Source organism: Pogoniulus pusillus, chromosome 27 (genome assembly GCF_015220805.1).
Source record: "Pogoniulus pusillus isolate bPogPus1 chromosome 27, bPogPus1.pri, whole genome shotgun sequence".
NCBI classification, from domain to species: domain Eukaryota; kingdom Metazoa; phylum Chordata; class Aves; order Piciformes; family Lybiidae; genus Pogoniulus; species Pogoniulus pusillus.
The window spans coordinates 15,757,813-16,045,589 of NC_087290.1; the positions used below are offsets into that span (position 1 = coordinate 15,757,813).

The 287,777-nt window shown below is 45.4% G+C and overlaps 5 protein-coding genes and 2 long non-coding RNA genes across 20 annotated transcripts; 3 read left to right on the plus strand and 4 right to left on the minus strand.

Moving 5' to 3' along the window:
- Positions 1-12,513: 12,513 nt before the first annotated feature.
- Positions 12,514-44,597, plus strand: LOC135187774 (NADH-cytochrome b5 reductase 3). Of its 2 annotated transcripts, none has more exons than XM_064166787.1 (9): positions 12,514-12,852; positions 29,837-29,968; positions 32,439-32,511; positions 34,276-34,382; positions 35,613-35,742; positions 36,839-36,922; positions 37,040-37,125; positions 40,846-40,945; positions 42,404-44,597. In XM_064166787.1, exons 1-9 carry the CDS (start codon positions 12,793-12,795, stop codon positions 42,574-42,576), a joined length of 945 nt encoding a protein of 314 aa, XP_064022857.1. In that variant the 5' UTR covers positions 12,514-12,792; the 3' UTR covers positions 42,577-44,597. The 2 variants fall into 2 exon arrangements, with proteins under 2 accessions (XP_064022857.1, XP_064022859.1); XM_064166789.1 differs by lacking the exon at positions 12,514-12,852 and adding an exon at positions 26,493-26,599.
- On the minus strand, positions 15,311-26,515 carry LOC135187775 (uncharacterized). The gene is made up of 3 exons (XR_010307436.1): positions 25,763-26,515; positions 25,418-25,553; positions 15,311-15,847 (listed from the first exon to the last, which is right to left on the minus strand). It is a non-coding gene; the product is annotated as an uncharacterized LOC135187775 (long non-coding RNA).
- A4GALT (alpha 1,4-galactosyltransferase (P1PK blood group)) lies at positions 18,572-19,696 on the plus strand. Its single transcript, XM_064166786.1, has one exon. It carries the CDS (start codon positions 18,572-18,574, stop codon positions 19,694-19,696), a length of 1,125 nt encoding a protein of 374 aa, XP_064022856.1.
- Positions 44,598-48,197: 3,600 nt separating the features above from the next.
- Positions 48,198-152,697, minus strand: PPFIBP1 (PPFIA binding protein 1). 11 transcript variants are annotated; one of them, XM_064165789.1, is made up of 30 exons: positions 152,482-152,697; positions 108,273-108,371; positions 105,210-105,415; positions 89,857-89,943; positions 88,101-88,214; positions 87,405-87,536; positions 82,881-82,973; positions 81,993-82,085; positions 79,677-79,791; positions 78,911-78,943; positions 77,159-77,220; positions 76,053-76,137; positions 75,494-75,651; positions 73,505-73,569; positions 72,659-72,712; positions 70,490-70,550; positions 69,417-69,446; positions 67,517-67,685; positions 66,091-66,123; positions 63,028-63,169; positions 62,668-62,796; positions 61,735-61,885; positions 60,102-60,213; positions 59,875-59,963; positions 57,362-57,484; positions 54,498-54,623; positions 53,406-53,594; positions 52,196-52,375; positions 51,791-51,856; positions 48,198-51,101 (listed from the first exon to the last, which is right to left on the minus strand). In XM_064165789.1, exons 2-30 carry the CDS (start codon positions 108,334-108,336, stop codon positions 51,015-51,017), a joined length of 3,048 nt encoding a protein of 1,015 aa, XP_064021859.1. In that variant the 5' UTR covers positions 108,337-108,371; positions 152,482-152,697; the 3' UTR covers positions 48,198-51,014. The 11 variants fall into 11 exon arrangements, with proteins under 11 accessions (XP_064021859.1, XP_064021854.1, XP_064021855.1 ...); XM_064165784.1 differs by having other exon boundaries at positions 73,505-73,635; XM_064165785.1 differs by lacking the exon at positions 152,482-152,697 and adding an exon at positions 111,478-111,740 and having other exon boundaries at positions 73,505-73,635.
- A 17,063-nt stretch (positions 152,698-169,760) lies between these two features.
- On the minus strand, positions 169,761-211,668 carry BMAL2 (basic helix-loop-helix ARNT like 2). Of its 2 annotated transcripts, XM_064165798.1 has the most exons (17): positions 211,382-211,608; positions 199,265-199,412; positions 197,872-197,907; positions 194,750-194,788; positions 191,913-192,070; positions 190,295-190,374; positions 188,485-188,577; positions 186,980-187,097; positions 186,007-186,150; positions 183,502-183,742; positions 182,550-182,656; positions 181,194-181,344; positions 179,320-179,375; positions 178,429-178,537; positions 174,972-175,059; positions 173,000-173,108; positions 169,761-171,071 (listed from the first exon to the last, which is right to left on the minus strand). In XM_064165798.1, exons 1-17 carry the CDS (start codon positions 211,440-211,442, stop codon positions 170,935-170,937), a joined length of 1,875 nt encoding a protein of 624 aa, XP_064021868.1. In that variant the 5' UTR covers positions 211,443-211,608; the 3' UTR covers positions 169,761-170,934. The 2 variants fall into 2 exon arrangements, with proteins under 2 accessions (XP_064021868.1, XP_064021869.1); XM_064165799.1 differs by lacking the exon at positions 194,750-194,788 and having other exon boundaries at positions 211,382-211,668.
- Positions 211,669-219,699: 8,031 nt separating this feature from the next.
- On the minus strand, positions 219,700-269,461 carry STK38L (serine/threonine kinase 38 like). Its single transcript, XM_064166067.1, has 14 exons — positions 269,323-269,461; positions 244,827-244,971; positions 243,321-243,372; positions 240,982-241,104; positions 240,439-240,522; positions 239,374-239,497; positions 238,674-238,828; positions 237,000-237,102; positions 235,550-235,611; positions 232,878-232,995; positions 231,834-231,957; positions 228,262-228,357; positions 225,577-225,668; positions 219,700-224,005 (listed from the first exon to the last, which is right to left on the minus strand). Exons 2-14 carry the CDS (start codon positions 244,958-244,960, stop codon positions 223,878-223,880), a joined length of 1,395 nt encoding a protein of 464 aa, XP_064022137.1. The 5' UTR covers positions 244,961-244,971; positions 269,323-269,461; the 3' UTR covers positions 219,700-223,877.
- Positions 269,462-269,730: 269 nt separating this feature from the next.
- On the plus strand, positions 269,731-280,265 carry LOC135187251 (uncharacterized). Of its 2 annotated transcripts, none has more exons than XR_010307260.1 (3): positions 269,731-269,844; positions 270,324-270,410; positions 280,100-280,265. It is a non-coding gene; the product is annotated as an uncharacterized LOC135187251 (long non-coding RNA). The 2 variants fall into 2 exon arrangements; XR_010307259.1 differs by lacking the exon at positions 280,100-280,265 and adding an exon at positions 274,032-274,472.
- Positions 280,266-287,777: the final 7,512 nt, after the last annotated feature.

Genomic DNA, 287,777 nt, shown 5'->3' on the forward strand with positions numbered 1-287,777 from the left:
TAAGCAGTTGGTTTGCTTAACTGTAGAGCTTTACAATAAGAGACATCCTTTGTTTTCTCCTTTCCCACCCTGTGGAGATAATTTTGCTCATGCAGGAAGAAAGTAGTGTGCTGGTCAGGGCTTGCTTTGGTTTTTTCCACTGCTAGGAGCATTTCCCAGAACCATTTTGATGCTGCCTTAGGCTTTTTGGTTTAGAAGGATTTTGTAGTGCAAGACCAAACTGAGAGGCTCCCTGGCATAGGAATCTAAACCCCCATTGCTTTAGCAATGTATACTTTAACACTACACTTGTCCTGCTTTCTCGTCAGAAAGTGGTGTTGTAAATAGAGGGTGAAGCCGAGGACCACATAAAATTATGCGATTGGTTTTTGAGAGGCTTCTACACAAATCAGCTTTTTTGCATATCCATAAATCCAGGAGTGGATTCTCTGATCAGTAATGGTTAGACTGGTGTCCTGCAGCACTGGAGGGCACTGAGGTGGTACAAAGCAGAAACATTTCAGTCATGCTTTGTGCTGCCGCTCGGAAGACAAACAGCAGCACTGCTTTTAGCTTCCTGCAAGATCAGCTGTGCCTGTCAGAATATGTTACTTCAAATTTTAGTGCTTTCATTTTAAATTTGCTCTTAGCATCTATTGTTCAAACACTTCAAAGGAGATCCAGCCATGGGGGTCTTCTATGCAAAGCAGAGTGACCTCAGCATTCTTTTTCGGCATAGATTTCTGTGAGGCCTTTTCCTCCCTTCCCGTGGTAAACAAAGTGGCTTTCTTTTTGCCAAGAAGATCTGAAAACTGTGGCCCTCTTGAAGCAGTCCACAGCGCCTTGTGGTGCTTGGAGAGTAAGTATAGGATTGTGTTGGTGTCTATCCTGTTCACAGACTCTGCAAGGGCAGGTTGGCTGCCAGTTTGCAAGCCTCTAAGGGTGCACCATCTTCAACCTCCCTGGTTTTAGAGAGAAAAAGCAGCACAGGAGCGAGAAAGGACTTGGAACTTCTTTCCACCTTCAGCTTGACTTGCAACTCCATGCTGAAAGCCTGCAACACTTTTATTTTCACTCATAGTTTTAGGTTTTGTGTGCTTCACCTTACCTCTCTGTCCCCTTCAGCTGTCTCTACAAGCAGGTTTTGACCTTAAATACAGCTGCTTCTGTATCTTAGCTAATTAGCATTCAGATCAGCTGCCTACTTAGGTAAGTCTGTTGCCATTATAAAAATCTTACATACCTTCTCTGAGTGCTGGGCATGACAGCAGGAGGTGTGAGTCTCCTGTAGTGCTGCACCGTTGGGGTATCTAAAGTGCAGAAAAGAAAAGGAACACACAGTTGGTTTGAGAGCACACAGGATTGGACTGTCCATGAGACAAGGTGCAGAAGATGGGGATATGGCAGAGGGAGGTTTGGGGACAGGAACATCTCAACACTGCAGGATCCTATAGCATGAGGAGAGAAGGTTCTGCAGTCTGCAAGTCAAATTCTTCACTAAGTAATGAAACAATCAATTTAAAAGAGCATTTCTGTCTGTTTTAATAAACTGATGTGGTTTTCTCTTGGTGTCTGTTACTGTAACAGTTAAGGGGACAGAAGCCTTAGGGACCTGGACATGGTGCAGTGCTTTGTGAATGAAGATTGCTAGCAGGACAGCTGCATTAGAACTGATACATACTGCAGAACTGTAACTGGACCATCTGACTTAGAAGGAGAGGCTGAGACAGCTGGAGGTGGTCAGCCTGGAGAAGAAGAGACTGAGGGGGATTCTGAATGTGTAATAAAGGCAATAAGGGTGAGCATCAGCAAGGTGGAGCCAAGCTCTTCTCAGTGGTGTCCAGCGCCAGGACAAGGGGCAATGGACACAACTGGAACACAGAAGGTTGCACAGAAACCAGGACAAGGGGCAGTGGACACAACTGGAACACACAGGGTTGCACAGAAACGTAAGGAAAAAATTCTCTACAAGGGTGGCAGAATACTGGAACAGGCTGCACACTGCTGGCCCTTGACCACAGTGAGGGTGACAGAGCCCTGGAACAGGCTGCCCAGAGAGGCTGTGGAGTCTCCTGCTCTGGAGACATTCAAAACCTGCCTGGATGCATTCCCGTGTGAACTACCGGGAGTACCCTGCCTTGGCAGGGGGATTGGCCTGGATGATCTCCAGAGGTCCCTTCCAACCTCTAAAGTTCTGTGAAAAGATCCCTGCCCCAGCCTCTTGACCTCCACCCTTTAGATATTGATAAGCATTAACAAGATTCCCTCTCAGTGGTAGTTTTTATTCATGGGTGCCCCTTCCCTGCTCCTGACTATGCTTTGTCACTCTCCCTGGCCTCCTGTTGAAGGTTAGAACAAGCTAGGTAAGAAAAGCCAAACTGAGAGGCAACACAGATTCAGTAATGGGCTAGGTTTGGGTGCACTGATCATTTGGACAAAGCAGTGTAGCCACAGTGGACAGTGGTGAACTGAGGGAGCTAGTACTGGAGTGGGCTTTTCCAGGCAGGTAAAATGAAGTGATGGCTTTGGTCAGTGCGAGTTTTGCAAGCTATTTGGGGTTGACCATAAAGGGAATGAAAGCAATTGCAGGAACCTGGCTTCAACATCAGGGGAGTGCTGGGTTTTCCTTAGGGGAAGGTCTCTTCCTCTTTTCTCAGCCTTGGCTGAATTGAGGAATAAACAATTTCCCTCTTTTTCTGGTTCTGCTTAACACAAAAAATAAGCTGGTATTTGTCTCCATAATTTTTGCTGTCTGAACATGCATGCTTTAGGCGATGCTGCTCTAGCTGGGGGTTGATTTAAATGCTCTTCAAAAGTCCCTTCCAACCCCTACTGTTATGGGACTCTGTAACTGTGCTAAATTCAGTGAGGAGAGAATGAGACCACTGACACTCTCCTCCTTCCTCTCCCCACAGCTACTTTAACTTCTTTACAAACTCAGGACAGCTTTGACTCAAGCTGTATTTTAAGGGTGTTCCACAGACCTACCTTGCAGCTGTTAGAGATGTGGACACAAAAGCTGCTATCACATCCAAGAGAAGTTTTTTGATGCCCCAGTTTCCTGTATTTGCTTTCTGTTAGGCTAGACTAAATGAAGGGTAATCAAGCAGCAACATCCAGTTGTCCAGATCTAAGGAAAACTTCACACTGCTGTCAAACTTCTACAAATCAAATTAAAATAGGATTTCTCTGCACTGGGAGAAGTCTTTCTGGGACATGACAACAGTTCATGCCCGAAGACCAATGCTGACAGTCAAGCACCACCATCATTATCTCATTTGTGAAGCCCAAGTGAAGAACCTAAGCATGCCATTGTAGTGTTCTCAAACCCTTATATGTCTTCAACTATTCTTGAAATGTGATGAAACCTGTGAATATGGATGTGGAGGAGCAGAGTAAGGCACAGAACAATGACAAAGTGAACATCCTGCTCTTGGGGGTTAAAAAACAACTGTGTTGCCTATGAGTGATAATGAAAATGCTGCTCTTCTGCAAGGTAAGTTATAGCTGATAGGAAAAGCAGGGTTTGGGCACCAAAGATGGTGAAGAGTCTAGAGAGCAAGTCCTGTGAGGAGTGGCTAAGGGAACTGAGGTAGTTTAGTCTGGAGAAAAGGAGGCAGAGGGGAGACCTTATTGCTCTCTACAACTAACTACCTGATTCCAACAAGGTGGGGGTGGGTCTCTTTTGTTAGGTGATAGGATGAAAAGAAACAGCCTCAAGTTGCACCAGATGAACTTAAGGCTGACTATTAGGAAAAAAATATTTACTGAGAGAGTGGTTAAGCTTAGGAACAGGCTGCCCAGGGGACTGAGTGCACCCTCAGTAAATCTGCAGATGACACCAAACTGGGTGTCTGTGTTGATCTGCTAGAGGGTAGAGACCTTCCACTCTTCCGTACTTCCAGCAGGTACTGACCTAGTTTTGACTGTAGCGAGACCAAGTGTGGGTCTGTGTGCATCTGTGGTATCCTATAGCTCTCCAAACTGCTGCTTACTGCATCTCATCTCCCAAAATCAGCCTCTCTCTAATGCTTCTAGCTTCACAGAGAGAGTGATTTGCCATTGCAATGGGCTGCCCAGGGAGGTGGTGGAGTCGCTGTCGCTGTCCCTGGAGGTGTTCAAGAAAAGACTGGATGAGGCACTTAGTGCCATGGTCTGGTTGATTGGACAGGGCTGGGTGCTAGGTTGGACTGGATGAGCTTGGAGGTCTCTTTCAACCTGGCTGATTCTATGATTCATATTTCTTAGAATCACAGAATTGATTCTGTTGGAATAGATCCTTAAAATCATTGAGTCCAACTATTTTGTAAATCTATCAAGTCTGGAGCTAAACCATGCCCCTCAGCATCACATCTCTCCCCCTTCCAGACTGCAGAAACATGCTGCAATCAGGGGCAGATGTGCATGGATCCAGCCTGTTTCTGGGTGCTGCAAAAGGTGGAGAGCCACAGCTTTCACTGACAGAAGGGCAAGAGGAAAGTATTAAATTATATTTCCACAGATACTCAGAAGGCCTGGGGAGGGAGAGGGAGAAGAGAGTGAGTAAAACCAGAGATGGCAACATCTGAGCTAAGGCAAAGAGCTACTGTAAATACTTAGCATTGATTTGCTGCATTAGCTCTCCTCTGTTGGCCATGTTTGATCACAACAGTTCTCTCTTAGTTATGCAGTTCAGTTATACACTTAAGGAGCTCCTTACTGAACATTTCTGCACACTTCCTCCTCTCTCAAGCTTTGACTTGCATCAGGGGAGGTTTAGATTAGCTATTAAGAGAAATTTCTTCACCAAAGTCATCCACCAAACTGGTCCTCAAACACTGGAATAGGCTCCCCAGGGAAGTGGTTGAATCCCCATCCCTGAAATGCACCTGGATGCATTCCTCTGTGAACTACTCTAGGGGATCCTGCCTTGGCAGGGGGTTGGACTCGATGAGCTCTCTGGATGTCCCTTCCAACCTCTAAGGTTCTGTGATTCTGAGGTCTTTATCAGTGACCTTTAACATCTTTACCAAGGGGACTGAGACACCCTTACTAAGTTTGCAGATCCTGGAATTACAGAACGTCAGAGGTTGGAAGAGAACTCGAAAGCTCATTCAGTCCAACCCCTCCTGTAGAGTAGGATCACCTAGAGCAGATCACACAGGAACACATCCAGGCAGGTTTTGAGTATCTCCACAGAGGGAAACTCCACAGCTCCGCTGGGCAGCCTGTCCCAGGGTTCTGTCACCCTCACAGGGAAAAAAATCCTCCTTGTGTTTTAATGAAACTTCCCATGCCTCAACTTCCACCCACTGCCCCTTGCCCTGTTATCAGGCACTTCGGAGCAGAGCCTGGCTTCAGCCTCCTGGCACTCACCTTTACATATTTATAAAGACTGATGAGGTCACCTCTCAGTCTCCTCCTCTCCAAGCAGCACAGCCCCAGCTCCCTCAGGCTCTCCTTGTAAGAGATATGTTCCTTTCCCTTCATCATCTTTATTGCTCTGCACTGGACTCTCTCAAGCAGTTCTGTTTCTCCTGAACTAAGGGAGGAGGGCCCAGAACTGCTTGCTACTAAGCTGGCAGGTAGCACTGATCTGCTTGAGGGTATTGAAGGCCTTTGCAGGGTGACCTGACCAGGCTGGATTGATGCGCCGAGGCCAACAGCATGAGTTTCAAAAAGGCAAAGTGCCAGATTCTGCACTTGGGTCACAACAACCCCATGAACATGCCAGGCTCCTTGTCTGAAACTCCTAAGAAATGAACTTAGGCTGTGTTTGAAATACACACTCTTGAGCCAGGTATAGTTTTGTAGCAGCATCTCAAACGATGCAAAGATGCAGCAAATTTGGGCAGGTGGCTGAGGGGAAGCCAGGCTGGGAGAAGGCAGGGTTCTTGGAGGGACTGCTTCAAGTGCTCCTATCTGCCCTGCCAAACCATTTGGGTTTGGAGATGGAAACATTCAGTACTGGTTTGCTGTATCAAAGTCTCTGGGTTTCTATTACTGGCACACATACAGCTGAAGGAGCAGCTGCTGCTGGGGTGCAGGTGAGGCTGCACTGACTGCACATGGTGGTGGAGCCAAGCCTGAGCCAGGAAAATGTTTTAGCCTGTTTCAGATGTGGACAGGAGTGAGGGAGGGACTGGGCCTGCCCTAGTTGCTTAAAGGAGCCAACATCTCATTCATGTTTTTGACCAGGGTAGGCTTCGTGCTGTGGCCTGCCGATGGAACAGGGATGTCTCAGTGTGCACAGTTTTGCCCCTGTGCTGTGGCTGCGCATGCGTCTGGCTGGTCCTGCACCAGTCCTCTGTGGTGTGGTGGGGACATGCAGCTTCTGGGGCATGCTGGTGCCTCCTGGAGATGGAGAGACCAATCAGCACTGGCCCCTCTGGTCAGACAAAGACATGCATGGGGACAAGGCTGGAGGCACTCCAGCCCCTCTGGACCTTTCCTTACTTGCTCCCATCATGCCAGCACAGGGAATAACGTGCTAGATAACGATTCCCAGATGTTCTCATGTTCAGGGGCAAGACAATCCCCTGGCATCATTAGAAAAGGGGAAAATATGACCTGCCTTTTCAACAAGTGACTTAAAAACAATTTCATGTCCATCTCTGCTCTCAGCACAGAGCAGAAGGAGCCTGTTCCCTGAGGTTTAACACATGCCACAATCCCCAGGCTGAGACCTTACAACCCTCAAAATCCATATACTGCAAAAAAATTTGCCAAGCAGACTGAACTCAGGAGCCTTTCTTCTGCTTTCACCCCTCCCCTCACCCCCTTTCTTAATTTTCCTTGGAAAACCACTTTTCCTTAAAGTTCTGGGTGGTAAAAGCTCTGCTGCTCCTTACTATGGGACTTGGCAGGGTTGTTCTGGTTTCTCAAACCTGTTTGAAGACTAAGAGCTGCTCAGGGCAGGCATTCAGACTTTCCCAGTGCAGTTCACAACACCCTGTATTTATTTCCAAGGCACCCTGACCAGGCAGTGCAAGTGGACCATGAGACCATGCTGTTGTCAGAGGCCATTAAGTTGCTCAGATGAAGGGATCTGCCTCCTGCAGCTGAACAGGTAAGATCACCCAGGAGTGCTGTGAAGCTCCTGGACAGCTTCCGCAGGAATGCAGCAATGTCATAAACTCATATGCTTGGGAAAGACCTTCAAGATCATCAAGTCCCTGTGAGCCAGGCTGGCTGCAGAGCTCAGGTGACAGACAGAGATGGAAAGCAAGGTGCCACAGAAAGGGCTAAGCAGGGCTGAGTAGGAGCAGAGGTGTTGCCAGGTGGTCATCCCACACACAGGAGCATAGTCTGTGGGCAGAAAGCACTTCTTGGCTGTGGCACTGGCTCTGGAGGTAGTCCAATGGTCTACCCAACAGCAGCATGCCAACTAAACCATGTCCCAAAGGGCCATTTCTACCCTTTTTTGAACACTTCCAGGGATGATGACTCCACCACCCACCTAGGCAGCCTGCTCCAATGCCTGACTATTCTTTCAGTAAATAATTTTTTCCTAATATCCAACCTAAACCTCCCCTGGTGCACCTTGAGGCCATTTCCTCCCATCCTATCACTAGTTACTTGGGAGAAGAGACCAACACCCCCTTCACTCCAACCTCCTTTCAGCTTTCTGCAGCAAGCCTTTTTCACAGACTAAAAAAATCTCAAAGACATGTGAGGGTCTTCTAAGCTGGCCACAAGGCTGTGCCTGCTCTGGGCTCCTAATCCAGGCAGGGAGTGTCTGTCTTCCCAGGGCCGGGAGCCTAGGTGCCAGGATCTCTTTAGTCATAGTGGTGTGATTAACTCCTAATTCCCCACTGCCATTGCAAGCAATTCTATTTTTCTTTCTCTCTTCTGCTGTACCAAAGGCTTAAGGAAGAGGTGCCTGCTGTTACCAGTGAACACAAGAGTTATCCACCTGTCAGGGGTGTGAGCAGTGCTGCCCTGATGAGTTTACTGACTCCACGGCTACTGTGGAGAACTGCTTTGGTTTTCACACCTGCTCCTCCTTACTTATCAATCCACAGGTACCTAGGACAAATATTACCCATGTGCTACCAATTCTACTCCAATTAAAACCAAACTAAATTAAGCTTCACATAATGCCCAGGAAGGACAGTGGGATTGTGGAAAGACTGCTAAGTTTTAGGGCAGAATGAGCTGGCAATGTGCTCTTGGGGCCAAGAAACACAATGGTATCCTAGGGCACATTAAGAGGACTGTGGCAAAGCAGGTTGAAGGAGGTTGTCCTTCTCCTCTAGTTTGTCTCAGTGAGGCTGCACCTGAAGTATTGTGTCCAGGTCTGAGCACCCCCTGTTCAAGAGGGTTAGGGAACTATGTGACAAGAGTCCAGCAGAGAGCCATAAAACTGAGGAGAAGACCAGAGCATCTCCCCTCTGAGGAGAAGCCAAGAGACCTATGGTTATTTAGCCCAGAGAAAAGGAGACTGAGAGAGGATCTTGTTAATGCTTATCAGTATCAAAGGGGTGGAGGTCAAGAAGATGGGGCAGGGATCTTTTCACAGAATCACAGAACTTTAGAGGTTGGCAGGGACTTCCAGAGATCATCCAGGCCTATCCCCCTGCCAAGGCAGGATCCCCCAGGTAGTTCACACAGGAATGCATCCAGGAAGGTTTTGAAAGTCTCCAGAGCAGGAGACTCCACTACCTCTCTGGGCAGCCTGTTACAGCGCTCTGTCACCCTCACTGTAAAGAAGTTTCTTCTCATGTTGAGGTGAAACCTCCTATAGTCCAGTTTGTAGCTGTTGCTCCTTGTCTCACTCCTGCTGACCAGCAAAAAGAGCTTGGCCTCCTCACTTGACATCCATCCCTCAGATATTTGTACACACTGATCAGATCTCCTCTCAGTCTTCTCCAGACTAAGCAGCCCTTTTTCAGTGGTGTCCAGTGATAGGACAAGAGACAACAAACACAAACTACAACACAGGAGGTGGAAAGCAAGGAGAGCAGATGCTGGCACCTTTCAGCTTGGATGCCAAGTCACCAGTGGCCCCTGACATGACTCAGTGAGGAGCAACTGGACAGAAATTCAGGAGCAGAGCTGCACCAGACATTTCAGTGCCTGCAGGTAACAGACCATGAGAAAAGAGCACCAAGAGAGAGACTGCCCTCAGTTATGCTCATGTTCCACTTCAGGCCTTTCAGCTGCACAAACATCTAGGCTATGGTCTGCCCCTGAAGGACAAATATGTGTAACAGCAGCAAAGTGTGTACAATACTTGGGAGATGGACACCACAAGGGCCACATTCCTCCTCCTTTCTCTGCAGACAGGTGACACAAAGCCTCCCTCCTCTACTTTCTCTTCCCACCTTGCTCCTGTTCTGTGATGTTGCAATCTAATACAAGCTAAGTGCCAGCCATGCTCCACCCTTCTCCCTCCCCATCTTCACTCAGCCATATCTTTCTTTCACAGCCTAAGAGGACAGTGTTGTAGTTATGCTTCTTTCATAGAAACACTTTTTGTGTGAGCTCTTTCCAGCACCAGAGCCTTGGCAGCTCATGCACAGATCTTTCCAGCAGCACAGCTCAGCTTTGGCCAGCAGCTTGCTGGTTTATTTTGAAACTGGGGTGAGGATGAAGCCACCTGTAGTATCATAACAACTCTTCCCAGAGGCTCTTTTCTCCCAGTTTAGACCAAAGCCACCTCACTATCTGCCAGACAAGGTATGAAAGTACTCATCAAAACTAGACTGAAAGCACCTGAAATCTAGTTGCTTAGGTAGATTGCAGCTGTGAAATTAGCTTGCAGGCGATACTGCTCTCGTTCTGCCAGGTGCTTTGGAGGATGATTTGCCTGGTGCTATGCTCTTTGTGATGGCTAGGATTAGATCATTTGTCTCCTACAGCCTGTTTTGGCTTCCTGAGACTCAATGTACCCTGGCTCTGATTTGCAGGCAAGGCTGACTAGCACCACTGGAGTGCTCACCATCTCGTTGCCTCCTTCAAGCATGGAGGCAGCTTTGCCACCTGCATGTTAGTGCTTCTAAGCAAATCCAAATCAGTGGCAGTTTGCATAGGGCCGTAAGCTGGGAGTTCAGGAATGATAAACTGGCCCAGAGGCACATGTGTGATTTGAATGATGCTGTTCAGATACAGAACCATGGAATCATAGAATTGTTTTCATTGGAAAAGACCTTTAAGATCATCAGTTCCAACCACTACCTAACTCTACTAAGTCTGGTGCTAAATCCTGTCTCTTAGTATTACATCTCTGCCTCTTGTAAACACCTCCAGGGATTGGGAATCAGACACCTCTCTGGGGAGTCTACATGTCTAGAGACTAAGACTTCACTATCCCTGCTGCAGTAGCCCAACAAGAGCTAAATTCTGGTTCTGGACATCTTCTGGAGAGAACTCTGGACTTTGGATGCTCCTTCCCCATTTGTTAGTATTGCACAGGGTGTCTGCGTATGGCAGCACCGCAGATACTCTGCTTGCTCTATCAGCTCCCATGATGTATCTGTTTGCTCCTAGATACAGGCTCACAAACCCCAATCTCACAAAACACATCTTGCTTTCACTTCTGTCCAGCATCTGCTTTCACCCAGGAGTCAGGTGAGGAACAGCATCCCTGGGCTCAGTGCCATGGGCAGCATACATTCAAACGAGACATTAGGTGGTGAGGCAATGGAACAGGCTTGTTGTAGAGGCTCCATCCCGACAGCCAGGTTGGACGGGGCCTCAAGAAAACTGGTCTAGCAGGAGGTGTCCCTTCTTGGGGGGGGGGGGGATAATGTTTAAAGTCCTTTCCAACCCCAAGCATTCTATGATTCTGTAAGTGAGAAATGCTGTCTCAGAAACACAATAAACAAACAAACACACCTAAAAACCCCAACCCACCAATAAAATATTCAGGCAGGAAGGGATCTACAACCAAACCCTTGCTCCAAGGAAAGCTAACACTGACACCTTCAGTACTAAAGTTGTCTCATTCACCCAAGTCCTGTTCAGCAGGGCAGACAAAAACCATCTTTACATCTATTCTAACTTCAAATTTGATTAAGATTTGTTCTTATAAAAGAAACAATTTAATGTTTGTTCTGAGAGTGGAGGGGGGCAGTTTCAGATTACTCGATTGTGAGGAAAACCTGTTTTTTGTTTAGAAGTGTCAGTGCTTATTTAGTGGAAAAGTTTGTCATAGATGCACTACTTTGTAACACATAAACATATCACTATGTCATGGGAATTGTGCAAAATGAGGCCAGGAGGCATCTCAAAAGAGCTCAGAGATCATGTGGGTTGGAAGAGACCTCCACGCTCATCCAGTCCAACCTATCTCCCAGCCCTGTCCAATCAACTAGACCATGGCACTAAGTGCCTCATTCCAGGCTCTTCAACAGGTAAGATGACTTCCACCCAAACCATCCCTGATTATCACCTAACCTCCTTCCCCAGATTCCTGGTGATCTTCCCATACAGTTTACTCCATCCCAGAAGAGCCTTGCAATCACAGCTGCTTTTCCAAACGAAAGACAAAACGTCTCCTCTCTATTCATGCACGATTAAAAACATGTTAAGAAGAGATCTGTCAGAAATAATTCAGGCAAAACTTCCTCCTGCTTGAGGGTAGATGCAAAACTTGCTTTGCAACACACAAACAGCTCATCTGCAGGCTGCTTTGGTTTTTTTTTAAAGTAAAATCTTGATTTTACATGTCTTTGATGATTTGTGTCACCTTTATAATCATCTCTTGTGGCAACAAGTGACGTAGGAAGCTACCATGCTCCTCTGCTCCTTCTTGGGTCACAGAATCACAGAAACATTCAATTTGGAACAGACCCTCAGGATTAAGTCCAACCATTAACCCTACTCTACAAAGTTCACCCCTAAACCATATTCCCAAGCACCACATCTAAACAACCTTTAAACACATCCAGGGTTCATGACTCCACCACCTTTCTGGGCAGCTCATGCCAAGGCCTGACCACTCTTGCTGTGAAAAAAATGCATCCTAATGCCTAGCCTACACCCACCCAGTCTCAGCTTGGGACCATTCCCTCCTGGTCTATCACTATTTACCTGTGAGAAGAGACCAGTAGCAGCATCTCCACAATATCCCTTCAGGTAGCTGTGGGCAGCCATGAGGTCTTCCCTCAGGCTCCTGTTTCACACTACCCATCCCCAGCTCCCTCAGTCACTCCACATAAAATTTACTCTCCAGGCCCTTCCCCACCTTCATTGTCATTCTCTGCACTCACTCCAACACCTCCAGATTTATTGTCCAACAAGTGAGGGCCCCTTGCTATAAGACAGACGTTGAGGTCCAGAGGACAATGAAGCTGGGGAAGGGTCTGGAGAACAGGTCTGATGAGGAGCAGCTGAGGGAGTTTGCACGGTTCAGCCTGGATAAAGGGGCCTGGAGAAAAGAGGCGAGGGGGGGTGACCTTCTCACTCCCCACAGCTCCCTGAAAGGAGTTGTAGCCAAGGGTACTGGTCTCTTCTCCCCAGTAACAAGTGGTAAGACAAGAGCAAATGGCCTCAGGTTCCACCAGGTGAGGTTTAGGTTGGCTATCAGAAGAAACTTCTGCGTGGAAAGCCCTAGAACAGGCTCCCCAGGGATGTGGTTGAATCCTTACCCGTGGAAGTGAGAGATGCGGTGCTGAGAGACGTAGTTTAGCACCAGACGTGGCAGAATGTCGTTGGACTCGGTGGTCTGAGAGGTCTTTTCCAGCCGGACCGACCCTCTGCTCCTGCGCCATTACGCAGAGTCCCTGAGGCCGCGACTCAAGGCCAGGCCGCTTTAACCCGCACCGACCGCCCCTGCAGCCCGTCTGCCCGGCGCCCGCCGCCCCCTGCGCCGATCTGCCGCGGAAAGCGATGGCCCTACCTGAGCACGCCCCGTTCCGTGGTGCCGTCGGAGCAGCGACGCCGTCACCGGTGAGTAACGGGGACTCTCCTGACGGGGCTCTGACGGGGCCCGGCCGGCGCGCGGCGGCCGTCCCCGCGCGGCACTGGCGGTAACGCCCGGGGCTGCCGCAGGCGGCGGTAACGCCCGGGGCTGCCGCAGGGGGCGCTCTGCGCCGGGCGCTGCTCTGCGGTGAGTGGGGGGCGGGAGGGGCAAGGGGAGGGCCGGCGGGCGCAGCTGGGGAGAGGGGCGGGGGCGAGCTTCGGGTCGTGCCTCTGAGCGTGGGGCTGGGTGGGTTCCTTCTCCACGAAAGGACTTTTCCACGCTACCGGCCACCAGCCGCCCTACGGGCAGCGCGGGTCGGAGCCGAACCGTCTGCGGTACAGGTTTGGGCTGGAGGGAGGAGTGCGTGTGTGGCAGCCGGGCTGTACCCTCAGCCAGGACCCCCGGGCAGCTCCGGCAGGCTCCTTGAAACTGCCGTGCCCTGTTGGGGCTCTGCGGCTCTCAGCTCCTAGGGTGCAGGCGCGGGGTGGCGGAGTGCTCCATCCCGCTTGTGGCAGGGCATTTCGGCTGCGGTTCTGGCAGGAGAGCTTCTCCCGGGTCGCTGCGCGGCTTGATGTAGACTTTTGCAGTGCCCGCGTCCCTGCCGGAGGGATGTGGGTGCAGCCGTGAGATGGCCGCTGCACTGCCGCTGCACCTGCAAGTGTGTTACACGCTGAGAAGGCTCCATCCCGCTTGAGAAAGACCAGGCAAGCCCTGGAACTGTGGGCTGGGGCGAATGGCAGCAGCGCAGCGGGAGGATGAAGAGGGTCAGATGGGACACGGCAAAATGTGGAATTCCACTCTGCCAGCGGGGGAGAGGAGTGGAAAAAGGAGTGTCTTGGGGAAGAAGGTGAAAAGACAGTGGCACTGGTGGCAGGGAATGGTGCAGTTGGCTGTTATGTTCCAGGCAGATGCGGCTGGAGAAACTTTGGAGCCTAAGCGGGGATTATAAGGTCTGAGGAAGAAAGATGAAGACTTGTAAAAGAGCCGTAGAAAGGCTTGCTGTGCCAAGAGTGGGAGGAAAGCCTCTGTGAAAGAAAACATGCAATTCTTGCAGCTGTAGTAACTTACAACTAGTAATGCCGCTGAAAGGTGGGTTTAGAAGCTTTGGCTAGGGGTGACCTATAGCATCTTTGTTCCTAAGGCATGAGAGACTGCTCACAAGAGACAGTGTTTCTTAACTCTATCATCTAGTGAGACAAAGAGACAAGAGACAATGTTCCTTAACCCTCTCTATCATCTGCTGAGCTCTGCTTTTGCACTGTTACAGGTTTTGCTCCCACAGAAGTCATAGGAGCAAATCTTGCAGAACTCCAGTTCCTCTCTTTTTTCGCTTCTTGTAGTAATTCTATCAGCATCTCAATGTGCAGCTGCTGTAGGAGGGAGCACTGAAAGACTGAAAGAGGAGCCATCTGTAAAAGCCCTTTGCATGTTCGCGTGCCCTTGGTTTGACAACACAGAAATGGCAGTCAGCCTTAAGGGCAGGACAGTGTCACGTTGGGTGAATAGCACTGTGCCTGCCAGGATGTAGTTTAAACTGTGTACTTCAGGTAGTAGCTGGTAGCTATGCCCCAAGTTTTTCTTGCTTTAGCATTAATTAGCCATTGCCTTGGTTTTGTTGTTGCCAGTGGATACCTTGGCAAGAGGTACTTAGGATGAATTCCTCTTCCATCTTACTTTGGTTGTATTCCTTTGAGTATAGAGAGAAGCTACCATCTGCCAGTGGTAGTTGCCACAAACCATACAGATAGCTGCTCTCAGCATAGTTATAGTTTGGAACAAATTCTGGTATGTGATGGAAGGAGAGAGTGGGAACAGTTCTCTTTAGTGGCAGCACATCAGTAAAGATGTGTAGCTGTACTGTCATTAATGCTTGCATTTCCCGTGCTTGTTAAAAGCCTGGACTGTATCTTCTGGCTTTGAGATCATTTTCTTTACTGTCATCTGGATTTGGTACTTTTTCACAGATACTCCTGGCCAAACAAACACTTAAGACTCCTTTATGTTACTGAGTCACACAGATTCCAGAGCAGGTTCACAAATCTCAGTTTGGTTGGTGCTTTCACTGGGAAAGAGGTATTGTGTTGAACAACTTGCTTCTTTGCCTGTAACTCACTTCTTTGCTTGCCTCTGATGGGTTTTATGATTATTTTAAACTGGGAACCCTGCCCAACAGTTTAAAGGTCTGATGGAATTTCAGATTGTGGCATTGTGAACCTACTGCTCTTCTTCGAGCACAAGATTAAGTACAGTCATGATAGACTGTTGAAAAAGAAAGTGTTTACACTCTGGTTTTGTATAATGCACAAACCCTCCCATCTGTGCAAGATATATGGGGTAGTATCTCTCAATTTTAAGCGTGCTCAGCTTTGCAGTGTCTCCGTCAGATAGGCAAGTACTTCACAGGAGGAAGTTAGAGACAGAAAGATAACACCTAAGACCCTTGAAGAAATTTAGACATAGTCTTTGCTATGATTTCAAGGCAGAGGTGAGATTTCTGCTGTGGGTTTAAGTGACCTGCTGCTTGGTCACAACAAAACGAGTTCCAGAGGAGCAAAAAAAGTAGAAATCCCTGTAATCCCTGTGTAGTCTGCCACTGGGCCACCTTCCCTTTTCGTCCCCTCCTTAGATGATTAAAAATAGAGAAAGTGTTGTCCAGTTCAGGGGAAAGAGAAGTCACTGCATATTGGTCTGTTAAGCTTGAAGTGTTTCATCATTATTGTGCTCTGATGTCTCTGTGGATGCTGTTGGATGCCTGGTCACATATGACTAACCTCCTTGTAAAGTAGGGCAGCATCTTCAGTGCCTTCTGTTTTGCAAGAGCTGCTGCAAAGCCCTCACTTAAGCTTGTGGGCAGCAGTAATGCTGGTGACGAACAAGACTTGCTCACTTCCAGACCTGGCATTGTTCTCAATTCTGTGTTCTTGCTTCCTCCTTGTATGTACATGTCCTTCCAAAGGGTTTCTCATTTTCTAGCCATATGCCCTGTAAGGGTTAAAATAGTGTTTGGTCTTGTATTTCATACACAGGTTCCAGCCCTGTTATACACTAAGTGTGCATGGCTTTCTACAAATACCCAGTAACAAGAAACTACTCTTTGAAAGCTATTGGTGGCAGAGTGCTGTATCAGTTTGCTGGCTGACCTGCTGTGAGCATCTGTCCCTTTTGTCTGTGTCCTTTCCAGCTGCCTTCTGTAGCCATATTCTGCCTTGTCTTTTTTTTTAACTATTGATGATGGGCTTACGAGCTCTTTCTTGAAAGCCAAAAGCTGTGAGGTACAAAACCTGCTCCTTTCAGTTAAAGGTCTGTAAGAAAGCACTGGGAAACTTTTCTTGACAAGGTGCTGAATAAGATGCTCCTGTACTATTCTGAGTGGCAAAAGAGAGGCAAATCTGTACACTGTGGCTGGGATCCTGACTTTGCCAGCCTTTCCTTACCCAGGTCTCTCTGTAAATGCTCCTGATCCTTTTGTTTCCTCAAGTGACCCTGGCATCTTTCCTTGCTCCACCACACTCATTGTATTCCTTGATGCTCCCACCAGGATGAAACCCTTCACCAGTCCATCCCCCAGGGACCTTGGTTTTGCAAAGTGGAGCCCAGCACCCTGACACAACAGTGTAACTCCAGCAGTATAATGGGGAGCCATGAGGGCCACTGCACTTGATGGGGCCAGAAGGTCCCATGAGCTGAATGGAGCAACCCTGGGGTGCAGCAGGCTCATCCAGGAGTCCCACATGAGGCCAAGCCATGGGAGTGAGGCAGCTCTGGGGTCAGTCTGTGGGGCAGGGTTTGAAGAGCCAGACAAGTATGGCTGCAGTGTCAGGGGCAGAAGCCTCAGCTTAAAAGCTCAGCATTTCTAAGCTCCTTCCCAGTTTCCTGCCTTCACCCTGAGTGCCTTGTACAGTGCCTTCTCCTCTGTTAAGCAGTTACATCTTCTGTCTTGGCATACAACTCAGTGTAGCTACTGCTCCCCAGTGTCTCATGTGCTGGGCTCAAGGGCCATGGCAGGGTGGGGAGGAAGATGGGGAGCAGAGCAGCGTGGGGAAGGATGCAGCTGTGATGAGGAAGTGAAGGAGTAGTGGAGGTTCAGAAAGAGAGGAGTGTGCTTCAAATCTGCTACGGAACTTTTTTTGAGTTGGGAGGCAGATTACAGCCTCCACATCGCTCGGGTGCTGCACTCTGCACTAGGGAGTGCTGACCAGGTAGGTCTGGTCATACCTGGTGCTGGGGGCTTTGCAGTATGTTCTGCTGTTGTGTCTATCAGGTGCAAGTAAATCTCACCACTTTATTTGTTAAATAGGCATAGAAATCTCAGGAAGACAGCAGGCTGTAGCATTTTAGTGGGGCTTATGAAGCTTCACTAAGAAAGACTCAAGATCATTTGAGACTGCTGCAAGGACACAGAGAGTTTTATGTTTCAGTAAATACTCTGAAGACTAGCAACAGCTTTTCATGAAATTCAGAAGAAAGTGAATCTTCTGAGGCTTTTTGGGTAACCTCAGGTGTCCTTGAATGGGTGTGGGAGCAGCTATGCACCCTGTGCTATTGTGGTCTTGCTGCAGAGGTGCTGCTCACACCTGTGGAGTTCTTTGGAAGGCTTTGAGAAAGCTACAGATCAGAAATAACACTTCCACTTCAGCCCTGTGTTTGAGCAGGCTTCATCTCTGCAGGCTGTGATGGTGTCAGTATTAGAAGCCCCTGCCTTTGGTGGGCTAGCTCAGCTCTGTATGGAGTGTGAACAACGCTGAATTTCCAAAGTGGTGCATCCAGGGAGATCCTGTATGGGCTTGATCTGCACTGGTTGAGCTAAGTGTGACTCATGCATCAGCATGGGAAGCTGCCCCGACAGCTGAACGTGAGCCAGCAGCATGCCCAGCTGTAGCTTAGATTCGGGTTGTGTAAAACTTCAAGGCATTATACACATATTAACTAAGGGACCTGGGGTAGTATCCTTTGGAAAGGACACTTTTAGGCTTAGGCACATAGGAAGTGATACGCTTGAGACGTTGCTATTTACTGTTCATTGCAAATGGCCCAAATTTGAGAGAGTGGAGTGATGGAAGCATAAGGAACCATGCAGAGCAGGGTTATGTATGGTCTTTGGCCCAGAAGACACTACACGCTTTGCTTTGACAAATTGCCCAGACTGTAGATCATTTTTCCCCTAATTTGTTCCTGATGAAAGCTTTGCAAGTTGAAATTTTCCGTTGTGCTCGAAAGGAAGGAAATACCTATCAGTAGCTGCTCTGACACACAGTAGCTGGGGACTGGGTTATGGAAACCTCCAGCAGCTTGCTTTTGTTATTTTTAAAGGTGCCTTAACACCATATATTTTTTGATGGCAATTACACCTACTGATTGTTCTGAATTCCCTTAGCTGTAGATTCAAGCTTCTTATACTGGGGACTGACCAGGATAGTTGTAGTAGGCTTGTAAAAGCAGGAGATGCAGAACAGCTCAGCTGCCTGACAGGAGGATATACAGGTGTTCCCCAGCACTTGAGAAGGTTTTGCTCTGTGGGCCTCTGTAAACACTGTGGCAGCATGGATCAGCCAGGATGCTTTTTTTAAAGATGGCCTAAAGGTGTAGTTCAAGCATGCCACTGTGAAGGAGAGTTCAGCAGACAGGTCCTCCATAGCACTGTCTTGAGGCTCAGAGTCTGTCACGTTCACTATCAATGTCTTTGTCTTCTTTTCTTCCCTTCAGATCATGATGGCTTTCTTGGGAGAGCAGACTTGGACAGGAGCAAGAAATCTCAGGATGCCTAACTGCCTACTAAAACTGACCAGGCTGGTGCTGAGCCACAAGCTCAGGACTCTCTTTATCCTTGCTTTTAAGTTCATGTCCTTTGCCTCCATCATACTGTACTGGAGAATCACAGAGGACCTTAAGAACAGAGGCCAGGTCTACAGCTTACCTGTCGAAATCCACTGTGCTCACTCTGTGCCTTCTCCTCCCTGCACCATTGCTGGTGGGCCCCCTCCTTCCCCAGGCAATGTGTTTTTCGTGGAGACCTCGGAGCAAACTAACCCAAGCTATCTGTTCACCTGCTCTGTGGAGTCAGCAGCCCGAACACACCCTGGGACAAGGGTAATGGTGCTCATGAAAGGTTTGGCAACTGGCAATGTCTCATTACCCAACCACTGGGGCTTCTCGTTGCTGAGCTGCTTCCCCAATGTGGAAATCCGACCCCTGGACTTGCCAGAGCTCTTCTCTGGAACACCTCTGGCAAAGTGGTACTTGCAGGCTCAGCGGCACTGGGAGCCTTATTTCTTACCTGTCCTGTCTGACGCCTGCAGAATTGCCATCATGTGGAAATTTGGTGGTATCTACTTGGACACAGACTTCATTGTACTTAAAAACTTAAAGAACCTCACCAACATGCTTGGTACCCAGTCCAAATACACACTGAATGGGGCTTTTCTGTCCTTTAAGCCCAAGCACAAGTTCATGGAGCTCTGCATGAGGGACTTTGTGAGGAATTACAACAGCTGGATCTGGGGGCACCAGGGCCCACAGCTCCTAACACGTGTCTTCAAGAAATGGTGCTCCGTCAGGAGTCTGCGGCGCAGTACAAGCTGCAAAGGAGTGAGTGCTCTGCCCCGTGAAGCTTTTTATCCCATCCGGTGGCAGGACTGGAAGAAATACTTTGACGTGGTCAGCTCCTCGGAGCTTCAGCACCTCTTTAATAACACCTATGCAGTGCATGTATGGAACAAGAAGAGCCAAGGAACAAGGCTAGAGATCACATCCCAGGCATTGCTGGCTCAGCTCCATTTTCACTTCTGCCCTGCCACGTACGATGTAATGAAGAGGGGCTCTGAATGGCAGTGACTCTAAGATCACCTCAGTAGGTGTTGCCTGGGAGCCCACAACTCTCCAACTGCTCCATCACAAACGTGACTTATTTAAAAGTGATGTGGTGAGAGCTGAGGATGAAAGCCATTTGTAGGGTGCAGGTGAAGTCTGTAGCTTCAGCTGATGTCTGTGCAGCTCTTTGTCTGGACTTTAGCTGCCTACCAGCAACGTTTTCTTTTTCTGCAGCACCTTTCTTCTGCTCTGCTTGGTCAGGTAGATAAGTCTCAAGAAGGGAGCAAGAACTGGGGCATTTGTGGCAGCCTCTGTTAGCCTTTCAGAGAAGCAAGGCCCCTTTCTATGGCTGTAAACCTGCAAAAGGCCTTTGTAGAACTGCATATCTCATTGCCTCAGTCCCAGCATTTCTGAAGTGCAGTCCTCAAAGAAACAAATGATGGGAGAGCAGAAACAGGCACTAGGGAGGAAGTTAAGCATGCACAGGCATCATCATGTGAAGAATGTGGAGAAAGGGAAGAAAAAAAGTGCTGAAGTGTCTTCTTTTCATTGGCCTTTGGTGGAGGAGGCTCTCTCATCTGGTTTGAGCAGGGAGAAGGATGCTCTGTTCGAATGTCATAGATCTGGAAATGTGGAAATTTGGTGTGAATCAGAATGTGAGGATCTGAAGCCAGCTCATTACTTGAAAGATCTCTTGTACAGCAATTATTTTAGCAGTGGCAAATGAAGACCCTGCAATGAGCACTTTAAACTGAACCTGACACTGGAAGACCTGAACTGTCTTTTGCACTGAATTGTCTCTGTGACAAGGCCTTTCAGCACTTGGACAGATCCTAAAGGAAAGGCAGGATATTTCCAGAGTTAGGGAATATATACTGTCTAAATTCAAGTCCATTTATGAGTCATGTATGGTGCACCTCTTCAAATAGCCTGGAGTAGTCTTGCAATTCGCTATTCAGGAGTACAGATGTCTCCTGGGAGGTCTTGAGTGGAATTTTTTTTTCTCTCAGCATGCTCCCAAATTGCAGCAGAGAAGGTTGACATGTATCTCACAAGATGCTGTGCCTTGCAGCATTTCTGCCACAAAGGCAACTGTGGGAGAAGCTTCTCTATTACCTCCATGACAAAAAGGATAATCTTACAGTTCTTCTCAGAAAATAATGGAGAGGGAACAGTGAGAAACAAGAATAAGGTCAAAACCATCAGCATTATTACATCTGTTCTCTACCACACTATAAAGGAGCTCACTGGGGCACTTGTGCCTGGGGCTATGATAGGGTTAATGCAGATTAGCACAGTATTGACCATCCTATCTCCTGCACTGCTAGGAGATTATGAGCTCACTGTAAAAGTTTTTCTGCTCCCACTCTGCCACCTAGGAATGGCAATGGAGTGGTGCAACAGCCCTTTCCATGGCCACAAGTCAGTCAGCTCTTCAATGTCACCTGGCCTTAAAGTGACAGCTTCTTCACATGGTGCTTCCTGCAAGTGCTCTGAATGTGACTTAAATGATACCTGGATCTGCAGCTCTCTGAGGCCTCTTCTGCTCCCCAGGCCAGCCATAAGCTATGTGAAGTTTGCTCAGTTAAATCAAGGCAACGATCAAAAGTGTAAAATCTTGTACATACAACATTTCTCTTTATCTCAGATTGATTTATCTTTTTGGTGTTGAAAATGAGAAAGACAAATTGCTCATCAGTTTGACAGAACAGTTCCCTGTCCTTCAGGGAACATAGCTCTAGAAGGTTAAGGAAAATGTACAACTTTTGCTTTATTGTTTTTTGTTTGGGTCTGTGTTTTTGTTTTGGTTGGGTTTTTTTATGCTGAATGGTGTGGTGTTCATCTGAGGTCAGTGCTGCTTTGACTGAAAGCCACCTGCCTGTGAGTTGAGCAGGGTGTGAAGTCGGTGCACAAGTATCTACTCTGGAGTGAAGATGGTGCAGGGAGCTGGTCACACATGCCCATATGTATGTAGTACTGCCCTTTTGTTCTGCCCAGTTTTATGTTGCATCCCAGGGGTGTTCAGGATTTCGAAGGTCTGCAGTTCTCCCAACAGTGAACACCTTTAAGAGCAAAGACTTCCTGGAAAACAGCATATTTTCCTGACCTTGTAAGCATTCTTCAGCACACTAAGTGGTATAAATGGATGCCATTTGCACTCTCTGTTCTCACTGTCACTACTCTGTGGTTTGTTTTTTTTCCACTACTTTCTTTAGAAGAAGCCTCAGAATTGTCATCTCTGACCTCGAGTGTGGTCAGTGTGGTTGGTGATCCCAAAGGCATAACAGGGGACTCTCCTGTGGCAATATCATGAACTGATTGTGGGAGTGTTTAGGACCCACTGCAATGACCGTCTTCATGTACCACTGCTTGTTCTAAGAAAGTGCTTTTTTGGGTAAGTGGAGTGGATTTGTTGTTTTTCTTGCCCACTCCCTGTAGAGTCAATGCTGTAAGGTTTGATAGGAACTAATCAAATCAAAGCAGCCTTCAGTTTTTTTGTTTCTGTCTTGTGAAAGATAAATAAATACAGATTTTACTGTTGTTTCTTTCTACCAAGATGTTCTGGTTTATTCTGTGAGGTGTTGGTGGTAGGTCTGACCAATTTGTTAGTTACTATGCAGAAGAGCATTTAAAATGTTGTATCGCTAAAATTAGGAGTATGGAATGAACATAAGACATGCTGAAGATAAGCACACATGGAATGAAGGTTTGACAGGCTTGGACTACTTGCCATCTTTGGGGGTTAGACTCATAGAATGGTTTAGGTTGGAAGGGACCTCAAAGATCATCTAGTTCCAACCCCCTGCTATAGGCAGGGACACTTCCCACTAGAACAGGTCGCTCAAGGCCTCATCCAGCCTGCAGGGAGGGAGCAGCCACAACCTCCCTGGGCAATCTGCTCCAGTGTCTCACCACCCTCACTAGAAATAACTTCTTCCTAATATCTAGTTTAGATCTCCCCTCTGCCAGTTTAAACCTGTTACTCCTTGTCCTATCATTACAAGATCTTGTCAATAGTCCTTCCTCAGCCTTCCTGTAGGCCCCCTTCAGATACTGGAAGAATTGTGTGGGCATAACATAGAAGAGCACGTGTGAAACAGTTTCTTAATCCAACCAGGTATCACCTCATCATTTGTGACCTGAAATACATCTGAATCAAGGCATTTTAGTTCCACTCTAGAGGTCTGCATGTTATGGTATAGGAAACTCCATGAGAAAATGAGTTGCCTCTGTCTGAAAGGAGGTTGTAGTGAGGTGGGGATCAGTCTCTTCTCCCAAATAATGAGCAATAGGAAGAGAGGAAGGAGCCTCAAGTTGCACCAGGGGAGGCTTACGTAGAATATTAGGAAAGATTTCTTTACTGAAAGAGTGGTCAGGCACTAGAACAGGCTGCCCAGGGAGGTGGTAGTCACCATACCTGGAGATATTCAGAAATCATGTAGGCATGGCATTTCAGAATGTGGTAGTGTTGGGTTGGTAGTTGGATTTTATATTCTTAGGGGTCTCTTCCAACCTTTATGATTTTATGATTTTTCTCTGGGTGATGGGTCACAGCCTCCCTTAACAGTGACTGTGTCAATGCTCTTGTAGACCTGAAAGTGGAAAGCTTGTACTGCAGCCATTTGTTTTCCCACCTGCCTTTCAGAGCCTGACTGAAAGACCATGGAGTCCAGAAAAGCATTTTGAGAGGCTGCTGAAGGACTGGTGGGGGTCTGGTGTGCAGAGGAGGTTCATTGTGGCTCCTCAAGTCAAGAGTCAGGGGAATGGTTTTCCCTTGAGATGTAAAATAGTTGCCAGTGCTGTCTTCATTGCTGATAGGTAGTCAAGGATGACGGAAAGTGATGAGAAGGACCTAGCTGTTTCTTGCCCTGTCTCCTTTGCCCTTGAGCTCATGAAGGTTGACTGGAAGCCAGATGTGCGGTACATTAAAGGAGAGAAGCAGAACTGGACAGCACAACAGAAGAGGAGCAAGAAAGGATCAGTAGGGTAATCCTGGACCCAATTTCCTGGTAAGAGCAATTATTATTTTGTCTGTCCTAGCTAAGAGCTCTCCTGTGCCAGGAGTGGTGAGGGGATCTGGGATGCACAGTAAGTAGTAATGATCTCTAGGGCTATTTTTTCCCCCTATTCTTTTCCTTTCTTCTTTTCCTTCCTCCCAAGATGTGTGGTCCAGGAAGATGCTGGTGCAAAGTAGGTTAAGAACTGGCTGGAAGGCTGGGCCCAGAGAATGGTGGTGAACGGCATCACATCCAGTTGGCAGCTGTCACTAGTGGTGTTCCCCAAGGATCAGTGCTGGGCCCAGTCCTGTTCAACATCTTTATTGATGATCTGGACAAGGGGATTAAGTCCAGCATCAGTAAGTTTGCAGATGACACCAAGCTAGGAGCAGGTGTGGATCTGTTGGAAGGTAGGAGAGCACTGCAGAAGGACCTGGACAGGCCAATGGGATGAGATTTAACAAGGCCAAGTGCAGGGTTCTGCACTTTGGCCACAACAACCTCAAGGAGTGCTACAGGCTGGGGACAGAGTGGCTGAGAGCAGCCAGGAGGAAAGGGACCTGGGGGTACTGGTAGATAGTAGCTGAATATGAGCCAGCAGCATGCCCAGGTGGCCAAGAGAGCCAATGGCATCCTGGCCTGCATCAGGAATAGTGTGGCCAGTAGGACAAGGGAGGTTATTCTGCCCCTGTACTCAACACCGGTCAGGCCACACCTTGAGTACTGTGCCCTGTTCTGGGCTCCTCAATTCGAGAAAGATGTTGAGGTGCTGGAAGGTGTCCAGAGGAGGGCGACAAAGCTGGTGAAAGGCCTGGAACACAAACCCTATGACGAGAAGCTGAGGGAGCTGGGGGTGTGCAGCCTGCAGAACAGGAGGCTCAGGGCAGACCTCATTGCTGTCCACAACTACCTGAAGGGAGGTTGAGGCCAGGTGGAGGTTGGTCCGTTCTGCCAGGCAACCAGCAACAGAACAAGGGGACACAGTCTGAAATTGTGATAGGCTGGATGTTAGGAGGAAGTTCTTAACAGAGAGAGTGATTGGCATTAGAATGGGCTGCCCAGGGAGGTGGTGGAGTCACCATCCCTGGAGGTGTTCAAGAAAAGCCTGGATGGGGCACTTAGTGCCATGATCTGGTTGACTGGATAGGGCTGGGAGCTAGGTTGGACTGGATGATCTTGGAGGTCTCTTCCAACCTGGTTGATTCTATGATTCTAAGAGCCCTTCTTGGGGACACAGTGCAGTTACATGCCTTAATGTAATCTTATAGTCTCTGCAGACCGAGTCACTGCATTCTGCAGAGCTATTCATCGTACCCCAATGCGGGTGACATGAGCAGGTGACTGCAGGCTTCACTGTCTATGGGAGGTACCTTCCCTCACCTAGGTTTTTAGATGAAGTCCTGAGATCCTTGTATGAACTTCAGATCTGACTCATGGGTATTGCATCTGAAGTCTGTTGGATTATTAACAGATTTTAGAGCATTATATGAATTTTAGAACTAAAAACAAGCACTTTGAGTCTGAAAGCCTTGACTGAGATAGGCTGTTCGAATCTTGCTGCTCTGTATACAGTTATTATTTTACAATAGAAAGGAAGATGATAATTGAGATTAACAAAATTATAGGTGGGGAGGAAAAATGCCCACAATATATGCTTCTCTCTTTACAGCTGAAAGTGCTGTTTGGGACATCATAAATATTAGGAGGCCTTAGAATCAGGAAATGTTTCACAAAGGCAGCAGCTTACCTGCACAAGTGGAAGCAAAGGGTGGCAGGTGCTGCTATGTGCAGGTGTGCACTCCAGTGCCTGGAAATTCCAGTGTCGGGCATCTTGGCACCCAGGCATCTTTCTCCTTGCTCTGGAATGTGTGCACATTTTGGCTCTAAAGGTGTACAAGGGAAGAAAGTGAAAGATTGATAAGTTTATTTGATACAATGAACTTACCCTCTTCATTATCTCAACAAAGAGAATAGGGCTTCAATTATTGGTTAGGAAAGCACTGCAGTGTTACTACCCTTGTTTCACCCCATCGTCATGTGTGTGGCGTGGCCATATACTTGAGAGCAGGAGAACAGAAGTGGTGGCACTTACTAAAAATCGTGGAATAGCAGAGGTTGAAAGGGACCTCTGAAGATGCTTTAGTCCGAGCCCCCTGCTAGAGCAGGATCACCGGAATAAACCACACAGGAACACGGCCAGGTGGGTTTGGAACGGCTTCCAGAGATGGACGCTCGGGAGATGGAGACTCCACAGCTTCTCTAAGCATCCTGTTCCAGTACTCTGCTGCCCTCAAAGGATAGAATTTTGTTCCTTCTGTATCCGTGGAACCTCCTGTGTCCCGGTTTGTGTTCGCTGCCCTTTGCCCTGTTCACTGGACACCACTGAGAAGAGCCTGGCTCCATCCAACTGACTCTCGAGTGTGCTCTGCCTTGGTGGGCAGAGACGCAGCAGATGAGCACACAACAGAGAGCAGTGGAATCATGACTGGAAGACTTAGTTTCGTAATTTCTACGCCTTCCTCTGCTGTTTGTAGTGCCAGCGGCTAGTACCGCCCTCCCAGCGCATCTGCGGGCGGCCGCGCCCGGCAGCCCTTTCCAGTTGCGCCGCCTGAGGGCCTCGGTACTCCAGTACGTAGCTCCCCGCAGCAACGGCGGCGGCGCAGGCTGGCCGAAACAAGGGGTGCAGAGCTGCTCCCACCCCGCTCCCAGCGCCGCTCCCTGCGGCCGGGACACCACCGCCAGCTGACGGGGCGAGGGCGGCGGCGGCGGCCGGGCCCCGAGCGGCGGCCGGGCGGGAAGGCGGGGAGGCAGCCAATGGCGAGCGCGGGCCGGCGGCGCGGCGGCAAGGGGCGGGCCGCGGCGTGACGCTGGGGGTGGCGCTGCGCTGTGGCCTGCGGCCGGGGCAGCCATGGGGTCGCAGATCAGCACGGTGAGTGCGCTCCGCACACCTCCGGGCGGTGGCCGGGCCCGGCGGGCGGAGGGGGCGGAAAGGCGCGCTTCTGACAGCGGGTGGTCGGGGTGCTTGACTGCCGTGGCGCTGCGGTTTGCCGCCTTTCTCCCGCATTCCTCCAGCCGAGGCCTTGAGCAAGCCGAGGCCCCGAGGCCTGGCCGCGGGCGAGAGCAGAGGCGCCGCGGCCACTGCGCCGGGGGCCTCGAGGGCGGCAGTTTGTGGGTACCTGAGCGGAGCTGGCATCGTTGGGCGGTGTCGCAGGATGCCGAGGCCTCTGCTGCCTCCCCTGCCGTGCCCGTAGTGCGGGCAGAGAACAGTGGCGCTCCTGTTGGGAGCTGCGTTTGTCACCCGAGCAGCGATGTGATGGCTTTGAGGACGTTCCTGCGGCAGGCGTGGGCTGGGACACGTGTGCCAGTGCGGACACCCACGGCTCTTGTGCGTGGGGTAACGGTGTCTGTGAGGGCTCTTGGCGTGTGCCCTTCTCCCAGTTCCCTGAATAGTTTTTCACTGTCCATGCTGATGACTCTAACACCACCAGCCTGACAGCTGCTGTTTCAGTGGGAGAGCTCTTTCAGGATAACCTTTGCTGAGCCGTGAGTTTGTGCTGTTGTTTGTAGCTTTGTCCTTTTTCCACAGCTGCCTCGAGCATGGGATCTTTTCTCTGGTGCGGGAAGCACTTCTGGCTCTGGGTTTGTGAGAGGAGCAGGATGAAAGTGGATGCAACATACGCACGCTTGGGTGTAGCTGCTTCTTAGATTGCTTGGTCAGAGTAAGATGAGGCAGGTGCAAAGAGATGACTGTCCTTTAATCTGCTCATCACAGATGAGATGGATGTTAACTAAGATCACTTGGAAATAAGGTTTGAATGAGTGGGTGAAGGGGAAATGGAGCTGAAGGTACAGAACCACTCTTGGCATTTGATTTATGTGTCTTTAGGCCAGTTTGGTGATGGAGTGTCCTGCCATATTTGACACATTTTACTGTTTTGCTCACCACAGCCTAGTGGAAAGGGGCTGGAAGTCTTAGTACTGTGTCTCTTTTCTTTCTCCTGGCCTTTTTTTGTTATCCCCCAGAGGTCTGTTTCCCTTAATAAAAATTCCTGGTCAGTTACTTATTTTATGTTCTCTGTTAGCAAATACTTGTGCAACTGGAAATGATGACTCAGTCTTCATTCAGTGATTCCTGGCCTTACAGTCAAACAATTGCTTCCTCTGCTGCTCTATCTGCAGCTTCATGGTTGCAGTGCAGGTGAATACCTTGATACACTCTGTGGGAATGTATTTCTTAGCAAGTACAACTTTTTGTCCTTATTCAGTCTTCAATTTTCCCCTGTTTTCCTGCTTTACAGTAGAAAACAGCTGTCCAAATGAGTGGATGTGCTGTTTCTTTCCAGGCTAAGTTGCATGAAGGTTTTACATTCGTTGACCATGACTAGCAAATTGCCTTCCCCGAGGCCATCACTTTCTTAAAAGCATTTGTCAAAATCAAACTGTATTCTGTTCCAGGAGACTCAGATCTGGTGCGTTTCTTAAAGTGATTATTATGCACAGCTGGGGAAGGAATGTGTTCATCTCATTGACTGAACAACTGGTGGGTTTAGTTTGACATCTGATGGCCCAACTGGCTTTGCAAAGATAGGAGAAAGCATTTATCTCTGTGCACTGGAGGACAAGCTGAGTTACAGGAATGGTTATTTTGAGCTCCGCACTCATCCTGCCTGCCTGATCATCTGTTGTTGGGCTTGCATTAGTGTTGGAGCTGGGACTGAGCTCATTTTCAGCTGCAGTTTTGCTGGTCCATGTTAGATAGGTAAAATGAAACTGTATTTGACACACTAATGTCTTCTTTCAAACGTTAACCTGCTTTAAATTCAGCTTGCTGATCTCCACGGGGTGTCGTTCACTCATTGCAATGCGAGCTGGAGAGTTTATTTGCTTCTCTGTCAACTCCCATCCTTCCCTCTGTTTTATTTTGTGACTCAGTTCTCCCTGGAGCAGCGGTAGCTGGGAGATCTGCAGGAAATAAGTAATAACATTCCTGTTAACTTAATCTTCAGAAACAAGCTGTGTGGAGCTGTTCCAAATAGAAGTGAAAAGTACAGTGTGTGTTTGTATGTATGTGTATATGGCACAATGTGCCTTCAGGTTGTAGCCACTGTTGATATATTAAACATTGTACAGCAGCATTTTAAGAAGAGAGAGTTTGTGTTGTCCTTTAAAAGATTTGTCTTGCATTTGCCACAATTTTAGTAATAATAATGTAGAAGTCTTGATAAAATGTGCTGCTAAAAGATTGGGCAGGTCCCTTTAAAACTAAATGAAAGAGAAAGCTAACCCAGCAGGACTTTCATCTCTTCCAAAGTGCAGTTTATGCAGTCTCCTGTATTTTTTTCCCTACAGTCATGATTTTTCCCTCTCCTCTGTTAAATCAAGTAACGAATTAGAGTTGCAGAGAATATTTATAAGTTTTTCAGTTTATTCCCTTAAGTTAGGACCAAGTCTACCTACACAGGCTACATCATAGGCTGTTGTAGTGCTTACCTAATCTTGCTGATCTGTGGTCAAGTGTGAGACCTCCAGTTACTAGGGGTCCACAGCACATTTGATGGTGTGTGGAGGGATACCTGTAACAGTAGCTGGCTTGTGAGTCCAGGTGCCTGCAGCTTGGCACAGTGGGGACAGATGCTGCAAAGACTTAAGCCAGCTACTGGTGGATCCACCTTGTACACAGGCCTGTATATGTATGTGCCACTAATGGACCTTCATCCTGGCTGGTTGGGGAAGGGAACAGAATGAGGCCATCAGTGCTGTTTTTGTGAGGATCTGTCTGTGATGAGCAGTGTGGCCACCCATGCACATGTTTGGGCATAGGTTATGCATGTGTGCCCATGTGCTTGCCTGCTAGACATCTGTGCTCCACCTCACTCATGGTTGGATCCTGGAGACATAGACCTGTGACAGCCTTGCTTCTGTTGAGCTGCCAAGTTTGGCAGCCCTCTGCTGGGAAGCAGGTGGTAACACCAAGTGTTCTCGAATTTGTGAGTTGCTCTGGGTGGTATTTTGTTAATCTTTCCTCTTCTGCTCATATCAGTACAAAGAAACACTCTGCTTTTTTTTGTGGTGAGATTGTTATGTCGTGCTACCATCATACCTCTTCCTACTAAAACAACTTTCTCTTGTTATACTCACGTGTCTGATGCTTTTTGTGTTGCTGCAGTTGGGTTGGGCTGTGACATACCCAGTACGGCTAATCTACCGCACCGTCCTGTGGCTTATCTGGGGTTCACCTCCTGCGATTACTCTGAAGGATCCTGAAGTCAAGTATGCACTGAGGCTGATTGATAAGGAGGTATGTACAGTGGTGAGCACTACCTCTCCACAGATGCTGTGAAATGCTTTATAGCTTCCTACATCTTGGGTAATGTTGCAGCTCCATCCTTCTTGTAGGCCTTCTTCAGGTACTGCAAAGTTGGTATTAGGTCTCCCTGGAGCCTTCTCTTCTACAGGCTGAGCAGCCCAAGCTCCCTCAGCCTGTCCTCGTAGCAGTGGTGCTTCAACCCCTTGATCAGTTTTGTGGCCCTCCTCTGGACCTGATCCATCAGGTCCATGTCCTTCCTGTGTGGAGGGCTCCAGATGCAGTACTCCAAGTGAGGTCTCTCAAGAGCAGAGCAGAGTGGCAGAATCGCCTCACTCAGCCTGCTGGCCACACACCTTTTAATGCAGCCCAAGGTGCCACTGGCCTTCTGGGCTGCAAGCACACACCTTCAGCTCATGGTCAGTTCTGCTGTAGCAGTTTGCAACAGAATTCACAGTGCCAAAGCTCTGAGCTTTGGTACTAAGCTTCTCAACATTACCTGGAAAGATCAAAGGAAAAGATTATGAAAGATTAAATTCCTGTTTTTCTGACATGCTTCAGTTCATATTTTACAAGGTATTAAATTTGAAGTAGATGAGAACTTTAATCTAAACCCACCTATCATTAAACAAATACATTGTAACTTGGTAGGAGAGTCATGGGTGTTAGTGTGGTTGTAGATACTACTCAAGACATCTGTGTGGTTGGCTAGGGCTTACCTTTGTTGTAAGAGGAGTTACAGTATACTGGTTTTACCTTGTAGTCTTTTTACCTTCTAGTCTTACTTTTTGCTCGCCCAGCCTAGCTAAAAACCCTCATATTTTTAAAGTTTATAGTGTTCCCATGTTGGTAATTAGCATTCCCTTTTGGTGACTGTGAAGCTGTTGGTACTCTCACCAGCAGAGCACCAAAATGATTTCTGTTAAAAAGATACGAACAAATGAACTCCCTGTTTTGGAAATAGTTGGGAATTTTAATTTTTAACCTGACATATTTTGATGGTGTAGTTGAGAGTATGGCTTTGCAGAAAGCATAGAACAGCTTAGGTTGGAAGAGGCCATAGAGATCATCTAATCCAACCTCCCTGCTATGGGCAGGGCCACCTCTCAACTAGACCAGGTTACTCAAGGCCCCAGCCAACCTGGCCTTCAGCACCTCCAGGGAAGGGGCATCCACAACCTTTCTGGACAGTCCATTTCAGAGCCTTGCCACCCTCATAGTGAGATATTTCTTCCTGGACTGTGGCCCAGGCACAGGAGCAAGAAGCTTGGCCAGGAAGCAAAGGAGCAGAAGAATCTCAACCAGAAGGGAAGTTGCACTTGACCAATTTCACAGCTAACGAAAGTGGGTCAGTGATTACAACAGAAAAGTGGTCATGTGTACTGGGCTGCCATGAAGCAACACGTGTATGTGAAATGTCCACAGTTAGCAGAAAGAGTTTTTAGGCATCTGAAGTTTGAAAAGCACTGGTCCAGAGAATACCTAGTTTGTCATATATGTATTCTCTAATGCATCTTAGATTTTTGTGTATGAAAGATGTAAATCAAATGTACCATTTTGTTGAGCTCTTGGGAGCAGAGAAGTCTTTCTTGCTTTACTTGGCCTTTTATTCTTCAGCTGAAATGTTAACACATGCTCACACTGAGTATTCCATACTCCTGCCTGCTGAATGGAGAAATAAGGGTCACAAGGCTGCTTCCTAGTGTTTAGCTTAGGGCAAAAACTGCCATAATCCTCGGGGCTGGGTTTTTTCCTAACGGTAAGCAATTTGTTTGTTGCATTTCCCTGGCTTCAGCAGAGAACCAGCCTGAAAGAACGGTTCTCTAGCTTTGTATTTGGAGTCTGTTCTCCAGCTTTGCATTTGCAGTTGCCAGTGTGGAAGATTCCTCAGCACCTGCAACTTGAGACACAACTGCCTGCTGGTGGCCAGAGGGCTGCATAAATTGTTCCAATCTTATAACGAAGTTCTTACCTAAATTAGAGTGCTCTTTTAAATTTTAAGGATTACTTATAATTTCTTGGGGAAAATATTTTTAAGGCTCTTGGCATAGTAAAGGGGACCAGGTTGTCACATCTGAGTGCTCACAGTATTTAGGAAGTTTGATGTTTAGTCTTCAAGTTAATGTTTACTCTTCACATAGGAATCCTATTAAACGTTGCTGTTTGCATGTAAATGCCCATCAAAACAATATTCACATTCATCTGGTTCAGTTCTATTTTTAGTTCTGTATTGCTTCTAAATTATTTTGAGATGAAGTCAAGTTGTGGGGGAGTTTGAATCAGAGAAGTGTCAGGCTTGCTGTAGTGGGGGAGTTCGTTATGCTAAATATTTAGTTAGGATGCTTCTCTCTCCTAAATACTTAATCCTGCAGGAAGCCAGTCTAACATATTGGTTTTAGAAGTGAAATTACAAGTGTTAAATCCCAACAACATAGCTGATTGTTCTTTTTATTCTCTCTTTCAGGAAGTTAGTCATGACACAAGAAAGTTCCGATTTGCTCTCCCTTCCACAGAGCATGTTCTGGGTCTCCCTGTAGGTATGTTCTGAGAACACAACCACTGTTAAGTACAGCCTAAGAGATTTTGAGGGGATTGTTTTTTTTTTCCCTGCATTTTTAGCTGTTGCATTTTGAATACTCTCCACGTGGTTTGTGCTGGTATTTAAAGCTTTGTGAGATATTTGTGCTGTGAGTCATCTGCAGAGTCAGAAATCTTGTGTACATCCATCTTGTTTCTGTGAAGACAGCAGAAGCGAACACTGCTCTTTGTATTTTTCCAGTCTCAACTTTCCAGTGCATGTTATTCCCATGGTGCTTGACCATTGTGGTCCCTTTCCATCCCCTGAGACAGTGCTCTCAGCTGCTTCCACTCTAACACATGCAGTTTGTCAGACGATCTGCTCACTTCTGAGTTCGTATCCAGACTCATGGAACTTCTTAATCACCATGAGGTAGATGTTTCCTTGGGCCTTGCCATGTGGCGTGCTGCTTTCCATACTAACTGTGCATTTTGTTTCCTCTTGCTTATATAAAGATCATTAATTGGCACTTCTGCTTTAACAACCCGTTGCAATGATCTGTGGATTAGGTGTTTTGCAGTAGTCCTCAGCACCTTTCCAGCATTACAGTCTGTAGTGTTTGGATCCCCTCATTTGGGATAGCTTATTCTCCTTGTTCTTATGGCTGCTTAAGAGGATCAAGGTGGTTTCCTTCCCTTGCCTATAATGAACATTGAAGGGTGAACTCTCATCTCTGTAATTGCTCTTGTCCTACACTCTAACAGAAGGAAGGAGGGTGGCTTGAATTTGGTCATGGCTTCCTCCAGTGTTTTAGTAAGACCTGGACAAATCAACCAGTTGTTTCAGCACAGCCTGAGAAAAGTGTGTCCTGAAATACCTTGGGAGCAGCATAATTATGCTTCTGAAAGTGCTCTGCATGGGCTGGTCTGTGGGGTGACTGAGGGAGTGGTTTACTGGGCAGGACTAAAGAAGCAGAGATCTGAGAGTGGTAAAAGCAGCTGGGAGCAGCAGAGTTGGCAGCCTTGGGGCAGACACTGGTGTGCTCTCTGCCTATTTAGTCCAACACTAGCATCTTGATTTTACTGCCAGCTGGAGAATATAGGAGAAACCATGATTGGCTGTGAGGGGGAGTGGGATTGTGTGTGGTCTCAAGCAGAGGCTGGCAGCTCCTGTCCTGTCAGGGTGAGATAAGTGCTGTAACAAGTATGAGCAAAAGGAATGTGTTCCCTTTGGGTGGAGCTCCTTTCTGGGGTTTGTACCAACTCCTGAGACCCAACAGAAGTGCTGTATGTCTAGGCAGCCATAGCAATGGCAGCTAGAAGACCTCCTGGAAGACATGAGAGATCTGAGGTTAAACTGAGGAAAGTTATAAACTGAGTTGCAACAGTTTATGACTAAGATGTGAATGAAGGAGCATGAACAGCACTTGACATGATCCTCACCTGTGTCCTTTTTACATACATACCTGCAAGCTTTTGCAAGGTCTTACATACAGTTAGGGCTTTGGTGAATGGAAATGCATGAAGCTGTCAGAGCAGATAAGATTGACACATAAAATTAGCAGCAGAGTTGGCTGCCCTTCCAGGTGATTCTATGCACAGTTAACAACTCTGGCAAGGTGCAGTGTCAGGAAAATGAGAGCAGGGGGAAAAGGGATGCTCAAAATGAGGTAGGTAGAAGAACTTTGGAGACTGCATTTGTAGTCCACATCAATTTAGTACATCCACTGAAAGAAAAAAAGTCTTTTGAAATCAGCTTGCTTTTTTCTTCTCCCTGCACACAGGACAGCATATCTACCTGTCTACACGGATTGATGGAGCTCTGGTTGTTAGACCTTACACTCCAGTTTCCAGTGACAGTGACAAGGGCTTTGTGGATCTGGTTGTCAAGGTGAGAACGTCACACTCTTTTACCAGGTTGGCCAGCTTCTCAGCCCACATTTGGACTTCCATTATTGCACCAAGTGATGTGCAGTTACCTACAATCCCTATGGCATTGTGCAAGCATTCCTTAGTGAGTATGTCTTAGGAGGTGCTGCCTCATTTTCTGGTTTTGCATACAGCAGTCTTCCAGAATCTCTGTAAAAGTGGAGATGTTAACATGCTTTTTAAAATCCCTGTGAAGGAATTAACTTGTCTGAACCCTCAGCCACTTCTGAAGCTGATGCAATGTGGTCATTATGATCATTAGGAGAGGTGATTGTTGTCATTAGTGATCCAGTGTGAATGACTTAATTGGCAAAAACGTGGTTTGGAGTTGGTGCCATCCTTTTGTTTTATCTCTTGATAGCAAGACTAAGCAAATATACTCAGTGCTGACAGGAATTTAAAACCTGAATATCTGCTCTGGTTTGCCTCTTAGAATTTTGCTCCTAGTTTCTTATTTCTTCTTTACAACTATTAACACCTACTCATTTACTGTGAAACTAGTTGTGAATTTGCCCTGCACAACCTACTTACAGTTGTGAGCATGGCATTGCATGTTGAAGACATGGAAAAAATGTAAACCTTTGACTGATGTATTTCCCAAGATTCCTTCTTGCCAGGGTGGCTCTCCATGCCTGCAAATGATGCTGCTCCTGTAAAAGTGCAGCTAGGTTCAGCTTGAACTCTTCCACACCCAAGTGATTTAAAACAAAAACCCACTGTAACTACAGCCAGTGATACCTCTTGGTAGGCAACTAAATATTCAATTAGTTGGGTATCCACTTTTTTAGGTAGTCTAACTTTGAGGTGTAAACAGTTGGCATCCCAAGAAGAAAGTTTGGGATTGCTTCTTTGGCAGCTGAGCTGTCAGGGATCTTTCTCAGTTTTTCTGTTTGAAATTGTGGTGGGGTTTTTTTTCCCTCCCCCTGCCCCCTCTTTGAACTTGGGTGTAAACAGAAATACAGCACTGAAATTGCCAGTCTGTGTCCAATCTCTGTCCAAAGAGTGGCATTTTCATTTTTTTAAGACAACTCAGTGCTTTTCTTTTCTTGTCAGTGAAATCTTAATTGAAAATATTTCTTTTTGTATAAGAAATGTATCCCTTTGCCTGAGGAGTATGGGTGTTTGAATGTTTGAAGGGCAAACACTCACCTCTCAGCTGTAAGATTGATTACTTCATTGTTGTTTTTAACAGATCTATTTTAGAGGTGTCCATCCAAAGTTTCCTGATGGAGGGAAGATGTCTCAGTATTTAGACAGCCTGAAAATAGGGGACACTATTGACTTCAGAGGACCGAGTGGTCTACTTGTCTACAATGGAAAAGGTAAGGCTGACTCAGAAGATGAAACTGATGCAGAGTAAACACCACAGAGAAACACATCATAAAGTAGTAGTAATACTGGTCACAGTTTTCCCCACTGGATTCAAGTCTGATTATAATCAGGCAATAGTTTGGGTTGGAAGGGACCTTTAAAGGTCATCCAGTCGAATCCTGCTGCGGCTAGCAGGGACACCTTCAGCAGGTTACTCGGAGCCTCAGCCAGCCAAACCTTGAATATTTCCAGGAATCTACCATCTCTCTGGGCAAACTGTCCCAGTGTTTCACTACCCTCTAGTCTGCCCTGCTGAGACCACACCTAGAATACTGTGTCCAATTATGGGCTCCCCAGTTCAAGAGAGACAGGCACCTGCTGGAGAGACCCCAGTGGAGAGCCACGAGGATGACTGGGGGACTTGAGCATCTTCCCTCTGAAGAGAGACTGAGAAACCTGGGGCTGTTCAGTCTGGAGAAGAGAAGGCTGAGAGGAGATCTGATCAGTGTGTCCAAATATCTGAGGGGTGGGTGTCAAGTGGAGGTGGCCAAGCTCTTTTTGGTGGTCAGCAGCAATAAGACAAGGAGCAACAGCTAAAAACTGGAACATAGGTTTCATCTCAATGTGAGGAGAAACTTCTTTACAGTGAGGGTGACAGAGCACTGTAACAGGCTGCCCAGAGAGGCTGTGGAGTCTCCTGCTCTGGAGACTTTCAAAACCTGCTTGGATGCATTCCTGTGTGGACTACCCTAGGGGATCCTGCCTTGGCAGAGGCGTTGAACTTGATGATCTCTGGAGGTCCCTTCCAGCCTCTAAGGTTCTGAGACTCTGTGAATATCACTGGAGGTATGGGATGTGAGCACACAGAAATACAGATAGTGATGGCTTGATGCTGCAGCCAGGAGTAAGTAATAACTCATGTCACTGTGTGTCTTATCATGTGTCTCTATCTTTCAGGGTTTAATCAGTGGTTTTTATCTGCTTCTTGCTTTATGGTGAGGGAAGGGTGACAGGGCTGAAACAAATGTCATCTGGCTGAGTGTGCTGGGAAAGGATCACAGGCACTTTTCCTGCTTGCTTTCTTCATTGTTTTCAATCTCTCTTCAGGCAACTTTGCTATTCGACCTGAGAAAAAAGCTGAACCGGTCATTAAGAAAGCAAAATATGTGGGGATGATTGCTGGTGGAACTGGTATGTATATACAAAGATTCATCCTTGCTTTCTGACAGCTTGTATTTGTTCCTATTTCCTCTCACTTAGACTTGCTGCTTTCTGTTCTTGCATCATTGACCTGCTTGTCTCTTTCAGGGATAACGCCAATGCTGCAGATCATTCGAGCAATCATGAAAGACAAAAACGATCCTACCATTTGTCAGCTTCTGTTTGCTAATCAGGTAATTTTTATGTTTATACTAAGTGTTATTCAACTAACAGAATTCCACTCAGCAGATCAAGTTCTTGGTGAGACAGCTTGGTACAGAAGTATCAATCCTGAGAGGAAAAGTGAGCTGAAATGTTGAGAACTTCCTGTATAAAAGGACTTAGGAAGAACTGAGTTTTCAGCATTACTACAGAAACGAGGCTTTCCTCCCAGCTAATGCTTTTGCTTTCCTGTGTCGCATTGCTCTGCTTCTAATCCAGTTTATGAATGTTTGAAAACTCTGAATTCTTCAGTGTTTCAGGCAGGCTCTCAAAGCTGTCTTTTCTTAGTGGAAACATGGAAGAGGGGGACATCTGTCTCTTTTGGCAGTTGTAACTCCCCAGCTTCACAGCAGGGTTTGTATGTGGAATCTTTCCATTTGAGAACACCTGAGGCAAGACTAAAATTAACAGTGCCTCCAGCAGCTCCCTCAGCTATGGAGCTGTGATTTTCTTTTTCATAGAATACCAGGTTGGAAAGGGACCTCAAGCATCATTCAGTCCAACCCTTCAGGATAATAATAGAGTTTAAATGAGCTGGCCCTGCACCCTGTCAAGACAGGCTGTGAAATTGTCTAAAGCAGGGGAATCCACCACCTCCCTTGAGAGTCAGTTCCAGTGTCTGATAGTTTGACTGGTGAAATATGTTTTCTGGCATCCAGTCTGAATCTGCCCAGTAGCAACTTGTGCCCTTCACCCCTTGTCTTTACCATGGGACTCTTAGTACAAAGGGAGTCTCCCTCCTCATGACAGCCACCCTTTATGTACTTGTACATGGTTATGAGGTCTCTCCTAAGCCTTCTCTTCCCAAGGATGTACAAACCCAGTTCTTTCAGCCTACCTTCATATGCCAGGGCTTCCAGGTCTCTGATCATTCTTGTGGCCCTTCTCTGGACCCTTTCCAGCCTGTCAGCATCCTTCTTGTGTAGTGAGGACCAAAACTGCACACAGTGCTCAAGGTGCAGCCTGACCTGTGCTGAGTGGGACAATGACATCTTTATCTCTGCTTGTGATACCCTTATCACTGCAGTCAGCATCCTGGTGGCTTTCTTGGCCACTGCAGCACACTGCTCGCTCACGTTGAGCTTTTTGCCCACCAACACCCCCAGGTCTCTCTCACCAGTGCTGCTCAAGGTCTTCCTTGCAGACAGCCCGCCCTGGTTTTGACCCAGAGGCATTCAGCAGGGCTTCCACAGTTACCATAGTTGACTTCCATACATGCAGGGTTCTTGATGCAGAGTGCGACGAAGACTCCTCCTCTTCTACCCTGTCTGTCCTTACGAGGCAGCCTGTGTCCATCAACGGCAGTCCCGCTGTGGTGTGAGCTGGGTCACCTTGTGTCATTTGTTCCTATGGCATCACAACTTTTTGACAGGGCATGGAGCTCTAGTTCCTCCTGCTCGTTTCCCAGACTGCATGCATTAGCACAGACACTTGAGGTGGCTTTGGACCTTGATTCTCCTTTGGGGAAGCAGATGAAGCACACGTAACGCTGCTCTGGTTGGCCAGTGGAGCTGACTTAGTGGCTGGTGTGTGCTCCAGTTTCCCCTGTCCACTGCTCATGCTGTGCACGTTGGTATCCTCTCTGTACAGCCTCGTTGTGTCCCCGTGCCCCTTGGTATCTAGTTTAAAGACCTTTCAGCCAGCCCTGCTAGGTCTTGCCCCAGGATTCTTTTTTCCCTTTGAGACAAGCATTTCCTATCTGTAGTAAGCAGGGCTGTCTCCTTTTTTTCCCCCTTCCCTTTGTCAGTTCTTAATGTTTCTGTTACTCTTTGAGGTATGTCATACTGCAGTTCTGGACAAAAGGAACATCCTTCACTCATGGGATCCCTGTGGTAAACATTTATGGGATGAGTGGGCAACCCAAATGGTGCTGTGCTGCAGAACTGCACCGAACCACACCGCCCCTTTTCTGCTTGACATTCTTCTGCTGCTTTCTTTAGATTTCTCCATCATAATGCATGATTGTTCCTGTATTATGAGTCATTATTTGTGGTGTCTGTATTTTTTAGCTTTAGGCACTCTGTCATTTCTCTTTCCTCTGATACTCAGTGTGCCCTCATTTCCTTCGCACCATATCTGAATCATAAACCAAGATGTTTCAGCTAAGCTATGATCTAGGTGGCAACAGAGGCACTTTCCTAAGGCTTCCTTAAGACCTCTGCCAGTGCCCCTAGAGCTGGCTGCTGCGGCCCTAGGAACTGGCATAAAGTGCAGCTGGTATCAAGGCAGGAGGGCCAGGATTTGCTGTGAGTAATTCAGAATGATTAATACAGAGCCTGAGCTGCTTTAGCAACCTAGAAATCCTGCTTCTTGCAAGGATGACTCAGGGAACAGTTGCCTGTGTATTAGCAAGAGCCTGTATCAACATCCATCCTTGGCTTTAGAGTCCTTGTGCCCAGCAACTGCACAAATATAAAGCAGCCTTGTGACAAATAGCAGTCAGGAAAGCCTGCAGACTTAAATGAGGTTTAGTATTTTTAAATGGCTTTTTAATAGGCTTTCCACTGCTCTTCTATTCTGATCCTCCTGAAAGAGCCACGTTGGATTACAGATGGATGTGTGCTCGTACTGTGCTTCTGGTCAGACCCAGTAATAGCTTTTCTGGAACACATGCAACTGCAGATCCAGAAATAGCTGTCTTCTCAGCAATAGTAGCTGTCACATTCTCCTCTAGCCCCACAGTTACAGATGCAGCAGTGTCCTCAGAGCTCCAGAGTACCACGCTAGTCTCCACCCTTCTCCCTCCTTCCCAAACTGCAGCTACTTTTGTGGGAATAGGCCATCTTTTAGCCTTCAGTGATGTTGCATCGGGGAGGAGCAGAACTTGGGTAATGTTTGTTCCAGTCAGAATTCAATACCCTTTTGTTCCACATCCTTAAGCAATCTCTGTGTGGCAGCACTGATGAAATTTGAAGTGGCAGAGGTGAAGAACTTGTTGTTTCCTGACTGCAAAGCATAGTGTGGAAGGGCAGGGAGATGCTTGTTTGCAATCATAGTAGTTTTTTTCACAGAATCACAGAACCTTAGAGGTTGGAAGGCACCTCTGGAGATCATCCAGTCCAACCCCCCTGCAAAGGCAGAGTAGTTCACACAGGAATGCATCCAGGCTGGTTTTGAAAGTCTCAAGGGGAGGAGACTCCACAACCTCTGGTCAGCTTGTTCCAGTGTTTTGTCACCCTCACTGTAAAGAAGTTTCTAATAAATGATGACTCTGCATACAAGCACCAGTTTGAGTGAGCAGTGGAGTACTCACACCTAGACAGTAGCCAGTGCAGCAACATAGTTCTGGTTTGTTTCTCTGAGGTGAGGAAAATCAGCCCAGGGAGCACATAGGGTACATCAGGATTTATACAGCATGACCAGGAAAGCAAATGCATCAGCATAGTGAACATGACCATCTATACTGAACTCCAAGACCCAGCCAGCCCTTCCCTTATACAGCAGGCATGACACCAGTGTGCTGTCAAATGCCTGTTAGCTGGTTCAGCTCCTGTCCTGGCTGATGTTCCTTCCCAGCTGAACCCTGGACACTGCCACAGGGTAGTTATGGAAATAATTTGTATTGTCTCTCCTCAGCCTGTAAAACGGGAGTTAAAGAATCTGTTCTCTCTCATGGGGCCATGCTAATGCTGTGGTGATCTGAGGGCTGCACTCCAGTGCAGAGCATAATGGTTGTTTCTCTTACCCTGCAGACCGAGAAAGATATCCTGCTACGTTCCGAGCTAGAGGAGCTCCAGGTTCAGCATTCCAGTCGCTTCAAGTGCTGGTACACACTGGACAGAGCACCTGAAAGTAAGCTCTAACATGCTGCTTCACTGAAAGTCAAGTTAGGAGACAGACATGCTGTGCCACGTGCATCTCTCTGAGCTCTTTCCTTTCCTAATGAATCCCATATGAATGCATCCACGGTGGTGCATGGAAACACTCAGATGCAGTCAGGCAGGTGAATGGTGGTGCAGTGTTCTTTCCATGACTACACCTGACTAGTTACCATTATCTACTCTGGAAGGTGACCTTCCTTTCCCCTTCCCCATAGACACACAGGAGATGGTCTCTTCCTGCTGTTCAGAGCATGCATTAAGGCAGCTGCAGTGCAAGTGTCAGAAGCACTGTAGTAAGAGAGGTGTGACTAAGTGCAGACTCCTACCTAGCTGTCATTTCATGATAGTTCATGGCTGCTGCTGATCTTCCCAGACAGTGGAATTGCCTTTGTATTAATGTTTCTGAAGGACAATGCTGTTCCAGCTTGATGCAGCCCAGTTTTAAAGATAATGTGATGGAACTGGCTAGTCTAAGTGAAAAGATGAGCTAGCTGAATGTGCCTCCCTCAGCTGTGCATGGTCAAGGAAATAAAGACTAAAGAGTTCCTGTCCTTGAGAAAAGGCTTAATAGTTTCCATGCCATTCCTGATCATGCCCACCATGTGGAGATTGATTCACATTCTTGTTCAGTGATAGCTGGGAGCAGAGCAGGAAAAGCCACAAGCCTTCTGCTCTTACCTTGTGACCAAGAATGCATCTCCAGTAGGTGTGGGGAGAAGGAAGGGTTTTGCCCTTCTTACAGTCTGTTGCTGTCGATGTCCTCTCCTGGAATTAGTGTTCTGGAATTGCCTTTCCTTTTGGTCTTTGTGAATTATGAACTGATCTTAGCAGTTGTAATCAGGGTCCTCCTTGGACACCCCGCTGCCATCATTCTGCAGACTTTCACTACCACATATGAAAACAGACCAACAGTGGACATTTTGGGATAATCTGTGGAAGAAAAAAGTGTCAGTCTCACTGCACCCAAAGGCTTGGGTTGTTTTTTTTTGCATCCAGAGCTGGGAATGCAATGGTTAAACCTAAATTCTAGTATTGACTGATGAGCACTGTGGAACGTTCCAGCCAGGAACAGCTTCATCAGCTCGATTCCCCCAGCAAACTTGTAAGGAGGCTGGATATTTCCCAGAGCTGAAGCTGAGAAGATTGTACATTCCATTCACAGCTCTGCTTCAGACTTCCTTGGGGCTTTTAACAAGTTTCACTAGAAGTCAGCCCTTGTTTTCTCCACACATTAGTTCTGCATCTAAAAAACAGAGGTGGATGTTTTTCCACCTAGCCTGTCTTGAGGATGGTAATGCAAGTGCAAATGCTACAGTCCAGGATGTTACTACAAGAACCCCAAACCCTACACTTCATGCTAAAGTGTCTTGCATCTGTCTTCTCCTCCTTTCCTTGTTCCCCTTCTCCTACTTTTTTTTTTCCCCAACAGATTGGGATTACAGCCAAGGATTTGTAAACCAAGACATGATAAGAGATCACCTGCCTCCACCTCAGGATGATGTTCTGATCCTCATGTGTGGACCTCCTCCAATGATCCAATACGCTTGCATTCCCAACCTGGACAAACTGGGCTATGCCAAGGACATGAGGTTCTCCTTCTAAAGGGTACAAATGATCTTGTGTGTGAGGGAAGGGAAAAAACCAAAACATGTAATGTGGAACAGGACAAAGCTGCAGAGCTGGCTGGCACACAGTGCATTAACAAATGCTTCATTTCATTCTTAACCTCTGGCAAGTAAAACACTTAAGCTCAACTGCACTGCACATTGCACAGTGCCAACTGTGTTTTGGAAAGGCAGGGCTGCTTAGGGCAGTAAACACTCATTTATACTTTCTCTTGGCACTTAACCAAATGGCATCTCTATCCTACTGCCTAACAACTCTGCATACCCAGCATTTGATTTGGCATGAAGTAAGAAAATGCAGAGAGTGTGCTGGATTATTCACCTTCCTTATGCTTTTACAGTATGAGGGCCCAGGCAGGTTTGCTTTCTTTGCAACATCAGGGCCTTAAGGATGCTCGTTGAGTTGAAGGATGACAATGAACCACTTAGGATTGGAGTTGTCCAAGCTACCTTGTTGGTCAAAACAAGAGAGGTAGGCAGCAATACAGGTTTGTTTCCTTTGTATTTTAGAATAGCCTCTCTTAAGTGCCAGCAGTTTTCTAGCTGGTCACAGTTCTCATCCCTGGGCACTGAAAGAAACTACAGGAAGGCAGCAGCTTTCTGCACTGTTCCACAGACAGCTGGCATTTCCTGCGTGGATGTGTTTGGAATACTGACAAACAAGCACTCCCAATTTCAGTGGTTAAGTGGGTGGTGCCAGAGGAGTACAAAAGCAGTTGCTGTGCATGTCCTGTGCAGTGCCGGGGGCTGGGGAGAGGAGGAAAGCTGGGTTCAAACTGGATCTGGTCTCTGGTTTCCTGAAGATAGATTTTTTTGGAATAAGGGGAGCTGAAGTTTCACTGCCAGGGTAGTCCAGTTGGGGGGACTCAACCTGCATGTCTTGGTCAAGCAAAGCTCTAACAGCTTTTGTGTGCTAAGGACATGTGGGAACAGCCTTAAGTCACCAAGCTGACAGCAAATTGAAATGTGTTGCTGAATCTAAAACTGTGTCTTAGATGCTCTTTATTATAGCTCTGTTTTTTACTTTTTTTGATAACAAACACTTTCTTTTTTCACAGCAGCCCTTTTACCTTAGCCTTTAGTAAACTTAAGGCATCACCTATGTCAAACCTTCTGCCTAACAACAAAGATGCTGCTGAGACTAAAGCTGTCCTGTAAGAAATCTAAACCAGAAATTCATGTTCTGGTGATGAAATCAGAGTGACTGACAGGACATTCAGATAGATATGAAGCAATGTGGATGCTAGTTAGCTGCAGGTGCCTGTTTGTAATACCAGTGTTTAACAGATTTGGGTAGGGACTTGGGCCGTTAGCTTCCTGTGTGCCTGTACAACAGATGAGTACTGTGCACTTGAAAGGTTAATTTTGAGCATTGATTAAAAGGAGAAAAAAAGAGACTAATTAATTTAATGAACCTCAGATGGATAATACTGTTATTAATTTTATTGGTGAGACACCTCTGATGTCTTGAATTTCTGATGTATGCTTCTGAAGCTTGTTCTTTAATCACACAGTAGCATCCTAGAATGGTTATGATTGGAAAAGACCTTTGAGATCATCAAGTCCAACCATTATCTAACTACCAAGTCTTGTGCTAAACCATGTCCCCTGTGCCACAAAGTTCAAATAAGACTCAAGTTTCAGTCCCTTTTTTAAGAGGCAAAGTGCAGAAATGTGGTTTAGGGGTGAACTTTGTTAGAGTAGGGTTATCGGTTGGACATGATGGTCCCAAGGATGTTTTCCAACCTGAATGTTTCTGTGCTTCTGTAAAACACTCTCTGAAGTGGTCTTTAAAAAAGGAAGCCTGGTGGGTGTGTTCTCTCTTGTTTGATTTTGTTGACTTGCTGTATTTGGGTGCCGAGCCAAGTAGTAAACTCTCTCTTGTTCTCCCAATCACTGCAGTCTCCTCTTTTTACCTTTGTTTCCTACATCTTCATTGTGACCATGAGACTCTCTTAAATAAAAAGAGGGATTTTTATATAATCTACTGAAACAAAACTGTGTCACAGTCCCTTTTGTTTGGTGGTCCTGTAACTAGCATTTAAACAAGTCAGTGAAGAAAAGTTTTGTTTACAATATTGTACCTCTTTTTTTTCCTTTGAGACACATCATCTGTCTCACAGAAAACAGGAGGGGCCCTTCAGTTTTCTGACAGGATGAGCAGAGTACTACTATCTCCATGCTACAAAGCAGCTGGGGAAACATGAAACTCCTTTCCAAGACAAACAGGATCAAAAGGGCTGCTGCTGCTTTGGCTTGACCCTTTACTTACCTTCCTTTATGAAAAGGAGCCTCATCTTGGTCCTGAGCTCTACTCTTGAGCCTGCCTAAGTGACCACAAAGAAAAGGAGCAGTGCTTGGGCTAAACCCAGAGTAGCATCCAGGCTCTGCCTTGTGCTCTTAAGTTCTTATACTTACTGGTCAGGTGTGAGTGCAGGAAATAGCAAAACAGGCTTGGTGCAGCAGGGAGCTGTAGCTTGCCTTGCTTGAACAGCATAAGGAGGCAGTGGTACCATCTGCACAGTGCTTCTGGGCATTGTGCCCTGCCTGCCACCCCAGAGTTTACTTACCAGAAGAGGTAAGGCATCCTGCAGTGCTCCCCATGCAGCTGCCACAGGATACCTGCATCAGCTTGTTCTCTGTCTGGCCAGAGCCTGGCTCCCAGCAGTGGGCAGCAGAACTGTACACAAGCAGACAGTTGCAGCAAATTCCTGCAAGTGCACAGCTTCTAACCAGATCCACTTTCTCTGGCAACTATTTGCTTGTGGTGGATGCTACTGAGCAGCATCCAGTGCTGAGCTAACCATAGGAGCGAGTCCTTACAGCAGTGGAAGAAGAATGTTTGTACAGCAGGGAGGGGAAGGTTCTATCCTTCCAGGGAGTGCGAGACGCCTCCAGGGTGCGTGAGATGAAAGACAAAGTAGAGGTGCATTGCTGAGGGATGACCCAAAGAGGAAGTGTCACTGTGTGTCTGAGCAGCAAGACAGAGGGAGATGAATGTCTCTGCTTGGGGTACAAAAATCATGTTGCAGCTTCTTCAGCAGGGAAAAAGAAGGGGTGGGGGCTGTGCCAGAGGCCCTCCTGGAGTACTAAAGGAGTAGCTGAGTCAGAAACTCCTGGTGGAGCCAGGTAGGGTGGTATCCTGATACAATCATGCTGCTTATTCTTTAAAAAAGCTGAGCTCTTGTTATGAAGACCCACCTGGCTAAACTAACCAACAGGAACAGTGCTGCAACTTCCCTCTTGTCAAAGAATCAGCCTGATTTCAGTTGGAAGAAAAGTTAGGCTCATCTAGTTCCAACCCCGCCCTGCTATGGGCAGGGACACCTCCTACCCAGCGAGGTTGCGCCAAGCCTCACCCAACCTGGTCTTGAACACTTCCAGGGAAAGGGCATCCACAGTTTCTCTGTGGTGTTCCAGTGCCTCACCACTCTCGCAGTGAAGAATTTCTTCCTAATGTCTTATCTAAATCTGCCCTCTTAAATTACAGCCATTAGCCCTTGTCCTATTGCTACAAGCCCTTCAGCCTTTCTTCTCTGAGCTGTGTTTCTGTAAGCTGTGGAGCTTACAGAACTACAACACAAACTATGCAAAACAGACATTATACTAAATTCTACATTAGCAAATTATGGCCACAGGAAAAAAAACACAAAACAAAAATCAAAACATGCAATCAAAACAAGCCCAAGCCAAACCCTTCACTCTGCTTTGCCTAACCTTATTACACAAATCACCATGGGATTTAACTGTCTGAAATCAGCGCCTTACCTGCTAAATCAGTCTGTGCAGCTAGAGAAGCTTGTCACCTGAGCTGAGTCTCCAGCCTGGCTGAATAAATGAACACAGTGAATTTTATGTTACTTTAAATACTTTGTGGTGCATCTTCACCATCATTTGCCACAGTGGCCAATTCCCAACATTGCTGAGGGCCCAGGCTCCCAAGCTAAAACTCCACCAGGCAACTAAGTGAATAAGAGTGTGGTGCAGCCTAGGCAATGTACTGCATCTCCCAGGGTCCACGCCAAGCCTGCAGGGCCTCTCTCAGCTACCAGAACTACACTAGAGGACACAAATCAAACTGGCACCTGCCCCAGTGCATAACTTTCATAGTTCAAAGTCCATACAGTCAAGACACATATTCCCCACCCTCCTTCCAGCAGTAAACAGCCAAAGGAAAAAGACCAACCAGTTTCCAGAGTGACAGCATTCCAAGAGAACTGAATAGCTTGAGAGATCCACACTGGGATGTAAGATAAAAATTGAATGCAAAGCTAAATTGGTCTCATAACCAATCACTCCTGACAGGACTGCTTAATCTCTTCCTTTAGACAGACACAAACCCAAGAACCAAGCCCAGCCCTCACCCTCTTTCACACAGACAAGTTTTCTATGTAGCCCCAGCCCTGCTGCATGCACTCACACTGATGCCAGCTCTTTGAAAACAACTCTCTCCACGAAAGAGAGAGTTGTTCATACCCATGCCCACCTACATCTGCTCCATACGCACCTACATCTGTGACTCAGCAAAAGGTTTCACAATGCTGTTTTCATTTTGGTTCACTTTTCAGCCTCCAGGCCTATGCCATGGAAAGCTGTGAACACTTCTGGCACTGATGCTGCAACTTCTTCATGACCTTTTTAAATAGCTGTGCAAATCATAACAGCCTATGTCAGCTGCCTGAAAGAACACTATCTTCTTCCTCCCAACAGAGGGTCAGCAGGAAAAGCTCTTGCTGCAAATGAAAATGGTGAAAACATTAGTAAGGACAAAGCATTACACGAGAGAAAAAGCATGCAGGTAGGGTAAGTGTAATTGTTCTCCTAAAGGGAAAGCCAGGATGCAAAAACAGTTAGTGGATGGACATCATAAGAGTCATTCCAGAGGTTATTCTGGACTACTCCATTTCTAAGCAGGTATGCAATTCAAGCAACCAGAAAAAAGATGGCTTTAATATCCACTGGCTCTTGATCAATCCACATCTGTCTTTACCCAACACTCTAAATAGAGAGACAACAAAAGTTTATTATACTCTAGGATTCAAAGTGTTTATCCTTCATGTGCCCACTGAAATGCTGAGCTGATGAACAAGGCCACAGAAGTTCTGCATTCTCTGATCTATTTTCTGAGCTACACTGAGCAAAACGTCACTCAGCAACAATACATAGTATGGGGAAGCTCAGCTCCCATGGGCAAAGCAGCTGCAGCTCTGAGGGCTGTGAGGGCACAGGAAGGGAGTGACCTAGAACCAGAGAGACAGCTGCGCTTTACAGCAAAAAGGGTTAGAGAGGGTCCTTCCTTTAACAGATTGTGAGGACTTCCAGAGGAGGACACAGTGAGCAACAAGGAAGAGCTTTCTCATCACACCACATCAAGCAACCCAAGATGGTTCAAATCTGGATCCTAGAATCCAAGTTAAAAAAATTCTTAGCTGTTAGCCAAGTCCTTCTGCAGGCACTACTGACAAATGAGCTACTGAGTCCACAAAAAGAAAAGGGCGGCGCAATTCCCCCCTCCTTCTCCCTCCTCTGTCTTTTAAATGGAACAAAATAAGCCTCCTAGGAAAAAAAGAGGGAAAAGGAATGAGCTTACAGCAACACTTTGGTATTTTCCACAGACTTTATTGAATTGCAGTTGTATGTGGCAATACACAGAGGAGTTACATGGCCATCTTCAAGCAGGCACCAATTCAGATGGCCCCAGGGTACTGACTGTGTGCACGTGCACCTGGGCTTCCTAACATTATCCATTGCTTTCATGTTCCACCCACACACAACAACCAAGGTTCAGGTGACAGGAGATGACCTGGCTTCCAACCTGGGTAGAATGCTGCTTGAATAAACCATTGCCTGCCCTTGTTAATGTGCTTGCTAAATAGCACTGGGATGAAGTGTAACTGGAGAGTATTTGTGGCTGTTTCAGCCCATATTGTGTCGCTAACACCCAGCTCTTCTCCCCTCTATGAACATCCAGTCACATGTTCACTAGCCATCTAGTGAAAGCCAATTTGGAGGAGCTCAGAAGCCTGCACCACTTCTTCCCAGTGCTTCTGCAGCCTGAGAGCAAGCAGGGTCTTCTGCTCAACTTTCATGTCTTTAATAAGTATACTGTGGAGTACTCACAGCAAGCAAGCCCTGAATTCATATCCCAAGCACCTGTGTCCTAAGGCTGATGGCAGGTGCTGCAGAACATGTTATTTTGGCCTGAATAAAATAGATCAAACCACTTCCAAGAGCACAGAAGAAGAAACAGCACACAGGAAATTATTTGTGGATAGCAACCATCTACGAATACTGAGAAACTGCATCCATTGCAATCTGTAGCCAGATGGTAAGCAGCACAAACCAGTTCATGTATACATTATGGATTGTTTGCCTGGTTCCAGTTGGCAAAAAGACAATGGCAGTGCTTGGTATTACATGTAACACAACCAGGTCTTGGTACTGAAATAACAGCCCACACTGCACAGCCTTCGAAGAACCAGGCTGGTAACAGCTTATGAGGTTACAATGACATGATGAAAGAATGTGACTCCAGTCTACCCCAACATAGAACCACAGAATGATAGAGTGGTTTAGGTTGGAAGGAACCTCAAAGATCATCTAGTTCCAACCCCCCACTATAGGCAGGGACACCTCCCACCAGAACAGGTCGCTCAAAGCCTCGTCCAACCTGGCCTCGAACACCTCCAGGGAGGGAGCAGCCACAACCTCCCTGGGCAACCTGTTCCAGTGTTTCATGTGGTGGGAGTCCCCTGGAAGCCTCTGAAAGAACTTTCCTTCTTTTCCTACCTTTGTTAATAGTGTTTCAGAAATACCCCCAAAGTCAGCACAGAACTAACGTCCCTCGCACCACACACCAGCCAAGTGTCAGAAACAGTCTTTGCTTCCAACAAGGAGAACGATGAAAGCAGTGACAAAAGCTTTGTAAAGCAACACAGCACCATAAGGAACAATCCCAGCTGAACATTTTTTTTGCTTTTATAAAGCAAAGAAGCTTCATGCCACTGTGCTAAAATACATGCAACGTTCAACACCATACGAATGACCACCGTAACAAACAGGAATCGCTTCTTTTTGTTTGCTTGTGGCTAGGACACCTCCAACACTGGGAGATTCCCACTGCCTTGTTAGGATTTGCTAAGATCTGATGGTCTTCAAAAGCAGAGCACCAGTGCTTTAAGAAGGCAAAAGACTGGGAGATTCCCACTGCCTCGTTAGGATTTATAAAGAGCTGATGGTCTTCAAAAGCAGAGCACCTGTGCTTTAAGAAGGCAAAACGCTGAGCGACATATTGGACACCTGGATTTTAGAGAAGAAGTCCCACTTTATGTTTAATATTATGCAATAATATATTTCCTATACATTTCTCTATATAACTTTTTGGTTCTTTTCTTTTTTTCCAACTACACTATCTTTACTTCAGTCACAGCACAGAAACACACATTCCATACGCAGGGAGCACTCTCAGCTCTTAAGGTAAATCCTGGAAGTCGCAGAAGTGTTAATCACCTTGTTCGAACGCTCTACAACTCCCACTGCTGGGAAAGAGAAACGTTTAAGGGTGTGCAGTTTCCATGAGAGCCACTGGTGGAAGGAACCTGCTTCCTAATTGTCTCACCTTAACACAGAGTCAAATGCAGTAAGAGCAAACAGCTCCAAAGGTCAGCCTGCCTTTTCCAGTAACCAGCTGGTATGCAAACTGGCATAGTATTTCTCTGCAGTCCTCTCTCTCCCCTTTGCCCATACTTTCCATCACTCTGTCTCACAAAATTTACAGTTCTGCTTTTACATGTACTTCATACACTACTTGGGTTGGTTTGTTATTTATTTAAATATAAAACAGTATGAAAATAAGAGTGACAGCCAAGAGCTCCTGGGTATTTAGGCAGGGCATGGATGGCTAAAATCCTATGTTGGATAACACAGGAAGGGCAGAATTGGTATTTGTGCTAACAAATGCACTTGGGAGGTAAAAAAAATACTAACTTCTTTTTTTTCCAGCTGAGAGCATAGAGAAAGCTGATTGCACAATATCTACAACCCAATACTTCTACCTAACACCTTCTGTTATCTCAAAATGGTATAAAGTATTATCTGAGGTCATGAATAAGCAAAAAAGGGCAGTATCACATCAGGTAAATTTAAATGCAACACTCTCAAAATGTATCACTGATTTGTACATTAAATATAGAAACCCCAATTACCATTCACCAGTGTCTAGGTGTTTCTTATGGCAATTTTAGAGTAGGCACCTTGTTTGTTTTTTGTTAAAATTCTTACCCCCAACCCCCAGTATTACTTCTAACTAACAGAAGCAAGAGCAATGTAATGTACATAACCTGCTGCCTGTCATGTATAACGATGACTTTTCCTGCATGTAGCAAAGCAAGCCTTGGCCAACATCTGCTGCTTATGTCACACATTGGAGTCCTCATCTGTTACACTGGTGCTAGGAGAGTGAGTTGCAAAGTCTTTAAACATGTCATCTTCTTTCAACATGTGCTAGAAAGAAAAGGAAGGAAGAGTCAAGGTTTTGCCCCTCACAGCTGAAATCAGTCACCTGGGATGGTCCAGCCCCTTGCCTGGCAGCAAACCTTGCCACCAGCCTGCTTTGTTCTGATGAGAATAGCTTTCACCCATGAAAAAACAGCTCAGGGAGCACAGGCTGCAGCTGTGCTTCTATCCAGAAAATGTGATGCAACTCTCAGTTGGTAACTCAATACCCAAGGGCAACCTGCTGGCCCAGAGCTAAATGTTGCATCCACTGCCCTCCGCAGAGGATGGGGAGCCAGTGGGGAGAACTGGTGACCATTCCCTGCCAGGATGGGTGGGTATCTTCCTGAACCACCCATTTTTTCTTTTCTCCTCTGCCCCTGTACAAACCCCAAAGAACCTCAGCTGACACCTAGTTCTGATGAGGCATCATGATGTCCATCCTTTACACAGTATTCTATACACTTCAGCCCTCCGAGACCAGTGGTGCTTCACTATCCAAAGACTAGGCGGAACTAAATGCTGAAATCACATCCCCAGAATGACAAAACTCAGCTGCTTGACAAAGCCAGCAACAGCAACAAAAAGTTGTACATAGTGTATTTGTAATAGCCCCACTAGTGACTGCCAAGGGGTTTATACCCATCTTACAGAAACAAAAATCTTCTTCCACAGACCCCACTCTTATTAAGCCTTACTGTTAAGTTGTTGATGCCTTCAGAAAATGCTCCTATTTGCCTCACAGTCCCTTCTGAATCTTCCATCTACAAAAAACCAAAAACAGATAATGAATAAGGAATCAATAATAAATTAATTGTATGCCATGACAGAATGGCAATTTAGTGTGCCACATAATGTTCCTGATTGATTCCAGCCAATGCAGTCAGGGCAAGGAAGGAGGATACCATGTCAGCAGAGGACAGTTTATGCTGGAGGAGGTCCTAAAAGGTGATGCATTCACAGCTTGAACCTCTCTGGGCTAACTGCAAGGAGTCAGGACCTTCAGAGGCCAAAGCAAAAGGAAGACTTCCCTGGGAAAAGGAAGGTTTTCCACCAAACCTGACATTACAGCCAAGGATTCCAAACTGCTAAAATGGGCTTACCTGCTCCAGCCTGTCCAAGTCATCATCATCATACACTCTGACATCCAGGCCAGGTTTAAAACCCTTCTTTGACCCACTTCCAGGTGCACGTCCCAGCTCCATAGGACACACATACTCTTCTACATCGTCTTGCTTCTTCTTCCTCAGGCTCCCAAAATTGCTGAAGGTCAGCTTCTTTGGCTTACAAATGGAAAACAATTTGACAAGCAGTTGGAGTCAGGAAAGAATTAACAGATCTCTTACTCTCGTACAGCTGCTGCAGCAATGAAGGGTCAAAACGCCACTTGTCTGGGAAACAGCTGCTCTGTACCACACAGTAATGGCATCATGAAGAACAAGAAGTGTCCTTCATTCTACCATTGCTAAGACACCTCACACTAGATCAGGTTGCCCAGAGCCACATCCACCCTGGCCTTAAACATATTCAGGGATGGGGCTTCCACCACCTCCCTCAGCAACCTGTTCCAGTGTCACACCTCCCTTATGGTGAAGAACTTCTTCCTAACATCTAATCTAAATCTCCCCTCCTCTAGCTTGGATCCATTCCCCCCAATCCTGTCACTACCCAATACCCTCAAAAGTCCCTCACCAGCTTTCTTATAGCCCCCTTCAGACACTGGAAGTTCACGATAAGGTCTCCTTGGAGCCTTTTCTTCTTCAAACTTAACAACCCCAACTCTTTCAGCCTGTCCTCACAGGAGTAGCTCCAGCCCTCTGATCATCCTTGTGGCCCTTCTCTGGACATGTTCCAGCATGTCCATATCTTTCTTGTCATAGGGGCTCCAGACCTGGATACAGTACTCCAGGTGGGGTCCCACAAGAGTGGTGTAGAGGGGGAGAATCACCTCCTTCGACTTGCTGGTCACACTTCTCTTGATACAACCCAGGATAAGATTGGCTCTGGGCTGTCGGTGTAAATATTGAGCTTCTCGTCTACCAGCACCCCAAAGTCCTTTTCTTCAGGGCTGCTCTCAAGTTCTTACAGTACAGACAAAAGCACAACTTGTCTGCACAAGAGGCTGAGATGCGGTGCCTTCGTGGCAGACATGTCACACCCAGATCTGCTGAGTCCTGTTCTCATGCTGCTTTCATTAGCAGCCTTTTCTCAGGCCTCACTGAACTATCCCTCCAAACACAGGTAAAACCAGCACAGTGGAGATGTAAATATCTATGTGGAAGCTCGTGTACTGACCCAGAACAACTGGCTTACCTTGACTTTGGCAGTTGCTGTTAAAAGAACATAGTCTGAGGACTCCATGGCTTCCCGTTTCTGCTGCTGGGCCTCCTGCCCAATGAGGAGGTTGAAATGAGTTGCTAAGTGCCGCCTCAGTAGCGTCTTGTTTGGTGGGATGTTCAGCAACTGTGCCATGGTTTCGACATTGAAACGAGGCTCCAAAACCTATTCAGCAAATCACAAAGCATTCAGATGAAGCCAGTAGTGTTTCATGAGGTCTTAACAACATAGACATGCCTGATTTGGTCACTTCTTAGGGTTGCTTTAGTATTTTGGTTTGTATTTTAGAGGAAACATACAACAAAGAGGGGAAAATAGAGTTAACTAGTTAAAGAATGAATAAAATGCTACCTCCAGGCTTCCCTCCTTCAGTTACAAATAGAAAATTGCCAGGAAAGGTGAAAGGAACACATAAATCCACTCATGTAATGTGTGCAGCTGCCACAATGTTCACCCACCATCCCCTTTAATTCTGGAATGGTGGAAAACAGACAGACATAAAACCCCTTAATCACAATACACTTCTGCAGTCTCTTGTCTGCAGTATCTGATCCTAGATTAAAAACAGTCCCAGTTTGACATTAAAGTCACCAATTTGATAAAAGTAACAATCCTCCCTCACAACATAATAACATATCCAAGTCTAGGAAGGCAGACAGTGGCTGTTCAGCTGCATGACAGCAGCACACAGCATCACAGGACAGGAGGTGGAGAATGTCACACCTAAATTAAACTGTGAGGGGAATGTGGATTGTTGAATCCATTCCTGCCCACGCTAATTCTGTCCAAGATATCTGTGTCCTTTGAACTATAGAATCATAAAACCATTTTGGTTGGAAAAGACCTTTAAGATCACCGAGTCCAACCAGTATCACTGTACCAGTGAAGTCTGGCACTAAACTATGGCCCTCAGCAGACCAATTACAGTGTAATACATTTCAAGAATGACTTCTTCTTAAGCAGAATAAGAAGACAAGGTGTGGGCAGTCAAGATAACATCAGAACTTTGAGCAATTCTCAAGGCTATTTTCTTCAAGCAAAATGGAACCAAGCAGCTTAAAACCTTACCATCAGTCCCCCATGCACACCGCTCCCTCGCAGGTTAGGTGCATACTCTGCCAGATCAACGGAGCGCAACCACTCCATCACACGGTGATTGGTCCATTGGGTCACCTCAGAAGGTGTGATGTTATTCTGTGAACAGGAGGGAGGAAGGGGCAAGTTAAGACTTCCCAGCTCAGCTGTTTCAGCCCCAATCTTTACTGAAATAATTCTTTCCTGCCCTTAAAAAGAACACAGGCCTGATTTACTCGTGAGGAAACCCCCTTTTTGGATGGCTGCCTTGCAGCAACACCAGCGTGGAGATGTGTCTGGGCTGCAGGCACGTCTGTACTGTGCTTCATGTCACTTCATTATAGAATCAGAATGGTTTAGGTTGGAAGGGACCTCAAAGATCATCCAGTTCCAACTCCCTGCCATAGGCAGGGACACTTCCTACTACAACAGTTCACTCAAGGCCTCATCTAACCTGGCCTTGAACACTTCCAGGAAGGGAGCAGCCACAGACTCCCTGAGCAACCTGTGGCAACCTGTGCCAGTGTCTCACCACCCTCACTGCAAACAACTTCTTCCTAACACCCAGTTTAAATCTGCCCTCTGCCAGTTTAAATCCATTCCTCCTCCTCCTGTCATTACAAGACCTTGTCAATAGTCCCTCCCCAGCCCTCTTGTAGCCCCCTTCAGATACTGGAAGGCCACTCCAAGGTCTCCTGGAAGCCTTCTCTTCTCCAGGCTGAAGAGCCCTATTTCACAATGCCTACCAGAACAATAGAAACTTTAGCTAGGTCCATGAGCAGTTAATATCTATCATGAGTATAAATCCAAGTCTCTGTGTTGCTTCATCATCTGTTGCCCTAACCAGCATAGAGTGCCTCAAAAAAGCTAACGGCACTCTCTTGTGTGGTAGCAGGATGTTGTAGGAATGTGTCCAGAGAACAGCCATGAGGATGATCTGAGGACTGGAACACCTCTCCTGCGAGGAGAGACTGAGAGAGTTGGGGCTGTTCAGTCTGGAGAGGAGAAGGCTCCAAGGTGACCTTATTGTGGCCTTTCAGTATCTTAAGGGGGCCTACAGGAAAGCTGGGGAGGGACTTTTTAGGCTGTCAGGGAGTGACAGGACTAGGGAGGATAGATTCAAGCTAGAAATGGGTAGATTCAGATTGGATGCTAGGCAGAAGTTCTTCACCATGAGGGTGGTGAGACCCTGGAACAGGTTGCCCAGAGAGGTGGTGGAAGCCTCATCCCTGGAGGTGTTTAAGGCCAGGCTGGATGAGGCTCTAGACAGCCTGATCTAGTGTGAGGTGTTCCTGCCTATGGCAGGGGGGTTGGAACTAGATGATCCTTGTGGCCCCTTCCAACTCTGACTGGTTCTGTGATTCTATGATTCTAAATTAAGGGTTAATTGGTACAACTGCAACAAGAAGGTCCCCCAGAAGACAGCGAGTCCCACGGGAGCAGCAGTTTGCCCCAGGATATTGCAGCTTGTGATTCTGTTCTGATTTCCTGTCTGTCTGTGTTTAAGAGAGGGCACAGCTAAATCTCCTCTCCTCTCTCTGCCTCGAGAAGAGCACAAGCCTTGCCTTGCTTTGCTCCTGGCCTTGGCTGGCAGCCATTTCCCAGCAACGCCGCAAGGCCTGGAGAGGCCTGCAGTAGGCCTCTGGTGGAGGGGGCAGCTCGGCCTGCCCCTGGGCCTGCTGAAGCTGAGTGCAGTGAAGGCTTTCTGGAAGGCTCTGGAAGGTTTTTGGCTGGTAAGGACCAGATGAAGAACTGAGCCTTATTTGTGAATGTATTCACAGAATCACAGAATGTCAGGGGCTGGAAGGGACCTCCAAAGCTCAGCCAGTCCAAGCCCCCTGCCAGAGCAGCAGCACCTACAGCAGGGCACACAGGAATGCGCCCAGGCAAGTTCTGAGCATCTCCAGAGAGGGAGACTCCACGACCCCCCTGGGCAGTCTGTGTCCATGCTCTGTCACCCTCACAGGGAAAAAATTCCTCCTCATGTTTTCATGAAAGTTCCTGTGCCTCAGCTTCCACCCATTGCCCCTTGGCCTGTCATTGGGCATCACCCAGCAGAGCCTGGCTCCAGCCTCCTGGCACTCATCCTGTAGATATTTATAAACATGACAGAGGTCACCTCTCAGGCTCCTTCTCTCCAAGCAGCACAGCCCCAGCTCCCTCAGGCTCTCCTCATAAGAGATGTTCTGTTCCCTTCATCATCTTCGTGGCTCTGTGCTGGACTCTCTCGCGCAGTTCTAAGTCCCTCCTGAACTGAGGGGCCCAGAACTGGACACAGTACTCCAGAGGCAGCCTCACCACAGCCCTTTTTCCTGAATACCTTCTGTATATATTTGTAAACAGAATCTCCATTTAAAGATCTAATCAATGTGGAGCATTTACTGCTTCACTCCTTGGAAAGGGGTAAAACAGCCTTTCCTGTCCCTTTGCTCTGGGCAGCTCCTGGCTCCAAACTAGGACACAGGGCCAAATTCTTTTTACACACAAAACATTTTGACACAATCATCAATTTTCCAGGGAGTTACACAAGACTCAGGAAAGCAGTGCACAGAGTTTAAGATGATTTCTGTTCCAGACAGCGCATTAGAGACTAGGCTAAAGCAGACAGCTGTAGGTTAGGAAGAGATTCAGGAGATCTGGTAAAGGGAATAAAGCAGGTGGGGGAAAGAAAGTGGTGCTCCATGTAGTGATGGTAGAGTATGAGACTGGATGAACATCATAAGAAAAAGCAAATCAGTAATGAAAGAGAATGAAATTAAAAGGAGAGAAGAGAAGAGAGCAGAGCAGGAATAATCAGAAACACCAGGCAAAAAAACCCCTAATGAATTCCTCTTTGTAGCTTCATTCTGAAGCGGTACCTCATCAGATGGCCTTCTGCGCAGACAGTTGGGTTCAAAGTTATTCATTCTCAAAATCTGGATGGCTCTTTTGATGCTAAGGTGGTGGAGGACGCTGACAACTTTCAAGGACATCAAGTCATCCTGTTGAAGAGGAAGAGAATGTTAATAAACATAAACGAAGTTACTGGTGGAGCTGGCACCTGACTGGAGAACAGTGCTTCAGACCCTGGCTTAAAATGTCAGATCTGACATGTTCTGAGATAAGATTTTAATATGTGCTACACGATTGACTTCCAACCATCTTTCCCAACACAAAAGCTTCCTGTGTTGTCACACCAGCTCCTGGGTGATGCTCTTTACAGAGCTTAGTACAAGAAACTTGGGGCAACAAGGAGGGAGGAGGGTCAGATGAGACATCCTCAGCAATCTGGTTAGAGGCAGGAGAGCTTTACCAATAGTGCATCAGACTCACTTGATCACACAAAGAGCAGTAAAAGGTTTCACTGGCTTGCATCAGTGTCCATAGTAAGTGTCAGGCATCTCTTAGCATGGTTTATGCCAAGCCAAAGAATAAGATGGTGCCTCAGAGTGCCTCTCTCTCTGCACTGAGCATGGGGCACAGACGAACGCTTTTGGCTGGACAGGTAGCTTTCAGATGTTAAGAGGCAGGAGAGATGAGTTCCTCCCTTCATGGCTACAACAGCAAGCAGGAGTTGCCTCCGTTGAAGTTCCCTCTTCTCTCTCCTGTACTCAGGGCTCCTTCAAACCACCAAGATGGAGGGAGACAGAGCCTTCTGGCACCCAAGGAGGCTTGACTCACAGGACACACGTGGTGGACAATGATGAAGGAGTCAGTTTAGCTGAAGCTCACAGATTAAAAAGGGCTGCTGGTGCTACTACCCAACATCCTGACCTGCTGACTGGTTTGCAAACTACACAATGAGGAAGGTGCCGCATTTTGCCCACCTCTGGTTTATTCCAAGGTCTATGTCTATCTGTGGTTTCAAAACAAAGAAAGTCAGATTCTTCCTTACTTAGGGCAACTGGCCATTCAAAGCTTGTAGGGAGGAGCATGTGACAGGCTCTCAGCCCCACCAGCTGCTGCTGCTGCTGCTGCCGCTCCAGAGGAGTGCTACACAAGAAAAATCTGCCCTGCACTGCAATTGTGATTCCACACTGGGACACTTGCATGCTTGCTAAAGCAAGCTCTTCAGTTGAAACTCAGTCCTAACTGTACCAGTAAGCGTCTCAAAGTCCAATTCCCTTCTAGTGCAAGTTGACTCAATATTAACAATTACAGAGCAAATGCTCTACGATGTTAGGTGCAAATTACCTCCAGGGATCAGCAGGGCCCAAACAGAGGACTGCAGTAGCAGTCTTCCAAGGGGAAATATCAACACAGCACTGGAATTTTGTGGTACACTGGGAAATGAAGGTTTCAAACGTGAAGACATGTATTGGTAAGTGGGTAATTGTATAAATAAGAACTTGGTCTACAGAGTACTATGGGGTGGGATATCAGAGAAAACTGGTTTTCTGGAAGTTAGGAAGGAGATCTTCACAGAAAGAGTGATTGCCATTGGAATGGGCTGCCCAGGGAGGTGGTGGAAATTTTAAAAAGAGACTGGATGTGGCACTTGGTGCCATGGTTTAGTTGATTAGATAATGTTGGGTAAGAGGTTGGACTTGATCTTGAAGGTCTTTTCCAATCTGACTGATTCTGTGATTGACTTGGATACATTTATTCATCCTTGTGGCATGTTTAACCTGGATTAATAGGTTTTAGTATTGCTTAGGAATACTGGACTCTGTTTTGTCAGAATTTAAGACCAAATTCTTCACTCACCCAAATATTTCACAGAATCATAGAATGTCAGGAGCTGGAGGGGACCTCAAAAGAGCATGCAGTCCAACTCCCCTGCAGAGCAGGATCACCTCTACCAGATCACAGAGGAACACATACAGGTGGGTTTTGAATATCTCCAGAGAGGAAGATTTCACAAGCCCCCTGGGCAGTGGGTTGGGGCAAAACTCCTATGTGGAGACAGTGACATGTGGCACCTCTCCAAATCTTCTAACAGGCCCAGCGTAACACAGAGATATTCCCTGCTGGTCTCCTACAGGCACAACTTTCTATTTCTATTCTAGGAAGCTACAAATCAGATCACCATCCAGGATCCAGCTCCCTGGCTCCTTGTGGACACTGAGCCTGGTAGGGCACAACTACTTGTGCTGTGAGATGTAAAAAAAGTTTGCTCTCTCTGGTGAATTGACCCCAAGGGAGGAGGAACAACAGCATAGAGGCTGGGATGGAGAGGCTGGAGGGTGTTACGTTAAGTTAGTATCTGTGCAGTTGCAACAACAGGCACAGGGGAAGGTCTCTCTAGACTGATTTGGTCCTTAGTAAGCAGATCTCTCCAAGACTCGCTTGTCTTTACCTCCATAATACTGGAGGTACACCAGTGTGTACTAAAATGGGAGAAAGTAAGAACATGAAAAAGATGTCAGGACAAGAAAAGCCATTTACTTACCATGCTCATGTAGTGGAGCATTCGGCCATCCACCTTTCCTTCATCAAACTGAGTTTTATACTGGGGGAGGCCAATGTCATCCAGCCACCCTATGGCAGAGACAGACACTCATGTTAGTGAGGTAGCCAATTTATCTAGCACCACTTAGTGTTCTTCTCATTCTTGGATCCCCAGATTAGCCATCATTAGGAAGTCCTGCAGTGCTTCAGCTTGTAATAAAACCTTACTGGTAACCCAGTGGTAATCCAGTTTTCCATGATTGTTTTCCTCTTCAGATCCAAGTGCTTGCAAAGCAAGCTGAAGCTTCTTCCGATGCAACGGGTGCTTTATCCCAAGCTCCTGTGAAAGAAAGGAAAGGAGCAAACCTGGAGACCAGACTATTTTATTTCTCCCTCTCCTAAATTACAAATGGTTTCAGTTACATTCAGTGCAGCATTTGCTGGTTACCTGCCAGGTGAATTTTCAATTTGCTTAATGCCAACACCAATTTAGCACATGTTCAGCACTCTGGTGGGGTTCACTTCACATTGTGGTGGGTTCCAAGTTGTATGAAAATGTTGGCCGCAACATTCTCATACAAGGTTTAAAAACAATCCCACAATATAAACCATGTTAGCATTCAGAAAAATATTTGGTGGGATTGGATAATGGTTGAACTCTGTGATCTTAAAGGCCTTTTCCAGGCAAAATGATTCTATGATTCTAGAGTTACTTCCTCCCCTCTCACTTAGGCAGGTAAGGTTAAAAGAATTATTTAGTTAAGAACATATGAAGGTCCTAGGAATTACTGAAATTTAGTAATGATTCCAAATGCATCATACCTTCCTCACTTTACTTACAAGTGCAGCCATTCCAAGATCTCTTTGATCCCATACACACTTTCACCAATGCTTGGTAGTTAATATTACCCCTGTCACACTACTACAAGCCATTATACTATACTACTACTACACTACTAAAACACACTACGTTCATATCACACTTTTCATATTCCAGTGGTTGTGTAACTACAACTTTGAATTAGCTCACTGCCTGCTTATGTAGTGAGGAGAGTGATTTCTTTTAGCTCAAAATTCAGACATTAGCAAATACTGGGGATCCAAAGTTAAACTGAGTATTTTTCCCCCTCTGTCTAGTTTTAGAAAAAAGACCAAAAATTCTGTATCAATTCAAGACAGAGACTGATCATAGATGCACACACGTGGTCCTAAAGGACATGGTTTAACAGCAGCCTTGGCAGAATTAGGTAACAGTTGGGCTCAATAATCTTAAATGGTCTCTTCAGACCAAACCAATTCCATGAACCAAACCAATTCTATGATTCTATTCACAGAATCACACAGAACCACAGAATGTCAGGGGCTGGAAGGGACCTCAAAAGATCATCCACTCCAACTCCCCGCCAGAGCAGGATCACCTAAACCAGATCACACAGGAAAGCACCCAGGTGGGTTTTGAATATCTCCAGAGAGGGAGACTCCACAACCCCCCTGGGCAGCCTGTGCCAGCACTCTGTCACCCTCACAGGGAAAAAAATTCCTCCTCATGTTTACATGAAAGTTCCTATGCCTCAGCTTCCACCCATTGCCCCATGTCCTGTCATTGGGCATTGCCAAGTAGAGCCTGGCTCCATGCTTTTGGCACTCACCCTTTACATATATATGGTGCTATTCTATGATCAGAGTAATAAATCCTTATCCTTCTTTGTGTAAATTGGTAGAAAATACAACCAGACCAAAACAGCAGGTTTGGATTTTTAACACACCTCTCACCCGAGTGTTGATGAACCGGATTTGACCACACAGAAGCAGCCATTTTTTGGTACTCTCAACTGAAAGCACTGTTTCCAGTACTTCCTACCTTTTCCAGATCCTGCTGCGAAGCCTGCAGAAGTGTTTGTCCAGACAGTATCCAGTGTTTGCCATTATTTATGTAAGAGCCTAGCCCTTGGTCCTGGAGCCAATTGCAAACCTGCTCCTTCGTCCACTTTGCGAAGGGCATGTCCAGCTCACTGCACAAGATTTCAGGAAAAAGGGGGAAAAAAAGACTGATAAATCCTGTGTCTCAAATCTGGTCTCCTATGGAACAACCTAATTTAGGAGTATCTTGTCGAATGGGAACAGTCTTTGGGGGAGAATTTATATCATGATTGGCTGTTAGGTGAGCCTAGTGAGGAAGAGAGGGTTAACACCATGAAGTGCTGACTGCTTCTGATCTCCTGCCGCTGATTACAATAAACATGGGCTGTTAGCACTACTGAAGGCAATCACTTCTGCTGCTAGCGTGGCCAAAACAGTGGAACAGACTGACCAGGGAAGCAGTGGAGTCACCATCCCTGGAGGTGTTCAAAAGACATGTAGATGTGGTAATTTAGGAATGCTTCATCGGGCATGGAAGCATTGGGTTGATTGTTGGACTTGATGATCTTAGAGGTCTTTTCCTATCTTAATGATTCTACGATAATATGAAGTGAGAGCAGAATGTTTCACTTAGCCTTTAATCCCCAGAAGTGTGGCAGGGAACATACCAGAGGAGTATCTGTTATTGCCACATGAGGATTCACACCTTGCTTCACATGGCCTCTGAAGCCATAAGAGCTTGGTGGCAGGACCTCACCTCTCATCCAACCTCAAGACTACAAAAAACATCTCTTGAAGGAGTAAACAGCCTGGATCTGCTCCTTTCCATTTGCCAGGAGAGGAGACATTTCATGTTGGCACTGCACTTCCTCTAGGGAGCTCCTTCTCAAGCTCAGCTGCTGAGAAGGCAAACACTTTGCATCACTTGTCTTACCTGTGAGACTGCCCCAGATCTCGAGACCAGCCCAGGCGTGGCCCAGCAGTTGCTCTTGTCCCTCCTCTTTTGAACTCTGTCTCAGACAAGTCATCAGGGTTGAAGGTGGTAGACTGACTTCTTTTAAGCCTAGTTTAAAGGAAGAAAGCCGTTGGGATGCTGTTATTACTGCAACTAAGATCTCCTACAGGGTTTGTAGCTCTTTCTCTACCTGCCACCCACCTACTGTTAGCTCCCTCAAATGCCACACAGGCTCTTTCTCTTGAGACAGTAAACCATGGAGCCACACGTTGGATGTGAAAAAGAGAAGCTGTATAAGCCCCAGCTTTGGAGAATGGTAATTTATCATCTTCCACTGACCTTCCAAATAACTTCTTGATCCCTCTGGCCTTTTTCTTTGAATCCAGAGAAGGTGGCATCATCTGTAGACCATCCATTTCTTTTGGGCGAGGGGGCAAGCCTGCCAGATCCAAGTGGTCTGCAGATCCCTTCTCTGTTTCAGCTATCAGAAAACAAAAGTCTCATCAAAAGCCATTTTTGCAGGACAGTATGGATACACTCCTGAACTGAGGACCAATTCCTGCTAAAATAATTGAAAGCCACCACGTTAAGGAAATGGGGCAAAGAAGGATGGGAAAATACAGGAGACACAGTATATGTTCCTCCCTCATGGGTCTGACTGGGAACACTCCAAGGCAATGCTCTGCAGCAGTTAAGTGCCTTATATTCAGGATGGACAAAAAGCACCTCCTGAATCAAATCTGTGAATTAAATCTTCTTCCTCAAGGAATCTTTTCAAAGACACAGCCAAGGCACATGGTTACTCAGAGACAGTGAAGTGCCACTGCAGGGAACCAAACCAGGAGCCTCCAAAGCACAGCAAAATAAAACATTTCCGTGCAGGCATCATTCCTAAAAACCTGCAATCTTCTGAAAGTTCCCCATCCAAGAAATTCCTGCAACAAACAGCTCCTGTCCCAGAAGGAGGAGCGCCCTTTCCCCCTCACTTCTTCAAACTGTGGAATATTTCGTTCCTCTGCAGAGAAACACCATGGAGTTTAAGCTCTGTCTGAACCAGATCTCCTGAGTGATGCATAAAGCATCCCTGCACATTACCACCTACTCCAAAAGCATTACGTCTTCATCCATAGCTGAGGTTTTCTATGACGACCAACCGAAGGAGTCCTGTACCCAAAAGGAAGTGTTCACAAAAAAGCTAAACTAACAAAGGAGAAAATCATTGTAAGATCATTTAAAAAGAAAGCTACAAGGATTGCAGCATCTACTAGGCTACATAAGCAGAGATGTGCCAGCAAGTGCCAGATAGTTGAACAAAACTACCAGATGGAGTTTATGCCGTTTACTAGCTGGGCAACAGTGACAGCGTGAGCTTGTTCAGAGGAAGCAGCCGTGTCAAGGCAGCCTTGCAGCAGGCTGACACTCAGATCTGTAACCACTTAACCCATCTGGTTTGACCCAATGATTTGAAAGAAACAATTCTGTGATCCCATGAGCTTTTCACGTGGATATGTAACTAGATGACCACTGTTTATTTTTCAAAGAGACTCTCAGACTTCCAGAAAAGAAACAAACCAAAACACAAACCAGTAAGCTACAGGTATCAAGGTAGAGCACACTCAGCCTTTGAGTCATAGAGTTAACACTGTGGTTGCCACAACCTGGCACAAAGAGTGACAAACTGCAGTCTTCCCCAGTGTATCTTTTTGCTGGGCTAAGATTTGATGAGTCAGCCAGAACACATTTGAACCTGATCCATCTTCCACCAATGCTTTAGGCATTAAACCTTGTAGTGATGCAACAAGGTCACATAAAGAATTGTTTCTGGGCACTCTGGTTGGCCATATTAAATATGAGGCTCCCACTGGTAAGAGTCAGCACTAATGTCAAACCAGGCTTTTGCATTTGTGGTTTTTGGTCTATTTGTGTAAGGAAAGTGCTAGCTTAGGAAAAAAACCAAACAAATAACACATTTTAACAGCAGGACAAGGTAGGGTGCATTAGTAGCGGAGATTTGCGGGTATTGCAAAGTTTGCTTCTCGTACCTCACTCCCTCTCATGCACTGTCATAGCCACGTAGAACAGTTAAGTTCAGGGGACCATATGGGGAACAGAGGGGGGCAAAGGACTTTGTCTCTTCTTCTGTGAGGGGCACACAGGGTGACTGTACAATCACCCTGACTGACATCACTCTGCCTGCTAAAGCAGAATCCTGTAGGTCTTACCTGGCCTCTTGCAAAGCCACCCAGGGAATTCCCACATCATAAGACTGTTTTTTACTTGTGTGACTGCCTCCATCCCCATCTGCCTCACTTATTTCTCATTCATTTACTACATAATTATCACGTCTTAGAAAAGGAGATATCTAATTTCTCCCCCAAGATTTCCCCTAAGTGAATGCCTGGGAAACACACCTCATTCCCTGCTTCATAAAATCATGGAATCATTTTGGTTGGAAAAGACCTTTAAGATCATCAAGTCCAACCAAGTCTGGTGCTAAACTAATGTCACTCAGCACCACCTCTCTGCCTCATTTAAGCACCTGCAGGAATGGGGATTTAAACACCACCCTAGGGAGTTTATTCCAGTGTATGAGAATCTTTTTAGTGAAGAAGTTTCTTCTAATAACTAACTTAAATTGCTCATGGTGTAACTTGAAGCCAAGTTCCTCTTGTTACAGTATCACCAAGGTTGGAAGAGACCTATCACTTATTACTAGGAAGAAGAGATCAACATCCACCTTACTCCAACCTCCTTTCAAGGAGTTGTAGATTTCAAGAAGGTCTCCCTAGTTCCTTCAACTGCAACTCACCAACCCTGTTCTCCAGACCCTTCGCCAGCTTTGTTGCCCTTCTCTGGACATGCCCAGCATCTCAGTGTCTTTCTTGTAGTGAAGGCCTCAAACCTGAACCCAGTACTCAAGGTGTGGTCTGCCAACTAAGTACAGGGGGAAAATACCCTGTCCCTGGTCCTGCTTGTCACACTATTGCTGCTACAAGCCAGGATACTGTTGGCTGCCTAGGCACACTGCTGGCTTATAATCAGCCACCCTTTAAGCAGTTCCAGGCACTCCAGAAGAGATGACAGCATAAAGGCATGTGTGGTATTTAAACATCTCTGATTCACACCTGCTACCTTGGTCTGTGGGTAATTCTGCTCAAAAGGTACAGCAAAGGTCTCTGCAAAGGAACCCAGCATCTCTCATCTGCAGCAGTTACTGAGCAATAGTGCAGCTGTTTGCTAGCAGGGGGCAGATGTTACATGAAACTCCTCTTGGGTGATGGGCAAGTTTCAGTGAAGAGCTCTGGTGTCTAGTTCTTGTTTGGTAAGTGTACGGCCATAACCAGCTGTTAGCAGCAGTCACAGTACAGCACTGGTACAGGCAGACATGCAGGATTACTATACCTAAGGTAGGTGCACTTGCACTTCGACTGCGATCTTCAGATATCCACACAACGCACAAAACCAACACGCAGCACAATGGAAGAGAACACGCAAAGGGACAAGGTAAAACACAGGTCAAAATTTACATCAGCAAAACACAAGACAAAGGGAGGCAGGTACATGAGACATGCACCACATGCAATACTGAATTCACACAGAGATTGGGATGACCAATTCACTGTTCATCTCCCTCTCACAACACCAAGAAATGCAGCACAACTCGGTGATGGGGAGAGTAAACACCACCACAGTCAGGGTGTCAGGGAGGTCACTTGCTCCCCAACACGTTGGGCAGGTGACTCAACACAGGCTCCAGTGAGTTGACAAGTACGTAGACATCAGCTTTACAGATGGAAGCACTGAAATCTGGACAGCATAAATAACTCACACGTTCACCTTGATCTAGATGGCACATCTTCCAGTTCCTTATGAGAGCCACAAGTGTACTCAACTGCACACCTGTTCCAAGTAAGGCAGCACATTCCTGTGCTGTATGTCACAGGCAAACATGGGCAGTGTATAACAAATGGGTGGGAATGCTCTTTTGAACAAAAGTGTAAAATTGTCTTAAGAGGAGACTCTTGCTGAAAGAAGTAGAAGCTATCCCCCTTCAGGCTTCTGAAAAATTAAGCTAAATTCCAAAATCTTGTGCATGCCAAAAACTTTAAACGACTGCAGTAGATCTGATGCACAGATTCACTTGATGCTTGAACTGAGATAGAGGAAGGACTTCCAAAGGAGAGCAGGGAATGGAACTAGGATTTCAGTTGGTGGCAGTAGTGACTTCTGCATTAAGCAGAACATTTTGTTTATGCCTTTGTCATATGCAAATCTAATCAAATTATAATACCAAAAACTCCCTCTCCATTACTGATTCAAAAATCAACATGAGGTTGAATTACTTGTGAATCCTGTTCCTGCTGTCACCACCTCCTTTGCAAGGCTGTTCAGATGCACACAGATAGAAAGCCTGAGTGCCACTGGCTCGTTTCTGTACATCTGAAAAATGCTATGAAAGACAACCTGAGGATGGAGCTAGGGGAACAAAAAGCCCACATGTTAACTACCACCAGACAACTAGCATTTCAAAACAGCAGCAATCCATTACAAGGTCCCAGGGAAGAGCACAGCAGAAGCTGAAACAGACCAAACACTCCATTACATGAGTAAAAGGCCTCTTCTGGGGTTTGATGGGTTTTAGGGGCTTGGTTTTTTGTTGTTTGGGAGTTTTATTGTTGCTGTTTGATACTTCCCAAACATTCTACTGAGAAAAGTGCCACCAGGTGACAATGAGACTAAGGCTGTCCTTCCTGCTTATTAAGACAGTTATAGATGTTGTTAAGACCTTTCAAACGACACAGTCTGCTTGCAGGTGCATGGTACCTACCCAGATTTGGGGCACTTGCAGTCCTCTTGTTATTTTTGATCTTAAAGAAGCCTCTTCCAAACGAAGATCTGGCTTTACGGGTACCAAAACTGTCCTCATCGCCTGCGCCACCATGAGAAGGAGACTTCGGAGGGAGAGTTGCAAAATTACCTTCCACAGGAGGTTTAACCTGCTCAAATTAGGGAAACAGATTCATTATTGGGTAATTACAAAAGGTCTTTTGGAAGAGACTGCCAAGTGACCACTGATAGATCATCTGAAGAGCCCTCATTTAGACTGGATGTAAGGAACAAGCTCTTTACCATGAGTGCAGTGGAACACTGGGACAGGTTGCCCAGGGAGGTGGTTAGGGCCTCATCCCTGGAGATATTCAAGGTGACTCTCAACACAGCTCTGGGCAACCTGATTTAGTTGAGGATGTCCCTGCTGACTGCAGAAGGGACTGGACTGGATGAGCTTTGGAGGTTCCTTCAACCCAGATCATTCTGTGATTTGTTACTACAAGAAATCAGAATGTAAAAGCCATAAAGAAAAACATAAACAAGGTCTTCATTTGAGTAAGTGCAGGACCCAGGACTACTGCCACTGCCTTCTAAGAGTAACATGTCTTTCTCAAGATGTTACTCAGTTTCTTCAGGGCTGGCTTACAGGTATGGATGGAAAAGGTAAAAACCACATTCCTGGAATTCTCTGAACTTTTCCAGCTCTCCCTCACTGGTAACTGTAGTTGTAGTGGGAAACAAAGAGAGAGCACAGAGGCCTTCATAGTATATTGGTTCTCTGCTAAGTGTCAGACAGCTTTTTTTTATCTATCACTGTTCTGTTATTCCAAAATGAATGGATTAATTGACTATGTCTGCTGCCAAAGCTGTAAGGAAATTCACTATCAAGCTGGGACTGTATGTGCCCAAACAGACATCAGACAAGCCAGTCAACCAATATGAAGCAGTACTCTTAATCTTGCTCATTGTTTCACTATCTCCTTAAAGAAGGAGGAAACAGAGTGATCCTTTGGCCTTTGCTGAAGTGACAGAGCATTCACTCTACATCTGAGCTATGTCATTTTGCCCAATTTTCCTAGAGCTAACAACTGTTGCATTCAAACTATGGCCATATGGTACAATAATGTGACTGTTCTCCAAGGGGAAGTCTTTTTTTGGACCACAGGTGCTACTCAGAGAAAACAAAGTGGAAAGCCAAAGGGTTTTTAAGAGGCAAAGGTAATGAACAGAGTCAGTGTAACACTTAATGGTTAGCTTTACTCATTATTTAGTGATAGAATACATATAGGAAACATTAGCTTAGGTGGCAGCCTAATGCTCAACCAGACTGATAGAAAAATCACAGAATCACAGAACGTTAGAGGCTGGAAGGGACCTCCAGAGAAAAGCCTTCTCTACCACTAGACAATCATCTTAGCTGTATGACTTAGTAAGTGTCCATTCCATATCTTCCAAGACTGGAAGAGGTTTCCACACCCAGGAAATTCTTACTCCTAAAGGTAGTCATCACTATCACAGAATGTCAGGGATTAGAAGGGACCTCCAGAGATCATCAAGCCCAATCCCCCTGTCAAGGCAGGATCCCCTAGAATAGTTTGCACAGGAATGCATCCAGGTGGGTTTCCAAAGTGTCCAGAGGAGACTCCACAACATCTCTGTGCGGCCTGCTCCAGGGCTCCGATCCGTGTGTGAGAAGACAAGAACGTGCAAGACGCTAAAAGCCTTGCACTGAGGTGATGCAGACAACCATCATATACTCCGTGCTGCAGGTTTGCTATTCCCCTTCTGGACTGCATGCCACAGTTTCACAGAACAGAGCCTTTCAACACCTGCTCACTGTCTTTGTTCTTTCATGTACAGGCCTGAATTACACACACACACACACACACACACGCTACCTCTGTTGTCTTCTGTGCAGAGTCTCTGTCCTGTTTGGGAAAGATGAAGAAGGAGATTTTTAAAGTCATGGACTTTAGTCAGGAGTCTATTCATTAAGGTTACCCTGAGTTTATTAATTCTGATTGAAATAACCTTGTCTAATTTTCCTTTCCCTGAACACAATCTCTTCAGAGCTACACTTAACACACCAATCCATGCTCTCTTTGAAGTCAGTGAGCTGCCATGAAAACACAGTTGCTTTGGTTTACTTTGTAAAGGATGAGCTCTGTACATTAGTGACATGCAATCTGTAGCGACACTAATGGGAATGGCTAGTTGAAGGGATCCAAAGCAGGAACCTAAAAGCATAGACACCAAATAGATACAACATCCACACCTTCTACTCCTTGGCCATCCAAATAAACCCAAAATAGCCCCTAACCCATGAACTCTAGCTCTCATCATCAAACTCTGGTTACATTTTCTGTCCTGTCCATAGAATCATATCTTGAGCTTTAAGGCATAGCTCAACAGCTATGAGAGAGAGCTCAGGCACTTTGAGGAGTTTAGGCTGTCAAAAAAGAGCAGAGGAATTGCCCTGATGGGATGATATTGTTAGAGGTTAGCTGCTTTTGGTCACTTCAAGAGAGATGTAACCCACAGCTATCAGCAGACATCCAAAGGCTCAGTGTTTTATTCCCCATCACCTACAACACAGAGACACTCCAGACTGTGTTTTATGATGTATTAATTACACATCCTTCAAAAACTACTCGCCTTAAAGACAGGTAGGAAGTGGTAGTGGGGATTAACTGTCTTGTATTGTATCAGAAATGCATATCAACCAAAAAAGCCAAAAACCAACCACCAAAGCCACTTCATCTGAGGGAAAACATAGCATGAAGAGTCTCGGGTAAGAAAATCTGGAAGAAGTCACGTGTATGTGACCACTCTTAACACATGGCATGAGAAGCCCTACTCTGACTCAGAATTTCTCAGAAGGCAGCAACAGATTTTCCACAGGGTCAATGCCACACCAGAAATATCACCTCTGTTTCTAAGGGGATGGGAGGACAGAAGAGACCAAACCCACCGCTTCAGATGTCTCTTTTCTCAAGCTGCTCAGACTGCTGGATTTCTGCAGTGAAGAAGTTCTGAAATAACAACACAAAAAACAAGCCAAGTTACTGGAGTTACATTTGCTTAAACACACTCTAAGGAATAAGCTTTAAATAAGGAGTTGTAATACATCATGAGATTACTAAAGCAAAGACATTTTGAATTACGGCAACAAATGCACTATCAGAGTCCACACAGCTTTCATGAGATACAGTAAGAACCTCTGTATCACACTTGCTGCTGCTGCTGCTTCCATGACATGATTACCTTGGGAAATCTTTGACTTCCTAATGTGCATTTTTAGAAGCACAAGCAGAAGTGTTACATTAACGGTAAGATCCCTCCTTGTCACAAAGTCCAGGACTCTTAGCTGGCAAAATCAACATTTGCCTCTATTTTAAGACCTCCAATGAGGACTTGCTCTGACACAACTCAAAGTTACAACAATCAAATGGTTTAATAGTTCAAAGCAACAGATGCAACAGGTTGGGGATTGCTGGTGACAGATGCAGTAACTGCAAGATGATCTCAGGTTGATAAATGCTGGGTGGCATCTGGCAAACCTTTGCAATAGCTCTAATGCAGAACAGAAATGCAGCAAAAATTAAGCCATATACTGAAGGTGCAATTCTCACCAAGAAAGTGTCCCTGTCTTGGGTGACAGAAAAGGAGCACAGTCTGTCCTTGTCTCTGTCTTTCCCTCCCTGCTGCTGGCCATGCTGCTGTAAGCAGTGCCTCCCGTGTGTGATGAGAGATGTCCCTTTTGTAAGTTTTATGTCTTAGCCTAGGCTGTCCCTGATTTCTAGGTGATGTTCAGCATGGTTTGGGAGGAAAGCTGACTAACACAGTCATATATGTTTAGCATGTACTTAATTTTCCTCATTAGCATGTTGAGGGGTGTCAACTTGAACATTAGAATTGCATTTAAATAGGCAAAGGTCTTTGCCCAGGCACCCAGCACTTCAAATCTGCTTTGAAGTTGAGTGTTTATGTTATTTGAGCCCTGCCTCATCAGATTCAGTCAAAACAGGGCTGTCTTATGTTCACAGGACTCCCTCCTTCAGCTCTTTGCCAGGCCAGCTTCACAGATTTTCATTTAACACAAACAACTGCTGATTGTAAATGACATTGGTCCCAAAGCTACTAAATCAACTTGCCTCCCTGTCCCACGGCAAGCTAGGTAGTCTTCCCACAAGAGTTTACACAGGCAAATGAAGCCATATAAACCAAAGCTATCAAAACAGCATTCTGAGCAACAGGCTTCTGACTAACCTCATCCTTAAAGAAACCAAACATATTAAGTTACATGTGTGATTTAGCACTTTATTTTCAGTTCTATTTTCCATTTCAGACCAGTTATCCTCCGACTTCTGCCTTTCGAAGCGGCAGCTGAACGACAGCAACAGAGAGAGGCAGCAGGGCTCTAACTGGACGGAGCTTGGAGAAGAGGAGCCTGAGGGGTGACCTCTTTCATGTTTATAAATATGTAAAGGGTGAGTGCCAAGAGGATGGAGCCAGGCTTTGCTTGGTGATGCCCAATGACAGGACAAGGGGCAATGGGTGGAAGTTGAGGCACAGGAAGTTCCATGGAAATGTGAGGAGGATTTTTTTCCCTGCGAGGGTGACAGAGCCCTGGAACAGGCTGCCCAGGAGGGCTGTGGAGTCTCCCTTTCTGGAGATATTCAAAACCCACCTGGATGTGTTCCTGTGTGATCCTAGGTCATCCTGCTCTGGCAGGAGGGTTGTATTGGATGCTCTTTCGAGGTCCCTTCCAGCCCCTGACATTCTGTGACTCTATGATTCTGGTGGGCTTTACAGTCTGGGACACTTAAGTCTGGATGAAAAGAGGCTTTCTCACAGCCAGGTATAAATTAAGAGTCACTTCACTGACATTTGCAACGTTCTGTATTTTAGTATCAGCATAATAAGGGGCAGAGAATTAGTCTTTGGGAATATTCTCATAGCACTAAGTCACTCAAAATAAATACAGCTGCTGAGCCTCACACTTGTCTTGGCAAGAATTAGCCAACATATTCATGTGGTATGTAATATAGTGATAGGAGTGTATGTGTGCTGGGGAGGGCTTCAAGTCAACAATCACATACAAATAAATTTCCTAAGCACTTTTGATTATGATACTTACACTGGACTGTCAGGCAGGTGACTTTCTGGAGAGGAACCTGTTGATCTTCCTTCACTGTAAAAACAAACAAAAGAATAGGATCCCATCAGTTCAGCCTGCTTTAAGTCTGGTTTCACTTCTCCTTATATAGTACTAACACATGGTAAATTTTCCCTTCTCCAGTGGCAAGTCTCATAAAAGATAGAGGACACTTCTGAGCTGAAAAGCCTCAGGACAGACAATTTGACAGCAAGTTGATGACAACAATGCAGTATTCATCTTAAATAAAGGCAGAAGTTACAGCATGTGCAGAGTGTGCAGCAGCACTGAGCAGTGCAGGTCAGTGGCTCTCTGTGAGTCACCTCCAGCATAAAGCATTCTGTTACAGTTTAGTGCTTGCTTTGATGACAGCACAGATGAAATCCCTGCTGGTGATGACTTGAGCTGAATAAAGTATAGCACTGGAAGGCCACAAGGTCACCTGGGAGCCTCCTCTTCTCCAGACTGAACAGCCCCAACTCTTTCAGTCTGTCCTCATAGCAGAGCTGCTCCAGCCCTCTGAGCATCCTCATGGCCCTTCTCTGGACATGCTCCAGCATCTCCACATCCCTCTTGTAATAGGGGCTCCAGAACTGGATGCAGTACTCCAGGTGGGGTCTCAGCAGAGTGAAGTAGAGGGGGAGAATCACCTCCCTTAACCTGCTGGCCACATTTCTCCTGATGCAGCCCAGGATCTGGTTGGCCCTTCAGGCTGCAAGTGCACACTGCTGGCTCATGTTGAGCTTATCATTCACCAGCACCCCCACTCTCATTAAACACCACAGAATATTGGCTTTACAACTGAAAAATACATGGAAGCAACAATACCTCATTTCACTTGCAGGATCTGGCCTCGGTTGTGTTCTCATTTTCTCAGCAGCAGTTTCTGAGCTCTTGGATGTTGATGAAAAAGAAGGGATTGAAATCTGTAAAATACTGGTGTGGATCTGTAGGGAATTCTAAAGACAATAAATAACACATTGCACTGATTTGAGCTGAAATTAATCAGTCATAAATGAAAAAAGAAGTAGGAGAAGAAGGATCTGAACTAAGATTTTTAAGTAATTTTCTAACTTTCCTTGTGCAGACAGTGATTTAGTACTTGAAAGGCTGCACCAAAGAGAAAACATGAATAATTGTGCTACAGCACAGACCAAAATCTCACAACTTTCCTAAAGCTGCCTGCTAAGTCTATTTCTACACAGACACCATGATGATTAAGTTCACTTTTCAGGTTTACTCCTGTCCTCAGCCACTTAGAACATTAAAAAAGATGCTAAACTTTTAATTTTCTCCATAGTGTGCTCATGCTGTTTAGTAAAGTAAGTTGAATCCTTGCTTTGACATAGAATGAACCAGGTTGGAAGAGACCTCCAAGATCATCCACTCCAACCTAGCACCCAGCCCTGTCCAATCAACTAGATCATAGCACTAAGTGCCTCATCCAGTCTTTCTTTGAATGCCTCCAGGGATGGTGACTCCACCACCTCCCTGGGCAGCCCATTCCAATGCCAGTCACTCTCTCTGTGAAGAACTTCCTCCTAACATCCAGCCCACACCTCACCCGGCACAACTTGAGACTGAGGCAGTGTTAATAGTATGCGCTTCAACAATGCCAAATGCCAGGTCCTGCTCCTGGGCCACAATCCCAAACAGTGCTACAGGCCTGGGGCAGTGTGGCTGGAAAGCTGCTGGCAGAAAGGGAACTGGCAGTTGTAACCAATAAGCAGCTGAATATGAGCCAGCAGTCTGCCCAGGTGGTCAAGAAAGCCACCGGCATTCTGGCTGGGATTAGAAATGCTGTGTCCAGCAGGAGCAGGGATGAGATTGTGTCCTTGGACTCTGCTCTGGTGAGGCCACAGCTGAAGTGCTGTGTTCAGTTTTGGGCACTTCATTACAAGAGAGATGTGGAGGTGCTGAAGCCAGTGCAGAGGAAGGCAAGGAAGCTGGGGAAGGGCCTGGAGACTAAATCTTATGAGGAGTGACTGAAGGAGCTGGGGATGGTTAGTTTAAGGAAGAGGAGGCTGTGGGGAGACCTCCTGAAGGGATGTTGTGGAGAGGCTGCTACTGGTCTCTTCTCATAAGTCATTAATGATAGAACAAGAGGGAACAGCCTCAAGCTGTGACTGGGTGGGTTTACACTGGACATTAGGAAACACTTTTTCCCAGCAAGAGTGGTCAGGCATTGGAATGGGCTGCCCAGGGAGACAGCTGAGTGACCAACACTGGATGTGTTTAAAAGTCATCTGGATGTGGTGCTTGGGGATATAGTTTAGGGTGCACCTTGCAGAGTAGGGCTAATGGTTGGACTTGGTGATCCTGAGGGTCTTTTCCAACTTGAATGTTTCTGTGATTCTGTGATTACTGGAAAATGTGACTGTAAAAATCACAGGCTGGACCACAACCTACTGATCGTTTAACTGAATGGATGTAATGATGATTACATCCTTTTACATAGGACAGGGTATGTTAAGTCCAACACATTTACTTCTATTTTCTGACAAATCAAATGCAGCTCCCAAAAGACCTACATTTCATACCAAGCATAATTTCTTTGTTTATAGAAAAGTACATTAGACTCATCCTCATGGCAAACACAGCTATTTGCTGACTCCTGAGATCCCATCTGATGTTTAAGAAAGGAAAGTTAAACTGAACTGCAATGAAAAGCCTTAGAAGCTTTCTCTACATTCTTCAAAGTATATGAGACATTACTACTAAACTGCATAACCCAGGAAACAACCTTTCTAGAAATGTCAGTTCTGACATTTGTTATATGAATCAGGCACAAGCAATGAGAAGGGAAAAAAAAGATACCTCTTCATGAACATTTGTGTTAAACTCATCATGGAGTGGAGATGATGTTACTGGGGCTGGGGATTGGCTTTTCTCTGGGTCAGTCAAACTTGGTGTGTCCAATAAAACTGTGGAAACAGACCCTGAATTCAAGTACTCTTCACCGTCACTTTCCTTGCCTGAAGGAAGAGAAGATGGAAACTTGTTGGCTTTACTTCTGCACACTTTATGACCCACTCGAGGCACATGCTCAGTCACTGCTCTCCTCAGCTACCAACCTCTTCCCAAGAACCGCAAATCTTAGCTCTCATAGCAGCCAGCAATGAAAGGCAGTTCAGGGGGTTATGAAGTGAGCCTGAGACATCATCACATTCAAACTACTTTTACAAGGGGCAAATAAGCAACGTGATAATAACCATTACTCTTACCAGATGGTAAAGGAGATAGCACCCAAATGTGCAGCTGCCTGAACTAAAAGGCTCTTGCTCTACCCAAGAGATACCTCCAGAGAGAGCTGATTTAACACTACTATGATGCACCTAGACTTGAAATAAGGACAGTTTTTGTGATTGTACAGTACCTTTTTTACCTTGAGCCGATATCACCATGTCTTGCACTTTCTTGTACCTATTCAGAGATTGCCGCAGCTCTTCTATCTTCTGATCCTAGAAGAAAGGAAAGTGTTGACTGTGCTTCCTTCTTCCAGCAAATTAAAAACATAAGAAATAGAAATGCTACATATTCTTCAGTTTAACTCTTCGTGAGACTAAAAGAAACTGGAAGCATGGATAGGGACAGGGCCCAGAACTCTGAGAGGCTTCGAAACATCAAAACCTGTGTTTAACGAAAACCACCATCTACTTAATCATCAGAACTGTCCAGCCTTGAAAGTGGACTTCAGCTCCCTTATGCAGTCAAAAGGTAGAGCATAATTCATTCCACACGTTCAAAGGAAGCAGCAATCAAAGGATTTAGGGCTTTGGTGATCAAAAGAAAACATCCTACAAAATGCACATGCACAGGAATGTGCAAAACCATACATGGAAACAATTCATACTTCAGAGAAAGCCCTTTGGGAAACGCAGCCTGTGGGATTTCATGGCACTTGTATGAAGCTCTTCACCTTTTCAGAAGATGGTGTCAACTGCAGCTGCACTGAATTGAATGACACAACAGTATAAGGACACTCTGTGCATGCCACAGAGCTCATAATGCCCAGTCATAGTCCCCTCAGTGCCTCTAACTAGAGTGAATTACTCCAGTTCATATCTGAAGAAGGGGGCCTATAAGAAAGCTGGTGAGGGACTTTCTAGGGTGTTGGACAGTGACAGGACTTGGGGGGATGGATCCAAGTTAGAGGAGGGAGATTCAAATTGGATGTTAGGAAGAAGTTCTTCACCATGGGGGTGATGAGAGGTTGGAACAGGTTGCCCAGGGAGGTGGTGGAAGCCTCATCCCTGGAAGTTTTTAAGGGGGATTTGGGCAATCTGATCTAGTGTGAGGTGTCCCTGCCCATGGCAAGAGGGGTAGAACTAGATGACACATGAGGTGCCATCCAATGCTGCCAATTCTATGATCCTGTGATTCCTAAAAATTTGATTTTTTTAGCTGAATTGTGACATGTTCATATATGAAGAGTTCCTTAGATTTAATGTGATGAATGATTACTGAAAAAAAAATTGCTACCTTTTCTTCATTTGCTGCCATTAGAGATTCTACTGCCTTCTTCATTTTCTGTATCTCTAGATCTAAAAACATAATACAGTTCTCTGAGTCAATTTAAACATCAGTGGAAGAAAGTAAGACAAAAAAAAAAACAAACAAGAAGATATCTGGTGATATACAAAAGTAAATTTACAAATTAGAAACCAAAACATTAGCCACTTGAACTCTATTTTGAGTGGAAATACATAGAAAGTCCTCTTTGTTCCAAAACCTATTTTCTGACATTTCTATCAAGGAAATTATGAAGGTCAGGAAATTTCCTTACAGCCTTAGGAAAATGGAAAAGTCAGGAGTAAACCTACTGCTTGAATGTTACCATTTCCACCTTTCAAACAATCAAGTAAGAGCAAAACAAAAGGTCCAAAATACAAAATGCAACAAAATACATCCTCATGACAACAGCCAGCAAACAGCCCAAATGGCATCTCAAAACCCCACTATACAAAGCAACAGCATTAATGGATATGATGAAGGAAGCTTTGTGCAGTGATGCTTAGTCTTAGTTCAGGGTGGGTAGAGAAATGAGGAGAGCACAATGCAATGATACAAATGTTTGCTGTGATGAGCAGTCATGCTAGAATATGTATTGTAGTTTGGACTTGGAAAAGGTCCCTCACAGAGACAACAGTGTTCTGTGCTTCATCTATAACCCTTACTTACAAAGGAGTACAAATACATGAAAACACCTATGTTTTAGTAAGGTTAGATTTTTGGGGGTGTTCTGGACTAAAATGTCAGAAAGAATGGAAATAATTTCCACCTTTGCTAAAAACAAACATAAACAAAGTAAAACTTTCAGTTTCATTACCAAGGTAGTAAGGTGGCTGCATTCAAATGGAGCAGGTGGGTAGGTTCAGCCTGGACATGAGGAGGAAGGTGCCAGAGTGAGAGTGGTAAGAGGCTGGAATGGGTTGCCCAGGGAGGTAATTGATGCCTCATCCCTGGAGGTGTTTAAGGCCAGGCTGGATGAGGCTGTGGCCAGCCTGATCTGGGGTAGAGTGTCCCTGCCCATGGCAGGGGGGCTGAAACTAGATGATCCTTGTGGTGCCTTCCAACCCTGACTGATTCTGTGATTCGAAATGCATTTTACCTTCTTTTTTTTTTACACTTTACACTGAAGTAGGCCTCTCCGTGGGCTTGTGGAGTCTCCCTCTCTGAAGATATTCAAAAGCTGCCTGGATGTGTTCCTGTCTGATCTGCTTTAGGTGATCCTGCTCTGGCAGGGGAGTTGGACTGGCTGAGCTTTGGAGGTCCCTTCCAGCCCCTGACACTCTGTGATTAAGTTTTTAACAGAAGACGGAGCAGGGAGAACATTTTCCTCCTTAATGAAACACAAGAAAATAAGCATCCTGGCTGGCTTTCTTAGATGAAAAATACTTAGAAAGAGGAACTGATCCAGCTCCAATGATTTGCACTGAGTTATGCTAACTGAAAATCTGGTTTAGTGGAGCGTGACCACATTTCATTGAGCGGCAACTGTTCTGTGAGTCTCCATGAGAGCAAATCATCCTTTGTCTATCAGCTTTCCTTCAGAAAACTTAGCATTCCAATACCCACCCTTAGTCTCAAATTTTACTCTATGTGTAACTAAGAGTTACAGATGATGCAAGCCAACAACATTTGTTAAAGCAGTTTTGCAAACGCATGCAGAAAGCTCTTCTGGAAAGCACTTCTGAAACGCATATGCTTGTGGAAAGACAGCAGCAACCTTACTTTTATCTTTCAGCTTCTTTTTACAATTTTCATCTGTGCAGGAAAATCCATTGGGTTTGAAATTAGCATGAGGGTTACCATACCAAATAACTTTTAAGACAATATGGCTACTTAAGGACTCAACCATTCCTCGTGTATTATTTATTGCAGGAGCAAGCAGTCCACCGTTTCAACCTGCACTCCCCCAGTGATGATGTTTTGGATGACTACTCTCACCCACAGCTACCTATCTTGAGGATATCTTCTTCAACTCTGCCAAGAGATTACTCTTTAATCCTCTACTGGCAAAACCCAGCTAAGTAGCAATGTATGCATGTTTGTTCAGAATGTACAATCCAGCTAACAGGGCAGAAAACTTACATATGTTTCCTTTCCTTACCAGTAAGGACTGGACCAATAAGGAGGGTACAAGCAAAGCCCAGTACAGATACCTGCACAGAAAGTTCTCATCTCAATACCATCTTCTGGGGACACTTCCTGAAATGATCTTTAGGATTTCTTTGTCAATATAAACTACCTTTTGAGGCACCATGCAAGCTATGTCAAGAGCTAACTAGGGATTACTTAGGATACTGTAATGTTGATCAAGAACTTGCTATGGCAGGAGGTTCAGCAGTTGCATCATGAATGCTCACTGAACGTATATGAAGTAGTAAACCCAAAGACAAAAAGTGTATGAGAATGGAGGCTTTGATCTGTTATTATCTGTACAACCATTTATGCAAATATGCTCACAGATGAGTTGACAGAGAGCCTTACTTCTTACCTTTGTCAAGTATTTCAACCCCTTCTCCTTTCAGCTTGCAAACCAATTTTTCTTGCAACCTTTTAACCTCAGCTTCCTTCTGCTCTAGCTTCTCTTTCAATGCTGTTAGCTCATCCTGCAACAGACAAAGAATCACTCAGTGACAGCTTCCACACATCTGAGATGTTGCCAAAAGTCTCCCACAAAGCACAGTGGATGGATCCTCAAGTGGTGGAAATGACCAAAGGTCCCCTGACAGTTACACTGTCTGAAAGTAAGCCCACCAGACTGACTCTGAACATCACAACAGACCACATAATGGAAGAAAAACAGGGGGCACAGGGTCTAATTGTCAGTCTTATATATAATTAGGAGATTTTACATCTAAATTTAAAAAGAAAGACTAAAGCCAGAACAAAAAATTAAAGAGGTAAGTTTCTTCTATTTAATCTTACAGAGACAGAAAAAGTGCAAGTGAGGAAGCTGAACACTGAAGTTTACAACCACTTCTTTTGTTATTTGTAGGGCATTCTGCAGGTTCAAAGCTGGACAGTTATTGAACTGTGCTTACAGCAGGATGAGGACAGTTTCAGGAATAATCACTGCTTCTACCACAGAAAAGTCACTCATGACACCATCGAGCACATAAACACATACTGGAAAGCAGCTCTAATGAAAATGTGGTACCTCTGCCAAAGTCTGGGTTTGCTGAGCGAGCGTTAGGAAAGGAAGCTTAGAGCTGAGGTTCATGGGAAGAAGACAGATGGTATTTGGGGGAGTTGGGGTGTATAGATAAATGCTGTCGGATTTTAACTTAGATCTAACCATCTGCACTCGCAAGTGACTGGCAAGGATCCATGCATTTAAGTTTTTAACGATCTGAGTCAAATCCTACCCAGGATGTCCAAGGATATCTTGTGCAACAGTCTCATCAAGATAGGACCCTCAGTGTACAATTCCATTTATTCAGTTTGTTAAAAGAAACCAGTCAAGACCTATATTTTTAGCATTTACAGCTTCAAACTCAAGTTTTCAATCTCTAAAGGAAGAACCAAGCTAGAATACTGTGGCTTAAGTAAAATTCCTGAGCTTCCCTCAAAATAGCCCTTTACTCTGCTCTCCTGAGACCCCACCTGGAGTACTGTGTATAGTTCTGGAGCCCCCAACACAAGAAGGACATAGAACTGTTGGAACCAGTCCAGAGGAGGCCACAAAGATGATCAGAGGTCTGAAGCAGCTCTGCTATAAGGACAGGCTATGAGAGTTGAGGCTCTTCAGCCTGGAGAAGAGAAGGCTTTGAGCAAACCTTGCAGTGGCCTTCCAGTATATGAAGGGGGACTACAGTAAGGCTGGGGAGGGACTACTGACAAGGTCTTGTAATGACAGGACAAGGAGTAATGGATTTAAATTGGAAGAGGGGAGATTTAAAATGGATGTTAAGAAGAAGTTTTTTGCAGTGAGGGTGGTGAGACACTGGCACAGGTTGCCCAGGGAGGCTGTGGCTGCTCCCTCCCTGGAGATGTTCAAGGCCAGGTTGGATGAGGCCTTAAGTGACCTGTTCTAGTGAGAGGTGTCCCTGCCTATGGCAAGGGGGTTGCAACTGGATGAGCTTTGAGGTCCCTTCCAACCTAAACCATTCTATGATTCTATAAATACCTAATGAGTTCTGTGATCCAAACTATGGGCAATAGACTACAGATTTTCCTGAAATTGGTCCCTGTTTGCTCTAAAGTGCCATTAAGAAACAGATCAAAGTTTAAACTGCCAAGAAATCAAATCTTCTTCCAGAAGAGCGGTTGGGCAACACAATCTTCCAGTGCTCTAACTTGATACTGATTTTGAGGAGATTTAAGACCCACGCTTCTCCAAAACAAGATACATCTCTGTCACTGGAGAAGCTGCTGTTTTACCTACCTGTGGGCAACTAAAGCTGCATATGGGTTTTGATGTGTATTTCTTGCCCTGAATTCGAAGCACAATATGTACATTTGCATGTGTGAGAGGGGACAAGGCAAAAAAAAAGGTCACTATTTTCTAGCTAGCTCTCATGGATACATTTTCTCTATGAAGCTAAGGAAAATTCTGTTTTAATAACACACAGAAGCTACAGGAAAGGCCATCCCCATTCCAAGGGAAGATGATTTTTAACCCATCCAGTAGAAAAGCTGTTCACAAGGAATAGCTGCATAGAGAGCTTTACACATCTCACAGGCAAGGGCACACTGCATGCCGACACACAGCAATTAATGAGTAACAGAGCACGACAGCACAATGTGAGATGGCATAAAACATGAAGGACTGAAAAACAAGCCCAGTGTTACCCAGAGACTACTACACCTTTAACATTTGGCTTTTCTGCTCCATCCGCTGCTTTTCATACTGCATCTGACCCACTTTGATTTTCATACTAGAAAGTTTGGCCATTAAAGACTGGTAACAGAGACAGAGGAGTGAGAGAAAACTAAAGATAGAAAAGAGACAAGGCTAAATGGCAAAGAGCAGTTAGACATAGAAATAGGCTGCTAGAATTACTTAGCTGAATGCTTTCTCTTCTGAAGTGGCTCATTTCCAGCACATTGTAAGAGAAAAGAAATGCTCAGCTTTGGTCTGGCCTATTGAAACACACCTCAGGTACTGCAACGGTTGTTTCTAGACACATTTGTGAAACAAGGGTCTAAACAGGTAATAAATTCCTGTTAACAGCCAGCAGCACGGTTAAGCTCTCTCTATAACTCTCTGAAAGGAGTCTTCTCCCTTGTAACTGGTGGCATGACAAGAGGAAATGGCCTAAGATCACACACCAGGGGAGTTTAAGATTGGAGACTGGCAAAAACTTATTTACTGAAAGAGTGGTGTGGCCTTGGAGCAGCCTGCCAAGGGAGCGGATGGAGCCGTCATCCCTGGAGGTGTTCGAAAAACAGATAGACCTGGCACTTCCTGACATGGTTTAGTGGGCATGGTGGTGCTGGGTTGATGGTTGGACTCAGTGATCCTAAGGGTCTTTTCCAATCAAATTAATTCTAGTTTATCCTTCATAAAAATCACTTTCAAGATCTAAAAACCTCAGCCTGCAGTTTGGAAATAACCCTTTGTTGCTAAGTGAGTACTATGAAATTCTCAAGCCTTGGGATTTTGCAGGGTGCAGGCAAGAACTAGGGAAAGAAGACCAAACTCCTAAAGCCTCTTTTACAGCCACCTCTGCTGCTACTCCTCAGTCTCACTTACTTTGGTAGTTTTCAGTTTTTTTTCATATAGGAGTCTCTCATTGTCCATTTCTCCAACTCTCAACCGCAGTTCATTTATTTCCTGGACCAAATCCTGATTGAGGGGAAAAACAAAACCAGAAAATCAGTAAACAAGGCAAACCAGTGTTCTGTGACCCTTATGGTAAAGAAGTTCCCCCTTGTGTTGAGGGGGAACCTCCTGTGTTGTAGTTTATATCCACTGCTCCATGTCCTATCACAGGCAGCAAGTGAGCAGAGCCTGTCTCATGCCTCCTGACCCCCAGCCCTCAGATATCTATAAACGTTTATTAAATCCCCTCTTACTCTTCTCTTTTCCACACTAAAAAGCCCCAGGTCCCTCAGCCTCTCTTCAGTAGCAGTGCTCCAGTCCCCTAATCATCCTTGTAGCCCCCTGCTGGACCTCCTCCAGCAGATCCAGCAAAGAGATGTCTGTTACTTACTAAAAAAACCCTGAGGTTCTCAGACAGACTCCTGAAGCTTCACCTATGGGTGGGGCACACCATGTGAGACTTTCCCAGTCACTTAAGATCTCCAAGGGTCAGGTGCTGAGGGGCTACCCAACTGAAGTGCAGACTTTCTGTTCTGAGTTGGTAATTGGTGATGTATCCTTTTCTTAGTCACTGTATCACTTGGCAGCCATGATCTGGTGCATTGCTGTTTGTTTATCTTTCCTTTTTATTACTGAGATTTTATATCTAAGTACCTATGTAATAAAACAGGTTACTTTTTATATGTTAAATTGCAGTCTGTGTTTTCACTTGAAATACTGCCACTGAGCAAAACAAACCAGAAGGTGCCAACCACTGTAATTGCTTATGAGCTGAAGTACTTTTGGGATCAGTGTGATGCTTCAGGTGTGCATGTCTGCATGGCACTCAAGGTGTTATACAGGTTCATCAGGTTCTGAGACCAGACCAAAAACCTACCAAGTTCTCTGGCTGACCTGGGTGAATGAGACAGAAACCTACATGGTGGCTAGTGTACGGCATCTGCTTTGCTTGCATTTAATATACCTCCTCTTTGGGCACCCATAAATGGGTTCAAACACCTGCCCCAGGCATAACATGTTACTGTCTTAAAAACCTGCAGAACAGGAAAGAGCCATGAAATGGTCTTCTCCTCATTCAGAGCCAGGTGATTCCTCTATGCTGTTTCTTGCATGGATCCATGAATGGACCTGACAGGTTAGGACATACAGACTTCTTTTTGCCAAAGCCTCCTCCTTCCTCATCCATGCTACTTGAGTTCTTTATAGCAGAACTAGGGAAGCACACAAAAAACCAATGATAACTTTAACCTTTGAGGGTCAGAGAGCCTGGTGTGTGTTAAGAGGAGTGTGGCCAGCAGATCAAGGGAAGTTCTCCTCCCTTTCTACTCAGCCCTAGTGAGACCTCACCTGGAATACTGCATTCAGTTTGGGGCTCCCCAGTTCAAGAGGGACAGGGATCTACTCAAAAGAGTCCATCAGAGGGCTACGAAGATGATGAAGGGACTGAAGCAGTGTCCTGTGAGGAGAGGCTGAGGGACCTGGGGCTTTTTTGTTCTGCTGAAGAGAAGACTTAGAGGGGATCTAATCAATATTTATAGATAGATGAGGGCTGGGGGCCAAGAGGGAGGGGACAAACTCCTCTCAGTTGCACTCTGTGATAGGACAAGCAGTAATGGGTATGAACTACAAGACAGGAAGTTCCATCTCAATATGGGGAAGAACTTCTTTACTGAAAGGGTCACAGAGCACTGGCACAGGCTGCCCAGGGAGGTTGTGGAGTCTCCTTCTCTGGAGACTTTCACGCACCGTCTGGATGTCTTCCTGTGCGACCTGAGCTAGATTGTCTGGTCCTGCTTTGGCAGGGGGGTTGGACTGGATGACATACGGAGGTCCCTTCCAACCCCTAACATCCTGTGATCCTATGTACTGCATTTGTGGCTTTGCAGCACTCAGAAATTCAACTGCACAAAGGAGACTGATGTTATTTAAATTATGAAGGATTCCCCATGAGTGAGCCAGTTTAGCTTCTGGGTGTTACTTCAAAGACCAGGTCTAGTTATGGACTCCTCCCTAAATAAACTCCCTCATAGGATATTTTCTTATATAAACTCAGCCCAACTCAGCCCTCCTGTGCTCCTTAAGAAAATAATACTGGTGTCTCCTGAGAAAGCAGAAAGACTGGAATGATTTAAAGAACTACACATCTCTATTAACTAAACAATTAGCTTTGAAAAACCTAGCTACTGGTGAGCATCTAGACAGTGAAGTCCCAGAGCACAAAGGGAAAAAGCCTACAGATCTAGTGAAGCATCTGTATGTAGAGACAGAATGGTGATTACAACAAACCTACCGGGCTGGAATTGCAGGGTGACAATGACAGACACAAGTAAAGAATGGGCACTATGAAGGATTAAATGTGAATGGAAAATCTGCAGGAGAGAGTAGCTCCACAAAAGTTGTTTTAAGATGGTGGTGGTTGTGGTTTTTTTCTTTCCCCTTCCTTTTCCCTAATTAAAAGCAGAAGCAATATGTGGTTCTTTCTTACTCAATTTGGATGTGATGCATTTTTCCATTTTGAACACTGAGTGTAAATACCATCATGTGTTTTACAGTACAGGGTTTTAAGTATTCCTTTTTAAAGACTTAGCTCTGCTGAAATAAGTCACTAATAATCCACTAATTTAAACAGGAACAGAATTGGATCAACACTGAATAAAATAGCGTGCAATTCTGAGCCAGTACTGCCTCCAAAATACCTGCCAAGAGATTTTTGCATTGCTGAGACCCTTACAACTAATTAGCCATTCATTTGTCCAACAAAGAAAATGGAAATTAAGACATATTATCCCTTTAGCTGTCTAAGCCTAAGCCTTTGTACAGCTCTAAAATACTAAAACAAAGAAGCAACAACACAATAATTTCTATCACACTAAACAACCTAATTCTGGGGGTTCTAATGGGCAAGCAGCTGACTGTGAGCCAGCACTGTGCCCAGGTGGCAAAAAAAAAGCCAGTGGTATCCTGTCTGGGATTAGAAATGCTGCATCCAGCAGGAGTGAGGAGGTGATTGTCCCCTTGGACTCTACTCTGCTGAGGCCACACCTCGAGTATGGAGTTCAGTTTTAGGCACCTCATTACAAGAGGGATGTGGAGGTGCTGGAGCAAGTGCAGAGGAGGGCAGTGAAGCTGGGGAAGGGCCTGGAGAATTAATCTGATGAGGAGTGACTGAAGGAGCTGGGGATGGTTAGTGTGATAAAGAGGAGGCTGAGGGGAGAGCTGTCTACAGCTACTTGCAAGAACTTGTGGAGAGGTTGGTGCTGGTCTCTTCTCACAGGTGAATAGTGATAGAACAAGAGAGAATGGCCTCAAGCTGCACCAGGGGAGGTTTAGACTGGATATTAGGAATAATTTTTTCACAGACAGTGTGATCAGACATTGGCATGAGAATGTTAGTTATGGGTTGGAAGGGATCTCCAGAGATGGAGTTCAAATCCCCTGACAAAGCAGGATTACCTAGGGCAGGCTGTACAGGAACACATCCAGGCAGGTTTTGGAAGTCTCCAGAGAAGGAAACTCCACAATCTCCCTGGGCAGCCTATTCCAGGGCTCCATCACCCTCACCATAATCAAGTGTGTCTTGTGCTGAGGTGGAACCTCCTGTGCTCTAGCTTGTAGCTGCTCTTCCTTGTACTCTCAGGGAGCACCAAGAAGAAGAGCCTGGCACCTACATTCTGACACCTACCCCTCAGATATTTGTAGACTTTAGTATGATCCCCTCTCAGTCTTCTCAAGACTGAGTAGCCCCAGTTCACATAGTGTTTACAAATGGAGATGTGTAGAATCCTGTTCTGAAAGTGCCTTGCTCACTGCAGATATCTTCCCTCCTCAAAGGCATTGATGTCAACCAATTTATAGTTTGGGCTGCTTATATAGGAGAAGATTTATTAGTTGCCAGCTCTTCCTAGCACTGTATGCCACTGGACTTGAAGCCAAGCAGACGTAAGTAACTGCTGGTATCTCAGTCCTGGGCTTCTTTGGGTTTGAACTGCAGCTCCAGACTGTCCTCACACTGAGTCACCTCCTCCTTCTCTTTGTCACTGAAACCAGAAGTTAGACATTTTAGTGTGCTGCTTCTTTGCATGTGTGTGCTCTTTGTACTTGCAATAGGTTCAGTCATTTGCCTTGGATGCCTTAGTAAGTAAGAAGATGACAGTTTCAGGTTGGGACAGGACAGTGCAGTAGGTTCAGGATTTTATTTAAATCCTTCCTAAATGTCATCCCTCTCAAGATGTGACAGCAAGAATCAAAACCGGGTTTTGGAAAGCTTTGTCTGTAGAACCAAGAGTTTACCAAAGAGGATAGATACTTCCTATTTTTAAGAGAGATACATGTTTTAACCTTCAAGATGAGTTCCTCTCTTAAAAGAAGAAGAAAATTCCCCAGAAGGTTTCCATTTTTCAAGTAATGTGAAGCCACACAGAGCTTCCATGATTTATTCAGTTGGGTTTTACTTACCTCGGTGTCTCTGAACCTGTCCTCATAGTCCAGTCTATCCTTCTCTACAGATGTAAGCTTTAACTTCAGAGTGGAAATCTCTGTCATAAGATCCAGTTTCTGAGTTTCAAGGGTTGTTCTGCTTAAAAGCTCCTGATTTGAGATAAAAAGAGAACAGAATTATTCATCCAAGGGAAAGAAATCAGTAATTTACTTCTATGGCTAAAGGCCTCTTTGATGGAGCAAAGCATCACCCTCCACTGCCTTGCACTATCCAAAGCCCTGGGCAGAGCTGTTACCCATCTGACAGACCCCTAGACACCTAGGATGCATCCGAGATCATGGGTGTATTACCATGGGTTAGCTGCCAAGATGAGGGAAAAAACCCTTGTCTGTCATCACAGTTGCTCTGGGAAGCAAGGAGCTTTGAGGGGAATCCACCCATCTTGCCAGAGGCTTCAATCCAAATCTCTCTGAAGTTCTTTTGAAGTTGAGGAAAGGCTCAAGTAAGGAGAATCAGACTCCTACAGTGCAAAGCAGCACTGACATCACTAAGCACAAAGACTTTAAAGTAAATAGAGTAGAAAATTATCACTTGGTTAAGAGACACCAAAGGGTGCAACACCTTGAAGTGCACTGCTCTCACCAAAGCAAAACCTGGCTCATTAAGACGGAACAAAGACAGACAAGCAAGACAGATATGGGGCTGTGAAATACCTGCTGCAGCATCTCTTCCGTGGCATTCAGTTTCTCTCTGTGCTCCTCTAGACAGAACTCCAGATCCCGAATTTTTTCTCCTTGGGCCTCCACCTGGTCTGTAAGCACACTTACCTGCACAGCACAGGGGAAAAAAAGCTATACATGCACCCATGCCATATGTGTCACCTGAAGAACTGTATGTGAGTAACAGTGCTAGATGGGCCAAAGATTAAATGGGACCACAGAGGGAGAAGGAGGAGCTGCAGAGCGCTGCAGTGGATGTAAGACACGGCAAAGGCAATGAGAGAGGAGGGAAGTTCTGTCCTCACACTTACTGGAATTTCAGCCAAAGTTCTGGTGGACACATTGCATCTCACCTCCTGGCTTGGCCTGGAAGTTTTCACAAGGGGTGGCTGCTGCATTCTACAGCCAGCAATTATGCCTTTGCTGTGACAACACTCTGGTAGCTTAAGGCTTACTGTTATATTCTCATAAGAGAAACTGGTGCAGAATCTGAATGAAGAGGGCATTGGTTGTAAAAGAAGAACAATGAGAAAGCCTGTGTCATCCACTGCTTTGCTAAGAGGTATAAAAAGCCAGTATATACACAATTCTTTCTTCTTGGCCCTTGGGCACTGGATCTGTTTGCTGCTCCTTTGCTCCTCTCTAACTCCTACACTAACAATTTTCCAGATATCACGTGAGCCTTGAGGGTTGCTTTCTATCTGGGGAGAGGGAGAAGGTGGTGTTGGCCTCTTCTGAACTTTCTTTGTCTAGGAGGGGAGATTTGATTTCTGCACTATTTCTAAGTTGTGTATAACTGTAAATACTTGTAAATATATTGTGCATACACACTTATAAATTTAGCTTTGCTGTAAATAGAGCTTCATCTTACTTCCAAGCTATCTGAGCTACTCTGGTGAAATTAATTGGAGGGCAGGGGAAAGTTCCTAACACATTAACTAAAACCCACCAGCTCCTACCATAACAACCAGAGAGCTAAACCTCGCCGTATATAATTTGTTTTCCTTTCCAAGTGATTGCACACAGTGTACCACAGCATACAGGTTCTCCTCCTCTGAATAATAAAACCAAAGTTAAAATACATGTTCTGAGGCTAGGCAAGACCAAGACAACACCTTTGAGACTGCAGAATGACATTTCTGTTTTAAACAGGTTCTTCCAAGAAAATCTGCAGCACTGCTGGGAAAGAGGACAGGCTGCCTAGAGCAGTGCTTGGTATTGTCACAGGTCCTAGGCCAAGCCCACATCATGAAGATGGCAGGATGCCTGCACAGACCAAGAGGTGCCAGGTAGCCCCAACTCTTATGGCAAGAGTAAGCCAGCTGGTAGGCTGACCCAGTCCACCTCAGCAGCAGGTGAGCTCCAAAGAGCTGCTTGTCTCCAATCAGCCACTGTCTAGTCTTGTAGCTTTTGTCACCTTTCATGAGGGTAGGACATATCCCACCTGATGTAGACAGCAAGTGAATGGTCATGAAAAATGGTCATCTTAAGGATACACATGAATATGAAAAGATGGCTGCTCTGCAAGCATGCTCATCTAACCAGGCTCAAAAAGAAAGCCCTATAGATTTTTCCTGTAACTTCACACCTATCCTTAATCTGGGTTACCTCTCAGGTACCAGTGAGCCTTCTCAACTCTGTCCACATCACAAACTTGCAAATAAACCCTCAGAGGTTTGGCCACATACTACCAAGGAGTTTAATGAATGCAAAAGCAGGAAAAAAAATAGTAATTTGAGCAACTACTCACTTGCAGAACAAGAGATTCCTTATCATTCTCCAGACGAGCCAGCCTTTCTTGATACACATCTCCATTCCCAGATATGTGCCCATTAGTCTGAAAAAGAGAGCAGAGATTGCATAGTCAGCGATGGAAGTGTCAGTCCATGTTATCAGCACACTTCAAGAGCATTCTTCAGTCTGCCTAGCTCAAGAACACATTTAAAGTATTCTCTATTCCCCAAAGAGTTTTGAATCAGACTGTCAAGAAAGGGCCCCACCACTGAGGACAAGAATGGTTCAGGGGCTTCGAGAGGAGAAAGGAAGAACCTTACAGCGCCCCAATTCTGCAAAGCTCACTCACTGTGCATTCAGCGCTTCCTTCACGAAAATACAGGCTGAGTGGTGCCCTATGCTAAGCCATAGTTGCAAACAAATACCCTGAGACACTCAGCCGAGTGAAAAAACATCAGTATGCAAACCACAAAATGTGTATTATGCTGCTTTCAAGTCAAACATTGTTGCTTTTTTCTAGAGCACACAGCAAGAGGCATTAGTTTAGATCTGGGCGCATTCTACTGGGTATGGGTGAACATCTGCACTCTAAACACATCTCTTTGCAAAGCTGCCTGAGGCTAAAGTGAAACAAGAATACATGCTAATGCTATCAGAGAGTTCAGAGGAATCAGCAACTTTCATTTTCCATAATAACTCCAATGCTCTTGAGCAGCAAGGAGGATTTTACTCTATCCATATTCAAAACTGTCTGAAAGCAGTTTTGTGATGGATGCCACAATCGCATCTAGACTCGGAAAATACATTCTTCTTCTCATCATTGCCTAAATCGCTTAGAGGGGGCTGAGAAGCTGCTCTGAAATCCAGGGTGCTCAGCAGAGACTTGCACCACCGTGGAGCAGCCTTGATTTCCTTCTCAATATGCCATGAAAAGGAAAAATTAAGCGCCTGATCCTCAACTGATCCTCAAGTCCCTGTGAATCTGCCGCACAACCCTGCCTTGACAGGCCACCACCACTTAGAAGCTGCAAGCCTCAGGCTCCTGTTTTGAATCTCCCTTTCAAGCAGCTCATCTCCCCAGATAGCAGAGGATGCCTCAGGAAACCTGCTGGCTAAAAACTCCTTTACTAAGTTACATGTCTGACCTCTCTGAGGCAGGAGAAAACGCCCTCATTTGAAATGGAAAGACTAAGGCTTAAAGATCAGACATAAAGCAAACAGGAAGGGGTATGCAGTATTTGACCCCACCTGAGTGCTCTCAAGAAATCAGGTTGTGTCCTGCCAGCTTTTAAATCGGTATCCAGCACAGAGCCACAAGGATGACTGAGTGGAGCATCTTCCTTATGAAGAAAGGCTGAGAGAGCTGGGGCTCTTCAGCTGGCAGAGGAGGAGACTAAGGGGTGACCTCATGAATGTTCATAAATATGTGCAGGGTGAGTGCCAAGAGGCTGGAGCCAGGCTCTGCTGGGTGATGCCCAATGACAGGACAAGGGGCAATGGGTGGGAGTTGAGGCATAGGAAGTTTCATGGAAAGATGAGGAGGAATTTTTTCCCTGCAAGGGTGACAGAGCACTGGAACAGCCTTCCAGGGGGGTTGTGGAGTCTCCCTCTCTGGAGATACTCAAGACCTGCCTGTATGCATACCTGTGTGATCCTGCTCTAGCAGGGGGGTTGGATTGGATGACCTTCCAAGGTCCCTTCCAGCCCCTGACATTCTGTGATTCTGTGACTAAGAGGAAGAGAGATGTGGCACTGAGGGACATGGTTTAGCACCACCAGGTTTGGTAGAGTTAGAAAATGATTGGACTAAATGATCTTAGAAGGTGGAAAAGATGCTTATGATTCTATGAAATATATCTGTTCAGCCTGGAGGAGACTGAGGGGAGGATCTCATTAATGCTCATCAATGTCTAAAGGGTGAATGTCTGGAGGATGGAGCCTGACTCTTCGCAGTGGTGTCTGAGGATAGGCCAATGGGCAATGGACATGAACTACAATGCAGAAGATTTCACAGAAGGAAAAAAAATTCTTCCCTTTGAAGGTGGCAGAGCACTGACATAGGCTGTCCAGAGAGACTGTGGAATCTCTGATTCTGGAGACTTACTTCTATGCTCACCTGGAGACACTCCTGTGTGATTTACTTTAGTGATCCTGCTTTAGCAGAGAGATTGGACTAGATGACCTCCTGAGGTCCCTTCCAACTTCTGCATTCTGTCATTGTGTGATATCTGAATTATTCAGCAGTAAATTGCTAGGCCTTCTGACCATCCAGACACTAAGCACCAGGGCAGAAGGACTCTAAACTTCTGAGTTTGCTCTGGTTTTCCCTGACCTCTATCAGAATTTAGTTCATATCAAAGGATTTCCATTCAAGACCAGTGAAAACTTCAGTTTTTGAATGCTTTCATTTAGGTGAAAGACATTTAAAATCTTCCAAAATAAACTCATCAACTGCTCAGTTAGCAGATTATGCTTTAAATTTTGCAACTTGTCTTGGATGTGAAACACAAAGCCATAGCTTTTGCATACCTCTATTATTCTTTACTAAGTCATCCAAGTACATCTCAGGCACTTACTAAGCCTCCAGAAGAACAGTGTCTGCGTTTTGTAACATAAAACATGTGATCAGTCCACCATGTGTGTCTGATGCAGCAAAGTTATACTTGCTCCTGCCAAGGTGCAAAGACATCCCTCATTCCTGTCAGGGCCAACAGCAAAGTCCTTGTTAAAGCACAGCCTCAGTTCCCTGCCTCAACCACTACATCAGTGTCCTAACCACTGAACCTCCTGATACCTTTACTCATCTGAACCAGACACAAATGAGCTAAAACCAAAGACTGCATGAAGAAAATATGAGGAAATAAGTACTGGCTTCACACTACAATGAAAATAGCTCTACTATGCTGTGAAAACCACCACGGTGTTAAAGCAGAACCTTAGTCATCATGCACAGCACCTTACCAAGACACATTTGTTGTTAAACTCTCTTCACACCTCTCAAAACACTCCCTGCAATCATAGAATCAGTCAGGGTTAGAAGGGACCACAAGGATCATCTAGTTCCAGCTGCCCTGCCATGGCCAGGGACACCTCACACTAGATCAGGCTGTCTGGAGCCTCATCCAGCCTGGTCTTAAACACCTCCAAGGATGGGGCTTCCACCACCTCCCTGGGCACCCCCCTGGTCTCACCACTCTCATGCTAAAGAACTTCTTCCTAACATCCAGTCTGAATCTACCCATTTCTATCTTTGTTCCATTCCCCCCAGTCCTATCACTACCTGACAGCATAAAAAGTCCCTCACCAGCTTTCTTGTAGGTTCCCTTAAGAAAGGCCTCAGTAAGGTCACCTTAGAGCTTTCTCCTCTCCAGACTCAACAGCCCAAACTCCCCCAGTCTCTCCTCACAGCAGAGCAGCTCCAGCCCTCTGAGCGTCCTTGTGGACCTTCTCTGGACACCTTCCAGCACATCCATATCCCTCTTGTACCAGTGGCTCCAGAACTGGATGCAGTACACCATGTGGAGTCTCACCAGTGCAGAGCAGAGGGGGAGGATCACTTCCCTCGCTATGCTGGCCACACTTCTCTTGATGCAGCCCAGCATCTGGTTGGCTTTCTGGGCTGCAAGAGCACACTGACAGCTCATATTGAGCTTCTCATCCATCAGCACCCCCAGGTTGCTCTCCCCAAGGCTGCTCTCCAGCCAATCACAGCCCAGCCCATATTGGTGATTGGGATTCCCTTGACCCAGAGGCAGGACCTTGCATTTGGTCTTGTTGAACTTCATGAGGTTGGCTTGTGCCCACCTCTCCAGCTGCCAAGGTCCCTCTGGATGGATTTCCCTCCAGCCTGTTAGCTGCACCACACAGCATGGTGTCATTGGCAAACTTGCTGAAGGTGCACTCAATGCCCTGTGAATCCCAAAAAGGACCCTAGTAAAAATGGTTGTCCCACAAAACTAAACACAAAGACATCTTCGCTGGCTGCTGCCAGAAATACTGTGTAAAATCTGCATAAAAAGAGACCTCCTGCAGGACACCGAAGACAGCAAACTTAGTACAACCCAACAGCAGCTTGGATTTTGCCTGAAATATTGTCGCTTCCCCCAGCACCTCCTACAGTCAGAGACATGCAGGCAACAGCCACGTGATGGCTTTTCTGCATCTCTCCTTTGTGCCATCTTCAGAGGTAAAAAGTTGATACCTGGGCATGATTTTCTTCCTGGAGAGGTGAAAAAGGAAGACAGGGGATGAAACATATGACAAGAACAGATGTGGTGGTGGGCAGGATCACAGTCTCAAGTTGTGCCAGAGGAGGTCTAGGCTGGATGTTAGGAGGAAGTTCTTCACAGAGATTGCCATTGGAATGGGCTGCCCAGGGAGGTGGTGGAGTCACCATCCCTGGAGGTGTTCAAGAAAAGCCTGGATGGGGCACTTAGTGCCATGGTCTGGTTGATTGGACAGGGCTGGGTGATAGGCTGGACTGGATGATCTTGGAGATCTCTTCCAAGCTGGTTGATTCTATGATTCTAAGATGCCCAAATACTAGATATGGGAAAGCAGTGCCTCAGGAGATAGGATGGAGGGAGCCCCAGTGGGAGGCTGCAGTGGGGTCTGAAAGATGCCAGGAGACCTGGTGTGTTGTGGTACTTTGAGGGAGACCTAAGATCCCTCAAACTACCACATATGTGCAAACCCGGGTGAGCAACACTCGGTGTGTTCTTCAGGAGGAGTTTTCTCTCCAACTGGGGACCCACATTCTCTTCTGGGCCTGGGTCTGGCAACTACTCACCCTGAAGAGGAATGGCTATGATTTGAAAAACAAACAAAAACAATATGGAAAAAAAAAAGGGGGGGGGAAGAAAAAGGAAAAGTAAGTATCCAATTCAACAGCAACTGCAAGCATATCTGGGCCACTTGGTAGTTCTTTATCCAATTTGTATCATCAAAGCCCACACATGATCACCATACTTTACTAGCTATGCTAGACAAGTGTTGCCATTTTCTAAAGAAGGCTTTCTTTTCACTTGCAAACTAAAACCTCTCTTCAGTGAAGCAGTTAGACTTTGTAGGTGTTTTCAGGGATTAAGTGCAAAGCAACCTATGGGAAGAGAATGCAGATTTACCAATGTCGATCTTAAGCCTAAAAAACAAAAGGAGAGTGTTCAGCAGGACACTGAGGCTTCAGAGACATTTGAGTTTCAGCATTTATTTAAAATGCCTTGTAAGAGCAGAGCCAGAACACTCTAAAACCTGCAAAAATCAGTTTGTGTCTAATGTATCACGCACAGGTGTAAATTTTGTTTGCAGCTATGTAAGTGTGAAAATCTACACTTCTCTGGTGGAAATTATTCCTGTATCAAATGATCACCAAACTTTCACGTGTTGCCTGACCTCAGTCTTTAACCCTTTTTCCCTGGAAGTGAGCTAGCAATCCAATCCACAGAAAAGTTTCCAATAATGATTTTTAGAAATCAGCTTCCTCACAATTGCTGAACCCTCTTTCACATAGGAAACTAATTTTTTGCCTGTCGCAGCTGATACCCTCATTTCCCTTCATTTTCTCTCCTGCTTTTGAGACAACACAAGCAGCAGAAACCACACAGTTCTTGCTGTAGATGCAGCTTGATTTGTGAAGAAGGAGCTGCCACTCCACAGCATTATTTTCTTGTCTGGCACACTGCACTGACTGTTTTGACCACCACAGCTCAGTGAACAGTTGGGCAAAGTGACATCTCTGACATCTCTTTCTTCACCATGTGGAGTTAAATTAGAACTCATTAACAGATAAGCTCCAGATCATTACAATACAACTTATGTACACTTACTTAAGTATAGATACCACTGCCCTTCTCATTCAATCAGTTTTAGAGAATCCCTTGCAGGGGGGTTCACCAGCCATCAGCTACGACACAAAACCACACAGAATTTCTAAGACTGGAAAAGACCTTCAAGATCACAGAGTCCAACATCACTTAGTATGCCACAGGCAGAGCCTCCAGGTTTTCCAAGCAAAGCATTTGCCACCCTTTCCCCTGCAACCTCAAATTCATAGTGGACAAATCTGCCTGAGTGCAATCTGTGCCAGCTTGTGTGAGAGCTCACTGCTGTCGTCCTAAACCAGCACCTCCTGTATTTCACGCCTGCCTACCGAATATCTGCAGCCTGCTCCACATGCTCAGGCAGCAGGCAGACCTGCTGATAAGCTTTTCCAGAAGTTTACAGATTAGTTCCCTCTTACACGGTGAGCAGGAGTAAAGAAAAAAACGAACACCACAAACCAAACCAACCAAAACACCACAAACCCACTGAAAACCCTTCGCATTGTATTTTGAAGCCGTTGCTGGGATAGAAGTGAATTCTGCAAGGAAACCAGCTTAAGACAGAGCTCCACTCTGAGGAGGGAGCCCACCTGCAATATTTTCAACAGATAAATAACATGGCTGTTGAACAGGAAAGCTGCAACCATTTCAAAACAGTGCATTTCCTCAGCAGCAGCTCAGCTGGTATCTGACACAAAAGAAAGCCAAAATGCTTCTTTCCCTACCAGCATTGCCCAGCTGTGGCTTGTTACCGGGAGAAAAAGCAAGAGCTAAGCCAAACACAGCCAGCCTTACCTTATTTAGCCAGACACAGTGCCCGTGAATGTCCCAGCTATACTCCATGCTGGTCATGGCTATCCTCACGCAAGTGACTGTGGCAGGCAGCCAAGGCTGAGAGCTGCAGCCCCTGCACCACAGGTGACCGCTGTGGCGAGCGGCAAAGCCAGGCGGAGTGGTCAATTGCTGGCAGCTTTCCTCAGCTCACCGCGGATGGAAGCGAAGGCGGCAGCAGAGCAGGAGATGTGGGCAGCGGAGTGGAGCAGCAGCGCTCTTCAGGCGGAGCAAGCAACTCCCCATGAGAATTAACACATCAAAGCCCAGGAAGGATCAACGCTTATTCCAACCCGAGTCTGCTGATGGAATTTCAACATTCCAGTCCTCCGGAGCAAGGCAGAGGCTGGGTAAACCTAAGCAGGAGTAAGGGCAGCCTCGAGCAGGTGGCAGGTGGACATCGGCTCCCTTGCTGCTCAGCGCAACCACCTCCTCCGCTCTACAGACACCATCCGACCCCAAAACACAAGAGAAAAGAGCAATCCTGATCCCTTCACCTAACTAAAAAGGCAAAGGGGAGGGAATTTTCTTTTCTCCATGGGACATTGTAAAGGCTGGAAGAACCCACTTAAATCACTTGGAGGCACCAAGAAAAAGAGGAAGGAAGAAGCTGACTCAGTTGCCCCAGGTCTCCTGAGTGGCTTGTCCCATGTTTATGTCACACTGATGTAAAATGCAACAATAACAGCCAATCTCACATTGGAGTTTCAGTATACCCAGGATTTCTGACCACAGAGCTTAGCTCTAGGAACCCTGCAATTACCTGAAAAGCCACAGCTTTTATTGTTAAAAAGAAACGTTTTTGAGTGCTGCTGACAGATAAAGACTCTCCGAATGGTGAATACTGAATAACCCAGAACAAAAGAGCCAAGCAGAGGAGGAGCAGAAGCTGTGTTTTTTAAGCCAGACTGGAAATTGTGATTTTCAGTGGCTCTGCATTGGGGCTGCCCTGCACTCTGATGCAGAGGAATCATGAGTTGTTCCTACTGCCAACGAACTCAGCCACAATCTGTGAAGAATGTCACACTAAAACATGCTATAGAATCACAGCAAACATCTGGTTGGAGGAGACCTCAAGATCAGGCAGTCCAACCTTCGTCCCAGCACTGAAGGGTCAACACTAAACCATGGCTCTAAGTGCCAGGTCCACACACTGTTTAAACACCTCCAGGGATTTATGACTCCACCAGCAGCCTGGGCAGACCATTCCAATGTCTGAGAACTGTTCCTGTGAAGAAATATTTCCTAACATCCAACATGAACCTCCCCTGAAGCAGCTTGAAACCATTTCCTCTAGTCTTGTCACTTGGCAGCAAGGAGCGGAGGCTGCTCCCTCCTGTCTCCAACCTCCATTCAAGGAGCTGCAGAGAGCAATGAGGTCTCCCCTCAGCCTCCTCTTCTCCAGACTGAACAACCCCAGCTCCCTCAGATGCTCCTCGCAGGCCATGTGCTCCAGGTCCTTCACCAGCCTCAGTGCCCCTCTCTGAACACTCTCCAGCACCAAAACGTCCCTCCTATAGTGTGGTGCCCAGAACTGCACACAACACTCGAGGTGTGGCCTCACCAGTGCTGAGCAATGATCCCTGTCCCTGCTGGCCACCCTGTTTCTAATCCAAGCCAGGATGCCATTGGCTCTCCAGGCCACCTGGGCACTGCTGACTCATATTTAATCAACTGTCAACCAGTACCCCCAGGTCCCTCTTTGAGTCTCAGCCTTCCAACCATACATCCCCAAGTCTGTAGCTATGGGATTGCAGTGACCCGGGTGCAGGATCTGGCACCTGGCCTTGTTAGACTTCATACAATTATCCTTGGCCCATTGGTCTAATCTGTGCAGGTCTCACTGCAAAGCCTCCCTACCCTCTAGCAGATTGACACAGCCACCCAGCCTGGTGTCATCTGCAAACTTACTAAGGGTGCATTCAAACTCCTCATCCACATCATTGATAAAGATATTAGAGAGCTCATTATTAATAAGCCTGTGTTACTCTGCAGTGTTAAAATCAGACCAGTCTGGATGGTTACCCTTAGCAAGAAGCAGGATCCTGTGTTTCAAGAACTCCGAGAGTTAGATCTCCCACAGCCAAAAAGGGAGACAGTTTATGATGGAGAAGCTGAAACAGTATCACGAGGCTCCTTTCACATTGCAACTGGAGCAGGTATCCTGAACAGGTCTTTGTTGGTAAATGTCCATGTGCCACACATTACCATAGGACTTTTTGATAACTAGACTCAGCATAAGCAGAAGCTGAGGCAAATGAATGCACTGCACACCCACACTAAGACAATCAAACAACAACTTTTGTTTTGAAGACAAGTTTTTTTCCATGAATAAGAAACATGAGATGATTTCTGCCTAGCCAAACCACTTCCTCCACTTGGGAATCACCCTGTTATCCAAATAGGCCAACGCATCTTTGTAAGACAACAAGCTGTGCTTACCTAGCCAGGAACATTTGTCTCTGAAATCTCATGACCCCTCATGTTAACTCTCATTACTCCCACTCTCTGGAAGAACCAACTTGTAGAATAACTGTCCAAAGCTGAGGGCAGTCTGAGATAACAGATCTCCTACTCACAGCAGCAACACTCTGGACTGCACAAGCCATCATAGGTACCATAGCCCAGATTAACTACTGTCTCCAAGTGAGCTGAAAATGTTCCACATCAAAGCTCTGGAGACTCTGAAGTTTGTTTTGCTCTAAAGATCTTACAGTCAACTTCAAAACCTAACTTCTCCTTTAGCAGGAGGGTTGGACTAGGTGATCTTCAGAGGACACTTCCAATCCCTGTGATTCTAAGTGGGGAAAAACTGATATATACTTAAATACAAAAAGTCACTTCTAACCTAAAAGCACATTAGCAGTTCCCATGGATCTTAAAGAAAAAAGTATTATCTTGGCTCTTTTGTACAAGGACCATAACCTTCATGAAGAGAAGGCACATAACAAGACACAGTCAATTCAGATAAGGATCCTGGGGAAGCTGGCTCTGAGGTGTAGGAAGGGTCCAGCCACTTCTGCCTTTCACCCCCATTTTTAACAAGACACTGTCAGTGTGTAAAATGCAAATGAGGCATTTATTAGAGAAAAAAGAAATCCCAAAAAAACACTGCTGAGCTCACCTCTGTGCCTGGGAAGACCACGGAACAGATCCTCAGAGAAGGTATGCTACAAGCATATGGAAGACTGGGAGATGATTTGAGACATGCAGCATGGATGCATCGAGGGCAAGTCTGCCTGACCAACCTAGTGGCTTTCTACAGTGGAATGACTGTATCAGTGGACAAGGGAAGACCAACAGATAACATCTATCTGGACTTCCATAATGCCTTTCATGCAGTGCCCCACAATATCCTTCTCTCTAAACTGGAGACCTATGGATGTCATGGGTACAGTGGATGAGGAAGTGTTTGGACGGTCACATCCAAAGGACAGTGGTCAATGGCTCAATGTTCAGATGGAGACAGCTGACAATTGGTGTCCCTCAGGGGCCCACGTTAGGACCAGTGCTGTCCAGTATATTCATCAATGAGCAAGACTAAGTGCACCCTCAGCAAGTCTGCAGATGACAAGCTGAATGGTGTGGTGAACAAGACTGAGGAATGGGATGCCATCCAGAAGGACCTAGACAGTCTAAAGAAGTAGGCTCAGGTGAACCTCATGAGGTTCAATATGGTGGTCCTGCCTCTTCATGCATCAGAAAGATGCATGGGTGGCTTCTCTGATCATTCTCTGATCTTCTCTGACCATTTGATGGATTCTCTTGGAAGAGCTCTTCCAAATGTCACAGAATCACAGAAATTTAGAGGTTAGAAGGGACCTCCAGAAGTCATTGAGTCTAACCTCCCTGCTAAGGCAGGATCACCCAGGGTAGATCACACAGGAATGCATCCAGGCAGGTTTTGAAAGTCCTCAGAGAAGAAGATTCCACGACCTCTCTGGGCACTGTTTGTGCTCTGCTGTTACCTGGTCATCTGGCATCCACCAGCTAAAAAAAACAAACCAAGCAACCAACAACCAGTCAGCATCAGGCATTTCCACTCACTGGCCCTTTTGAGTGCTTGCATGGACTTCCCTAACACCCTTGAGAGAAGCAGAAAGGAAGCAGTCACGAAGAAGCAGAAGGTGTACACAGACCAGCCAGTTCTGGCACAGCAGAACTGAATACTCTGTCTCATTTTACACAAGCGAGTAAATCTGGGAGACTGCTGTCAGACCCTTTTCCCAACTAGGGCATCAGTGGTTTCCCTGCAGGGGCCAGGAGAGGATTTTTCTGTTGTGACACACTGTTTGGCAGCAGCAAACAATTATGTTTCCCTCTGAGACAAGAGAGACTTGCTTACAGCTTCAGATGGGATGTCATACACCAGTGCCAGCAGCTTGGAATAGCCTGGTAGATGCTACTTCAGGCACAGAGGATTGAATAGATTTCAAACCAAGAATTTGTCTTCTCTTCCTTGGTAAGGACAGGCATAGTGGAAGAAAGCCTTCCTGCAAATCATCTGGGCACTTCACATAACACCTTCCTGCTCAGACAAGGACCAGCAGCACTGGTGACACCTAGAAAGCCCATCCTTGTAGGCCAGTACTAAGTGCAATGTTCAGTCTTTCTTACTAGGAACACTAATGATGCCAGAGTGTACAGTAGAATAATCTCAGGCAGCCTGAGGAGAAACACAGGTAACTATTTGATGCAATCTTTTATATACACAACCCCTGCACACTTCTCAATGCTCAGGAGGCACTTAGCTGATTGGCACAAAATAACCTTTTCTCTCACAGGATCACAGGCTGTTAGGGGTTGGAAGGAATCTCCATAGATCATTGAGTCCAACCCCCTTGCCACAGAAGGACCAGAGAATCTAGCTCAGGTCACGCTGGAATGCATCCAGACAGGGCTGGAAAGTGTGCAGAGAAGGAGACTCCACAACCTCTCTGGGCAGCCTGTTCCAGGGCTCCATGACACTTACAGTCAAGAAGTTCTTCCTCATATTGAAGTGAACTTCCTGTGATGTAGTTCCTACTTAATATCCCTTGTCCTGTCACAGGGTGCAACTGAGAAGAGTTTGTCCCCTCCCTCTTGACCCTCAGCCTTCATCTAGTTATAAACATTGATTAGATCCCCTCTCAGTCTTCTCTTCAGCAGATGAAAAAGCACCAGGTCCCTCAGCCTCTCCTCATCAGGCAGTGTTCCAGCCCCTTCAGCATCCTTGTAGCCCTCCGTTGGACTCTCTCTAGTAGATCCTTGTCCCTCCTGAACTGGGGAGCTCCAAACCGAACACAGTATTCCAGGTGAGGTCTCACTAGGGCAGAGTACAAGGGGAGGAGAACCTCCCTTGCAGAGTAGAGGGGGAGGAGAACCTCCCTTGATCTCCTGGCTGTGCTCTTCTTAATGTACACTAGGTTCAGCCCACGTCTGCAGTGAAAAACATTTCTGTCTTACTGCCTTGTGATGACCCACATCATGTGGGTTTGAGGGACCTCCTTCCAGAATCTAACAGCCAGGCACTCCTAAATCACACAATCTGCCATTACAAGGGACAAGGACTGGCCTCCACCTCATTCATTTCAACAAGCATTGCAGTCTCCAGCCACACCACTGGGCTCCTTTATTCCAGAACTGCAGAATGGTTTAGTTGGAAGGGACATTAAAAGATCTAGTCCAACCCTGTTACCAGATCAGGGTACTCAAGGCCCCATCCAAATTGCCTTTGAACACTGCTAGGGCAGGAATCATTCACGACATCTCTGGGCAACCTGTTCTGGTTGGTCACCAACCTCATGGTGAAGAATTTCTTCCTAATATCTAATCTACATCAAGCTTCTTACAGGTTGGAGCTATTACCCCTTGTGCTATGTCATAGGTCCCAGTTATGCCCTCAAACCATGACACCTATCACTACAGGTCTCTGTAAAAGTCCCTCTCTAGCTGTCAGGTCAGTTGTTGAACAATGTGCAGCTGATCAGCATCACTAAGCGTGGATGACTGATGCCTACCCACACCATGGGGAGGGTTAACTTTTCAAGACTATTTATGGCATATGAACATTTTGGTATTTAGAAAGCCATACTTGCATGAAACCTCTTATGTCCCTTGATTTCTGCTCCACAGAGCTGAGACTACTTACAGCAATGTGCACTGCTGTATGTTATGCAGGAAGGAAATGCTGATGTTAGCACTAATTCTGTGTGCGTGTGTGCGTGTGTGTGTGTGTGTGTGTGTGTGTGTGTGTGTGTGTTAAAGATCTGACTTGAATGTCACTCCTACCTCTTATATCTGATCTCAGCCTTGGTTGCCATGCTTTGGCAGCAGGAGTGAGATCCAGCTCCCACTGGAGGCAGTGGGAAAGCTCCCACATGCTTCATTAACTTTCAGATGTTTTCAAATGAGTAGTTTGTAGCAAAGAAGAAAAAAACCCCAAGGCTCTTCCATTGAATCTTGCTTCAAGAGCTACAGAAGCAAGGCCAGCTGTGCTAGCCCAGGTCCCCACAATGCTAGGTGGTATATAAAATGATAGAATAGTTTAGGTTGGAAGGGACCTCAAAGCTCAGCCAGTTCCAACCCCCCCTGCCATAGGCAGGCACATCTCCCACTAGAACAGGTTGCTCAAGACCTCACGTAACCTGGCCTTGAACACGTCCAGGGAGGGAGCATCCACAACCTCCCTGGGCAACCTGTGCCAGTGTTTCACCACCCTCACTGTAAAAAATCATCACGGAATCATCAAAGGTTGTAAAAGACCTCTAAGCTCATCAGGTTCAGCTATCAACCCAACATTGTCATGCTCACACTGGGTCACCCTGCACCAACCCCACATCTGGCCCATGCTCCCCAGCCAGGGAGGCAGTCCACTGCCCACTGCTCTAGGCTGCAGCTGAGTGCTGAGATGAATTTGGTTATTAAGATGCAGGACGAGTTGTGGCTTCAGGGTGACTGACTGGACCTTTTTGCCGAGGGGGCATGACGCCCGTTATGGCAAGGCACCAGGTTATGGTGGCTGCCTGTCCCAGCAGCAGCAGTGCACTGTGTGCTGCTCTGAGAGCTTGCTCACACCTCAGCCTCCCTTACTGAAAGCCCTGTACAACTACGAGGCCAAAATGCTAACAGGACTTCAGAAACCTCTTTGTGGTATGGTGTGGGGTGCCCAGTAACAGGACAAGGAACAAAGGGTACAAGCTAAAAGACAGGAGGTTCCACCTCAACACAAGGACACGCTTCTTTATGGTGAGGGTGACAGAGCCCTTGAACAGGCTACTCAGAGAGGTTGTGGAGTCTCCTTCTCCACAGACTTACAAAACCCACCTGGATGTGTTCCTGTGCAGCCTGCCCTGGGCGATGCTGCTTTGGCAGAGTGCTTGGACTCAATCTCTAAAATCACAGAATCATAGAATGGTCTGCACTGGGAGGGACCTTTGAAGGTCATCTAGTCCAACTCCCTCCACAGTAAGTAGAAGCATCCTCAACTAGATCAGATTGTCCAGAGCCCTGTTGAGCCTCGCTTTGCTTAATTCTGCTGATGGTGCCAAAACCACCTCTCCAGGCAACCTATTCCAGCGTTACACCACTGTAATGGTAGAACTTGTTCCTAACATCCAATCTAAATTTACTCTGCTCCAGTTTGAAGCCACTGACTGCCCCTTGTCATATCACTGCAGACCTTTGTAAACAGTCTCTCTCCAACCCTGTGATTCTGTAATACAGAGCCACCAGAGTGACCTGTCCTGTGAACTCAGCCTTGACCAGATCTGACAGCCTCATTTCAGCAGCATGGCATGACCTTGGCCAACACCAAGTGAGACAACAGGACCCAGACACTACTGTCAGACAGCCTTGGTGCAGGAGCACACACCTGCTGCTGCCATCATACCAGCTACAGGCTGACCCAAAATCTGAAGCAGAAACTCTAGAAATAAATCTTGACTTGCACTGATGGAGCTCCCCCAAAACCTGTGCACACTCAGACCACCACAGTGCAAACCCTGCCACAGACTACGAGCCCAAGGACTCATCTTTGGGCACGCCAGGAAATCAGAAGTCAAAGGGCACCTGGAGACAAAACCAGCAGGTCTTTGGAAAACGATGCTATGCAAACTCATCTTCTGATAAGCACAACATTTTATTTCCTAGGGTAGCCTTTAGGTAACTTCTACTTCAGTAATACTTGATTATTTGCTAAAACCAAGTCTCAGGCAAAGAACAGCCTTGGCAGGCAGATTCTGGTGATGGAAACTGGCCCCCACAAATGCAGAAAATAAGAATTTGTTTTGGGATGCTGAGCTTGTATCACTCACTTCTGTTATAAACCCAGTAAAAGGAAGTTTGGTAACACTGCTCACTGTGGAAAATGTTAACAAAAACGATTTTTTGTCTAAAGTTCATACTGAAAAGAACTTTCTGTCCTCACCACCTAAGCATCTGACTCCTGTAAAAATGTCCTCCCAATCTTCTGAGATGAAATTCTGACTATCAAAAGTGTTTTGCTCTCTGGATTGAGGCACTCTGATACTTCAAAGAAAGCCCAGACCAACCCACTGCAACAACTTTTCCAAAGCTCCAGAGCAGCCTCTCCAAAACAAAAACTCTTTCCTTTGATCCTTCCTTTGAAACCTACTCTAAAACTTTTAAATGCCTCCATAAAACACAGCCCCACGACCTGGGCTGGTCTTGCCAACATTCAAAGCAAGCACATGACAGGTGAAACAAGGCCAGACCATACCATTTGACTTTGGAGCCATATGATCAGAGCCTCTGCTGTGGAGTCGGGGATTTGGCAGCGCAGTCCTTCTCTCTCGTCTGCGTCCATCATCTCCAGCAAGCCCCGCAAATCCTCCACCAGGTGCAGAGCACGCAGGCCTCCCATGAAGGGGGAGGTGGGGGACTGGCAGTCAAAGATGCCATTGGAGTACTCCAGTGCCTTTGAACCTGGAGGGAGCAAAATCACAGATCATAGAATCATTTTAGTTGGAAAAGACCAAGTCCAGCCACTGTCTAACTCTACCTAAAGTCTGATGCTAAACTATGTTCCTCAGCACCACATCTCTGCCTCTTTTAAACACCTCCAGGGATAGAGATACAATCACCTTCCTGGGGTGCCTATTCCCAGGTTTGAAAACCCTTTCAGTGAACAAGTTTCTTCTCATAGCTACCTAAACTTTCCCTGGTGCAACTTGTGGCCATTTCATAGAATCATAGACTCAGTCAGGGTTGGAAAGGACCACAAGGATCACCTAGTTCCAACCCCCCTGCCATAGGCAGGGACACCTTGCACTAGAGCAGACTGTCTAGAGACTCATCCAGCCTGGCCTTAAACACCTCCAGGGATGGGGCTTCCACCACCTCCCTAAGCAACCCATTTCAAGGTCTCACCACCCTCATGGTGAAGAACTTCTTCCTAATATCCAGTCTGAATCTACCCATTTCTAGCTTTGTTCCATTCCCCCCAGTCCTATCACTACCTGGCAGCCTATAAAGTCCCTCCCCAGCTTTCTTGTAGGCACCCTTAATATACTCTCATCTTTTTAGAAGGGAGAAGAGATTGATGCCCACCTCACTCCAACCTTTCAGGAAGCTGTAGAGAGTCAAGAGGTCTCCCCTCAGCCTCCTTTTCTCTAAACTAAACAACCCCGAGTTCCCTCAGCCACTTCAGAGGACGGCATGGCATGAGGCCCGAGTGGAACAGGTCAGACACTCAGGGAGGCTGAGAAACGAACGGTAGCGTTTGCTTCCAGCAGGCGTTTATCTGAACTACAGCCAGCACCAGGGCTCCACTCTGCCTGCGGCAGGCAGGGACTCGGAGAAGGGCAAGCCCTTGCTGGTGTGCTACAAGAACAGCAGCTCCAACAGGAAGGAAGTGGATTGATCCTACAGAGGACATGCACGCCACAGGTATGCCCATGAATTTAAGGTGTGGGCTTGCCTCCTGCTCCCCAGGATGTATTGAAGGTGCAAAGTCCTTGGGGAGGAGAGTGGAGGTGTAACAGGCTCTGACTCTGATTCACCCTGACTCTGAGTCACCCCGGAGGGACTGCATGATCCAATGTGATGGTGTCCAGAGGAGACCAAGCCCTTCATTTCCACTGTTATGCTGCTGCAAGGCACTGGTGTTTTTTAAAAAATAATAAAGATAAATAAAATAAGATGAATAAAAAGATCAAATCACTTATACATGAAACTAAATTTTAATCCCAACAGTTTGACATGGCAGGCACTGACATTTGCATCTTAATAAAGAGAAAAATCTCTTATTTGCATAAACTCACAGTGCGAGTCTTTGACCTACATTAAAAGCTGCTATATATTAAGGAAGGAAACTATGAATTCAGGATTAAGGTTGATTTAAGTCAAGCCAGATAATTCCAACTATAATTTCAGCACAGTGATTTGTGTACTTAATACTGTAAGTGCCTTGGCACAATGAGATATGTTCATGACACAGCTTCATTTGTGCTGACAGCGTTTGAAAACTACGTGTGCCACATATGCACTTCCCTGAACTTTCATTCACCTCCTCTGGCAAGTCATAAAAATTCAGGTATTCTCTTAATTCCCTTCAAAAAAACACCCCAAAAAGAGTGAATAATCCCCACAACAGCATAGGACCTGAGAAATGTTACTTTATAAGTCTTGTCCAGTCATTTGAGTAAAAGAAGTCTGCGGTGACTTAAACATCCCAACAGTACATTTTACTTTTATATTAAACTTCAGCATGCCATAACTAACTTAGGCTCCTGGAAACCCAGAGACATGGAGCAGAGGCAAATATCAGTATCTACTTATGGAAGTTAGTAAAGTTACAGCTTATATGTATTTTAGAGACCATTAAGACCAAACTGAATTCACTTTACACGTCTTCCTGCTATGTGTCTTTAATATCTTTAGGAAAACTGCAGAGAAAAGTCATTGTTCAAACAAAACCCCATCCCTGGAGGCCTTCAAGGCCAGGCTGGATGTGGCTCTGGGCAACCTGATCTAGTGTGAGATGTCCCTGCCCATGGCAGGAGGGGTAGGAATTAGATGATCTTAAAGCTCCTTTCCAACGCAAACCTTTCTATGAATCCATGAACTTGTATGATGACATTTTTTTCCCTGTGGGAAATTATGTTAGAGTGGAACTATTAAAGACTTCAGGACTGTGTTGTTATACTTGCAGAATATTTTTTCAATTTGGGTAGCTGTTTGCATTGCTCTGCTGGAATAGGATTAACTATTAACTTCCTGCTGCTTTGCTGCTCTGTGTTGTGTACTTCTATTATGTGACTCACTGCACTCAAAAGCAGCCTGTATACCTTGTGATGCCTCTCCTTGGTCCACTTAAAATTCATAGGTACTGTAAAAAACTCAAATGTTCAAGGCAGTTCCTAACCAAATATTTGGACTCAGAGCATTCCAGTTTAGAATAAAAGGCATATCAAATTCATGTGTGAACTCTCTAGGGTTGAGAGAAGTTCAGAGTAGCCAGTGTTAGCCAGCTGACTCCTCCTGCCTTGCAGCAGCTTATTAAATGCAATCAGCCTGGTCCTGAAGCATGCCTTGCTCTTGGCTTTCCTGGTGCTGTGTGTGACAGCTGAACTGCATCACTCAGCCGCTTCAAACACCTTTTTGATAGAGGCTGTGTGAGAGTCTGCAACCTCTCCACTGCATCTCTTTTAATTGGTAACCTATAACAGCAGACACCAAACACACCTACCACCACACTCTCTTCTCTGCCTGAAACTCTGCCCTCCAGGTGGAAGGAAAGAAGATCTAAACAGATAAATGAACAAGCTGCCCGAGAGCTTACCTGCAATAATGCCATCCATCTGCTCCAGAGCCGCAGCGAGCATGTCGCTTGCATCACTCATCATCTTCTCTCTTCTCAGGAACAATCACCAGCTACACCCTAAGGAGCAATAAAACACCGAGAGCGTGAGTTGGATCGTGAAGTCTTCAAATTATTCTGCAAAAGAGAATTTAATTTCACTGCACCTTCTCTGAATTCAGACACCACTGACACAAGATCAGCAGGAAGGCCACAAGACTTGGAGGCGTTCACCACCAAGCACCAAATGGAATCAAAGCACCTGCTCAATGATCCAGCTCAAACTGTTGGTCATCCTGTGGCTTGCTCTGCATGCAGGTCCAAGCCACAGAAGGCACATCCCACAGAGCACATCAGAAATCCCATTGGCACTTCAATGAAGCTTACAGAGACAACAGAGATCTTCCATCACTACAAGGAAGCTGCAACTCAGCAAAAAACACGTGTCTAGCTGCTGTATTTTTTCCTCTCCAAGCCAGCTGAACATGAACCAGCAGTGTGCCCAGGTGGCCGTGACAGCCAATGGCATCCTGGCCTGTATGTGGAACGGTGTGGCCAGAAGCACCAGGGAAGTTTGTCTCCTTGGACTCAGCACTGGCGAAGCCACACCTTAAGCACTGTGTTCAGTTTTGGGGTCCTCCCTACAACAAAGACACTGAGGTGCTGAAGCAGATCCAGAGAAGGACAACAAATCCTCTGAAGGGTCTGGAGAACAGGTGTTCTGAAGGGTGGCCAAGGCAACTGAGATTGTTTAGTCTCAAGAAAAGGAGGCTGAGGGGAGACCTACTTGGTCTTGCTCACGTGTGGATGACTACAAACGTGGAGTGCGAATGACCTGTGGTGGGTTTCATTCAGAGGGCAAAAAGCACAGAGAGAAAGCCCCAACCTGCACACTCCAGGACCTCAGTGTCCCTCCTGTAGTGAGGGGCCCAGAACTGAACACAACACTCAAGGAGTGGCCTCAGCAGCACTGAGCACAGGGGAACGATCACCTCCCTGTCCTTGCTGGCCACCCTGTTTCCAATCCAAGCCAGGATGCCATTGACTTTCTTGGCCACATGGGCACACTGCTGACTCATATTTAACCAACTGTCAATCAGAACCCCCAGGTCCCTCTCTGAGTCACAGATTTCCAACCACACATCCTCAAGTATGTAGGTTACCATGGGGTTGTTGTGCCAGGTGCAGGACTTAACACTCAGCCTTGTTGAACTTTATGCAAATAACATAATCATAATGCACAATTACTTTAGCTTAGCCAACTTGTAGAAAAATGCAGTGAAATGCAAGAAAGGAGAACAAACAACCAAACAACCAACATAAACCAGAAACCAAACCCCCACCTGTCTCACCACCATCCCTGTGGAAAAAAAACAACACGCAAAACTCAACTCAAAAGCAGCAACCAGAACGGGAAGCCTCCCATGTTACAGTCTGAACTTCAAGCCCCATCATACTTTGCTCCAGGCAGCACTTTCATTTTTAAGCTGGTGTGACAGCAGCATGGTGTGAATAGCAGCAGATTCAACTTAATTCGTGACATCAGGAACTAAGTAATGTCCCAAGGAAGCTGCCTAGGAAAAGCCTACTGCAGGTTAAATATGCACTAAGGAACGGAGCACCCTCTTAATCACCTTTGTTCACAGTGTACCCCTTGTTTCACACCTTTCTAGGAAAGACATCCACTGAGGTCAAGGAACTGCTAATTTATGCTTGGCTAATGAAGCCATTCACAAGCACAGAACAATCAGCATTGCATTTTGTCCAGGCACAGCTGTCCCTCACGTTTCCAAAACCAGCACTTCTTGCATTTCTGAAGAAGGGGTTTGTCCATACTTGTCAAAAATCCCTAAGACAACCCTGACAAAAGCAGCAGTGGCAGACGGTGCTAACAACAGCATCCAAGAGGTTTCCAGCATCTACCCCACTGCTCTCTGGTCCTTCCTCCAAGGAAAGCGATGTGTCGGTCTGCACAGCACTTCCTCCACTGCTACTGCAAAAAGGAGCTGTGCTGCTGAGAGCAGCAGAGAGAAATCTTCAGATAAAATGTAGTGAAGCAGGACTATGCAAGTGCACTCATCTCCAAAAATTCTTCCACCACCAACTCATGGAGCATCTGTCAGGAGCCTGAGGAACCCCACAGCTGAGAAATTTGGAGAGGAAAAATAGAAAAGGAAGAAAAAAATCTCTTAAGCCAAATGCTTGGAGATAACACACACACACACACACACACAAAATCCTATTTCCCCAGTTATTTGGTCTGAAAAGTGAGCATTGAAAACTAGCCTGAAACAGCACTTCCTGCTCTGGCCACCTTCCCAGCACACTGCAGCACATCCAGCAGGAAATAAAATTGCTGTGATAGAAAAATAACATTGGAGGCATTGCTCACCAGCAAGAGCACAGAACTGCTTTTCTTCTTTGCATGCCATCACTGGAATGTGGGGAACAGATGGGTAGGAGGAAAATCAAAGACCTCATACCCTAGCAGACCAAAGAACAAACCATGTGAAACAAGAAAAGACAACAAACTGCAAGAGGAAGAAGGTGGGAAGGGAAGTGCAGAGAAAGATAAAGAAACACAACTGTTAAGACAGAAGTAATAAATCAGTATGGATTGCAGGAAGGAGGATAGTTCTGAAACACCAGCTGATTAACCCCTGCATCTGCTGAAGGGCACCAAGACTACCTCTGACTTCAGAGACTTTGAGAGCAGTCCCAGATCACCACCAACATTCTCTGCTTATTATGGCTTTGGTCTAACAGGAAAAAAAAACAAATCCCAGTGAAAACTCAAGGCTTTAGGGTTTGGTTTTTTTTGTTAGCAGTGACTAAAAGAAAACCATGCAGTCAGGTAACACAAATGAAAATCCATCCTGAAGTGCAACGGAGATTGTTAGGGAAATAAGGCATAAGCTAACATTTTGGATCACGTCAAGCAGTTCCAATTCTTTTCAACCACAGAAGCAGAAAGTAAAACAAACAAATCCTGGTTTCAGTACAGACAAGTCAATGAAACAGCAGGTGAACAAGAAACCAGGATGCTCACAGGACAGAGAGCCACAAAATCCACCTCAGCATGATGGCATGGAGAACACACCAGGGGTACTGTCAGTGCTTTCCTCTCATCTGACAGATCATTTAAACTAAGTTTTCTCCTGTTGCCCAGGAAAATGACAACACTTACCTTCCTGTGTGCACAGTCGGTGCAAGACGGGCGGGAGGCGGGGGGTGGGTGTGTTTACAAAAGCAGACCCCCCTTTTTAGAGCTCCCAGCTGAGGATCTTGCTCATGCTGACAAGAACAAGCATTGCTGCACCAAGGCTTTATTTATAATCCACCGTTAAGAAAACTAAATACAAAATGCAGCTATCTTTGCTCTCAGTTATGCTTAATCTTATCACTAGCTGGCATTTCTACTGCATCCCTAGCTGCCAGAGAGAAAACATGGTGTGTCGAACGTCCCTTCCTCTAGTTCAAACACAGCAGCCGGTTGCTAGGGCTCTGCTGTTCACTTTTCAGTAGGTGGAGATTGTTTTATTTTTATTTTTGAATGACACACAAAGCCTCTGGCTACGGCGCGCGTCAGGATGGATTCTAAACGGCAAACGCCGAACGCAAAACGCTGCCCTGCAAAGTGATTCCAGGAAAGCTAGACAACAAACAGAAAAGCCAACAATCAGCTCCGTGTCCTCCCTGTATTCCAGGCTCCAGAGCTGCACACAGTACTCCAGGTGAGGGCTCACCAGAGCAGAGCAAAGTGGCACAATCACCTCTCTGGATCTGCTGGCCACGCTCCTGTTGATGCAGCCCGGGTAGCGATTTGCCTTCTGGGCTGCAGTGGCACACTGACTGCTCATGTCCAGCTTCTCGTCCATCAGCACTCCCAAGTCCTTCTCTACAGGGCTCTTTTCTCTCACCTCCTCCCCCCCAGCCTGTACTGATAGTGAGGATTGTTCTGGCCCAGGTGCAGGACCCTGCACTTGCTCTTAGAATTACAGAATGGTTTAGGTTGGAAGGGACCTCAAAGTTCATCCAGTTCCAACCACCTGTCATAGGCAGGGACACCTCCCACTAGAACAGGTCGCTTAAGGCCTTATCCAACCTGGCCTTGAACACCTCCAGGGAGGGAGCATCCACAACCTCCCTGGTCAATCTGCTCCAGTGTCTCACCACCCTCACTCTAAAGAACCCTTTCCTAACATCTAGTTTGAGTCTCCCCTCTTCCAGATCAAACTGATTATCCCTTGTCAGGTCAATACATTATGCTTGCTGTCAGGTGCTGGAAAGCTCTTTTTTCACCCTGAAGTGGGTGCCAGCTTACTCTGGAGCATTCTGTACCAGCCACATCTACCTACTACATGGTGAGCTGGATGCATGTACCTTGTGGGAAGGGTGAGAGCTGTGGATTGTCTCAAGAGAACTGAATGACCTCAACAAATTTGCAAACAGCAAATGTGTGATGTGTGGTTTGTACAACTCTTGTGTGTGCATCCAGTGTAGCTGGGTTTCCACAAGAAGGCAAATACCCACACCTCTGTCGCTAGCAAAGCTCCAAGCCCTCACTCTGCAGTAGGATGTGCTCTTCAGCTCAAAGGTAGCAGAGCTTTCTGAGATGATCAATACCTGTCTGTGGATATACTTTTTTTCTCCTTTTATTGATTTTTAGAAATGCCTGAGCTGTTTCCCTTGGGCAAACCTGCTAAAGCACAAGAGCCTGAGAGCAACAGCAGTCCCTCAGAGAGAAGGCCCTTCTGGCCCCATACCCTGTCTTCAAAGTAGCCAACCATGAGCACCTAAAGGACAGTAAATGAGCAGTGCAAGACTAGATCTGTCTCGGTGATGGGGTGCTAATAGGTGTCAACAACTGGGATCATTCTCCCTCGGGACTCCAACCCCACCATCTCATACCAAGGGCCCAGGGTGTGGGTCTCAGCTCAGCCAGGGATCTCCAGTCCCTGACTGAATCGTGCTGTAGGTGTGCCTGTCCCTGTCTCCTGGATCGGGCTGAGACCTGCACTGCAGGGAGCTGCTCGCCTGGATGGAGCCCTCAGCCCTGTGTCAGAGCTTGTGAGGCTGACCACAGCATCACACAGCGTAACTGTGCTCTTCTGTTCCCTGTGCTCACCATGAGTCGAGGAAGCATGAGCCTGTTATTAGCCTGAAATGCTGGGGTGTTTCCAGCCCCAAAAACGCGTTGAAGGACACAGACCACAAGGGATACAGGTGGAAACTAGATTTTATTTTATGCCGATTTGTGTTAATTTATGCTATTTGGTGTTATGTTTAAAACCTGTTTCAGAGCCAATGCTCTGACACTAATACGGTACCCAGGCAAGGCAGGAGCAGAGCTTGCTCCTGCTGCAAGCTTGCACCAGGCGAGACAGCCCAGGACAGCCAGGGCACAAGTGATGCCCTGGACGTGCCAGAGCGGCAGCAAGAACTGAGCCAAAAGGGCCCGGAGAAGCCTTGACGAGAGGCTGCGCTCAACGCGGTGGAGCAAAGCATCAGCTCCTGGGGAAGCCAAGAAAGCTTCACTGTCCTGGCAGTCTAGAAAGCTTCCTCCTCCTGCAGGTGCGGCCCCAAGGCCACCTCCGGAGTGCGGCCGGAGGCCACCTCTGTGCAGCACGAGCTGTGTGCCGTGGGGCTCTCGGAGCTTGCTCCCCCCGGGCGGGCGGCCCAAGGCCACCTGCGGGGAGCCTGAGCGGCAGCTGCCCTAGCCTGACAGCCTACACAGCTTGCCTCCCCTGCATGGGCGGCCCGAAGGCCACCTGTGGAGCACAAGAGTTCCCTCCCTGCCGAGCCACTCTCGGGGCTTGCTCCCTCCGGACGGACGGCCCGAAGGCCACCTTGGCGACAGAGAGCGGCCCGAAGGCCACCTGTGGAGCACAAGAGTTCCCTCCCTGCCGAGCCACTCTCGGGGCTTGCTCCCTCGGGATGGGCGGCCCGAAGGCCACCTTGGCGACAGAGAGCGGCCCGAAGGCCACCTGTGGAGCACAAGAGTTCCCTCCCTGCCGTGCCCCTCTCGGGGCTTGCTCCCTCGGGATGGGCGGCCCGAAGGCCACCGCTGGGGAGGACAAGCAACAGCACCCTGCCTAGCTAGGGTGGCTTCCCTGACAAGGAAGGGGCTTGAGCTCAGTGCTGCAGAGGACAAACAACTCCGGGGGAAGCCAAGAAAGCTTCCGCACCCTGCCAGTCTGGAGAGCTTTCTGACCCTGCCGATGTGCAGCACAAGCAGCAGCCGCCCGGCCACAATGGCCCAAACGAGGCCTGCGCCGGGGGCTGTGCTCGGGGCCGCAGAGGAAGGCAAAAAACCTCCCGGGGACACTTAAGAGTCCCTTGGGAGGGAAAAAAGCCTTCCTGCCCTAGCTGCAGGGCATGAGAGGACATCTTCCCGGGGCATGAACAGCGGGCAGGAGCCCGGCCCACAAGGGGCGGAGGAGCCCTGCCAAGTGGTCATGCTCGGTGCTGCAGAGGAAGGCGAAAAACCCCCGGGGACCGGTGCCAATCTGCCCCGGGGGGGAAAATTCCTTCCTGACCCCAAAGCTGGCGATCGGCTACTCCCTGAGCACCTGAGCCAGACCTGCTGCCTCCTCCCACAGGCTTCTCATGCCTCCCGGGAGATGCCCAAGCCCTCTGCTCCCTCATCCTAGAGTCCCTTACCGCTGCTGCCCCTGGGCCGCTCTGGCACAGAGCCGGGACCCTGCTCCCTTTTATAGCCTCCCGGGCCACAGCCCTGCCGTTGCCAGGCGCTGCCTCTGTGACATCAGCGGGGCGGCTCTGTGGCATCAGGCTGACAGCGCCACGCACAGACCCCTGTGCCCACTGTCCTGCAGAGGAAGCCTCTGGGCTGCTGGCCCTCAGGCAGTGCCCGTGCCCGGGGAGCTTGCCCTGCCCCTGCTGGCCACTTGGCACAGCTGCTGCCATCCCTGAGCCCTTCTCTGCTGCTCCACTTCACGACCCTGCCTCAGGCTGCTGCTTTGCTCTCAGCCTGTGGCAGGACCCCCCTGCACCCAGCTGCTCCTCAGCTCTCCAAGAGGGGCTAGAAGGGCATGGGCAGGCAATGCTCCCTGCTGTGGAGCAGGCAGTGCACAAAAGCAATGAGGAACTGTGCAGGCTGACAAGATGGGCAGGACATAATAGAGTCACATAGTCAAAGCACCATCCAGGCCAGAAAAAACCTTCAAGAGCATCAAGTCCTGTCATTTAGCCCACTTCACCAATCTGTCACTACACCATGTCCCCAAGCACCCATGGCCAGCCCACTCCAGTGCCTGACAGCCCTAAGGATAGAGCAGAATTGGGTTTGGACGATTTGTAGCCTGGGAACGATAGTTTGCTTGCTTTTTGTAAGAGTGGTTATTCTTAAAGTGTGAAAACCCTCTTGGCATTCACCTGAGCTGCCATCAGCGAGCGTGGGGAGGATGCAGGGCAGGAATGGGCTCCTAAGGCATCACAGGCTCTTTCTGACTCTGATGGTCATCAACAGAAATGGAAACCAGAGCCTGGCAGAGGGAAGGGATGCAAATGTGGTTTCTGTGCTTGTGTCAACCAGGCCTGGCAATAGCAGAATGGAGTGGGACAGTTTATCCTCCTGTGAAAGGTGACATTACCTGCTCTTAAATATGTGTGTGACCTACGTCTTTATTTAGGACTAAAGATATATTTCATAGAATCACAGAATGGTCTGGGGTGGAAGGGACCTCCAGAGGCCATCTAGTCCAACCCCTCTGCAGTCAGCAGGGACATCTCCAACTAGATCAGGTTGCCCAAAGGCCACTCAAGCCTCATCTTTGTATATCTCCAGGGATGGGGCTCCAATCACCTCCCTGGGCAACTTGCTCCAGTGTCCTACTACCCTCATGGTAAAGAACCTGTTCCTAGCATCTAATATAAATCTACACTCTTCCCTAGTTTGAAGCCATTGCCCCTTGTCCTATCACTGCAGGCCTTTGTAAACAGTCTCTCAGTTATTAGGTCTCCCCAGAGTCTTTCTCTTCTCCAGGCTGAACAACTACAGCTCCCTCAGTCTGTCCTTGTAGCAGAGGTGCTCCAACTCCCTCATCATTTTTGCGGCCCTCCTTTGGGCTTTGTGAAAGGGAACTGCAGTCTGCTGGATGCAAATGGGAAAGCTGCCTGAATATGGATTTCAAAATCAGATACTTAATTAAGATGACAGACTTTTAAATAAAAGTGCTTAAATGTTTTACATGTGTGGGAAATCACAGTTTCTCCACCCAGAGGCTTTCTTTTCCTAGATCAAACAACACAGAGAGATATCTGGAAGCAACATCTTCCAAACTTGTTCTCTTCTTTATTTTGGGGTGGTCTCATTTTGAATGTCTGCCTGCAAAAAACACACCACCCTTTAAAACTCAAAGGTTTGCAGAGCTGAGGAGGATCAGTGTCTCCTAGCAAATCCAAAAGCCAAAAGGACCATGTTGCCCTGTGTGCAACCTCTTCAAGGAAGGGCAGGAGCTGGCCTCTCGTCCTGCTCATCTTCCTCTTTTGTCAAATGCTGAGCATGTGCACAGAAAGCATCAGCTGCCAATGATTTTTGTGATATGATGTAATAAGGTGGATGACTTGAGTTTCCCAGATCTCCCACTCCTATCTAACATTCCTTAAACCAGGGAGGTTTGGTATACAGAAATTATAAACCCTGAGGAGGGCTTGTTTCTGAGGGCTGCAGAGAAGGAAAAAAAGGAATTCCAAGAGTAGGCTGTTACAGAATCACAGAATGTCAGGGGCTGGAAGGGACCTGGAAAGCTCATCCAGTCCAACCCCCCTGCCAGAGCAGCATCACCTCTACCAGATCACGCAGGAACACAACTAGGCAGGTTTGGAATATCTTCAGAGAGGGAGACTCCCCTGGGCAGCCTGTTCCAGGGTTCGGCACCCTCACAGGGAAAAAATTCCTCATGTTTCCATGGAACTTCCTATGCCCCAACTTCCACCCATTGCCCCTGGTCCTGTCATTGGACATCACCCAGCAGAGCCTGGCTCCAGCCTCCTGGCACTCACCCTTTACAGATTGATGGGGTCAGCCCTCAGGATCCTCTTTACCAAGCTAAAGAGCCCCAGCTCCCTCAGTCTCTCCTCACCATCTCTGTGGCTCTGTGCTGGACTCTCTTAAGCAGTTACCCCAGAGCAGTTTACCACAAAAGCAGTCCCCTTTTATGAGTAAGGCAAGAGAAGAGAACCTGTTCCACAGCAAAAGTTAAGCCCCCAAATTTCACCTTGCTGTCAAAAATCATGTCCCTGCATGAGATAGCTGAACAAGATGTCTGGAGGATGCTTGGGATTCACCTGTCTTGCCTCACAACATTAAACCAACATATTCTTAGCAATGAATTTTTACAAGGTAAAGCTCTGGTTTGTGAAGACAAATGGCATTTCAGACCCACAATCACATCGATTTGAGCTTTTTTTTTGGTGGGCTAGAAGAGAAACACAAACATACCAAGCCTTACTTGCAAAATCTATTTCAATCACAAATAAGATCAGCTTCAAATGAATTCAGTCTAAATCACTGGCACAATTTTTTTTACGAGCTGTTTTGAAGATACTCAGCTCTAGCGCCGCCAGTCACTTAATAATTAATACATTCAGATAATTAACACTGAAAGTCATTAATTTTTATTTTAACATTAAAAAATCCTACTCCATTTCATACATTCCAGGGCTTTAAAAAGAAAGAAACTAAAAAGGAAACTGGATCTTGGTTGAATATACTGCTCTGGTATTTTGCAAGAGGAGAACAAAATTAAAGAAGTAAAATTAAGAAATAGTGGAAATATCTCAACAGAAACAATGCAGGTAAGTATCTTATCATGAGGCAGGGACAGGAAACGAGTTTAGGACCCGAACATGCCTTGAGTTGCACAACTCAGACATTTCTCCCAAGGAGAGGCCTTGGCCACCACATGGAGACAGATACTTCTACTCAAGTCCTCTTGCACCTGGGACACCTCCCTGGCAGTTCCTCCTGGCAGGCAGCCACACTCTCATCCCAGAATGGCTCAAGAAGCCAAAGTAAGGAGGCCTGGTGAGACCAGACACATCCTCTAGATAGTCCTTCCATGTACAAGTCCTTTATTTTGGGAGGACAGCCAGGAGGAGCCTAGTTCCTGGAGCATGAGTCCAGTAAGGTCAGGCTTGGGGTCCCACCAGAGCCTCAAGAGCCCAGTGCACAACCATGTAGAAAGGATAAACATTATTATGAGTACAACCCAATCCAAATGTTGGCTAAGACTTAAACTGACATTTTTATCTACACAAACACATTTCTTCTTGGATTTACTGAACTCTGGTCAATGACAAAAAAGCAACAAACGTTCTCCAACTCTATATCCTTTCTTTGTTTCCTGAATCTCATTATTTCTTCATTATACAGGAAACTTTATTTCCTTTTACTGATAAAAATCAATGGAAGCAGGCTGAGGGTGAAAGCCCATCCCAGAGTACATAAGAACTGTCATGAGATAAAAGGTATTTTAATAAAGCATAGACCTCCTTCCAATACAGAACTCTTGAAATATGGGGAAAAAGCCTAAGTTGAATCACTTTGATTACCAATCAGCACCTTCTGCACTTTGCCTTAAAAAATCTATTAAAGATCTTAGTCATGATGCAAAAGCTAAGCCTTGAGAAAATCAGCATCCTTAGGATATTATGCCAGAGACACAGCAAACAGCTTATACAGACACTGAAAATGTATGAGCCAAGGCTTATGACTCAGATTCACATCCAGCTGCAAAACAGTTTATTTTGGACTGCAGTATTGAAATGATTCTATTTGCTTATCTCTGCTACCTATTCTCCAGCAGTTCTTTCTTTTTTTCCCCCCTCAATTGAAAGGCATTAAAACCCAGAGCAGGTGACAAGTTGTTTAGTGATGAAGCTCTGTGATCACCAGATGACACAGAGGCCGCCAAAGCAGTAGTACCTTACTTGCAAAGCTACAGTGTAAACACAAATGCCCAGAGGGTGAGGCTTAGCAGGGCTCTGGGCAATCTGATCAGTTCAGGATGCCCCTGCTGACTGCAGAAGAGGTTGGACTTTTGGAGGTTGCTTCCAACCCAGACCATTCTATGATTCTACCTGAAAACACTTTTCAGCTTCGCGTTCCATGCACAATCTAAAACCAAATGGAGCCTTGCAAAAAATCCTCTCAGATACTCCTCACTTGAGGCTCTTCATGTTTCTTACTGGTTAACTATTCAGTAAATGCCTTCAGCTACGAACCTTAGAGATGCTGAGAGATCAGTAGGTTTTTCTCCCACATGTGCCTGGGAAGATCATGGAAGAGATCCTCCTGGAAGCTATGCTAAAATACATGGATGACAAGGTTGTTGACTTCAGACAGGCAGCATAGATGGCTTCACTAAGGGCAAGTCCTGCCTGACCACACTAGCAGCTTTCTATGGTGCAGGGACTAAAGCAGTGAGCAAGAGAAGGCCAACAGATGTCATCTATCTGGCCAAAGGAAGGCCAACAGATGTCATCTGCCTTGTCTCTATTTAAGTCTTTGGCTCTGTCCCCCCCAGCATCCTTCTCTCTAAGCTGGAGAGGTATAGATTTGATGGGTGGACTGTGCAGTAGATAAGGAAGTGATTGGATGATTACATCCACAGGGTAGTGGTCAATGGCTCAACATCCCGATAGAGATGGCTGACAAGTTGCACCCTTTAGGGGTCCATGTTGGAACCAGTGCTGTGCAATATTTTCATCCATGCTACAGACAGCAAGACTGAGAACACTCTCAGCAAATCTGCAGCTGGTAACAAGCTGAGTGGTGTAGTTGGTAAGTCAGGAGGGTGGGACACCATCGAGAGCAGCCTGGACAGGTTGGAGAGGTGGCCTGAGCAGAATCTCTTGAGGTTCAATAAGGCAAAGTGCTAGGTCCAGCACTTACATCAGGGCAAACCTCAGTACCAATACAGGCTGGGGGATGACAACACTGAGAGCAGTCCTGCAGAAAAGGACTTGGCAGGGGTGGGAGATGGGGAGCTGGACATGAGCAGTGTGTGCTTGAATCCCAGAAGACCAACTGCATCCTGGACTGCATCACAAGCAGCATGGCCAGCAAATACAGACAGGTGATTCTGTCACTTTAATTTGTTCTGGAGAGACCTCACCTGGAGGACTAAGTCCAGTTCTGGGGGGCCCAACACAGGAAGGAAATAGGCCTTATGGTTTCCAGCCCCAAAAACGCGTTGAAGGACACAGACCACAAGGGATAAGGGTGGAAACTAGATTTTATTTTATGCTGATTTGTGTTAATTTATGCTATTTGGTGTTATGTTTAAAACCTGTTTCAGAGCCAGTGCTCTGACACTAACACAGTACCCAGGCAAGGCAGGAGCAGAGCTTGCTCCTGCTGCAAGCTTGCACCAGGCGAGACAGCCCAGGACAGCCAGGGCACAAGTGATGCCCTGGACGTGCCAGAGCGGCAGCAAGAACTGAGCCAAAAGGGCCCGGAGAAGCCTTGACGAGAGGCTGCGCTCAACGCGGTGGAGCAAAGCATCAGCTCCTGGGGAAGCCAAGAAAGCTTCACTGTCCTGGCAGTCTAGAAAGCTTCCTCCTCCTGCAGGTGCGGCCCCAAGGCCACCTCCGGAGTGCGGCCGGAGGCCACCTCTGTGCAGCACGAGCTGTGTGCCGTGGGGCTCTCGGAGCTTGCTCCCCCCGGGCGGGCGGCCCAAGGCCACCTGCGGGGAGCCTGAGCGGCAGCTGCCCTAGCCTGACAGCCTACACAGCTTGCCTCCCCTGCATGGGCGGCCCGAAGGCCACCTGTGGAGCACAAGAGTTCCCTCCCTGCCGAGCCACTCTCGGGGCTTGCTCCCTCCGGACGGGCGGCCCGAAGGCCACCTTGGCGACAGAGAGCGGCCCGAAGGCCACCTGTGGAGCACAAGAGTTCCCTCCCTGCCGTGCCCCTCTCGGGGCTTGCTCCCTCGGGATGGGCGGCCCGAAGGCCACCGCTGGGGAGGACAAGCAACAGCACCCTGCCTAGCTAGGGTGGCTTCCCTGACAAGGAAGGGGCTTGAGCTCAGTGCTGCAGAGGACAAACAACTCCGGGGGAAGCCAAGAAAGCTTCCGCACCCTGCCAGTCTGGAGAGCTTTCTGACCCTGCCGATGTGCAGCACAAGCAGCAGCCGCCCGGCCACAATGGCCCAAACGAGGCCTGCGCCGGGGGCTGTGCTCGGGGCCGCAGAGGAAGGCAAAAAACCTCCCGGGGACACTTAAGAGTCCCTTGGGAGGGAAAAAAGCCTTCCTGCCCTAGCTGCAGGGCATGAGAGGACATCTTCCCGGGGCATGAACAGCGGGCAGGAGCCCGGCCCACAGGGAGCGGAGGAGCCCTGCCAAGTGGTCATGCTCGGTGCTGCAGAGGAAGGCGAAAAACCCCCGGGGACCGGTGCCAATCTGCCCCGGGGGGGAAAATTCCTTCCTGACCCCAAAGCTGGCGATCGGCTACTCCCTGAGCACCTGAGCCAGACCTGCTGCCTCCTCCCACAGGCTTCTCATGCCTCCCGGGAGATGCCCAAGCCCTCTGCTCCCTCATCCTAGAGTCCCTTACCGCTGCTGCCCCTGGGCCGCTCTGGCACAGAGCCGGGACCCTGCTCCCTTTTATAGCCTCCCGGGCCACAGCCCTGCCGTTGCCAGGCGCTGCCTCTGTGACATCAGCGGGGCGGCTCTGTGGCATCAGGCTGACAGCGCCACGCACAGACCCCTGTGCCCACTGTCCTGCAGAGGAAGCCTCTGGGCTGCTGGCCCCCAGGCAGTGCCCGTGCCCGGGGAGCTTGCCCTGCCCCTGCTGGCCACTTGGCACAGCTGCTGCCATCCCTGAGCCCTTCTCTGCTGCTCCACTTCACGACCCTGCCTCAGGCTGCTGCTTTGCTCTCAGCCTGTGGCAGGACCCCCCTGCACCCAGCTGCTCCTCAGCTCTCCAAGAGGGGCTAGAAGGGCATGGGCAGGCAATGCTCCCTGCTGCAGAGCATCCTCCTCTAGTGGAGGATGTCCCTGCTCACGGAAGGGTGGTTGGACTACATGAACTTTGGAGGACCTTTCCAATCCAATCCATTCTACAGTTGTATGTTTCACTTTGGTCTGCTGATTAGAAAAAACACTGAGATATTCATTCCTCACTTCAAGATTGCAAATGTCAGTGAGGAAATGCATCCCATTCCCAAGCAACACGTTACTGACACACTGTCCACACAGGCTATGAAACAAAAGAGTGTAACAGCTGGGTAGCAGGCTAAAGCTGTTTTGAAGAACTGCCTTTAAGATCCCTCAAATCCCAAGCATGGGCCCCTGTTTAGATCTGATTTCATAGCTTGCACTGCTTTCTTTTAATGGAGTGGATCTAAAGACCAAACTTACAAACTCATAAATTTGAAAGACTTTGGACTTTAAGGATCACAGAACCACCCAGTTTAGTGCCATCTGCAAACTTACTGAGGGTGCCTCAATCCCCTTATCCAGACCACTGATAAAGACATTCAAGTGGACAGGCCCCAGTACTGAACCTTAGAGGACACCTCTAGTAACTGGGTGCCAGCCAGATTTAGCTCCATTCACCGCTCTTTGGGCCTGGCTATCAGCCACTTCTTTATCTAGTGCAGAGGGCATTGATCCAAGCCATGTGCCATAAGTTTCTAAAGGAGAATGCTGTGGCAGACCATGGTAGTTTGGGGGGGGGGGGGGGGGCTAGGTTCCCTTAAGAAAACTTCAAAGTGCCATCCCAGGGGATACATACTTGGAATAAACTCCACCCAGCCATACATTTAACAATGTATAAGAGAATCATTACTTAGTCATTTAAATTTTGGTTCAACACCCAACACAAAAAGGATTTGTAAGTACATTCAGAAGGAAAAAATAAAGGCCAGGAACGGGTATCTCTGTGTGGTAACAACCAAATCTCTGTCGGCAGAGGAATCAGATCTGTGCAGCTGTGTGAGTTCAACATGTGGGGCTTGCCCTTTATTAAAACTTTTGACAGTTAAAAATAGCAGTCTTTTGTTTCCTGCAAATGCCCTAGGGAATTGCCTTAAAATGCCTCTAAATGCCTAGTATTTTAATGAAATATCACTTCCTGCTGCTCCACTTCACTTGCAGATGAGATCTGCCATTTTAAGGAGATAAAGCAGCTTCCTGAGAAATGTCAAGGATACTAACTTGTCATTTCTGTGCTCTGGGTTTGTTTCTTTCTTATTCCACTCCCCTCCAAAAAAAAAAAAACCTATTTAAATTGTTTTTAAAAGGACAGTGGAGAGCTACACAAGATTATTAAATCATCTATTATTTTACAGACTACAAGACCCAAATCAGCTCTGCCAGCTAATTAAAAACCCTCATAGAAGCTGAGGTTTAACTCCCTCTGTTGAATTATAGGGTCTAACAAAAGACAGGAAAATAACACGACCCAAACAAGTATCACCCAAATTTTCTAAACCAAGTCTCAGTCACTTTTAACATCTTTGTGCCTGTTTTGAAGCTTCTGCAAACCTACTTTCATGTAAAAGACAATTAAAAAGTTTCTATAAATATGTCAGCAACAAAAGGAGGAGTAAGGAGAAACTCCATCCTTGACTGGCTGTGAGGGGAAACCTAGCAACAAAGGCTGAGGAAAAGGCTGAGGTGCTTAATGCCACCTTTGGTTGGTCCTCTGGGCTGCGAGCACACATTGCCAGACCACATTCAGCTTTTAATCAACCAGTACCCTCAAGTGCTTTTCCTAAGGAAATCCACTTATCACCCAGCCTGTATTTGTGCTTGAGACTGCCCTGACATAGGTGTAGACCTTACACTTGGCCTTCTTGAACTTCATGAGATTTGCACAGGGCTACCCCTCAAGCCTGTCAAGGTCTTGGTATTCCTCCCCTCCAGCATGTCACCCACACCAAACAGAGCTTGGGGTTGTCAGTAAGCTTGCTGAGGCTGCATTTAATCCTACTGTTCATGTCACTGACAAAGATATTAAATAGCACAAGTCTCAACACCAACCCCTGCAGAACACCACTTGTCACTGGGCTCCACTTAGACATTGTGCCACTGGCCTTAAAGATCATCCAGTTCCAACACCCTTGCCATGGGCAGAGACATCTTCCACTAGACCAGGTTGTTCCAAGCCCCACTCAGCCTAGCCTTGAACACTTACTGTAAGAAGAAGGAAGTTCACTACTTATGGCACTCACCTTTCCTATATGCTGTAGGATACAATTAAGGGTCTTGTCAGTCAATTAAGCAGCTGTAAATTACGCTCTATAGCATAATGCAGTTGTATAAAACTAGTTCTGCAAGTGAAGTCATACCAGACATCATTCTGAGCCAACACTTTCCATTACAGCCTATGTGAGGAAAAAAAGTAAAATTAAATAATCCTAGCACAGTATGTGGTGGATGAGTCAAGAAGGATTAGTTTCTACCCATGCCATGTGTAACAGTGGCCCCATTTAGGATGGCTCACTTTTCCCATATCAAGATGGAAAACATGATAGGGAAAAAATATCTCCAAATACTACAGAAATGTCTTCCCCTGCTTCTACCTCAATGGGGACAAAGAAGGAAGAGGCAGGGAGAGATCGCCCAGCCACAAAGAAGGAAGAGGCAGGGAGAGATCACCCAGCCACGAAGAAGGAAGAGGCAGGGAGAGATCACCCAGCCACGAAGAAGGAAGAAGCAAGGAGAGATCACCCAGCCACGAAGAAGGAAGAAGCAAGGAGAGATCACCCAGCCACGAAGAAGGAAGAAGCAAGGAGAGATCACCCAGCCACGAAGAAGGAAGAAGCAAGGAGAGATCACCCAGCCACGAAGAAGGAAGAAGCAAGGAGAGATCACCCAGCCACGAAGAAGGAAGAGGCAGGGAGAGATCACCCAGCCACGAAGAAGGAAGAAGCAAGGAGAGATCACCCAGCCACGAAGAAGGAAGAGGCAGGGAGAGATCACCCAGCCACGAAGAAGGAAGAAGCAAGGAGAGATCACCCAGCCACGAAGAAGGAAGAAGCAAGGAGAGATCACCCAGCCACGAAGAAGGAAGAAGCAAGGAGAGATCACCCAGCCACGAAGAAGGAAGAGGCAGGGAGAGATCACCCAGCCGGCAGTGAGCACCACTCTCCTCAAAGTGTTAACTAGTGAACAAGCTTAGAAATGGACAATTAAAGGCGAGCAGCTCCCAGAATCGAGCTTTCCTATGCACACATAGCAGGAACTCAAGTTTATTTGTTTCTCCTTTCTTGGCCTAAGGTCACTTGACTATTTGTTCACTTCTTCCCCATCTGTAAAATAGGGAAAATAATAATGAGAAGCTACCACACAATGTTATAGAAATTATTCCCTTCATACCCATGTAGTTCTTTGAAGATGCAAACAAAGTGCCAAGCATTATTACTAAATTATGAAATGATTTATTTTCTCCCCCAAGCGATACAGAGAGAAAAAAAAAAAAAGGCAATGCAAACATCCAGTTCTATTCCTAATACTCAATTTGCAATACCCAGAAAGTGGGACATCTTACAACACAGTGGACAATATTCCAGCTCAGGAAGATTATTCCCAATGCATGAATCTCACAGGATTATAAATGGAAGAAAAGAAATGTAACATTTGACCAAGTTTCTGCAGACAAAATAAGCCTGTCTAAACAAACAGGGGGAAAATACATTATCAGTCTTGAAGAGGAGAGCAGGAAAAAAATTCTCCAAGGAGTAAAGCAAAATCAGGTTTGAAAGCTTTGTGAGAGATTAATTCATGTTTTCTGAATATAAAGCAACTGTCAGGACTGAAAAAGTCAACTAAACCAAATGAACTGAATGGGAGGGAGGCAAAGAAATGCTGTGTGCAACACAGAGACCATGTGCTAGATAAAGAGGGCAACAGGCCAAATATTTACAGATGAATACATCTCCTTTTCTCTCTTTGCAGAGATTTATGCTTACTAGAGTCATGAACACTACTTTGGGTGAGCATAACATTAAGTTACATGAATGTAACTCAAACCACAACATGTACAACATGAAAGGCAAGAGTATATTAGAAAATTATTAAATTGTCTTGGTTGGAAAAGACCTTTAAGATCATTGAGGCCAATGTCTAACTCTGCCAAGTCTGCTGCTAAGCCATGTCCCTCAGCATCACATCTCTGCCTCTTTTAAACACCTCTAGTGATGGTGACCCCACCACTTCCCTGGGCAGCCTGTTCCAACGCTTGACCACTCTTTCAGGCAAGATTTTTCTCTTAATATCCAACCTAAACTTTCCCTGGTGATGGACTTGAGATGATTTTTTCTTATCCTATCACTTGCTACTAGAGAGAAGAGACCAACACCCACCATGCTCCAACCTCCTTTCAGGGAACTGTAAGGAGCAAGTAGGTGTCCTCTCAGTCTCCTGTTTTTCAGACTGAAAATAACTCCAGTTCCCTCAGCTGCTCCTCACTAGACCTGTCCTCCAGACCTGTTACCAGCTTCATTGCCCTTCTGTGCATTCACTCTTGCACTTCAATGTCTCTCTTGTAGTATGGGCTCCAAAACTGAACCCAGTAATCAAAGTGTGGCCTCACCAGTGCTGAGTAGAGGGGAGACATTGTGCTGACAGTCCAGCCATTTCCCACAGAAAAAAAAAGCCAAGCTAAATAAGGCTTTTAAAATAAGCCTTAACAGAGACAGCCAAACACGAGAAACACCAGTACCAGAGCTATAGGAACAGAGAAAAGACTGAGCACCTGCTACCACAGCCTAGGATGGACATGAACATACACCTCACTTCAGGAGCAACAGTGCTAGTGACAGGGAAAGCAAAGCAGATCTACATCCCAGAATTTCCACTGCTGCTGGGGAGGGGAAACCAGCACAGCATCTGGAGAGTGGAGATGGAGAAACTTCCAGCAAGGGCAAGATACTTTGGATGACGATGCCAGCAGACTGATAGGTCTCCAAACACACATCCAGCAGCATGTGGCTATCAGACAACACTGGACTTTCAACAGTGTTTTTACAGCCAGGACTGACCCAAACACATCTGGAGTACAGGGCCAGATGGAACATCATGCCACCAAGCCTGATAAGCAGCAATAAAACTGAACAAATATTACCAGGATGGGAGACAATAGCCGATAATCACCCGTGGAACCAGCAGACTTCCCATTAAAAACTCAGAGAACAGAAGCATTTGGCACTGCACTTTAGGGTTCCTGCCAAAGAAGGAGCAACATCTACATCTTTCTGGGTCCAGTGTGAGAATTCAGGCAGTCTGTGAATCCCAGAGAGCTTACACACTATGACTGTGTGTGAGAAGGGTCAGAGATCCAAGAAAAGGCACTCCAAAGGCTAATTAAAAGGGAACTAAGAGCATTTCGCACACACTGTGGGGCTGCAGCGAGGCTTGGGACACAATACAGCACTAGGGAGCAGCAATAAACAATGCCACAAGAACTTCGAGCCACTGGTGTGCTCCCAGACAGCAGAGGCCATGCTTGCTACTCTTTCAAAAGCCAAAGGGCCACTAACAAACCTGTGAATGCAAGGCAAGCACTCCCTTAAACTGCAGGCTTTAAACATTTTGAGCAACACCAGGCACTGTTGACTGTATCAGTTGGCCCTGGGGTGGCATAAGGAACATCAGAGTGTGCAGGAGGATGAGAGGAATCCAACCCATCCAGACAAAAAGGCAACAAGCGCCTCACGGAGTGGGGTCAGCCTTACGAAGCACAAAACCAGCAGCTGAGAAGCAGCCCAGTAGAGCTATGAGACAGGAGACAGCTGATGTAGGTAGATTTTCAGCAGTCCCGTACAGGCGAACAAATAAGTGACCAGATGTGCCTTAGCTGCATCACAGGAAAGCAGTGTGCTGGCTCCTCTGGGAGGCTCACACACACCTCAAACAGGATGGTACAAACACAGTACTCCTCATCCAGTGATAAGGCAAGGGTGAGGGATACACAGACAAGAGCAGCTGAAGGGCAGCAAGCCATAAAGATGATACAAAGGCTGGAACACCTCTGCACACAGGCTGAAGCTGAAGAGGCTGAGTCTTGTAAGCCTGAAGAAGACTCCAGGGGGACTTTATAGCTCCCTTCCAATACCTGAAGGGAACCTGCAGGAAGGCTGCAGAGGGACTTTTTACAAGTGTTTCCACACACAGGACAAAGGGAAATGGGTTTAAATTGAAGAGGAATAGGTTTAGATTATGTCTTAGGAAGAAATTCTTCACTATAAGGGTGGCAAGAGTCTGGAATGGATTATCCAGAGAGGCTGTGGATGCCCCCTCCCTGGAGGTGTTCAAGGCCAGATCGTACAGGGCCTTGAGTAACCTGGTCTAGTTGAGAGGCATCCCTGCCCATGGCAGGGAGATTGGATTAGATGATCTCTAAGGTCTCTTCTGCGATTCTATGAAGCCAAGACAAAAGATGCAGCATGCTAGCCTCAGCAGGCAGTTGTACAGAGTACTAAAGTGCAGCAGTAAGTCAGGAGAGACACAGCAAGCAGCTGGGACCTCAGTGGTGCTGATGTGGGGCAAGAACATGCCAGTCACAGGGTGTATGTCTGAAATGAACAGGGAGCAATTCGACTCAACTGAAATTTAGGATGCTAAAATCATGCCAGATCACACTGTAATATCCAAAACAAAGTAGCTGAGGGACAACCATTCCCAAGACAAGACTGCCAGCTCCAACATGCACTGGGCTACTTGGATCAAAACCGTCTAGACTGAATGCAAAATGCAGCTCCTTTAAGTCAGCTAAACTGGGCCATTTCCAATGGCTAACACAACAGTCAGTTTTGCTGGATGCCTTTTCACATCGACTTGCCCCAGCAATCTTGGTCATCCCTCTGCAGGTTGCCTCAGACCTGTTGAGTCAGAGGGACTGCACACACAGAGCACACCAGCCTTGTGCAGGGATGGCAAGTCCAACGGGCTTCATACTGCAGCACTGGCACTGCTTGAGCCCATCATTTGCCACAGAACAACTCTATCCAAGACATAAAACTGAAGTGACTGCTAATCAGAATCTACTTCGTTCCTCTCCCACAGTCCATATGTTAACTTCAAATCCACTACCTTCAAAACGTGGAAAGCCTCCCTGAATCAAAACAACAGCTCAGGCAGTGTTAAGCGACAGCTACCCTTTAAAAGACAGCAAATAATGGATGTCCACCCAAGCACAAGCAGCATGACATTCTTCTACAATTCCTGCTGGAAGCCATACACAATTTTGCTGACATTTAAAAGAAAAGCCTAAAGGAGCTGCTATGTAATTTAACACCAGGAAAAAAAACCAACAAAATCAAAGCAAACCAATAATAAAAACAACTCCACCAACCAAAAACCACAACAGCAGCAATGAAAAACAAACATCAAAACAAAGCACACAAACAAAACCCAAGCAGGCAGATATAGAAGTGACAGACACTGGTGATGCAGCAGGTTAGATTACTTTCCCAGAGGAGCAGATTTCAGGCTGGTCTCCCCACAGGGTTGAACATGTAGAGGTCAGATTGTGAAGTCAGACGCAGCAGCCCTTAGCACTGAACCAAACCTCCACCTTGTTCCAAACAGCTATTCCTGAGTCTCTTTACTATTTCAGTAAATCAAAAATGTTCTCTGTTACTGTGATTTGACAAAGTTTTAATCACAACTGCTCCTATCTAGAGACCATGGTTAAAATAAGAGTTATTGGGTGTGGAAAGCTTGTCAAAATTGTTCCAGGAGAAGGATCTAGATAAAGTCTGAATTTGAAATGCAAAAGGGAAGTTCAGACTATAAAACTCCAGACCAATAACAAGAAACTTCTAAATCTAGGCAATTACATAAGATTATTAGTAACCTCTGTAATGAGTGCCCAGTGAAATATGGATGGTAGAAGAATTGAAACAAGCAGGCATGACAAGATGCTTCTCTCCAAACAAAAATTGTGCCAAGAGCAAGGAAACTTCTTGCCAAATTGACAGAAGTTTAGGACAAGCAAGCAATATGATCAGAAAATAAAGAATCAGACAAAAAAAAAAGTAAGGCTGAAGAGACACAGGACTAACTAGTTATTAATTTGGGGAAATAAAGACCAACTGCAAACACCTAGGTGAAAAGTAGAATAGAGAGAATTTAGCCCATGAATGACTTGGAGATGAGCACAAAAAAAACCCCAAAGAGGCATTTTCAGGTCTAGATACCAAAAGGCTCTAACAGATATTCTCAGAGCACACAACTGATTGGGTGCTTGTTGCTTCTCAGAGCAGTTTTTTAGACAACATTGAACAAAAGCATTAAAGGGGGGGAAGAAATTACAAAGATGACAAATGCCAGGGGACATGTGAGTCGGAAAGCAGACTCAGCCCCAAGACTGGGGCTTCAGGCCATTGCAATGGGATAATTATGTACTGAGCCCTGTACAAGACACATCAGGTGAAGGGGAAAGAATAACATTTTAGGTTTCTATAAAGGGTCCATCAGAATGTTATATATGAAACCACAGAGCTAGGGTTAGTCAACAGGTTATTTTAAATCAGCTTAAAGTAATAACAGGGGCTGAAGTGGAAAACCTACAGTCAGACAGAGCTTCTTTCCTCCATTTCAGACAGCTCCAGCTGAGTCAGATGAGGCTTACACATTGAAAGGATCTTTGGGAATCCTGTTGCCCAAGTTGCCAGGACCCACAGGCAGCAGGGAAGGAGATGCTGAGCACAGTGGCTGTGAGACTTGGACACTGCACCCTCCTGCATGGGTCTGGCTGGCCAGGCACCTGCCTACTGTCAACAGCTGGTCTGCAACTCTTGACATCCACTTCAGAGACAGCCAACAGTCTGCCCCAATTTCCTCACTGCCTTCTCCACTTCAGGAAAGCCCTCACAGCTTTTCCCTCTGGCCCTGCTAAGTCTCTCCCCTGCCATTGCTGCCATCTTTAAGTACAGGAGAATCACACTCTCCACGGTATTACTGTAAAATCCACACAGTAATAGGATTGTTTTGGTTAGAAAAGACCTTCAAGATCATTGAGCCCAACCACTGTCCAACTCTATCAAGTCTGGTGCAAAACTATGTCCCTCAGCATCACATTTCTACCTCTTTCAAACATCCCTAGGGATGGAGATTCAACCACCTCCCTGGGGAGCCTATTCCAGGGTTTGAGAACTCTCTCAGTGAAGAAGTTTTTTCTTATATCCAGGTTTGAGAACTCTTTCAGTGAAGAAGTTTTTTCTTATATCCAATCTAAACCTCCCTTAGCACAACTTGAGGCCATTTCTTCTCATCCTGCCACTTGTTACTATAGAGAAGGTACCAGTACTCACCTCATCACATCCTCCTTTCAGAGTTGTAGACAGTAAGGTGGTCTCTCCTCAATCTCTTTTTCCCCAGCCTAAACAACCCCAGTTTTCTCAGCCACGACTCACCAGATCTGTTTCCCAGATCCTTCACCAGCATTGCTGCCCTTCCCTGGACACAGTCTCCAGTGCCTGAGGATCCAAAAATTGGATTTAGAGGCAAAAAATGAACCCACTCCTCAGGGTGTGGCCTCACCAGTGCTGAGTCCAGGGGAACATTCACCACCTTGGTCCTGCTGGTCACACTGTTCCTGATCCAGGCCAGGATGCTGCTGGCCTTCTTGGCCCCCTGAGCACACTGCTGGCTCATGCTCAGCTAGCTGCTGACCAGCAGCCCATGGTCTTTCTCTGATGGGCAGCTCTACAGCCACTCCTCCTCAAGCCTGGATTGCTGGAGAGGTCGTTGTGTCGCAAGCACAGGGCCCGGCACTCAGCCTTGCTGAATCTCACACAGTTTGCCTCAGCCCATCCAGGTTCCTTCCCACGCTGGAGCACATCAGCTGCTCTCTGACTGATTTGCTCTTCCCCAGCGCCAGCAGCACCACAGCTATTCCCGAGCCTCTCCACCATTCCTATTTCAGTGAATCAAAGATGTTATTTGTTACTGTGGTTTGAAAGAAGGTTTAGTCATTTCCTTCTCAACAGAGTGACACATACACAGCCCACACCTCAGGCAAGCTGCATGGCTGCTTGTAACCTAACAAGGAAGGGGAATGTTTGCTGCAGTCTCTAAATTGAACTGTTTTAAACACTATCTTGTCTGTTGTCACTGGGAAGATTCAGTTTGTTTCAAGAGCTGCTAGGGAAGTGGTCTACATTTTCCACCCATCTGCTTCCTTCCTTCCTCAAACTCAACTTTGTTTTACTAATGAACTTCCTCGGAAACCTAAAGTTAAGGAAACCTCTTTTGTACGCCCTCACCTCCAAAGGTTGTATTCAAAAGTAACTCTTGTAGAACTGCCTGTGATGACTTTTGGAAGTTGACGTGGTCAGACTAGTAGGAAAGTCACTTGGGCACCAGACTTGTGACTTACAGCACCAAGAAATCACACAAAAAAGGAGGAACCTTCCTGTGGGCATAAGGGTTGTAACCGTTGAGCATCAGTCATAGAATCACAGACTTGTTTGGCTGCAAAAGACCTTTACAATTCAGACCAATCATTATCTAGCTCTACCAAGTCTGGTGCTAAATCATGTCCATCAGCATCACACCTCTGCATCTGTTAAACACTTCCAGGGATGAGGGTTCAACCACTCCTGTGATGAACATATTCCAGTGTTGGAGAACACTTTCAGACAAGAAGTTTCTTCTCATAGCCAATCTAAACCTCCCTCAGTGCAACCTGAGGCCATTTCCTCTCATTCACTTGTTACTAGGGAGTAAAGACCAATATCTGCCTTGCTATAAATTCATTTCATGGAGTTGCAGAGTGAGGAGGTTTTCCCTCAACCTCTTTTTCCCCAGGCTAAACATCTCCAGTTCTCTCAGCTCCTCCTCACCAGCCCTGTTTTTCAGACCCTTCACCAGCTTCTTTGTCCTTCTCTGGACATACTCCAGCACCAAAAGGTCATCCAGCCCAACCCCAGCTGCAGTCAGCATGGACATCCTCAACTAGACCAGGTTATCCACAGCCCTGTCAAGCCTCACCCTGAATATCTCCAGGGATGTGGTCACAACCACCTCCCTGGGTAACCTGTTCAAGTGTCCCACTACCCTCATGGTTAAGAGCTGAATCTACTCTTCTCTAGTTTGAAGCTGTTGACCTATGTCCTATCACTTTGCAAACTGTGTCTCTCCAGCCTTCTTGTAGCCCAATTCAGGTACTGAAAGGCTGCTATAAGGTCTTCCTTAAGTCTTCTCTTCTCTAGGCTGAACCCCAGCTCCCTCAGCCTCTTCTCATAGCAGAGCTACTCCAACCCTCTGACCATTACATGGCCCTCCTCTAGACCCACTCCATCAGGTCTCACCAGAGTAAAGCAGCAGAACCCCTCTCTCCATCTCTGGCTGTGCTGCTGCCACTGACCTTCTGTGCTGCAAGCTCACACTGTCTGCTCATCTCCAGCTTCTTGTCCACCAGCACCCCCAAGTCCTTTTCTGCAGGGCTGCTTTCTATCACCTCATCCTCTAGTCTGTACTGATAGCCAGAAATGTTCCAGTCCAGGTGCAGAACCCTGCACTTGCTCTTGAGGAAGACAGATTGGAAAGTTTAGTAGGAGCTGTGCATGCAGTCGGAGCAGCCCTCTGCATGAGCTCTCTTCTGCAGAGAAATGACTCAAGCACAGGGCTCTGAAAACACCACACTACATTCTGTTTCCATGCAAGACTTTTTGCCTTCTTTAAGCAAGCTGGGTGTCTGCAGCCCCAGCGATCACCTGCTGTAATACGAAATTATTAAGGCAGCTTGCTGCATGAGGCTCCCCGGGGGAGTGACTGGAGCTGTTTAACAGACATGGTGAGGTAATGCTGAGGGGCATGGTTTAAGCACCAGATTTGGCAGCCAGATAATGGCTGGACTCAGTGACCTTAAAGGTCTTTTCCAATCAAAACAATTCTTATTAAAAACAAACAAAAAAAAAAATCCAAACACCAAAACAAAACAGAGAGCCCTGCAGAATTCGACTCTACTCAGTAAATGAAGTACACCTAATTCTCAAAGTGAGTCACATCTGTGCAAAACAAGCACAGGAAAGGAGAGCCTAACAGGCACCTGTGCCACACAGCAGGAACCTGCTGCAGATGTCACTCTGCCACAGCTTGCCTGGCCCCCAGAGTCACAGCAATGCTATCTGCAATTCCTACCACTGCAGCGTGGTCTGGCAAGCCCCAGGCTTCTGGTTCAGGGCTCTGCTGCCAACTCACTTGGCGGCTCCAGCACACCTCTTCACTATCTTGTTTCAGTCTTCACTCAGGGAAAGCAAGAAAAGGCAGCCTAAACCTCTGCTAAGACTGTGGTCCTGTACTTGCAACCCCAGCTTCAAAGGCCAATCTCACTACAGCTTTGTTTTGTTGTTGTTGAACAATAAACACATCAGATGCCAAAAAATCCACTGCTGAAATAATCACTGTCCTGCACTGACTACCACTCCCTGCAATTCAGCCTAAAATAGACAACACGGGTTTGTACTCAGTCTTCCCTGTAATTCAGCAGTGTTCACAACAGATCATTTTGCTTCTGTCTGAGTCCAGGTCCGTGCTCAGCTCTTAAAATACCTGTAACACTCACCAAGGAAGGGAAAATGAATCAGTGGCCTGGAGCACATCATAACACAGAGAATCACAAAACGTTAGAAGTTGGAAGAGACCTCCAGAGATCATCAGAACTAATCCCTCTTCCAAAAGCAGGCCCACTTAGGGCAGTCCACACAGGAATGCATCCAGGTGTGTTTGGAAAGCCTCCAGAGAAGAAGACTCCACAACCTCCCTGGGCAGCCTGTTCCAGTGCTCTGTCACCTTAACAGTAAAGAAGTCTTTTTTCATGTTGAAATGGAATTTCCTGTGATTGAGTTTGCATTCATAGCCCCTAGACCTATCACTTGGCATCACTGAAGAGAGACCAGCTCCATCCTCCTGACAGCCACCCTTCAGATATTTGTAGACATTCATAAAGTCCCCTCTCAGCCTGCCCTTCTCCAAACTAAACAGCCCCCAGTCTCTCAGTCTCTCCTCATAAGAGATGCATCGCTCCCTTAATCATCCTCCACTGAACTCTCTCCAGTAGTTCCCTGTCCCTCTTGGAACATTCCAGATGTGGCCTAACTAGGGCCGAGTAGAGGGGTATGAGACTGTCCCTCCACCTGTTGGACACTCTTTTCAATGCACCCAAGTATACTATTGGCCTTTTTGGCCACCAGGGCACATTGCTGTCCCATGGATAATTTACTACCAACCAGGACTCCAAGGGCCTTCTCTGTGGAGCTACTCACCAGCAAGTCAACCACTAACCTGTCCTGCTGCCTGGGATTATTCTTCTCCAGGTGCAGGGCTCTACACTTAATCCCTTTTGAACTTCAAGAGGTTCCCTTTTGCCCATCTCTCCAGGTCTCACTGGATGGCAGCAAAGCATGAGGGGGTGTCAGCCACTCCTCCCAGTTTTGTACCATCAGTGAGCTGGATGAGGGCACTCTCCAGCTCATCTGTGTCACTGATGAGGACATTGAACAAGACTGGATCCAACACTATCCCTGATAGCTACATGTCTCCAACTGGACTCTGCACCACTGATCATGACCCTACAGATTCTGTTGTTCAGCCAGTTCTCAATCCACCTCACCATCCACTCTTCTTACCCACACTTCCTGAGCTTTCCCACAAGGATGTTATGAGAGACAGTGTCAAAGGCCTTCCTGAAGTCAAATTAAGAGAGTACTGAACAGGAGAGTTAATGCAGGCTAACACCAAGCATTTTCTCTGTCTGAACATGAATGAGCCAGTTTTGATTCAAAGGGCTCTTTTTACAGCGTTATACCACTGACTGAACAGTGAACACTGAACTGAACAGAGTACCTACCTAAATATCCATTTCCTTGAGCCAAGGCTGGATTAGTCACAGAAAGTCAAGTTCTGAGCTTATACCTGCACAGGTGCCAGGACAGGGCTAAACCAGTTTTGAAAGCTTTCTAAGTCTTTCAAGTCAGTCACAGATTCTTTCTAGTCAGAGTTGTGAAAACACAGTCTAGTCACAAAGCCCAGGGGAGAAAATCCAGGTATGTGTGTATCTGGTTCAGTATTCAGAAACTGAAGCCATGTGCTCCCTCAAGCAGCTGCAGCCAGCCCTGAGACTGTCTGAAAGGGCAGGGTGGGGTGGGAAAAGGGAGCAAGACACAAGGAAGAGAGAAGTGGGCTATGTGCCCACCTAAGAGCATGCCCCAAGGAGGCTGCCTCTAGGCTGGACTGGAGAGAGAGACTCTCCCTCACACATAGCTGTCCCACTGCTCTCCTGCTCCAGGCAGAAGGGCTGTGTTGTAGGCAGGCACAAGTGTCAAGTAGATTTCATGGGGAGCCACCAGCTCTGGAGAGATGAGACCAAAGCATTGGTCAGACAGGGAAGCAAGGAGACCTGCTGCAACTGTTCTCCAGTCATCCCTCCATATTTCTGGGTCCAACCTATCACCCAGCCCTGTCCAATCAACCAGACCATGGCACTAAGTGCCTCATCCAGGCTCTTCTTCAACACCTCCAGGGCTGGTGACTCCACCACCTCCCTGGGCAGCCCATTCCAACACCAATCACTCTCTCTGCCAACAACTTCCTCCTAATATCCAGCCTAGACCACCCCCTCCCCTGGCACCATTTGAGACTGTCCCCTTTTCTGTTGCTGGTTGCCTGGGAGAAGAGACTAACCCCACCTGGCTACAGCCTCCCTTCAGGTAGTTGTAGACAGCAATGAGGTCACCCTCATTAGAGAAAGCAAAACCAAATAGACTGTTATTTCCCTGTCTGTTCTGAACGGGAGAAAACAGTGAACAAGAGGCCAAGATGGCCTCAAGTTGCACCAAGGAATAGTTAGATTGGATACTAGAAGAAACTTCTTCACTGAAAGGGTTCTCAAACACTTGAATAGGTTCCCAGGGTGGTGGTTGGATTCCCACCCTTCAGGTGTTTAAAAGAGGCAGAAATCTGGTGCTGAGGGACATGGGTTAGACTGTAGCTGGACTCGATGACCTTAAAGGTCTTTTCCAACTGAAATGATCCTGTGATCCCTAGCAGACAGAAGGGGGAGAAAATCAGGCAGGCTGGCTATTTTTAAGAGCTATTGCTAAGCAGTAAATTTAGTTTATGACAAACCACACTTCTTGCTGTAAAAAGCATGTGGAAATAACACAAACAGCTCTACACACATTTTATAGTGCACACACCCTGAGGAACATCACTCAGTGTATTACTGACAGACAGCCACTTCTGAGGCGAGGGGATACACTTTGAACAGCACTGCTGAAACAGGGTACAGCTGGGGTTGGTTAGGAATTTTTCCCCCCACACCCTATTGAAATTTACCAGATTAGCTCAGATGAAGCTCTATTTACAGCAAAGCCAAATGTACAAGCATATATACACAATATATTTACAAGTATTTACAATGACACACAAATTAGAAATAATACAGAACTCCAAACTCCCTCCCAGACAAAAAGTGCCCAGAAGGGCTCAAATCTACCCTCTCTTTCTCACTCTGCTTTCCCAGACAGACAAACAAATCAACCAGCAAAGCTTATGTTGTTTTCTCTTAGCCAAGATTAAAGGAGAGATGTTAGAATGAAGAGGATTCAAATAGATCCAGTGACACAAACCAGAATGGGACAAAATATTGACATTTTGTCTTTTTTTATCCCTCTCAGTAAACCAGTGAATGATACAGACTTCATCATTGCTTTCTTTTTACAACCAATGATCTCATTTCTCTCATTAAACCATTCCAATTAGCCTCAAACCAGCACAACAGAACAGGGAAGGAAAACAACAGAACAAGAATGCTGAACTGCTGCAAGACTTGGATAAATAGACCAATTAACACAGAGTTTGTCTACACTACAAAAATTAACTCAAGTGTTGTCTCTAACCTGACCTCCCATCTACATCTTTAATTCAAACACTGCACTTTTAACTTGAGATGGTGGCAGACACAGGGCTAAGTTTGATTAAGCACAGTAACACCCAGGGATCCCTACACTCCCCACGTTTTCCCTGCTATTTTACCCCTGCCATGGGCACATGTACAAATACCACCACACCCTGTGAACAAATTTAGAAAGCAACACTCCTTTTTAATATAGATTCTTATATATAACTATACAGATATTAAAAATTCTAAAAGTTTAGTGCTATTTATAAACACAGCAGAACATTTGGACTCCCTGGCATCCTGCAAGCACAGCTACTGCTATCCAGAGCAGTAGCCCTCCTTCAAAGGAAACCCAGGATCACTGGAGCTTGGCTCATTCCAGAGAAGCCAGCTCTGCTGGAATACACAGCTGGGACCACCTCTCCCCACTTTTGATGCTCACCAGAGGAGGGGTGGTAATGAGAACAGCATTCAGTATTTTGGGCATACAACCCACTAAATGCTAGCAAGAGCCAGTATTGAGCTCAATAACCATGCCAGCTATGAGAAGCACAGAACCACCCAGGCTGAAAGAGACCTCCAAGCTCATTCAGTCCAACCTATCACCCAGCCCTATCCAATCAACTAGACCATGGCACCAAGTGCCCCATCCAGTCTTTTTTCAACACTTCAGAGACAGTGACTCCACCACTTTCAGATTCATCACAGAACCATCACAGAACCCTCTGGAATGTAAGGGACCTCCAAAGACCCTCATACTCTAGAAGGGGTCTGTATGCTACAGAGTCAGTAAGCCCTGTCTCAGAGGATATCTGGATCCAAAAGCGGGAAGACAGATTTCAAAATATAGCAAAAAAGCAATGAAAAGGAAGGTAACAGATCCCAGTCTCAGCTCTATGGAGTAATGCAGCTACAAGCTGAGCTCAGTCTGGCCCTTCCACCCAGCAGCAGCTCTGGTGTGTGAGCACAAGCAGCTTCTGTGCAAATACAGAGGCAAGGAACATGTTCTAAACAGTCCTTCAGGATAAAAAGGAAGACACATCAAGTAAGACCTCTAAGACAACTACTTTTTACTCCCAGGTTCATGGGCCTAATCCTGCTTTTAGTAAGTTGCCTTTGCAGATGGCAAAACATCTTTTCCCCTCTGTACCCACACAGCAGAACATGAATCTTTGCAGCCTGACAGGAAGCACCTGCGTTCATCTTCAAGGATGTGAACTACAAGAGAAAGTCTAAAGAAGCCTCTTGTCTGGAAGTAGTTCATACTGCCCCAGTGCTGAGCAGATATGAAGGAGGGATCCACAAGTTCTGAGCATCCTTTCAGCCCAGAAGACCAATGGCAGTTTGGGCTACATCAAGAACAGCACAGCCAGAAGATTAAGTGAGGTGATTCTGCCACTTTACTCTGGTGAGACCTCACGTGGAGCACTGCATCTAGCTCTCGAGCCCACAGAATGGGAGAGACATGGACCTGATGAAGTAGGTCCATAGGAGGGCCATGGAAATTATCAGGGGGTTGGAGCACCTCTGCTATGAGGACTGGCTGAAGGAGCTGGGGTTGTTCAGCCTGGAGAAGAGAAGGCTCCAGGGAGATCTAGTAGTGGCCTTCCAGTACAAGGATGGACAGACTGTTTACAAAGGCCTGTAGGGAAAGGATGAGGGGAAGTGGCCTCAAACTAGAGAAGAGCAGATTTAGATTGGAAGTTAGGAACAAGTTCTTTACCATGAGGGTAGCAGAACACAATGTAACAACTGGAACAGGTTGCCCAGAGAGGTGGTTGGGGCCCCACCCTTGGAGAAATTGAAGGTGAGGTCGAACAGGGCTCAGGGCAACCTGATCTAGTTGAGGATGCCCCTGCTTACTGCAGAGAGGGTTGGACCTTTGGAGGTCATTCCAACCCAGATTATTCTGTGATTCTATACTAATCAATGCCAGACAACAAGAAAACTGTCAGAAAAAGCAAAAGAAAGGCAGATACTACAGAAAAAAAAAAAGAAGTTAGTTGCTCACCAAAGCCATGTCAGACTTAACTAGACCACAGAATGAAGCATCACAGTGAACTCCATGTATCCATAAAAGACAAGGGCTCTTCTCACATTCTACTTTGATGGAGGGGGTGGCAAAACCAGGTTTTTGGCTCCTTTCCTCTCCCATTCAAACCACAGAGGGAGAGGAATTTTGGGGGTATGCAGGGCTCCAGGACAGTCCTGTCATTACAAGACTTTGTAAACAGTCCCTCCCCAGCCCTCTTGTAGCCCCCTTCAGACACTGTAAGGCCATTCCAAGGTCTCCTGGAAGCCTTCTTTTCTCCAGGCTGAAGAGCCCCAACTCTTGTAGCCTTTCCTCACAGGTCACATACAGTATTTATATACTTCCTATTAGTAGTGTAAGATTTTGTGATTTCTACTACTGGGTTTCACTAGGAGCAAAAGAAATTTTCGGGACAGCCTGTCAAACATGGAAACAAAACAGGGCAAGCCATTTGTAAGAAGAAAAGTCAAAGACACTACAGTTGCTGTTCTTCATATCTCTGCAATACTTTCACTGATGAATGAATAAACAATCACTTACATCACAGGCAAGATTTCCAGTTGGGGATTATTTCCTTTCACCTCAGCCACAGTGGCTATGGCAAAGTAACTCAAGATACAAGTGATGAACACACCAAGCAGCAAGTGCTCACATGCTGGGAACTGTTCAAACAGTTCAATCTTTTTACAGTTTCACCCTGGTTTATTTGCCAGAAGCTGCCAGGAGAGAAAAAACCAAACCAAACCAAACTAAAACAAAGCAAGCTGGATGAAGCTGGTACCTTCACAGTCAGTTGATCAACTGTGAGCTCAGAACAATTAGTTTACTAGACAAAACAAATTATTTTTCTTGCAGTTTGACAGGGTTAAGGGAACAAAAATTTATTGCAGTAACCAAACGTTTCTCAATGGACAAGTGTGCAGTGATTACTTAACTAATGCAAACAATTTTCAGGCTCCACGCAAGGAATGTCTGAGATAATTGTAGGGCACTCTCTTCCACTGGTATTTCACAAGTACTTTTTAGGTAGCTATGGAGACATTACAGCCTGCTTCCTTTTGCTGTCATAACTAGATAGCGATTGACTTCTTGGTAAAATTCCTTGGAAGACTGTGGAAGGGTGAAGGAGTCTTAAGTACTGTAAGGTCTGAAAGCAAGAAACTGAAGAAAACAAAAGCAGGTTTCAGATGGAGACAGAAGCATGGAGGCTTCCTGCAGGAGGTCCTCCTTTAGTACTTCAAGTAAGGAGGTAAACATACACCACCGTATAGCATGCAGGGTATACAGGTTGCCCAGGGAGGTACCTGGTGTCCTATCCCTGCAAATACTCAAGCTGAGGCTTGATAGGGCTCTGAGCAACCTCATCTTGTTGATCTAGGGTGACTGGGCTAGATGACCTTTGGAAGCCACTTCCAACCCAGAGCATTCTGTGATTCAGGCAAGTGGGGAGCCTCCTAAATGAGGTCCAAAAGGAAAAGTATTTCTAGCTACTACTGCCATCACTCTGCACAAAACCAGGCACTCTCCATGGGTGTGCTGTGGTTTTGTTCCAACACAAAGCTCTCTGGAGACATGGTGGGACTCCATCCTTGCAATGATCATGCTGGGCTACACAATATTTCACTCTTCCTCTAAGCAGTTTATGTAGAAGCTTCCTATCCAGCAAGCCTTGCAGGTCATCAGTGCCACCTCTCTTCACTCTGCAGGTGGTTCAGCCTTGAGATAGACTGGTTAAACAATCCTGCACTTCCCTCTCCTTCCAACAACAGCTCAAGGGCTTGCTGTAATCAGCAACCAATTTACCATGATGCACCAAAACAATCCCACGGGAAAGGTCTTTCACCACACTGACACCTTTACGATCAAAAACTTCTACATATGTGGATCCAAGATCACACATCATGACAAGTGAGCCTGAAATGCAAGATACCAACCTAAAAACCAGTGTGTCACACAGATACAGGCAGCAAATAGCTATGGATTTGAGCCCATTCAGAACTCCTTCAGTCATGAGAACAAGAGATCAGGCTCTTAAGAGATATCTCCCTTTGGATCCAAGAGAAAGGAAAGCCTCTTCACCCAAAGCACTGTTCTGAAATTCACCTTAGACAATAACAGAGCCAGAACCTGCAGAATTACCTCTACTGCCAAGCTACAGGAACTTTACCACAAATCTCAAGCTTCTCATCTTCACATTGTATTTAAAGCCTCATGGCTGTTCACCAAAAGGATCACAGGATGTTAGGGGGTGGAAAGGACTCAAAGAAATCATTGAGTCCAACCTCTCTGCCAGAGCAGGACCATAGTATTTAGCTCAGGTCACACAGGAACACATCCAGATGGGTCTTGAAAGTCTGCAGAGAAGGAGACTACACAGCCTCTCTGGGCTCCAGTGCTCCATCACCCTTACAGTAAAGAAGTTCTTCCTCACACTGAGGCTGAACTTTTTACCCCTTGTGCTCTCACAAGGCACAACTGAGAATACTCTCAAGATGCTCCTGAGATGCTCTCAAGCAATCCCACAACTGGAGGGAGAGCAAGTTTCACCTAAGGCTCACCCCTCTGTGCAACCACATCATCAATACTGCTTCACTAATTCATGTGAAGGCTTGAAAGGGGGAAAGGTTTCATCAGCCTTTAAGCTCCCCAAAAAGTTGGCTGAGGAGTGCCATTAATGCCCCCAGGGTGCATGGGTGTCACCAGCTTCTGTGGGTGGAAGCAGTCAGTCAAGGCAGCACAGAGAAGCTTTCACCACCTTTCAGTGACAGTCAGTATGGCAAACGTTCACAATGCCCTGGTCACAGCTTTGCCATGTATTTCTGTAGCTGGCACTAACAGCCAGCGACCAGCAGGGCCACCCAGCTCCACACCCAAATGACCTCCAGCCCTCCAAACAAGTGTAGTGGGAAGAGATGTGCACTCCTCCATGGTGTCCCAGTTCCTGGTAGCGCTGCACAACTCACATTTCAGTCCAGCACCATCAGAGGTTGTAGTGATGTGCCTAGGACTACACAAGAGGTCCAATACCATCTCCAGGATGAGTGAAGAAACCTCTGATGGAGTCCTTCCAATTAGAATATGTTAATTATGTGGTCTGCATCCAAGGGAAGGCATAGGCCAAGGTAAGTCACTATATGCTCTTTGTGGAAGAGGAGAAGGAAAAAGACACAAAACCACCCACCCAAAAAAAACCCCAACCTAACCAACCAAAACCTAAACAAACCCCATAAAATATTTTTAAATTCCCTACCTAAACCAAGAAATTCTTCTTCACTAGAACAAGAAAAACTAGTTCTTATAGCCAAATTAGCCTTGGCCAAGAAACATAAACAGGCATTCATGAACCTTCCTCTTGTGTTTCCTTTACAAATGTAGCAAATTAAAAGTGCTCTCACAAGTTAAATGAGCTTCAGTTAAATAGAGGGGGAAAAAAACCAGAAACCACACACACCAAAGAAAAGTTAAAAAACCCAATAACATTCTGGATGGCTCCAAGATCCAACTGGCAAGTCTTTTCAGGTCTGCTCTCAACCAACACTGACTTCCCAGGGATTTTAACTAAGAACAAAGAAAAAGCCTCCTTTGCTTAATGCTGCTTTGGAAGCAGGACAGAGGACACCACAACCAGACTGACACCTGAACCCACCAGTATCACAGAACCTTACAGACTGCAAGGGACCTCCAGAGATCACTGAGTCCAACCCCCTTGCCAAAGCAGGATCCCCTAGGGTCATTCACACAGGAATGCATCCAGGTGGATTTGGAAAGTCTGCAGAGAAGGAGACTCCACAACCTCTCTGGGCAGTCTGTTCCAGGGCTCTGTCACCCTCACGGCAAAGAAGTTTCTCCTCATGTTGAGCTGAAACCTTCTCTGTTGCTTCTCGGCTTATTGCTGTTGACCACCAAAAAGAGCTTGGCCCTCTCCACTTGACACCCACCCCTCAGATATTTGTACACATTGATCAGATTTCCAGTCTCAGCCTTCCCTTCTCCAGAATAAACAGCCCCAGGGCTCTCAGTCTCTCTTCAAAGGGGAGATGCTCAAGTCCCCCAGTCATCTTTGTGGCTCTCCACTGGACTCTCTCCAGCAGGTCCCTGTCTCTCCTGAAATGGGAAGCCCAAAATTTGACACAGTATTCCAGGTGTAGTCTCACCAAGGCAGAGTAAAGGGGTAGAAGAATCTTCCCAGGCCTGCTGGACACATTTTTCCTGATGCAGCCCAGGACACCATTGGCTCTCTTGGCCACAAGGACACATTGCTGGCCCATGCAGAACATGCTGTCCACCAGGACTCCAAGGTCTTTCTTCACAGAGCTGCTTTCTAGCAGGGCAGCCCCAACCTGTACTGGTGCCTGCTGGCACTAGGAGGCATCCAGCTACCATATAAATTTCTTGGAGACTAGTTGCTCAACACAGCCACCTCTTCTTAAAGCAGACATTTGCTCCACTGTGTGTAAAGCTGTGAGCAGGAACTGGGAACACTAGAGCGTGCCTTAGCTGCTCAAACATGTCCTTACATCCCACCCTCCATGCAAGCCATTAACCTGCTGAGATTGTCTATAATACACACACTGTCCAGAAGAATCACCATATGAACTTGGATCTTGAGAGAAGCCGCCAAGGATGGCTTCTTCAGCCTCCAGCTGCACATGAAGGTTCCCCTCTTGCAGCGCAGAGGGGAACCCCAGGAGGCAGGCTGCACAAAGCACTTCTCAGCTGTGGTGTGCAGCAGTTTGCATTTTCACTGTAACAGCCTTTTGGAGAGGATGACATTTTTGTCTGGTTCTTAAAAGAAGAGCTCAATGTACCATCCCACCCCTATCATCTAGTAACAGTCTATCAGAGATGCTTCCAGAGCAGAAGAGAAAGCAGAGAGGCCTCAGCTGAGCAGCACAGGGAGAACAGCCATCCACCATCACCCCTCACCATAAAGTGTATTTTCCAGCTTGGACAACTGGATAGGGAACCAGTGCAGGTCCTAGCACCACAAACACTCCCTGCTCTCACACAGCCACAGCCTCATTCACACCCCAGCCTTCACTGTCACTCTATCCTGCACACAGCAGCTCTCACAGACAGCACACTTACCAGAGAATCATAGAACTATTGAGCCTGGAAGAAACCTCTGAGATCAGTCCCATCACTCCCACCAGGCTCATCCCCAACACTCCTTTGGGATGTGCAATACTGTATTTTAGCAGAGTTTTATAACCCTAGACCAGAGGGCCAGAGGAGTGCTTTGAAGCCCCAAGTGCTTGCAGAAGGTGGCAAGACAGTAGCATCATAAAGCAGACATCTACGATTACCCACTCATGATCAAGATGAGAAGATCTCTATAGCCTATGTGCTCCCTCTTCATGACAACACCTTGTCTCCAGAAGACTTCTTCATATGAGACTACCTGATTTAAGCCTAAGGGAAAACAGATTCTGACACTCTCCATATGGCAAGAGTGACTTTTACAAATCCATGGCAACTGTGTGTACAGAGCCCAAATGCTACAACCTAAACAATTTCCAGAAACACAGGAACAGCTCAGCTCTTTTCTACAATGAAGATACTTCTCACTTGATCTTCAAGGCAGACGTTACTTAGCAGTAGCACACTCTGCAGAACCTCAATTTGATCCTACAGACACCTTTGCAGCCCAATGTCATGATGTCCAAAAGCATGGAGACCAGCTTTTAAAGGGATAGCGTGTTCTTTTGCACATCCCTATGACCCCTAGATCTAAACAGCTCATCTTCTTCAACTGTACTTACACCTTTCCCAGCAAAGGCTGTATTTCTGTCTAAACTTCACACATGGTTATAGCCACTAAGTGCACACACTTCAGAGAGAAAGTATCAAGACTACAGTAAAACATCTATCTAGACTTTCTGGATTATTCCCCATTCTTCGAATAGACTTGAACTTCCTCAAACTCTGGAGGTAGTCAGAAATTAAACTTTGCCCAGATCAAAACCTATGATCTGGAAAGACACTAAGCAGCACAAGACAGCCTAAGCATGCTGAGCAAATGCAGCACATCCTCAAAGCAACCTAAAGGGACACTGGAGTGAGGTGAGGCTCAGTTTCTTCTCCCTAGTTACAAGTCATGAGAGGAAATGGTCTCGAGTTGCAACAGGAATAGTTTAGACTGGATATTAGAAGAAACTTCTTCACTGAAAGGGTTCTCAAACATGGCAATAAGCTTCCCAGCGAAGTGGTTCAATCCCCATCCCTGGAGCTGTTTAAAAGACATAGTGGTACTGAAGCACATCACTTAGCACCACACTTGGTAGAATAAGATAAAGATTGGGCTTGATCTTAAAAACCTTTTCTGACCAAAACAATTCTATGATCAGAAGAGAAAGCTTTGGGGAGACCTTAGAGCAGCCTTACAGTACCTGAATGGGGCCTATGAAAAAGCTGTGGAGGGATTTTTTACAAGGGCATGTAGCAACAGGACAAGGGGCAATGGTTTTGGTAGATTTAAATTGGAGATTAAGAAGTTCTTTACTATGAGGGTGGTGGAACACTGGAACAGGTTGCCAAAGGGTTGGGGACTGAAGTCCCAATCCTAGAGATACTCAAGGTCAGGCTTGACCTTGCTTTGAGCAACCTGTTCTAGTTGGAGATGTCCCTGCTTAGTGCAAGTGAGTTGGACTAGAAGACTTTTCAAGGTCCCTTCCAATCCAATACATTCTACAGTTGTGTGATGAACCTTAACTGCATCTTACTACAGCAGACAGAGAAACCAAACTCCCTATCAAGGGAAAAAGGACAACAAAACAGCCTCTGAGTCACTCAAATCGCTCTTCTCTACAGCAAGGAGTAACATCATTATTATTAAGGACTTCCCTTCTGAAAATAATTACTTCAGTTTGAAATCCTTAGGACTTTTTCTGTGCTAGGCTGAACCTGTTGACCCACAACTGCCCAACCATGACCCTGGGAGAAAACTAAGACTCTTATGACCATGCCTGCTGATAGAGCACATGGACAGCTGCATGCACAGCTGCCACAGCATTAACAAAAAGCACCACTCTTCCTTATTTCCAAACTCAGATCCTGGTGCTGCTTTGGTAAATGCATGGGTGGGTTTGTTTCTGTCTTTCATAGAAGAGCACAACAGGCAAAAGATTTGACAACAGAGAGGAGGAAGGTGTTGGTTGTTTGGCAGTTCGTCTCTACAGCATTAAAAGCTATTTTTCTGTTATCAACTAAGAATTACATACATTTTATCTTCCCTCACAACCACTTTGGTGCCCTTTAACCATTTGGTGTTACAGTCAACATTCATATATAAAATAAACCCTACACTTTTTCCCCTAGATTTTTGCTTCAGAATTATCAGTCGAGGAAAAGGCAGGCAAGACCAAATCACTACCATTTGCTCTTCTTCTGACACACCATTACAGAGTAAGAAATTAAAGCTGTTCTCCCACATCTTTCACATTTGGAGCCACACGAACTCTTTGATTTAAAAATGTGCTGGTTCACACTAGCAGTTATCAGATTTTTCTAGTCTGAGACATAATGAGACAGCTGTCTTCAGCAGCACAAAGATTCTCCAGTTTAGAGTTCAAGCACTGCAGCAGTCAGCTCAAGTCTCAGACTTCAGTTTTTCCACTGATCTAGGAAAAACCTATACAGAAAGGTGCAAGTACCAATCAACTTTGATTTTGGTGCCTTTTACTCATAGGTGGGCTGTCATGGAATATTAATTGTTCAAGCATTACAACACTGTGCTCCACTAGAAGCCTGATTAACATCAAGATGCACATAAAATTGATGCTTTTTGCTATTTTTATCTTGCCTTGAACACCACGAGCTAGAGACAGCCTATATATAACCTCTGGTCCTGGTTCTTTGATAGGACTTGCACTGCTTCATGGTGCAGAGCATCCCTACCTTAACACAAACTGGGACATAGGTTTCCAGCCCAGTGATGGACAGGAGATCTAATCAGAAAACCATAGCAAAGGGAATGCACACCCTAGGCAGGCAACTGCGAATCCAGTATGACAAGTGAATTACGAGTGGAAAATCCCAGCCTTTAAGCACTACACTAGCTGAACCAACACACAAGTTAATTTGTGATAGAAAGACGGGTCAAGAGGGGGAAAAGTGGATGCATCATTACCTGCACCTTGAGGTGTGTTCATGCCTGAGCACTTACACTCAGAAGGTGAGATCTAAAGCAAAGATACCACCAGAAACCCACCGAGGTAAATGTTACAGCTTGGCATGATCAACTGCTGAAGTTGCCTGAAGGTGGAAACGTGCAACAACTGCTGATCTTTATTCAACTGCAATAAAAACACTGTCCTCCAAAAGAACAGCCAAACTTTAATTCTGGATTGGATGCTGTGTTTTCCAAACACTGGGCAGCAGATGTAATCTCTCAGTAATCACATGGAGCCTTTCCTGTGTTACACAGAAATTACTGCTTGTAAACCTGCCATCTGCAAAGACATACCTGAAAAATGAACTCCCCTGATTTCTGGAAGAACCATTAAATGGCAGTCACAGATCAACTGCTTAGCAGCCAACTTCTCAGCACTAACAGTGGTTATTCTTTCAAGACACAGGAAGGCTGATGCCCTAGTACCAATCAAGCAAAGTCTGACAAAGGAAGAGTCCTAGGCACAGTACATATGATAAAGAGACACTGAGAAACACCACTTAGGTTCTGGGCACATACATTTACAGTAGGACAAGACAGAGTGAGAATTTATACAAGATGCTAAATAAATGTCTGAGTATAAACACCAGCAGCAATCATGCAGCAAGGCAATGTAGTTTACCTTCCCTGGCCTGGATTTGAGAGCAAAGTTGCTAACGGGATGACTAATGGGATCTCACCATTCTATACACGGCGTGGGGGGGCTACTATTCAGCCTAAGTACAGGAAGCTGTTAAGTGGCTTATTTATTAAAGTATTAAGTGTTTTAATGTCATCTTCGTGCACAGCTGTATGCACAAGCTCTACCCAAGAAGAGCAAACACATCAAAATGCACCAGAATTGTCCAGTAGATCTGTTTCTTGCATTTATAAATTTACAGATTGGACTTGGGCAGAAAGAAACAGGTCAGATCATAATTGTATGACTTCAAAAAAGCAATATGAGTTTTGAAAACAAAAAAGGCAGGCACAAGAACACACTGTTTTAGGTATGCCAACCTAACTTGTGTATCATCACCACCTGCAAAGTGAGGTAGTGGTTACCAGCACTTGAAGGAAGAGTACATAAAGTTAGTAGCAGCAGCAGCAGGACTGATGCCCTCCAACACTACAGGTTTACAGAAGACACATAATGCAAAGCATGACAATGGAAATTAGTCACTTACTCAAATGAGCTTACAGCAACAGTACCTTATCCTGAGTAAGCTGAAGGTGTACTTTGATGAAATCACATCAGTGCCAAGAAGGTGACTAAACCTTATTTGATTTTAAATCTCTTCAAGGAAAGGATTTTCATTTCATTGAAACTGTTCCTTCAAGCAGCAAAAGAAGTATCACAGAAACTCCGTTTGGATGGACTCAAGAACACAAAACTTCCCGAAGGATGCTGTACCACACACCTCACAACATGCAGCAATGCCTGTCCTCAGGCCATCCAGATTTGAACAGTGAGCAGGGGTCAGGTTTTGTCCTCCTGTCCTCATCACAAGTGAGCAATGAGACCAGACAGGCTGTCAGCACCACTTGGGAGCCTCAGTCTCCTGGGAATGACTATAATTTCAGGAATGTTAACATGGAATATTAACAGAAATGTTACCCTCATGCTGACACGGGCCACAAGCAAAGTCTTGCCATACACCACCAGAGACATTTTTGCCAGGACCCCACTCCTTCCTGCAAGATGTTTCGCACTGCACAGAACGTGCAACTCAAAACAGAAACAAGACTTACAACTAAGTTGGGGAAAAAAAAGATGACATTTCTCTGCATCTTTCTGCTCCAGGTGACATCCCTGACTACAAGTTACTCCCTGCCTTGTGTTTCAGGGACAAATAGAAATAGTACTCATCGATCTCTTCCAGAGCATGGATCTGCTACAGACACACGTGCACAGAGCACATCAACTTCAAATATTCTCAGTACAGCAGAACTGATCCAGCAAGCAAATGAAAACCCAGGACAAAACACACTGAAGCTGGTTCTATAACCATGCGTTTGGACTTCTTGTCTTGCCCTTTTCTTTTTTTGAGGAGGTTTCACAGAATCATAGAATGATACAATGTCAGGAGCTGGAAGAGACCCCAAAAGATCATCTGGTCCAGTCCCCTGCCAGAGCAGAATCACCTAGAGCAGATCACGCTGGAATGCACCCAAATGGTTCTTGAATATCTCCAGAGAGGGAGACTCCGCAACACCCGGGGTAGCCTGTTCCAGTGCTTTGTCACCCTCACAAGGTAAAAATATTTCCTCAGGTTCACGTGGAACCTCCTATGCCTCAACTTCTACCCACTGCCCCTTGTCCTGTCATTGGGCATCACTGAGAAGAGGCTGGCTCCATCCTCCTGGCACTCACCCCTTACATATTTATAAACATGAGTGAGGTCACCCCTTAGTCTCCTCCTCTCCAAGCTTCAGTAGCCGCTGAATATCTAACAACACCTTGTTCAAAGGCTAAATGCTACTGAAGATGGAATCCAGCTCCTAAGGGCCTCACTCCACAGACAAGCAAACAGGTGGAGCTCCCGCTGCCTTTAGAAAGGACAGAAACATCAAGTTCATGCTCCTGGCAGAGGAACACTGATCTGAATTTAAGATCAATATAGGACACCACTGACAGTCATTCTCATCAGCCAATGAACAACTCCCTCTGCTTGTAGGAGCTGATCTATCGGATACAGCTTTTCAGGAAACTATGCTAAATCCTAATGTCACAACTTCCCAGGGACATGTACTATGCCAAACCATGCAGCACTTCAGCTCTTACCGATCTGCAAAAGCTGAGGCCCAAACCCTTGCTGCATTTGCCACAGAGTTTAAGCAGACTTCAGTTTTCCTAGCTTCCAGGCTGCCTCTTGAAGCAGTCTGCCACACCAGCTCACTGCAAACACCGATTTCACTGAAACCCATACTCATGGGCTTTATTATAATTACAAGTCCCTTTTGTCCTACACAAACACAAATCCTCAAGCTACAGGTGCTACCTCTCACAGAGGCAATAAATCCACACTGAATCACCTTACTCCCAGAGCCAGAGACGACTCTTGATCATTTTTTGCTGTTTACGTTTTGGAACGCAGGGACAGGGAACATTGCTCAATCGCGCTGCCACTGCAATACATACCGGAGCTTTCACGCCGTGCTGCTGGGAGCTATCTGTGCTTGGGCCAAACTAAGGAGAGCCAGCAGGCTCCGAAGGCTTCGCCACAGACAGAACCCGAGTCCAAAACGCTCCGGCTGTGCTTCTGCGTAAGCTTGGCAAGTGCTGCACCCCCACAAGCGAGCACATATACGTTGCTACATCACAGCAAAGTATTTAACAACGAAGTTCACCTCTCCTCCCACAAAAATCGCTACAGACGGGTGCGTAAAGCGCCTTTTTACTGCTACCTCAGCCAGGGGCTGAGCTGCTGGCACAGCTATTTCGGTTTTTTCAAAGTCACAGACCTCAAAGAAAAAGACCTGTAAGAAATAATTACAGGATGCAAGAAGCCCAGGCCTTAAATCAAAACACCTTTGTTAGCTGAGCTCTCCGCTGAAGTCTCACAGCACTTGAGAAGCGTGGCGGCAATATCCCGCTAAAGCCCGAAAAGATTAAACCGCAGCCTATCTTGCTCCAGAACGTCCCGGAAAGTTGTGTTGGTTTCCAGCATCATACATCAGTTATTATAAGCCGGGACTCCCCTTTTGGAACTACTCTCCTTCCCCCTTCCAGCCCGGACGTAGCAAGCAGCATGGGACACCTTAAACACCGCCCGAGGAGCGAAGGCCGGTCAGCTGTGGGGCAAGGAGGGCTGGCTGGAGGGGACACCCCTCCTCACACCCTCACCACCAGCCCGAGAGCCGCCCTTCCCTGCGCGGTGCACGGGTGCCCTACCCAGGGCGCGGGGCTCATGGCGGGCTCCCGCCCAGCCACTCGCTCCCTGAGGCGGATACACCCGGCGGGACGGGCGGCCCCGACCCACGGCGCTGGGGAGGAGCCCGCTCCACTGCCGCCACCACGGCGGAGGAAAGGCACCGGGGGAGCTCGGCCCCCGGGACACAAAGTTAAGCAGCCAAGCTCGGCTAGGTTTCAGTCAGCCGGGCCCCGGGAACTCGCGGAGACGCCCCTTACCTGCACCCGAACCACAGCGGCCCCCTCTCGGGCCGGCCGCGCCTCTCCTGGCTCCGGGCGGCCGCCGTCCGCTCCGCGCCGCTTCGCCGCCCACCCTGTCCCGGCCGGCCCCGCCTGCGCGCCGCCCCCGCCTCACACACGGCGACCGAGACCCAGCCGGCGCGGGCTGGGCGTTAGCTTTGCTCCGCGGGGCAGGCGGCCTGATTGGGCCCCACGGCAGTGCTGCGGCGCCGCCGGCGCGGCGAGGGCGGGGCAGGACGGGACGGGCTGGGGCCCGGGCGCGGGCCGGAGTTCCGCTTCTCCGCGCACTCAGCCCCGGCCCTGCCCACAGGCAGCCTCGCTCCGCCCGCCGCCGCGGCCCGCGGCCCGGTGAAGGGCACGGCTGGCTGCCCGCCGGCGCGGTGCCGAGTTGGGGCGGCTGCGGCTTCCCTGTGCTCCTTACGGGGAAGCAGCCCCAGGTGGCCCGCGGGCCTGGCGCCCGTCCTGCTCCGTGTCCGCGGCGCTCCCTGCACACCTTGGCCGACAGTAACACGCTCTAACGCCAGGCTGAGTGTAGTTCCCCCAAGATTGCTGCTTGGCAGCGGAAGGAGAGTCATGTCCCGTGTCCCGTACCCCCCAGAAGGACTCCCGTTCTCGCAGCTCTAAGCAGACGTCTGTGCCCATCGCCGAGCTCCGCGGCACTGGGAGCAGTCCGTTTTTAGAACCAGCCGTGCCTTGGTCTCTTGCATCGCAAAAAGGCTCAGCAGAGGCACTGGAACCCGACAAGTTTCTGGAGGCATCCCAACCTCACCTGGACGTGTTCCTGTTGGATTTAGGCTGGGTGGTCCTGCTCTAGCTGGAGGTTGGAACTAAGATGGCTAGCAGAGGTCACTTCCAATCCCTGCCCTTCTGTGATACTGCTCTTGCAGGAGCAGAACCATGGCACGAGTGAAACAGAGAACGTGGCTTGGTGGCCAGGTCCAGCCAAACAACTCCTAGTTTTGTTCTGAGTTAGCCAAAATATTTAATGTCAGTGCTTTTTCTCCTGTTCCCTCTCCCAAGGCTTGGTTAGACAAAACTCCCTTTGTATGTGGAAAAGAAAAAATTCTTTACTCCTGCTTTGTCTCTGATCACTATTTCTAAAAAACTGAAAGATTTGTATTTCCAGCAAAAACTGGAAGGTAGCTTTTGCTGCTTAAACACAGCTTGCAAAAGATTGAGTTGTCCAGAAAACTTTGGTTGCCAGAGGTGTGTGTTCACAAAGGAGACACATCCTTTGATAAACAGATTTTCCCCACCTGGCCAAGGGGTATCCTGTAGCTCTTCCCTAGTTTTCAGGTCTGAATAGCTAATACTTGAATTTTATGTGAAACCTCAACAAAGGGAGATCAGTCTTTGAGCCCCAGTCACCATGAAAGCCATGGCTGCAGAGTTCTGCAGACACTGAAACTGCCTCCTAGACACTGGAGCTAACATGTTGGAAAAGGAAGCCACTGATTCTCACAGAACCACCGAGGCTGGAAAAGACCTCCGAGATCAAGTCCAGCCTATAACCTGACAGCAAGACATCAGATAAACCATGCCACCAAGTGCCACATCCAATCTTTTCTTAAAGACCTCCAGGGACAGTGACTCCACCACCTCCCTGGGCAGTCCATTCCAGTGCCTAACCACCGTTTCCATGAGGAAGTGCTTCCCAATATCCAACCTAAGCCTTCCCTGGCGCAGCATCAGACAGTGCCCTCTTGTCCTGTCACTGGTTACCCAGAAGAAGAGCCTCACCCCCGCCTGCCTACAACTTCCCTGTAGGTAGTTGTAGAGAGTGGTAAGGTCCCCTCTAAGTCTCCTCTTCTCCAGGCTGAACAACCCCAGCTCCCTCAGCCTCCTCTCATAAGACTTTCCCTCCAACCCCCTTACCAGCCTCGTTGCTCCTTCAGCTCCCTCTGCGTTCTTTCACTGGTGTTCTCTTAGCATGGCCCTGTTTAACAGCCACATCCTTTCCAATTGTCAGCCTGGAAGGGCCAGGACCAGAGCTCCTGGCCATGCTGATTTTTAACACTTTGAAGCTCTGCCTCCTTTCTGGTGTCCACAGTGTAACATCAGAGTTATCTTGTGTCAAAAGGTCACACAGGAGCCTGGCTACAATGGAGAAATCCTCAACCTATGTCCTGCAATATCCTATTAACCCTAAAAGTTGTCACAGCTCTTTTTTTTTAGTTAGGAGCAGAATGCAGAGGAACCAAAGTCTGAAAAGCACAGAGATGAGGATGGTTGAGAATTGGGGGTCTTCCCCTCCAGGTACTCATCGCACATTGAACACGCAGCCAGCATTATTCCCAGCAACTTTGCACCACCACAAAGATTTGCATCCCCAATCCTAATTGCCACAATTAATCTTCTTGCCCACTCTTACTCAATCCCCATGAAGTGTTACCAGTTACTGTGGGCTAATCAGCAAGTGCCAAATCAAAGGGCTCCTGCATCCAGCAGGATTCTGCCAGAGCAGTTGAGAGTTGCTGTCAGAAGAAAATTCTTCACTGAAAGGGTTCTCCAACACTGGAATAGGTTTTCCAGGGAGGTGGTTGAATCCCCTTGCCTAGAGGTGTTTAAAAGATGTGGGGATGTGGTGCTGAAGCATATGGTTTAGCACCAGACTTGACAGAGTTAGATTGTGGTTAGACAGAATCATTCTAAAGATTTTCTCCAACCAAAATGGTTCTATGATACTATCCTTCCCTCCAGGAATGACTGGAGTTGGACTCACACAACTACAACCACTTCAACAAATATTAAGCCCCATTGAGATTTGATATTTGTAGAATCATAGAATGGTTTGGGTTGGAAGGGACCTTAAAGATCATCCAGTTGTAACCAACCTGCCATGGGAAGGGACATCTTCCACTAGACTCATTGACCTCTGTTTTCTGAATTAACTGATCTGTTTGGGTTTTTTTTACACTTCTAATTAGATTTTAAACTTAGTGAAGATTCTCGTTCAAGATCCTAATGCAGAAGGACTTTGCTAGTCAGGACAGTGTATGAGCAAGACTGATCTGAGAACAAATCTGAGCAGACAAGAGATTTCAAACAACTGTTTGAATTCTTTAGTCAAAGCAAATACCTTTGCAAGTCAAGACAAAGCTCTGATAAGGTTTTCTGGCTTGCTTATCTCTCATCTCCCAGAATAGCTTAGCCCTTTTTGCTCCAGGCTGATTTGCAAGTAAAGGTTGATTTTCTCCACCTTCCTGAAGGCACAGCAGCCTCTTGTCCTTCCTGTGAAAGCTGCAGGAGGTTACAAGGTGTAAGAGTATTTCCAGTGTTCTTCCCTGCTTGAGGTGAAGAGAAAGAGCTTCCCCTCACTTTGCAATGGGCACATGTACCACCTCCATGGCTACAAATCAATACATGGCATTAAGCCTAGTATTTTGAGGCCTGTCAGAGGCATTCTGAAAGCACAGCATCCCTCACACAGTCTTCTTAGAGTGGTACTTCTACTTCCCTGCATGTTCATGGTGCAGTCCAAGTAGGGATATGCTATGTTACTCTTTTCATCTGGATACACACTCCAGGCCTGAGAGCTGAGGTGTTTAAGGCCAGGCTGGATGAGGCTCTGGACAGCCTGATCTAGTGTGAGGCGTCCCTGCCCATGGCAGGGGTGTTGGAACTAGATGATCCTCGTGGTCCCTTCCAACCCTGACAGATTCTATGATTCCTGGCACATAGTGGGTGTGCCTGAGTGGCAGAGGTGGAAGCACAAGCAGGACCATGCCTCTGGCTGGCAGTGAAGCTCAGATGAAGCTCCTTGGAGAGTGACAGTGCAATCTGCAGTGCACCTAAGCCCTGGGTTTGCCTGCACCTCACTGCTGAGTGACAAACATCAAATGATAGAATCATAGATTCACAGAAATATTTCATCTGGAAAAGACCTTTAAGATCGAGTCCAAACATTATCTAACTCTTTCAGGTCTGGTGCTAAGCTGTGTCACTCAGCATCAATGCAGTTCTTAATGCACTTGTCCTTACTGCCTTCCCACAAGCTTTTCACACAGTTTAAGTGACTCACCTTGGTTAATTTGGAGTGATAATGACTTGTAGTGAACCAGATTTCAGCTTCCTCTGGAAGGTGTATGATTTGAATAGTCAGTGGGGTCTCTCTATCAAACAGGGCCCTGAAACACATATGATGTACATCACAGTCAAGTTTTAGTTTCCTTTTTAAATCTTCAGCCCTTTATTTTGCTCCAGATAGTTTCCTTTAGACCAAACTCCCCAAAATACAGCAGCTAAAAGAGCCATGAGATGTCCTTCTCAAAGGGGCACAATTTCCACCCTGACTGTGCAGAGTTTTTGTTTCAGGACAGCTCATAAAGTGGATTCTGTGGGTCAGTCTCCTTGTTCCTAACCCCAAAGCTGAACCAGGGTGTTTTCAGATCAGGTCTCCACTACTGTGTCAGCTGGAGTTGTGTTGAGATAAGATCCTTTGAAGGCAGAGCTGTGCCAGCAAAAGCACCTTGTGCAGATGTAAGTATTAAGCAGAGAGAATGGTGCTTTTGTCCTAATAGCTTATTTCACTCAAGAAACCTGGAATTTACTCTCTCAGCAAAAGCACGGATTTACTGCTAGAAGCTGCATCTGCCTTTGAAATGCTTTATTTTCTGACCAACTGTTTTAGCTATGCTGTCAAAGCTCTCCTGAAGTACTCTTAAATACTCAGCAGAACTAACTGTTTTAGCCAAAAGCTCGAGGTATGACACTGTGTTCAGTCCTGGAACAAAATACTGCTCAGAGAGTTTCTATCTATCAAATCAAGAACTTAGCCTTCTTCTTTAAGTTCCTCTCCAATCCCTTGCTTAAAGGGAGAGGAGGAGAGATTGAGTGCCCAAAGGATCAGCTTAATCCACAACAACTGAAGTACAAAAATGCCTCCCAAATTGTACCTCCTAGAACTTTTGATCTCTATGTTCCCATCCCTGAATTGTCCTATAGTTTGAAAACACTGCAAGAAAAGCCCTGCACAATGAAACTGCTGCTAAATTGGTAGAAGGAATTCTGCCTTGGCTCTGCTGTGCTGGCCAGACAGATCTGCTCAGGGCCGAAGAGCATTACACAAGCAGCTCCTCTCTGGAGTTCTAGTTCAAACCCTCCATTACATAGAGGCAGCCATTGAGGAGATGAGTGATCTGCTCTCATGCATGGGGTGGTTTCAGGTGCCCCTCATCCTCTAAGGTGGGGTCACTGTCAGGCCCAAGAGCCTCTATCTGCAGTAGGGGGTGACACCATAGCAGGAAGAGGTGAAGCACATTACTTTTCCATTTGAGAATCTACACTGTAGAGGTTACTAGTGGAGTCCATCTGTGAAGAGTCTTGCTGAAGGCTGGATAAAACTGAGTCCCCTAAAAAGTGCTGGAGAGAAGATGCCATTTTATGCTTGTCTCATTCATGCTGTCGTAGGTAAGGTGCTTGGTGTGGCCACCATCAGCCTATCGAGATGATCAATATTGTCTATTTCATCTGGAACTTTGTGCAATTAACTGCTGAAAACCAAGACTCACTATCTCAGTTCTCAATACAGTACTATACAGAGGCTCCTGAGGAAAGCTCAAAATAAGGCACAGTGCAGAGTAGCTGAATAGCTGCATTCACTCCACCCAGCCCCTCTGCCACACAGCTGCAAAAGCGGCCGTGGTGCAAGCCCTGCTTCCAGAGCTGCAGATCTCTCTGCCTGGCACGCTACAGACATAACTCCAGAGCACACAATGAGTCAGTGTCAAAGCTAGCTCAGTCAGCTGGCCCCTAGGCTAAGGCTTTATCTGGCCTTCAGGAGAGAAAAACAATGCCCGCGGTTCAGACATTCCTTAAATCCTAGGGCTGAGAGGGCTGCAGAAGGTGACAGCATCCTGCCTCCATGGCAGCCCAAGATATGTGCACCTTGTTTGCTCCTGGACTGATTTCTCTTGAAATGCGCTGTGATGGTGAGAAACAACACCAGGTAGTAAGCTGAGTCACCCTGGCTGTGTGCACGTAGGAAGGGATGCTTTGGAGTGGCAAGCACAAGTTAATAGCTTGAAATCACTAAAATCTTCTGCTGTAGAGGGACAAGGAGCAGTAAGCAAAAATCTTAGGGGCTGACTGTGATGGTCACTAAGCTGTCTTGCTGTATTAATCAGCCATGCTCCCAGCAAAGTGACAGGCAGCTATTAAATGGGTATTATTTTATTCTGAAAGAAAGAAAAGAGAAATAGGAAAAATATAGCTGAGAGCAAGCTGAAGGAGATGGTGATCATCAATTTAGACACTGTCTTTTGTTCTTCCTCTCTCTATCTCAAGAGATTTTACACCTTACAAATGAGTTAAAAACCCCTTTCTTTTGGGGAGGCTACACAATATTTTAGGTTAGAAGAAACATCAAAATGATCTTTACTGTCCACATTACTTGTGAGCCCGGTCTGTTTGTGTTAAGGATAAGCAGAAGAGACAAAGTGATTTTGTTTAAGTAGGGAGTAAGTCATGTCTGAGTTGGTATGGCTGATATGAACAGTTTATAAATAGAACTTTAAGCCTATAGAATTAAGAAATATTGACCCTGTCAACCTAAACCAAACTCTTGAAGGAGACAAAGGATGGGGAAATCCCACTTCTGCACTCTTGTCAGAAGATGTGCAGCTTGCACTGAGTTTCAGTTATCTGTGGGTTAACAGGCAGAAGAATTGCCTTGTCCCTTCACACGTGCCTGAGTGCCTAACTGAAGCTATCACACAGCCATTCTAAATCTAGAATGTCAAAAGGCATTTTCAGATTGAATTTTTTCAACACTGTCTCTGGTTAAAAGTTTTAGCCTCCACCTCAGACAAAATGTTGGGTTTTGACATTTTGAGAGGAAGTCTCCTCTCAGGATGAGGAGATGAACATTGGGGATTTTCATGCAATGAAATATTCCAAGAACAGCAGCTAAGCAAATTATACACAAAAATCAGGCTGTAAATACTTAGCAGTTCCATGGGAATGCACAAATGCCCATTCACCATTTAGCCTGGTGAAGCTGGTGCTGACCAAGCAAGGATGTGAAGGCTGGGATGGATGCATAGTGGCAAAACCCAAACAGCACAGAAGTACTGCCAGGCTGTGGGGTCACTGTCTTTTTGAGCTGTACTTGCTGCACTCGTTTTAGGTATTCTGCTGCCACTGCAGCTGCTTGGAAGGCTGCAAAGAGGCAGAGGATTTTTGGGTCCTAGTTGATGGGAGGTTGACATGAGCTAGCAATGTGCACTTGTGGCCACGAGGGCCAGTGACATTCTGGGGTGTACTAGAAGGGCTGTGGCTAGTAAGTCAAGAGAAGTTCTCCTGCCCCTCTACACTGCCCTGCTGAGGCCACATCTGGAGTACTGTGTCCAGTTCCAGGCCCCCCAGTTCAAGAGGGACATAGAATTGCTTGAGAGAGTCCAGTGCAGAGCCACAAAGATGACGAACGGAATGGAACATCTCTCCTACAAGGAGAGACTGAGGGAATTTAGGCTGTGCTGCTTGGAGAAGAGGAGCCTGAGGGGTGACCTCATCATTGTTTTTTAAGATGAAAAGGGTTAGTGCCAGGAGGCTGGAGCCAGGCTCTGCTGGGTGATGCCCAGTGACAGGCCAAGGGACAATGGGTGGAAGCTGAGGCAAAGGAAGTTTCAGGTAAACACAAGGAGGAATTTTTTCCTTGTGAGGGTGAAAAGACACTGGAACAGGCTGCCCAGGGGGGTTGTAGAATCTCCCTCTCCAGAGGTAATCAAAACGTACCTGGACACCTTCCTGCGTGATCTGCTCTAAGTGCTGCTGCTCTGGCAGGGGAGTTGGACTGGATGAGCTTTCAAGATCCCTTCCAGCCCCTGACATTCTGTGATTCTCAGGGACAAGACTTCAGGCTGGATGCAGCACAGGTTGCAGAAGTGAGTGGACTTGGGAATGATGAAAGGCTGAATGCATGCAAGAGAAAAAGCAAGGAACAGAGCAAGAGGGCAGAACAAAACAAAAAAGGTGGACGAGAGAATGTGCATCTCAGATGAGATTAATTATACTCTGAGTCTAATCTTGCTGAAGACAGAAGGCACATCTCCTCTGGCAAATACCTGCAGCTGTCACATCTCATCAGCTAAATGCCACTGTGCAGAAATGGTTTTAGTAGCCCTATCAACTCGTTAATGCACAATCTGCTAATGCACAGACAGAAGATCCTGCATCAGTGGTCCTGCTGGGGCGACTTTGTGCCAAAAGCTTCTGAAAGACAGGTCTCCATTAAATGGGTAAGAGTGCACCATGTGCTGCAGGTTTCAACACAGAATCACAGAAACATCCAGGCTGGATAAGACTTTCAGGATCACTAAGTCCAACCCAGAACCCTACTCCACAAAGTTCACCTTAAACCACATCCCTAAGAATCACATCCAAACAACCCTTAAACACATGCAGGGTGTGTGACTCCACCACCTCCCTGGGCAGCTCATTCCAGTCCCTGACCACTCTCTCCATGAAAAACTTTTTCCTAATGCCCAATCTAAACCTACCCAGTCACAGCTTAAGGCCACTCCCCCTTGTTCTGTCTCCAGTTACCTGTGAGAAGAGCCCAGCAGCAGCCTTCAAGTAGTTGTAGACAGCAATGAGGTCTGCCCTCAGCCTCCTCTTCCTCAAACTAACCATTCCAAGATCCCTCAGATGCTCCTCATAAGATTTATTCTCCAGGCCCTTCCCCAGCTTCTTTGCCCTCCTCTGGACCTGCTCTGGCACCTCCACATCTCTCTTGTATTGCGGTGCCCAAAACTGAAGACAAAACACCAGAGCTGAGTCCAAGGGGACAATCACCTCCCTACTCCTGCTGGACACAGCATTTTTAATCCAAGCCAGGATGCCATTGGCCTTCTTGGCAGTGGGCACACTGCTGGCTCAATTCAGCCGCCTGTCAATTACAATCCCCAGATCCCTTTCTGTCAGGCAGCTCTCCAGCCACACTGCCCCAAGACTGTAGCATTGCTTGGGGTTGTGGTGACTCAAGTGCAGGACCTGGCATTTGGCCTGTTGAAACTCATTTCATTAATACTGGCACCTGCAAGAGGAGATCTCTTTCAGTAAGTACAGCTCTGCCTAGCTTCTGTAAAAAAGCCTTTGGTTCCTAAAATAATTATTTTAGCTTAAAAAGGCTTGTGAAGAAAGTTTGAATTTAAGTGATCAAAGTTACTCTCATTTCTTCTTAACATCTGTGGATATTTCTTGTAATCCTGGCTTCAGTAATGAACTATTTAAGCATTTCCAAACTACTTTCTCTCCAGTTCCCCATAGGCAGATGGCTTCTTGTATAACTACATGTGACACTGCTATATTTGTACACAAACTGCCTTAAAATTTAAACAGAATTTCAGGAAGTTCAGAGAGGAGACATATAATTTGTAGGCAAAACACGTGCAGGGAACATTCAGAAGAAGTTTCTATCCAACTTAGGCATTTGAGGAATAATGTTTTCACATGTCAGATAAAACAGGAGTCAGAAGTAATCAGCATTGTTTGGCATATGTTTTGCAAACATAAATGTCCCCCTCAATCTTTGGAAATCCAGACCTTAGACTGCATGACATCTAAAAATCTTGTTTGGTTGTTTTTTAGCTACATAAATGTATACAGAATTACAGAAAAGACCCTCAGGATCACCAAGTCCAACCATTAACCCTACTCTACAAGGTGCACTCTAAACCACATCCCCAAGCACCACATCCAAATGACTTTTAAACACATTCAGGATTGGTCAACTCCCTGGGCAGCCCATGCCAATGCCTGACCACTCTTGCAGTGAACAAATATTCCCTAACATCTAGCCTAAACCTCCCCAGTCGCAGCTTGAGGCCATTCCCTCTTGTTCTGTCACTGTTTACCTGTGAGAGGAGACCAGCACCAACCTCTCCACAAAATCCTTCCATGTAGCTGTAGACAGCAATGAGGTCTCCCCTCAACCTCTTCTTCAAACTAAGCATCCCCAGCTCCCTCAGTAGCTCTTCATCAGATTTATTCTCCAGGCCCTTCCCCAGCTTTGTTGCCCTCCTCTGCACTGGCTCTAGCACCTCCACATCTCTCTTGTATTGAGGTACCCAAAACTGAACACAACACTCGAGGTGTGGCCTCACCAGAGCTGAGTACAAGGAGACAATCACCTCCCTGTTCCTGCTGGACACAGCACTGCTAATCCAAGCCAGGATCCCACTGGCTTTCTTGGCCACCTGGGCACAATGCTGGCTCATACTGAGATGCTTGTCGATTACAACCCCCATGTGCCTAATTCCCACATCAGTTTGCAGAGCTATTTATTGACATACAATGGACTGAATTAGGACTACTGGAACAAATTAGAAGCCCTGTTCTATGAAAAGCTCGTTGTTGTAAAAAATTACTGGTCTCCAAGTTACATCTCCCAAGCTTCTTCCAAAAATACCTGAAGAGCTTTGACTCTGTATTTGAGTGGGACTGTCACCAGGACTGCTAATGTCTCAAATTTTGAAAGCTTTATTCCATATTAGCCTGTCTTAATGCCTTGGCTTGACTAAAGCAAGACACCAAAACCAGGATGAAAGCACAAAATGAGGAATTAGAAAAGGTAACTTGCAATCCTTCTAGAAAAGTATCACATTTAGTAACACAAAGAAGCCTTTCCTGCAGTGCAGGTTCCAGCCCTATGCCCAGCTCCTTCCAGAGTGATAAGGTGAAGCTTCACATTCTCTTTACATAACACATACAAACCTGAAATCAACCATTTTAAACCAGGTTTGATTATGCAGTTGCACACTAACCTAAGCAGAAAAAGAATCAACTGGAAAATAATTTCCCCCCCTCACACTACCATCAGTACATCTTCACTGTTTTTCAAGATACAAACCCTTGTGCTTATCACCAAACCTGAATCACCATTAGAGTGATAGTGATAAGAAAAGCCTACAGGATCAGTAAATACTTTAAATACAGCAAACATGGGGATAAGAGAATGAACAATCCAGCCCCCTTGCTGGTCACAAAGGAACTGACAGAGCAGCATGCCACAGCTCCACTCATACAAGCATCTTGCTCGTAGCATGGTTCAGAATTTCATTTGAGGTTATTTATGTACACTATTTGTCCAGCCTGCCCTTCTTTTGGTTGTATTTATTTATTGGGAGGGTGTGTGAAAAAAAAAAAAAAAAAAAAGTATTTTTCCTGCAACTGCATCTGGAGTTTCACTCCAATTTGATTTGTTTATCTTCAAACTCCTACAACATGGGAGTGTTTCTCATGGCCTTCTGCCAGAGCAGCTAAGAACTCTGGAATAATGACCTCTTGATTCCTGAAATAGACACACATTGGAAACTTCCAGTTCCTCAAAGAATTTGCATGCAAAACGCCCCCAAGAGTTAGGAAAATATCTCAGGAAACTAAATACATGGCTGGTGGGGTTATTTTAAATGGCAGTCTAGGAGAAGACTGTAAATTACTGTTGTGAACCACAAGCAAGACAGCTCTGAAATAATACTGCCTGATTTAAGGAGTTTTCAAGCTGGGGATTTCTAAAGGAGAGCTGTCATAAACACCTAAGCAGTCCCCAGCAGCATAAAGGCAGAAGGAACAACTGTTTGCTATCTCTTCCAGTACCAATCCACAACCGAGGCAGTAATATGGAAATGAAGCTAGCAGGAGCCAGAGGTAAATGAAGCTGGCAGGAGGGAAAAGTGGTGGTGTGTTTTGGTTTGGGTTTTTGTTTGTTGGGCTGTCTCATTTGGTTTTCTGCAACAGGGAGGAGACTTGTGGCACTCTCCATGTGAATCTGCAAACACAAGGAGTTTGTGTGAGGTCCGTAGAGGGGTGGTCAAATAGAAACACACACAAAACAAAATCAACCTCCCTCAGGGCTTACCAAGTGGATAAACCCAGTGAAGCTCAGCCCTGAGCTGAAAGCAGCAGCAGCAGCTGCTCTGCTTATCCTATTCTGAAGATATTCTTTAGGAGGCAGCTCATTCCATTACTGCCCACTGCAGCATGGCCAATTCTGAACACCATAGCTGCTCTTACATTTCATGCAGAATGAAGTGCAGCCAGCACAGCTAACCATGGCACAGCTATGTGTCCTTGTGGCCAAGAAGGCCAATGGAATCCTGGAGTGCATTACGAATAGTGTGACCAGCAGACTGAGGGAGTTCTCTCCCTCTGCTCTGCCTGGGTGAGACCTCACTCAGAATACTGCATTTGGTTTTGGGCTCCCCAGTTCAAGAGGGACAGGGATCTACTGGAGACTCCAACGGAGGGCTAGGAAGATGATTAAGAGGTTGGAGCACTGCCCTGTGAGGAGAGGCTTAGGGACCTGGAGCTTATTGGTCTGGAGAAGAGAAGACTGAGAGGGGATCCAATCAATGTTTATAAACAGATGAGGGCTGGGGGTCAAGAGAGGGAGGGGACAAACTCTTCTCAGTTGTGCAAGGGAGTAATGGATGTAAACTACAGCACAGGAAGTTCCACCTCAACATGAGGAAGAACTTCTTTACTGAAAGAGTGACAGCACTGGAGCAGGCTGCCCAGAGAGGCTGTGGAGTCTCCTCTGAAGACTTTCACCACCCACCAGTATGTGTTCCTGTGCGACCTGCACTAGATTCTTTGGTCCTGCTCTGGCAGGGCGGTTGGACTCAGTGATCTGTGGAGGTCCCTTCCATACAATCCTGCAAACTCCCTCCAAACATCCTGTAATGCTGTGATGTTCCTTTCTCTCCCCCTGTTCCAAAGGTTCCTGAATTTGCTATGCCAGATTACTGATGTCAGGTCACCTACACTTGGGATCTGCAAATGCCAGAGAAGACAACAGACCACTCAGACAGGGCCAGCACTGCAAAAACAATGATCAAGAAAGATCTTTTCCTCAAAACCTTCTGTGATTTCCAAAGGCTGTGTACTTATTTCTAGGGGGTTTGACATGAAAACAAATGAAGAATAAAAAACTCTGTGTAGTAACTGCCCACATACCTGAACTTGCCCTTTAGTAAGCCAGGCATGCTCAGGTACTTTATTCCCTTTTGTTTGGTATTTAACCCAGAAAAAACCAAAGCCTTTAGTCATGACAGCCACCTGCCACAGTGAAGGGAAGCAATCTAGATCAATCTTCCAGAGATGAGATACACACAAAACATGCTACAGCAGCAGCAGCTGTATTTCACCAGCTCATTCAGCACTTGTCTTTTTCACTCTGCATCCTCTAATTCTGCTGCTTTGAAATGTGGTTTTAGATCTTTTAATCTGCAAGAACCTGCAACTTCAAATACTTTCTCAAGCTCCATATTTACATAGAAAAAAATAATTCTTATCAGGCTAGGGAATGAAATGATCATCTTCAGACAAGTCCTAAGTGCCAAAAAGCTTTACAAGTGATGACTACTTCCTGAGATTTATTTAGACGATGTATATTAAACTAGGGAAAGGAAGCAAAAGGTTAAAGGAAAGAGGCCAGAAATCAGGGTTGGAGGAGAAGAGGCTTCATTTGGTTTGGATCATAAACAGGAGGACTGCTGTAAGCAACCACTACAATTACTAACTTTAGTGTTTGGTGCTTGTAAACCATATTTTCCAATACTCTATGAAGTTTAAGATATACAGAAAAGCACAGGCCTACAGTGTACCACATAGGCTGATGTTCTGCCTTAGACCCAAGCAACAGCACTGTGCTTGACCAACCACCACAAGGGAATCACAGAATGTCAGGGGCTGGAAAGGACCTCCAAAGGTCATCCAGTCCAACCTCCTTGCAGGATGGATCACCTGGAGCAGATCACACAGGAACGTGTCCAGGCAGGTTCTGAGTATCTCCAGAGAGGTAGACTGCACAACCCCCCTGGGCAGCCACAGCCTGTGCCCATGCTCTGTCACCCTCACAGGGAAAAAAATTCTTCCTCATGTTCACATAAAACTTCCTACGCCTCAGCTTCCACCCATTGCCCCTTGGCCTGTCAGTGGGCATCACCCAGCAGAGCCTGGCATCAGCCTCCTGGCACTCACCCTTTACATCTTTATAAACACTGATGAGGTCACCCTTCAGGCTCCTCCTCTCCCAACAGCAGAGCTCCAGCTCCCTCAGTCTCATCTAGTAAGAGAGAAGTTCCACTCCTTTCATCATCTTTGTGGCTCTGCACTGGATTCCCACAAGCAGTTAATCAATCAGAAGCAGCAGTTACACTGGCAGAACTGTCAAATAGTGCAAAAGAAAATGCAAAAAAATCAGGTTCAATATATTACCAACTTTATGATTCACCACTGTAAGACACTATGGCATTCTGAAGTGCCACAGGGCAGTCCAGGCCTTCCTGCAGTCTACCTCTGATCTAACTCAGACTGGTGATAGCCAACCATTACCCTCTACCCAGCCAGACCACTTTCTCATTCCAACAACACCCAGATGGTCTTTGTCTCTACCACATTCTCATTCCCTGTTCCTAGTGCTGAAAATAATTCTCTCATGTTTTTCTGTCAACACAGGAACTGGCTTCCCAAATAAGCTGCTGTTTGTATCCCAACTCTTCTCCCATCGAGCTTTGCTTAACTCTGTATGTGCCTGTAGTAACAAATTAGCTGATCCACCTCCAAGTACAACCTCAGCAACTACTAAAAACTTTAAGAACCTGTTGACATCTGCTTTATCACTTACCATACCTACCTGTGGCAAGGCTCTCTAAGAACCAGATTCACATGCTCTGCTTCTGATCAGACTGGCTCAGGTTCAGCCTACAGGCACTCTGCTTTCCAGGAAAAGCCAAATTAAGCTGCAGCTTTAGGAGCTTTTAGTACCTAGAAAATGGTAAAAAATTACCCTGGCTAGGGAGTATCATCTTGAGCTACCAAAATCCACATCAGTTCAAGCTCCCCATTTACATTTTCAGGGAATGATCCTGAGAGTATTTCACATTTAATTTCAGTATTAGGTGTAACTGTCAGCAGACTTAACAACAGTGCATCAAAATACCATTTTATTCACCTGACTTAATCACAGCCTCTGAGAAACTGCACCATGCTAAGAAAAAAAGAAAACAAATAACCTGTCCACATCTTATTAGAACTGTACTGTTATGGAGTCAGAAATAAGCCCATATTATCTCAACTGGACTAAAAAGTATTCATTTCATCATTGATATTTACAAGTGAGACTTTTCTGTGTGAAGACTGATATAAACCAAAAAAAGAATCACAAATAGTAAAAGGGAGAATCTAATTAGATTAATTGAGAGCCATAAGATTGATCAATGACTGCAAGAGACTCAAAGTAACATTTAAAATTATTATTAGTTGTAGGGAAATCCAAGAAGAATCCAAAAATAGTGGTTTGAGACTCTAGAGGGTTATAGAAATCCTGTGTAAGAATCAATATGCTCCTTCAATAACAACACATCTGCCTTTTCAAACTACTTCACTGAAGAAAAGAAAGTATGCTGTGGAAAGTCTCTGTCATTTGAAGTTATTTATTCAGATATCTGTGTTGGTACTTCTTGTGTTTTATTTGGAATTGATTTCTTGACTAAAAGAGTAAAAAGAAAATACAGCTTACAGTGCCAAACCCCTACATTCTCAGGTTTCATTTCTGGAAATAGAATTCTATCAATTCTTTATATATGAATTCTTGATATATATATATTTAAATGCTTTGCTTCATCAAATAGCCCAGAATGATTTTAAATTCGTTCAAGTTTGATAATGGTTGGACTTGGTGATCCTAAAGGCCTTTTAAATAATTCTATATCACAGAACCTCAAAGGTTGGAAGGGACCTCCAGAGATCACCGAGTCCAATTCCCTGCCAAAGCAGGATCCCCTAGGGTAGTCCACACAGGAATGCATCCAGGTGGGTTTGGAAAGTCTCCAGAGAAGGAGATTCCACAACGCCTCTGGCCAGCCTGTTCCATAGCTTTGTCACCCTCAGTGTAAAGAAGTTTCTCCTCACGCAGAGGTGAAGCCTTCTGTGTTCCAGTTTGCAGCTGTTATTCCTTGTCTTATTGCTGCTGACCACCAAAAAGAGCTTGGTCCCCTCCACTTGACACTCAGCTATTGATAGACATTTATTTGATTGCATCTCAGTCTTCTCCAGACTAAACAGCCCCAGGTTTCTGTCTCTCTTTGTAAGAGAGATTTTCAAGTCCCCCAGTCATCCTTGTGGCTCTCCGATCGACTCTCTCCAGCAGGTCCCAGTCTCTCTTGAACTGAGGAGCCCAAAATTTGACACAGTATTCCAGATGTGATCTCACTAGGGCAGAGTGGAATTTATTTATACTTTATTTCTTGTGAAGGAAAGTTTAATAAAGCTAGGGAATAGACAATTTTGGTCCCATGTCTACATGGGGAAAAAAAATCTGAATGCAAGAAATGCATGCAAGTTAAATGCAAAATATCTAGACTAGGGAAAAAAAGGTCAATCAATCCAACAAGATGTCAGCAACGAATTTTGCACAGCGGTTCTCATTTGTAAGACACAGACACTGTCAAAGCACAGGCAATCAGTGGGTGAGGAAATGATGCACTGAATTCAAGCAAGCAAGGGCAGCTCTCTAGCAGCAGAGCTGTGACATCTAGTGGCAGCCACATGTTTGGCCGCTCACTTCGTGTTTCCTTTGCTTTAAATCCCTGAAGTTTGGAAGAGGTTTTTTGAACACAAGAGAAAAGGGACAAAAATTGCTCAGGTGGTTCTGAAATGGGGATCTTCTCAATGACAAGAGCAGCCTTAGAGGACATCTCCTCAGCGCTCAGCAAGAGCTAAAGGGTCAGGAGCAAGAGGATGGGACCAGACTCTTGTCAGTGGTGCCTAGGGACAGGACAAGGGGCAGCAAGGACCAAATGAAGCCCAGGGGGTTCCATCTGAAAAGGAGGAGAAACTTCTTTTGGGGTGAGGGTGTTTGAGTCCCATCCCAGGCTCCCCAGAGAGGTTATGGAGTCTCCTCTGGAGAGCTTCCAACCTCACCTGGCCACTCTGATCTTGGGCGAGCTGCTGTGGGTTCCCCTGCTTTAGCAAGGCGGTTGGCCTAGGTGATCTTCAGAGATCCTCTCCAAACTCACCATGCTGGGATTCTGTGAGATGCTTTCAGACTTTCTGTGACGAGCTTTTGCTTCTTTCAGTTGCCTTCAAAAGAGCTGAAACAAGCTGCCCATTGCTCACCTTTAGTTTTAAATCAAATGCAGTAGTGCTTATGTTGGTGTCTCTGTTCAAAGAGCAGTATAAAAATACACACACGTATCAACTGTCTTCAAACACTTTCCTTTCATTACCCATAGTAAAAGAAACAACCAAACAAAAAGCACCAGAAAAATTATGCCTTTATGATATATAAACAATGCAAAAGCTTTTCCAAACCTTTAATACCAGAGATAAAAAGATCTACTTTATATATTAACGCTATATTGTTGTAGTACAACCTATTAAGTGCCCTGTTCTTGAGTAATTTGCTGTCACTGTGATAGGATTCTTGCAAAAGCTGTTCCCCCAAAAGAAGATCATCCTATGTGCCCTTTCCTTATAGCCAGGACTATATCACACAAGTATTTCAGAGGCTCAAGCAATAGAAAAATCATCCTAAACTCTCTCAAAAAAAAAACCCAAACCAAGCCCCATAAAGATTATAAAGGATACTTTAGAACATTAAGACTTCTTTTCACCAACAGACAGTGACAGGACAATCTATGTCAACTCCTCCAGCAATGAGAGCAAAGTTTAGCATGGTTAGACTTTAGCATCACTTTTCCTAGCTCCTAGGCACTGCCCATCTACTATGACATTACAAATAAAGCAGGAGTTAAGACTTCGTTTGCATACCAGAGAAGCGATTATTTTTTCTCCACTCTTCTGTTTGCTACGGTGATCTAACTCAAATCCTTGCTGCCAAAAGTGTGTGCTTTATTTTTTTAACTTCTTACTCCCAAAGCTGTGCTTCTGAAAAGGGGAAGGGATCACAAATGGCATCACTTATGAAGGACAAGACCTTGTTTCGTATCTGTTGTGTGTGCAAATCGTCGTTTCAATGAAATTTAGTAGTTGCAAATGCTCTTAAACTGTCTAAGTATGGTTGGTGCTACAGAACTCATTTAAGCAATATTCTACCATCTGAAACATAATAAATAACAGTTTAAGGAAATTAAGAAAAAACACAAACCTCCTGTACATTATATAGTACCTTTTGGTTAAAGCTTCTTAGCAAAAATATAGTAATGTGCTTTCAGCATTCCAGTTACAGATGGTTCAATATGAAAATTTCAAGGTTACCCCATTGTGAAAAAAATATTGCATTTTCCCAGAGGTGCAGCAGAAAGTTTCTCTCTCTCTCTCTCTCTCTGAACAAAGTTTCAGTCTCTAAAAATATATAGACAGTAAATACAAATTCAGACAAAGTCTTAAAAAAATATAATACAGTACTGAAGGTGTTTGGTTGTTGTGCATTATGGACTTGACATTCTTTCTTCCTGAGGAAAAGCTGAACTAGAGAGCCCATTGTATATCACTGAGTTCAGCTGGATCTCCAAGTCCTCCATCAGCCTCCAAGTAATTCATAAGAGCTGTCATGGCAGTGTCCTCATTTTCACAGATGGCATCAAAGTCCAGATGAGAATTACCACCTAATAAAATGATGAAAACATTAAATGTAACCACCATAAAGCATGACAAATATAGAATCATTGAAGCATTTCAGATGGAAAGACCTTCAAGATTGAGTCCAACTACTAACTAACTCTACCAACTGTGGTGCTAAACCATGACCCTCAGCACTGCATCCCTGCCTCATTTAAACACCTTCAGGGCTGGGGATCCAACCAGCTCCCTGGGAAGCCTGTTTGAGGGTTTGATAACCTCTTCAGTGAAGAACTTTGTTCTAATCTAGTATAGAACAGAATTAACCAGGTTGGAAGAGACCTCCAAGATCATCCAGTCCAACCTATCACTCAGCCCTCGCCAATCAACCAGACCATGGCACTAAGTGCCTCATTCAGTCTTTTCTTGAAGGCCTCCAGGGATGGTGACTCCACCACCCCCCTGGGCAGCCCATTCCAAAGCTAATCACTCCCTCTGTGAAGAGCTTCCTCCTAACATCCAGCCTAGACCTCCCCCGGCACAACTTGAGACTGTGTCCCCTTGTTCTGTTGCTGGTTGCTTAGGAGAAGAGACCAACCCCCACCTGCCTACAACCTCCCTTCAGGTAGCTGCAGAGAGCAATGAAGTCACCCCTGAGCCTCCTCTTCTGCAGGCTGCACACCCCCAGCTCCCTCAGCCTCTCCTCATAGGTCTGTGTTCTGGGCCCCTCACCAGCCTTGTCATCCTTCTCTGGACAGTATCTAATATCCAACCTAACCCTGCCCTGGTGAAACTTGAGGCCATTTCCTCTCATTCTGTCACTTGCTGCTAAGGAGAAGAAACCAACCCCCACCCTACCAGAATCTCTGTTCATAGAGATCAGGAATGTTAGCCCTCAGGCCCCTTTTCTCCAGACTAAACCATCACTGTTCAGTCAGCCTCACCAGACCTGTTCTCTAGTCCCTTCACCAGCTTTGCTGCCCTTCTCTGGACACACTCCAGCACCTCAATGCCTCTCTTGTAACAAGGGCTCAAAACTGAACACAGTACTCAAGGTGTGACTTCAGCAAGTTGTGACTTTCCTGGTGCTGCTGGTCACATTGTTCCTGATAGAGGCCAGGACACATACAGAACAGCATAGTGTAAGCCATACAGAAACACTCAGATTTTTCCAGGTCTTACGATGACTTTTTTTAGCTTATGCTAACTTTCCAAGCATATTTGTTCTTTAAACAGCACCTTCCTTTCCTTGGAAGTCATTTAGATGTTAATCTAATCACATCATAGAAATAATAGTCTGCAGGCAGCCATAATAAATCAAACATTTAAGAAGAAAATTTAAATCTTGCCAACCTATTGGACTGCCTCCAACTGCTAGCTGATAACCACAGAACCACAGAATGTCAGGGGCTGGAAGGGACCTCCAAAGCTCATCCAGTCCAAACCCCCTGCCAAAGCAGGATCATCTAGAGCAGATCACAAATGAACACATCCAGGCAGCTCTGGAATATCTCCAGAGAGGGAGACTCCACAACCCCTCTGGGCAGCTTGTTCAAGGGTTCTGTCACCCTCACAGGGAAAAATTCCTCATGTTTATATATTCAGTCCCTGAGTGCCTGGAAGAAGAGACCAACCCCACCTGGCTGCAACCTCCCTTCAGGTAGTTGTAGAGAGCAATGAGGTCTCCCATGAGCCTCTTCTTCTCCAGGCTGCAGGTTTCTTCCAAACCCTATCATTCTGTGGTTTTGTTACAGGACTTTAGTTCTGTCATGGGATTAAATCACTGATGAAATTTTGCTTTTTGCCGTCTCATAAGAACATATCTGCTTTAGGCCTCTCATCTTCAGGCAGGCAGATCTTATTACACTTGATAGACAGTTATAAAGCAGTGCACTCAAAAATGACACAAATTATCAGGAATGCCTTCCCCCTGCAATCCTCAAAATATCCACAAAAGAAAAAAAGATCATCTTACTGAGGAGAGGTTCATTACTGGGAAATGGAATAGCACCCTGGGTTTGTTCTGAAGTCTCTAGGGCTTCTGTTTCCAAAGGACATAACTGAATCAAATCTTTATTTGGCACCTGAAAGAGCAGCAGTAGCAGAAGGGACAGAATTAAATTCTCAATTTAATAATTTAGTCAGAATTATTACATTACAGAAACATTATACATTGCTCTCAAAGGATTAAGAACTAAGCAGAGTAAATCAAAACCACAATTCCACAGGCAGATCTACTGCACTTAAAAAGAATTCATTTTGTAAGTTCACATGGCATTGGACATGGCTTAAATAAAAGCTGTTACTTAGCACAGAATCATAGAATCAGTCAGGTTGGAAGAGACCACAAGGATCAGCCAGTTCCACCCCCACTGCCATGGCCAGGGACACCTCACACTAGATCAGGCTGCCCAGAGCCTCGTTAAGGCCAGCCTGGCTACAAACACCTCCAGGGATGGGGCTTCAACCACCTCCCTGGGCAACCTGTTCCACACATCTGTCAAAAGGAAAGGTACTTCATAGTGATTGCATCTGCTTTAGTGAGGGTCTAATGAGGGAGGCAACAAACAAATCCAGCACACTAAACTGCACTGGCATGTACTTTCCATGGCTGGTAGCATAAAGTACAAAATCCCAGTGACATCATGTTAGCCAGTGTTGACACATGCTAGCTGTAAGGTGAAAAATGACTCTCATACCTCCCATGTTCTATATGCATTCTAAACTTGTCTCTCTTCTATTATTTTGCATCTTGTTAGCATAATGATTAAAAAAACCCAAACCAGCAACTAAGTAGTTTTAAATTACTTTTTGCACTTCACAAAACGGTTAGCAACAATAAAGATGGAAGTCAATAGTAACTCAAACATTTCCACCCTCCTCATCCCCATCATGTGTTTCATGCAATTTAGCAGGATAGGTTTCTTGAGTTGCCTGACTTGGGTACATTCTGCTAGGGAATTAATAAAGCTGAAATGCTTTACCAAAGCATTTCAGGAACAAATGGGATACCAAAGCACAGAATAAAGCAAAAAGAAAATCCTTCCATTAATACAGTTACTACCCTTATGATGAGATGCTGCATGATTTAGAGTTCAGTATATATAAAGTCAACCATCTCTTAGGGAGAAGGATCTGCAGCAAGGCAGGGGAGAACTGAGCATAAAAAAAGCAAGGAAACCAAACCAATTCCTACTTCACAACAGTGGAGTCAGGGAATGGAAACTACAATGGAACAAAATTGTCTTTAAATAGGAAGTTTACATTCAAAGAAGTGCTGATGGGGAAGCAAGTGTTCATTCATATAGCTTGAAATATACAACAGATAATATGCAGTATGTTACTTATTCCAATGAGTATGATAGTTGCAGTCTGTGGTGTTGCCAGCACTAAGAGATCAGCAAAAGGGCATATTCTATTCATTTTTAGAAGGCTACTGAAACAGTTTCAAAGTAAAAACTTCAAACATTTCAGAACTGAATACACAGAGCATGGATTTTTAAAGGGGTTTTGAAGAACACTAAGATTAAAAGTATGAGAGAAAACAAGAACTGGAAATACTTTATTTAGGTTGTCAAATGTGTGGAAACTTTAACTCTGGTAGATATTGAGCAAAAAATTTAATACAATTCCAGATGCAGAGAAGTCCTCATTACATGAATCATATTTAGCATAATTGCAAAGCTTTAGCAGAGATCCTAACAACTGAGTGGAGACTGCAGTCCTCTCAGTCATGGTATTGAATAGCTCCTTAAGGCTTGCAATGATGCCCTTGTAAATGAGGTTGCAACTTGTGCTGCTGTCACACCTCTCAGAAGGTAGCTGGCAATACCTAACATGTTCTTTCACAAAAACACAAGTCAGGCCAATGTGGTTCAAACACAGGCTCTGAGCTATCTGACATTAACCTTCTACTTGAAGATTTCTACAGGCAGTGACATACTCACATTGCTGCAGTTTATAGGTAAAGCTGGAGAAGGTGACTTTCTCAAGAGATGGGATGGACTTAGCTCCTCAGATGGTGAAGAATGCAACCTAAAATAGTATGTGTTTAATTGATTTACTGAGTCACATTGATCATAACCTGAAAAACAGCCTATGTGTTGCAGAACCCATCAGGCCCCTGTCACAAAGCATGCACCAGCTAATCTGTGGAGATGTTGTCTTAATTCTCCTGTTCCAAGTTCTCCTACCAGAAAAACCATCAGAGCTTAATAAAGGTCATAATTCCTTGAGCACACTTTTAGTTTTCTCTTGCATCACCAGCACTGCCAGGCCAAAGAGTAACAGGTTTCAGAGCTAAGCACACTAGGATAAACAGCTACAATTCAAATGTATACAGAACACATACAGCATAAGAAAGGTCTGCTAAATGGTGCAGGAAAAAGAACAGAGCCTTCTAGTACTCCCTACACTGTTATTTTATCTGTTTTTCCCATATGGTCATAAAATTCCAACTGGAAAGGAAGACTACTTGTTTATTACTGGAATTCTTTGTGATGCTCTTCCTCCCTCATCAAGCATGCCAGGTATGAAACTAACAGTGAAAATGTCATAACCAGGGTACTTTGGACAGCTTGCCCCCATGTCCCCTTGCTCTTCCTGACTCCCAAAGCATAATGCTATAGAGAACTGAGCCACTCTGGATGCTTTCCAACATGGCCTCACACCCAGAATGTGACAAGGAATTGGAGGAAAGATAGAAGATGGGTGAATAAATGGCCTATCTTCAGTAAGTTATTTGCACAGAATATTAGTTCCTTGCATTCCAATATCCAATGCATCACTTGATAAGCAGTACTGCCAAATCTAAAAGCCAGGACAGAAACTCCAGTTTGAACAGGTTTATGGAATTGCTGTAACTGCAGTGTCCATTCACAGAATCACAGATTGGTCTATTTGGAAGGGACATCCAACAGTCATCTAGTCCAACACCCCTCTGCACTCAGAAGGGGCATACTCAACTAGATCAGGTTGCCCACAGCCCTGTTGAGCCTCACCTTGAATATCTCCAGCGACAGGGCCTTGACCACCTCCCTGAGCAACCTGTTTCAGTGTTCCACTACCCTAATGGTACAGAACTTGCTCTTAACATCCAACCTAAATCTACTCTTCTCCAGATTGAAGTCACTACCACTCATTCTGTCACTGCAGGCCTTTGTAAACAGTCTCTCTCCATCCTTCTTCTGTGCCCCCTTCAGGTACTGGAAGGTGGCTATTAGGTTGCTATTAGGTCTTCATTGGAAGCTAATACATTACAGAGATGCTTGTAAACAAAGCTGTAGGCACAGACTTGAAGTTCAAAAAACCCCCATCTGGGTGATGCCTGATGCACAGCTTGAGAACCACCTGTCTCATAGTGATGTGAAAAAAACTGGAGAGAGCAGATTCAGGTAGTAAACTGCACTCAGCATTTGCAGTCACAAAGGAATGTGATAAAAAACAGTTGGTGTAGCCTCTGCTGATCGCTCTTCTCTCCAATTCTGATGGCCTCAGGGCTTGCAAGATGGTAAACTTCAGTCAGTACAAATGAAGAAAGAGAATGAAGTTCTACTCTTGGGCTGGAAAGAAATGCTAGCATTGGTCTCAGCAGTCATTCTGGAGAAGTAAAATACCTCTGGGTGCAAGCAATTGCATCCAGACATCTCCAGAAACATCCAGTTCTTACTGATAAGGCCCTCAATGGACAACTTTATCTGTGAACACTTTTTGTTGATTTCCCCCCAGACACAGGGCTGTAGGATGATAAAATGTCAGACATCCCAGTCACACAGTGCAACTGCTCCCTTCCATAGAAGATCTTCCTTTGGGCACAGAATTTACTTTATTCTGCATGACTCTGCTCATCATGTTTTCTTTTACCTGCAGAACATTTTTCTGTCTTGGGCACAAGGGTATTCTGCAGCTCCTGGTGTTCAGACAGCTCAGATTGCTGCAATAAGCACAGCTGGCACAAGACTGAAATGGCTCAGATTGCTGTGGCTGCTGAAGCTGGCAAGCAAAATACTTTTTCTTGCAAAATCTTATGCTAAGATGACTGTTCCCAAAGAAACAATCACAGAATGGTTTAAGTTGGAAGGGACCTCAAAGCTCATCTAGTTCCAACCCCCTGTCGTAAGCAGGGACACCTCCCACTAGAACAGGTCGCTCAAGGCCTCATCCAACCTGGCCTTGAACACCTCCGGGGAGGGAGCAGCCACAACCTCCCTGGGTAACCTGTGCCAGTGTCTCACTGCCCTCACTGCAAAGAACTTCTTCCTAACATCCAGTTTAAATCTTCTCTCTGCCAGTTTAAACCCATTACTCTTTGTTCTGTCATTACAAGACCTTATGAATAGTCTCTCTCCAGCCCTCCTGTAGACCTCATTCAGATATATAATGCTGAATTCTTGTTATTAAACCAAGCAGGATGTGAATAGGAGTAGGAAAAACACTAAGTTCTATCAATGCCTTCAAGAACAAGACTGCCTGCTGCAGTTCCTTGATGCATGTGCTCTTCACTGCAAGCACTTCCACCAATACTTGGCGTTGGAAAGTCATTTCCTGAATCCAGAATTTGCAGGTCTTTATTTCTCCTATTAGCCCTGCTTCTTAAATTAAGAGCAAGTCTGAATTATCACTGTGATCCTCCTGAAAAGACAGTTTGGCTAAATCAAAGAATCAGAGGTAAATATCCTGCTACCTTTAACTGCTACTGTGTAAAGGGGTGAGGCCATGCTTTACTTACACAATGAAATCAAGGTACCTACAAAATGAGTTCATGACAGGCATAGAGATACTTTTAGTACTATGGAAGCTGAACTTTTTGATAAATAAGATCAGTTTCTCTAAGGTCTGTAATGATTGAAGGGATTAGAGAGCATGCCTTATGAGGAGCAGCTGAGCATACTAGGTTTGTTCAGCTTAGAGAAGAGGAGAATGAGAGGCAATCTAATTGCTGTCGACAACTTCCTTATGAAGGAGAGCCGAGAAAGAGGTGCTGATGTCTTCTCTCTGGCAGTGCTCCATTGGAGAGTCCTTCAAGAGGTCTTCCTACCAGAGCAATGCTATCAGAGAAATATAAACACTACTCACAGACAACTGATTTTCCATTCCCGAATGGTTTATCTACCCCTTTCAACATCATGTGAAGAAGCTGCATCACAGTAACATTTCAGAAGTTATAGCTGTTTCATACCTTCAGTAACAAAAGGAAATTGCATGCCTAGAACAAAACTACTTGTCAATACCAGTGATGTATGAGACTAACATCAGGTTACTACTTTGTAATCCCACTGGCTTGACCTAAAAATCTTTCATACCCCTAACACAGTAAAAATGAAACTTGACTAATCCTCACAATCATGTGTAACTCTCCCATAGCTTTACTTAAAAGTGTATTGAATGATATTAAACATTTATTACCTTTGCAATTCCAGTATTTCATTTGCAATTTCAGTTCCTATACTTCCAGCACCAAGAACTGTTCCAGAGGACATTCCAGGTACACTTACTAAAGACTGTTTTACAGCATCTATGGGTGAGACCAAAAGAAAACCTTAAGTTTGTAGCAGTTTCATTACACAGCAAGGAAAAAACAAACAAACAGTATCACCTAGAGGATTAATTTTAAAGTAGTTTTTGTTCTGTATCTCTTATTTCTAGAGCTTATGTTCCTTAAAACACTAACTCAGGAGGGAGGGTGTGGTAAATCCCATTTGAAATATAAAGTGTGTAATACATATGTGAGGATTGCTGATTTCCAGCAGTGAAACTGGCTTCAATCATGACCACCTCCAGTCTCCCTCACAGACAATGCAAAACATGTGAGGGGAAAAAAAAAGAATCTTTGATTTTTTTCAAGCTGAAATGAATAATTAAAGAGACAAAAAAGAGGACAAAAAACCCTATAGCCAGATTATAAAACAACATGTGGAAATCAGACTCAGGGTGCAGCAGAAAAACAGTACCAAAGTATAGATCACTATCAGTATTCTCCTATATTCTAGGGGTAAACTGACAAGGTACAACTGCATTTATTCAGAGAACCAGGCAACACAGGAAAATCATACCCACAGCAGAGGCCAAAAGAAGGAAAAGAGATGCTCTAAGCATATCTTCTGGTTACAGTTATATGAATGATATCAATTAGGATGCTGTAACTAGAAATTGTCACCAGAATTAGCTTTACAAACAAAGCAATCCTTTCTTGCACAACAATCTAGAATTAAAGAAACATCCTGGACTGAATAAAACTAGAATTGTAGTGATTGATCAGCATGTGCACCTAGGATAGCTGTAAGAAGAAACACTTACCTTCTGCAGGCTGGGAACTGTAGAGGGCCTGTTCTTCAGCTGACTCATTATGACCTCTGATATTTAAATAGATTTAAAAAAAACAAAGCAAAACCACAACAACAACAAAAATCAGCAAGTTTTTTCCACAGACAAGGCCCATCAAATTTATGCTTTATTTCAAGAACACTTTAAACAGTGAAAATTAACATCCCATGGTTCGCTCTTTTGCAGTGTTTGTGAAGGACTGGGTGAAATACTGATTTCCACTTATTCTCCAAACAAAAAAGAAAGGCCAACAGAGGGGTTTGTGTTCTGTGCCAAGAGAACAAGGCTGCCATTTTTACTACTAGGAGGGAGACCAGTTAACCAGAAACAACTGCTACAAGGACCCGTTGGCTGACTTCTGCCAGCAGCTGCTGCCTGCCTTTCCTCCTCCAGACAGTTAGGTCTCCAGGGGAGGGAAAAGTGGCCTTTGTTGTTGAGCAGCAACAGTGCTGCTGCCCAACTGTTTGTCTCTGCCTTCTTAAGCAAAAATGACACAGGTAAAATATGTGGGTGATGTTGACTTAAGGCATGAACCAGGTCTAGAATGGGTGAAAGGCCTCCCTGACAGCCTAGTTTAATAGAAATAGAATCCTCTTTATTCCCACCTCAAACCCCAGCCATTACTAAAGATCTTCACTATCACTGGAACAAACAAAGCTACAGCTCCATTGTAAGGACAGAGAATGAAAAATAAGGAGAAAGAGGAGAAGAATTCAACACAGACATTTGCTGTCTCACAGGCTCCTCCCTTGCAGTCAGTTTAGAGAGTGTATTTTGTCCTGTCATGCACTTCTACAATCTCTCAGCTATGCTTCTCCACATTCTGACAGATGGGAGGCAGGGGCAGCACTCAAAATTAGGTCAGCTGGCACAGGCTGTATTGTAAAGCTCAGAAGTAAAAGCAGAACTTTGCATTTCCATTTCCTCATATCTACTTTTCTCAAAAGATCCTTTCCTTCTTCCTTTAATATGAAACTCTTTCATGTATTTTTTTCCCTACTAAGAAATAACAGCGTTTTCAGAATCCCAGGATGTTAGGGGATGGAAGAGACCTCCACAGATCAAGTTCAATGCCCCTGTCAGAGAATCTAGCACAGGTCGCACAGAAACACATTCAGACAGGGCTTGAAAGCCTCCAGAGAAGGAGGCTCCACAACCTCTCTGGGCAGCCTGTTCTGATGTTCCATAATCCTTACAGTAAAGAAGTTCTTCCTCATGTTGAGGTGGAACTTCCTGTGCTGTAGTTTATACCTATATAGTCAAAGCCTGAAATAAAAAAGTAACTGGCAAATGCAAAACAAAAAAAAAGGTTTTTCCAGCTTACTCAAGCCCTTTTTGTGCAGCGTTCATAGAATCAGTCAGGGTTGGAAGGGACAGCCCCAGGGCTCTCAGTCTCTCTGTTCCACTTCAGATGTATGCTGAAATGATAACTCTTTGTGGACCTTTGCCAGAAGGATATATTCAGGGAGCTTCTGCTCCTTGAAATAAGGGGAATAATGACAGAATCCTAGAATCAGTCAGGGTTGGAAGGGACCACAAAGATCATCTAGTTCCAACCCCCCTGCCATGGTCAGGGACACCCTATCCTAGGTCAGGCTGCCCACAGCCTCATCTAGCCTGGCCTTAAACACCTCCAGGGATGGGGCCTCAACCACTTCCCTGGGCAACCCATTCCAGGCTCTCACTGCTCTCATGGTGAAGAACTTCCTCCTCATGTCCAGTCTGAATCTACCCACCTCCAGTTTTGCTCCATTCCTTGTCCTCCTTCTTAAATAGGTTGCTTTTTACTAATGTTAACTGTAATCCAGACAAAAACAATAACGTGGACATTTACAAGAATTACTTACAATACCACAGTGTTGTTTGAGACAATGTATTCCAGTTCTTTGGTCCATGGATTCATAAAACTAAACCACTGGCTCTTTAACGTAATGAAAGTCCCATCTTTTGCTCTGAATTTGTAGGAATTTGTAAAGACTTTTTCTTTATTCTGCAACACTAGATAAGAATGGAAAGTTATAATCACTATATTTACACTCAAAGAGAGAAAAGTTACAGAAAATCCATCTGTTTTAAGAGCATCATAAACCCAAAACATTTTTGATGGCCAAAAGTACAAACTAAACACCTTAACGACTGACATCACAGAATCACAGAACTAACTGAATCATGGCACTAAGTGCCTCATCCAGACTCCTTTTAAACACCTCCAGGGATGGTGAATCCACCACCTCTCTGGGCAGCCCATTCCAATAACCAATCACTCTTGCTGCGAAGATCTTCCTAACATCCAGCCTAATCCTGCCCTGGCACAGCTTGAGGCTGTGTCCTCTTGTTCTGTCACTGGGTGCCTGGCAGAAGAGACTAACCCCACCTGGCTACAACCTCCCTTCAGGTAGTTGTAGAGAGCCATAAGGTCTCCTCTGAGCCTCCTCTTCTCCAGGCTGCACACCCCCAGCTCCCTCAGCCTTTCCTCACAGGGCTGTGCTCTGGACACATTCAAGCACCCCAACATCTTTCTTAAATTGAGGGGCCCTGAACTGGATACAGGACTCAACCAGTGTCGAGTACAGGGGCAGAAGGACTTCCCTGGTCCTGATTGCCACACTGTTCCTGATGCAGGCCAGGATGCCATTGGCCTTCTTAGACCCATCCTAAAAATCAATCTATGTTTAAAATCTTAAATTAAACCTGCAGTACTAAGTTTCTGCAGGTGCACTCTGCTGACCTGGGCAACCTTCATAATCAGAGTTTTTAATATGATTAGGCACACTTGCTCTTTAAGTTCCTTCCTCATAAGCCTTAAGGCAGAGAGTTATCATAGAATCATAGAATGCTCCGGGCTGGAAGGGACCTCCAAAGATCATCTAGTCCAACCCCCTCTGCACTTGGCAGGGGCATCCTCAACCAGATCAGGTCACGCAGAGCCCTCTTGAGCCTCACCTTGCATTAACAAGTAAACCTTGCAATTAAACAATTTAACCTTACAATTAAAGCACTGTAGCAGGATCCAAGATAACAGAGGTTTCTCTGTGCTTCTGTTACAGGCATCCTGTGGGCCTGCCTTACTGCAGATGTAGAAGTGAGCAATGCTGAGATTTAGTTTTATTTTCTCTCTGCTGCTGATTTTTTTATGTGCAGTGTTTCCAAGCAGCAGTTACACATAGTTGTAAAGCAGTCTAGCAGGACCAATTATTTCATACCTTCTTTATGTTTCTCAGCTAGATGATTGTGATCATCTTGATGGCAGTACTCGTAACAAGAAGTTCCCAGAAGCTCTTGTGGCAGATACCCTAAAATTGCTGTAGCACTGTTAGAAATAAAGACGTTGAACTACAGTGGATTCAAGCAATTGTAAAGCTCAGCATCAAATAAAGCAGCAAATGAACGTTTAAAGGAAGAGATGCTTGTGTTCACGTTTGAGAAACAGATGCAGCATTAGTATAGCTCTAAACCAACAGGAAATGCTACTTGCTGCAAGGAATGGCAACTCAAAGGAAGAAACAACAGAGGCTAAGTGCTTATGATCATTAGGTCTTCCTGTTTGCATTTGGGGGTACTGGTCACATATAAGGAATCATTCAAAAAATGCCTGTCATTGAATTTTGCTCTGCCATTTTCAGGCATAGGTTTAAACTCACTTTTAGATGAAAGGGAAGACAGCTGAAAGCAATGAAAAGCTCCCAATGACAAGAATGAAATTTAAAAGACAAAAGTGAGAACTTGGTCTCTGCAACGAACAAAACTTTCGCTTTAGAAACTTCAGGAAAATGGGAGCTTAGCTTTTATTTCTAATAAAATAATTGGGCACTTTGTTAAGATAAGAAGGAATTTGCTCCAAATACTTAGATTTTCAGAAATACTACTCTTTTGGTTAAGTGTTTATCACTTATGTTATATGCAGAGCATCTAACTTGAGATGTTTCTTTACGAGCAAGTACACGAGTGCATAGGACGGTGCATTTCATCTTTCCCCAGTGATCAAGACACTCACTGTTGCACACTATGTGCAAAAATCCAGAGACTGAGAATGAACTGCTGCTTCCTGCATACAGCACCTAGCAATTGTAACTGCTTGAACAAAATCACCAGTCTGGCAGTATAAACTAGTGGTGTCATGTGCAATTTCTCTTCAGTAAAGAACAAAACACTTACCGCTGATCTACATAAACAAATTTTCCATCCATGGCAAACCGTGTAACAAATTCTGTTGCTTTCACTTTTATCTCTCCACTCTTTTGGGGGACAATGTAAGGGTGTAACCTCCCAATTGCAACAAGACAGTTAAAGTTACTACTGTCCTTTTCTACATCATTTTCCTCTTCTACTCCCACCTCATTAGGAGGCCAGTTCTTCAAATACCCAGTACAGTGAATGGTACAGTATTTCCTGTGATCTAGTAAAGAGAGATGAAATAAGCAGCAGTTAAAGTTCAAAAAGGAAACTGAATGATCTGTTTGCCAGGAGACCAGCAACCATGTTTTTCATGCTTACCTACAACAATGCTCCAAAGGCTACTGATAATTTTACAGGCTGTTTTTTAATTCATTTTGTCCTACTTCGTGTTGGCTTACCCGAGAGAGCTCTTCTAACCTCATGCAAGATTGAGGAAGCTGTGCTAGGTTGAAGCTAGCTAGAATGTTTTGGTGAGAAGGATTAGATCACAGGCTATGAAAGGGAAACAGTGCTGATGTCTACTTCACTCACAGGCTTGCTGAGAGGTATAAGAACAAGAATCCAAACATAGATAAGGCACTTCTTCTGCTAGGGAGCTTGGAGCTGCATTTTTTTTCCTTTCTCTAGCCTCTCTGCCATTTCTCTGATTAATCCACTTTGCTTCCTAAGCCCCTGACCGAACCTCCATTCTTCCTTGGGACTGGGGTAAGGTTGAGAGGGGTGGGATAAGGTGGAAGGGCAGTTGGAGCCCCTCCTGGGGACTCAGGTTTCTGGGAGGGCTGTTGTGTTTCTGTATTACCTTTTACCTTGTATATTTCTGCATATAACTGTATATACTGTAAATACCTGCTTGTATATTGAGCTAAGCTGTAAATATCAGCTTCATTCTAATTTCCAGAACCAGCTGAGTGTAGTCTGGGTGATTTCCAAAGTGTGGGGGGGCAAGTAACACCCAAACCATCACAGAAGGTTAAGTTATAGGTGTTGGCAGTTTGAAGATGAAAAAAAAAAAATCAATCAGCAGTCCAGTAACTCAGAGACCAATAGATGGTTGCATATATATTGTAAAGTAAACTGAAGACATGCTCTGGAGCTTCTAAATCAATTCACCTCTTGTGAACAGGACAATCTTAACATACGTGTACTACAATTGCTAGAAGAATCATTTGAGAGGACAATCCAAACCAAGCCAGCTTATTTTTTTGGAGTTTATTTGGGGCCTCTGAATTTCTCACACACCTCTTTTGAAAGCCTTGCATTTCAGTATACACTGTCATTTATTCCTACAGCTGGTAGACTCGCTGATGCCTAGATAAACATGCAAACACCCACGCACGCATCAAGGCACAGAGATGACATTACTGCGTCTTGCAGTTACTATCCACCTTTCAAAAACCTGCCCAAACACTCTTTTTTCCCCTCTCTGTATTCTGAACAAGTTATACTGCATAGGATTTGATTTTCTAGCAACTACAGAAAACATGTATCAACTCTGGAGAATGAAAAAATTATCTAACCTACTGTGACTTTGTGACAGTTTCTCAGACTGTTAAGGCTGCTTCCCTCAACACTGCTTTAGTAAGAAACATCCACATAAGTTAAAAATCTTATCTACTAAATCATTTGGCATATCAAGGGAGATTGAATTCTATTTTCTTAACAGTTTCCAACCTTTCTAAAGATTTACTGTTATATAGTATCTCTCAAGAATAAGAGGTTACCCTGAAAAAACAGGAGAGGATGATTTTTTTTCAGGCTCAGTTTCAACACACCCTTGCAAAAACCAAACAAAACAAATCAATGCTTGGGTATTAAACAAAAGCTGGAAATGACATTTTATGAAGACCTGTTCATGGAATCATAGAATGGTTTAGGTTGGAAGGGACCTCAAAGCTCCTCTAGTTCCAAACCCCTGCCATAGGCAGGGACATCTCCCACTAGAACAGGTCACTCAAGGCCTCATCCAGTCTGACCTTGAACACCTCCAGGGAGGAAGCAGCCACAGCCTCCCTGGGCAACCTGTGCCAGTGTCTCACCACCCTCACTGCAAAGAACTTCTTCCTAACATCCAGTTTAAATCTCCCCTCTGCCAGTTTAAACCCTAACTCCTCATCCTGTCATTACATGACCTTGAATGCCTTGAAGCATTCATGTATGCCTTACCAAAAGTTTCTTTTTTTTGATCTGCTTCTGTGCTTTCAAACAGTGAGACTCCTAAAATTCAACTCCAGCAAACTATGTGCCCCTAAAAAAAAAATTCTGGTGGGTTCCTAACTCCCTTTTTTCCAGGAGTGAACAGAGAGGACAAAAGTTACAGTTAGACTGTTTCACAAGGTGCATCTCTAGTACATATTTACACTTGCTCTACTGCTACTCTGTGAAGGCAGCAATGACTACAAGGGCCACATTACTGACATTACAGAAGATAAAATACATCAAGTTTCAAACCAGAAAGCCCCCAACTCATCTCCACCACTTGAATACCTTTCTTTTTTGGGTTTGGCAAGCACTCCTTTTCTTCTTTGACTGCGTTCCTACTACATTTTATCCGACAGAAGAAGGAACGTCGAGCACCAGAATTCAGTCGAGCTGGTCCAGCTTGAAAATCTGTGTGTACTTGCAAGCCAGCTTACAAAAATTTAGTGAAGTAGTTAAACATCAAAACCCCAATAATGAAACTTCAGAATACAAGGCCTTTTCTTCTTTTTTTTTTTTGTTTCAGTACATTCTCCTTCCTGTTTTGTTGCCTAAGTTTTGTCCTTCCAATTAAAAGGAGTCTAATAATTTAAACAGGGCAAAGAAAACACAACTGCCACACAGATTCCAAAGCTAAAAAGAACTACCAAACTACTTTCAAACTTCTCTGGCTATCTTGAATGGTTATTTTAATACATATTCTTTACAAAACTTTCAACTTCTATTGGATACAAGGGAGAACTGCACAGACACTTATAAAAGCCAGCTAGAAAACAGTCATTAGCTTGCACAGTACATAATGCTTTCCACATAAGAAATAACTGTAAACAAAAGGAGATTTGGTTACATTAGGATTGACACTTAGCATTTTCAGAGAAGACAGTGATTCTTGGTATTGAAGTATTTTATCCCATGTTCGACTACATCAGGTCTTTTGTATTGACAAGACCTATCAAATACAAGAAAAAAAAGTAGTATGCCTGGTAGGAAGAATGTCAGACCACATCTTGGTAAATGTAAAACAATGCAAACTGCAGTTAGCTCTTATTGTCTAAACTAAATAATGCTCTTTTCTGGGCTAGCTTTTAAACTGTAAGTGCACTTTCAGCAGATGAGAAGCATTCAAATGTTTGCTTCAAAAAATTATGCCTCAAGTTCACACACCTATGCACATCTGAACAAGTCCTGCATAACAACTAGATTTAATAATATCTGTTTTGAAAAAAACAACAAACAAAGAAGATAATCAAATCTAACTTACTTTTCCCATCTATGAGCTTCTCCCTAGGAGAGATATCCGAAGAAGAAAGTTGCTCCTTCACTTTTGCAACATCCTTTGGATGCAAGTAATCAAACAAACTTTGTCCAATTAGACTGGCCTGTTTAAAAAGAACCACCACAAAAAAAGCAAACAACAAAAGAAATAAGAACCACATCATTTTAGAACAGCAAAGAACACAAATATTACTTATATCAGAAAAATAACTTTCTGTGCCTCTTTGAAAAGAGCAGACTTACTTGGATAAGGTTGTAGTCAGGTCGGGGTTGGTATCTTCTGCCAGGCAACCAGTGACAGAAGAGGACACAGCCCCGAGCTGTGCCAGTGCAAGTTTAGGCTGGATGTTACAAAAAGTTCTTCACAGAATGATTGGCATTGGAATGGGCTGCCCAGGGAGGTGATGGAGTCACCATCCCTGGAGGCGTTTAAAAGGAGGCTGGATGAGGCACTTAGTGCCATGGTTTAGTTAATTAGGTGTTAGGTGGGTTGGACTCATGATCTTGAAAGTCTTTTCCAACCTGATTAATTCTGATTCTGAATCTCTAGTTGGGACACATTCACTGCACTGCTGGTTCAGATTAACTAGCCTGCTGCACTACTGTAGGCAGGACTACCTTTGAAACAAAGGAATTCTTACAGAAGTGGGCTAGTTTGGGTATTTTCATGGCTTACCTTCACCACAGCAGATCACATCAGTGGTCAGAAAGGAGCTATTTTGACAAGCAGCATTCTAGATTCAAATTGGAACTCATTTTAGACGCAAGCCACTTGTGCTTGTTCAACAAGCCAGAGTCAGAAAAGGCTTTAATGAAAGGCTTGTAAGAAAACAGCATAAACATGCAGCCTCTTTCATTTGCCCAGACCCCACCTAACCCTAATGCAGATGGGAAAAAGCTGAGTGCCACTGAGAAAGGCCAGCAGTGGCTCTGTTACAATACAGGGCTGTAACAAATGGATTAGGCTGCAGGATGAGATTCATAACCTAGAACTATTCCAAAATAAGGTCATGGAGAACTTGCTGTCCCCCAGGACTCCAAGGTCATTCTCCATGGAGCTGCTTTCCAGCAGGGTGGACAGTTACTGTGGGTGGGGTGTATGTATGTAGGTGCACCTGAGAGTAAAAACATTACCAAAGAAAGCTTTAATTAACTTCCATTGCTGAACTACCAATTTCCACTGGCCTAAAAAACCCCAACACCCAAAAATCACCATTTAAAAGAAAGTATCTTGAAGGAAAAAATCAGAACATCTTCAAACTATCCCTTCCTCTTAGACTAGCAATTTTCTTCAGCATGACTAACTGTAATCCAGTCTGTACTTGCAAATACTTTGTACCAGGATATTCAGCCTTACTCTGAAAAAAAATTAAAGCACAGAAGTCCTAAGAAATAATCCACATGGATGTCTTTTAGTAACATGGAATGGCAAAAGTTAAAACACTTACACATGCAAAACAGGAGCAAACCAAGGAACTCAGTTATACCCACCTGATCATAATTCAGGATTTTACAAACCGATTCCGAGACAAACAAAATTTTTCCTCTGTTACATCCAACCACAAACAAGAATCCATCTGCAGCCTGCAAATTAGATAGATACTGGTTTTAGAAAGTAAATATAAAGAAAACAGAAAGATACTGGCTTTAAAAACATATACCTAAAACATACTATATTGATGACTACAAGGAAGCACACATTTAAACCTGATTGTTTTTAAAGTAAATTAGATATTAATCTGTGATGGTTTGGGTGTTCCCCACCCCCCCCCACACACACTTTAGAAATCACCCAGACTAGACTCAGCCAGCTCTGGAAATATGAATGAAGCTTATAATTACAGCTAGCACAATATACAAGCAGATATTTACAGTATAGACAGTTATATACAGAGATATACAAGGTTAAAGGTAATACAGAAACACAACAGTCCTCCCAGAAACCTGAGTCCTCAGGAGGTGCTCTCAACCACCCTTTCACCTTCCCCCGACCCTCTCAACCTTACCCCAGTCCCAGGGAAGAATGGAGGTTCAGCCAGGGGGTTAGGAAGCAAAGTGGATTAGTCCAAAATGGAGGGTGAGGTTAGAGAGTAAGATATAGCTCAGCCAGCAGCCCAAGTGAGAGTGATTATCTGTGTTTTTATTTCTTGTTCCTAAACTTCTCAGCAGGCCTATGAGCGAAGTAGACATCACCCTTGTTTTCCTTTCCCAGCCTGTAATCTAGTTCTTCTCACCAAAACATTCTAGCTAGGCTCAAACTAGCACCTAATCACATCAAAAAGCATTTCAGATTGCAAGGACCAAATTAGATCTTCAGTGACAGACAGCTAAAGACAGCTTTGGGAAAAGAGGTGGCCAGCGAAAAACAGCTTAACTTAGGGAGTCATCTTTCAGATCTTGGCAAAGTCTGCTGCTGCAGCAAAGGAAAACAGTTGCAAATAAGAAAGGGTAGAGGTGCATGGATATACCACGAAGTGCAAAAGCAAGGAGAAATATTTTCTTTCAGGTGGTTTGGGTTTTTTTTAATGCATCTTTTCTAAAAGAGAGCTTTAAAAACTTTAATGGAGGACAGCAAACAACTGCAAGTTTACCTATGAGTAATTGGAGCCATTCTTGATACTTGTATAGACCCACAGAATTTGTTTTCAACTGGAAAAGACATTTAAGATCAACCAGTCCAATCCTAATTCTACCAAGACTGGTGCTAAACCAGGTCCCCCAGCACCACATCTCTATTTTCAAACACCTCCAGGGACGGAGATTCAACCACCCACCTGGGAAGCCTCTTCCAAGGTTTCAGAACCCTTTCAGTGAAGAATTTTCTTCTAATAACCAATCTAAACCTCCCCTGGTGCAACTTGAGGCCATTTCCTTTTATCCTATCACTTGTTACCAGGGAAAAGAACTGGGTTGAGTTCAGGTGGACAACGACTTCCCAGGTCCTCCTTGTCACACTATTCCTAATCCAGGCCAGGGTGCTGTTGGTCTTCTTGGCCATTTGGGCACACTGCTGGCTCAGCATCAACATTTTTTCAACTTCTGCACTAAATATATGCAGATTAAACACAGATTTATTGTAACTGCAAGGGCTGCTGTCTGCCACACTCACAAATCATCTGCTGCATCCCTTTATGAAATAGCCTGCATAGTGTACAGTTTAAAAACCAGTAGTAATCAACTACATCAAAGTACTTGCTTGAAGTAAAAGATGGGAGAGAAAAAACATTCTTCAACTAAAACCTCAAGTTACTGGCAAGCTTTAATAAGGATATTATTCAACTGGCAATTTCCTTCCCCTTACCCTAAGGATTAACTGTCGGAGTTCATCATCCTTTAAAAATGAAGGTTTGTACCGGACCTCTGTATAGGAGCTGGTTGAACCTGGAAAAGAGATTATTTGTAGACACAATGTCAAAAGCTACACTGGAAATTTACTTTTAACAGAGATATAATTGGCTTCTATTTAAAACATTTTCTTTGCAACCACAGCGACTGAATTAGAATCATAGAATCAACCAGGTTGGAAGAGACCTCCAAGATCATCCAGTCCAACCTAGCTCCCAGCCCTAAATTTAAAAGGAAATAATTTTTAAATCCTTAACTGCATTTAAAAATCAAAGCCCCCCTCATAAACTTATGCTGGGAGAGAATACAGGCACAGAAACCAGCTTTTTCTTGTCCTTTATTCAGGAGAAACCAAGCAAACCTCTCTTCAGATATCTTCAGTGTGCTGCTAGAGAAGTGGGATTATGAGAACTGAATCTTCTAGAAAGATTTTGTGAGCTTATTGCAGAATCCTTAATGCTTGCTGAATCTGAATAACTGCAAAGCTATCAATTGCCATTTAGCATGAATAATGCTTTGTCAGCACTACATACCCAACAATCCACAAACCACTCTACTGTAGTTGAACTGAATGTCTCACAAAAGAGACTGATTCAGTACATTTATTGGTTTAGCACCTGTGGCAAGTACTTTAATTTTCATCCATTTCACAACTGTCCAGCACATTTCAACATTTTCACTCTTACTCCATATAGTGTCTTTCTTCAGGGTTTGTTTTGAAGATACTTCTAGTAACGGCTGTAAGGACTTTAATATTCATATCCTGTTATTAAAATGCAAACATCTGAGCTGGAGGTTTCTTGTGGATGCATCTTTAAACTGCAAGTGTAATCTCTGCCCTGGTCAGTTGTCACACTATTTCATTATGTGAAATAGCCCTCTAGAAAACCCTTTCAACCTACATTATTCTACTACTACTACTCCTACTTACTACTTCTACTCCTTTGACTTAAGACTAATGTGGCTCTTACTAGAAACCATTACTCATAAAAGGGATTTTTTTGCAACACAAACCCTTAGCAGACCAAAAATGTCAGACACTGAAGAGTGGCTTTTTTTCCTGGTAATCTGAGCAAAAAGTAGAAATGGAAGTTCTGGAAACTACACACAGAGATTTAAATGAAGAACACAACTACCTGAAGGGGAGTTGTGGAGAGGCTGCTGCTGGTTTCATTTCACAGGTAACTGGAGACAGAACAAGGAGGCATAGCCTCAAGCTGAGACTGGGGAGGTTTAGATTGGGCATTAGGAAAAAGTTTTTCAAGAAGAGTGGTCAGGGACTGGAATGAGCTGCCCAGGGAGGCGGTGGAGTCACCTCACCTGGATATGTTTCAGGGTCGTTTGGATGTGGTGCTTAGGGTATGGTTTAAGGTGAAGTTTGTCGAGCAGAGTTCTAGGTTGGACTTGATGATGCTGAGGGGCTTTTCCAACCTGAATGTCTCTCTGATTCTGTGACACTCAGATCTGAATTCAACCAATGTAAAATAAATGATCTTCTATTAAAGGTCAAAGAAGATACACAGTGTAACTCTTGACAGAATAAGGACATTCAGGATCAGTTTCCTACAACCCACCTTTTAAAGATTTTAAGTGCTGCACAGCCATCCGTAATACTGTAAGCTTGTCTAGTTTTCGTGCCATGGGATTGCACTGAGGTATCATAGCAGACAATTCCTCTATCAAATTATTCATTTTGTCTCTTCTTCTTTTCTCTGTTTGACTGTGAGCCTCCCTGAGGGGAAAAAAAAAACAAAGCAAAAATGATGTCAAGAAAAGCATAGAACACATCATTTTCCCTCATAACATTCATCAGTTTAATTTTGGGAACAGAATACGTTACCAGAAGTACTACTGAAATGAAACAGCTTTTCTTGTGTTACTTTTATGTGATAGTTGAATTGGATCCACTTGAACAAAGCAGAAGTGGCCACTATAATGATAGGAAATATTGAGGTGAAAAATATCACAAGCAATGGTTTGATTATCTGGTTTAGGTCATCCTGATCTCACAGGGGGGTTGTCTAGAGGATCTTTAGAGGTCCCTTCCAGCCCCTGACATTCTGTGATTGTATGAATCTATGATGACTTATAAAAGTTAAGTGCTTCTCCTGACCTTTGATGCCCAAGTGAATACCTTAAAACCTCACTGTATACCAGAGACCTTGTGAACTCATTAGTAATCACTGCAAGGCATTTCTGTTCCCTGGCCTTATCTACACCTACTTTGTGTAGCTTTTAAGAAAATTCTGCAACTATAAGAAAAAAAGAGAGGGGAAAAAAAAAAAGAAGGCAGGAAAAGAAGAATGCTCTTGGCATTCTTGCATTTATGCAAACTCACAACAACCTGAGATGAGCAATGCCTTCTTGTTGTCTCATTACCTTAAAAATTACCCAGATGGAAAAAAGACACAAACAACTATTAAGTGCACAGCTTTATTTCTCTCTCAGATTTGGGCCAGACACACTGGCAGGCAGCCAAACTGAGGGGCAACAAGTTTTGGTTAACTGATCTCCAAAACTCCTCCTCTGAAGCATGCAGAAGGTATTCAAGTTAATAAACTTAACTACTCCTGAACTAATGAGAAAGAACAAAGCATAGTTTTAAAGATATAATCTTCTACTGTTCTTATTACTTCCCCTAGAAAAAACCCCAACCCTTCTCCACAGAAATAGCTCTGTGTCAGCCATTCAAACAATTAGGTGTTCATGAAGCGTGTAAGATGTGGCACTTCGAGATACAGTTTAGCAGTAACTGCAGTCAGGTTACAGTTGGACTTGATAATCTTGAAGGTCTTTTCCAATCTTAATAATCATCTTTTCTCTCTGTTACATTCTCCAACTACAAAGAGGAAAGGAGAAAAGCAAGTTCTGCACTAGGCTTGTGAAAAGAAACACTGGAGAGAGACAACAGAATCACAGAATTAACCAGGATGGAAAAGACCTTTGAGATCCAACCTATCACCTAACACCTTCTAATTAACTAAACCATGGCACTAAGTGCCTCATCCAGCCTCTTCTTAAACACCTCCAGGGATGGTGACTCCACCACATCCCCAGGCAGCCCATTTCAATGCCAATCACTCTTGCTGTGAAGAGCTTTTTCCTAACATCCAGCCTAATCCTGCCCTGGCACAGCTTGAGACTGTGTCCTCTCGTTCTGTCACTGGTTGCCTGGCAGAAGATACCAACCCCCACCTGACTACAACCTCCCTTTGAGTAGTTGTAGAGAGCAATAAGGTCACCCCTGAGCCTCTTCTCCAGGCTGAAAAACCCCAGCTCCCTCAGCCTCTCCTCAGAGGGCTGTGCCTCAGCAGCCTTGCTGCCCTTCTCTGGACATGTTCAAGCACCTCAACATCTTTCTTAAATTGAGGGCCCCCGAACTGGATACAGGACTCAACCAGTGCTGAGTATAGGGGCAGAAGGACTTCCCTGGTCCTGCTGGCCACTCTATTGCTGATACAGGCCAGGATGCCATTGGCCTTCTTGGCCACCTGGCTATACTGCTGGCTCAACTATTAAGCAAACCTGCAAAGAGTCTTCCAGTTTTTTTTTCCTGCAACTAGCAACCCAAAGCTTAAGGAGAAACTTAATACAATGTGAAAGTTATTAAAGCAATGCACATCTTATATAACATTATGGCACAGTCACTAAAGAAAGCTGGATTTTGGAGTTCAAAAAAAAAGGTAAAGGTATTTTGGAGCACTTCCACTTCTTCCATTTTATTTCAATTGCAGGAACACTTCATAATTATTAGTGAGCATTCTATGTAAATAAATACTTAGCAGAGTGGATTATGGATTTCAGCTTTGACACCTCTGCTCACAGGAAAAATGAAAGACACTTTTGTCTTTAGAACAACCTTATAAAGCTAGCTTTATAGTTAAAACAGTTGAGTGAGTCACGAATGCATTTAGTCACACTGCATGTCAAGTATTACAAATGCTTGACATAGATTTTGGGTCAGACTCAGGAAAAACGCAATGGCAAACCTTCAATCATTTGCTATATGCAAACTTGTTCCAGAACAAGAACTCTTTGTCATGCTTTAGCTGAATCCATTTTTCACATGGGGCTACATTTTAAATACCTCCCAACTGTAGGCAAATCCAGAAAAAAAACAATCTTCCAATTCATACAGACAAGATTGGCTCCTCCCTTTATACAGGACTTGAACCTACTGTGTTTTAATTTCCATCTTGAAAATTCTGCAACAGAAATTTTCATTAAAATTAATAACAAAACCTCAAGTCCTGAAAGAAGGTCTAAAAATTACTACAAGTTAAGAGGGGAAAAGGAGAGGTTTACTGTTATAGATTTGACAGTTCTGAGGAACGTTGCCCACAAACTTGTATTTCACTATGGTGAATCTTAACATTTACTAGCAAAATGTAATTTTACTGTAAATGAATACCTGAAATCTTTTATTTTAATGTGTTCTTCATCTTCACTCCTAGAGAAAAGAAGACTGAGTTTTACATCACACATTTAATACTAGGCATTTCTTTCCTCCCATCAATTCAAGAAGACACAGAAAATAATCCAAAGCTACTATGGCTTTAACAAAAACAAACCCACCAAAACCTCCTAAATCAGAAATGATCTAGCAAGTGGTGTATAACTGAAGAGCCCAAGACATAACTTCCAATATGAACATGTTGTGGGGTTATTTCATAATTACAGGGCTACTTTTATTCTGGAGAAAACATTAATGGAAGGCCTAGAGTGACTGATTGGAATGAGCTGCCACGGGAGGTGGTGGAGTTGCTGTCCCTGGAGATGTTCAAGAAAAGACTGGATGAGGCACCTAGTGCCATGGTCTGGTTGACTGGACAGGGTTGGGTGCTAGGTTGGACTGGATGACCTTGGAGGTCTCTTCCAATCTGGCTGATTCTACGATTCTATGACCTGTTCTACTGAGAGAAGTTGCTGCCTACACAGGAAGCTTGGAACTAGATGATCTTTGAGGTACTTTCCAACATAAACCATTCTATGATTCTATGAGCATTCAAATAAAAATCAAGCCTAGACTTAAATTGTGCTTTGTTTTTTTTCCTTTTAATATTTTACAAAGAAAGTATCTATTAATGGTTTTCGTTCCAAAAATCTGGATGCCAAATAATGAAAAAAAAAGGAACAGTATCTTAGACTTTAATTGCTCATGGTCAGGAAAAACAAAAGTTCAGTATTTTCCCACATCATACAGTAATGACTGGAAAGTCCATGTAATATAACTGCAAATGGAAGACAATCATAGCATCTGTATAAATATCCAGCAGCAGGAAATATGAAGGGTGATTGAAATGAGACCAACACAAGAAGGACATGAAATCGTTGAAGTGAGTCCAGAGGAGGGCATGACGATGCTCAGAGGGCTGCAGCAGCTCTGCTATGAGGACAGGCTATGAGACTCTTCAGCCTGGAGAAGAGAAGGCTTTGAGGAGACCTTGGAGTGGCTTTCCAGTATCTGAAGGGGGCTATAGAAAGGCTGGGGAGGGATTATTGACAATATCTTGTAATGACAGGACAAGAAGTGATGGGTTTAAACTGGCAGAGGGCAGACTGAAACTAGATGTTAGGAATAAGTTGTTTGCAGTGAGGGTGGTGATACACTGGAACAGGTTGCCCAAGGAGGTTGTGGATGCTCCCTCCCTGGAGGTGTTCAAGGCCAGGCTGGATGAGGCCTTGAGAGACGTGTTCTAGTGGGAGGTGTCCCTGCCTATGGTGGGGGGTTGGAACTGGATGAGCTTTGAGGTCCCTTCCAACCTAAACCATTCTACTATCCAACGCTCTTTTTTCCTCCTTAACATCACTGCATTCTTCATCCACCATCTATTAAGAATTTCAGAACATGGCTTAACAGTTACCTTGTCAACTCAGTAAGAGCGTTTTGGTACTTGGAGAGGCAGTTTCAACATAAATACTGACTTTTATTTCCTTTAGAAGAAAAACTGACTCAACTATTTTTAATCTTTCTACAGAAGTTCTTAAGCTTTTTTTAATTCAGCAGTGGCAATTTCTCCTGTTGTACTCCAAAAGTCCATTCAAGGGCAGAGATCTACTAGCCTACGAAGAAGCACTGAGTTGTACCATGTTCCTCTGTAAAGCGAGAGAAATCAGTCAGCAGCTGTTTCCTATGAGGAATCACAGAATGTCAGGGGCTGGAAGGGACCTCAAAAGCTCATCCAGTCCAACCCCCCTGCCAGAGCAGGATCACCTAGAGCAGATCACACACGAACGTGTCCAGGCAGGTATTGAATATCCCCAGAGAGGGAAAGGCCTACAAACTAACTATCTTTCCTTCTCAGGAGCTCCACTTGGGAAGACTCTAGAACAAATTTGCTGCTTATGCAATTAGTCACAGCCTTCAATGGATTTATATAGCCTCTGTCCTAACAGCTGTGTTGTTATCGATGTAAGCAGCTGGATTAAAACTACCTTGACTACATGAACTTAAGGTGAAATTTTACCTCATGGCTACAATGTAGATATATTTGATTGGTATTAGAAAGAACAGAATCTGTATTAGCCAGGGAAAAAAATATAAAGAATATCAACTTTTCCTCTAATTTCTCAAGTGATTTATTAAATGTACTTTCCCATTTTTTCTGTAATAGAAGCAGGACTATCAAAGGCATCATCATGGGAAAAAAAAGCTAAAAAGAATAAACAATTTATCCCTAAAGGAAGACTTTTCTATTATCCCAATAAGTCACTGACTACCCTGTAGAAAGGAACTCTCATTTGAGCCAGAAGTGAGGTCCAACAGACAAAAGGATAAAGCATTTCCTGGGGTGCATCAAACACAGTGTAACTGTCCAGTCCAAAGGGGTGATGGTCCTGCTGTATTTAGTGGTGGTATAGCCTTGCCTTCAATTCTGTGTGCACTTCTGGGGCCCACAAGCTAAGAAGGATGTGAAAGTCCTTGAATGCATCCAGAGGAGGGCAAAGGTGGTGAAGGAGCTGGAAGGAACATCCTGTGAGGAGTGGTTATGGACCTGGTTTGTCTAATTTAGAGAAAAGAAGGCTGAGAGGTGACCTTGTGTTTTGTAGAGCTTTCTGTGGAGGGGGAGAGGAAGTGCTGAGCTCTTCTCCCTCGCATCCAATGATAGGACACATGGGAATGTGGTTCAAAGCTGTGCCAGCTGTGCCAGGAGACGTTTAGACTGGACACTGGGAAACATTCGTTCACTGAGAGGGTGACTAAACACTGGAACAGGCTTCCCAGAGAGGTGGCTGATGCCTCAACCCTGATAGCCTTATTCAGCTCTTACTTTTCATTTGTTCCCATTCTTACCTTAACTTCAATACTAATAAGTCTTGCAAAGCTATAAGATAGAGTGTCTCCTTAAAAAAGAAATCTCACAAATGGATTGACTGCTCCATTTTGTTAAACAACTGTAAGTTTATCACCTTGGGTTGTACAGAAACCTGCCCTTAAGGCAAACCACACAGGTCAAACAGGGAAATACGACATGTTTATAGCACTGAAAACAGAAGCTGATTCATTTACAAACGATAGTAATAAAAAAGTACCTTTTCTGAGGATCACCATCAGCTTCAACTGTATCCCTGCAGAGACAGATGATAAAAGTGAGCAGAATGTAATTTCAAGCACAACAAGGTATCTTGATCTATCCAACGAAAAATGTCGCAGAAATATTTCAGTGGAAGCCCCACTGGGTCAGTTGTTCTCAGCAAAATCATTGTGTTTTAGGAATCACTTCTTCAGAAATTAGATCTTATAAAATAATGCTTTTTCAAAGAGTATTTTGACTTGGACATGACTTTTTTCCTTTCTTTTGTTTTAAATGACTGAGGTGTCATGAAATCAGAGGGAGATCCAAACTTCAGGGAAACACTATTGGTGAACCAGCACTTTTACTGAACAGGCAGAAATCAACAAGTTGTACCAAAAAAGAATAGAGACTTTGTTTTGAGAAACTAAAGCATTTCTGGAGTTTGCAGTGATCTGCAAGATACACTTGAATGTCCAAGCTGACAATTAAATCAGCGTATGGCTCTGTACTGTACATCAGTGGCACCATCTATGGAAGCAGCAGTGATGAAAGAGAATCACTTTAATAATCACAAATCCATGTCAAATTCCTACCTCTATCCCCTTTTTGTAAATGTGGCTTTTCCACACTAGTTTGGAGATACCCCAATGCACCAGGTCTGCAGGTTGACTTGTGTCACTTCCAGCTCATTAATATAGCTTTGAATACTTCACTTAAAAAATAATTTTATCTAAATGATTATTTGGTTAACTGGCATCTGGCAGCCAGAAAAAACGGAGAAACTCTCAGCACTGTCATCTCTGTAGTCAAGAATGACCCACTTAAGAAGACTGAGTATTACTGTAGGACAGCTCTCATTTTTTAGGTCATAGCTGTGGATATTTAAGTATGTAACTGCTCTGGTCACTGAAGAAGCAGTTCTGATTCTACTGTTCTAGATCAAAGAACTTGTGACAGAACAAGAGGACACAGCCTCAAGCTGTGCCAGAGCAGGTTTAGGCTGGATGTTAGGAAGAGTTCTTCACAGCAAGTGGAATGGGCTGCTCGGGAAGGTGGTGGAGTCACCATCCCTGGAAGTGTTTAAGAGGAGGCTGGATGAGGCACTTGGTTTGGTGTTTTCCAACCTGGTTAATTCTCTGTTTCTGTGAATTAGTGATCTTGTTTCATGATTTAAGGTGATCCTCCAGCGTGCACCTGGGAGACTTCAAGCAAGTTGAGAACATTTTGCTGCAAAGAGAGCTTGACTTTACTAGCAGGCAAAGAAGAGGTAGTAAAAACCAAAAGACTTAGGACTGAAATTTCAGAATTGGAGACATATTACTCAGACACTTCAGGTGAGGAAGCAGCCTCACAGAATCCTACATACGCTCAAATTTACGTTGGGATACCTACAGAATCTGTATACTTACTGGTTATCAGAATCACTTCCTTTGCGCTTCCTTGGAATCTCAGCCACAGAAGCATTGAAAGAAGTGGTGGTAGCAGGCTTAGTTACGGGATTCATGAGGGTAGGGACTCCTGAAGCAATGCAGGAGTTTCCATTGATTGAGAAATTATCTGTGAACAAGAAAATAAAAGTGTCCTTTAAGAGCTGTATTCTCCTGTAGCCACTCTGATTTTCATTTGGAAAACAAAATTGTCTGTGGGCACCTTCTATGCCTCCAACACAAAAAACATAAAGGCTGCTCTTCTATAACCTAAATAAAGGAAGAAGTACACTGTCTTCTCACAGCCTGGTGTCTCATCAACCCAATCAACACATCAGCCACTATAAAATACACCAATCCCCCTCCTTACACAACCTGAGCAGACTACACTTGAATGCTCCAGCACCTCAAACATCCAGCTGCAAAAATCACAAGATGTGGCATTAGCCAGCAAATCAAAACACTGCAACTGCAGTAATAAGTATCTACTTCTAGCCCGAGGCAAAACCCAAGGTGAGCACATTCAAAATACAACAGGAAAAATGTAACTGGATATTTTATTGTCAGCTTTCTTTATTTAACATCTGTACTGTCTATAAATGATAGGCAAAAATGTGGAAAGAAAATTAACTACAGCATTATGATTTTTTTTCCCCCTTAGGTGTAAGCACATCTTACATCAGAAAAATTACCTCCTAGGTTCTCATTATTTTGCTGGAAAATGACTCTGGAGAGTTAACTGAAAATAGGCTAATGCTTGAAAAACAGCTTGCCTGGTCTTCCACTAATCCTCTCTCTACCAAGTCAGACTGCACAGAGTCAGCCCCTGTTTTATTTTAGTAAGCTCTTTAACCCATTAAGTCACGCGAGAAGGTCCAAAAAAAGAAAGAGGTGTAAAAACTCAAAAGAACAGGTAAACAGTTGACAGTAACAGCTGTAGGCATCTGCAACAGAGAGAGAATTTGGTTGCTTCAAAAATACAACACGCTCAAGTTAGGAATATTAAAAATGTTTTGTAAATGCTGTCCTAAACACTGCAAGGGCACAAAGAGTAGATGTTTACAGCATTCTTCAGCAGTCTCATTTTATATTTCTGCTATAAATCCATCTATAATCACCACCCCCCCCAACAACTCAAAAAAACCTCTTTACTCATCAAGAGCAGTTTTAAGTCACTTAGGTTATAGCAGCCTTTAATTACCAGATTAAGTTATTGAAACACAATAACGCTTCATGAATATTCAGCAAAGAGCACTTACTAAAGAGAAACCTAGAAGCAGCAGAGACAGGAATGCCTACAGCACAACAGATCCTTTCATCCTGAAACAAAGCAGGACAGGACAGACCCACTGACCTAAATACTCCTTCGCACAGATGGCTAGCCTGCTTTCTAAACCACTTTCCTTTAAAGAAACCAAACGTAATGCATCATTCTATGATTCTGTTTACAGCTTTTCCAGTTTATCCTTCATATTAAAACTATTTTTCCTCTCCCTACCAGGCAATAAATTCCAAATGCTGCATTCATGTCCTCTACATTTCCTAAGAACACTCTCTTGTGATTCCAAGGTGCTTATTCTCTCCCTGAAGAACAGCTTAACCTTCTGTAGTCTGTGATGAAATATTTCTTTGCTTCTTCAGCTATGTCACTTGGCAAAAGCTGGACAAAGGGTTTAGAAATCTCTGTTTTCAAAAGGAGAATGAGTGAGAATTCAGCCCAGCAACTAGGATGTGCTTCCATGGTAGGAAAAAGTTAAGATTATTACCTGCCAGCTGCATGCCATATTTCCATCTCTCTGAATTCTTTCATGCCATTAACATCCAAAACCAACTCCCCTTAAGAACATGTAAAGCACTACTGAATGTTTCCCAATTTCCCAGCACTCCTGCTTCACAAAAAACAATATCCAGAAAGACTGTTCTTTATTACAAGCTCATTTTCCTGAGAAACTGACATGAGTAATGTATTTTAAAACTACTAGAAACATCTTAATTCAACTAGAGATACTTCGTTTTACTACCCCAAAGGCTATGACTTGCACTAGTCTGGTTTGCAAGTTGCTAAAATCCTAACAGAGAAGTTATGCTTTTAAAAATCAAAATTATTACTGTTCTGTTCAAAGTTTTGCTAATGCCTTGGTATAGTGATAACTGAATTTTAATGGTAAGTGAACAGCTCTTTAAATCCTTATGTCTCAATATTTAGTAACTGTGCTTACCTGTATTAGAGCTGGAGCATCTCTCCTATGAGAACAGACTGAAAGGGTTGGGGCCGTTCAGTCTGGAGAAGAGGAGGCTCTGAGGTGACCTTATTGGAGCCTTCCAGTATCTGAAGGGGGCCTACAAAAAAGCTGGGGAGGGACTTTTTAGGCTATCAGGGAGTGACAGGACTATGGGGAACAGAGCAAAGCTGGAGGTGGGGAGATTCAGACTGGACATGAGGAGGAAGTTCTTCACCATGAGAGTGGTGAGAGCCTGGAATGGGTTGCTCAGGGAGGTGGTTGATGCCTCATCCCTGGAGGTGTTTAAAGCCAGGCTGGATGAGGCTCTGGCCAGCCTGCTCTAGGGTAGAGTGTCCTTGCCCATGGCAGGAGAGGTTGGAACTAGATGATCCTTGTAGTGTCTTCTATGACTATAAAAATTTTACACATTTTAAAACCACACAAAGTATATCAGGACAGATGAAGTAACACCGAAAAAAAAAATAATCCATCCCACTGTAACCATTCTGCCTATGAAAAAGCAAAGGTCATCCATCCAAACATTACACCATAAGAAAAATAGCTCATTCCCAGGAAGTGCACCAGAAATAAGAGATTATTTCAACACTTCACTACATTTCATAATCAGAAAAAGAAAGTATTTAAGGAATGGTTCTCAATATATACAGCTCTCATCACATCAACATACAAGACCATACCCTACTGAGATACAACCTCTCCTGTGTTTTTCTACAAGGAAAAACAAACAAAAAATAATTTAGAATCCCCAAGGGGGGGTGGCAAGGAAGTGAACAACTGCAAATGAGCTACATGGAACTATTAATTAGGAGTGGCATATGAAGTAAAAACACACAAAATCAACCCCATGCCTATTTACCAAAGGTTTGGGGCAAATCAGGGCATTAAGAAACAAGGCTTGGGAGACTGTTTTTGCCATTACTGTTTTTGCCAAAACCACATTCCTGAGTGGTTTTCTCCACCAAAAGCTTTAAGGTTTTCAGTTCCTAAACAAACAAAACCTGTTAGAAGAGTCTTATGGCCACGTATCATCAGCTGGAAAAAAGATAAGATTTGTATGAACGAATCACAGAATCAGGCTGGAATGGGCCTCTAGATCATCCAGAGCAGGGTCACCTACACCAGATCACACACATCTTCAGAAATAAAGATGTCCACATCTGGGCTAGCCACTCCAGTCCCTCTTGGAGGGAAGAAGACTTTTCTAGGGCGATACATCTCAAACTAAAATACATTCTTGCAGTTGGCTGGACAAAATGCAACATTTCTGGTGTGATTCATAACAATCTAAAATAGACTGCTAGTTGGTTAGATGAAATATAGTTGAAGAGTGCCTACCTGTACTCAGTAATTATACAAGGACTGAAGTAGCTGGCTTAGACTTGGGATGTCTTAGAATCACAGAATCTAGAGAAGACATTTAAGGTTATCAAGTCCAATCATCAAGTCAACATCACCATGGCCGCTAAACCACATCCCAAAGTGCCGTGTCTACTTTGTAGATATCTAAAAGTGCCAGTTCTGGGCTCCTCAATTTAAGAGAGATGTTGAGATACTGGAACATGTCCAAGGAAGGGCAACAAAGCTGGTAAAGGGCCTGGAATATAGCCCTGTGAGGAGAGACTGAGGGAGCTGGGGGTGTGCAGCCTGGAGAAGAGGAGGCTCAGGGCAGACCTCATTGCTGTATACAACTACCTGAAGAAGGCTGTAGCCAGGTGGGGGTTGGTCTCTTCTGCCAGGCAGCCAGTGACAGAAGAGGACACAGTCTCAAGTTGTGCCAGAGGAGGTATAGGCTGGGTATTAGGAGGAAGTTGTTGACAGAGAGAGTGATTGGTATTGGAATGTCTCTTCCAAGCTGGTTGATTCTATGATTCTAAGAGGAAGTGAATAGAAGCAGTATCCCAGAACAAAGTGGGGCAAATTGTTGACATTTTGGCTTTTTATCTCTTTCAGCAAACTAATGAATGATACAGACCTCATCATTATTTTTTTTCCACAACCCATGATTTAATTTCTCTCATTAAAATATTCCAAATAACCTCAAACCAGCATAATTGCTTTAGTACAAAAACATCAGAATCAAAGCTAAATCAAACAAGAGATTGACTCCAAAACTCAGCAGAGAAATACAAGTCAGATAGTTAATAAGCACACCTATATGAGAGTAGGAAAGCATTTTTTTCCACAGAGTAGTCAGGCATTAGAATGAGCTGTCCAGGGTGGTGGTGGAGCTACTGACCCTGGATGTGCTTAAAAGTAATTTGGATGTGGTGCTTGGGGATATGGTTTAGGGTGAACCTTGTAAAGTAGGGTTAATGGGTTTGGTAATCCTGAGGTGCTTTTCCAACCTGAATATTTCTGTGATTCTGTGCCATTCTTCACAGCCCACGAATAAATGCACGCAGCAGAGCTGGGGACACGTGTGGCTCTGCAACTGCTGAAGTCAACAACGTGTTAAGATTGTCACAACCTTTCTAAGAACCAAAGGACTCTGGCTGCCTTTACACAGTGAGATATCAGCCATTCAGAAGGTTCCTGGAATGCACTGAAAATTATTTCCTCCTGCAAGTGGCAGAGGAGCCAATGAGGAAAGGTGCTATGTTGGACCTTGCTCTCCCCAGCAAGGCGCAGCTGGTGGGCCACGTGATGCGATGCTCAAAGCAACCTTGGCTGTAGTGACCATGAAATGGTTGAAATCATGACCCTTAGGACAATTTCTGTCAACGATTTTGCTTCATTTTAAATTTATTTTTTCTGAGATATATTTCTTTCTCTAAATGCAGATATGTCATTTGCAGTATACACTCAGATCTATTCTGGCTTTGCTTTTCAAGCATAGGTGAAGAATTGCATTCAGGTAGACCAACTTGGCTCTCAGGGGTAGAATGGCAATATGAAACCCCAAGATGCTCTCTATAAGTGATGCAAAACACCAAGCTCACTGGCATGAACTTCAGGAAAGCAGATTCTAAGTTCCTCAAGAATCTGATCTGTAGGGTACTATGGGATAAAGCCCTGGAAGGGAGAGGGGGCCCAAGAAAGCTGGACATTCAAGGATCACCTCCTTCAAGCCCAGGAGCAATGCATCCTGACAAAGAAGGTGGTGGGCAAGAATGTCAGGAAGCCTGCAGGGATGAACAGGGAACTCTGGGACACTGCAAATTGCAAAAAGGGGGGAAATGAACAAGTAACCTGTAAGGAAAACAAAGAAGTTGTTCAAGAAGCCAGGGATCAGGTTAGGAAAGGTAAGGCCCACACAGAATTACATCTGGCCAGGGACACCAAGGGTAACAGAAACAAAATTATGTACATCAGTGACAAAAGGAAGAATGGGTGAAATGCAGGTCCTCTCTGGAAGGAAAGCAGAGACCCAGCCACACAGGACATGGACAAAGCTGAGAATCATAGAATCAACCAGGTTGGAAGAGACCTCCAAGATCATCCAGTCCAACTTAGCACCCAGCCCTAGCCAGTCACCTAGACCATGGCACTAAGTGCCTCAGACAGGCTTTTCTTGAACACCTCCAGGGACAGTGACTCCACCACCTCCCTGGGCAGCCCATTCCAATGCCAATCACACTTTCTAGGGAGCACTTCCTCCTAACATCCAGCCTAGACCTCCCCTGGCACAACTTGAGACTGTGTCCCCTCGTTCTGTTGCTGGTTGTCTGGGAGAAGAGGCCAACCTCCACCTGGCTACAACCTCCCTTCAGGTAGTTGTAGACAGCAATGAGGTCACCCCTGAGCCTCCTCTTCTCCAGGCTAAACACCCCCAGCTCCCTCAGCCTCTCCTCATAGGGTTTGTGTTCCAGGCCCTTCACCAGCCTTGTTGCCCTTCTCTGGACACATCCCAGCACCTCAACATCTCTCTTGAATTGAGGAGCCCAGAACTGGACACAGTACTCAAGGTGTGGCCTGACCAGTGCTGAGTACAGGGGAAGAATAACCTCCCTCATCCTACTGGCCACACTGTTCCTGATGCAGGCCAGAATAGCACTAACATTGCTGCAGTAAAACTGTAGTTTAGGTTCATCCTAAACAAGCCCAGTTTATTCATACCACAACTGTTCCACAAACCAAACCAATGAGCAGTCAGTGGGGATGATGGAATTCAATTCAAAGCAATGCTACTGCTAATGTGCACCCAGCCTCTAAGTACTTGCTTGATTTCAGGGTCTCCATCTAAAGTCCTTAAGAGTACAGTCACAGAAAGAAACAGACAGACATACACACACACAAGTCTAAGCAACCTAAATTCTGTAAGCTGAGCCACTACTCAAGACATCAAGTTGGATTCTTAAGTTTAGTCACAACTGATATGCTAATTTTATTTTGGGTAACATGCCCCCAATTGCCTCATCAATTACAGATATCTATACCCACACATGTAGCACACATAGAAAAGCTGCAGAGTCAACTTCAAATCACTGTCATGTAAATGGGATTCCTTGTGTCAGATTTTCATTAGAGAATGGGAAAACTCTATCTCTAACAAAGGGCTCCAGGAAGACAGGACTTACTGCAAGAAAGAAGTCTTGCAGGTGCAGGAACAGGCTGTCCCGATGTGCTGAAAGATCACAGCACCACAGGATGTTAGGGGTTGGAAGTGACCTCTGGAGATCTTCCAGTCCAACCCCTCTGCCAGAGCAGAGGACCAGAGAATCTAGCACAGGTTGCACAGGAATGCATCCAAACAGGTCTTGAGAGTCTCCAGAGAAGGAGACTCCACAACCTCTCTGGGCAGCCTGTGCCAGTGCTCTGTCACCCTTACCGTTGAGAAGTTCTTCCTCCTGTTGAAGTGGAACTTGCTGTACTGTAGTTTATATCCATTACCCCTTGTCCTATCTCAGGGCACAACTGAGAAGAGTTTGTCCCCTCCCTCTTGACCCTCAGCCCTCATTTATAAACATTGGTTAGATCCCCTCTAAGCGCCTTCTCTTCACCAGACCAAAAAAGCCCCAGGTCCCTCAGCCTCTCCTCACAGAGCACTGCTCCAGCTCCTTCATCATCTTCGTAGCCCTCCTTGACTCTTTTGAGTATACCCCTGTCCCTCCTGAACTGAGGAGCCCAAAACTGAACCTCCCTCAATCTGCTGGCCACAATCCTCCTAATGCACCCCAGGACTCCACTGGTCTTCTTGGCCAATGATGAAGAAGAGGGAAGGCAAATGGTCTGGGTGGGCAAGGACCTTTTGAAGGAATTATAAGGGAAAAAAGGGTGTAGCACCTTGGGAAAGAAGAAGAGGTAACTCAGGAAATGTTTAAGGATGTTGCTAGATCATGCAGGAAAAAAATGAGACAAAAGCTGAGCTATAACTCAAACTGGCCACTTCTGTGAAGCATAAAAATATTTTTATAACTATATTAGTGGCAAAAAGAGAGGCAGGGACAACGTCCACTCTTTATTGGACATGGAGGGGAATATAGTAACTGAAGATGAGGAAAAGGCAGAGGTACTCAACACCTTCTTAGCTTCAATTTTCAATAATAAGACAGGTTGTCTTCAGGACAAATGCACTCCTGAGCTGGAAAGTGGGGTCAGGGAACAGAACAGCCACCCTGTAATCCAGGAGGAAGCAGTTAGAGACCTGCCAAGACACCTGGATCCTCATAAGTCTATGGGACCAGATGAGATCCATCCTAGGGTGAGGAGGGAGCTGTCTGAGGAGCTCACCAAGCCACTCGCCATCATTTATCAACAGTCATGCCTCACTGGAGAGGTCCCAGATGACTGAAAGTTGGCCAGTGTGATGCCCATCCACAAGAAGGGTCAGAAAGAGCACCCAGGAAATTACAGACCTGTCAGCCTGACCTCAGTGCCAGGCAAGGAACAGATCATCTGAGTGCAATCACACAGCGCCCACAGGACGGTCAAGGGATCAGACTCAGCCAGCATGGATTTAGCAGGGGCAGGTCCTGCTTGACCAACCTGATCTCCTTTTACAACCAGGTGACCTCTTAGGTGGGTGTGGGGAAAGCTGTGGATGTAGTCTACAGGCCTCTGACACTGTCTGCCATAGCAAACTCCTGGCCAAGCTGGCAGCTCGTGGCTTGGACAGGGGCACTCTGTGCCGGGTCAAGAACTGGCTGGATGGCAGAGCCCAGAATGGTGGTGAACGGTGCCACATCCAGCTGTCACTAGTGGTGTGCCCCAGGGATCAGTGTGGGGCCCAGTCCTGCTTAATATCTTCACTGATGATCTGGATGAGGGGATTGAGTCCAGCATCACTAAGTTTGCAGATGACATCAAGTGGGGAGCAAGTGTCAACTTGTTAAAGGGTAGGAGGGCTCAGCAGAGAGACTTGGACAGGCTGGATAGATGGGCACAGTCCAAAGCCAGGAGTTCTGCACTTTGGCCACAACAACCCCATGCAGTGCTACAGGCTGGGGACAGAGTGGCTGGAGAGCAGCCAGGCAGAGAGGGACCTGCGGGTGCTGGTAGATAGTAGCTGAACATGAGCCAGCAGTGTGCCCAGGCAGCCAAGAAGGCCAATGGCATCCTGGCCTGGATCAGGAACAGTGTGGCCAGAGGACCAGGGAAATTTTTCTGCCCCTGTACTCAGCACTGCTCAGGCCACACCTTGAGTGCCGTGTCCAGTTCTGGGACCCTCAGTTTAAGAAATATGTGGAGGTGTTTGAACGTGTGCAGAGAAGGGCAGCAAGGCTGGGGAGGGGCCTGGAGCACAGCCCTGTGAGGAGAGGCTGAGGGAGCTGGGGGTGTGCAGCCTGCAGCAGAGGAGACTCAGAGGAGACCTTACTGCTCTCTACAACTACCTGAAGGAGGGTTGTAGAGGGGTTGGTCTCTTTTCCCAGGCAACCAGTGACAGAACAAGAGGACACATCCTCAAGCTCTGCCAGAGCTGGTTCAGTCTAGATGTTAGGAGGAAGTTCTTCACAGAATGAGTGACTGGTATTGGAATGGGCTGCCTGGGAAGGTGGTGGAGTCATCGTCCCTGGAAGTGTTTATTAAGAGACTGGATGTGGCACTTGGTGCCATGGTTTAGTTGATTAGATGGTGTTGGAATTGATAGGTTGGACTTAATGATCTCAAAGGTCTTTTCCAACCTGATTAATTCTTTGATTCTGTGGCTCTATATCCTGCATGCATACAGTACTGTATTTGGTAGAAAACTGTTGGTGCTCTGACATGCATCACTTTACAGGTTCTGTGAAGATCTGTACAACAAAGAACTCTATTTTCTAAACAGAGGTGAGTTATCTATTAAATAGTCTTTTAATTTACTATTTTAGAGCTTTAAAAATAGGCCAGGAAAAGCATCTTCAGACCAACTACAGCAGTCTGGTATCCAGATCATAGTCCACAGTATGTCATTGAAAGATGACTCCAACAGTTCTTGAGTTAGTGAAAACATTACAGATGTACTGTCTAAACCAGGATTTTTATACCACTTTTGTAAGAAAGCATAATGCAGGACCAAGATATGAAGATTTCAGTAATTAATAATCTCAAGAACAGCACTATACAAACAGTAAGCTCTTATAAACTGTAAGAGCTTAAGAACATTGGATTTGATTTTAGATCATAAAATGATGAAATGTAAAATTACAGTATGCCAAGCTGTAGGCATTAAACACAGACAACCAACTACTTTCTGTCTCTATGTTCACTTAATTTCCCCATTCAAGGTAGTCAAGAATCACAACTTAGCAATTAACTAACACAATAATTACTTAACATGTTTCCAACACCAAATATCTGATCAAACTATTATTGCATTACAAAGTATGACTGTAACTAGCTAATGAAAAGGTGCTACACAAGCCCCTGAAAGGCCAGCCTGCCTCTGCAGTCATTTTCAGGCTCACACCAGATCACTGATAGGTATCAAGTATCTTGTATACTGAAGTTGATTACTAGGAAAACAAAGAACACACAGAACCAACAAAGCCCCTCTCCAATCATATGCTAGGGTAAGGAATGGAAGGTCACTGTTTTCTTCAATGTTTTTGACTCTTACTATTGTAAAAGGCTGATTCCCATCAAGTCACCTGCAAAACCTTCATGACTTCAGTCAGCCCTGCAGTCAAAACAGAGAATTTTGAACAGAGCACTGACTATGATTCACATCCCACGACGATGCATCAAATTATTTTGGACAGTTTTACAGTTAATTTGATTCTGAGTTGAAGTGAACTGTCCAGTTTACAGTTTGGCATTCACAATGTGCAGAGGTACCAACAATACCATGTACACTCACCTGAAGAAAAACAATCCTAAGCAGGTAACCTTAATGTGGATCTAGTCCATAAAATAAAGACATTTAAAAAAAATAAAATAGAACCCCCCTTGATTCTTCAAAATCCATTAGAACAGGTATAAACATGGGTAACAAAATAAACCTAGGCAGCGGGGGTTCTTCCACAATAAAACATGAACACCTACAGTTCATTGCTTTCCTAAATCCATGGTAAACAGCTATATATTTGAGGCTTGCTTTATTTTGACATTTCCCTCTCCTTACAATATCTGCATGACACAGAAACAACAAATCCTTGATTTAGGCACAATTTAAAAGACTGCCAAAAAAATCCCCAACCCCAAACCAGCACCAAAACACTCACTTTGTTTTCAAACACTGGATTACCTGCTACAAAAATAGCAGAGGTTAAAAAGAAACCCCAAAATAATTATCCCAGACAACTAGGATCCTCATATAGGTTAGAGCACATATGAGCCACCAGACGTTTAAAACCCAATACCTTTAAGAATAGTGCTAAACAGATCTGCAATGAAGTCTTAGGAGAGATTTGCTCACTTCTATTTTTCAAACCCCCCTAGCAAAAAACCTCATTCCCCTTGGAGAGGGGAAGCAACACACTCGCTTTAAAAGCAGGAGGAGCACAAGGAGCTGCGGCTGGTTTAAAACTAACCTTGCTTTAATCCCAGAAACTACTGATTAAGAACAAGGAAGGAACATCAAGCCTTGGTCACCAGAAGAGCGTGAGCTCGCACGCACACACACACACAAAAGAGCAGCTAAAATCACTACACCTAAACACTAAACGACGTTTGCATCCAAAACAGTCACACTACTATACAGGGGAGCCTGCTCTAGCAGGGGGCTTGACCAGACCATCTTTAGAGGTCCCTTCCAACCCTTGCCACTCTGTGGGTCTGTAATACTAGGAACACACTGATGGCTCAATGTGTGTCAGAAGCTATAAACTACATACTCGGTTAAAAAAAACCCAACCAAAAAAAAAAAAACCCAACCCAAAAGCCAACACCACGAAAACCCCCAAACAAACCCCACTGAAAAAAAGCAATCACCAAAGAAACGACACACCAAAAAAACCTAAACCAACAAACACCAAAACTAAAGCCATGGCACATCTTTAGCAGCGATAAAGAGAAGCAGAGAGGGACCTAGGGAGCCAGGGATTTCGGTGGAAGTGCACAGTCTCAAGCCGCTGCATCCCCCCGTGGACCTCTACTGAGTTTCCAACGGAAGCAAGGAGTTAGCAGCGCGGCCAGGTCACACTCTGGGTCTGCGTATGTGCAGACGACAGCTTCAACTGAAAACAACAGAAAAACCCCACAACGCCGAACCCACCACCACAGAGCGCTGCTGCGAACAGGACCGGAGTGCAATGCCCTCGCAGAAAGGCTGCACCCCGCGCACGGCTGGGAGACAGACACCTCCGGTTCCGCACCGACTTGCTAACAACACTCACCGCAGGGCTGGCTCGTCCCACTTCACGGAGCCTGACAGACAGAGAGGCAAAACAGATTTCCCCCCCTCGGCCCCATCCGTAGCCGTGACCGTCCCACACACACAGTAAAAACGCACCACCCGCAGCCGCACCATCGCGGGGCTGCTCCCCTCCTCCGCCCTCACCTTCAGTGGCCTGCCGCTCCTCTTCGACCCCCTCGGCACTCCCCGCTCCTGCCTCGGCCATGGCGGGCGGCTCGAGCTCCGCTCCACAGCGCCCCCGGCACCGGCGGCATGCAGGAGGTGAAATAAGGTGAGGAAAAACAGCCCGACCCGCCGGGACCGGAGGAGGGCCCAGGGCCGCCCGCCAGCCCACCCTCCCCGGCACACTCTGGCTCCGCCTCAGCAGCGCCGCCCGCGCCCCGCCCGGGCACCGCACTTCTCGCGACGTTTGCAGCGCGCGGTGGCGGCTCCCTGCGCGCCGGTTGCGGCGCTTCCCGCGCAGCTGCCCCTCAGGGCGAGCCCCCTGCGTCCTCAAGCGGAGGGCGGCTGGAAGGGGGAAGTGGGTGTCGGGTGGTGGTACCCCTACAGCCCTTATGGAGAGCCTTGTGACCCGCCAGAGGAGTCGTGGCAGTTAGACAAGGCCCGCAGCAGCCTGGCCTGAAGCGGCAGTACCGCAGAATCAGAACGAACCGTAGAGGTTGGAAGGGACCTACAGAGCTCATCGAGTCCACCCCCCCTGCCAAAACAGCATCTCCTGGGATAGTTTGCACACAAGCGCATGTGGGTGGGTTTGGAAAGCCTCCAGAGAAGCAGACTCCATAACCTCTCTGGGCAGCTCTGTAGTTGACAAGCAGGGTTAGAGTGAGGGACTCAGCACCAGTGAGGTGCTTGCAGTGAGGGTGGTGAGACACTGGCACAGGTTGCCCAGGGAGGCTGTGGCTGCTCCCTCCCTGGAGGTGTTCAAGGCCAGATTGGATCAGGCCTTGAGCGACCTGTTCTAGTGGGAGGTGTCCCTGCCTATGGCAGGGGGCTAGAACTGGATGAGCTTTGAGGTCCCTTCCAGCCTAAACCATTCTGATTCTATGATTCAGACCTTTGTCAAGTGCCTACTGCTGGTCAATTCTTGATTAGCGAAGGGCCGAGTTCTCCAAGCTAACAAAGGAGCTTCTGGGCCCTGAGATGCCAGCTACTGTCTGGGGGCATCAAACTGATCAGCTGAAGAAAAGGAGGCTGAGGGGAGGCCTTCTTAGTATCCACAACTCCCTGAAAGGAGTTTGGAGCCAGGGGCTGGTTGGTCTCTCCCTAGGAAACAGTGACAGGAAGAGAGAAAATGGCCTCAAGCTTTCCCAGGGGAGGTGTAGGTGCAGGTCTGCACACACTCTGCATGGTGCCTGTTTCTGCTTGTAAAACCTGGTGTGAGGAAACTTACATGTCCAGTGTGGCTGGTTTCACCTCCCAGTAAGACTGGGTCTAGGTGATGGGTGGCATGCAAAGAATGCTGCTTTTGCAGGTGTTCTGTTCAGTGGGCTTTCAGAGTGTCTGTGTGTTACTAGTAATGGGGGTCCTTTGGAACTAACAAAAGTAGGTGTGATACTTTACAGCACAGGTTGTGTTCTTTCATCATCTGTTCTACTGGTTAACATCCAAGCTGTTAAAATGTATGTCTTTGACCTGCAGACAAGTGGTTGTATTTGCAGATCTTGAGGTGTGGTGAAATTTCTCTTCAGATAAAGAGAAGAAGATGAAGAAGATCTTTTGCTTAAAGTGGGACTAAATACACCAGAAAGAGCCATGTATTTTTAATGAAAATAAAGATATGTAAATAAGTGTTTTCACTGACTGCACTGTGCCTAGGGGGAAGTACATGTACATGGGTAGCAGTTAGCTGTGTGGGTCAAAGGCATGCAAAGAGTTAAGCTGAATCTATGGGTTCTGGCCAGATCAAAGGAAGCAGCAGGCATGCCAAGGGTTAAGCTGAACCTATAGGTTCTGTCCAGATCAAAGGAAGCAGCAGGCATGCAAAGGGTTAAGCTGAACCTATAGGTTCTGTCCAGATCAAAGGAAGCAGCAGGCATGCAAAGGGTTAAGCTGAACCTATAGGTTCTGTCCAGATCAAAGGAGGCAGCAGGCATGCAAAGGGTTAAGCTGAACCTATAGGTTCTGTCCAGATCAAAGGAGGCAGCAGGCATGCAAAGGGTTAAGCTGAACCTATGGGTTGGAAAATTGCACTTGCAGAAATAAATTGCTCAAGAGGTAGTTTTCCGTACGGCTCTTGTGTTCAAAAGAGTAGTCACATGCAAGTGAACAATGAGGCTGGGGCTGTGGAAACAGTGTCGAGAGACTCTTGTAGTAATGTTTTTAAGCATCTCACTGCTGGTGGTAAGCCTGCTGGTGATGATGGTTTAGAAAACAGCAAGAGGCTGATGACAGATGACTCCCTTAAAAAAAAAAGTCCTGCTGAAGATTCTTACTATCGCTTGATATACTTCCACAGAAAACCTCCTAAGTGCAAAATTGCTGTTTCTCTATTTTTTTAATGTGTGTAGGAAAGTTAACATTTTATCATGGGAAAACTAACACCTTGGAATAGAACTCTCATCAAATCTTTGCTTCAGTCATCCCATAGAATCATAGAACCAGTCAGAGTTGGAAGGGACCACGAGGATCATCTAGTTCCAACCCCCACTGCCATGGGCAGGGACACCTCACACTGGATCAGGCTGTCTGGAGCCTCATCCAGCCTGGCTTTAAACACCTCCAGGGATGAGGCTTTCACCACCTCCTTGGGCAACCCATTGCAAGGTCTCACCACCCTTGTGGTGAAGAACTTCTTCCTAACATCTAGTCTGAATCTACCCATTTCTAGCTTTGTTCCATTCCCCCCAGTCCTATCACTCCCTGACAGCCTAAAAAGTCCCTCCCCAGCTTTCTTGTACCCTTAAGATACTGAAAGCAGCAGTTCAGTGTTGTCTTTATTTTAATTTTCAAAGCACTCTACAGCTGCTTGAATGGAGTTTGTAGTGAGGTAGGGGTCAGTCTCTTCTTCCAAGTAACAAGTGTTAGGACAAGAGGAAATGGCCTCAGGATGCACCAGGGGAGGTATAGGCTGGATATTAGGAAAAAATTCTTCACTGAAAGGGTTGCCAAACACTGGAGCAGGCTGCCCAGAGAGGGGTTGTGGAGTTTCCTTCTCAGGAGACTTTCACCTGGACATGTGCAACCTGATCCAGGCAAACTTGCTTTAGCAAGAGGTTGGACTAGATGATCTACAGAGATCCTTTCCAGCCCTTCTTATTCTGTAATTCTGTATTTAAAAGACATGCAGGTGTGGCACTTGGGGACATGATCTCGTGGTGGACTTGGGAGCACTAAGTTAATGGTTGGACTTGCTGGCCTTAAGGACCTTTTTTCCAACTTACATGATGCTGTAATTCTGTGGTTCTTAGAACCTGGGAAAGTAACTCCCTGTCAAGTGACACAAGTCAAACCCATTTGAACACCTCTGAACTCAATGTGATGTGGTGGGAGATCAGCAGCTTGCCTGGTCAGTGGCAGAGCTGGGAAGAACCCTTCAAAACCAAGGAAGTTTTTCCTTCATGGCTGTCTGACATACAGGCAGAATTTGCTTGCCTAAACTCCAAGTTGCAGTCTTGAGATGGATTACTCAGATGCAGTCCTGAACTCCATTCATGCTACCTTTTACACTCCGAAGCTTCTAACATGTTTCCCATTCCACTTGGAAGCACTCCCATCTGTGTGGGAAGTGGTAGCTTAGGCTCTTGCACGTAGCTAAGACTAAGATTTAGTCTGAGCATGTGGAATCATAGAATGTCAGGGGCTGGAAGCGATCTTAAAATATCTGGTCCAGCCCCCTGCCGGAGCAGTATCACCTAGAGCAGGTCCCAGAGGAATGTGTCCAGGCAGGTTTTGAGTATCTTCAGAGAGGGAGACTCCACAACCTCCCTGGGTAGCCTGTTCAGTGCTCTGTCACCCTCACAGGGAAAAAGATCTTCCTCAGGTTCACATGGAACCTCCTATGCCCCAACTTCCACTCCATTGCCCCTTGTCTGAGTGGGTCCATGGCTCTTGATTCCCTTGCCAGGTAAGCTCTGGTAGAGCCCTGGTTTTGAAGATAGGAGCTCACACCTCCAGGTTTGCATCATCAGTGGACACTCAAATGTTGAGGAGATTTGAGCAAAGTGAGTCACCAGATTGTCTGCAAACACTTCAGAGACTCGGTAACCATAGAAATTTGAAGATGGCCTTGTTCTAAAGTTCAAGGAGTGAAAGATTCAAATGCTCACTTTTAACAAACTGAACAATTGAACAGCTCTTGAGTACAAGCTCTATCCATTTGGTAGCGTTGAGTGAGGACATGCAGAATGAGATAGGTTAAAAAACACTCAACCTGACCCACTGGTGACAGAGGTGATGCACCTTACTCACACTGTATTGAATCTGGGTTTAGTGCAACAGCAGAATTACTTGCAATTCACTGAGGACATTTTTGGCACTTGAGGCTATGTCTAGGTCACAAAATCAGTCTCTTAAAATTTCTGCTTGTTTCTCACCCACAGTCAATGTCACATCTGGGCAGTAAGAGAGTGCTGATAATGTGCTACCAGGTCATCAACACAGATTTTAGGCAGAGTTTATTGTACTTGCTTCCTATTCAAAGGTGAGGATTGGTATCTTCAGTGAGCATTTCCTACATTTTATATCCTACAGATGCTGATATTTGTGGAATATAGCTAGCCTTGAGTCTTGCCAGAGTAGGATCCCAGTTTATGTAAGGCACTGATCTCAACTAGGCCACACTTGATATTTTTGCCCCATGTTTAGGTGATCAGTTTCTCTTGAGTAGCTCTCAGCTATAAAATAGAGAACAGAAACACTTTATGCAAGCAATGGGTAGCCTGTTTGTCTCCAAACAACTTATACAACAACGTGCTAAAGGGGTAAAAACTCCAAACAATCAAGCCTCAGAACAGTTAAATAACAGCCTAAGACTAAACACTTAGAGAAAGGTTTCTCTATCGTTGCGTCTTTTCTGTAAGTGATTCATGCCATCCAGTGTAGCTTGTCTTAGGTGTTACACAGCACATGAAGAGCATCCAGGCAGCACGTCCCTGAGGTACCATCCTGAAGGGGATGTGAATGTCTTTGTGTATGTGCTGGGGCCATGCAGACCACACTCAGAAGCTGATGGTGACTGAAGCCCTGAAGGAACACTGAGTCAATACATGTTATTATTCACTTGTATTGCTTCACAGATAAAGGTACTTGCACAGAATCACAGAAACATTCAGGTTGGAAAAGACCCTCAAGATCACCAAGTCCAACCGTTAACCCTGTTCTACAAGGTGCACTCTAAACCACATCCACCAGCACCACAGCCACACTGCTTTTAAGCACATCCAGGGTCGGTGGCTCAAGCACCTTTCTGGGCAACTCATAGCAATTCCTGACCACTCTGTCTGTGAAAAAAAATCTTTCTCATGTTCAGTCTGAACCTACACAGTGGTGTAGCAGTTTCAGGCCATTCCCTCTTACTCTGTGAGAAGAGACCAGCAGCAGCCTCTCCACAGCATCCTTTCAGGTAGCTGTAGACAGCCATGAGGTCTCCTCTCACCCTGCTCTTTTTCAAACTACACAGCCCCAGCTCCTTCAGTTGCTCTGAAGGATTTATAAATCTTCCTAAGGTTTACAGTGACCTAAATAACTTTTCTCCATTGAAAATGGCAGTAAACTGAAGTCACTCAGCAGGCCTCTAAGTATAGGGGAGAAGCTGAGGGAGCTGGAGTTGTTTAGCCTGGAGAAGAGGAGGCTCGGGGGTGATTTCATTGCTGTCTGCAACTATCTGAAGAGAGGCTGTAGCCAGGTGGGGTTGGTCTCTTCTCCCAGGCAACCAGCAACAGAACAAGGGGGCACAGTCTCAAGTTGTGCCAGGGCAGGTCTAGGCTGGATGTTAGAAGGTTCTTCACAGAGAGAATCTGCCCTCTCAATAGCATTTAGTTTTCTGGGCAGGAAACGTAGAGGCAAGGGCAGAATTTATACTTGGAGGTGAGAGGATGGGCAGAGACACCTTGAGAGGAAAGAACAGCTACCAACTGGAGGTGGGCTGCCCAGGGACAGCACATACAGAGAGGGTGTATTCCTAGAAGAGAGCCTAAGCAGCAGATGGCAGCTCAGTAGAAACAGATGAAAGCAGTTGGTTTGGAAACAAGATGTGGCATCGAGGGTCAGTTCAAATGAAAACCAAACTGTTCCTAGAAGAGCTCTGGCTTGATTGGGAAGTGAGAAACCTGGGTTAATTTCTCTCCTCAACATCAGAAGGTTCGAGCCAACATACCCCGTTTCCAGGGAAAAGCAACCTCTCTGCTATCAAATAACCTGGAGAGAGGTGGTGGGAGGAGTGGGAGGCAGCGAGATGAACTCTAGCCCCTCATGTAAAGATTCATTTCCCCTCACACTGACTGCAGGACTGTTCCTGTGCAATGAAGTGTACCATTAGTGATGAGAGGGAGTTAAGTTCGTTGTATTACACATACACTGACTCTCCCTTCAGCTGTCCCCATAGTTAACACATGTCAGATCCTTCAGGCAGTGACTTCTAGGCAGAATAGCCCTCTGCTGGCAGCCACTTTTCAAACTTTCATTTCGAACTGCTTTCGTTTTTGAAATTCATGCTATGGGATAGACCTTCTGTAACCTCTGTGATATTTAACAGTTACAAGAATAAATACAATCACCTTAAAGAAGTGCCTTAAGCACTTCTTGAACTGCAGTGTTTTCTTTGCCTACTACAGCACTGCCATCATCATTCCCAGCAGCAAGATAGATGGGTTTGGATACTCTTCTTTCCACAGAAGGAATGTCAGAAAAGACCTTCTGTTCACAGACTCACAGGATGTCAGGGGTTGGAAGTGACCCAAAGAGATCATTGAGTCCAATTCCTATGTCACAGTAGGACCATACAACCTAGCTCAGGTCACACAGGAACACATCCAGACAGGCCTGGAAAGGCTCCAGAGAAGGAGACTCCACAACCTCTCTGGGCAGCCTGTGCCAGTGCTCTGGGACCCTTACAGTAAAGAAGTTCCTCCTTGTGTTGAGGTGGAACCTCCTGTGCTGCAGCTTCCATCCATTGCTCCTTATCCTCTCCCAGGGTGCAGTGAGCAGAGCCTGTCCCCCAGCTCCTGACCCCCAGCCCTCAGAGATTTATAAACATTTATTAGATTCCCTCTCACTTTTCTCCTCTCCAGACTAAAAAGCCCCAGGTCCCTTAGCTTCTCCTCATCAGGCACTGTTCCTGTACCCTAATCATCCTTGTAACCCTCTGCTGGACTCTCTCCAGCAGATCCCTGATTCCTCTTAAACTGGGGAGCCCAAAACTAAACACAGTACTCAAGAGGAGGTCTCACCAGAGCAGAGGAGAATGTCCCTCAATCTGCCCAGAATGCCATTGGCCCTCTTGGCCACAAGCACACATTGCTGTCCCATGGACAGGTTGTTATCTGCCAGCACTCCCAGGTCACTCTCCACAGGGTTGCTGTTTGTTGTCCAAAGTGTAGTTGCTGTCACAAAATGGTAGGGGTTGAAGGACCCTCTGCAGGTTCATGTAGTCCAACCACCTTATTAGAGTAGGATCACCCAAAGTAATTCACACAGGAACAGGTCCAGGCTAGTTCAGACTGCCTCCAGAGATGGAGACTCCACAACCTCTCTGAGAAACCCATCCAAGTCCTCAAGTACTCAGCGGACATGAGACCTGTGTTTCAGCTTGTGTTCGTTACCCCTTGTCCTGGCACTGGACACCGCTGAGTTGAGTCTGACTCCAATCTCCTGACACTTAACCTTTAGATACCAGTCAGCATTAGTGAATGCCCTCCTCATTCTCATCTTCTGCAGGCCAACAGCCCCAGGTCTCTCAGCCCTTTCTCCTCAGGTAGATGTTCAGGCCCCAGATCACCTTAATGGCTCTCTGCTAGTGTCTTTTGAGTAGTTCCTTGCATTTCTTTGAACTTAGAACTGGACACAGTATTCCAGACGAGGCCTTGTCAAAGCAAATTGGAGGGGGAGGAGAACCTCCCTCAACCTGCAGAGATCTGGCCACACTCTTCTTAATGCACCCCAGAATACCACTTGCCTCCTTGGCCATGGGGGCACACTGCTGGCTCAGGGTTTCTCTAGCTGTTTCTACGTTGAATCAAGGCACACAGCTGCCCAGGGAAGCCTTTCTTGAATAAATTATGGTTTGTGAGAAGGAAGTTTCTTGTGAAAAGCTATACCCATTTAAAAGAAGCTTCCTGAGCCTGTAGTTGGCAATTTATTGTTGTGCCTGCCTTCTGATTGAGAGTGGTGACATGCAGGTTTTCCATTGTCCTTGGAATCCAAGAGAAGAAAACACAAAATAGTGTCTCCAATGCCTTTGATGTCTCCTGTCCCAGGAGCTGAACAAATCCAGTCCAGTGATGTGAAAAAAAAACAACTCCAGGCACTTTACAAAAAGAATGCTACTTTTATTTTCAAGTGCTGTAAAAAGCCTCATATAAATTTTTATAATGCTTCTATGTAACTTTCCCAACCACAACTAATGAAACAGTCAAGGGAGGAAAAAAAAAATATATATATATGTATATAGCAGTTGCCATTTTGACTCCAAGAACAAGCTGCTGGAACATATCAGTGTTAAAATGACAAGGTACAGTATGTTGCAGTGCTTGTAATTGCTCGTGTTACTGGAAAAGCGAGAGCACTTCAGGGTTTGAGTACAACCAGGCAGAACTGCACTGCTCCCTCCTTGCTGTTGCAGAGGAGGAAAGTCACCTTTTTACAAGGAGCCAACCCAACACCCTTGGAACTGCTTATGCCTATTTATCTGAGTAGTGTGGAGAGCTCTGGCCAAGCCCCTTTGCACTTAGGCGAATCCACCCATGACAGATGCTCTCACTCCATACTGTATCCAGCAGCTCAGGTATTTAACAATTGACCTACAAAAATAACACTTATATATAACTCTCCAGCAAGGCAAAGTTAACAGTGCAAATGCAGTATCAACAAGATTTGATTTCTGAATGCTGGCAAGTTTTTAAACTCCTTTTGCACACGCAACAACCTTTGTTGATGTCCTATACCTAAGGCCACTCATTCACGCTGCTTGGAGATAGAACAAAAGTGCAAAAGCTCATCTGTGGTTACCAGTCCAAGCTTCCTCCCCAGTCTTAGGGTGTTCAGATTGAGTTTGGAGTCAGGATCACCACTGCCCTTGATGCAGTCAAGTTTAGGGGTGTTCAGATCAGATTTGCATTCGAGATCACCACTGCTCTTGATGTGATCAAGTTTCAGGGTGTTCAGATCAAATTTGGATTCAGGATCACCACTGCGCTTGATGCGCTGAAGTTTTAGAGGTTCAGACTGAATTTAGATTCAAGATCACCACTGCCCTTGATGCACACAAGCTTTAGGGTGTTAACATCAAATTTGGACTCAGGGTCACCACTGCCCTTGATGCACACAAGATTTAGGGTGTTCACATCAAATTTGGACTCAGGATCACCACTGCCCTTGATGCACTCAAGTTTTCCCTGCTGGAATAGGTAACTCCCCAGCAAACCTTGATAACAATTTGCATCCACAACGCCACATGTTAACACAAGGTAATAAAGGTTCCCATGGTTGCAATCATCAAGCCATTTCAGGATCTTTGGTACTCCAACAGTAAGAAACAAAGAGATGGCACAGTGACAAATGTCACCAAAAAGGAAAACACAAAACTATCCAAGGGACTAAGACAAAACCAAACAAGATACACTGAAACATCCATTTTTCAACAGCCAGTGTAGATGAACCTGCTGTCCTCTTTAATCCATCACACTGTCACAGCTTCACCTTCAAAAACCAAACCAAACCCAACTCTCCTACCCTTTTAAAAGCAGTAGTTAGTTTTTTTTTGTTTAAACTTGACTTGCTAAGTAAAACAATGCTCTACTTAAAAAAATAAAAGAAATCCACTAGGACAATACAGGAGTTGATGCTAAATAGGCTGCAGGCTGCTTCCCTGTGGATGTAACTCCTATGTGAGCACTCGTATGATTAATCACCTGCACTCCTACATGAACGTTGGCTTTTGTGCTGGTTTTGACCCAGGTTTGTAAACCACTGAGTGTGATGTACAGATGAACAGACAGTTTTAAGTGTGTATTCATCTCTCCCTCTCCAAATCCCACAGGAAAACAGAAAAATAATCCAGCATTACTGAGCATTTGTAGTTTCTGTCAAACTCAGCAAGGCTGAGCAAAGATTTTGTTTTAATATGACACAAACAGGATTTCTGTGGCTTTTTGCCATGTGGTGTCTACAGGAATTCCACCACAGAGTGCCCCACGAATGAGATTGGGAATCAAAAGTAATAATTCTCTTATGCATAGCAGCATCTTTAGAGGCCAGGTTTGCATCTGAGCTATTTCCTGCCCAAATTCCTCTGCCTTGGTTGACTGGATTGAATGCCTTGGAAACAAAAGAACTTCCTTTCCTGAGAAGCTTCAGAAGCTGCTATAGGGCACTGGCAGAATGAAGTCTGAGAGTGTAAAGGTGGATTGAAGTGATGATTGCTTTTGGACAGTCTTTGGATAGATACAGGTTGAGCTTCACTATGATGACAATGTCAAGAGCAACACTGTAGACTTTGAGGGATCTTGCTCACCAGCAGTAAAGAGATGATAATTACTGCAAGATCTGCAAAGGAGAACTGGGAGATCAATGAGCTGTTCCTACTGAAGCCCAGCATTCAAGCACAATTTTAGCATGGCCATTTTCTTCTGCTAGAACATTGTATAAGCTGGATGGGCCCTGAGGCACTGGCTGCTGAAGACTACAATTCCTTATAGAAGTGCAGCATAAGTAACACATGTTAGATGCTTGGAATGACATCACTGAAGCCCTTAAGGAGCCTGGTAGTTACTGGGTCAGGGATGACAACATGCACATCAGTGAGCCGCTGACGCACAGAAACCCTGCTGGTCTTTTAGGCAGTAGCTGAACACTCCAGTGTGTTTTTAAAGCATATAAAGAATTCTGGATAGCTGATCCCAAGCTGCTAAACCCAAGTATTCCTATAATGGTGTTATAGTCACTTCCAAGACTCTGCTTTTTCAGTTACTGGGGAATTCTTCATCACTGTAGGTCTCTTTTATGCCATGTTTTCAATTAAAAAAGTCTCTATTGTGATAGGTTAAAAGTACTGCAAAAAACACACTAGGACAGGCAAAAGATACAGATCAATTTGCCAGCAACCAGGTAACTGCAAACTGTTCATGGAGTGCAGCAGAGTCCCAAACCACTGCTGGGCTGAGACGGAAAAGAGCATGGAGGATACATGGAGGGATTTCTGCTTTGGTTTCCCTGCCCTAGGAGAAAGGTGACCTGGCTCTGCTGTCAGTTTGTTGCCATTGTGCAGACTGGGGAGAAAAGCCCAGTTCAGTCCTAGCTGGTCACGGTGCCTGTAAACTCAATAATCCCATGGTCCATGTTAGATAGAGATACTAGAAGCTGGCACCCACAGGAGAGCCTGAGTCTAGTGGAGGACTCCAGACCTCTAGTTTAGCAGGGACTGCTATGGTTATGCTGGAAATAAAAAAGGCCAGAGCAGGTTCCCTCCTGCTTGCAGGTTCTTTAGGAGACAATGAAAAAGCAGCAATTGGATCACTTTTCTAGAACATGCTTTGCACAGAGAAAATGCTGCTTGAATTACTGGGAGCAAAAAGATCATCTAACAGCAGAACCAGGAATGCAGTCTTGGGAACTAACATCTCTTCAGGACTTGGTATCAGGAAGTTTCCTTACTATAAGTTTCCTTTTTGTTAAAAATCTTCAACAATTCTCTTCAGATTCCTTTTGATTTGTGGAGCTGCTAGCAGACATCATCCTTTCCAACAGTAACATCCAGCCAAGTAGCACTTGAAGCAGAAATATCACCAGAGAGATCATGGGGAGTGTCTCACCAGCACACAGGGTGGAAAACAGAAGGGGAGAAGGGATGATCATGGTAAGGCTCTCCAGTGGAGAGAAGAAACAGCAAGCAGAGTACAAGTAGGCCCACAGGACATTGCTATTAAAAATAACTCAGTGTTGTCAGGGGTTATCTGCAGACTACAGCTGGAACACCCTCAGGCAAACGCTCAGACTTCTGCAAATGTGGGCAATGCTTTGGGAGTTTGCAGTTTTGTTTTGTTTGATGGATGGTTCCTGGGTTTGTTTTTAAATAACTCACCAGGTAAGCAGTGCAAGAACAATGCTGCATAAAACAGTCATGGTTTTACCCCGGGGTGGACCAGATGCTTTACAGTACAGAGAGGCATCATTAACTGTTATACACGCGTAGGCAGTGCAGTTCCAGAGGTGTACACTCCTTTTATTCCAGTACCTTGGTATAATAAAGTTAACAAAAATAGTCAAATATAAAAAAGAAAAAACAAAAGACAACAACAACAAAAAGAAGCCAGCTGGCACTGCCAACTCATTCCTGTAGTAGTCTCAGAAATCCTAAGCCTGTAGAATTTCCTTGTGAAACTGATGTGCACCAGAGTCAATGAAGTGATAAGGAACACCAAGCAGGTCTGGTGATGCAGCTACCTGAGGTTTGTATTTGTCTTTCTCCCGTGGGTTCGTGTCCCTTGCCTCACAACTTCCCAGCTTTCATGTAAGAAGGGATGGAGCCGCGCTGCGTCAGCCCTTCGAACCTCTTGTAGGTGTAATTGAGGAAAACCCAGTCTTTGGATTTGTAGTCAGGTTCTGTTGTGTTTGGCACTGGGATTCAGAAACAGAAGGAAAAACACAGTTAGAACTAGTGCTGCTTCTCAGAGGGACTTGTCACAGACCACATCTATGCACTGAGCTCTCATTTCCCTTATTCAGACTGGATGTGAGGAAGTTCTTCAGCATGAGAGTGGTGAGAGCCTGGAATGGGCTGCCCAGGGAGGTGGTTGAAACCCCATCCCTGGAGGTGTTTAAGGTCAGGCTGCATGGGGCTGTGGCCAGCCTGATCTGGGGTGGGGTGTCCCTGCCCATGTCAGTGGGGTTGGAACTAGATGATCTTTGTGGCTGATTCTAGCATTCTATGATTATTCCCCTTATTTCAAGGAGCAGAAGCTCCCTGAAGATATCCTCCTGGCAAAGGTCTATAAAGAGTTATCATTTCAGCATACATCTGAAGTGGAACAGAGAGACTGAGAGCCCTGGGGCTGTTTAGTCTGGAGAAGAGAAAACTGAGAGGAGATCTGATCAATGTGTACAAATATCTGGGGGGTGGGTGCCAAGTGGAGGTCAGCAGCATTAGGAGAAGGAGCAATGGATACAAACTGGAACGCAGAATGTTTCAACTCAACATGACAATCACAGAATGTCAGGGACTGGAAGAGACTGCAAAAGCTCATCCAGTGCAACCCCCCTGCCAGAGCAGGATCACCTAGAGCAGATCACAGAGGAACACATCCAGGCAGGTTTTGAATACCTCCAGAGAGGGAGACTCCACAACCCCCCTGGGCAGCCTGTTCCAGGGCTCTGTCACACTCAGAGGGAAAAAAATTCCTCCTCAGGTTCATATGAAGCTTCCTATGCCTCAACTCCCACCCATTGCCTCTTGTCCTGTCACTGAGCATCACCCAGCAGAGCTTGGCTCCATGCTCCTTGCACTCACCCTTTACATCTTTATAAACATTGGTAAGGTCACTTCTCAGTCTCCCCCAGGCCGCACAGCCCCAGCTCCCTCAGGCTTTCCTTGTAAGAGATGTTCCATTACCTTATCTTTGTAGCTCTGCACTGGTCTCTCTCAGCAGTTCTATGTCCCTCTTGAACTAGGGAGCCCAGAACTGGACACAGTACTCCAGATGTGGCCTAAGCAGGGTAGTGTAGAGGGGCAGGAGAACCCTTCTCAATGTACTAACCACAGCCCTTCCAATATACCCCAGAATGGCATCGGCTCTCCTGGCCACCAGAGCACACTGCTGGCTCGTGCTCAACCTCCCATCCACTAGGACCCCCAGATCCTTTTCCCCTTCACTGCCTTCCAACAGGTCACTCCCCAGCCTACCCTGATCCATGGGGTTGTTGTTTCTTTTAAGAAACTAGAAGACATTATAGGTTTACATCAGTATTAACACCAGAGTTGGTAGAGTTGAGAATGGTTGAATTTGATCATCTGAAAAATCTTTTCTAACCAAAACGATTCTATGACACTAGAAGGTCTCTAGATCAAGGCTGTGTATTACCTTGGCTATATGATATCAGAAAGACATATCTAACCAACGACAAAAAAAGCATCTGTGAAGTAGTGTGGCATGCCACCAGCTGTAAATTCCAACTGTACACAGGAGCCTCACCTGGCTGTAAAATATCCGATTCGGGAAACTCATCGAAGTTTGAAGTGTCATCGATGCTTTTGATTTCTATAGGGATTGCAGCTGGTCTTTCCCTGCAGACAGACAGAAATGTCAGAGCAGTCACAGCTACCAATGCTGACATTAACCTCCACTTTGGCTTAATTTAGCTTTTCACAGTTAAAACCTCCCTTTAAAACACAGAAGATCCACTGAGTCCATCAGAGATGCATCTGACTTGCCTGGTTTGCCTCTCTACAGCTACCTGAAGGGAAACTGTAGTCAGGGGGGGAGTCAGGCTCTTCTCCCAGGCAACCAGTGAAAGGACAAGAGGGCATGGCCTGAAGCTGTGACAAGGGAGGTTTAGGTTGGGTGTTAGAAAACACTTTCTCATTGAAAAGGTGATAGGCACTGGAATGGATTGCCCAGGTAGGTGGAGTCACCATCCCTGGAGGTCTTTGAGAAAAGATTGGACATGGCACTTGGTGGCATGGCTTAGCTGATCTCCTGGTGTTAGGTTATAGGTTGGACTGGATCTCAGAGCTCTTTTCCAGCCTCAAGGATTCTGTGCTTGTTGACATCATTGGGAGATTTGCTGGTTTCCTATCTAGCACCAGCAAACAATTTCCCCATGAACTGAAACAGCATCCCACACTTATCTGCCATGGAGCTACTGCTATGGCTGTCACCAAAACTCACTGTGGTTGCCTTTGCTTTGCAAACCCAGCCTACCCTGCCCAGCAGGATTCTGCTTGCATTTGGAACCATCAGCTTTACAACTCCAGTGCTCATCAGCCTGCAGCCAAATACCTTTCACCTGTTATTCCTTTTTTGGCACTTGGTCACCAATATCTCTCATCCCAAACTGGTTGGCTCTGACATGGTTCTGCTGCAGAATCACAGAAGAGAATCACAGATTTTTCTTTGGATGCAAAAGACCTTTAAGATCATCCAGTCCAACCAGTATCAAACTCTGCCAAGCCAAACCAGGACCCTCAGCACCACACCTCTGCCTCTTTCAAGCACTTCCAGGGATGGGGATTCAACCACCTTCCTGGGGAGCCTGTTTCAGAGCTTGAGAACCCTTTCTGTCAAGAAGCTGCTTCTAATATCCAATCTAAACCTGCTGCAACTTAAGGCCATTTAATCTCATCCTATCACTTGTTACTAGAGAGAAGAGACCAACACCCACCTCACTTCAACCTCCTTTCAGGTAGGTGTGTGGAGAGGTAGTCTCCCCTCAGCCTCTTTCTCCAGACTAAACAACTCCAAGTTCCTTCAGCTGCTCCTCACCATCCTTGTTCTCCAGATCCTTTGCCAGCTTAATTGTCCTTCTTGGGACCTGCCCCCAGCACCTCAATCTCTTCCTTGTAGTGAGGGCCCCAAAACCAGATCCAGTACTCAAGGGGTACAGGAGGACTGTACTCAGTTCTGCTTGCTAAACTGTTTTTAACACAGGGCAGGACACCTTTGGCTTTCTTGGCCACCTGAACGTGCTGTTGGCTCATACCCAGACAGCTGCCAACCAACACCCTCTTGCCCTGCTTGGCAGCTCTCCAGCCACTCTTTTCCAAACCTCCTGCATTGCCTGGGGTTGCCCTGACCCAAGCAGCTCAACAATTTGGGAGCCCTTCAGGAAATTTTAAAGGTGACATTCAAAGTTGCTTAAGGAATTTATCCCACAAAAGCCTCCACACTGGAATATGGCACTGTGGGAAAGTCATTAACTTACACCTGCATAGTTTATTACAGCTATAATTATTGCAATTAAATCCCCTTCTGGGTGGAACGGGGAAGCTATGTTGCAGAGTTGCCAAACACGGCATGAACGTTACTGCTCTTGTTGCTTATTAATGCCTCCCACGCCCAGAGGTGAGGAAGCTTTTCTGCACTGGAGGAAATAAGAGCTGGACAATCACATGCCCACAGGATGGATTTGCATGTAGAAAACTGCACTGCCACTGAACCAGCAGCCTACCTTAAAAGGCACTGAACAGTAACCATCATCTCAACTCGAAGTATCTGTGGACAGACCAAAGTCTGCTCTAAAGGTGTTAGCACACAGATAGCTCAGCACCTGCAGACACAAGCTCAAGCTGGAGCTGGTTTGGCTACCTTGACCAGACCCTTCACCCAGCCCTGGCTCTGCAGAATTTGGCCAGAGGCTGCAACGGAGATGAGTCAGTGCCTCTGCCCAGCCATCTGTACACATGGGTGTTGTGTTTGCAGTAGAGATATGCCCCTGTGTTTTCCTTCTAATTGCTGCCCCTCCTCTTAACATACTTTCCCTCCATCTACTTCTCTTCCTTTTTGGAAGAGAATTTGCTTCTCCTGTGCTCCTGTTACAAAAAAGTCCATTGTAGCAGTAGCTGCAGAGCCTATCCTAGCAGAAGTAGTGGTCTCTACTGATAGCAGAGCACACATGGCCACTTGACCACGACTTACTTTCTTGGGCACTCCGGGGCAACCTGAGGCATCTCAAGACAGTTAAACTATCAGATCTATGAACATCAGTGAGACCTGAAAATCTTCTGTCATCTACCTACTGCCAGCAGCTACCTTTCAAAATAAAAGATAAACTGGAAATGATTGTCCTTGACACCATAGTGCATGAAATGCTTGCTTCAGTGGTTTTTATTCTCTCTATGAAGTATGTAAATGTGTGCATGTGTATATTTATATACACACCTGATATGCCCCCAGTCCACTCCTTCAAAAAACGGATGACTTTTAATTTCCTCTACTCCATTACTACCGATTCTATTTTCCGAGTCAATACAAAACCTGAATGAGTGGAAAGGAAAAAAAAAGGAAGTGTTAACAATAAATGCAGCAGAAGCAACAGCAAGTAGAACTGCTGTGGGATGCTGCAGCAGGAATTTGAGGAAGTGTTTTCAAATAGTGACATGAAAGCAGCTTGCTGCATCTGGGAGAGAAGGGAAATAGCAGAAGCAGAGTACAGTCAAGTGTCCCAAGCCATAAAAGCTATTATGACAGTGACTTAAACCTTTCAACTGCTGCATCTCCAAGGTTTGTGAAAGGTTGCTGCACGGTCTAGCCCTGTAGGATTAGTTTGGAAGGGAGGCTTAGATCCTTAACACTGAAAACCCCTCTACATGTTCTCAGTTGCTTAAAATCCATGTTCCAAGTCGAGCTAATAGGAGCAGCTACACTTAGTCAAACAGGGCTGCTTGCTGACACAGCATTTTGGAACTACGATGACATGCCATGTCCCTGTTCTGCCTGTCACTCTCTTCTCCCCTCTCCTTAGAGGTCCAGATGCTGGTGGTACAAAGAGCCAAAAAAAAGGTGGCTCAGACTCCAGAACAAATTGTCACTTTATGAGAAACAGCTGTAAGAAAATCTGTAGAGTTGAACAAGAAGGGAAAGGTGAATCTGAGAGACAGTGGTGGAATTGGTGAGAGTGGGACTGTTGCATGCTGAAGTAGCCAAGAGGAAAACCACCAAGAAGGAAAACTATGAAATCCTAAAGATTTGGTGCCATTAAGGATTTATTCTGGGGAATTCCCTTCTCTGGATTGATGCCTGCCTGGACCTATACCTAGCTAGTCAGAAAAGCCTCTGAAGTATCCCATCAAGGAGCACAATGAACACAGTCTAGCATTAGATCCTAGCTATGTGCTAGCAAAGATACAAGTGCAGTATATTTTTTACACTGTCCTTGCAGTCTCTTTAAGTGTCAACAGTGACACAGAGGAAAGTTTACACTAACAGGAAAAAATGCCCACGTCAAACAAAACTCCTGGTCTTTCACCTGAGGGGTAACATTTGGTAGCACAGGAATATTGGCTGTTGCTCTGAAAGTCACCTGGCCTTTGCTAAATGAAATGGTTTGCCTAGATGGAAAGAGCCTCTGGATGTTGATTTAGTTACCCTGAACTCAATCTCTCCACAGTGTCCTGTTATCCAGATTTGCCAGGCACTTTTCTTGTTAACATGCTGCAGTAAAGGGGTCACCTTCTCACTAGGTAGGGATATTTGCAGCAGGTAAATCAGCAATATAGCAAGTCAGGCTATAAGCTGTCTTCAGTTACACAGTGGAATGTTCTTTTACTTGTAGTTGAGTGTCACTTAGGGAAAAAAAAACCACAAAATCAAACCACTCCAAACCTGTTTATATTCCTACTGCAGCCCAGCCAGTTGGTTGATGCCGATTACAGGTTTGCCCAGAATCATCTGGTTTGGAAGGGTTCTCCAAAGGTCACCTAGTCCATTGCCCTCTGCAGTCAGCAGGGACATCCTCAACTAGATCAGGTTGCCCAGAGCCCTGTCAAGCCTCATCTTGAATATCTCCAGGGATGGGTCCCCAACCATCTCCCTGGGCAACCTGTTCTAGTGTTTCATCACCTTCATGTTAAAGAGGTTGTTCCTAACATCCAATCAACATCTGCTTTTCTTTAGCCATTGCCCTCATCCTACCACTGCAGGCCTTTGTAAACAGTCTCTCTCCAGCCTTCTTGTAGCCCCCTTCAGGTACTGGACAGCTGTTATCAGGTCTCCCCAAAGTCTTCTCCACTAATAGACCTCAAACCTTGTAACAACTAGCCAGCACAAGGCTCAGGCTTTGGCTGAACTTGAGCTTTTTAGTTTGGTTTTGTTTGCAGTCATAAAAATAAAGCAACTTAAACTTCATCTGCAACTTCCTCATTACAACCAGTGCTGTTTAACATCTTTGTCAGCACTACAGATGGAGAAATTGAGTGCAGCCTCAGCAAGTTTGCAGATGACACACAGCTGTGTGGCACAGTTGACTTGCTAAAGGATCCATCCAGAGGGACCTGGACAGGCATGCCCAGGCCACCCTTGTGACATTCAACACAGACAAGTGTAGGGTCCTGCACCTGGGTTGGCACAATCCCAAGCACAAATCCAGGCTGGGTAACAAATGGCTGAGAGCAGCCCTGAGGAAAGAGACCTGATGGTCTGCGGTGATGAAAAGCTCAAAATGAGCCTGCAGTGTGAGTGCAGCCCAGACAGCAACTGTGTCCTGGGCTGCAGCAAGAGCAGTGTGGCCAGCAGGGCAAGGGAGGGGATTCTGCCCCTTTGCTCTGCTCTCCTGAGACCCCACCTGGAGTCCTGTGTGCAGTTCTGGAGCCCCCAGCACAAGAAGGACATGGAAGTGTTGAAGCCAGTCCAGAGGAGGCCACCAAGATGCTGAGAAGGCTGCAGCAGCTCTGCTATAAGCAGAGGCCATGACAGTTGGGGCTCTGCAGTCTGGAGAAGAGAAGGCTTCGAGGAGACCTTGTAGTGGCCTTCCAGTATCTGAAGGGGACCTACAGGAGGGCTGGGGAGGGACTATTGACAAGGTCTTGGAATGACAGGATGAGGAGGAATGGGTTTAAACTGGATGTTAGGAAGTTCTTTGCAGTGAGGGTGGTGAGATACTGGCACAGGTTGCCCACGGAGGTTGTGTCTGCTCCCTCCCTGGAGGTGTTCAAGGTCAGACTGGATGAGGCCTTGAGTGACCTGTTCTAGTGGGAGGTGTCTCTGCCTATGGTGGGGGGTTGGAACTGGATGAGCTTTGAGGTCCCTTCCAACCTGAACCATTCTATGATTCCTGTTCAGTGCACTGAATGCTGGCAGGTATCTATTTTTTTCCCCCTCTTCTGAAAGGGAACTAGAAGTGTTTACCACTTTCTTTCCCCTTCCACTTTTCCCTCCCGCCCCCGTCTTCTCCACAACTCTCCTGACACACAGGAGAAATCTGATCATTACAGCTTATTCACAGACCCCAGAAGGGCTGCAGCACTGTGCAGGGTGGTAGCAGCTGGTGTTTCTGAGGGTGCTCACTTCATTGAGCTGCCTGCTTTACTTTGGAACAGGGCTGGCACTGAAAAACTTCCTTCTCTTTCATCTCTGAATTATTCAGAAGAGCTATTTGTCTACTTCATGGCAAGAGCAAGTTGAATGGCAAAGTGTGCTGTGATGGGAAAATGGGGGGAAATGTTTCAGTTATCTGCCTTACCCAGAGGCTTTATCTGAGAGCCAGATTTCCTTGGAATGTCAATGGAAGCTTTTATAAACCTTCCAGTTCTCCTTTTTTCAGTTATTTTTCAGTGTTCTAGATTCCCTGTTTCCCCTTGTGTAATACTTTCCATGACCGTGCTAAGAACTTACTATTAAAAATTATAGTCTGTGGCAAGATAGCTAAGTATCAGAGTAAGTGATATTGATTTTGGAATAGCTCCCACCCATACCACTACAAAGGTGACTGTCAGAAGTGGGCTGCTGTTACTGACCTTAGAATTAAATCCTTTGCCTTCTCTGAAATGGGCACCTCTGGAGGAAACACCAATGTTTCTTTCCAGTTCATAACTTTCCTGTAAGTCTCCTGTGGTGTTTCTGAGCAGAAAGGTGGATACCCTGCACACACAAATAGAAGAGGAAAGTGAGCAGTGTCTCTGCTTTTGCTACTATGACTCCCAAAGCCAACAATAAGCACCAGCCAGAAGTTTTGCTCTATTGTAATGCAACACTCAAGGTTGTTTTGCTACTCCCAATTAATGAGACTCCAAAACATTTAATAATGAACTGAAATTATCTCTGAAACAACTTGAAGAGACATTATCTTGGGGGGACTTCTTGGAAAGGTCAAAGGGCTTTCAGAGTTTTTGGGAGAGGTTCTTCTCCCCCTCTTCTCTGCCCTAGTGAGACCACACCTGGAACAGTGTCTGGTTTGGGGCTCCCCAGTTCAAGAGAGATAGGGACCTGCTGGAGAGAGTCCAGCCAAGAGCTACAAGGATGAGTGGGGAACTTGAGTACCTGCCCTATGAAGAGAGACTGAGAGCCTTGGGGCCATTTAGTTTGGAAAAGGGAAGACCAAGAGGAGATCTGATCACCGTGTACAAATATCTGAGGGGTGGGTGTCAAGTGGAAGGGGCCAAGCTCTTCTTGGTGGTGCACAGCAGTAAGACGAGGATCAACAGCTACCAACTGGAACAGAGAAGGGTTCAGCTCAACATGAGGAGAAGCTTCTTTACAGTGAGGGTGACAGAGCTCTGGAACAGGCTGCTTAGAAAGGTTGTGCAGTCTCCTTCTCTGGAGAGGAGACTTGCCTGGATGTGCGAACTATCCAAGGGGATCCTGTCTTGGCAGGGAGTTGTTGGACTCTATGAGCTCTGGAGGCCCTTCCTGACCTCTAAGGTTCTGTGACACTAGAAGCTGAATTTGGGGTTTGCTTTGGGTAGAACTGAATGAAATTCCACTATGTAGGGAATCAGACTTGGTGCACTACTGGACCCTGTTACCTTTCACTGACTCTTAAGTTGAGGCCTTTAGCATACCTATTAGCATTTCATACATAATCACTCCCAAAGACCACCAGTCACACAGCTTGTTGTACCCAGTCTGCATGAATACTTCTGGTGCAATATAGTCTGGGGTTCCAACAGTAGAATATGCCTGGAAAAGAAGAAGAATTATTTGTACACTTTGCAAAGCCTTTTCCTGGGGATTCACATATAAGACCTTGTTATATGGATGGACAAGAATGCTTCCTTTGAGAATTCACAGTATCTAAAATTCCCAAGTCCTGGTATTTTTTTTCTTAACAAAAAATACAGAGAACCCTGAATGGAAATGAAATCATCCTCCTAAATGTGATAAAATCATAGAATATTCCTGCTGCAATATCAGTTTTGCCAGCATGGAAATGGTAATTGGCATTTTGAGTATGGTATGGCTTCACCACGCTGAAGGGATAACCACCTTCAGCTCTGGGGCCCCCACACAAGGACGACATGAAACTGTTTGTGGCCCTCTGCTGGACCTGCTAAGATGATCAGATGCTAGAGCACTCGAAGACAGGTTGAGAGAATTGGGGTTGTTCAACGTGGAGAATAGAAGGGTCCAGGGAGACCTTAGAACAGCCTTCCAGTACTTAAAAGGGGCCCAGAGGAGAGGGTCTAATTACCACAGCATGTAGTGATGGGTGAGAGGCAATGGCTGCAAACTGGAAGAAGCTTCATTTACATTAGACATTAAGAAGGAACTCTTCTACAGGAGGCTGGTGAAGCACTGGAACAGGCTGCCTTGAGAACTTATGTAGGCTCCAGCCCTTGCTGGGTCAGTTTGGACAGGTCCTTGAGCAATCTGGTCTAGTAGGTGTCCCTGCCCATAACAGGGCTTGGAACTAGATGATCTATAAGATCTCTTCCAATCCAACCCATTCTCTGATTCTGTGATTTGTCTGACTAAAAGCAAAAATACTGCATTTGAATAAACAGAAACATTTTGGTTTGGACCAAGTGGAAAGCCAAGAAGATGGCTACTTTTCAAACAGTACTGATACAAGTTGTCACTTTAGCCTTTTCACTCTGATGAACTGGCTCATCATTTGCCTAGCTTCACCACAGTTCTGCCACATCACTTTTTAGTGGTGTACTCTTTGCAGGGATCTAACTCTAAAAGCAGGAGTTAAGGGTGTGAAAAACAGCTCCTGTGGGCATCTTGGCTACAAAGTGATCTCATTGTGTCTCATGAAGAAAGGAAGAACACCCCAGAAGTTGTATGGGAATATTTTACATGTGATATATTGGCTGCACAGAAGTGTGGGAAAGTTCCAAAACGTGAAGACTGAAATTCTGAGATTCCATGGCTCATGGATACTGCCACAGAATGGTTTGGAAAAGACTATTAACATCATGAAGTCCAAACATTATCACAGAACCAGCCAGTCTGAGTTGGAAGAGACCACAAGGATCACCTAGTTCCACACCCTCTGCCATGGGCAGGGACACCTCACACTAGAGCAGGCTGTCTAAAGACTCATCCAGCCTGGCCTTAAATACCTCCAGGGATGAGGCTTCCACCACTTCCCTGGGCAACCTGTTCCAGGGTCCCACTACCCTCATGCTGAAGAACTTCTTCCTAATATCCAGTCTGAATCTACCCATTTCTAGCTTTGTCCCATTCCCCCCAGTCCTATCACTACCTGACATCCTAAAAAGTCCCTCCCCAGTTTTCTTGTAGGCCCCCTTAAAACAGTGAAAGGCCATAGTAAGGTCACCTTGGAGCTGTCTCCTCTCCAGACTCAACAGCCCCAACTCCTTCATCTCTCCTCATAGCAGAGCAGCTCCAGCCCTCTGATCACCCTCATGGCCCTTCTCTGGACACCTTTCAGCACATCCACATTTCTCTTGTAACAGTGGCCCCAGAACTGGATGCAGTACTCCACATGGGGTCTCACCAGTGTGGAGCAAAAGGGGAGGATCACCTCCCTCATCCGAATGGCCACACTTCTCTTGCTGCAGCCCAGGATCTGGTTTGCTTTCTGGGCAGCAAAAGCACACTGACAGCTCATACTGAGCTTCTCATCCAGCAGCACCCCCAGGTTGCTCCCAAGCCTGTACTGGTGCTTGGGATTGCCTCTATCCAGATGCAGGACCTTGCACTTGGTCTTGCTGAGCTTCATGAGGTTGGCTTGGGCCTAGCTCTCCATCCTGTCCAAGTCCCTCTGGATGGCATTATCTAACTCTACATTCCCATTCAGCATAAGAGCAAGCAAGTTTCCCCCATAATTCTCTGAAAAAGAACCAAACAGCTAAGAACCAAAAGCCTACAAATCTTCTGAGCTGCAGGAGTTAAATTCAATTAAATCTGAACTCCAGGACTTTAAACACACTGTCAATACCAGGTCAGCCTAGGAGACAAACTCACAATATGGCTTAGCTGAGTGTTTGCTGACACCAGAGTTAGTCCAGATGAAGGCAGAGGGAAAAGCAAAGTCTTGCTACCCACAGCTCTGGAAACAAAGGAACCCTGATCTCAAGCTATCCTACTACCGAAATCATCAGACCACCTTCTTCCAATTTTGAGAGCCTGAAGGGAGCAACATGTGTAAAGGATGAGGAGCTTCTGGTTTCTAAAAGGCAGCAGCATCAGTGCTGAGGTTTTATTTATGTTTTCCACAAACAGAAGCAAAAACAAACAAAGGAGAGATGGTTTAACAACTTACCAGCTGCCGCCTGTTTTTCTTCCACGTTTCTGCTTTCCTCTTTGAGTTCATGTTCTGAAATGCTAATTCACAAAACATTCATTAGGTAACAACTGCATTCTGAAAACTAAAAGGTTGGCAACATTCTGTTTGCAAAGACTGGTCTGTGTCTTCAGAATGCTTTAGTCTAGAGAAAAATAACTGATTGTAACTGGAGGTGGGAAAATGGTAAAGAATGGTCAAGCTGCAGCTGAAACTTGTGTAAGTTGGAGATCACTTCCAACCTGGTTGATTCTATGATTCTATAAGCAATTCTAAATTAGCACTTGCTAAAAAGGTTTCACAGACTGATGTGAGATCAGCAGCACTTCTTGCTGCAGCTGGCAACAATTCAGACATTGGTGCTAAGTTTCTTTAAGCCACAAGAATCCAAGAACTACTGCAAAGGAATTTTACATCTGTAGAATAAATCAACAGCAGTCTGCTTAGGTGGCTGAGAAAAATCAGCAGCATCCTGGCCTCTTTCAGCTATCTCTGTACCTGACCAGCAGGACCAGGTGCCCTTGTACTCAGCACTGATGAGGCCACGCCTTGAGCACTGGGTACAGTTTTGCACCCTCACTACAAGAAAGACATTGAGGTCCTGGAGTGGGCCCAGAGAAGGACAATGAAGCTGGTGAAGAGACCAGAGAACAGGTCTGGTGAGGAGTGGCTGAGGGAACTGGAGTTGTTTAATCTGGAGAAAAGGGGGCTGAGGGGAGACCTCAGTCTCCACCACTACCTGAAAGAAGCTTGAAGCCAGGTAGGGGTTGGTCTCTTCTCCCTAGTAACAAGTGACAGGATGGGAGGAAATGGCCTCAAGCTGTACCAGGGGATGGTTAGGTTGGCTATTAGAAGCAGCTTCTTCACAGAAAGGGTTCTCAAACACTGGAATAGGGTCCCCAGGGAGGTGTAGAATCCCCATCCCTGCAGATGTTTAAAAGACAAAGAAATGTAGTGCTGAAGGACATGGTCTGGCATGAGACTTGGTAGAGTTCTCTAAGTGTTTGGATTCTGGAATCTTAAAGGTTTTTTCCAACCAAACTAATTCTGTTATTCTCTAGAAGGCTCACATGGAAGCATGTTGGTGAGCAATTTAACTCTTAGGAAAAGCTTCAGGAGATTGCCCCCAACTTCACCAAGTCATCACATAAAAAACCTGCCCCTCCTGAAAGTGCTCCTGTGGCTTCACTGACAGTGTTAGAAAAAAGCTATTTGTGTACATTTACAAATGAAGAAAATCACACTTGTGTCACCAAAATATAACAACTTCTTTCCCATTAAATGCTTCCATGAGCAGGGAAGGTGCATTTCCAGTTCCCAATGCAATCAGCCTGGCCAATCTTGTTTGCCACAGCAGAAATGAATTATGATGTGGTCTAGCTTCAGCTCTGAACTATTGAAATGTTCAACTAGGACAGCTTATACTCACAGAAGTCACTTGGTGGGTTGTGAGTGAGGTTCCTGTAGAATTCAGTTCTGTGAGCTTTCTTTAAACCTGTGCATAGTCCAAAATCAGACAGTTTTACATGACCCTACAAAGAAAAAACAGAGAAGAAAACAATTTACAAAGATGATGTGGGGAAAAAAACCCAAACTTTCCTAACTGCACCTGCCTTCTCAGGCCAAGGCAGGCTTGCACAGAACTACTCAGTCCAGAACAAGAATGCAAATAATTGTGTAGCCTGGAGAAGAGGAGGCTCAGGGCAGATCTTATTGCTGTCTACAACTACCTGAAGGGAGGCTGTAGTCAGGTGGGGTTGGTCTCTTCTGCCAGGCAAGCAGCAACAGAACAAGGGGACAGAGTCTCAAGTTGTGCCAGGGGAGGTACAGGCTGGATGTGAGTACGATTTGCATTAGAATGGACTACCCAGGGGGATGGTGGAGTCGCCATCCCCAGAGCTGCTCAAAAAAGAGACTGGATGAGGCACTTAGTGCCATGGCCTAGTTGATTGGACAGGGCTGGGTGCTAGGTTGGACTGGATGGTCTTGGAGGTCTCTTCCAACCTGGTTGATTCTATGATAATCCCTGAATGTTGTTATACTGTGAGGAAACTGGAAATGGTTACCATATAGAGTTCAGCAACAGCTGAGGGCAGTTAGTTTGACTGCTTTCATTTTGAATGGATACCACTGAGACACTCTGCACTGCAAGAGATGAATGTCCCAGAGCAGGTCCAGAGAAGGGCAAAGAAGCTGGAGAACAGGTCCTGTGAGGAGCAGCTGAGGGAACTGGGATTGTTTAGCCTGGAGAACAGGAGACTGAGGGGAGACCTTGCTCCATACAGCTCCCTGGAAGGAGGCTGAAGCCAGGTGGCTTCTCTCTAGTAATAAGTGAAAGGAAATGACCCCAGATTGCACCAGGGGAGATTTAGGTTGACTATTAAAAGAAACATCTTCACAGAAAAGGTTCTCAGACACTGGAGTAGGCTCCTCATAGAGGTTGCTGAAGCCCCATCTCTGCAGGAGTCTAAAATAGGCAGAGATGTGGTGCTGAGGGACATGGTTTAGCACCAGACCTGACAGTTAGACAATGGTTGAACTCATGTGAACTTCAAGATCTTTTCCCACCAGAAGTATTCTATGAGCTGAGGTTGTCTCTAGGGCAGAATTCCTTTGTTTTGCTTGGATGATGACCTGGCTTTAATCAGGTTTCCAGACTTCAGTGCTAGGTAGTCTACAGACTTGCATATGATGTTTACTGGGTCCCTTTCAGGGCTAATTATAGTCAGCCTAACAGACAGTTTCCACCAGTGAGTGGGCAATAAAGAATTAGACAACTGTAGGAACTGAAGTGATTATTAGTTTTGTCTCAGTGTTTCATGCTTTCATTTGTCTTGAAGTAACTGAATACATAAACTTTTAATGTGTGTGAATATGGACCTCCTAAGTGAGGTCTTCTCACTCTGAAGGCTTTCCAAACAACAGGGCTACTTTTGCTTTAAATGTATTGGTGTTCTAGAAGGAAAAAGATAGTGCCAGTTTTCTGCCCTTCACTCCAGCTAGTTTAAGTCAGTCACTCTTGTGTCACAACTGGCTCCCACCAATTAGCACCACTGTAAATGTGATGTTTAAAGCACAGGCAGTTCACATGCACGCTACATGCCTTAGCATCCAGCAGAAGGTTATCTGGTTTAATATCCCTGTGGATGAATCCCAGCTGGTGAATAGCATCTATGGCCAACACAGTTTCAGAAATGTAAAACTGTGTCTCCTCTTCTGACAAGGTGTCTTTCTTCATCAGTAAGGTCATCATGTCACCTAATCAAAAGAATAGAACACAGCTTTGACAGCAGAACATTGGAATCATGAAACTAATTCTGTGTGAAACCCCAGGAGAACCCAAACTTAACCCAGCAGCTGCCCTTAGAGCTACTCATTAGAAAACTATTACTGCAAGGACTTACTAACCCAATGTAACTTTTTCAGCACAAGGCACTTAAAACTTGAAAACTGGAAACAGAAATCCTAATTGGATAGCCCAGGTAGAATTTCATGTGTGAATTCTACAGACATACCTCATGTAACATGCAAATAAACTGTTTCAACATTTTTTTGTGTGTGTGTTAACAGCTTTAGTAGTAAAAGAAGCAGAACCCTGGAATAGAATTATTATTTAATTCAAATAACTTTTCCCTTTCTCCCTCTGCTCTAAAACTCAGGAATGGCTACATCAGTGGGACTCCATTTTCAAACCATGCTCATTTTTTGCTGTCACCAGTGACACAGAGCATCGTTGGTTCTATCATTTTATGAAGCTGACAACAGCTAAGGAAGAAGCACTCACACCACAGCAAACAGCTTACCTCCAGGTAAGAACTCCATGATGAGGTAAAGATTTCTTTTATCCTGAAAGCTGTAAAACATTTTCACCACCCAGGCTCCATCTGCTTCAACCAAAATATCTCTTTCTGCTCGGATATGGGCGACCTACAATTTGTTTTTAAAGTATTTACTATTAAAGGACAATTTAAGTATTTCAACAAGAAGCACCATATTGCATTCCTACTGCTACAATGTATTTTCATGTTTTTCAGCAAGTAAACTACTTTTCATAAATCAAGGTTTTTATAGTGGTGAAGGATCTGCAGAGAATGTCTTCTGAGGAGTGCCTGAGGGAACTGGAGTTGTCTGGAGAAAAGGAGGCTGAATCCCAGAATAAGTCAGGGTTGGAAGGGGCCTCAAGGATCATCTAGTTCCAACCCCTCTGCCATGGCCAGGGACACCCTACCTTAGGTCAGGCTGGCCACAGCCTCATCCAGCCTGGCCTTAAACACCTCCAGGGATGGGGCCTCAATTGCCTCCCTGGGCAACCCATTCCAGGCTCTCACCACTCTCATGCTGAAGAACTTCCTCCTGACATCCAGTCTGAATCTCCCCACCTCCAGCTTTGCTCCATTTCCCCTACTCCTGTCACTACCTGATAGTCTAAAAAGTTGGACTGGATGATCTTGGAGGTCTCTTCCAACCTGGTTGATTCTAGTCTACTCTAAGGGCTACTTCCTACAAGCAGAGTCTCTTCCATTTCTTCTCCTTTACATGAAGGTGTTTTGAAGGGCAATAGGTCTCTCTGCACCAAGCACTCCAACTTAAATTACAGAATCCCAAAAAAATGACAGAAACATTCAGGTGAGAACATTAAATCCAAACAATAACCCCTAGATCTATCTGTTCTTGTTAGAAAATACTTCTTCCCACCCTTCAGTGTAGCTGTGAACTAGAATATTAAAACCATGCTGAACACTAGCCAGAAGATCTCCCAGTGCCATCAGGCTCCAGAATTCCAACCAATAGAAAAGACACAAACAACCAACAAAACACCAATTAGACAGCTTCAGTTTGAAATCTTGGAGACTCAGCCAAGCACAAACCTGCTCTTTCTCCAGCATATCTGCTTTTCTTAAGATCTTCATTGCATAAATATGACCTGTATCCTTCTTCTGAACCAGGCGCACCTATAACGAGAAACAGCCCCGTCAAGCTTCTCTACCTCAGAAAGAAGACTCAAGCATGGAAGGCTCAAAATTGCTGGGCATGGAAAGGTTCTTGTAAGAACACAGAACAGGAATATTTCTACACCATACCAAACACTATCACTTAGTGATGAGTAGGTATTTTGAAGCAGCAGTTAAGGCAGGCACATCGCAGGCAGCTGTGAGACTGCATACTCAAATTCAAGAGCAGATACAACTGTGATGTGCAGGGCAGAGAGAATGTTTATGGAAGGCAGCTGCACGACTGCACAGCCATCATCTCAGGGGCCCACATGAACAGCTGTGGGGAAATTAAAGGCTTCTCCATTTGAGAAAGGTTCGAGAGCTCTTTTTCCACAATCAAACTCACCCAGAGGAACTTTTTATTGTGGGATGAAATAGTCTCTTTTAAAATTGAAGACAAGCAAGAAAGCAACAAACCTCCCCAAATGCTCCTCTTCCTATAACTTTCAAAGACTCAAAGTCATCCAAGCCAAGTCTGGTCCTCTTCAGCCGCAGAAACTCCGTTTCTTTGCGCGCGTGTTGTGACCTGCGCAGCTTTTTCTAAGGAGAGAAAAATGTTGAAGTCATTTGGCAGTAGAAAGACAATCACAAGACCACAGAATGTTAGGGGTTGGAAGAGACCTTGAAAGATCATCCAGTCCAAGCCCTCCGCGGGATCACCTAGAGTAGAACACACAGGAACACGTCTGGGTGGGTTTTGGATGTCTCCAGAGGAGGAGACTCCACAACCTCCTGCGCATCACTCTCACAGTGAAACAGTTTTTTCCCCTTCATGTTTCCATGGAGCTTCCTGTGCCTCACCTTCCACCTATTGCCCTTGTCCTGCCATTGGGCAATCTCCCTTCCTATAAAGTATTCTCTTTCTCCTTAGGATGGCAGAGAAAGGATCTCAAAGTATGATTCATGAGCGTGGTGTGTAACAGAGAGGGCTCAAGTCTAGTTTCACTGTTTTGGGGTTTTATTGTTACTGAGTTATATATAAAAAGCCAAAACAGTGATTAAAAAATATTGAAAAAAAAAATCATGCTGGTCCAAAGAACATCAGTCTTAGGGGCAAAGTCACTGAGACAAGGACTTATTTCTGGGCAGTGTGAAGGATCAGTAAATGCCTAAGTTTGTACCCCACCAAAAAGAGTGATGACAGACCACATGGAGTCTAACAAGCAGCAGAAATCCAACTTGTGTTACTTAGAGCAAAATTCACTTGCTTTATGGCAAGCAAATGCTTGTGTTTTAAAGGGAAATCTGTCCCAATCCTGTCTTCTATTTTGTTCCTTGAGAACATCAGTGGGACTCACCTAGAGAGGAGACAGATATGGACAGAGGAATCAAGAGCAGCCCTGAGGAAAAGGCCCTGGGGGTCTGGAGTGGTGAAAAGCTCAAAATGAGCCTGCAGTGTGAGTGCAGCCCAGGACACAGTTGCTGCAAGAGCAGTGTGGCCAGCAGGGCAAGGGAGGGGATTCTGCCCCTTTGCTCTCCTGAGATCCCACCTGGAGTCCTGTGTGCAGTTCTGGAGCCCCAACACAAGAAGGACACGGAACTGTTGGAGCCAGTCCTGAGGAGGCCATGAAGATGCTGAGAGGGCTGCAGCAGCTCTGCTATGAGGACAGGCTGAGAGAGTTGGGGGTCTGCAGTCTGGAGAAGAGAAGGCTTCCAGGAGATCTTGGAGTGGCCTTCCAGGATCTGAAGGGGGCCTACAGAAAGGCTGGGGAGGGACTATTGACAAGGTCTTGTAATGACAGGACAAGGAGTAATGGGTTTAAACTGGCAGAGGGGAGATTTAAACTGGATGTTTGGAAGAAGCTCTTTCCAGTGAGGGTGGTGAGACACTGGCACAGGTTGCCCAGGGAGGTTGTGTCTGCTCCCTCCCTGGAGGTGTTCAAGGCCAGGTTGGATGAGGCCTTGAGCGACCTGTTCTAGTGGGAGGTTGGAACTGGATGAGCTTTGAGGTCCCTTCCATCCTAAACCATTCTATGACACAAACCTGACCTCTGCTCCTAAAGATGCTGAGATCCAAGAGACAGCTAAAGGAGATCCATCCATTAGGCATCTGCCAGAGTCTGTACCAGGATGATGGTTATAAAACCACAAGATGGCATTACATGCCCACACTCACTTTTTCTTCCTCCCAGAAGCTATGGCAGTCGCACAAGCTTAGAAATGACTGAAGCACTGTCCACAGATTTCATTGGGCTCAAAGGGATCCACAAAGGTCACCTTGTTCAGTGCCCCTGCAGTCAGCAGAGACACCTCCAATTACATTGGGCTGCCAAGGGCCACGCCAAGTCCGATCTTGAATGTCTCCAGCACATCCCCAGGCACTCTCTTCTAATATTTTACCACTCTCATTGTAAAGAGCTTCCTCCTTATGTCCAACCTAAATCTACCCTGCTCCAGATCCTTAAGGGACACCATCTGGACATCGAGCACTGCCCTTGGTATGCAATTGTCCAGGTAGTTCCTTATCCACTGGACAGCCCAATCATAAAAACTGTATCTCTCCAGCTGAGAGAGCAGGATGCTGTGGGGGACAGAATGTCCCATAAAGGACCAAGAGTGGCATGCAAACACTTTGCTATTTCAAGTCCAATTCGAGCATATTCACAGCTTCTCTAATGAACTGGTTGTTTAGAGGGACAGCATTAATTTACAAACTAAAACTTCGTGTCATGCTAACTCTTTCTGTGAGCTCCTGAAATGCCAGCTTGAAGTGGTGCAAAGCACAGTAGTGTCTTCGAAGGTTAAGCAGTACTTACCTCCTCATCTGCAAGGCCTTCCTCCTCCATAGCCACTTCTAGCTTCTTCTGTCTGCAAAGCAAAGAAACAGGAGACAGATTTGTTTGATTATTTATTAAAAGCAAATTTAAGTCTACAGCAAGACTAAATCTTTACTTCACATTTTCCAAATACGGGAGAATTTGCCTCAAATGAGCATCTGAGGACTTGCTGTCCATCCCCTCCATTCAGTCACTTACAGAAGTGATCCAAGCTGCTGAAAACAAGCAAATGTAAGCACCTGTCTTTGCAGAACTAGGCAGTACAGTGTATAATCACTAACGACTTCTATTTCTTCTTATCATCTAGCTGAAGTAAGACTGTTTTTAAATCAGTCAGGATTATGAATCAGAGTGCAGTGGTTATTTTTTATTGCTCATTTTAATCTCATTTCTACCCTCTACACCTCAGTCAGCTCCATCTTTCACTTCCAGGCCCAGCCTTGTTAACCTGGCCTTGGTTACACACCTGGTCCTGCTGCCTTTACTCTGATGCCAGCTAGCTCTATTCCCCTGGACTCATCAGCATCTCCTTCCAGTGTTCTTTGTGGGCTAGGGCTCACTAGTCCCAAGGCGCTCTGAGTCATTGCCACACCAGGCTGGAAGGGTCTGAGCAAGGGGATGAAGCCACAGGGTACCCCAGAGATGACAGGGGGTCAGTACATAGCACTGTGTCTGCTTGACCTCTTTTTCCATCCCTAGGATGCTTCTTTGTGACTGTCAGGGTATAGCTATCAGAATGCTGCTTACCCAGTAGCAATAGACAAGAGCAGGCTCATGATAGCTTTCTGTAATAAGAAGTACACCAGGATCCCCTAAATTAAAGACCCTTCTTCCAACTAGATGCATAAAGACTAAATATGATGAAGAAAGAAGCCCTGCTGCTCAGCTGAGAACCTATAAACATGCTGGTGAAGAAAGAGTTTCTGTGGCTGAAGAGGATGTGTTCCTATGTGAACTACCCTAGAGGATCCTGCCTTGGCAGCAGGGCTGAACTCAATCTCTGCAAGTCCCTTCCAACCTCTAAAGTTCTCATTTCTCTGAAACCTCACAGGCCCCAAAGTAAGACCTTACACAGAGCAGCTGCTACAAAGTAGTAATGATATGATGAGAAGGTAGCTTGCATGAGAAGTTGAAAGCAGAGGTCCTCAGTTACTCCACTGACTGCTTTGTGCAGCAGCAGAGAATGTTCTCAGATCTACCAGCACAGCCAGCAGATGAAAGGTCAGTTGTGCACTTTGGGGATGAGGCCTTTAGAATCATAGAATCAACCAGGTTGGAAGAGACCTCCAAGATCATCCAGTCCAACCTATCCCCCAGCCCTATCCAGTCAACTAGACCATGGCACTAAGTGCCTCATCCAGGCTTTTCTTTGCTATTAAGAACTTCTGAAAGCTGCTCCATGCATGGGGATCAAAGTGCCCCCGAGCAAACACTGCCAAAAGCTGAGAAGAGCTCAAGACAAGGAAGAAACTGCAGAGCTGGTACCTGGTTTCTCTCTCTTCGTGCTGTATAATGAGGTTGCTGTAGAAGTTCTCCAGCGTCAGTTTGGCCACCGTCACTCTCTCCCGGGTGTGGTTACTCATGGGAACGGATGTTGTAGTCCCTGCAGTCATCGCCATGGTAACATGTACTGAAACAGAGCACATCACATCATCAATCACTGCAAACTGAAAGAGATTTTTGTTGTATTTTGGGTGGGGTTTTCTGCCACCACGTTGGCAAAACAAGGGGTGAATCACAGCAAAGAGCTGTGCAGCTCACTCAACAGCTCTGGGCCTTAAATGAAGAAAATGTACCTTTGGCAGACTTAGCCTGGTGGGAAAGAGGCAGTAGAGTGTGGAAAGGAAAAGGAGAGGAGCAAGAAGAGGCCCAGAAACCTCCTACAGCTGGATAGGTCATAACTCTATAGCAATTTGAGACTCCAAAAATTCTAGATGCTACTAAAAGGACAGCACAAAATGAGAAAGGAAATGGACAAGACCCCTAATCCAATTCAGAGGGGAAGCTATTTCAAGGATACAAGATAGCAATCTAATTTATTTAGATTTTAAAGCCACTCAACAAAATTCTGTGTGGGCAGATTGGGAGATTTCTAGTAACCATCACGTGGTAATTAAGTCATGTAATTGCCACAGTTTAAATGGAAAGCTTCTGTTTGCTTGGTTTTGTTGTTTGTTTTTTTTAACAGCAAAAAAAAAATCAACCACCAGTAATAGAAAACCCTTCCTCACCACAAGGCTATCAGGCAACCACTGCTGTGCCATCCTGCCAATGAAGAGTGTCTTCTGGAGCAGCCATTTATTGCAGAGTTAATTAGAAGGCTTAGGAGATAGGTTGGACTCAATGGTCTTAGAGGTCTTTTCCAACCTGGTTAATTCTGTTATTCTAATACCTTTTAAGGTGAACCAATTAGAAGTTTCCAACAGAAGCAAACTTCCATGTCCAAGTCAGGATAGGCAGATCACTTAACTCTGCTCTGGGTTTTCAGCTTGAGATTTGCCTGCTGCCCTCTGTGAGGACAGCACTTTTTCTTCCCAGAATGGTCTGGGTTGGAAGGGATCTCCAAAGGTCATCTAGTCCAACCTCCTCTGCAGTCAGCAGGACATCTTCAACCAGATCAGTTTGCCTGATACACCCAGGAATGGGGGCCCAACCACTTCCCTGGACAATCTATTCCACTACCCTCATGGTGTAGAGCTTGTTCACAACACCCAATCTAAATCTGCTCTTCTCTAGTTCAAAGCCATTGCTCCATCATGCTCACTGTAAAGAAGTTTCTCCTCATGTTGACCTGAAACCTCCTGTGTTCCAGCTTGTAGCTGTCATTTCTTGTCTTATTGCTGCTGACCACTGAAAAGAGATTGCCCTCATTCACTGGACACCCACCCCTCAGATGTGGTTTCAAAACTAGGAAAGCAGCATGGCTAAAGCAGCACTTCAAGTCCTGCTACCTCCTGTTTGGATTATCTCAAAGAGAGACAGGAGATATAGACATGAAAAAAAAAGCAACCTGCCATACACAAATAGCATCATGATTCACACCCAAAACACAGTGGGCAGGGACAGATAAATTAAATAAGCAGTTGAAGATTTCAAAGGATGAGGTGGTTTGACATGAGCAAGAGCAAGGGGAGGAGCAGCAGCTGCTGGAGCAGCAGCCAAGCAGGCACCCTGGGCAACTTCTGAAATGTGGAACTGTACATGGTAAGAGCTGACACACAGAAAGCAAGCAAAGAAAAATGTTATCCAGCAGCTGGGATTTCTAGTGGTGAAACAGAAAGTGGTCAGGCCATGGGATCAGCTGCAGGGAGAATTACTTTCTGCACTATGAATTCTGCTAGCAGGAATCTGACAGCTGTGCTTGCACATCTTTTCACCATCCACTTGTTTATACCCAATCTCCTCCTGGAGAGGTTCCCTGACTTATTTTTCCTCTAACTCACTTTAAATCCACTTCCAAAGCTTTTGAGGAACCTCCAGAAATAACAAAAACAGCAGGCAAAACAAAATTGCTGCTATTCCAACCCACATCAATTATGGGCTGGTGTTTTTCAGGTATTGCAGTCTGATTTTAATACTTCTGTTATTACTAAACAGAATTTCCCATGTTGAGAATGGAGCCTTATCCAAACTACACCAATGAAAAGAACAACTTCAGCACAACAGTTTTTGACCAAATAATCCTATTTTGCATCTGGAGGATGCTGGCTGTGCCAAAGCTGTTACTGAAGTTGAGAGATACCAGAACAGTTTGTGCCAAGCACAGCCCCAGGGTACACTTCAGAAAGAAATGTAAGTATTGCATTCCTGAAATTAATGTTTTCAGTAGTAACACCATTCACAACGCCCCCTTTCTTTCGAGAGAGTGATTTGCCATTGGAATGGGCTGCCCAGGGAGCTGGAGGAGTCACCGTCCCTGGAGGTGTTCAAGAAAAGCCTGGATGAGGCACTTAGTGCCATGGTCTAGATGACTGGACAGGGCTGGGTGCTAGGTTGGACTGGAAGATCTTGGAGGTCTCTTCCAACCTGGTTGATTCTATGATTCCATTTAATACACCCTGTGAAAGGAGCAAGGTGGCCTGCCAAGTAAAACAAACCAGACACTTCACACACAGGTACTCCTTTGACACTATTGCCAAGACCAGATCTTTCTGACACAGAATTGCAGCATGTTAGGGGTTGGAAGGATCTCCAGGTATCATTGAGTACAACCAAAACTGGATGATGTAGGGCAGGCTGCACAGGAACATGCCCAGGTGGGTTGTGAAAGTCTGACATCCTCCAATTTTTACAACAGCCCCCACCTGAGAAGGGAAAACAAAGTAACAAGACTGCAACAAGACCTCATTGCCACTTCAGCATTTCATTAACCTTATTTACACATTTCATTTCCCTTAGCTTGTTACTCAGTGTGCACTACATTCTAGTAAGTTTTGCTATTTTACAGTTAGAGAATGAATTGCATTTGTTCTATTTAAAGCAGCACTAAGAAATTCAGTAAAATTAGTCCTGCTGGAACAAGCTTTGCTATTTAAAAGCAAAAGATGTTGAAGTGTTTTAGCCATTTTAAGTCATCCTTGCTCTCTCCATGGAGTGTCTGAGTAAACTGCCTGTTACAGCCACAGCTAAAAGCAGAAACCTCTCCACTGAGATGACTTCTTGCAGAATGCCTTTGCCGAGTATAGAATCATCTAACTCAAGACAGCTCTAAAAGCCCTTTGAGATCAAGGAGCCCAGCCATTATACAAACCAATGGCCCCAGACCCCATCCAGCCGAGGGTGCCACAGGAACCGGCTTACGTCGCCCTGAGGAGAGGCCATGGAAGTCAGGAGATGTGCCTGAAGACTGGAGGAATGACAGAAACATTCAGGTTGGAAAAGGCCCTCAGGATCACCAGGTTCAACCTTCTAATGCCTAATTGAAACCTCCCCCGGTACAACTTGAGGCCATTTCATAGAATGGTTTAGGTTAGAAGGGACCTCAGATCATCCAGTCCCAACCTCCTGCCACAGGCAGGGACACCTCCCACTAGAACAGGTCACTCAAGGCCTCATCCAACCTGGCCTTGAACACCTCCAGGGAGGTTCTGTGCTCCACAACCTCCCTGGGCAACCTGTGCCAGCATCTCACCACTCTCATTGCAAACAACTTCTTCCTAACATCCAATCTGCTCTCTGCCAGTTTAAACCCATTACTCCTTGTCCTGTCATTACAAGACCTTGTAAGTAGTCCCTCCCCAGCCCTCCTGCAGGCCCCCTTCAGATACTGGAAGGCCATTTTCCTCTCACTGAATCACAGAATCAACCTTCAGAAGCGACCTCCAAGCTCATCCAGTCCAACCTATCACCCAGCCCTATCCAATCAACCAGACCACAGCACTAAGTGCCTCATCCAGGCTTTTTTAACACCTCCAGACACCAACCCCCACCTTACTACAGCCTCTTTTCAGGGAGTTGTAGAGAGTGAGACCACCTCGGCATCAGGTATTCCAGAGAAAAAGCAGCTAACTCCAGTTCCCTCAGCTGTTCCTCACCAGACCTGGCCTCCAAACTGTCCACCAGCTTTTTTGCCCTTCCTGGGACCTGCTCCAGCACCTGAACATCTCTCCTGTAGTGAGGGATGCAAAACTGAACATGGCACTCCAGGTGTGCCCCCACCACTGCTCTTCACTCCCTCCAATGGAGTTGGTCAGAAAATGAGAAGCGTGCAACGTGGCCTTGTCTTTTAATGTGGCTCACAGAAACAAACCTCCCAAATCATTCCAGCACAGCCACCACAATAAGGACATCTTTCCTAATATGGAATAAACCCCGAATATTGGAGTTGTGCAGTGCTCCAGGATTTCCTGCTATTCAACAAAGCTGGGCAGTGGAAGCCTCCCATGAACAGCAGCTCATGTCAATGAGCAGCAAGCACAGCTGACAAATGTATTTCCCTGATGGCACCGGACACAGCTTAGGTGAAATTCTTTATGTACACACAAAAATATGTATGTTTGTGTCTCTAGATAGACACCAACTACCTATATCTACACCTACCTACAACACCTGCATTTAGTTTCCTCCTTTTCAAGTTAATCTTTTGTCCCCTTCAAATAGCAAAGAAACTTTTGATGCAAAGCTTTGCTTTCACTTACAACGGGAGAGTCACAGATTGCACTAGGTTCAAAGGCACCCACAAAGGTCATCTCGCCCAAGCCGCCTGCAGTTAGCAGGGACCCTTCCAACCAAATCAGGCTGCCCAGGGCTACACTGAGCCTGATCTTCAATGCCTCCAGGGACAGGGCCTCAAACACATCCCAGGGCAGCCTATTCCACTATTTTACTGCTCTCATTGCAAAGAGCTCCAGGCTGAACAGCCCCAATTCTCTCAGCCTGTCTATGCAGGAGAGGTGCTCCAGCCCTCTGATCATCTTTATGACCCTTCTCTGGACCCACTTAAGTAGGTCCATGTTCTTTTTGTGCTGGGGCACCAGAGCTGGATGCAGTACTCGAGGTGAAGTCTCACCAGAGAAGAGAGGAATGGCAGAATTGCCTCTCTCAGCCTGCTGGTCACACTTCCTCTGATGCAGCCCAGGACAGGATTTGCTTTCTGGGCTACAAGTGCACATTGCTGGCTCATGTCCAGTTTCTCATCCATCAGTACCCCCAAGCTCTTTCCTACAGAGTGGCTCTCAAGTTCATCAGCCCCCAGCCTGTATTGATATCAAGGGTTGCCCCAACCTAGGTGCAGGACATGGCCTCATTGAACATCATGAGATTCTCCTCAGGCCACCTCTCTGGATGGCATCCTGTCCTTCAGACTTACTGACTGCACCTCTCAGCTCAGTACCATCAGTAAACTTGCTGAGGGTGCACTCAATCTTGCTGTCTATAGCACTGATCAAGACATTGAACATCACTGGTCCCAGTACAGACCCCTAAGGAGACACTTGTCACCTGTCTCCATCTGGACATGAAGCCACTGAGTACTGTCCTTGGGATGCAATTGTCCCAATAATTCCTTATCCACTGGACAGTCCAACCACAAAACTATATCTCTCCAGCTTAGAGAGGAGGATGTTGTGGGGAACAGAGTCAAAGGCCTTACAAAATTCCAGGGAGATGACATCCACACATCATCCCTTGCCCAAGCACAGAGGTAAGGCTGACAGGTCAGCAATTTCCAGGGTCCTATTTTTCATCTTGATTTTAAATGGGTGCAATGTTTTCTTTCTTCCAGTCTCCAGGGGCTCCACCTGACTGCCAGGACTTTTCAAGTGTTATGGGGAGTGGCTTTGCAACACATCAGCCAATTCCTTCAGATCTCTGGGATGTTTAGAAGAACAAATCTACTAATAAGGTCATTTCCATTGTGGCTCCACTTGTCTCAGCTGCTGGCAACACCATTACATTCTTTATGATCCATTATGAACAGCTCTGTCACAAAGTTAAAAAGTACATTTGGAGACATTCTGTACCCAGGCCACTGACTCAGCACTGAAGGACTTGCAGTGACATACTAAAATCTGTATGAGCTCAGTCCTTTATAATAACAACTATTTTTATTTCCTTTACAGAAGGCTTTTAAAAGACAAATTGGGTTTTAGCACTTGAATTGCTTTACCATGCATGTATGTGTGGCTGCAAGACAGGGTTCCCCACCCACCTCATTAGTATCATATAAAGAGTGAGGAGACAATTTAGAGGTTTTATTTCTCTTCCATCAGTGAAGGATGAAGGGCTACAGCTAGGAACTGGAAGGGAACAGAGGTGCTGTTGTAGTCATGCACCACTCCAGCTTCCAAAAAGTGCTGCAAGTGAGAGGTTAGCTCAGGATGATGCTCTCAGTGACTAAAGGAGGCACAAGTCACCATGAGGGAACTAGACTTAGAGTTCCATGCAGCCATACCTCCCCTTCCAGGTTTTACTATGGTACCTGAATTGATGCATTTTCATTTCTTGGCATCAGCTGAAAAGCTGACAATGCTGTGCAGTGGAACAGCACTTCATAGCTTGATTTAGATCACATGTATCTCTCCTTTCTCCTGGCTTTCCCCAAATTTCACAGTGCAGTGAATCTTTAGCCTCCCAGAAGCATGTAAGAACAGGATGTTCTCCTGTCTACTGCACTAATTGTGTTCCTATGCACTCCAGCATTTTCTCAGCTTCTAGCAGGTACTTGCATCCAGGCATGTTCCAAGAAAACATTGCTTTCTCTTCTGCTAAATTAACTGGCATCAAAAAAAAACAGCCCAGGATAAGTGTCTTGTTACCGAGTATGAAGAGGCCAAGGTTAATGACTAACAAAAAATCTGTTTCCCCCTCAATTACTGCTTAATTATAGTCAGGTTTACTGAAAGACATAGCCCACTCCAGGACACATACAACTGTCTCAAAGTAAAAGTGGATTCTTCTACACATCTCTCTTTCAGGGCCAAGAGATACAACTTCAGACAGAAGAAAAGAGCAACTTCTAACAGGGCATCTGCAGAAAGCTTCCTTCAAATTGTAAAACATTTTCACCTTTGATCCAGGAAACTCTGCTCTCAAATTTTTGGGATGCTGTAAAGCCTTTCTGTTTTCTAAAGATCCTAAGGCAGCAAGCACAGAGGTATCATAGAATCAACCAGGTTAGAAGAGACCTTCAAGATCATCCAGTGCAACCTATCCCCCAGCCCTATCCAGAGACTAAGTGCCTCATCCAGTCCTTTCTTGAACACCTCCACGGACAGTGACTCCATCTCCCTGGGCAGCCCATTCCAAATCACTCTCTCTGTGAAGAACTTCCTCCTAACATCCAGCCTATACCTCCTCAGGCACAACTTGAGACTCTTTGCTACTGACAACTAGGATGGGCTTTTGTATTAGAGAGTGCTGGAGGAGAAGAAAGCACTGCATTTGTTTTTCTTTTATTGCTGTATGTTTGGATCCCTGACATGCTAGGCTACTTTTGGATGACACCAATTAAGTACAATAATTACACATGCCAAGTCTGTGCCAGAAAAGGAGCTAACCACTAAACAAAACACTTAATGACTACAGCCTGTGCAATGCTTCTAGTCAGTGTTAATGAGCACAACAGATCAGTAAAAATGACTCTTCAAGCAACACCTCATACGAAAGTATGAGCTTGACAAGAAAGCAGAAGGAAAAGCAACACTTGTGTTCCTGTAGAATGGCTCTCACTATTCCTTTTCAAGGTCTCTATTGCCCTCAGAGGTGACTAAGTGTCACTGTGCCTCCATTTCTTTATCTGTCAAGATGAAGATAAGTGGAGTTACACACAGGAAATTCAAATGGCAATATCAGTTTAGTGCAAACAATGTGTAAGGCTGGAGACTGGTGGATTGCCAAATAAAGAAGTCTTTCAGGCAGCAATCTGAATGGCTTGACAAATTGGATCCAGCCAGCTATTTCCCATAAATAGTAGCCAGGGAAAAACTCAAATAAGCCATAGGAAGCATGAGATCATTTCCACTTTTAAAATATCATCCAAAGTCGATGTTTCCTTAAGGGGATGGGCCCAATGCATAAGGTCCTTAAAAATAAAGGCTAAATATTGCTGCCAAGTTCTGTTTCAACACAGGTCTATGAACTGCTTCTTAGAGAGGTCCCTCCCCCTCACTTTGCTGATCCCTCCAGTGCTGGCCATGCCCTTACAATGATCAATAATGCAGCGACAGCCATAGGTAAGTTGAACTCAGAAGCCTGACAAAACCCAGTTACTGACCACTCCCATGCTTCTGTAGAAAAAAAAAGAGACCCCACTATCCAATAAAATAGCAAGTTGGTTAGTCTCACCCTGCAACTCACTACAAAGATGATGCTGACATGCTGAAGTGGGTCCAGAGAATGGGTCTGGAAAGGAGTGGCTGAGGGAGATGGAGTTGTTTAGTCTGGAGAAAAGAAGGCTGAGAGGAAAAGCTCCTTGCTCTGTGCAAGTCCATGAAAGGAGGTTACAGCAAGATGGGTGTTGGTCTCCTCTCCCTAAGTAAGAAGTGATAGGAGGAGAGGAAATGGCCTTAAGTTGCATCAGTGGAAGTTCTGGCTGGCTCATAGGTAAAGCATCTTCACAGAAATGGTTTTCAAACACTGGAATGGGTTTGCAAGGTGGTTGAATCCCCACCCCTGCATGTGTTTAGAACACACAGAGATGTGGTGCTGACAGACATTGTTTAGCAGCAGACTTGGGAGAGTTAGATAATGGTTGAACTTGAAGGTCTTTTCCAACCAAAACAATTCTATGCTTTTACACAACTGCCAAATTCAGTGAAAGAGGAGTAATGAAACATGGTTAGGTACAAGGCAAAGGGAGAAAACAGAGCTGTCCCTTTCACAGCCACACAAATTTGTGTGGCTCTATCCAAGCAGGGTTTTGATATTACTGTGGCAATGGGAGGACAGAAGAGTTCCTTTTCAGAGTGGTCAGTTAGATCAGATTGGGCACAACAGAAACCCTAGTGACAACTGACAGACAAATGTTACTCTCCCCACTAAGTCACATTCTTCACGCACCAACTATTGATGGCTCTATTTTGGAAATAGGTCGCTTGGACAGGACAGGTTTGAAAAGCTTTCTGAAGACACACCACAACTCCTTTCTCACATTCCCTTTACTCTAGGCTGCAGCAATACAGAACAGAGTTCATTTGATTTTTGACAGAAATTATTCTGGTGAGGCTGACTGAGAAACAGCTGACCACAACAAAAGGAAGCACAAACCCCACTGCTGCTGCAAACAGAATCAGTCTGGAGAGAAGGCTCTGATGTGACCTTCCAGTACCTGAAGGGGATCTACAAGAAAGCTGGGGAGGGCTATTTTAGAATGACAGGTAGTGACAGGACTAGGGGGAATGGAACAAGGCTAGAAAATAGGCAGATTCAGACTGGATGTTAGAAAGAAGTTCTTCACCATGTGCTTGGTGAGACTGGCAGAGGGGTTGGAACTAAATGATCCTCATGGCCCCTTCCAATCCTGACTGATTCTAGGATTCTAAATGCAGAGAGTAAAGAATCTCGAAAGTCCTCTCAGAAGTCCTTTTGATGAAGGGAAGAGTATGAAATCAAATACAGGGGCCTACAGACTAGATTAAGGAGTAAGAAGATATGTGCAGCATCTAGCTGGACAGCTATAATGTGCAACCATAAAGCCTGTATCTGGTCCAGAGATAAAGAGAAACTGGGACCTTGAAAATAATGAAGCAATTAAAAAAGAGGAAGCCAGCTGCAAAATTGGACCAAAGGTGAGAAGTACACTGTGAGGAAGACTGCTGGCCTTCACCCCAGACAATCACCAGAAGGGTGGAACCAGGGCAGAGAATAAGAGGACACCTATGTTAATGAGTTCCAATAACTAACTTTGACAATCACACCTATTCCAAGAAATAATTGTAATAACCCTACTTCTTATCACGAATATGTATGTTTTTGTAACATAAATTATGGCCTGTGTCAGCACAGTGTGTGCAGGTTTGGTGGAATGATTCCCCCTGGCACTGTAACAAACATACCTACTTCATAGCTCTTCGTGACTTGTGGGGTTCTTCTGTCCTTCAGTACAGCACTGCAGAATCCCCAAGTCTCAGAGTGTCCCTAGCAGAAGCTCCCAAGAGATGTCCTTAACAGAAGTAGTCCCAAGCATACCTAAGAGAATCCCTAAAGTCAGAACAGAACCCTCTATTGCTGAGTTTTCACAGCATTTCTTGCACATTAACTCACTTAACAAACAGAACTCAGTCTTGGATACAAGCTAAAAATGTTCCTCTATAAAAGGTACTAAAACTGTCTCCATCTATAAAGAGAGGTCTCAGCATGTCCAGAAGTCTAGCTTCTGCAGGATGGGTTTCTTTTGGCACTCATACAAAACCAAGTTTGCAGCTTGTAGCTGTTTGCAGAAAGAGCAGCTGCCAGAGCTGACCATCTATCCCCTAAAAGGGGTATCAACTGCTGCTCTCTTCATCAATAACCAACCCTATTTACAAAGGCCAGGAATAGTTTGTACTAGCTGCAGCAGCTTCTGCTTTAGAAGCCATAGCAAGTGCTTCTCCTGGAATGGGACAAGCAAGCTCAAGCAGCAATACTGACACAGGGAAGTCCACACTATGCAGTAGACTGGGACATAATTTGACTTGGATTTGCTTTTCACGTTCACCCAAACAACACAAAGTGCAAAGACTTAGAGCAAAGCCTAGTACCTGATCTACAGCAACAAACCAGGAACATGCAGTTTAAGGCTTATTTGCTCACTTGTTCCTTACTTTGTCTCCTCTCACTCTACTTAGTTCTGCCAGAAGAGTTACCAGCAAAGGTATCCCTAACACTACCCCTAATGGTGACTTAGCATGGTCAAATCTTTCTGTCAAATAAAACCACATTAAATTCCTGGCATTTGCCAATGATGTAAGCATTGAAGTCATGAATATTTTGAGTTTTCTCTTCCTAATTGCAAATGTCATACGTACAGAGAAAGGATGCTCTTGTGACTCCAACACATGAAATGGCATTAAGCAACAGACTGTCTGGATTTCATTTCATTTCATATGTGCAAAACCAAGCCCTACAGAGAAAAAAAAATCAGAAAACCCCACAAACATGTATGCCTTGGTTAACCTACATGAAAACAAACACAATTCCTGTACCTAGCAGGTCATGCTAGATCAGAGGAGTTCATATGCACAATGAACCTGCTCTCTTAAGAGGAAAGATGCTAAAAAAAAAAAATAACTCTTTCTGACAATTCATTAGTTAACCTGACTCCAATATGAGACTTGCAGCTCCTTCTTTGTCACTGCACCTCTCTGAGCTGCCCATTCAGACTGGGCAGTTCCCTACTACTGTTAGCTACAGAAGAAGCATTAATCTGCATACTGTGGATGTGGAAGGGTGTGTAGCAAGATAAGCAACTGAGATGTTTTTCCATGTGCTAAGGAGAGGGTTGAAGCCTCATTCTGATTTCAGAAACTGGAGGAAAATACATGGGGAAAGGCAATAGAAAGGACAAGGTTAATATATTGCAAGTGGCCAGCTTTGGTGGTAACAATTCCAAGCTGGGCTCTGCTCAGCCTTGGCAAAACACTGCTGCTGTGGGTGCAAATGAAAGCATTCATTTCAATGACTCCCCAGTCAGTGTTTACACATTCTGTTGCTTATATGCAAATAACATTAATCAGCTGACTTTTAAAGCACTGTCAGGCAGACAATGTTTGCAAAGTTATACCAGTTGCCTGGTAAAGCCACATACAATATCAGGAACGTAGTCTGTACTGTTGATACAACATAGGAAAAGAAAGAGTACTTCTCCATTTCAATAATCACTAGGAAGAAGCTGCTATGCTGTAGTCTCTTCACTTTGGAAATATAAAGAGTACTAAGAAAACAGAGAAAGAAGACTAATAATGTAGTATTAGTAGAGAAGCAGAACCATTTACATCTGTGATTCCTCAGAGAGTTAATTAGTGCTTCAGCTGAGTTTTAAAATACTTGCACTTTCAGCTTGTACTCATTTCCAAAAAGAAAACCAAGTAAATCCCCTTATTTCAGAAGCACCTCTGGCAGTTAGAAAAAGTCTGTGCAAAAACTAACACTTTTTACCCCACAGATCATGCTCCAGTTGATATTGAGCCCTAATTCCCCATCCTAGATACATAATAAAAAATTCATCACAGTTCCTAGGTTCAAGATAACACAGGAGATGGAAGCAAGGTCTGAAAGCTAGTCTGGGATGGGGTTTTTTTTGCATTGAGTAAAACTTTGCAAAATACATCAGTAATGAAACTTCCATACTTCATAATTTTCTGATGGCAGCCTCCAGGACTGAAAGGTAGACTCTCCTCTGTCACAGCATGCCCAAAGCTGCAATGGTTTCATGAGGTTCTTAACCAAGCCTCAAGCTGCTTTCCTCTCTTTCAACCCTCACAGATGGGAGAAGCAAACTCCTCCTCCTAGTACTTTTTCATCTCCACTGACTACAGAGGACAGTTAAGATGACTAACTGGCTTGGATGTGCATCTTTAAAGCCTGATGACTCTCGTTGTGAGAAGAGTACCTGGAATTAATATTCAGATTTATCCATTTACTTCTCCTGATAAACTCCAAAGCCTATAACTGTTGGTCACGTCTCTAACAGGTTTCTCAGGCTCTTTTGGAAACTCAGCTTCATCAAGTAGTAGTCCTGCTGCAAATGAATGTGACTTGCAGTTAAAATAGGTTCCAAGTGGCACCCCTCTCCCATCCTCATCTGCACCATAGACTGTTGGACTCTCTAGCAGAGGGGGACTAGACAGCTCTCTAATGTGGATAGACCCAGCTCCCACCAAACCTGAGGCAAATTGAATCCCACTCTGGTTTGAGCATCATGTCATCTTAACATCTTTTAACTCCAGGCATCTCAGACAGTAAATAACACTCAAAAGATGAAGTACTCTGTACAGCATTTGCTAAAAATACCTCTTTGGAGATATCCTTTGCCAAATAAGCACTAAAATTTCAAAGGCTGAATTATAACATTGAAATATTTGTAATGCAGGTTTGTTCTGGTTCTTGTTAAGCACAGCTGGCAGTTGGAGATGGCATCTTTCACCTCAAAGACCTGGGCCAGGCAATAACTGGAAATAGCTCTTTGATGGCTTACATGAAATGAGTCAATGGATCTCAGTCCAGCTCTCAATAAATTAGGAACTGCATCACAAAAAAGCATCTGTAAGAGTCACTTCCTTTGTTGATACCATTCTAAAGGCCAAGGACTGCAGAAGGTGGGGAAAATTAATCATTCTCCCTCAAAATAGCATATTCCTTCAGAACACAAATTGCTTTTACCTATCAACTTTGGTGAAAGCATCCCAGTGTGCTTTTAAAGAAGCAGGCAGATTGCATTTTGTAAGTCATACATGGAACCCCACATTTTCTTAGTAGGAAAACCCAAGACTCACCAACTTCCCACATGCCAGATGCACACAAAAGGAGAGCAGTCAACAGGAATAATCCCACCCCACATGCTAATTGCATTTCTGCTTTCCCGAGTCAACAAAAACTTAAGAGCTCCCACGTATTTTTAAGGAAATCTAGCATAACAACATAGGCTCAGCTTGAATGAATCACTCCATTTCAAGGAATCCCATCACTAGGAATATTTGCCTTATTTCTTAGCAGTAAAAGGCCATAAAGCAAGTAATACAAACTCAGAAAACGCCTTCCACTATCTGAAGGGGTCCTACAGAAGGGCTGGGGAGGGACTATTGACAAGGTATTGTAATGACAGGACAGGAGTAATGGGTTTAAACTGGCACAGAGGAGATTCAAACTGGATGTTAGGAAGAAGTTTCCAGTGAGAGTGGTGAGACACAGGCATAGGCTGCTCAGGGAGGCTGCGGATGCTCCCTCCCTGAAGGTGTTCAAGGCCAGGTTGGATGTGGCCATAGAATTATCATAGAATCAACCAGGTTGGAAGAGACCTCCAAGATCATCCAGTCCAACCTAGCACCCAGCCCTAGCCAGTCATCTAGACCATGGCACTAAGTGCCTCAACCAGTCTTTTCTTGAACACCTCCAGGGATGGTGACTCCACCACCTCCCTGGGCAGCCCATTCCAATGCCAATCACTCTCTCTGACAACAACTTCCTCCTAACATCCAGCCTAGACCTCCCCAGCACAACTTGAGATTGTGTCCCCTTGTTCTATTGGTGGTTGACTGGGAGAAGAGGCCACCCCCAACCTGGCTACAATGTCCCTTCAGGTAGTTTTAGACAGCAATGAGGTCACCCTCTTCTCTAGGCTAAACAACCCCAGCTCCCTCAGCCTCTCCTCATAGGGTTTGTGTTCCAGGCCTTTCACCAGCCTTGTCACCCTTCTCTGGACACCTTCCAGCACCTCAACATCTCTCTTGAATTGAGGAGCCCAGAACTGAACACGGTACTCTAGGTGTGGCCTGATCAGTGTTGAGTACAGGGGAAGAATAACCTCCCTTGTCCTACTGGCCACACTGTTCCTGATGTTCCTTGAGTGACCTGTTGTAATGGGAGATGCCTCTGCCTATGGCAGGGGCGTGGAACTGGATGATCTTTGATGTCTCTTCCAACCTAAACCATTCTATGATTCTGTATTTTAAAATCTAAGAATACAGAGTAATTTGAAGGGGACACAGATAATAGAAGATCAAGAATCTTTGATCACAAACATCAATGTTCATTTCTCATAATAAATCCCCATACCCACAGAAAATATCACATAGATTCCAGTGACTTAACACAGCTCAAAAGCAAACCATAAATGCTACAAATATGTTCCAGAGCAAGAGCTTTGAAAAAAAGAGTCAGTCAATTTGAACGTCATTGCATTCAGATAGCAGAAAGCATCTGAATATAAAAGGAGTCAGAGGATTAGTGCTGCTCAGTAAATTTAGAGATGTCAAACTGAGAGAACAGAACTGCATTTCATTCAAAGAAGATGGAAGGGTCTGCTCAAGTTTGGTGCTTTGTAAAGCGCTGCTGAAGTGATTGAATGATGCCTGTGAATTATGCAGGCTTCACCGTGGTCAGTACCTCAAAAAACATCAGGTCTGTTAACGCTAAAAAGAACTTCTAAAAAGATCTTGTTACATTCCTGTACTCTCTGCTATCACTCCAGAAAATGCCCTAGCATCCATAACAGATGCAGAATTATGCTTAGCCTCTTCTCCCTTCAAGTTGATGAGAATTATACCACCAAATTCAATACGGATGGCAGATTAAGCTCTGCATCAGCAAAAGAGGCTTCTTGCTTAGAAGCAGCATTCACACTTACCAAAGGAATCACAGAACTTTAGAGGTTGGAAGGGAACTCCCGAGATCATCTAATCCAACCCCCTGCTAAGGCAGGGTCCCCTAGGGTAGCTTGCACAGGAATACGTCCTGGAAGGTTTTGAAAGTCTCCAGAGAAGGAGACTCCACTACCTCTCTGGGCAGCCTGTTACAGGGCTCTGCCACCCTCACTCTAAAGAAGTTTCTCCTCACGTTGAGCTGAAACCTACTATGTTCCAGTTTGTAGCTGTTGCTCCTTGTCTTATTGCTGCTGACCACTGAAAAGAGCTTTGCCCCCTCCACTTGACACTCACCCCTGAGGTATTTGTACACACTGATCAGATCTCCTCTCAGCCTTCTCTTCTCCAGACTAAACAGCCCTTGGGCTTTCAGTCTCTCTCCATAGGGGAGATGCTCAAGTCCCCAAATCATTCTCATGGCCAAGAATTAAAGTTCTTAAGTGTTTATTGTATTCACACATTAGCCAGTGACAAATACTAGATTCTGTTAACCTGGAAATCCTTGTAAAAAGCAGTGTTAGCCAAATGTCATGTCCATTAAAACCCCTACGCCCTTGGTCAAGCACAAGCTACTTTCCTGATCTACTCAAGGAAGAGAAAACAGGAGAAAGCATAAGCAGGTGCAGTTCTTGTTAAACCACTGACAAAATAGCCCACATTTCCTTTCCTAGATGGACATAAGATGGAAGTCTGCTTCTAATAAATGACTTCATCTTGCAAATTAGATGCTTTGTTGACAAGATGATCACCACCCTTGAATAGAAGGAAGCTGCACCCAAAGCACCAATTCAGATATCCCAGACAGAAGTCTGACCTTCCATCCAAGACAAATATGGAACTTAATCTGCACTGTTCTTACTGTGATTTGTTATTTTGCAACATCTGGAGAGGATTTATGATTCAAAGGTGGGGGAATTGGGAGTGGTGGCACTTACTTAACCAACATCTTTGCTGCAAAATTGAGCCTTGCCTCGGCAGACGAGTGGGGGGGGGAAGCATTTAGATGCCAGAGTGACAGCAGAAAGTGTCATCATGCAACTGCATTCTTCAACTGCACATGAGCAGATGCAACATTGCCCTCAATGTCCTAAGAATGCAGAAGCTTTTATCTTCTTTAGACTGTATGGCAGTGCTCTTTAATGACATGACTGCTTCAGAGCACACAGGTAAAAGAATCAAGAAACCCTCCACGTTTATGCTGTGTTTCTCAGACCGAGAAAATGACAAATAGGGTAAGAAATATATTATTACTAGCTTCATAAGTGAGCTTCCACAATGAAAAAATACAAAGAACACTAAAAGATTTCAAGTTGGTTTTTTTCTTTTTAAAGAGGAAAAAAACATAACCAAAATTGTCATCATAGTTTACTTGCAGGTTTTTCTCCCTAAATAAACACGAGCTCCACACACGACTGGAAGAGGTCACAATCTGAAACAGACTGGACTGTAAACAAAACCCAAATTGGCTGAATACTGCTGTTTGTTTAAAAGGGCAGAAAGAAAATTAGCTAAAATCATTTATCTTTATTAGAGTAGAACAATTTCCCCCAATTACCATACAATTGCTTCCTTTCAAGTTTCTAACTTTCCACTATTCTTCCAATTCAAATGCACTGATCTAACGTAGGCATTAAAAGCAAGAAAGAAAGGTGTCTATTTATTAATGGTTCTTTTCCCCTACCTGTTAGAAAGGCACTAGGTTGGTCAGATCTTGGAAGAGAAGACATCACTGTTCCTATCACAAGAAGCTTTGATACTAGTTCATTTAAATGACCTCCAGGTGTAACCAGCCTGCTGGAAATGCCAAGATTTCCATGCTCATACTGATTAGATGGTAAACATATTATAAACTTCACCTAGAGGGTTCCATTCTTCTATTGCTCCCATGCCAGCACAGCCAAAATCCACATTTTCATCCCACCTATTTCTTCTCCTGTAACACCAGCTTAGCTACACAGCCTCAAATCTTAGAGGGCAACTTTGCATTTCCTTGTGCGCCTGGGGCTCAAGGTGACTTCAGTGTGTTCCTTCCTGTTGAAGGAATGAGTGAATACTGCCTGTAAATGCTGCTCATTGTCGGGAACTAGAGCTGGTCAAGAAGTGGTATATGATGCAACATAAGAAACAAACTGATTACAATTCCCAGCTTCTTTGAAGCTTTGCCAGTAAAACTGGAAAAATCTGAAGTACTTTGAGTTCTTTCCCCTTTATCACTGGATGGCAGAAAAGTCCCTATTCCAAGAGGGACATGGGTGTGCTGGAACATGTCCAGAGGAGGGCCACGAGGATGATCAGAGGGCTGAAGCACCTCTCCGATGAGGAGAGACTGAGGGAGTTGGGGCTGTTCAGTCTGGAGAGAAAGCTCCAAGGTGACCTTATTGTGGCCTTCCAGTATCTTAAGGGGGCCCAGAAGAAAGCTGAGGAAGGATTTTTTAGGCTGCAGAACTGGGGGTAACGGTACAAAGCTAGAAATAGATAGATTCAGACTGGATATTAGGAAGAAGTTCTTCAACACTAGGGTGGTGAGACCCTGGAATGGGTTGCCCAGGGAGGTAGTGGAAGCCCCATTCGTGGAGGTGTTTAAGGCCAGGCTGGATGAGGCTTTGGACAGCCTAATCTAGTGTGAGGTGTCCCTGCTGATGGCAGGGGGGTTGGAACTAGATGATCCTTATGGTCCCTTCGAATCCTGATTGATCCTACAATTCTATAAAAGACAGTGAGATAAAATGAAGGAGAGGAAGAAGATTTAACAGGGAGAGGAAGCAATCCCCCTTTATCCTCCAAACCAAACTCAGTGGGTTTGGTTTTCCAGCTCTTCCTCTCTCTTCATATAAAAGCTGTCCTTCTCAAAATTACATAGATCACATGAAGTGCATCTTCTTATATGAAACTATTTCTAAAGATTAGAAACAATAGTTCCTAAAATCCACAGTCCATCACAACTGATTTCCAACCTGTGTTCCACAGGTACAGTCAGCAGCACGAAGCTGGCCACAATGGTCTGTGGCTCACCAGACAGAGCCACAGTCTCAACTTCTGCTGCTGTCTAACCACTCCACAGCTTGCGTGACCCAACCTCAGAATTCACTGAAGAATATCAGGAGGAGCTTTATTTGCCTTTAGTACCACCTATAGCTCTAAGCAGATACTGATGGTCAACTACATTCATGCTTCATACTACAAATATGGTTTCCTTCCACCTATGTATATTCCCCTGATGTCTGCATTCTGCACTTTAGAAAATACTTTACAACAGCCTCTGCTCCACAGATTTTTATTCCTCTTACTGTCACTCTGACTTCAACTTGGAATGATTCAAAGCATAAGCAATATACACATTATTCCAGGGGTTCTTAACTTTTTTTTAATAAAGAGGGGAAAAACCAAACCAAAAAACATAAAAGTTTCTAATTGCTACACTTAGACAACTGAGCAGTGAGGTCACCAAACACAGAGTACACTTGAGCTAAGATGTTCACATAATGCATATTTCATATGAACTCTCCTTTCCTATTAAATGAAACTCCCTGAGAAGTAAGGAAAGAGTCTCCATACAATATCTAACCATAACAGAAGCCACCTAACACACCTCAATATAAAATGGTCAACTGCATACTTTGCTTATGAGATTTGAGAGCTGAACTCAGGGAAAACTCCCATTTTAATAATTCTTGCTTCTCTGCCCTCAGTCATGACTTTGTAAGATGCTACTATGCCTGTTACAATGAGGGCAGGACTAAACAGCTCACTAGAAACTGTGTTCACAACATAATCTGAAGTGTTTTGCTTATAACAAAGCCAAACCTGAATGAGTATTTCATTCCCTACTGCAGTTTCAGAAACCAGGATTCATTCTGTAACTGATTTCTTGAAGTGAAGGAAATAAATTGTAAGCAGTCAGCTTCATTTAATGATTTTCATTAGGTCCAACAAAATGTTTAATTTACAGCAGCGAAGTATGGCAACTCAGTCAAGATGATTAACCTCCCTCTTCAACCTTTACCACCTTAGTGGACTACCAAACAAAGCCAACAAACCCCAGTGACAAACATGCACATTCATGACACCAGTAGTTGTAAAATTCCTTTCTTTCACCTTACCTTCGCAGCCAGAATTCTCTGCCATGCACTCAACTGCTTTCTGACCCACAGACAACCACAGAAAACATCCAGCTGGAAGAGACCTCCAAGATCATCCAGTCCAACCCTCAACCCAGCACTGAAGGGTCAACATCAAACCATGTGGTTAAGCACTAGCTCCATACACTGCTTAAACACCTCCAATGATGGCAATTCCAGCACTGTCCCGGGCAGACCATTCCAATGTTTGAGAACCCTCCCTGTGAAGAAATATATCCAGCCTGAAACCTCTCCTGGGGCAGCTTGAAACCATTTCCTCTGCTCACCTTCTTTAGCTTTCCAAGCTAAAGAGCTCAGCTCCCTCAGTCTCTCCTCATAGAAGAGATGTTCTCTTCCCTTAATCATTTTTGTGCCTCTTTTAAGCAACTGTATTTTGTTGTTTTCACCTTTTTTTTTTTTGCAGTAGCTTCAAGGCAGTCAGATCTTACTGAATTTCCCTTGCCTCCAGTTTAAACTCCTACACATGGAAGCTGACTGCACTCAGGGCAACCTATTAACTTCATTTGAACTGCATTCAACTTCAGCACAACTGTATGTCACAAGCACTACTCTGCTAGAGTGGCTCATAAAAAGGGCCCTAAAACAAATACTTCTCTCTAGGAAGGTATACACTTGACTAAAGCTTCATCTGTCTAGAGGCTGATTGCTTTGCTTTTATTTTAGCATAAGATGATTTTACAGAACAGTCTGAGTTGGAAGTGACCTCCAAAGTTCATCTAATCCAACCCTCTCTGCAGTAATCGGGGGCATCCTCAAGTAGATCAGGTTGCCCAGAGCTCTGTCCAGCCTCACCTTGAACATCTCCAGGGATAGGGCCCCAACCACCTCCCTGGGCAACCTGTTCCAGCAGTCCATTACCCTCATGGTGCAGAACCTGTTTCTAACATCCAATCAATTTAATTGCTAAAACTTCCTGGCATGTTTTATAAATGCAGTAGCAGAGCCCTAGATAATATGTCACTATACATGCTACTTCCAGAACATTATAAACTGCCATCTTTATTACACAGAGTAGAAAAAGATCTCTTGGCCTTTCATCTGTCCAAAGATAACAAAACCTTTGTTTCCACTTTTGTGTAAGGAAATGGAATTAATTCCAGTAAACCAAGAGCTTTGCTAAGGCTGCAGCTCCTCCACAGTATGTCAATGATCACAAGCTCAAACTCTGGAACATGAGAGACAGCTGACAGCAGCTCCAATGCAATAAACACTCTGAACAGTTCCTCTCTCCATATAGATCCAAGTCATCCCCTTACCTCCTCCATCTCACTCACTGTGTTGTCATAAACTTCATTTCTCTGCACAACCTGTTCACACCAAACTATTACTTAAGACTGTCTGGTTTTTGTTACTAAAAGGTGAATAATTGTTTCTTTCTTTACTACTTCAGGAAATTCTTACTCCTGTGAAGTCTCACAAATCCCTGCTACATTGTAATCAATCAGTGCTATCTTTTACTACTTACAACATGGAATTCAACTCTTCCTTTGAGAACCAAAATCAAAGTTTATTACACCAAAATTCTAGGTATCTGCTTTCTTCTCATTCTTTTTAGTTGCAGCTCTCTCAAAACATTTTATATCAGCTATCAAGTTGCAAGTTTGTAAGTACAAATACTAAAAACACACATCACAAACTAAGTTCCCAATCTACTGTTCAAACCAGAATGCAAAATCCAATGCCAAAACTACTGAGAAATCACAAAACTAGATACAAAGCACAAAGATGAATTAACATTCTTGCCTGCATGGCTGTTTTTCTTTGCTTTTTTATCTCTACAAATTATTGTGATATTAATGCAAGCCCCACAAAATCACCTGATTTCATATGACAGTACTATGTCAACTGACCATTTCAGTGCTTCCTATGCTGATCAAATATTTTATGACAAGGAAAATATTTTTTCCCTAGAAATCCATCCCTATCTTCCCCCCCCCCCCCCTTTTTTTATTGTTGTCAAAGGAAAAATGTTCTCTTGTTTTCCCATGCAGATGCAGGAGCAGTGGCACTGCCAAAAGTTATTCTGTAGTTTTAAGACCACAGAGCTGCAGGACATTTTGTACAAGTAAAATGAAGTCTACTCTTCTGTTTTGGCACTGGCTAACTTCTGATCCCTCAAGATCCTCCAGCTTAAGCACAGTTGACCATATAAATTCACACTGTGTGCTAAACAAACTCTTCCCAGGATTCATACTCCATGGCATTAGATTGGGTTACCCTCACCATTAACAGCTTTTTTGCAGAACAAAAGAGGCTATTTAGCCACCAGACTTTGAAAAATCCTGCACTAACCCATCCGGAAGAATTAGACTTCAGTCAGTTATTTATCAAACGCACATTTTCATGCTGCAGTAGCACAATTACTCCTGATGCCAGGGCCACTGTAAGTGCAGCTATATGCTGAAACGAGCTGTGAACAAGAGAAGACTAAATGGTTTTGCAGACAATAGCGTACTTGATTTATGCCAACTATTGTTACCCTAAGACATATAAAGCCTCTTTCTTGGGGACTAAAAGCACACCATTTATGATATAGGATCAGCTTCATAGTCTCTGTTCTGATGAATACTGTATTCAGAGAAGTAATTCTTTCCACTGTAGTTCACATGTCTAACCTTGATGGGAAGAAAAACATCTTCATTAAAATACTTTTTTATTTATACACATGGACTGGGCGAAAACTAAATTTAACAGGGAGAAGAGAAGCTTTAAAAACAAGACAAGATCACTGCCTGGACAGATGCAGGGGACAAAAATAGTGTTTTTCAAACTGTCACTAAGCTTCTTGTGGTTAGTAAAAGATTCAAGACAGGCTCCAAACTACAGCAGGTAGCTTAAATGACTCAAACTTTCTAACCACCATTCAGGGACACACAAATACACGAGCCAAAAGGAGGTTCCACAGAAGTTCTGAAATGTAGTAGTCAAAGTTCACCCACGTGTGTGAGAAGCCAGGCATACAATGAACTCCATTCAGCCATAGCCAGATGTCATCCCAATCCATCAGGCCCACCTGAGTGACTCCACTACACAGAGGGCAGCACCAAAAGGCTTGCACAAGTAGGTGCTTTTGATAGAGCCCCCAGTTTCTGTTCTCCTGGGAGCATTTCCTCATTGTGCATTGAGCAGAAAGGCCTGGTCCAAGTCCACTACAAGGTAATGATAGGTGTGTTTATTGTTTGTTTTTAAACTAACTTTTGGCAGGGTGTGGAAACAATCAAGAAACTAAGCATTATACCTGTCCTGCTTCTACATTCTGTCTAGCTACCCCAAGGTTTTCTTTTCCCCTCAAACAGTTAAGAAATAAAACGTTTATTTTTAAGAGGGCTTTTTTTATCTCTGTTAAGCAACACTTAAATTGAACATATACTACTTGCCATGTGCAATGTGGAAAAACAGTTCCAGTTTCCCAGAACTATGCAAATTTTACTTCTTCCTAATCCAATGCACCTTTTAACAAAATCGGGAAACTAGGCTTACGTGTAGCACAGAAGACAGAACTGCATCACTTCCACGAGAGGCAGTAACAGATTTCTCGTGTGCAAGGAGCTTAGCCACTGCTCATCACCTCTTCAGTTAGTAGCCTAACAGACTACGATTTCAGTTTGCTGCTTGGAATAGATTTAAGACTGAGAATCTGCCACCCCCAAATTCCTAAAGGATACAAAAATTAAACCAGTTTTTAAGATTCCTGTATATATTCAGGCATCTTTGAAGGACCACAATGATTTCATGTAATTTCTTAGTGTTACATCCACTCACAAGCAAGATCCCTCTACTTCAAGGGGCTTCACAAAACTAATGACAGCACTAAACGAACAACTCCGGGCTCCAAAATAGGTGTCAGTGCTCTTCAGCAAAAAGTAAAAGCAAAATGACGTGAATACATCCCACCAAGAAACGTTCCTCCCCCCCAGGTCAAACTCGAGCATTGCTCCTCGTACAGAGGCTACGTCGAGGCTTGTTCATTACTATTCTGGCTTTCGCGTAAGGGAATCAGGTAGGGAACATCAGAGGCGGCAGCCTTGTAGCTTCTATGTGAACTTTCTTAACCCAAGAGGTTTCAAACAAAGTCAGGAGACATCTCACAGCTCTTAGCATTTAACCTTTATCTTCGTTACTGTGACTAAAGACAGAGAGAAGGCGCTGGGCTTTCAAATTACGGGCCCTATTCAAAACTCCTTCAGCTCTGGGAAACGTTACAAAAGCTGGTTTGGGATTTGTCCACCTGAGAAGGAAAGCTGTGAGGTTTTGGGGGTTTTAAGCTCCTTGCAGAGATAAGTGAAGGGGCCGCGTTGTTTATCTATTCTCAGCGACGGCAGGGCAGCCTTAACCGCGAAAGCCACATTACCTACCGCGACTAACCCCCACACCGTCCTCAGGGGCGCCAGCCGAGCTTCAGCCTGACCCTCACGGAGCGCAGCGGCGGATCCACACACACCCGATCTCAGCCTCCCACCTCACTAAGCACCCAACCTGTTCACCAAGCCTACCTCTAGCCCCGGCTGGCCTGCCGCGCCCAGCCGCCAAACTGGCCTCCGGCTCCACTGCTCACTCCGCGGGCACGGAGCTGCTGGCGGCGGTGGCGGCAGTGGCGGGGCACCTCGCGAGCCTCGATGCCTGGCGGCACCCACCACTGGCCAAAGCCAATGAATACAGGCAACTTGTGCCTCTGCCAGGAAGGCGGCAGCCCCCGTTCGCCCGCCTTCCTAGGGGCAAGGGGGAAAAGTCACCCGGAGGCGCACCGGCGCCAGGGGAAGCAAAAGTGCCTCAGCGGGCTCCCAAGCCGAGAGTCACCCCTGACTCTCCCGCCTCATACTCGGACTGAGAAGCGGCCGCGTATAAGACTGTCCTCCCTCGAAAGCTACGCCTATAGCTGCTCCTGCTGCCTCACGGTGTCGAGGGGGCAGTTAGAGGAAGGAGAGGGAAGGCAGGAGATTAATAGTCTCTAGTTGTCATTGGAGTCACTCCGCCCGCCGCACCACTCCAAGGGAAGGCTACTCCCAGTGCCGCCGGGCGCAGGGGGCCGGGCCGACCCGAGGGACGCCAGCTCTCCATCACACTCACCTCCCGCCGGCTCCTCGCTCTCCCTCTGCAGCCGGCGCCGTGCGAGTGCGGCCCCGTGCGAGCGCGGCCCCGGGCTCCCCGCTAATGGCAGCAGCGGCGGAGCGGCTCGGCTGCCCCCGCGGCGCGGTGTTTATCCGGCAGCTCTCGCGAGAGCCCCGCGCCGCCGAGCCGGGCCTCCATTGGCTGCTGTCGCCGCCCACGCGCGGCGCGGCCCGCCCCGGCCTGTGGGCAGGTGCGCGCGGAGTCACGCCACTGCCGCCCCCCCGCGCCTCGGCCTCTGGGGCGGCCCAGACGTCCTCCGGAGGGGCGGCCTAGCTTCATGGCTCTTCCCTGAGGGGAAGCCGCTGCCTGGAGCCGTCCGCCTGCTCCGGCTCCCCGCGGCCCCAAGGGATTGCTTGTCCCTTCAGTTTAAATCTCCGTTCTCAGGAGCCTCTGGCTTTGGGAGGTTCTCTGGAGGGCCTGTGGATGTGAAGAGATCCCACCGGAGCAGTTAAACTTGGGTGGGCATAGCTAAGTGCCCAGGTACTCGGAAGACGGCAGAATTGTCTGGAAATACTGTATTTACAGGCCTTTCGCCGTTAGATTCTTCTGTCTCAGCACTGAAGTACAAGGGGAAGAATGTTAATGCAGGCTGAAGATAAGCAAAATCCTGCAGAAACCAAAGTAGCAGCACTTAAAAGGAAAGATGTTACCCCATGGATGCAGTGACAGAGACTTCTTACAAAGGCAGCTATGTAGAAGGCAATCTCTGAGCTTAGATTGGAAAGATGGTGAAGTACAACTATCTTCTGCTGTCAAAACATGCAGCATGTGGAAGCTAGTGAAAAATTTGTCCTTGTGTTTAAGAGGACTTACTTGGCAGCTGCATTTAAATTGCTTTACCTCCTTAATCATTTATGTAAAGACAAGGGTCTAAGGAATTCTGTACACTAAAGAAAATACCCAGAGATCTTACAATCTCAGGACCTGCAAGTGTATCTCTATGTTCCCTTCACCTGCAGGCAGAGCCAGGAAAATTACTGTGGATCATTTTGAGCGGCGTGGACCTACCTGCTGAGATAATTTCACTCAGAAGCATTAGAGATACGGTAGGTTTGCACTAACATAAGCCTAAAATAAGCAAGCTTTAACTTGAATATGATGCATCCCTCCCTTCCTGGAGGGACTTCCCTTTGTGATAGGTGAACTCTTCTTTTTGCTTTTGGAGCCTGCAGTAATGAGGTTTGTGCACTCTGGTTTACCACCTTGCAGTGTTGAAAGCAGACACATAATCCAGAAAAAGAATTGGCAAGAAGGGAAAAGACACTCTATGCTATTGTGCTGGTTTGAGGCTAATTGGAATATTTTAAGGAGAGAAATTGGATTATATGCTGTGAAAAGAAAACAATGTGATGTTTATTTCACTCGTAGGTTTGCTGAGATGTGTAAAATCCAGAACACAAACATAGATAAGGCAGAGTCTCTCTCTGGCTCTGGCCATATTACTAACTCCTCTGCCTGGATCTGTGTAAGCCAATTAATTGTTCTGCTTCTAACCTCCCTTGCAGATTGTTCCAACTCACCTTGCACATAAGGCAGACCCTGAGATAAGGGAGAGGGTGGGAGGGGGCAGGAAAGAAGGAGAAAAGGGTAGTTGGGAGACCTTCCTGGGCACTCTGACTGCTGGGAGGGGTATTATGTTTCTATAGTACTTTTAACTTGTCTATTTCTGTCTATAGCTGAAAATATTTGTACTATATTGTAAATATCTGCTTGTGTATTGTGCTGTAATCTAAAGCTTCATTCTTTAACTTCTGGCCAGCTGAGTCTAGCCTGGATGAATTGATAGTGTGTGTGGTCAAGTAACTTCCAGAATGACTACAGCTATCAGCAGATTCAAAATAACCTAGCTATGGATCTAGAAAAGCAGTATTTCACTGAAGAACTCTTGCCAGAGCAAAGCTCTTCAGAAATATTTATCAGTAACGATGGTAAATAGCAGTGACAGACACCACACACAGACCTCCTGCCACGATAGGAATGGGAACTGATTTTGCCTGGGGATTTCTGGTGTTTGAGTTTTGATTTCAGTACTTAAAGCTGTTAAAGCGAAATCGGGGGTGGGAAATTCCATAGTAGAGACCATGAGGAGCGGCTGTAACAATGAGAATTGAATGAATATTCACAACATGACTTACAGTTCCTGTCTTGCTGCTACTACTCCTCTTGTGGGTTCTGCCAGCACAGCAGATGGCAGACACTGACAGACTGTTGTGCCAGTGGAAAATTACTGAGTTTTGTTGGTCCTGTGTATGTGCATATGTGAGGGGAAAAGTGGGGCAAGCTTCTATTTATTTAACTATTTTCAGGAGAGAAAAAGAAAGCAAACAGTTCCTAAGACTATAAAAATGAGTGGCATGTAGAGAACTGGTCTCTTATTTTAGGTGAATGACACATGTCTGTTTGCATTTTACATTTTCCTTTTAATTCTATAAAACTTTCCTTACAAGTCAGAATATTGAGTTTCCCCAAACAGCAGCACAATTCAAGGGAGAAACAACTGTCTAATAATAGCACTGGTTGTTACTTAAGGGATCTATGGAAAAATGAGCTAATTAATGTTTCTATTTTTGTGGGACTGTAAAAGTATTTATGTTAGTGGACGATATTGCAAAGCATGGCTTATTTTTGTTTCCTAATTTTACGGTTTTGGGGCATAGTTATAAATATAGAAGGTTGTCTTACTTCATCTTGCAGTGGCATCACTACCGTTGCAGCTGCAGTTAGTGGGATGGAAAACGTTAGGCGCATCCATAGTCTTTGAAGCTCTGCATACTTAAAGTTAACTTAAAGTGCTCACCCTGAAATGAAACACTGCAAAGTTAAACCTGCAAATAATGTCTGTGCAGGCAGATGAAGTGTAAAGAGTTGACAGAAATACATAAGGTTTTAACCAAAACTACAGTGCAATTTAACAGTTATTTGCAGCAGTGCTTCTATTTGTGTTTTCAGCGTTAACCCTTCATTTAGTTGCCTAAGAACCTATTCACTACGAAGAATGGGCAAAATCTCTTTAAGTTACCAGGCACAGGACTTAGAAAAACATTCTGAAACAAAATCTTTGTTCTCGGTGTTCGTACTTCTGCACACTCTGTAATGTTCCCGTCCTGCAAGTTGCAACAAGCAGCAAAACGTTCTGGCACCCTCTGCTCAGGTGGTTCCAGCTGCATCGTCAGGATACACCCTGGTGTGCAGCAATTAAAGGCAGACACAAAAGCCCTAGTAACGCTTGTGAAATTCCACCGAACCTCTGAAGCCTTTAAAAGACTTAGAGGAAGGTCTTCAGCAACACAAAACAATATTGTCCTCGTTATTGTAATTCCAAAGAGCGTGCAGGTATTGAACTACTGTCAGTGTGTTTCTTAGGCTGTCTGTGAGGTTGGTTTTGTCCTCGTCTAGAATCATCTGATTTTGCTTTTCTAATATGAATGTTGTTAGGCATCCGTTGCTGCTAAACCAGGCACAGAACACACTTTAGAGTTAGCAGGTATTTAGGGAAAACTTCTAGTGAAATTGGACCTCACTGGATGTTTCTCGTTCACTGAGGCATGTGATGGTTTGGAGTGCTTGGGTCAAAACCCAAAGCTGTGACTCTCCACTCTAATGTCAGGTGTACAGCAGTAGAAGTTTTGTCACAAAACATGATAATCATTGGCATTTGTAGTTCAAAAAGTAGTTCATGGGAGAGGTTTCGTGGATGGACACTAGCTCTGGTTCTGACTCCAGCGCATCAGCAAATGCCAGGTGGAATTATGCAAACATACTGCATGTGATCTTTCTCTGGGGCTTCACAACGAGGTATACTCAGAAGAAAACCAGGTGTATTTGAGACCTGCTCTTTCTAGACTTGGAGGCTGAAAAGCATTTCCATCAAAAACAGTTCCTTTGAACAGAGGAGATCCTTCAGGAAGTATGAAGGCCTCAGTTGATAACCAAACTTGAATGGGCTTGTTAGCCACACAAAACACAGTGCTTTCACTATTCAAAAGCTAATCCTTGGCACAAAAAGGTTGTCTTACAGTGTAGATCAGCCTGGCAAGCATCTTTCCCCCGGAAACCTGCCTGGGCTTCCTCAGAAGTTCCTTAACACTGGCACATTCCTGCAGAGCATGTTGGAATACCAGGCACAATTTCCTCTCTCTGAGCTATCTGAGCATAAACACAACTTTTACAGTGGGGAGTTGACAGCAAGAGGGGCATCTTGTGGTCTGTTGGAACCTCACAACTGGATCAGCAAATAAAATAAAACAGAAAATAAAAGGCAAAGGTTTGCTAGTGTGGAAGGGTCAGCTTTTCATCTTTGTCGGTGCTGATGTAGACCTATTTTGTTTGCATGCTTGATTAATGGTGTTGGCCTAATTGTCTGCCTAGACTAATTACTATTTTTCCCTGACTGTAAATAAGACAACCTGTGTTTACAGTAGAGCAAAGTCCTTCACTGTGGGGTTGTCAAATAAATGCAGATTGTGAAATACAAATGTCTTGCTGTGCCCTGCAAGCGAAAGCCTGCTTTGTCATACTGTAAGTGGTAGTCTAGCTGAGTAATAAACCTTCTGTGAAAAGCTCAGGCTCCAGAAAAAACAAACAAACAACAAGCTAGAAATTTTGAATATGCAAATTATTTCAAACACAGCTGGTTTGTGTTACTGAAACCATCCTTGCTTTCACAGCACAAGAAGGAAGGACAGAGTTTGTAAGCGATGATCAACAAAGAAAAGCCCAGTGAGGTGTTGGATGAGCAGCTGCTAGTGGATGCTGCAGACCAATAGGTGTCATGGTGTAATAAGTGCTAGGACAAGGAAAAACGGCCTTGAGTTACACCAGGGAAGACCTAGATTTGCTGTTAGAAGAGATTTCCTCACTGAAAGGGTTCTCAAGCACTGGAACAGGCTCCTAAGGAAGGTAGCTGGATCCTCATCCCCAGAGGTGTTTAAAAGAGGCAGAGATGTGGTGCTGAGGGATGTGGTTTAGCACCAGACTTGGCAGATAATGGACTCAGTGATCCTAAATGTCTTTTCTGACTGAACCAATTCTAAGGTTCTATATGGAGCAAATTTGACTTTGCAGTGAGAGTAAAGATGGTAATACCAGAGTAAAGATACTGCAATAAATCTGTGCTAATTTACATTTTATGATGACACACTGCCTCTCCTGACTGCTTAATCCCTAGGAAAACTCAATATCTGCAGACTTCAGTGGCACTTGCAAGTGGATGTGAGCATATGTGAGGAGAGAATCTGGCTCTCATGCTTCCAGTAGGTTTGTAAATGCTAGGTATTTTCCAGCACCAGTGAGGAGTCTCTCCTGAGATGCACTTTTGTTTCCTCCTGCTGATGCATGCACAGTTGTCAAAAGCCTGCATGAATACTGAATCACAGAAAACATCCAATTGGAAAGGACCTCCAAGATATCCAATCCAACCTTTGACCCAGCTCACTAAACCATAGCCCTAAGCACCAGCTCCACACACTGCTTAAACACCTTCAGGGATGGTGACTCCAGTGCTGCTCTGGGCAAGCCATTGCAATGTTTGAGAACCCTCTCTGTGAAAAGTATCTCCTAGCATCCAGCTTGAACCTCCCCTGGTGGAGCTTGAATGTGTTTCCTCTGGTCCTGCCACTTGCCACCAAGTGGAAGAGGCTTCCCCCTTTTTGCTCCAGCCTCCCTTCAGGGAGTTGCAGAGAGCAGTGAGGTCTCCCCTCAGCCTCCTCTTCTCCAGACCAAACAACCCTATCTCCCTCAGCCCCTCCTCACTGGCCATATGCTCCAGGCCCTTCACCAGCCTCAGTGCCCTTCTCTGGACATGCTCCAGCACCTAAATGTATATACAGAGGCATGGAGAAATTTGCCTGCCAGATTTTGACTACTCTTGCAGGAGGCATGTGGTCAAGGAGATGCCTCATTCTCCCTCAGTAGCCTGAAAGGCAGCTTGTAAAAGCAGCCCAGGCAGCTTTGTTTTAGGATGCTAAGTTAGGTGAGATAAATTGCATCACAGTGTGACAACAACCAACATTGCATTCCAAAGGTGTCATGTTGTGTTCAAAGGTAACCTCAGAAAGCACATGAGCAACTTTGTGTTTTGATGCAGACTTTTCCTGGTTTGCTAATCTGTGCCAGATATATTGCACGGCCTGAAGCACAGATAACATCTGACTGCTACCTGCTATCCTGTCCAGTGATGCACAGCAGCCTCAATTAGCAAAAGCATAAGAATGAGACGATACATTAAATTGCTAATGTGAACAAGTACTCCACAGATATTTACCTTAATGAGCAAGAAAAGTAAGCCAAAGACATGTCAGCATACTCACAACAGCAACATTCAGCATGACCAAGCATGTGATTAAGCAAAACATTTTTATTACGTTATACATAATAAGCATCCAAAAGTGATTTTGTTTCTAGTTGAATCACAGAACTTCAGAAGTTGGAAGAGACTCCAGAGACTATTGAGTCCAACCCCCCTGCCAAAGCAGGATCCCCTAGAGTAGTTTGCACAGGAATGCATCCAGGCAGGTTTTGAAAGTCCGCAGAGAAGGAGTCTCCACAACCTCTCTGGGCAGCATGTTCCAAGGCTCTGTCACCCTCACTCTAAAGAAGTTTTTCTTCATGTGGAGGTGAAGCCTTCTGTGTTCCAGTCTGTGTCCATTGCTCCTTGTCTTACTGCTGCAGACCATGGAAAAGAGCTTGGTTCCTTCCACTTCACACCCGCCCCTCAGATATTTATAGACATTGATCAGATCTCCTCTCAGTCTTCTCTTCTCCAGACTATACACCTCGTTTTCAGTCTGTCTTCATAGGAGTGATGTTCAAGTGCCCCTATCATCCTCGTGGCTCTATGCTGGACTCTCTCCAGCAAGTCCCATCTCATTTGAATTGGGGAGACCAAAACTTGACACAGTATTGCAGGTGTGGTCGCACTAGGGAAGAGTAGAGGGGGAAGAGGAACCTCCCTATACCTGCTGGCCACACTTTTCCTAATGCAGCCCAGGCTGCCATTGGCTCTCTTGGCCACAAGGGCACATTGCTGTCCCATGCAGTACTTGCTGTCCACTAGCACTCCAAGGTCTTTCTCCACGGAGCTGCGTTCCACCGGGGCAGAAATGAACTGGGACAAAAATATGCACTGTGTACATCATCTGTTAAGTAGTCCACTTCTGTCTTTATCCCAGGTAGACATCAGAAAACCACAACTATAAGATGCCCATCTTGTGATAATTGTGTTCCAGTGTCTCCTCATACTGAGTCAGATCATTTCGATGAATGATAGCTTCTGTGAGATTGTTCTCCCTGAGCATCTCTTAGAAGGTTGTGAGGCTCATGATGCCTTGCCTAGCTGTGCCTGGTCTAAAGTGCTCAGACCTGTCTTACCCTCTTGTTCTGGCTAATTCATTAATGGATTTAATGGGAAAGGAAATTTTCCTTCTCATAGTTGACTTGGAGTCCTGCCTTCTTGGATATGTAGTACAACAAGATACTGGCTCCCAGGATCATATTTCTGATCTTCCATTTATTCCCAGTGTGATCCCATATGTGATGTCCTGGTTTACCACTTGTCCTAGACCTAAGCAAGTCAATACTGAGCACATGTTCCAGGGTACATCTTAATCGGGGTGGAGATTATCACCTCAGCTCTCCTGGATTCAAGAACATGCATGCTCTTCAGATACAGAGTTAAGTTAAACTGCTTTGCACAAGGAGCAAATAAATGTGAGAAGAAAGTTGGTTTAGAGACCTCTTGTTTGCTCTCCCACACGATTTTGGAGCCATCAGGAGCCATGAATTTGAGGCAGTGTTTTACCTGAGACTTCATGTGTCATCTGCACCAAATCGATAGTTGTCTTTAAAGAGGTAATGCTTCACTATCATTCCTGCCCTTGAAGCTCAGCCTTAAGTTCATTGAGCCTGCACAGTCATTTGCAAGTTGTTTCAGTCTAGGAGCCTAGGACAAGTCTCAGAAATTCACTCAGCTTAAAAGCAGGAAGTGTTTAGTTGTTGGTGAAAGAGTGAGTGCTGAGCAAAGGTAATTTGAAAGTCATTGCAGTGATGATGGGATTGCAGTGCCAGTAAATAATGTGGTATCGTAAGTGTAGTAAATAATTTGCATCCAGTTCCCACATTTTATTACAGCATCTGTCTGGAATTTGAAGTGCTGCATCCTAGCCCATTTCTCAGCTCGGCCTTGGGGAAAGACCAAGGTTTACTTTTTGTGTTTAGTTCTCAAAAGCAAAAATCAAAGAGAGCAATCCCATTAACCTCCTACCACCAGGGGCAGAGAAATCTCCCCTTTTGATGGCTTCTTTGCCAAATTCAAATGCTCCAAGATCAAGTCCAGCCTATAACCTAACCCCACAACATCAGCTAAACCATGTCACCAACTGCCACATCCAATCTCTTCTTAAAGATTCCCAGGGATGGTGACTCCACCACCTCCCTGAGCAGTCCATTCTAGTGGACATTGAGACATTGAAGATCTTTGAGTCCAACTATTGCCTAACTCCACCACATCTGGTGCTAAACCACATTCCTCAACACCACATCTCTGCCTCTTTTAAATGTCTTCAGGGATGAGGATTCATCCACAGGGAAGCCTATTCTAGTGTTTAAGAACCCTTTCGGTCAAGAGGTTTCTTCTAATATCCAATCTAAGCCTCCCCTGGTGCAACTTGAGTTCATTTGCTTTCATCCTTACTACTAAGGAGAAGAAACCAACACCCACCTCACTACAACCTCCTTTCTTGGAGATTTAGAGAGCAAGAAGGTTTTCCCTTAAGCCTCCTTTTCTCCTCACTAAACCATCCCACTTCCCTCAGCTGCTCCTCACCAGGCCTGTTCTCCAGACCCTTCACCAGCTTAGATGGTCTTCTCTGGGCAACTCCAGGATCTCAATGTCATTCTTACAGTGAGGGCCCCAAAACTCAACCCATCAGACTGTCCCCTGGACTCAGCAGGCTGGGGGACAATCATACCCCTCGTCCTGCTTGGCATACTATTCCTGATACAGGCCAGGATGCTGTTTGCCTTCTTGGCCACCTGGATATGCACCGGCTCACATTCATCCAGCTGTAGATCAACACTCAGGTCTTTCTCTGCTGGGCAGCTTTCCAGCCACTCGTCCCCAAGCCTGTAGTCTTGCATGAAGTTGTTGTGTTCAGGTTGCTTCTAGGATCTGCCCCTAACCTTTGTAGCATTGCATGGCAACAGAAAGGTTTCTTGCAGCCTGGACAAGGATTTTATGCCAGATGAAGTCTGTTAGCTTTATGTTCCTGCTGTAAAGACAACCCCTTTTCAGCATCAGATGTATGGTGTGTCTCATGCTCTCGATTTGCAGCTTCTCCCCTGTACCCACTCTAGGTACTAAAGAACAAAACAAAAGGCTTTCTGTTCTCAGAATCGTTTAAGAATGAGGTGAAGTACTGTATCACTTAAAGTGATTATGCCTTAGAGGACAGCATTACCTCATAACAGGCGGCGTGAGGCAAGAGTTGCTCTGCCCTAACTGCTTTCCCAGCTTTCTACACTTTTCTCTCCTTTGATCTTTTATTGTTTCAGGTGCAGAGTGATTGATCATCCTTTCACAGGTTTCCTAGCATAGTAGACAGTTTTTATCGAACAGAAGGGAGGGATCTGTCACAGCAAGTGATACTGCCAGCTGAAAGTGCATAAAAGCTAGCAGTCTCCTGCAAAGCAGCATGTTTGCAGAGCCCTGTCTGCCACTTGGCATAGTCTTGTTCAACAAATGCCTTAATGTCCATGGCTGTGCTTCACCTCCACGTTATCTCCTGTGCAAGTTCCTAAGGGCAGCAATTCCTTCTTGTTTGTACACCAGTGCCTTCACCTCAGCCAGAAGCTCTGCACTGCAGAAGCATCATCTCCTTCTGGGTACTGCTAGAGAATGGAAATGCAGCCGACAGTGGATTCTGTGCTTAATCCACAGGCCCCATGCTAATTACCTTTACACAGCAGGCTGCACAGCCCCAGTGCAAAAAAGCAGCTTGTATCAATCCAGAGAACAGGTAATGAGTGCCATGTCTGCATGGTGTTTTAACACCTCCCGGAATAGTGGCTCCACTGCTCCCCTGGGCAGCTTATCCCAGTGCCTGACCACTCTCTCAGTAAATATTTTATTCCTTGTGTCCAGTCTAAACCTCCCCTGGTGCAACTTGGGGCTAGTTCCTCTAACTCTCATAGCCTGTCCTCATAACAGAGGTGCTCCAGCCTTACAAGAAAATACAGTACAAGAAAATATACCATGTACTGTATGAGAGTTGTTTGCCAAGATCTGATCCCCAAATGAAAAGCAACAGAGCAAGAAAAACTCCTAATAAAAGAATATAGGAAACCAGTGTCCCATGAAACTGAGACCTTCAGGTTGTCCACATTAAGTCTTCAAGGAGCAAAGAATACCAGTGAACAAGAAGAGTATTTCTTTCTTTTTCTGTGGCTCTGTCTTCTAAGCTAAGTTTTCTAATTGCTTTAGACTGTTTCCAGCCAGCCTAAATTCAGATGCAATATCCATGGCTGTAGTGGGTTTAGTGCCTCTGGAGAGCAATTCAGAAAGCCTGAAGAAAGTGCAGAATGAGAGTACCTGGATTCAGATAACAGGAAATAGGAGGCAAAGATAACACTTGATGGTATTTAAGCCATCTGAATATGTCCATCTTCATCCTGTTTGTTTTTGTATAGGCTGATATCAGCTGGCATGTTTAAACATTTATTTCTGTCCTTTTATTTTTAGGAGCTGGGCTGTGTAGAAGAGAATCCTTTTCCTTCTAAGGAACGCAAGGTACAAACTCAATCTCTATCCAGTGCATACTGCGAGCTGCTTCCAGAAGAAAGACCTTGTGCCCATTGTCCATGAACCTTGTGAGTTCACACACTGTATCTCACAGGGAAGTGGGACTTGTGACTATAGTAACAGCAATTCAGAGACAATTGTCCGTTTGAGCTGCACATTTTCAGTGATAATCAATATTTGCACAGTAAAACTAGTGCCAAGGCTAAGTGCAGAGTCCTGCACCTGGGGAGGAGTAATAAACTGCACCAGTACAGGCTGGGAGGTGATCTTCTGGAGAGCAGCCCTGTGGAGAGGGACTTGGGAGTGCCAGTGGATAACATCCATGGCACAGCAATGTGCCCTGGTGGCCAAAAAGGCCAATGGGATCTTGGGGGGCGTTAAGAAGAGTGTATCCAGTAGATCAAGGGAGGTTCTCTGCCTCTGCTCTGCTCTGGTGATACCTCATCTTGAGTATTGCATTCAGTTTTGGGCTCCCCGGTTTAAGAGGGGCAGGGATCTGCTGGAGAGGGTCCAGCAGAGGGTTACAAGGATGATTAGGGGACTGCAGCACTGCCCGATGAGGAGAGGCTGAGGGATCTGTGTCTTTTTAGTCTGAAGAAGAGAAGACTGAGAGGGGATTTAGTAAATGTTTATAAATATTGAGGGTTGGGGGTGAGGAGGTGGGGGACAGGCTCTGCTCACTTGCTCCCTGGGATAGGACATGGAGCAGTGGATGGAAGCTGCAGCACAGGAGGTTCCACCTCAACACAAGGGTGAATTTCTTTACTGTGTCATAGAGTACTGGAACAGGCTCCCCAGAGAGATTGTGGAGGAGGGAAGTGGAGACTTTCAAGGCCCATCTGGATGTGTTCCTCTGTGACCTGAGCTAGATTATGGTCCTGCTCTGGCAGGGTAATTAGACTTGACGATCTCTTTGGGTCAAGAGGAAAATGAGGGCCACAAGGACGATTAAGGGGGCTGGAGCATCTTTCTGACAAAGAGGGACATGAGGCTGTTTATCCTGGAGAAAAAGAGGCTGAGAGGGGATCTTATCAGTGCTTATCAATATCTAAAAGGTAGAGGTGAAGAGGATGGGGCTGGGCTTTTTTCAGTGATGCCCAATGATAGGACAAGGGTCAACAGGCACAAACTAGAACACAGGCGTTTCCATCCAAACATGAGGAAAAACTTCTTTCCTTTGAGGGTGCTGGAGAACCAGCACCTCTGGAGAAGTTGTGAACTCTCCTCTGGAGACTTTCAAAAGCCACATGGACACTTTCTTGTGCATCCTGATTAAGGTAAACCTGCTTTGGCTAGGAGCTAGGAACTAGATGATCTCTGGAAGTTCCTTCTGACTCCTACCATTCTGTGATTTTGTGATTCTGTGAAAGAATGTATGGATGTAAACCACATTGTTCATAAGGCCAGTGCAAATCCTCTATCAAAAACATTCAATTTTAGACCACAAGAGAATTCTGGCAGAGTTGCTGAGGTCCTGGAGTCTTAAAGGACTTAACATTTTAGTCATCAGAAAGCAACAGCCACTTTCAATTCTCCAGGGAGTTAGTGATGTCAGACGATGATATCTGTCCTCCCTGGGGCCTGCAGCCTTCCAGAACACTACTGGGAAGAGAGAAAGAAAAGCAGAGGACAATAAAGTGATTTGTCCAGTGAGGACAAATCTGGCTCTCATTATGCCCCTTCTCTTGGGAGTGTAGTGCCAGAAGCATACAAAGAGGTTTAAACTGTGATCATAGGGCACTAACCTCCAGATGGAGGTATTAAATGAAACCCATAAACACCCCTCCCCTTTCACAGAGGAAGCTATCAATGTACACCTGCCCATAGCCAAAGCAGTAGGCACAGTTCCAAAGCGAAGAGTGTTGGGTTTCTGCCAAGGCTTTGTCAAGGATTCATCTTGCACATGAAATAGGCCCAACCATCTTCTGCTCCAGAAGAGTCACTGACTTTGCTGTCATCTTTCAAACTAAGCATCCTTTATTGCCCTCCAGAAAGGTATAATGTGGAGACTGGAGACTCTTCTCTATCTTTTCTTTCTTCTTTGATTTCAGCCCTTGCACTCTCTCCACACTCAGAAGTCCTGGGAGGCATTAGAAGCTAAGTCTTATTTCTTTCTGTCTTTGCTATTTGCACGACCCTTTTCACTGCAGGATTTAAATGTCTTTAACGTCTTTTATCTTCCTAATACCACACTGAAATAGGGAAGTGCTGTTGTCTGAAATTTACAGCTGAGTAATTAAGACATGGAAGAGTTACATCCTAGAATGTATGAAAAGAAGCTTGGCCAGCAGGTCTGCCCCTCTACTCTGTGCTGGTGAGACTTTGCCTGAAGTGTCCAGCTCTGGAGTCCTTAGCACAGGAAAGACATGGACCAGTTGGAGAGGGTCCAGAGGAGGGCCACGAAAATGCTCAAGGGGATGGAATGCCCTTTCTCTGAAGAAGGGCTGAGAGAGCTGCCTGGAGAAAAGAAGGCTCTGGGGAGGCCTTTCAGCACTTAAAGGGGGCCTATAAATAAAATGGGGACAGGCTTCTCAGCAGGGTCTGTTGCTGAGAATGGGACATGGGGTAATGATTTTAAACTAAGAGAGGGGAGATTTAGACTAGATATAAAGAAGATTTCTTTTTCAAATGAGGATGGTGAAAAACTGGCATAGGTTTCCCAGAGGGATGGTAGATGCCCCATCTTTGGAAATACTCAAGGTCAGGTTAGGCAAGTTACTGAGCAACCTGATCTAGTTGAAGATGTCCCTGTCCACTGCAGAGGGGATTGGCCAAGATAACCTTTAAAGGTCCCTTCCAATGCCAAACATTCTACGAGCCTGCAATCAGCAGTGTTTCTATTCTAACATTACCATCAGCCCAGCTTTACCACAGCTCTGCTTTTCCTTCCTTTATATTTTAAGTTAAAAAATAAAAGCAGGGCATGCAGGAGTCTCTTCATGTCATAAATGACTCTGTAAGGGAGATCTCTATATTACTAAGTTATTTTTAGAAGGAAGTGTGTTCTTGATGGAGATAACTTCTGTAGCTGTCCATTAGTCATACTCACACTCATACTCTCTAACATTTTGGTAAGGCACTGAAAATCAATAGAGCATAAAACAGGGCAGTTGTCTAGTGAGAAGACTCATTATCCTTTGACCTTTACCAGTATTTCAGCTACAGGCCTCCAAGAGGCTTTCCTGGCTTGGAGATAAGATTATGCAGTTAAACACTATCTGAAAGGGAGAAAAAAACTGTTGCCTTATCAATTAAAATGTGAGACTAGATGAGTGTCACCCTGTGCTCTCTGTTGACTCACTCTTGAACAAGGCCTCCTTATGCTTTCCTAACTGTCAGAAGACAGTAATAATATTTCCTGCTTCGTGGTAATCATGTGAACCTAGGTCACCTTTACTAGTTCACACACATGGACGACAGCGGGGGCCCAAAGTTGGTTTTCCATGTAGCACAACCAAGAAGTGTTCTAACCACAATGTTTGTGGCATTGCAAGCTTCCATTCAGGATGTGGTATTCCACCCATGCCTTTTTATAACCCTTCTATAATTGCATTTTTTTCTGTCTCAAAACAATTCAGTAATTCCAAGACCTGAGCTAGGAAAAAAAAAAAAAAGACAACATAACCTTCATTCTCCTACAGAGAGATTCTGACATTGCTGTCTGATTTGGAGCAGTGTTTAATCATTTGGTGTAAAATCTCTTTTAGCATCTGTAACATATAGTCACAAGCCCTGGAGAAAAATAAGTTGGTGCTTAACACTGAAGAACCCTGGAAAGGTCACTCTTGTCACATTTGAACCTCTGATGAGTTTATCAACTTGATGCTGGCACCTGAAGTTCTGAGCAAACAGTAGCAATGCTTTGGGTGTGAAAGAGGAGGCCTGCGTTCTGCTATGAGGATTAGGGAAACTGGATGGACATGTGCTTTGTCTGTACTTTTATACAGTGGAAGATGTTACTTGCTTGAACTTTGTCACTTTGAACCAGTGTAATTTTGATTTCTGAGAAGTGTCTGCAACAAGCTGTTAAAAAAAGTTTAGTTTCTGAGTACCTAAATGATTGTAAACTGAGAAAAGAAATAGCCAACAAGAATTGCCTTTATAAGGTTAATTGACTTAGCTGGGAAAAGAAAGAGAATGCAACTAATGGCAGAATCACATAATCACAGAGAATCACAGAAAGCATCAGGTTGAAAGGGACTCTCAAAGGTTATCTTGTCACAGAATCACAGAATGTCAGAGGATGGAAGGGACCTCAAAAGATCACACAATCACAGAATTAACCAGCTTGGAAAAGACTTTCAAGATCATTGAGTCCAACCTTTCACCTAAAGCCTTCTAATTAACTAAACCATGGCACTAAGTGCCTCATGCAGCCTCTTTTTAAACGCCTCCAGGAATGGTGACTCCACCACCTCCCTGGGCAGCCCATTCCAATGCCAATCACTCTTGCTGTGAAGAACTTCTTCCTAACATGCAGCCTAAACCTGCCCTGGCACAGGTTGAGACTGTATCCTCTTGTTCTGTCCCTGGGTGCCTGAGAGAAGAGACCAACCCCCACCTGACTACAAAATCCTTTCACGTCATTGTAGAGAGCAATATGTATGGGACCTCCATAGATCATTGAGTTCAACCCTCCTGCCAGAGCAGGACCACACAATCTAGCTCACGTCGCACATGAACACATCCAGATGGGTCTTGAACATCTTCAGAGAAGGAGACTCCACAACCTGTCTGGGCAGCCTGTGCCAGTGCTCTGTGAAAGGATCAACACCTGCATGTGCTGAAACCCTAGCCTGTGCAATAAGCTCACACAGCAGAGCTTCTAGGGGAAAAAGAGAGTTGGAGTGGTCCTCCTATAGAAGCAGTGTGTTCTTTCTTAGTTGTAAAGGAGAACTCAAATTAAAGACTGGAGCTGAGACTTTTATTCTGATAAAGGGATCGAGACTAACCTACATTTAGTAAGTGATACTGACATTGTAGGCAAGATGACTAAGAAATGTGTTTGTCCTCATGCACCACAGGTCACCATGTGTGTACTGCAAGTGAGGAAACAGGTTAGAAATAGGAGCAGGTCTTGTAATCACACTGAAAACGTTTTGCACTAGAAAAGGTTTCTTGAGGGGAGAGACTGGCTAAGTGGCTGGAAAACCAGGCAGAAACTCTTCTTGTGGGTGCAAACACGATTCAGAAGGCAGAGAGAATAACACAGGTGTGGGAAAGTCAGTTCAGTGTGTTCACAGCTTGCAACAGCCAAACAAGATAAATGACGTTGCCCACATTTTATAAGTTCCCTTGAAGTACAGGAGCAGATTGTAGAGTGCTGGGAAGAGTGCAGTTCCCAGCAGAAAGGGTGACTGTGCCTTTATCTGGTTTACAAACGTTGCAAGTTGTAAATAAACTATATAAAGATAGAGTCACTCTTCTTGAAATGCAAAGTACACTCGAGCTAGGATCTTCTCTCTAGAAACATCCAGAGGTTCACATTCAGATGAGTACTTGGGGAGATTTCTTACAAGTTCTGAAGACCATGGCCAGGTGAGATTATTTAACAACCTGATGTGACAGATTTTAAAATCATAATAATATAGTTTCTGTAAATACACAACTTTGTGCCCATTGTGCTCTGGCATAATTCTTTCATTTCAGGAAGCAGATGAACAATTTCCTGGGCAAAGCAGTGTAGGTAGAACAAGAACTGATAAGAAGTCTCAAAGTAAATACAAGACTTTTCCACTAAACCATATAATTTATATAATAACACCAATTTTTAAAGGGTCATGATGTTCATTCCTCAGGCATAAAAATATTTCATGAAACAGGATGTCAGGGGCTTTTCCCCCACCCAACTGAATTTCTAGTCATTAAGTGCTGGAAACCTTACCAGGTGGTTCCCTCAGAGCTCATTCTAGCCATAAAGCGCTGGAAACCTTACCAGGTGGTTCTCTCAGAGCTCATTCCCATTCCAGAGCAGGCACACAAATGTTTGTGTCATTTTACAGAATGTCTGCTTTAGGAATCTGAGTTCCCCGATGGAGGAAATGGGTAACTCAATTTGATTTTGGTGACAGTTACTCGTATCCTGTGAGAGGAGATGAGAGAGAAGGGGAGGAAAAACTACAAGAAAAGGAGGATCCAAGAAAAAAGGAGGAGAGGGAGATGAAACAACACTCAGTGATAAGTGGTTCTCACCTATTCTGTCCTTTACTGGCACAACCTAGAGAAAATTGTCTTAATTTTGAGAACACAGTGGTAGGACAGTGAGATGATTCCTCATCATCATTTCCTTGGTATCTTCTAACATGTTAACTTTCAGTAGCACACAGAATAAGATCAAAATGTTAACTACAACTTCAAATCTCTGCTCATAAAGAAATGTTGTATATGTGTGTGTCAGGGTACAGTGTCTGTCTACCCTGTACATTTTTTTATGCACAGAATTAAAGGAGGACATTTGGATATTTAGGAATAGAGCTGAAAATTATCCTTAGGAGTTAACTCATTACTTTATGCATCACTTCCACTTGACCTGGTACATCCATGCTTACCCATTTCCCATTCAGGTACAGTAATGCTAGATTAAGGAAACAGCCAATGGCCTTAGCCCATGGGTGGCAACATCATAGCAGCTTCCTTCAGTGGAGCAAGGAAACAGCTACATTTGTAAATGCTGTTCCTCTGGCTTTCTCTGTCCCTCCAGCAGAGTGATGAGAGTGTTCAAACAAAGGAAAGTTGGGTGCATTAAATGTAGGCTTGGATCCAGTCTTACTTGGCATGGGACACAAAGTGGAGCTGGCAACAACTGACACCAGCTGACACTAGCATCCTCTAAAGAAGGCTATAGCTTGGATTTAATTGATTTAGTCTCTTGCTTAGGTTCTTAATTTCCCCAGAAAGTCTGGGGGCAGATGGGGAGCAGGATGAGAAGGCTGATCCATTGATTCCCAGCAGAGACAGTTCAGAGCAGCATAACTTGGAGCACATGATATTGCACTAACATATCAGGCTGTGCTGGTACACAGGGCAATAATGAAGGCTGAGTCTAATGCACTGTACTTAAAATGCTTCCTGAAAGGTTTTGGAAACCTTCTGTGTTCTTGAGAAGTGAGATCAAAATAGGTCAAGGCAGGCTTCAGTTTATATTGCAAGAAACCCAGAAGTACTTTACAAATTTCAGCAAAGTGCTTGGCTGCCATTTAAGGAGACCAGTGATGCCACCTGGAAAATACTGTCCTTACAACCACAGTGAGGGGCAGAGCTTCACAAGCATGTTTTAGAGCAGTTTTAAATCACTGTCATCCCAGAACCCACTGTGCACACAGCATATATCCAGGCTGAGAGGGAACTATGAGCTCATGGAAACTTGGACCTGCACAAGGAAAAAAAAGTATTGGGGGTTAGGGGGAAAGAGGAAAGATGTGTGAAGAACAATGAAGATCAAAAGTGTTTTCTTTGTTTTTCCTTTTCTCCATATCCCTTCCTCAAACCTTGAGAATAGGTGTGATAAATCCGTTGGCTAACATATTTCTGATCTCCTCTAGAAGCTCCTGATTACAGATTCTCTCTCATCAGGCAGCACCTCAGTTTTTTTCTGAAGAAAGCAGTGTTTACCAGGCAG

Coding starts and splice junctions, on each gene's coding strand:
- LOC135187774 (XM_064166787.1), top strand. CDS start 12,793: ATGGCCCTACCTGAGCACGCCCCGTTCCGTGGTGCCGTCGGAGCAGCG. Junction 36,923..37,039: donor GATGATTGCTGGTGGAACTG/GTATGTATATAC, acceptor TGTCTCTTTCAG/GGATAACGCCAATGCTGCAG. Junction 37,126..40,845: donor AGCTTCTGTTTGCTAATCAG/GTAATTTTTATG, acceptor CTTACCCTGCAG/ACCGAGAAAGATATCCTGCT.
- A4GALT (XM_064166786.1), top strand. CDS start 18,572: ATGATGGCTTTCTTGGGAGAGCAGACTTGGACAGGAGCAAGAAATCTC.
- PPFIBP1 (XM_064165784.1), bottom strand. CDS start 108,336: ATGATGAGTGATGCAAGCGACATGCTCGCTGCGGCTCTGGAGCAGATG. Junction 82,974..87,404: donor ACAGGTTCAGAGACACCGAG/GTAAGTAAAACC, acceptor CCCCTCAATCAG/GATTTGGTCCAGGAAATAAA. Junction 67,686..69,416: donor CTGCACAGAAGACAACAGAG/GTAGCGTGTGTG, acceptor TAATTTGAGCAG/GTTAAACCTCCTGTGGAAGG.
- BMAL2 (XM_064165798.1), bottom strand. CDS start 211,442: ATGGCCGAGGCAGGAGCGGGGAGTGCCGAGGGGGTCGAAGAGGAGCGG. Junction 190,375..191,912: donor GCACTTAAAATCTTTAAAAG/GTGGGTTGTAGG, acceptor TCTCTTTTCCAG/GTTCAACCAGCTCCTATACA. Junction 188,578..190,294: donor TCCGACAGTTAATCCTTAGG/GTAAGGGGAAGG, acceptor TCTAATTTGCAG/GCTGCAGATGGATTCTTGTT.
- STK38L (XM_064166067.1), bottom strand. CDS start 244,960: ATGGCGATGACTGCAGGGACTACAACATCCGTTCCCATGAGTAACCAC. Junction 243,373..244,826: donor CACGAAGAGAGAGAAACCAG/GTACCAGCTCTG, acceptor TTTGCTTTGCAG/ACAGAAGAAGCTAGAAGTGG. Junction 238,829..239,373: donor CATGGAGTTCTTACCTGGAG/GTAAGCTGTTTG, acceptor TCTTTTGATTAG/GTGACATGATGACCTTACTG.